Source organism: Solea solea, chromosome 9 (assembly GCF_958295425.1).
Source record: "Solea solea chromosome 9, fSolSol10.1, whole genome shotgun sequence".
Taxonomy (NCBI): domain Eukaryota; kingdom Metazoa; phylum Chordata; class Actinopteri; order Pleuronectiformes; family Soleidae; genus Solea; species Solea solea.
In genome coordinates, this window is record NC_081142.1 from 25,261,014 (window position 1) to 25,510,781 (window position 249,768).

General features: G+C 41.7%; 7 protein-coding genes across 9 annotated transcripts; 2 read left to right on the top strand and 5 right to left on the bottom strand.

Annotated features, from left to right (window-relative positions):
• Positions 1-2,795: 2,795 nt before the first annotated feature.
• On the bottom strand, positions 2,796-9,436 carry serpinb1 (serpin peptidase inhibitor, clade B (ovalbumin), member 1). Its single transcript, XM_058638411.1, has 7 exons — positions 9,279-9,436; positions 7,913-8,101; positions 6,038-6,175; positions 5,844-5,961; positions 5,609-5,751; positions 4,241-4,390; positions 2,796-3,518 (listed from the first exon to the last, which is right to left on the bottom strand). The coding sequence occupies exons 2-7, from the start codon at positions 8,078-8,080 to the stop codon at positions 3,111-3,113; spliced, it is 1,125 nt and encodes a 374-aa protein (XP_058494394.1). The 5' UTR covers positions 8,081-8,101; positions 9,279-9,436; the 3' UTR covers positions 2,796-3,110.
• Positions 9,437-14,310: 4,874 nt separating this feature from the next.
• mylk4b (myosin light chain kinase family, member 4b) lies at positions 14,311-54,134 on the top strand. Of its 3 annotated transcripts, XM_058639380.1 has the most exons (14): positions 14,311-14,477; positions 22,231-22,480; positions 45,160-45,241; positions 46,369-46,738; positions 46,978-47,222; positions 47,790-47,895; positions 48,395-48,488; positions 49,277-49,386; positions 49,464-49,605; positions 51,397-51,467; positions 51,559-51,687; positions 51,776-52,007; positions 52,861-52,909; positions 53,019-54,134. In XM_058639380.1, the coding sequence occupies exons 1-13, from the start codon at positions 14,413-14,415 to the stop codon at positions 52,903-52,905; spliced, it is 1,941 nt and encodes a 646-aa protein (XP_058495363.1). In that variant the 5' UTR covers positions 14,311-14,412; the 3' UTR covers positions 52,906-52,909; positions 53,019-54,134. The 3 variants fall into 3 exon arrangements, with proteins under 3 accessions (XP_058495363.1, XP_058495364.1, XP_058495362.1); XM_058639381.1 differs by lacking the exons at positions 14,311-14,477; positions 22,231-22,480 and adding an exon at positions 27,719-28,126; XM_058639379.1 differs by lacking the exons at positions 14,311-14,477; positions 22,231-22,480 and adding an exon at positions 42,402-43,235.
• Positions 54,135-56,376: 2,242 nt separating this feature from the next.
• On the top strand, positions 56,377-189,549 carry gmds (GDP-mannose 4,6-dehydratase). Its single transcript, XM_058638505.1, has 11 exons — positions 56,377-56,623; positions 71,174-71,218; positions 72,243-72,330; positions 73,367-73,476; positions 98,046-98,238; positions 99,799-99,903; positions 115,022-115,149; positions 165,697-165,815; positions 166,285-166,381; positions 187,977-188,045; positions 189,050-189,549. Exons 1-11 carry the CDS (start codon positions 56,513-56,515, stop codon positions 189,110-189,112), a joined length of 1,128 nt encoding a protein of 375 aa, XP_058494488.1. The 5' UTR covers positions 56,377-56,512; the 3' UTR covers positions 189,113-189,549.
• Positions 189,550-193,521: 3,972 nt separating this feature from the next.
• Positions 193,522-195,598, bottom strand: LOC131465609 (forkhead box C1-A-like). The gene has a single exon (XM_058638443.1). The coding sequence runs from the start codon at positions 195,412-195,414 to the stop codon at positions 193,951-193,953; it is 1,464 nt and encodes a 487-aa protein (XP_058494426.1). The 5' UTR covers positions 195,415-195,598; the 3' UTR covers positions 193,522-193,950.
• Positions 195,599-204,719: 9,121 nt separating this feature from the next.
• On the bottom strand, positions 204,720-209,053 carry LOC131465851 (forkhead box protein F2-like). Its single transcript, XM_058638792.1, has 2 exons — positions 207,288-209,053; positions 204,720-205,269 (listed from the first exon to the last, which is right to left on the bottom strand). The coding sequence occupies exons 1-2, from the start codon at positions 208,255-208,257 to the stop codon at positions 205,085-205,087; spliced, it is 1,155 nt and encodes a 384-aa protein (XP_058494775.1). The 5' UTR covers positions 208,258-209,053; the 3' UTR covers positions 204,720-205,084.
• Positions 209,054-211,984: 2,931 nt separating this feature from the next.
• On the bottom strand, positions 211,985-213,607 carry LOC131465790 (forkhead box protein Q1-like). The gene has a single exon (XM_058638687.1). The coding sequence runs from the start codon at positions 213,419-213,421 to the stop codon at positions 212,495-212,497; it is 927 nt and encodes a 308-aa protein (XP_058494670.1). The 5' UTR covers positions 213,422-213,607; the 3' UTR covers positions 211,985-212,494.
• Positions 213,608-241,097: 27,490 nt separating this feature from the next.
• grin3bb (glutamate receptor, ionotropic, N-methyl-D-aspartate 3Bb) lies at positions 241,098-247,015 on the bottom strand. The gene is made up of 8 exons (XM_058639440.1): positions 246,374-247,015; positions 245,034-246,138; positions 244,525-244,670; positions 244,213-244,328; positions 243,931-244,082; positions 243,669-243,833; positions 243,425-243,492; positions 241,098-242,743 (listed from the first exon to the last, which is right to left on the bottom strand). Exons 1-8 carry the CDS (start codon positions 246,994-246,996, stop codon positions 241,942-241,944), a joined length of 3,177 nt encoding a protein of 1,058 aa, XP_058495423.1. The 5' UTR covers positions 246,997-247,015; the 3' UTR covers positions 241,098-241,941.
• Positions 247,016-249,768: the final 2,753 nt, after the last annotated feature.

Genomic DNA, 249,768 nt, shown 5'->3' on the forward strand with positions numbered 1-249,768 from the left:
TCCTCTGATGTTTCCCTACACATTTAAGTGATTTATTCAGTGCACCTCATTATCACAACGTCCTCTCTCCTGTGTCCCACACCTACCCTATTGACCCCAACAATGTTCTGTATTTGATATAAATGCCTCCCTCTAGCCTCTCTATCCCACCTCTCTTGCCACATTTGGTTGATTTTCCCCCATATGACACCCTTAACCTCAGCCCACATAAATCCAACCTGACGTCCTCTGTTCATTACTCTAGTAACTGACTGCAATATTTCATACAACATGTCCTGTGGGCTATTAGAATGAAATGAATTCATGCTCCACAGAACCGACGAGGAATCTGAGCAAATCAGTAGCCTGTTGTGTCTGGCCTCTTCCTCCCATCTTAGAGCTACCAACACTGCCAGCATCTCCACCGTGTAGACCCCCAACATATTCAATGTTCTCCTACTTAGCCCAATCCTCCTCTCTGGCACAGCCACCCCAAATCCTGTCACTCCTGTTTCAGGTTCCAGAGCCCCATCAGCACTAAGTCCCCATAGAGAGTATGGCGGGTGGCTGTGCAGGGGGTGGGACTAAATGACAAGAGATTATTATAGATACGTGTTATCAACTTAGGTTTATATATTGGCAATTTCAGACAGTCATCTATTAATGTTTTTGTTTCGGTCTGAAAATCCTCCAAATGACTACGTATATAATCCCTGATTTGCAGATAGTGAAAGAATTGATTACGTTCCAGTCCAAATTTCTGCTGTAATTGAGAAAACGAGGCAAATACACCTTGTATATACAGATCTCTAACACATTTAATCCCTTTCTGATTCCACCTAGAGAAGGCTCCACCCAAACCAGACGGGGCAAAAGTGGGGTTTCTATCTATGGGTAATGCAAAGGATATGGCTTTAAGATTATAACTGGATTTGATTTGTTTCCAGATACAAATCATGTTATGGATAATAGGATTGTTGTTATATAATAATCTACTGATTTTAGTAGGCGCTAATAGAATTGTTGCCAATGAATATGGATGGCATTCCTCTTGTTCCATCAGTAGCCAATTATATTTAGTAATTAGTATATTTGTAACATCGTTTTTTTTTTAAAATGTTGATCTGCCTCAACTCGTAATTTCATGGATATATACAGTACGATAACGTTTAAAGTTGCAGTAAACTGTGCAAAAACCAACAGCTTGTGAATCCATCATTTATAAGTTTGAAAATAATTGGCAATGAATAAATAATTAAAACCTGCTTTGTCATTATATTTTCCTAAAAAAAGGAAAAGAAAACCACCCCATCGCCTTCATTTATTCACATTTCTCGTAAAGTTTTCACATTATATCCCTGGTTCCCTGACAGTAACGTCGCTCACGAGACCCCACATGACTGCGCTTTGGTGTGCTCGTACACAACTTTTGGCAGATATAACAGCTGAACACACTGGTGCCATTCTTTCTACAATGGGAGTCCATTCCCATTCCTCAGAAAGTTCTTCCCAGCTCTTGCAGAAGTTCTAATGAATGTTGTTTTGCGTTCACTCTTTTGTCCAGTTCATCCCAAACCAGCTGGATGGGGTTTAGGTCTGGACACTGTGTGGGCCACTCCATGTTTTCAAGCTTATGGGACTTATGTTTTGGGTCATTATCTTGCTGCAGGATGAACCCCTGACCAGTGAGGTGTATACCAGAGGCCACTGCATGGCTCTGCAGGATGCTTCAGGTTGCCTCTCGCTCTGTACAACTCACTGACCACCATGCTTCCCCTTATCGTGTTTGATGTCACACACTACAGAACCATCCTTTCGCCTACTCTACGGTGTGTGAAAATCCTGCTTGATGAACTGAAGATTTAAACTTTGATTCATCAGGCCATATCACCTTCTTCCGGTCTTCAGTAGTCCACTGGAGGGGTTTCATGGCCCAGACAAACCTCTTGAAGGCTTGTTTTCACAGTTGAAACTGAGACATACTGACTACGACCACTATGTAAGCTGCTGTGAGCTGCTTATCTTGCAAGCTGTTGACTCTCAAAAACTTGTCACTGTATGGCACAGTGTGTTCCAACAATAGTTGACAGAGGGGGGTTGCAAGTAATCAAGAAAAGTTGGAACAACTGTTCCAACAGTGACCGACCTACATTGCTGCAGAACGGCTTTAACTTGTTTTTGTATAATTCTGAAATGTACATAATTTTTCAGTTTTGGGTAACCTAATTATTATTATTGTTTTACCTCTGGTAGTTCACCACTTACCATTTCAAGCTATTCATTGGACTTGAACTGCTTGAATTTCATTAAAAAACTTGGGGTGTTTGAAAACTTTAGACCGGTAGTGTAGCTACATACTGCACGTCTGTCTGTACTGGGAGAGTGATCCCTCCTCTGGCTCTTCCTGAGACTCTGAGAACAGAGGTTGTCACTTGCTGTACAGACTGTAAAGCCCTTCAAGGCAAATTTTGCATTGACTTTACATTCAGTTTGTAATAGCTGCTATTTATCTTGACCTTTGCATATGTTTTTGTCCTCTGAGGTTTATGTTAGTACTCTAATACAACTGAACTGAATGAGTTAAACAACCATCTATTCTCACAGTTTAGAGTATCTAATGAACATCTGCATGACTGTGGGAGGACACTGGAGAAACCCCCCCCCCCACACACACACACAAACTCCATCATTTGGACCAGGTGGCAAGTCGTTTTGCTGTGAGGTACCAGAGCTAACCACTCTGTTACCGTGTGGCCCTGAGAACCTTTACCATTGGTGTTAAATAAGGAAACCGTTCTTATGAAAACTCAGCACAGTCACTTTAAATGTCTGTTTATTTTTCACCTACACATGCAAAATATTATATAAGCTGCTGGCCTTCTACTGTTTCCATTGTTAATTCTAAAATTACAAACCATTCAATAAATCATACATTTCTTCTTTCAATTCTTCTTCATTCTTCATTAATTGAGTTACATTTATGACTCAGTGCAAAATATAGTGAATTAGCAAATCATCACAGAAAATAAAGCGCTTATTAAAAGACTTTGCTTTTGGGGTGTGTATGTGTGCGTGCGTGCGTGTGTGTGTGTGTACTATGAGTGGCCAACTTCGTCCTCTGCAAGTTCTGTCTACTGAGGAGATGAAAACCTGCCGAGGAAGAGGATGGACTTGGTCTTATTGTGCCTGATGAAGAAGAGGAAGGGGTGGTCTGCAGTGAAGTGCTCCTCTCTGAGCATACAGAAGAACACCATTCCAGCGGTGGCTGCAGCTGCCTCTGTGCCCTCCTCATTGACCTCCACAAAGGCTTTGTGTACCACTGTGGACAGGAAGAGTCCCCCTTCACCGTTCATGCCAGACAGGTCGGCCTTTGCCGAGCAGAACACGTCACTCATGCCCAGTTGAGCCAGAGGCCCGTTCAGCTCGTAGTCGTCCTCCAGCTTGAACTTTGGCAGATGAACGACGATTTCTGACTCCACGTCCATGTTTTCTCTGTTGGTCCACTCGTCCAGCCTCTCCTGCGTCAGTGCCTTCTCCAGCTGCAACAGGGCAAACACATTTTATTGCATCCCTCAAACGTTATTCAAGCATCAGTGTGCATCAGAAATGTGTTCAACACAGTTAGGTCAAGTGTTCTTCACTTTAAGAATAGCTAACTCAGCCACACCAAATTCCATGGGGAAAAAAGCACACAGGAGATGTTGATCCACTGCTGCCTGCATCAGTAAGTTTAAATGTGTCATTTTGTGACCTCAGTACATGAAATATTAAGTTCAGATTCACCTCCGTGACACAAAATGAGGCAGCAGTAGACCAGCAGCGAGCTAAAAACACTCATTTTCTCCACAGACTTTGGTGCAGGAGAGTGAGCGATTTCCATTTTAAAACTGAGATGAAGTGGTAAATATATTCATATGATTGATAACACAGCCTGGGAGATATCACTGATTACTAACAACTAACAATTTATTTTTTGCTTTATTACTTTTTTTTACTCCCTCTCATCCCCTCAAGAGCCAAAAATGTCCTGTATCAAAAACATTTAAACTATTTTTTTCACCTTCAATTTAAAGATTGTTTTTAACAGACATCAGTCTTGATAATAACAAAAGCAGTCAAAAAGACATGTTGGAAATGTGCAAAAATTTTCTTTTTAGTATACTTTCATTCATGGTGTATGCAATGCTGCTTCTTTTCTGTTTATACTGAATGCAACAAATCAAATAAAGCTGTTTTAAACTGAAGAAAACACGTGTTGTACCTCCTGCACAGAGTTCTCAGGCAACAGTATGAACATGCTCAGCTCGTTTCCTTCATATGGGAGCTCCAGGATCTGCAGGTTGTGGTCAGGGATGTAGTTGTAGGGCAGCTTCTTCATCTGGTACATCATCTGAACCGGTTTGGTCTCATTCTGACAAAAAGGAGATATACAGTTCAGGTGATGGTATCAAGTTTTTTTATAAAGTCTGCTCACATATTTGAGGTGTGGTTTTATGACATACAGACATTTTACTAAAAATCCTGAGGTCCCATGAACTCCTGAACTCGGATTTCCAACTTGGAAACTCAAACTGACATGGGCTTCTAAAATGGCTTTCACAATAAAACACTGCTACTTTAACCGTGGAACAGTGCATACAATTAATGGATATCCGTCACCTCACGCTTTCCTTCCACATGTCTTGGAGAACCTATGTAGCCTTCAGTTTAAAACTCAGATGTTTATTTTGTCCATTAAAGGCTAATTTAGAAACGAGTTGATCAAAAATTATTATAATTCATACTATCAGGTGATTGTACACTCATAAATATTAACTCATTATTTTATCTTCAATTTGGGGCAGCCCATAGACACTCTATACTGACTCCAGCCACAGGGGGTGCTGCACATCCAGTGCTGGTCCCAAGCAGGATTTCATCAGGAAAGGGATCTGGATCTCTCAGGGATCTCTGCCAAATCAAATATGTGGATTATGAGTGTGCGTGTATCTACTGGTACTACGTTTGGCCTTATGGAAGCATAATGGATGAAAAGAGACTCTCTCTCTTATAATTGTTTAAAAATATTCAGTTGGAGTGATTTCTTTGTCATATGGAGCAACGAAAACAGACAATACTCAACATCTGAGAAGCTGAAAAATCAGAGAAAGTTGTTTGAATGTAGTGATCTATTAATTATCGATGAATGGTCGTAGCCCGACAAAAACAAATGGTGTAGAGAAAGTTTACAAAAAATAGCATGATGTGTATGACTGGAATTAAGTGAAAATAAACTTGTGATATACATTTGCTCTGCACATTTTGTTTTTGTTTGGCAAAAGATCACATTCTTTCAACAACCTCTGGAAATGTGGAAGATAGAATTTCTTAATAAAATGACCTTTTTTTAGAAAAGGTTTATGGGCAGCCCATAACATCCAAGTGGAAAAACAACTTGTTACTGGAGGGTTGCCGGTTTAAGTCCCCACTAGGTCAAAAAGCCTCCTGCTCCTAATTCTAGGAAGCTTTTTAGTAGAGGTTGAGTTAAATGCAGGACTTTCCCCTGCAGGACTGATAAATGACTAAGATTGAAATGTAGGTGACTGTTAAAACCAGACTTTTTTGAACAACCAAGTAAGTTATTTTTCACCTTAGTGATTTTAAAGGGCATCTCTTTGGTGTTTGCTTGATCAAAGCGTTTCAGCCAGTTCCCCTTGAAGTAGATGGCATTAACCAGAGCCATCCTGGTATTCGTAGTGACTGTTCCTGGCTTCAGGAGATCTTTTATCTTGTCTGCAAGGAAACAGATGAGTTCAGCACTGAATAGCGATTCACACAGGACGTACGGAATGATTTCATGCATGCAACGCATTTTGAATTCCCACTTTCTGTCTGCTCCTCGACCCAGCTGTTGATGTCCGCTCTGCACGCCTCTGGAGCCCCAGTGAAATCCACAGCCTGCAGGTCGGCATGGTAGTACTTCTGCGTAGCGTCGAGGAAAGTCTGCAGAGAGCAGATTATATTTCATTCATTCATTCATACACGTGTCTTTTGAAGGAAGTGAAGGCTGCAGACTCACTTGCAGGAAGTTGGCTGTTTTCTCTCCATAAAGACGATTGGCTGTTTTCAGAGTGTAAGATGCCGACGGTGTGATGATGTCTGTGTTGAGCTTCTGGAAGTCTGCGTGGACACCTTCACCCTCGCTGAATGACAGGGCCTGAGGACACGCACAACTCTCACGTGTTACTATACTGTATTTTTGTTTATGAATGGGATTACGATATTAAATAAATGCACACATTTTTATATACTATTACGTTATGTGTCATGCAGATATTATTATTACTGAGAAGCCCTACCAAAACATATTAATATTATATATTAATGATATGTCAATTACATAGATAATCACATTTATATTTAATCAATTGTTGTAATACTTGACCAATATTGTTTTTTCAGGGACAATATTGATAAAAATAATTGAGGCCAATAATCAATATTTGGAACCGATGTGCATTTACAGTTCAAACTAAAATCCCTTTTAAAATGTAGATGTTCTACAAGCTCCAACACAAACCTATAATGTTCATCAATACTTTTTACATAAGATTTTAAATTAAAAATGATTAAATAAAATGTGTAAACCATTACAATTAGGGCTCTGCAAGAAATAACAGCGCAACATTTGATTCTTTTCCCTGTTGTCATTTATATGGACATTTAGTAACAAATCCTAATTATCACTTAGAGGCATTAGCTGTTGTCAGTTGAAGCAGAAGATATTATTATTATTACATCACTTTGTAATGACGTAATAATATCAGTGATCTTTCTCCTGCCTTCTTTAAACACATTCAAAGGCATTTTATGGAGCGCCATGAAAGAAACATGTCATTATTTTACATAACCTTTTTGAGGAGTTCGAATTAAGGATCTTGTCGGTATGGCCTCACCGACGTGCGGTCAGGGGAGGCAGAGCAAGTAAAATACTAACCATGATAATAGAAAATCAATTTGTCCACTTAACTGTTCTATAAATTCGTTTTCTGTAAGATTTCAACATTTCTATGGTCAAAATCGCTGGATTTACGCATTTCCTGTTCAAAAGCTCTTCCGTGAACATGTTTGTCCAGCAAGAGTGACATGACATGAGCTGTCTTATGCTACTTCCTGGTGCAGGACGCCAGCAGAGGGCAGACATGCGTCACACACGTGTCAGTGCCTCATACAGTCACACTACTACAAACAAAAACTACTCCTTTATAGTCAAACAGTGAATATTTTGTCTGATCTATTAAAACATGAGGGTCATTTTAGACATGTCACTGAATAATGTAACACTGATGATGTCATGAACTTTTGTAAATATATATATGTGTAATTGCTGTATTTGTTTGACAGTCACTGTACATGTGTACACTCTCTTTAAAACTTCAGAAACTTGCAGTTAGCTCATGTGACTGTGTGTCACGCCTGTAACACAGGCTGCTGTGTAACACGGGCTACTGTGTAACACAGTGTAACACAGGCTGCTGTGTAACACAGGCTGCTGTGTAACACAGGCTGCTGTGTAACACAGGCTGCTGTGTAACACAGGCTGCTGTGTAACACAGGCTACTGTGTAACACAGGCTCCAACAGTGTTCAGTCATAAATCAGTAACCCGAGTGAAAAAACATGTACAGTAAGTCATTAATATCGATGACAGAGGTGCAGAAGTAACATAAGTGATAGGTGTCGTGAACTAAAGCCACAAATCAAATGTGGAACAACCAGTTTCAACAACGTTCTGCTTTTCTTTTCTTTTTTTAGCAAACAATGCACAGCCTGTTTCTTGAGGTCGAAGTTCACTTGACACACCTTTCTATTTGAGCCAGGAGACACACCTGCGTCGACAGGCTGAACTCCACGCACCGCTACAGGCCCAACGGCAGAGAGACGGCAGTGCTTACCTTTGCCATCTGAGCAGCTGTGTCTCCTCTCGCTCCGAGGTAGACCATAGCCAGAGCTGAGCTGATGCTCAGCGGAGAGACGAACATATTTCCATTGGGGTTTTCTTGACTCAGAGTCCGTAGCAGTTCCAAGGCAAAAATGGTGTTTGAGGTGCTGATGTTGGCCATAACTGACGATGTTGGCTTCCCCTGTAACAAGTAAAAGGCATTTGAAATTAGCAATCAGCTGTTTATATGGAACTTAAATGTAACACACACACACACACACACACACCAATGCTGATGGTATAAATGTGTTACTGTCAAAAACGGAGAAATAAATCTAAAATTAAGTAATTAACGCTGACAACTATAATTAAAACACCAGCCAAGCTCATATAGATATATATTTGTATATATAGACATTTAATGTTGAATGTAATAAATTCAATATGGCTACATGTAAAGTAACAACCAAATATCTAATTGTCCTCAAGTAAGAGGAGGTAGAATTGATGGGGGGACACATGTGGCCCACAGGCTGCCAGTTTGACACCTCTGATGTAGTGGGTCAATACGTGCTACCTTAACTTTACTATTTTGAATACTGGCGCTTTCAATTGCCAGTTCTCTGTTTAGGTTATTAGTAATGACTACTTCTGGTATCTTTTATGTGCTGAAAAGTGTTGTAATTTAATGTTGAATGATTTAGTAATACCAACAGACATGCATGTGGATAAGCGGAGAGTGCTGGCAGTTATTACCACTTCACACACACTGCTTCAAAGTTTATATTTTCAGGTTTCTCTAATTTGTGGCCACGAAATACTAATTCGTGTGATTCGAATCATTCACATCAACAAATCTGACACTAAAGTCAAAACATTTACACGAAATATTGATGAAAATCATGCAGACATTTTTTTTGGAATCATACGATGACACTACACTGTTTAGTAGCACTACACGACACTACAATGTATTATAGTGAAGTTTATGACAATTATTACTAATAAATATTCACAAAAGTGATATAAAAGCATATTTTTTATAAAACACGTGACGTGATTTTAATAGCATGGTGGAGTGATTTCTCTCTTTTCTTTCGTAGACATCAACGATTCAAAACAAACATGTCTCGCGTGCGTTTTAATAATGTTTCGTTTAACTGGAGTTCGAGAATATCTGTGAATATCTTCTTAAATGTAGCGTGAACGACACGCTACATCTGACAGCTGCGCACACTGTGCAACCCCGGAAATAAACACGCATTACTTAAAAAAGAAAGAAAGAAAAAACAATCTGGCTGCTGCGAAACAACGTCACATGATACTATGTGTGTGTGTGAGAGAGACTGTGTTAAAAGTGTGTTAAACAGATTATTTACCTGATCGTCTGACTGAAGGCGACTGAAGCTGTTTCCGCTGTTCCCTGAGAGCGCGCGCACACACACACACACACACACGTGGAGAAAAAGCACGGACAAGTGAGAAGAGTGTGATCAAATGCACAGACTGCAACAACAGACAGAGTTTGACTTGTACCTGAGCTGTTGGACCACTGGTCATTTATTGAAAGCACGGTATGCAAAGCCTGTGGGTGTGGCCGTGCGCGTGACTGGGCGATAATTCACTGATGACGGAAAAAACAGATCAGTGTTTGGTGACGTTCAGTGATGCCTTTGTCCTTATGTGAGGACACAGACAGATGATCAGTGCAGGTAAAACTAAATCATTGACACATTTAAAGTTTAGGCAAAGACGGCACTAAAAGCTTTTTCCTCTATTCCCTTATCCAAGATAGTGAGAGTTAAGCAGTGATGGGGACTCAAGTCTCACACTTGGACTCCAGGATAGTATCATTATAGTGGGTTGGTTACTCTGTGGTGTGATGCTGTACTCTGTGAGACATGAGAATAATCAGTGCTCAGCTAAGACTTCTCTTGTTTCATCCCAAGAGAGTATCACAGCGCACAAGTGCCGCATAGTTCTCCTCAGTTGGTTTGTATTGTGAAAGTCAGGTTCATTGCATTTAAGCTTGTAAAATGTAAAAATGTAGCTCCCAGGGCTAATTTGGGTAATTTCTGTAGGTTATGTTCTCATTTGATATAATTGTTGAATAACAATAAAACAAAGCATAAGGTGACCTATTCAGTCAGTCAGTAACACAGACAAACATCATGTATCCTGTGGTGATACATCTTTTATTGTGTGCATTATTGCAGTAGACTTCTTCTTCAGTAGTGAGCGGTGGACTGGACTTAAGTTGAATATGTTCCCCCTCTCCTCCAAGAGGCTTCTTCACTTCTGACTATCCAGTGGGAGGAACCGGGTATTTAACCTCTGAGGCTAATACCGGTCTAGAGAGTCGTTAAGTTGAACAATGGAAGTTGTTGAACTTGACTTGAACATCTCTGGTGTCTAGCGAGTCCATCAGAACAGCGCTTTCATGTCATGGTGCAATACAAGCACACCTGAAAAAACCTGAACGGTGTCTGATAATGATGAATAGTGAGTGGACTTTTGTCTGTGTGATCTACTGAGCAGAGATTATGGCTCGCCTTCACACTCACAGTATCCACTGGCAACCAACAAAACAACATACACATTTGTGATTCATGGAAACCTTTGGACACAATCCTGTGTTATACAACCACCATCCCATAGTCTCTCCTTATACATGCTACTTAAACAAACTTTATGAGCGTTTGTGTGCCTGTTTCATAACCAATGTAGACTTTACAGAGAGGCTGCAAAATAAATGAAGATTAGTTGTTAAGATAAAATACATGTGGAATGACACTGAACTGAACGAGGCCTTTGTAGACTGACTAACTCACAGTCAACGACAATAAGAAAAGTATCATGTTTGAACCATGGTTGGTCAGTTCTCTTTTAATACAGATGCTATCCTTAAAACACATGTAACACACAATCAGTCAGTTAGTAACACTGACAAACATCATGTATCCTGTGGTGATGAACACTTACACCAAAATATTGTAAATTAAAGTTATGAAAATGTTTTATTGTGTGTGTCCTCACAATGCATCACAGTAGACTGTTTAAGGTCAACCTACAACTGATCAGTTGTAAAGAAACACAATATGCTCTCTACTTCCTCCTACAGTTGGTAAACGGTAGTATTAGTTTTCAAATGTCGTGGTAACACGTTTCTATATGTGGCCCTGCCATGGACTGGGCCATCTGTCCAGGGTGAACCTCGCCTGTCGCCCTATGTCAGCTGAGACTATAGCATTATTTACAAATATGATTGCATGGTTTTATTTTTCAAGATATCAGGAACAAAAACTAACCAAATAAAAACTGTCAGAAGAACAACCCGTTTTTTTTTTAACCTCACATTTATTTGAATCACTTGATTAAAGGACGAGATTGACGAGAGGACAAGATGAACTTCAATAACAGCCTGACACACAGCAAGCTCATGTGACGTACGCTGTAGAGTAGAACATTGTAGCTCCTTCTGTGGCACAGACCCAAAACAGACCAGAAGTTCCACAGTGCCAATGCAGGCGATGCAGACCTGCTCAGGCTTTGACAGAGGCCACATTGACCCTTCTGTAAATCGATGTAGCATCAAAATAATCTTGGAGACAAAATTAAAAAGTTGAAATTGTGTCCTTTTAACACTGTACTGTATGGATGATAGTACAGTGCATGCTTTGAAATAGTGTTAGAATATTCATTTCAACCAGAGACTTGAACATGTCTGGTGTCTAGTAAGTCCATCAGAACAGCACTTTCATGCCATGCTTGCTCCAAAGATGATAGTTTATCAATACAAGCACACTCCTGAACTGTGTCTGATAATGAGGAATAGTGAGTGAATGGACTTTTGAAACCCTTGAAGGGAGTGTCTGTGTGATCTACTGAGCAGAGATTATGGCTCAGACACTCACCGTATCCACTGGCAACCAACAAAACATCATACACATTTGTGATTCATGGAAACCTTTGGACACAATCCTGTGTGACATAACCACCATCCCATAGTCTCCCCTATTAGAGATGCCCACCTTCCTTTGTTTCAAGAGACGTGTCATTTCAGTGCTTCATTTCATCGTCAGGATTTTAAAATCATTTTTAACCTTAAACAAAAACAAAAAACATGTGTGTGCCTATTTCATACCCAAAGTAGACTTTAATAGGCCTGAATTTTCAGCATGAAAAACACAGTTAAAAATGTTCCACTGGAGGGAGCCAGAGAGCAATGACCCACATTTACCAGCATCCATCCATCATGTTGTGTTTCCATTGCTTCGCCTTGAATCCATTCCACTTGATCGTTAGGAGAACACTCATACCTACAACTCACCTTACACCAAGTGAACCGTCACACCGATCCCTCTGTAGCTGCAGCTCATCGTGGTACCATGTCTTACTGTATATTACACGACGTAATGCTGATTACTGCTCACACACAGGCTGTGGCTGCATCATCTGTGGCCTTTTCCCCCTCGGACACACACTCTGTTGTTCTAAGATCATCTAATTGAGTGTGGACTAAATATAGCAGGGGTGGAGTAAAAACATTTGGCCCAGGGGGGGGCGCTGTTGGTCTGATGTGAGGTAACTGTTAAAGCCCACAGCCACACACACACACACACACACACACAAGGTAAATGGACAGGATGGTGAGAGAGGATTCAGTGTCAAGACTTTAAGACATTAATGGGAAGGTCAGAGGAGTCTCAGACGATACAACATGATAATGAGTCAATGTGATGAAAGGCATGAGCTGAACGCTTGTCACTACACAATATTTGTGAGACCAGATGTGTTCAACAACACATCATAAAAACATTAAAGACATTTATTTTTAAGATATGAATACTAATAATTAAAGATGGCCGTCTTTATATTAGTTCAGTTATTAAGCAGCAATGGAACCAAAGTAAATGGAACCCTATACAATGACCGTGACTGTGAGAGTGAATGGTTGTGTATCTCTGCGATTAATTGGCGACCTGTCCCAGCGAAAGGTGGGTACATACCTGTCTTTGGCTCTCTGTCGGCTGGGATTGGCTCCAGCAACCCTCAAGTGAAAGGGAAGAAAAAAGTGGAAGAAAATGGATGGAACTATTGTTTGTGTGCAGCCTGCTGGCCCCTGTGCCAAGAACTAGCATAATACAGACGCACTCTCACTAGGAACATATGGCCCTTTTTACTCAACGTGGGCGGAGTCATCTCTGCAAGGCTGCGTGAAACTGCGTTGACTTCGTTTTATACGGGACACTCGCACACACACACACACACACACACACAAACGTGTGACTAGTGACTTGTAAAGCAGTTGTTTTCAGAGTAACTGAATCACTAGAATCAGTTCATTAAAACTATTTGTTCAGCACTTCCTTCACGACCAGAGCACAGACTCCGTCTGACACAGTCACTGGACTGAAACACAGACATTTCCCTGGTAACTGTTGGAGATTAACCACATTTTTAGGAGTGTTAAGTCTTTTTAACTGACCTACAGTTCGGCTTGATTTCTGTGTCGGACGTCTCTGACCAATCAGTGGTTGTCAGTCTGATGACGTCACGCATAGTAAGCTACTCGGTGTGCTTGGAACCTCACCAGAGCAGGTACTAAAAAAAGGACCTGGTACCAGGTTACTATGCTCGTGGAAACACAACTGAACTGTGCCGAGACGAGGTGAGTAGAGCCGGTGGAAACACGCCAATATCCGCCAACAGATTCACAAGGAAAACAGATTTTAGCCACATTCCTGTTGCTTTGTAGACCGCTCACTCCCCGGATCAAAGTCCATTATGAAAATCAGCAATTTGAAATCCTGGCTCACGGGAGTCACTGATCCACTTCTGCCTCATCATTAAGTTTGGAGTTGAGGGTCACTGATGCAAACAGACTGAACAAACTGATCCACACCGCCAGTAACGTTGTGGGGATGGAGTTGGACACGGTGGTGTCAGAGAGGACAGTGTCGTCCAAGTTAAGGACAATACTGGACAACAACCTCCATCCGCTCCATGACTAACCCTGCTGGTCGGCCACAGGAGCTACTGGAACTCAACAATTCTGATTCTGAAGTTCAAATATGTGTCAATTGTTAACTTATGTGGGTTTTGTACAGACAAAAACATGATCACACAATCCTGTTAGTAATGCTGCTGTTTATGACACATCCTCCAGCCCCCCTGTATCTCTCCCCCTCTCTCAGTCTGTCATCCTTGCTCTTTGCACTCTGGCGTTCCTCTCGTTCCATTATAACAAGCCACATTCTCTGGATCACTTCCTCCACTCTGTCCCTGCTTGTGGCCTCTGGGTCCTAAAGCAGACCCCCACCCCCCTTTCACCTGCCCCCCCTCCAGTACTTTTCCTGTGTACATAGTGTGGTTCTCAACAGCAGAGAGCCACAAGTAAGCCGAGCTGCACACTGAGTGTGTGCGGGGTGGAGGAGAGCATCCAAAGCACCAGGACCTAAAAAGTGCAAACCAGCAAAGGTCAAAGAGAGGACATCTGGAGACCTCAAGCCCATGAGAGACATGGGAGGAAAGGAGAAGAAGATTTTTGTCATTGCAAATGTCCCAAACTACCAAGGGTGAGTTTTCTTGTGTTTTTATTTTTACCTGTCAAATAAAATCCTGTAAAAAGTCCTGGATCAAGCTCACGGGAACAGTTACAGTGCAAGCACTTAATATGTGCATTCTTCAGAAAGGCAAAGCAATCTTAAACTTGTATAATGAGCATGTTCTGAATTCTAACGCCTCACTCTAACGGTATCAGTTGCAGCCTGTTTCAAGCTGCCACAGCCGCACTGATTTGCTGCTGATTTACTGCACTGACTCTGTTCGCTGTACTTTCAACTTCATATGAAATCATATGCCACAGTAAATCCCATGTAAACAGTATTTTAAATATGTTGAATTTAATGACAACCAAACCACCCTACTAAACATATTATCATAATAGATTAAACAATACTACATTTCACCCAATTAAAAAAGTCATTACAGTGCTATTGATTGCAGTTCAGAAGTAGGTGGACTATAAATTGGGCGCAGAACAAGTCATGCTGTCTGACGTGGTCTAAAATAAGGCCCCCGCTTTGTTTTTGTCTGCATGGAAAAGTACATTGAATGAAGTTCTACAGTTACACTGTTCTGCCGAGGTTGCTAAGTTGTTGTCCGTGTGAAGGACTGGAGCGGCTGTGCTGTGGGCACCGAGTGCATCTATCAGGGCATCAGTAACTGTGTATATCTGCAGACAGACTGTGGCACGTGTGCGTCCATGTGAGTCGTCACAGTGTGTCCGAGTGGCTCCAGTGTGATGGTTGTTGCAAAAGGCAACATAGGAAGCTACTGAACTCATATGCACTCTTTTTCCACTGACGGGTGCCAAGCGTGTGGTACTCAGAGTTTGGGGTGGTTTGGAAATAATCTGCTGGCACAGTTCTAAGAGAACACCCTGAGTCCAACTATTTACATTGGACACTTCAGAGAGCACTGGTGGTGATACTCCTGACCAGCACTTGGCTTTAGTCGTGATGAAAGCTGCACAGTGGGGGTGGGTGTGGGGGGTGGGGGTGGGGCAGGAATGTCAAGTTTAGAAGGAGAAAAATAAACCTGTTGATTACTTGATATTAGCATGTCGTGCAATTGAGTTGAATTTGATGCCGAAGTGACTGCAGTCAGTTGAGGATCTGGATGAAGTTTGCAGTTTAAAACTTTGTCCTTCGTCCTGCAGCATTCTCACTGAGGACACTGTGAGACACACAATTACAACACAAGTACTCTAAACCAAATTCTAACCCTAACCCTAAAACCAGGTCTTAATCCCCAACAAGCCCTTTACAGATGTGAGGACCAGACTAAATGACTTCCTTTTCCCAAAATGTCCTCAATACCTGTGGTTTATCAGTTTGTTGGTCCTCTCTCTCTCACCCCTAACCCTACCCCTAAAATAACCCTAACCCTAACCCTAATCCTTAAACTAACCCTAACCCTTAAGCTAACCCTACCCTTAAACTAACCCTAACCCTTAAACTAACCCTACCCTTAAACTAACCCTGCCCTTAAACTAACCCTACCCTTAAACTAACCCTACACTTAAACTAACCCTGCCCTTAAACTAACCCTACCCTTAAACTAACCCTACACTTAAACTAACCCTACCCTTAAACTAACCCTACACTTAAGCTAACCCTACCCTTAAACTAACCCTACACTTAAGCTAACCCTACCCTTAAACTAACCCTAACCTAATCCTGTCTACACATTGAAATGTAATCATTTATGTTTTGGGGACTTGCTTTTTGTCCACATAAGGAAGTCCTCATAATGTGACTGTGTTAACAGATTTAGTTCCCCACAATAGGCGCAATACCTGGAACACACACACAAAAACACACACACACACACACACACACACACACACACACAGCCCTCCCCTACATTCCTCTGGTTTATAGGCTTTGATGACTGTTTCCATGCGACCACTAAATCAGGACAGCCGAGGCCCCTGAAAGCAAGAGATAGCACCTTGGCATGAAGACTGTCCATTCAAGGCCAAACGTCCTGCTCAGGCTCCTCTGTCCTGTTCTGATCCTTAATGCTTCTGTACTAATACTCACTTATACAGCAAGCACACTCCATTTATACTTTGACATGTGTCTGTACATGTATGCATGCAGCAGACTCAGTGGCTCCGCCCACCACTCCATGTTATCTTTGTGTCCATTCACCCAGAGGCACATACACAATAGCTGAAGACGAAGTTGGAGATTCTCTTGTCCATTTTCATTTCAGAATATGCCACATTAAACATGGACTGGACAAAACTAAGGACACTTAGTGGTGTATTTATGTGACATTAAAGTAACACAATGTAGGCTATGCTCTCAGGTTCCCCCCCACAGTTGGTAAGTGGTATTGTTTTTATTACAAATGTCCCAAAATACATGTATATATCGCAATAACACGTGCATTTGTCGACAAGCCAACGACACGAGTGAACTTTTAATGTACAAACAACTATGTCCTGTCAGTTTAAACTTTGTGGTTCTTTTTGTGGCACGGACCCAAAAACAGAAGTTACAGGTTGAAATCCTACATTTTGTTGCTTTAGACATGGATTGGACCAAACTAAGAGGCATTCAATACAGTTTTACTACGTGATATCAGTCAGGTTTAGTCTTTTTTTTATCATTTATCAAGCTGTTAACAACACATTTGTGCTGATTTATTTATTAATTTATCTATCACTAAGCCATAAACAGAATTTTCCAACTCTATAATAGATGTTGATAGTGAATGAAGGGTGTACTTATGTGAGCTGACCACATCTATGTCTACTCGTGTTAAATGAACAAGAAATCATGTGCAGATGTTTTTCCATCTCTGTGTTGACAGATTTCTGGAATTGTGTAAATCATTGTGAAGTTGAAACTGTTTGTAAAGCTGAACTAAATAAATAATTTCAACACATTGTGAAAGTGAAAAAGAATCTTTATATTATTTTATGTTCTATTCTCTAACATGGTTCTCTTGTCCACCATGTTACAGCATAGAGGACATTAGGACTGCAACAATTCATCGTTGCTTAATTAATCATCAACTATTTTGATAATTGATTCATCGGCTTGAGCTTCTTTTTTTAAAATAATTAAAGCAAGTTCTTAGATTATTCAGCTTCTTCAATTTCAATATTTTCAGGTCTCTTTGCTCCATATGACAAAGGCGTCATTATAACTTGTGTAGAAAACCATCATTTCAGGTTTTTGAAAACACTAATCAAAAAAACCCTTTTTCAATTTATGGACCAAACCATTACTTACAAAAATGAATCAGCAGATTAATGAGATTTAATTATGAAAATAATCGTTAGTTGCAGCCAAAGAGGACATATTTAACTTATCAGCCTAATCCCTGGTATTCTTGCTTCATCTCTTTATTATTCTGGCACCTGTGATCCTGTTAATCACCCCAGACAACATGAGAGTGACACAGTTGTATTGTCACCTGTTGCTACTGTGTCTGTCTCTGTGTCTCAGTTTGTGCCTTGTGCAATTATCCTGCCATGATAAACCCACAGCTATGTATAGACTGTGGTGGAGCATTTGGCCACTGTCCTGAACATGGACAAGTCATTTCAGAACACTCAGAACATCTCAGTCATTTTCACCATAACTGACACTTATCACGCATCATTATATTAACCCCTCTCTTGTCACTCCACAGACAGGAAGCATACAGACTTACAGACAGTGATACTTTTCATGTTTTTTGTAGTATGGTTATATGAGGTACTGACACAGTCAATGTGTGTGTGACTCTGCTGAGATTTAGCACAAGAAAGACATCGTTGCTAGAATTAAAAACAAGGCCATTTAATAAAATGCTCACCAAATAATAATCAGCATTTGCTTAAATCTACACTATCTTAAGAATTTGTTTGTCTTACAACACTCACTGTCTGGAAACTAAAGTGGTAACAGTACACTCTCACACAAAACACAGATAGAGAAAATCATCTTTTAATACAGGGGACACAAGAGCCACTGCTGCTGCCGCTGCTGCTGCTGCTGCGGTTGCGTCGTTTGGTCAGTTTGCATCACTTAGGTAAATCTTTGAAATCTTAGGGATTTCATCTTTAACATTACAAGTGCAGTGCCCGTGCAACTCTTTTTGTGCCTTTTCCAGACGGGAAAAGCCCACAGTGCTGTGTGAGTGAGAGGGGGAGTGGCTACAGTAGATCGGCGAAACCCAACGTGTGCTTCTTTTACCGATATATTTAACAGTATATTTTGCTTTACTTATCCAAACAACGTCAAACTTGCCACTGCACTTACTTGTTCTCGTAACAAGACACCTGTCAAGTTTGAAATCAATCTGACCATCAGTTCGGGAGATATGTGAATAACACGCAGACAGACAGACACACAGACAGACGCTCCTGGAATTTATAGATAGATTACAATGTTAACATCTATATCTGTCACATGTGTCACAGACACAACAGGTCTTGTTCCTGCTTCAAAGTAAAAACGTCAAGTAAAAGTAACTTGTTGGTTAGATAATGTTAGATGTATAGGGGCCAGCCTGTTGAATGCTTTCTATAAATATACATTAGTTATATGAACATGAAAGTGGTGTATATTTCTTCTGCACGCCCACTTCTAAAGTCTTTGATAATCAGAGTCTATTTTGCAGTGGAACATGAACGGCTTGTGGTTAGAAAGAAAAAAAAAAAAAATGGCGAGAGTTCTATTACAGTGCACCTCACGAACGGCCTGCCAATAATCAGATTACACGTGTGTCCGAGCAAGATGATACATGACAAAGACTTGCTTCCCTCGCATCCAGAGTGGTCCAGATGGCCTGTAAACTGAAGACCTGGCTGCCCAGCACCATGACGCAGGACACACACTGACCGTGCTCACGAGATGTGCTTGATCCTCGTACCCCCCGGTGAACATCTCTCAACAGCCAAGAGCTCCAGGTCCAGCTTTGGTCATGCAATTGCAATTGCAGATGATGATGCCTCTATTTTTTATTTTAGCATCATGTTCTGTCTCAGGCGACTGAAATAAATCATAAAACTGTTATGTGTAACATTTAAATATAAATAAATAAATGTCCGTTACATTCAAAACAATGCATTCACACAAGGCTGATTAAGCCTTGTCATCAGCTCCTCCCCTAACTGCCACCTCATCCTGGTGGAGGAGTTTAATGCCCGAGTGATCCTAGGAGCTATGTTGTCTGGGGTGTTTGTCTCTGGAAGGGGACTTGGTCCTGGGTGAAGGGCCAGACAAAGAGCGGTTCAGAAGATCCAGCATGAACAGGACATTGAAGAGCCAGTGAACCAAGGCCTGGTGTCAGGGCCCATGTGTGAGTGTCTGGTGGCCAGGGAATTTGCCCATGGGGCCCTGCCCGAACCTGTGATACAGAGTAGAAGAGAGACACTCACGTTCGTCTGGTGTTTACTTCACGGCAGGAGGATTTATTCTTCACCGCACGGGCATGGTAGGCCCAAACGTGTAGTGAGGGTCTGCTGGGAACACCTGCTGGAAGAACCTGTCATGATGATCTTCAACAAAGGCTTATGACCATGTCCCCAGGGGCATCCTGTACGGGGTGCCCTGGGAGTATGGGGTGGATGGCCATTCAGTCCCTGTACCGAAGGAGTGCGAGTCTGGCTTGCGTAGCCGGCCAAGTTGGACTCCACCGATTTTGTTCTTACTTTTATGGAAAGAATTTTTAGGCGCACCTGGGGGGTGCGGATAATGTGGTCCTCTTAGCTTCATCAAACCACGACCTCCAGCTTTTGCTTGGAAGATTTGCAGCCGAGTGTGAAGCGGTTGGGATGAGGATCAGCACCTCCAAGTCTGAGGCCATGGTTCTCAGCTGGAAAAGGGTGAATTTCCCACTCCGGGTAGGGGGAGGAGTTTAAGTATCTCCTCCAACAAGTGATGGAAGGATGGAGCGGGAGTTCAACAGACGGCCCCTGTAGTGCTGCTGTATACACACATATGCTCGCTCAGTCAGGTTTGATAGTATTGGATGACAGAGCCTGTTTTCATATCTATTTCTTGTTGTAATGAGAGTTTTCTCATTAAAATGATATCTCATTATAATGAGTAGTCTGAATGCTTCAGTTGTGCATGGTGGTGCCTCATCGTTTTTCCAGGAAATCATAAACATGTGATCAATCAAAATAATCAGTTGTCAATAACTCACTCACACCAGAGAATAAATCAGATAAACCTGGTTATAACGAGAAAACTCTTTCAGATATTGTTTCCTCCCCTGACAGGAACCTTTCTGCCCGTGTTATAGCAGGGGATTACCACGGGGTCAACTAACTGTGTAAACATACACAAATTACAGCAGTGCTGGGACCCTGACACTTGTAACAGCTGCTTAAAGCAACAAACTATTGTAAACAATCTATTCGGCTTTAAGTCCCGTCACTGAGGCAGTTCCCGCCTCTTAATAGTTTAATTTTTAATGTAGGTTTGTTTTCCATTTCTGGTGATTTATTTCGGGTGCTACGTAAATCAATGCCTTTAAAGTGAACGACCCGGGGTCATTATAGTGGGGGCTCACTGAGGGCACGCCCCCAGCCGACACCATCAAAACATCAAAGCATGAGCATTCTTCAAAAGTCCTCCCCCTTCAAAACAGCACATTTGAAGGAACTGGCTCACACAGCTGTTGTGTCTCACACTGAGCGATAGACGAAACACACAGTCGAATAGTTGAGTTAAAAATAGTTTTAAGTGTCCTTAAAAACACAGTGTCATATTAATGAATGATTGTGAGGAGGTTCTATAAAAATGTTTTAAAAATAACTGTAATTAGTGCTACTGTGTAAGTGGACCAAGCACAGATGTTCATATAAGGTTCCTGACCTCCATGATTGTCAGTGCTGCACAGTAGGACTGGGAAATATATCCATATTATATCTTGATCCTGACAGGAAACAAGATATCGTGTTAGATTTGGATAATAATAATAATAATAATAATGAGTGTATTTTAAAATCACGTAATACAGATCATATCAACATTGGATATTTTATTTTAGATTGTTTGTACAATGTATTGATTTTATTTATGTCGTGATGATATGTAAAAACAAATTAATGTCATTTTTAAGTGAGAATGTGAAATAAAAACACGCACATCGTTGTCTGTTGTCAAACTGACTCATGAATATATCAGCATACATAAAATGGCCGGCGTAAGGAGCAGTGACAGGTGTGTCCCCTGTCCACTCTCCTGGTTTAAGCACTGGAGTTGAAATCCTATCCTGAGAACACCCTCTGATGCTGAAGCATAACTCTGGCACACACACACACACACACACACACACACACACACTGTCTGCATCAGTGGATTCATGCACCATGCTCAGACTGCTGCCATCCTCTGACCTCGATAATTGTCAAGTAACAGCGAGGTATTTACACTCTGGAGGTATAAATATCCTCAGTGATATTCCATGACTGCCCCTAGAGGTCCAGCAGGGAGACTGCATCAGAAAGCTTGGAAAATCCTCGTGCTCAGTAAGATCAAAGCATCACTGAGGATCACAACCAGGCAACAGATCACACAAGATATTTCATCCCACTGTTTATAGATAGGTGACTGTTCCTTTTACATCACTGTGTCATTAAGCTTGTGAAAGCAATGGTGCAAATTAGTGAACAGTAATGTTTTCATTCCTTATCACATTTACTGAATTTCCACATTAGTCTTAATTTGTCTTAAGCATTAAATGAAACATTTTCGCAGCTTTTTTGTTGTTAGAGTCTGATTTTCCTTTCAAAAAAGGCTCTTGTCATTTCAGGTCAGACAAGAAGACTTCAGGTAACGCGTCTGCTTCCACGAAGAACGCAAAACTCCTCTCGTCCGCAATACCACCACCAATCCCCATGTCCCCTATAGTTGAGAAGAGGGAGGGGTTAAAGGCCATCCGCAACCGCGGCAACAACCTCCGCCTGGGTCACCTGGCCTTCTACCACCACCTGGAGAAGGTGGAGACCATGCGCTGTTTCTGGGAGCTCAAACTTGTGGAGCTGGAGGGAGGAAAAGATCAGGTAATGGCCACTGCATGGACACACACACACACACACACATACACACACACACACACACAGACAGACACACACACAGACACACACACACCATGTACACCATTGTGCAGTTATTTTTCTGGACACTGCATTGACTTCTATTCATTTGGACAAACTAAACAAAGCATTAGCCCTAACTGACCTATCCCTCATTTAAACCCTAACCACAATTCAAATCTTAAACTTAACCAGTTCCTGAGAAATTAGGTCCTGCCTCATTAGGACCAGGTCTCCATGAGGACAACTGGTCTTGACCACGTCACCGATTACAATCATGTTTTCTTTATCTTTTCATATTGATTTACTTGCTGTACTAACAAAAATAAAAAGTTTAGTGTGAACAAAAAAAAGTAGCTAGAATAAAAGTGCACATTTTTTGATTGCGTTTTAAATGAAGTGAGGATTGTGTTAACGGTGGTTACTGAATGAATTCTGTGTGAAAAACAGTGACTCAAGTGATTCACAGTTTGCTCCACACAGACTTGTGTTTTGCTTACTTCAGTTTTGACCAATGCTTTTAGTGATGGAAACATAATTCTGGATGTACACAAGGAGCCAGGGGGAGGGGTTTATGTGTGTATGTATGCTATCTGAGATGTGTTTGATTTGTTTATGTGTCAATCAAATGACAGAATTCTTACATTAACCTGCACTTTAATACTTAAGGCACTGCACATAGATGAAGGTGTGTGTGTAGACTGTAGTGTAAAGCAGCATTGAACGTTGTTATGTACTGTGCTTAACAAACGTATCAGACCACCAACCAATGTACGGTTTATGCCGCAATCATTGTTTATGTTTCTATAATGGTTAATACACCAGTATGTAGAAGCTCAAATATATTATTATTGTTATCCATGAATTGTCAAATTTACTGTTTTACAAAAACATATACAGTATATATGTATGTATATATGTGTATATATATATATATATATATATATGTATATATATGTATACCACTGCATTTACAAATGCATTTACCACTGAACTAAGTACATTTAATGTAAAACTATGGTCAGTCAGACACTTCTGTTTTACTGTTGTCCCTGATATACGAGTCGTGTTCTGCAGAAGTGAAATAACTGCGGGTCTCAGCACCTGTTCTTGCAAGTGAAACTCCACATGCTCACCAGAGGGAGCTGCTGATCTCTTTATGCTCGTTGGATGCTTCCACTCTCTCACACTATTCTACAAGATGGCGCTCTAGAGTCTGTGAATAAATGATGAACGTTAGTATCATCAACAGGCTTCATTATTGTACTGCAGCACTAACACCACTGTACAAACATACAGTACGGTCAGTACTGTACAAATGGGACACAACACAATCCTCCTAAATAAACAGAACAGACAGGAGCCCCTTCCCTGTGTTCATACATGGTTTAATCCAGTGCTTCTCAAACTTTTTCTGTTCGGCCCCCCTTTGGAGGAAGAAATTTCCCGGGGGCCCCGCGACTCTCGCGAAATTGTAACAATGTGTGAGGTATAACATTTATTGAATCAATATTAGAAGAAACGTTTCACTTTTCTTTCAATAATCTGTTGTGCAAATAACATTTTTGCTTTAGCGATACAAACAACCTCAACATTGCTTCGTGAGAAAGCTATTTTCAAATACAAATATGACATGTGCAATAAAACTATAATAGTGTCATTTTTTAAACAATAAATACATTTGGATAACAAAGAATACTTTACAGGGTTCATACAGCTTTTTAAGAGTAAAATTCAAGCACTTTTCCAGCACTTTCAAGATAAAATATCAACTCTTTCAAGGAACCCAAAGCTTTAAATAAACTCTATATATACATAAATATGACAAATATTCCTCCCTGTTTACATTCATTGATGCCTAAGACTTCTGCACAGTACTGTAAAATCTAAAAATAGCTTTGTGACTAAAATGGACTATATGCAACAATGAAACGGTATTTACTGCAACTGCACTTCAAATTGTTATTTCAAAATGAAAAGAAACAACAACATCAAAAACAGATGATGGAAATATGACTACACTAGGGTAAGGAGAATAAATGATAACAGAATAAGCCACCCCCCTAAGTTATTTCATTTCAAATGTTAAGAGGTTATTATATCCCTTATATTTTTATGTATTGTAGCAAACTAGTATCTGTGCTCCAGTTTCTGTGATGAATAGTAGCACATACAGAGAGGTGTGGTTTATCCTTTTGGCCACAAGATGGAGTATCAACTAAAGTGAGCACCGCTCAGGAGTGAACAGGCAAGCACATGTGTATGAGAACACTTTCCTCCCGCTTCCATAGCGATAGCGGCACACCAGATAACTTTATATTATCTTTTTATTTTCAGCGTGAGAAATACAATGTGTGGCGGGAACGCATGACAAAAGACAGACAAGCGTGACTTGATGCAATGACTGAATGAGAACTAGCTGACCAGCTAATTGCTAACGGTTCTCAGCGTCAAATTTAGCATACTATTTCTTTGTATCGACAAGTCAATAACACACAACTCGGAATTGTTGAACTGTCGGTCATTTGGGCCTCGTCGTAACCAAATTATATATTTATCATTTTCAAGCCAGTTGGCATTGAAAGGGCAACCTGGCATGGTGATATCAGGAGCGATGTCACCATGTGGTCCATGTGAGCGGCAAAGTGGTTCTGGGTCATTCCTGACGCCATCGCCAGGTGAAGGGCGTGCGCAAGGAAAGAAAACATGGGGAGCAACACTCATACGAGAGTTGGAGAAAAAATATTACGCCTTCATTTTATATTCATTTCCAGAAGACATTTATTTTAATTACGACCCTGGTCAATATATAGTAAATCCAGCATTTTCCAGCACAGTGCTCGCATTTCAAGCACATTTCAAATCTTTATCTACCCTAGACTGCGCACTTGCACAATGCACATTTGCTCTCCACAACATACGGTATGCCATTGCACTCCTCTATGCCATTTCTCTATTATTGCACTATTTTTTTCCCACTGTTGTACATTTTACATTTTATGTTTATAATATTTTCTTGTATTGCTGCTATGTCGAAACAATTTCCCCTTGGAGATGAATAAAGTATTTCTATTCTATTCTATTCTATTCTATTCTATCTTGAAAACACTATATTTAAAATCAAGCATTTTCCAGACTTTCAGGGCTCTGTACAAACCCTGACTTTACCAATATCAATCATTTGCTGTGCAAATAACATTCTTTTTGTATTAGCAATACAAATGCTGTCCCCTGTCAATGTTTTGAGACACAACACACAGAGAGGTCTTTGGTGGCATTTTCTCGTCTTGGGTTTTGGTCGTCGTGAATCATTGTTGTGTCCGGCTGACGTCGGCTTGTTTTTCAGTTTTCTTTTTGCGTCTGTCAGAAACTTCTCTATTATCCAAACCTTGTCACCAGTGTAGATTTTGTTGTGGTGCGTCACTTAAATGAGTCCGAGTTACGGCGAGACCAAAAGTTCCGCCTGCTAAACTTTAGTTAAGAAAAACAGAACTCGTGCCCCACTGGAAAGTCTCCACGCCCCCCCCAGGGGGGCCCGCCCCACAGTTTGAAAAAGGCTGCTCTAAATTGACTGTAACTGTGTCTATATGTGTCCCTGTGATGGACTGGCGACCTGTCCAGAGTGTGACCCCGCCTATAGCCCTATGTCAGCTGAGATAGGCACTAGCACCGCCCATGGTATACAGTTTCTGACTATTTTTACTACCATAAAAACAACACCTAAAAATGTAAAGGTAAAGCGAGATATCCATGTTTGATCAAATAATTGCAACTTCATGTTAGAAAGTGCATTTAACAAATCTTAAGTAAGATGCTGGGCAATATTTGATATGAATAATAATAATTTATTTAGTGACCCCCCAAAAAAAATTCTCTCCTGTGACCCTGACTCAGACCCTGGGAAAGAGTGATCTACAGAGAGTTGTAGAATAAGAGCAGCACAATGACTGCTGAGATGGAGAACTAGCCTCGGGTCATCTGACATGTGGGAAACTAATGTGTCGGTGTGCTCATCTGATGACAGAGCTGTGATCTGGAAAGTGAGTATTTTAATAAACTGCAGAGAAAACTCAGAAAACTACTACTTTTCTGGTTTTTCGACCTGCAGCGTTAACTTCAGTCATATCTTCAAACAGTGTGAAGATCTGGTTCCATGTCTCGACAGAAAAAACATCAGAAACAATTCTTTTTCAAAGCCCTCCTTTAAGGAACCGCCGCCTTAATCCTTCACATCACGTGCTCAGGTGCACCCATGGTCAATGTGGACATCCTGGGGGTGCGTATAGGTCACATATTCAGTTGTTGAGTCAAAGTTATGATTCATTTTATATCACATTTTTAGTCGTGATATAAAGTAGCAATAATTGTGCAGAAGACAGAAAATAGACCGTTTTTCTTTTCTTTAAGTTCATAAAGACAGTGAACAAGTGAACTCTGACTTTCAGTAGTTTTTGCTCAGGTGTGTTTATAGAGTTAGTTAAAATGAAATAAATGTTTCATCAGATTGTCTAGTTTGTGCTGAAAAAGAAGGATGTAAGAAACTCTATATTGCACATTCTTCCAGCCTCTGTTTATACTGTAAGTTAAACATAGTGAAGGACAACAGCAGCCGAAATGCTCTGTGTTCCATGGGTTAAAGGAATATTCACACATTCACCGATGGTGGAGACACCAAGGATCTGCCTAAGAGTTGTGGTCATGTTCTACTATGGGCTATATCTCTGCTGTGTATGTTTGTCATCACAGAAAAGAGGGAGTGGAGTTTGATTTATTTCTGATAATAATAATAAATAGTCACCTTTAACCTATGACTGTTAGCTTTACTGTATCATCTCTGTTGGGGTGACAGTGGTTCAGCAGCACAGCAGATAGCAGCTTTGATACATGCCGATGTGTAGAGGGAGCGTGGCACGAGCAAGTTGTCCTTCAGCAGGAAGGTTGTGGGTTTGATTCTCGGCTCCTTTGGTCTACACGCCGTTGTGTCCTTGGGCAAATACGCTAAACCAAAACTTAAGCAAAGCACTTCCCTAGCAGTTATACTTAGGAGTATGCATGCATGAAGTGCTGTGTCTGAAGTTAAAGGATACCACAGGGGTCTTCCTAACATGCCAACAGCAGCAGCAGGCATCTGATTCTGCGTACGGCAATGACACCCTGAACCCAACACCACCTGTCCCGCTCTCGTCTCAGAGACGGCATGTTCTCTCCTTTTAGGTATCGTGGTGAGAGGCAGCGAGTCCGCTGGGTGAATGGGTGGCTTGACAGCAGAGGTCTCCTGCCCTCGCTCAGGTCCATAGAGAGCAAGAGATTCAGTGCAGAGCTATAGGATTCCGTCTCTTTGACAATCAACACCCGCTGACTCGCTCTATGGTTGCCTGCAACCAGAGACTCCTTTGCCACAGGCGACTGACAGGCTGAAATAAGACAGACAGCGTGGTGCAGGTGGACGGCATGGACAGAGAAAGGCAGGCTTCTGTCATGGAGAATTTCCTCAGGGATAATGATATTTGGATATTAGGAAGTGTGTGTCTGGTTGCCACTTTCCTCTGGCGACGGCTGTGGAATTTATTTTCTATCAAGAAGAAGGGAAGGACAACACCATCAGACGCACAGGTAATAAAAGCTGCTCAGTGCACTTGTGTAAGACTCTGGGACAATATTGTTTCTGTCTGTGACTAAAAGCAAAAAAACAACACGCTCTTGTTGAGCGTACACAGACATCTTCTTGTGGATTATGAGCGAGGTGGACACGCTGTAGGTGGACGCGCTGTAGATGGACACGCTGTAGATGGACACGCTGTAGATGGACACGCTGTAGGTGGACGTGCTGTAGGTGGACACGCTGTAGGTGGATAGGCTGTAGGTGGACACGCTGTAGGTGGATAGGCTGTAGGTGGGCGCGCTGTAGATGGACGTGCTGTAGGTGGACACGCTGTAGGTGGACACGCTGTAGATGGACACGCTGTAGATGGACACGCTGTAGGTGGACACGCTGTAGATGGACACGCTGTAGGTGGACATGCTGTAGGTGGACACGCTGTAGGTGGACAGGCTGTAGGTGGGCGCGCTGTAGATGGACGCGCTGTAGGTGGACACGCTGTAGGTGGACAGGCTGTAGGTGGACAGGCTGTAGGTGGACGCGCTGTAGGTGGACACGCTGTTGGTGGACGTGCTGAGATGGACACGCTGTAGGCCCACATGGACGACTAATGAAGTAATGAATGAATGTGTGTTCTCACATCATTGCCAAAGTAACGTCAACAAAAGAGTCAGCAGATGAAAATGATTTTCAGTGAAGAGTATAGAGTAAGAAGATGAGCAGGTTTAAGTTTGGACCTGGATCCAGGAATGTCAACAACACAGGATCTGACATGTTTGTATTTATATTAGTGATGCCAGATTTCGTCGAATATCGGCCAATATTGGCTATAAAGTGCTTTATCAGATGAACACACACAAGATCCCCAAATATATCGAATGACTAAAACAGTGGATTGGAAAGTTGCTGCTAACTCACTGACTTCAAAACACGTCCCTGACCCTCTTGTTGGGAAAGTGACATGCCCAAACTAAATAGATTCTATCTCTGCAATTACAAGCTCTATGTGAATTATCTCAAAAATAAAGATAACACTTGTGAGATTCCACCAGAAGTGTAAGTTTCACTGTGCCAGAGTAAATGCAGATGGGACACACCATAAATATTCCCTCGCCCAAAGAAATATTGCATTTTAAAATAAACATCACCTTTAAAAATGTGCATTAGGAGCTTAAAAACTCATGGAAGTCATGTAACAACATGTGGACATTAGCTGTGCAAAGTGTGATGATGCTGAAGTGAAGCAGAGTGAGGGGTTTTAGTAAAGAGATGCCGTTCTCGAGTTTGTCTGTGCCATTTGAGATTACTATTACTTCTCTAACCTCCTTGACCCCCCCACCCCCCCTCCTTCCTCCTCCCTTCTACCAATTCACTTTGTCAACTACTTCACAAAAAAAGTAGATGACATTTGCTCTTCTTTCTCAACCCCACCTCCTGATCTCACCACTCTACCAACCACAAATTTAGCTCCTTCTCTATCCTCTTTCACCCCTCTATCTCAGGATCAAGTTCTTTACCTAATAACCTCTGCCCTCCCCACCTCCTGCCCCCTTGACCCTATCCCCTCTCACCTTCTTCAGTCAATTGCTTCTGATCTTCTTCCTTTCCTCACCCACCTCATTAACACATCTCTATCATCTGGTTGCTTTCCGGACTCTCTTAAAGAGGCCAGAGTGACCCCCCTCCTTAAAAAACCCACCCTTGACCCGTCTGAAGTAAATAACAACAGACCTGTCTCTCTTCTTCCTTTTCTCTCCAAAACTCTGGAGCGTGCTATCTTTAATCAACTCTCCTCCTACCTTCACCGGAACAACCTTCTTGATCCTCTTCAGTCTGGTTTTAAAGCAGGTCACTCGACCAAAACTGCACTCCTTGCTGTCACTGAGCAACTCCACACTGCCAGGGCTGCCTCTCTCTCCTCTGTGCTCATCCTCTTGGACCTTTCTGCAGTGTTTGACACAGTTAACCACCAGATCCTTATTTCCTCCCTTCAAGAACTAGGTGTCTCAGGATCTGCACTTACCCTACTCTCGTCCTATCTTCAAAACCGAACATACAGAGTAACCTGGAGAGGATCTGTGTCGGAGCCCACGTGATCACAGCGGGCGCTGCTGGGCAGAAGTGCTGGAGCGCTTATATCGGCGATTTTAGAGTTAGTCCGATATAATCCGATACTCATACTACTTTTTGGCTAATATCGGACCAATATCCGATATCAATATCAGATCGGGACATCCCTACTTAGTAGGTGGACCGGGAGCGTGCCTATGTTCCCACATTTCTAAGAGTTTACAGCACTCCAGTATGACTCAATATTTCTATTGCCATCATTATACTGTCCCTTCAGTCAGACCTTTGATGCTTTTCACTAAATATTGTGGGGGGAAAAAATTAGTCATTCATTTACTATTTAAAGAGCTTCCAAGAAATATTGTGGTAGGATAGGGCATAAATTGAAGGTAAATATAAGGAACCCAAGACATTACATTACATTACATGTCATTTAGCAGACGCTTTTATCCAAAGCGACTTACAATAAGTGCATTTAAACATTTGGGTACAAATAAGAGCTAGAAGTAAGTAAGAGCTTCAAGTAAGCCAAACTATGAAGTGCTAGTCATAAGTGCGATTTATAAGTAAGAAATGTGTTTTTAGTCGGCGGCAGATGATGTGGAGGCTTTCCGCTGTCCGGATGTTGATGGGGAGCTCGTTCCACCATTTGGGAGCTAGGACAGTGAACAGTCTCGAGTTCTGCGAATGCCTCTGCGATCCTCTCAGTGAGGGGGGAGCAAGCCGGTTTGCCGATGGTGGAGTGGGCGGGCTGGGGTGTAGGTTTTGATCATGTCCTGGATGTAGGCTGGACCGGATCCGTTTGTAGCATGGAATGCAAGCACTAGAGTCTTGAAGCGGATGCCAGCAGCTACAGGAAGCCAGTGAAGGGAGCGGAGGAGAGGTGTAGTGTGGGAGAATTTTGGTAGGTTGAAGACCAGTCGAGCTGCTGCATTCTGGATGAGTTGCAGAGGTCGTATGGCACACGCAGGGAGACCAGCCAGGAGGGAGTTGCAGTAGTCCAAGCGTGAGATGACAAGAGCCTGGACCAGAACCTGTGCCGCCTTCTGGGTTAGAAGAGGCCGTATCCTTCTGATGTTGTGCAACATGTATCTGCAAGATCGAGCTGTTGCAGCAATGTTGGCAGTGAGGGAGAGATGGTCATCAAGTGTCACACCCAGGTTCCTTGCAGTATGAGAAGGAGCTACCACTTTGCTGTCGAGGGTGATGGTTAGGTCTGTGGTGGGAGAGCCCTTTCCTGGGAGAAAAAGAAACTCAGTCTTGTCGAGATTGAGTTTCAGGTGATGGTCAGACATCCACTGAGAGATGTCGGTCAGACAAGCGGAGATCCGTTCTGCTAAATGTGTGTCGGAGCTGGGAAAAGAGAGAATGAGTTGGGTGTCATCGGCGTAGCTGTGATAGGAAAAACCATGAGAGAGAATAATAGAACCAAGAGAGTTGGTGGAGGAGTTGGTCCAAGAGGATGAGCACAGAGGAGAGAGAGGCAGCCCTGGCAGTGTGGAGTTGCTCAGTGACAGCAAGAAGTGCAGTTTCGGTCGAGTGACCTGCTTTAAAACCAGACTGAAGAGGATCGAGACGGTTGTTCCGGTGAAGGTAGGAGGAGAACTAGATCATGAGATAGAGGGGTGAAAAAGGATAGAGAAGGAGCTGAATTTGTGGTTGGTAGAGTGGTGAGATCAGGAGGTGGGGTTGAGAAAGAAGAGCGAATGTCATCTACTTTTTGGAGAAGGAGCAAATGAGAGAGAAAGAGACGAAAGTAGAAGAAGTAGATCGGATGACTTCACTGACTGGATGTTGAAGTCACCAAGAAGAACAAGTGCTGGGCCATTTTCTGGGATGTTTGAAAGGAGGACATCTAGTTCCTCCAAGAAGTGTCCCAATGGGCCTGGTGGACGGTAGATGACAACAATGATTAGTTTTACCGGGTAAAGAGTGAAAGTCCAGTTGGGGTTGATGAGCAGACCTGTCCCGCCACCTCTTCCAGTGGATCTGGGTGTGTGGGAGAAGGAGTGGGCGGAGGAGAGAGCTGCTGGGGTGGCTGTGTTGGAGGGTGTTCCAAGTCTCAGTGAGAGCAAGGAAGTCCAGGCATTGCTCAGTAGCAAAGCCAGAGATGAACTCAGTCTTGCGGGTAGCTGACTGGCAGTTCCACAGGCCCCCTGCGACAAGGTGTTGGATGTGTGTGGAGCGGGTGGGATAGATAAGTGAGGACAGATTACGGTGATGTTGTGAGTGAGTGTGAGGTTTGTAATATCTATGAGTAGAAACATGAACAGGAATGGAAAAAGTGCACATACGTGAAAGGTAGAAAACAATTGCAGACAGGTACTTAGCCTCATTGTTAGACTCTGGTTTAGACTCCTTTGTCTTTGTCTTCCTGAGTCTGCCGCTGAAGCTGCCGCTTCAAAGTGAGTGCTGCTTTTTAAAAGACACCTGATTAGGGGCTGATTGGTTTCAGCAGTGTTGGCCACTCCCTATAGCCAATGAAACCTCGGTGAAGCTTTTTTTCTAAAAGAAAACACCTGATTAGGGGCTGATTGGTTACAGCAGTGTTGGCCACTCCCCTGTAGCCAATGAAACTTCACACCTGGTGATGGTGATGGCTCAATAGAAACTAGGTCAAAACAGCAACAATAACAACTTTCTCTTTGACCTAGCAGACAAAATATCAACAACAAACTTTCACCTTAACTAAACAGACAAGTGAAAAGTCAAGCAACCCAGCTAGATATAATAGCAATTAATGAAATAGCACCCAAATAAGAAAGACCTACAGAAGTGATACTTTGCTTAATTCCAGTAGTCCTATGAGATACCCAGAAAGTCCAAATGCACAAGACCTAATTTTGAAAATGTCCAAGATTAAATTCAAGATTCTTTATTTGTTCTTTATATTTTCACATGCATTGTTATACCTTTAAAACAAGCAGTGGAATGTACTCTTGACTTCGCTCCAAGACTGCACTGATACTCAATTTAAGAAATATGGGACCATAGGGTTTCATTTTGAGAAAAACATAGGGCTGACCCCGGTGGACCAAAACTGTATTGATGAGGATTCTTTTCAATAGTGGATGCATGAGTCACTGATTCATAGTCATCTCGTGGTGCTGTTTGCCCTTGCTCTCAGTGAGAACATGGACACCAGCAGAGACACCATGATAAAAATGATATTAGTCACTTCACAAAAGCCTAAGTTAATACAAAAATATATCGATAAAAGTACAGTGTGTACATTCTGCCCTGATATGGCTGACCTGTTAACATCGGTCCATGGACAACAGATGTAAAATAGCCATTTTGGCTAATTCTGGCACATTTACATTGTATGTTTATTAATGTGCACATAAATAAAATAAAATATAAATATGAAAGGCTTATTCTGGGGGAATAGAAAACAACAATGTACGATAGTAATGGAAAATGAGCCGATTGATTGACAAAATACAAGTATAAAAGCACCCTAAATCTCACTGGCAGCCATGTTTTCACTGACAGCAAGCCTCTGAGTCACAGGCTGGGTTATGGCACAGGGCTTTGTTAGCACTCACTCACTCACTCACTCGTGTGTTTGTGCTTCACCAGACCATTCTTTGAAAGACTGAACTATCCCTTTAAATAGGAGGTTGTGGTGTAAACGGCGGCATGTCTTCCCCTGGATAAAGTAAAACATTATTGATGAATCATGTGTGTGTGTGTACATACACAGCACAGCTGTTTACCAGACACTGTTAACCAGTGGGTTTCTCTCTGTCCTGTAACCTTAGTAACCTGCTGCTCAGATGAAAAGCATGTTACCATGTTGGCCAAACAATGCAAGCACTGTCTCAGGCAGAGTAAAGCCATATTTCATCCCTCTCTGTCTTGTTTTGGAGAGTGGAAAAGATAACATCATCGTCCATGTGTCACACACTTGTCACCACATCTGAATTCTATCCATCAGTGGTTCACTGCGTACAGGCCAGCCAATCCCCACTGTGTGACATACCACGTTTAGTATGAACCGCTTTATTATGTTAACATAATCCAGCAAGAAGCAAATGTAATTGACTCCTCATAAAGTGTCAGAGCTCTGGTGCTTTTCAGTAGTTACAGCCTGTCAGTGTCAGCTCAGGGTCTTCATTACTCTCAGTCTGGTTAACGCTGCTGACAGTTAGATTCATAATCATGTCCACCATAAACACTTCAGTTCAGTTTGTATAAACAGCAGGAGTAAACCCAAACAGCGTGTTCTGACTTCTGTGAATATGGAATCAAAATGAAAGGTTTTAAAAGATAGTTTTTAACTGTGTTTAAATCATAACATCTCCAAGATAAACTGATAAAAGATGGATTTTAAATGTTTTAAATAGTTTAAAAACCAAAGTAGAGATGAAAGTACCTTTATTCTAAAATCCATACACAGTCGTACTAAGCAATGGAACTGAACTGATTTGAGATGTTTTATTTTCATTATATGTGGCATCTAAACTGCATATATACATGTATATATGTATATATATATGTTATTTTTATTGTATTATCTGTGAATATGAAAGCTTACGTATATGGATTATTTGTGAGTGAGTGAGTGAGTGTGGACGAGTGAGCGGTTTATAAAGAGATGCAAACTGTAGTTTCTAGTTGGATGGGGCTCTAACAGCAAGATAAAGTGAATATATTATTAAAGTATAGTGTTAAACAGGTATTGATTTTTTTGTGACTCTTTTACTTAGTGGCTAAAATGTGTTTTTCTGTTAGTTTCTTTGTGTTTTTAATAAGAGTGAGTGTTTGTTGTTGCGTCATGTAATACTGAAGCTCCAGATACAGATAAACACCAGATATTTTCAGGGGAAATGGTCAAGCCTTATCATGCTGTAAATACACTGCAAACACTCTTATAAATAAACACACACACAAACACACACACACACACAGTCTGCTCTCCTTCTATCTTTTGTTTATTCCTCCCTCATCATCAAACGTGATGGAAGTGTGCTATAGGGCTGTAATCCCCAGCTGCTGCATGCACATGTGTATGAATGGTAGATACATGTGCTATATGAATGTGTGAGTGTGCCATACTGTACTGTAAAGCAGATTTGAGTAGGAATGCTATATAAATACAGTCCATTTACCGCCATTTAAATGCCGCAGCTACATAACAAAGTGCCCATGTCTTTTTCTATAGATAAAAAGTGTTATGGAAGTATATGGACAGACAGCAACAGCAGACAGAAGGTAAACAGTCGTATGTCAAGTGCTTAATTCAAGCAGGGCTGAATTATTTACCTGGTGCATGAATTTGTTGATATTTCTGTCACATACGTGTTACTTCTTCTCGCGCAGCATATTGTCTAGAAGAGAGGGAACTTGCGGTGTAACTAGAGGGTTAGGTCAAGTGCTGGGGTCCTGAGCTGGGTACCCAATCCCCATTGCTCCTCATTGACTGACCCCACCTGTGTGTTGGTTCATCCAGTGTTTTCTCCTACAGTCGTGTCCTTAAAAATCTCTGCCAAATCAAATATTCAGATCAATGAAGACAGGTGATCCACTGTGGTGAAAAGCTGAAAGAAAAAAGTGTAAAGCAAATTATTATTTGCTTTAAACAATTATTTTTTGTTATTATTATTATTATTATTTTTATTATTATTACACTACTATTGTAAATAATAGTAATAATAACAATGGGTAGGGTTATACAAATATTGGTTTGGTTAACAGTTACCATGACCTTGCATGTCACTAGTGGACAATACTGTACGTATCACACCATGACTTGTTGAATGTGTAATTACACATGTGTGGTATTTAGGTATGTGTGGGTTTAGTGTGTCAGAGGTCAATGTAACCAGAGAGCAGGAGAAAATGCTGACCAATAATCTTAGGTGGTCATGGTCTCAGGAGTCTTTGGCCCTTTACTTCCATCTAGTGGTAGCACAGTGCATTGTGCTTATCATTTTTATTTAAATGCCCATATGTGTGCTCATGGCTTGGCATGTCTTAATCCTAATCTGATTTTTTTTCAACTTGATATGATCATTATCAGTATGATATCGACCTTATCATCATCATCATCATCATCATCATCAAAGCTACATGAGTGGAAGATAAGACAATAAGTGTCAAGTCCTGTATCATTACAATCTAGAAACATGTACAAATTATTTTTCAATATGTTAAATTAGCTCATTTTAATTGACTATATCTGGTTAATGACTGCAGGCCTTAAACCATGTGATCATGTGTGTCTGTGTGCCACACATGCAAACTAAAGAAAGAGTTCAGAATCAGACAAATGTTTCCTTTTCTTATCATGAAGTAAAATGTGTTCAATTATTGAAGTATGAAGTAGCAGAAAACTAAAATATTCAAATGAATTACACTCACAAAACTGTGCATACAAACTGAAATGAACTAATAATATTTTGCCACTAAATATACAAACATTTATCACGCTTCCGTTGAATAATCAAAATAAATGAAGTAACAATTAAATGAAATTTAGAAATAAAAATCGATATGATTAATGTTATTAAATTAATGATGAATTATTCAGTCACGGTTTGTTCTTTTTGTGTGTGTTTGTATTTGAGGAATGAAAAATAAATAAATAAAAAAGTTGAATTGGTTCACAAACATGACAACATGAGGACAAAAGGCATTATGACACTTTGCTAATACACAGAGTGACAGTGTGAGAGTTTACTCCGAGCATGGCGTGGGGTCAGAGGTCACCGTCCATCCTGAATCCTCCCGTCACGTCCAGTTGTCTGCAGGTCACGTAACGTCTGCTGACAGACAGCAGCCGTCTCACAATACGCTGGTGTGTGTGTGTGTGTGTGTGTGTGCGTCTATTTAAGAACCACACTCTTATGTAACATGCAAACACACACACAAACAGGTTCAGGTAGCTATCCTTGTAAGGACTCTCATTGACTTACCCTAACCTTAACCTTAACCTTAACCTTAACCAAGCCACTATTCAAATCTTAGCCCTGAACATGACCTGTTCCTCAGAAATGCGGTTCTGACTCATTAGAAGCAGGTTTGGTCTCCATGGTCCTGACATGTCGTTCCCGTGGCTCCGCTGTTTGCTGCTGGTGTGACACCGTGCCTCCTGTCCATTAAAGGCATTTCACAGTGTCCATTCAAGGTCACAGTGAAAGAGCGGCACCTGTGTTATCACTGAAGTCCCACTGAGAAAGTACAGACTGTCATCACCCTGCGGTGACACGAGTGTGCTTGTCAGGTAGAAAAAAACCAGCAGGTGTAATTACAGAGATAACTTCTCATAAGCCCACATTAAGACGTGACTCCATTAGTAACCCTGTTTGATGCAGGATCAAGTTAGACAACACAACAACAACGGTTTCTTGAGGAAGAAACTAAACTGTACTGGAAATATGTTTATAAAAAGATGGAGGACCTTTCACGCCCACTAATTCATGCTTCAGCCTTTGTTTTCAGTACCATTTGGCACCACTGTCTTTTGGCAATGCATTGGAACAATCTGTTCCATTTTCAGCTGATAAACTTGTCTACTGTTTGTCTACTCTTTTGTTGTCCACGTGAGGGTGTGGAGCAGTGGCGTACACTGAAAAGAAAAAAAGGGCACATACAGCGCATTGTCGTCACTGAAGTTCTGCGTGTTCATTTTAGACATGTTTATATGTTATACAAAGGGCACAGTATATAGCCTTAAAACAGACTACTCAAGTTAGTTTGTAGAAAGGAACAGCATCCATGAGAACTGTGTAGATTCAAGTATTCATGTATGAAGGAAATAAAACCCTTTTCTATTAAGCAGATGCCATTTCCTGTATTCTAGTGGCTTTTAACACCATATTAGCACCAGATAATCCTGGTTCTGTGAAAAAACTGGTTCTGTGAGGTATAGTTCTGGCTCAATATACTGTAAATCAAACAAGGGCCCAACATAAAAGTCATTGCAACAGTAATGTTTCATAGTAGTTCTTTGTCTTAATAGTCTTCAGGAGTTTAGTGTGTTTTCTTCACTTTCACGTTTTGGCTCCAAAGAGGGCAGTTGGTCCTGTTTTAACCAGACATGGGGGCAGTTTAGTGTGCTTTTCCTCCCAAGAGGGCACTTTAGCATGCGTTTTTGCCTACAAAGAGGGCAGTTTGTCATATTTGAACCAGCCATGGGGAGAGGTTAATGTGTTTTGGCTCCCAAGAGGGCGCTTTAATCCGTGTTTTGGCTCCCAAGAGGGCACTTTAGTCCATGTTTTGGCTCCCAAGAGGGCACTTTAGTCCGTGTTTTGGCTCCCAAGAGGGCACTTTAGTCCGTGTTTTGGCTCCCAAGAGGGCACTTTAGTCCGTGTTTTGGCTCCCAAGAGGGCACTTTAGTCCATGTTTTGGCTCCCAAGAGGGCACTTTAGTCCGCGTTTTGGCTCCCAAGAGGGCACTTTAGTCCATGTTTTGGCTCCCAAGAGGGCACTTTAGTCCGCGTTTTGGCTCCCAAGAGGGCACTTTAGTCCATGTTTTGGCTCCCAAGAGGGCACTTTAGTCCGCGTTTTGGCTCCCAAGAGGGCACTTTAGTCCGCGTTTTGGCTCCCAAGAGGGCACTTTAGTCCATGTTTTGGCTCCCAAGAGGGCACTTTAGCATGCGTTTTTGCCTCCAAAGAGGGCAGTTTGTCATGTTTGAACCAGCCATGGGAGCAGTTTAGTGTGCTTTTCCTCCCAAGAGGGCACTTTAGCATGCGTTTTTGCCTACAAAGAGGGCAGTTTGTCATATTTGAACCAGCCATGGGGAGAGGTTAATGTGTTTTGGCTCCCAAGAGGGCGCTTTAATCCGTGTTTTGGCTCCCAAGAGGGCACTTTAGTTCATGTTTTAGCTCCCAAGAGGGCGCTTTAATCCATGTTTTGGCTCCCAAGAGGGCACTTTAGTCCATGTTTTGGCTCCCAAGAGGGCACTTTAGTCCGTGTTTTGGCTCCCAAGAGGGCACTTTAGTCCGCGTTTTGGCTCCCAAGAGGGCACTTTAGTCCGCGTTTTGGCTCCCAAGAGGGCACTTTAGTCCATGTTTTGGCTCCCAAGAGGGCACTTTAGTCCGCGTTTTGGCTCCCAAGAGGGCAGTTTGTCATATTTGAACCAGCCATGGGGAGAGGTTAACATGTTTTGGCTCCCAAGAGGGCACTTTAGTCCGTGTTTTGGCTCCCAAGAGGGCAGTTTGTCATATTTGAACCAGCCATGGGGAGAGGTTAACATGTTTTGGCTCCCAAGAGGGCACTTTAGTCCGTGTTTTGGCTCCCAAGAGGGCAGTTTGTCATATTTGAACCAGCCATGGGGAGAGGTTAACATGTTTTGGCTCCCAAGAGGGCACTTTAGTCCGTGTTTTGGCTCCCAAGAGGGCACTTTAGTCCATGTTTTGGCTCCCAAGAGGGCACTTTAGTCCGTGTTTCGGCTCCCAAGAGGGCAGTTTGTCATGTCTTAACCAGCCATGGGGGCAGTTTAGTGTGTTTTGCCAACCAAGAGGGCACTTCAGCGCACGTTTTTCAACAATTGGGCCACGAGGGGGGGGGCGGCAGTGTATATGGCTCATACAGTTTATGAGAGCGATCTCATTTTGAGCACTTATTTTGGACTGAGCTAAACTGTATTTGTGGTTTCAAATTAAATGATCATCATTATCATTCTTGTATAGTAGTTGCACATATACAGTATATTTGCAGTCTAAAGGGAAGTTCCACAGAGAAAGGCCCTTGTCATCCTGGGAGTCATCACACACAAAACAATTATCAATATGGAGCATGAAGTGATTTTCCCTCATATTTATATCACTTCGAGCCCTTGCAGCCTCTCACGTCGAAGCATTTGGTGACATCATCAGATTCCACGAGGGTTCAGGGCTAAAGTGTTTAGGCAAGACATTGGTATTCAGCCTATTTTTTCTTGAGGACCCTGGAAGCATTTGCAAGGCTAAGGGGATATGTAGACTCTCCAGCACTTTGCGACTTTTACAACAGAGAAAGCCTCCAGTGAAAAGCGCTTAAATCCGACGTCCAGTGACGTAAATTGGTTAACGATTCATTGGAATGAAACGAATTTCAAGCCATTTCTGGTCTCAGATTGACTGTGTGGGGGGTGAGTCATGATGATGGTATGGTGATTCCTGTATGGACAGGGATGCAACTGAGAGGGAAACCCTGGATAATTCAGGGGCTCCAGGGCTGGACCGAGGCCCTGGAACACACCCAGGATCAGAGAGCTGTCAGTGAGCTGTTGTAAGAGGAGCCAAAATCTCTGGTCTATTACTAGATGGCTCTCATAACATGTCTCATTGTGGAGCAGCAACAGGTTTAGGATAGTTTCAACTCTCATGCTAAGTATCAACACTTGACTTTGTTAAGTTATCGTCTAAGAAACTTTTGTCAGATAAATGAAAAACAGTTTAATAACTTGGGTTCTTGAAACAATGGATGTTCTCTGCTCTCCCACTTTCTACCTCTGACTTCTGCTTTTACAGTCTTGTTAAATGTGGACTAAGGTCATCAGCATACATTTGTCATATGTCACGAAGTCGGTTATTGTGGTTCCAGACTAAAGCTTGTGTCATCCACATTCAGTCTTTTGTGCTGTAGTGATGCAGGATTACTGGACAGTCTGTGGCACTAAAATAAGCATTATGCATCGTCTGAGTCTTCCTGCTCAGTATATAACTTTATATATAACTCCTCTATATGTGGAGACGTATAGATTCCTAAACTCATCTTTTAACCCTTTCCCACTGGGGATCGTAAAGATTGTCCAGTTGCGTACAGTTAAACCTGATGTGATCATTGTGGTATAATATGAACAAGAGTCCCGATGAAAGAAAATATTGGAGGAAGTAGAAGATATGATATGATAAGATGACGAGAAAATATGGTAAGTTATGACATGATATATATCAAATCGATAAAAATGCACACTTAACATAGTAAGGCAGCAGCTTAACAGTAATAATAATAATAACATAGAGAGAAGAGGAACCCAACAGTTCACACACTGAGTAAACACTAGGCATTAGTGGAGAGAAAAAAACTCTCTGACAGATCTCTGACAGAACCAGAACTCAAAGATGTGCAGCATCTGCCTAGACAGGTTGGGGTGAAAGGAAAAATGGGGACAGAAAGGGGGAGACATTATACTGATATCAATTTAATCATAGTATAATAGTGATGACCACGGTTAGTGTAAAGATATGCTATACTTAGACTTGTATGTTTGCCTGTGTTTGTTTTATATGACACATTTTTTGGGGCGTTGGTTTATCTTAGTTCATAGCTAACACGTGTTCATATAAACAACTGTAGATACGAGAAGAAAAAAGGGACCAAGAAATAACAAACAAAACAAAGACAGATAACGTGTGTCCACCATGAAAATAAATGAGTGAATGCATGAATGACATCAAAATAAAAAAATTGTAATTTTCATAATATTTATTTGTCCCATCATAGATGGAGAGGTAAATTAGACCAGTTTAAGGCCTCCTTGACTTCATCTACCAGAGGAATTATTTTACTGAGTTCTTGAGTCATTTTAACACAAAGTATTTAATACTTTGTAAGTCATGTAAGTGTTTGTAGTGGGATTTTTGTTCTTCTCATTAATAAACATTAATACTGATTAAGAATTATTAATGTTACATCCAGTCTTCTATTAATCTCATCAACCTAATACTATTTCTTAAATCCATCCATCCATTTTCTACCTCCACAAATAAAGATTGAACATGTGTTATTATATATGTACATTACAGTATAGTGCGAGTGGGATGAGCAGCCTGATGATGTGTGGTCTATTGAGAGCAGTGCTGGTTGTACAGTCTATCAGCTGCAGGGAGGAATGACCTGCGATGACCCTCCTCCAGACATTTAGGATGTTTCAGTCTGCCCAGTGCTGTGATGAAATTTGATGTTTGATGTTCTCAAATGTCTTGTTTTGTCTTTGTTAATATAAAGTAAAGACACCAGAAAATATTCACATTTATAAAGCTGAAAAATTGTTTTTAATAATAAAAAAACCCAGATACATTCATATACTGTACCTTAAAACAACATCTTTTTTAAAGTAGTATCCACATTTTAATCATCAGCTTTCATGGTCATCTTCTTGTTTATTATCTGTGCATTTGTATTAGTCTTAGTTTTCACGGGCTCATGTTTCAGTCTGAGATTTCCTGGATTCTCACACCTGACTGAAGGGCTTTTCAAGTGTCTCAAATGTCACATAGCAATGCTCTCCAGCATCTGCCCCTAACCCCCATCAATCCTTGACTGCACACCCGAGCCCTCCACTCTTATCTCTGGCCCTTCCGTCCCTGACGTTCCTAAGGGGGCTGCACTTTAATTTTCAGAATAGCAAACGGCTATTCTGAAAATCAAACTCTCCATTGGTGCGGAGCTCTCTGTTCTCACTGCACGTCTTTGCCTCGTTGTAGACCTTTTTGTTATGCTTTCCATTAAGGTTACAGGAAAGTGAATGGACTTAGTTAGTGAAGGAAACACAGAAACGTGTTTGTCTCGTGTCAATCAGCCATGAGCTCCAGTCTAGTCAACTCTTTAGCCAAGGTTTACGACCCAAAGCCTCTTCACGGTCAGAAACTTGGTGGAAGAAAACCGTCTCTCAATGGATTGGACAAGTATCAAGCGTCTTCTTCCTCATCATCATCACCTACTCCCTCCTCGCATGATGTTGCCCTGCACTGTGTGGAGAGTCGGATGGACTCCCTGAGCAGTCAGATGGAGCGCTTGCTCAACATGCAGCAAACTGTCTTGACCCGGCTGGATGGTCTGTCCCAGGACCTCAGGGACATGGGTCAGGATCTGGCCTCTATGCGTGAAGGGGTCAGCGGGGAAAGACGTCGGTCAGGGGTGGAAGTGGCGTGCAAGGGGCTGCACAGGGCAGTGGAGAGGACCAGTGAGCAGCTGGAGAGTCAGGGCCGCCGGCTGGAAGGGGTTGAGAAGCTGGTGGAGGGCACTCAGCAGGTGATCACTTTTATTGGAGAGGCGGTGAAAAGCTCCAGGCTGGTGGAGCTGCTCTTCAAACAGCCTGGAAACAAGTCCTGCAAGAAGGTGAGCGCTTTAAATATGGTGCAAGATTTCACTGAGCAGCGTCGGAGGAAAGAGTAATGCCATGTTTCCACTGCGGTTCTAATCCTGTGTGGGTACGTGGTAGAGCAAGAGGTTCTGCAACTGGAAGGTTGTGGGTTTGATTCCCGACTCCTCTAGTCCACATCCCGATGTGTCCTTGGGCATGTAATAACAATAATAATGTAATCACCCCAAGTTGCTCCTGATGGCTGTGCTGGTAACGTGTGAATGTGCACACAGACGTGTTGTATGACTGTGTGAGTGAGTGAATGGGTGAACGACAAACTTGAAGTGTAACGCTGCAGATGTGGTACAAATTTACAGTCAGTCGATGTAGAGCTGAAACAATTAATCGATGAATCAATTATTAATCGATTAGTAAATTAATCAACAGCTATCGATTCAAAGCTTTTTTCATGATTAAAAGAAGATTTTCGATAGTTTAAGCTTCTTAAATGTGAGTATTTTCTTCATTCCTTTGCTCTGGATAACAAAGAAATCATTAAGAGTGAATCATTTTGGTTTGTGGACAAAACAAGACATTTGAGAACATCATCATTTCCAGGTTTGACGAACACCGATCAACATTTTTTAAGGTTTTCTGATATGTTATGGACCAAAAGATTCATCGAGAAAATAATTGGCAGATTAATCGATTATGGAAATAATCATTAGTTGCAGCTCTAGACACAAGTAAACGTTTTTATTACACGTTTTTGCATCATTTGCATCCGCTCACTCAAAAAAATTTTCTACATAAAAAGAGCTAAAAGATTGAAATAAAGTCAGCTGTGGAGTGGGTCTATCGCCAGAACAGCCAGACATTAGCGGTCATTAAAGCCTAGAAAAGCACCACACCGTGTGACTGGATAAGAAAGATGTGTGAACAAAATCCAATCCAAGCCGACTTTATTTACAAAGCACTTTGAAACAACCACAGCTGAAACAAAGTGCTGTTCATCAGAGATAAATAAAATATAAAAAACGTGTGACCTAATAGGCCTAATAACAAACAATAAAATACTGTAGAAAATATAAAAACAACACAAAAAAACAAGTCATACAATAAAACTATATATAAAAACCAACGTCTCATACTGGGTCAAAGCAAAAAAAAAAACAAAGAGTAAAAATGGGTTTTAAATGTCTAACATGTTGTGGAAGATCGTTCCACAATCACAAATGTGTCACACAAAGATATTACGCTGTATGAATATTTGAGTAAATACAAACATATAACATTTCACCATTGTGTTGACTGCAGTGCACGATGGTAAAATACATGTACAGTAGATCTTCCTGTGGTATTTCAATGACTTGTGATAAGGTTCTTTGCAGAGCTATTTTTAGTCCTGCTGTGCATCATTCTCTGTAATGTTAAGTAGTTTTCCCTGGCGCAGTCAACGTCTTCAGCCTCTGACGTGTAAATGATCAGAGTCACACTGGTTATCTTATCCAGAACGAGATGTACAGAGGCAGTCCAACAGTGCAACAGTCCAACAGCAAGCCTGGTCTGGGACTGCAGTGAGTGATTAGACAGCCTGGTGTTCTTGTTATTCTTGGATACAACATTATTACAGGTGTTCACTGTGTGAGGGACATGTTAAAGAATGATACTGCAACAACAACCTCTCATTTTAGGATAAGGATGTTGCACATACTGTATGTAACGACATTAGAACATGTTGTTACGAGACATGGTTTGAATTACAAAGTGATTTTTCTTTTTATCCTTCCTTTTATATGAGTTTTTATAGCAGCTGAGCTTGTCTGTTGGTGATTTCTTTGATGTAATTGAATACTTTCTACCCCAAATTTGCTCTCGCCATCCAAAATCAAATCATCATTGTATTTGCATGTGACACATAATAATGTCTAAATCTGTTTTTTTTCTTCCTTCAACAAGGCAAAGGATGACAAGGATAAAGCCAAAGTGAGTCTGAAGGCTTCGAAGACTCAAAAGAAGAGGAAGCCCGTGGACACGTCAGGTAGGAGGGACAGTGGCAGTCTAAATGTTAGGTTTCATCTGTATATCTGAACGTCGTCAGGAAGTTTCTAGTTCCTTTAGTTGCCTCCAGCTTGCCACCCTCGTCTGGCCCTAATAGAATGACTGCCTGCCTGCTGACGAGCATTTTATTGAGGCTTTTGGCTGAAATCTGTGTCCCTGGTGTCCCTGGTGTCCCTGCTCACTGAGTGTGGGGGGCGTCCATGGAACTCATACAACCACAATCACACGAGCCGTTCCTAACGTGTGTGACTGGTGTGAGTGTGTGAGACACTGTGAAGCACTTTCAGCGTTTGACACACTGGAGAAAAACACAATAAAATGATACAGTCGATGTTCACTTTCATTTGTTATGAAAAACACATGAGAAACTTTGACTTATTGATGGCACCACTGGAGATGGGTAAATATAAGGAGTCATCATCAGATCACTCATGGGTGCACATGCTCCTCTCTGGGAACCGTTCTGTTTGTTAAAGTCCATGTTTGTACTTTCATGCCCTGTATGAATGGTTGAATGGCAAAAACAGAAGACCAGACCAAGACCAGAAAAGTGCTATATTTATACAAACAATTTACCTTTATAACACGATGATACAGAAGTTTACCCAGCGAAAGGGTCCAGTTCTGTTTTTCTAAAGAGATCTTCTAACTACAGCGTTTCCCGGACGTGTTTACGGGGAAGTTTCAGCCGTTTCTGTCTGGATGTGGCCACAGTCTCTCCCTCCTGTTTAATGGAGGAGACAGACAGAGAGAGACAGAGACACAAAGAGAGACACAGACACAGACACAGACAGACAGAGGAAGAGCAGGAGCCGGTTCAGAGTTGCTTTTCTGAAGCAAAACAAAAGTTACCAAAAAAACTTTTTTTTACAATTTACAAGGAATCGGTGCATTTGTAGTCTTGAGATGAAAAAGTAACGTGTTCCACCCTTCGTCAAAATGTACATTTCCAGCATCTCCAAGAACACTACTGTATTAGTGAGGGAACATTCTCCAAATATGTACACGAAACAAAATCTTCCTGTCTTTTGAGTGTGTACATGTTAAGATACTTCCAGCTGAGGCAAATGACGGAATAAAAACCTTGTCCCTTTGCTCCCACCTCAGATCCATGCGCAGCGAGTGAGCCTGTGCTGCACGAGCAGGTGGAAAAGTTCAACAGGCAGAACTGTGAGCATTCCCATGAAAACACAGAGGCTGAATCCCACCAGGCCAACGACACAGGCAGCGCAGACAGACGGCACCATCAGCTGGCACGCCGCATCGGGGATGGAGCACACACCTCAGCCTCCCAGTCAGGGGAGAGAGAGGAAGAGAAGGAGGAGGACATCTTAAAGGACTCACAGCCTGAGGAGGAGGAGGAGGAGGAGGAGAAGGGAGAAGATGTAATAGCAGAAGCAGCTGGAAAAGGGGAAGATGATGGAACGAGAAGGCACGAAGCAGAGTCAGAGGAGAAGGCCCCACCTCTTCTGGAAAGGTATTTTTCTGACAGATTCACTTTGTTGACACTAGATGCTCAATAGTCAAAGGATGGTGTTGCCCCTGAGCAAGGCACCAGATCCATCATTGTGTGTGTGTGTGTGTGTTCACTACTGAGGTAAAAAATAAGTAGCTTTCAAATGTCTTTACGTTATAAGTGTCTGATTTAATGAACAGTAGGTCAGGAGAAAATTAAAAGTACTTTTTTCAAGTATGCATTTTATCCCCCCCCCCCAGTCCTGAGGAGGTCAGTGATGTGGCCACCTGCAGCAAACGCCACGTCACAGAAGAAGACGTGGCCAAGGACGACTTGAAGAAAAGCAAAGTGGAAAGTGCAGGTGGTGAGGCGGTGGCGGTGCTGGAGGCGGAGGCGGTGGCGGAGGCGGATAGCGAGCTACGTGTCCTCACATCTGACAAATCACAGACAGAAGCAGAAGAATACAGGACAGACGGAAAGACAGTGGTGACAGAATTCATGATAGGTAAGACATGAGCACACGTCCAGGAAGGAATCATTTCCGAGGTCAACTGGGAAGCAAGCACACATACACTGAGATAGGATTGTGAGGTGACTGTGTCATAGGAACAGTTCTTTCAAGACTCTTGAAAAAGCAAAATCATAAAGAGATGAATGCAGGTTGTTTTTGTTTTTAAATTGTGAGCCTGCACTTTTCTAAAAAAGAAATGAAAACACAGGTTCTGTTTGTCATGAATTTGTGATCAAATCTAATCCATTTTATTTGTTTAGCACCAATTCAAAACATACACGATGTCACTGACTCTTATAGAGGCACTGCAGTCTCTCTCTCTCTCAGACTGGTTAGCTCGTGACATTTGACTTTTTGTTCCTTCAAAGAGATCCAGTGTCATAACAGCATTCCTGCTCAAGCGTCACTGACATGTCCGCGGGCACAGCTGACAGAGCAGATAATGACACATCGGCATGTTGCTATTTTGATCCACTTTGTTTCTGGGGGGCTGAGGCCTTCCCTCAGTGTCTGTTGTACGGTTCATGTTCAGCAGCAGTGTTTCCTCTGGGTTTGCTTCAGACTCCAGCCCTCCACCTTTAGCCCCCTTCGACCACCGCATCGTGACCCCTAAGCCTCATCAGATCGCCACCTACTACACCATCAACAGAGATGAAGTCCTCGGAGGGTGAGTGACAAGGAAACCACAGAATGTCCAGCTCTCATAGCATCGCTGTGGAGTTTATACCAGAGAATGTCACACCCGGTGAAAGCCTAATAGTTTTTTTCCAACTTTTTTTATTACCCCCTGAAGGGCAGATGATTGAGAGCCTCACGAGAGCAGACCTCTCTGATGTAATAGACCAGTGCTAAATTCTACCTCTCAAACCCGAGATCACTGCTCGGCACGCAAGCACATTTCTTAAATTACTGACATGAAAACACAGTCCTTACTGCTTATCACTGTTCAATAGAAGAATGATCCGAGTATGTTACAGGAAAGCCATGAATTCTTTGTTTGTTCTTTGATTTTATTTGATAGGGACAATAAAAAGGAATATAACAAATGTGAGCTTCCTCTTTCTAACTCCCCACTTATTTAACATTATTGTTGTTTCTCCACTCTTTCTCTATAAGCTGTGTATGTATGTTTGACTCACTAAATGTGTTGGATTTCCTTTCATTAGAGGGCGTTTTGGGCAAGTCCACAAGTGCACAGAGAACTCCTCTGGTCTGAAACTGGCTGCCAAGATCATCAAAGCCAGGAGCCAGAAAGAGAAGGTGTGGTGAACGAGATCAGCTGATCAAAGATGGAGTAACGCAGCAATTTAAATGTAATATACAGTAGTTCACATGTGTATCTCAGGATGCATTCGGTCATGCTTGTGTAAAATGGTAATAGCTATACGCAGCCTCATTCGTATACATTTCCATAGAGAATTCAGTGGCTTCAAATGTAGAAATGCCAGGTAACAGTATGTAAAACACAGGTGACAAAGTGTTTAACCTTTTAAATACAGGCATCTATGAAGAGAGGGGGATGATCAACTCTACAGCTTCAGTCCCAACGAAGCACATGAGCTTATTTGAATTGTTTTATTGTCACGTTGTCAACAACATCCTGATTGATTAGATGCGAAAGCCAAATTTCTTATGGGAGAAATTCCACTGCTTGGAAAGCTCTCGATGACTGGGACCTCCCCCTCCATGACCAGCCTCAGTGACTACAGACCAGCAGCACTGACGCTTGTGTTGATCCAGTGCTTCTACTTTGCCTGGGACAACAAGGCTCACACTGGTTAGACGAGAGGATGACGAAAGAGAGTGCGATCATGGACGGAGAACAGGCAGCATTTGATCACGTATAATTTCAACGCGACCCTCGTGTGGAGGATAAAACTGTAGAAAATTGACAGGATTATTTCAATACTTTACACTAAACTGTGAAGATTTGCACCTGGAACAGCAAAGAGCATTACGAGATACCCATAGACACTGTTTACATCGTCAGGAAAATTGGTTTAGGACTTTAGTTACATTTGAAATGACTTGTACTTTTTAAATGACAGGAGGTGGTGAGGAACGAGATCCAGGTGATGAACCAGCTGAATCATGCCAACCTCATCCAGCTGTACGCCGCCTTCGAGTCTCGTCATGATGTCATCCTAGTAATGGAATAGTAAGTCTATCTGAACCTATACGGTGTGTGTGTGTGTGTGTTTGTCTTTCTGGCTGTAACGTTGCTCCTCTTTGTAGCGTGGAGGGAGGGGAGCTGTTTGACCGCATCATTGATGAAAACTACAACCTGACAGAGCTGGACACAGTGCTGTTTATACGCCAGATCTGTGAGGGGCTGCAGTACATGCATCACATGTACATCCTACACCTCGACCTTAAGGTAAACCACAGTTAGCAGCATGTCTCTCTTTTCCTTCTTTTAGTGTCATGTTGATGTCGCTCTCCCATTTACTACACCCCCCATGTTAAGGTTCCCTGTTTCTCACATTAAACCCTGCTATCATTTAAGTCAGTGTTTTTAAACCTTTGGTATGGTGGCTGCAGAGGGCAATCGCACTGCACTTGCACAGACTTGCCAGTGTTCTGGGACTTGCCGTGTTTTGGGACTTGCCGTGTTTTGGGACCTGCCGGTGTTCTTGGACTTGCCGGTGTTCTTGGACTTGCCGGTGTTTTGGGACTTGGCGGTGTTTTGGTTTGGGACTTGCCGGTGTTCTGGGACTTGCCGGTGTTTTGGGACTTGCTGGTGTTTTGGGACTTGCTGGTGTTTTGGGACTTGCTGGTGTTTTGGGACTTGCCAGTGTTTTGGGACTTGCCAATGTTTTTGGACTTGCCGGTGTTCTTGGACTTGTCGTGTTTTGGGACTTGCTGGTGTTCTTGGACTTGCCGGTGTTTTGGTTTGGGACTTGCCAGTGTTTTGGGACCTGCCGCTGTTTTGGGACTTGCCGTGTTCTTGGACTTGGCGGTGTTTTGGTTTGGGACTTGGTGTGTTTTGGGACTTGGCGGTGTTTTGTTTGGGACTTGCCAGTGTTTTGGGACTTGGCGGTGTTTTGTTTGGGACTTGCCAGTGTTTTGGGACTTGCCGGTGTTCTTGGACTTGCCAGTGTTTTGGGACTTGCCGGTGTTCTTGGACTTGCCGGTGTTTTGGTTTGGGACTTGCCAGTGTTTTGGGACCTGCCGCTGTTTTGGGACTTGCCAGTGTTCTGGGACACGTCCTCTGGCAAGAAATTATGCTGTTCACCTCTATAGACAGATATACTAGAAAACACAGATATCAGGCAGTAAAGCTGTCTCTTGGTCATCATAAAAGTGAAGATTGTGGATAGATCAGTCAGACCGAACAGACCCAGAGACACTGTGTAGGTGAATCTCTGCCATGAAACGTAATGAAACATAACAAACTCATAATAAAGCATGCCGGGGGCATTATAAAGGATCAGATATATTCAGTATGCCAAGTTTTGTGATGTATCTGTCGATCTCTGTGGTTGTGTAGTGCACAGTGAATTCTGGTGTGTTGAATCCAGCACGGCGGTTCGTGAAAAGTGAGTCACATGACATTGGGAGCTCTGTACACGATCTGTCCAAAGTTCGGTCACTGTAGCTCAGTTTTGATTCCCTGTCTCGTCGCAGTTCAGTCAGTTGATTTTTTTATGTATTTATTTATTTATCCAGATTTGTTGTTGTTAGCTGTGTCTCACTTGTCAAGGCTGCATCCTCCAGCTGTGCATTGTTGAAGGGACGGAAATGAGACGTCGTTAGAAATGAGATGGACTCGCCCACACAACTCACCAATCCCCCCTCTTCTTCTTCTTCTTCTTCTTCTCCTAATAAAATCTGAGAAGTTAAATGCTGCCCCCCACAGTTTGAATTCCTGAATCACAGTTTCGCCTGGCCCCTCAAAACCTGACTGCTGGTTGTACCCTTAATCAGCCAAAACATCATTAAAAATCAGATATAGTTAAAGATATACACATATATATAAGTATATTTAATTTTTCACCATCGTTGTAGAACTATGTTCTAGTTGTAGAACTGTTAGGTATTTTTTTCAGTTGGTTCTAAATGTTTGAGACTGGAGAAATTAGAGATGAATTAACGTGGACGCTTGTTTGTTGTTGTTGTTGTTTTCATGTCTCTGGGATTGTAATCGCTCTCTTTTGTTCTTTTTCAGCCAGAGAACATTCTCTGTGTCAGCAGAGTGACTAACAAGATCAAAATCATTGACTTTGGCTTGGCCAGGAGGTAATAACCGCTCGCAGAGTACCAGATACAGTATATACTGTACTTGTATTATGCCGCGTGGTTCTGACCTTTGACCTCTGACCTCTGACAGGTATAAACCCAGGGAGAAGCTGAAGGTCAACTTTGGAACGCCAGAGTTTTTAGCCCCTGAAGTTATCAACTATGAGTTTGTTTCATTCCCTACAGACATGTGGAGTCTTGGTGTCATAACTTACATGCTGTAAGTGGTCACACACACACACACAGGTGCACACATACACCATCAGCTGTTTATCTGACCTCTGCTGTCTGTCTGTCTGTCTGTCCAGGCTCAGTGGTTTGTCTCCATTTCTGGGGGACGATGACAACGAGACCCTCAACAACATCCTGGCCTGTCAGTGGAACTTTGAGGAGGAGGAGTTCACGGACATCTCTGAAGAGGCCAAAGATTTCATCTCCCGTCTGTTGGTGAAAAGCAAAAGCTGGAGGATGAGCGCTGCAGAGTCCCTCAGACACTCCTGGCTCTCGGATCAAAGTCTGCACTATCGACTAAACCAGAAGGTAAAACTGACATCAGATTGATTTATGATTGATTTTAACGACTTCTACATTTATCCACAGACAATACAGAAGTAGAATATAGAAGTATCTGACAGATTTGCCATTCAACCATTAACTCTCACTCTCACACATTGATATACATGTAAGAATAAATATTTGGGATATACCTTTTCAGTACAATGCATAGGAAACAAGCAAATCACTATAAATAAAACCCGAAAACAGGACTGCTGGTAACCTCCAATCAAATAAAACTGAGGAGAAAAGAATCTCTCCTCCTTCCATTCTCTCTCCTCCTCTTCATTCTCTCTCCTCCTCTCCATTCTCTCTCCTCTTCATTCTCTCTCCTCCTCTTCATTCTCTCTCCTCCTCTCCATTCTCTCCTCTCCATTCTCTCTCCTTCTCCTTTTGAACTTCCCTATATTCAAGGTATTCAAGGTGAAAGCACTCCATGAATATCTTATGCCAGTTTGTATGGACTAAATATTTAACTAATGATATGTTGTCCTCTGGTATCTTTTTTTACTGAACATTTTCATAAGTTACTGTTTGATGATTTGATTATGGTAACATGGACAGACATACACAACTCGTATGGATAAGAGGGTTCTTGTTTGTCTTTTTAAAACCAGTCCTGGGGCCCCGAAATCAATGATGCATAAATTACCTGAGCAGGCTAAACAACAGTATATGTTAATCCTGCTGCTCAATCTGTCAATCACAAAACACGTTCTCTGGGTTAGCGTCACGTGACTGAAGACAGATCCACATCAAACGTCCTCCAGGACAAACATGAATGAGATGGAGACACAAACCATACCATCATTATTAATCTGATACTCTCCCTCTGCAGAAAAACAAGTGCCACTCCACACATGCTCCTTCTCCAGAGAGCTAAACTGGTAAAACCAGCATTACCTTGCTGTGTAGATAACTCACTGATTGGGCAGATTAGTCAACTACTTATAACCTTATGAAACCTGCTTTTTTTGTCTCCTTCTCCCTCCACAGTTTCATTGTGATGCCCTCAGCATGCCTTCTGACAATGTAGGAGCTCAACACTGGACCAATGCTGCTGTAGCTGTATGACGAGTGGATAACTGCTCTCTGCCTCGCAGCCTCACGTCAGCACAGCCCTGCAGCTTGTAGCTCCGACCTGAAAACTTTGAAGCACAGAGGGGGAGAAAAAAAACCCCCATTTTTCAGACATAAACAGTCCTGTGTCATGGTTACTGTCACGCACAAAACATCACACTAAACCAAAGAAGACTCGAGCCCAAGTAAGTCTTGGTACAAGGTAAAAGAGGGACTCACACGGCAGTGCTGAATCGGAATTGTGAAGGTTCAGATCATCAAGAGGAAAATTATAATCATAATTATGATTAATCAATGCTGAATCATAATCATTGTGTCATGTTGTCCTGGTTTGTTGCATGCTTTGCACCTTTTGGCCAATGTTTCATGTTTGAACAAGCTCCAGACTGAACTGTATTATTGAAGTCATGTATTTGTGGTTCAAGACTTTTTTTTTTCTTTTTTGAATTTACAAGTCTTATTGAAAATTGTATTCATCCTCAAACAGAAGCTAAATGTGCATCGTTAAAGTCGCCCCCGTTTATTTATTTTGTACATACTCTAGCGCTGCTTCATATGGTTTCCTTGTAGAGTGTAAGACGGCCTTCACGTTCACGCCATCAGCTCACCTTTGCTTCCGCAGTTTGGAGTAGCTCTGTCACCTTCCATGAAGGCATAATGAACAACAGAATACTACCTATGAATGATACATGTTTCTGACTGAAGTGTTTATTTACTGGTTCAACACCAGACTGTACTTGAAGTGCAAAGCTTTGAGGGGTGTTTGAAAGGGGAGACAAACTGACGTGTAAAGCCACAGTTCAGCTTGACCGAGAGCCAGCAGCACTTTATTGTCCCAGTCCTCCCGAGATCTGGATTGTTGGAGGGATGATCTTCGCTCAGTTGCTGGCTCATTTCTTGGGAAGTGCAAAAGCTTTGTGATTTTGAACACTTGTTTCATTGAATTTATGGTACTTTTTTTCAAGTTTTCTTGTGTAATGAAAAGTAAATAAATAAAAAGATTAAAAATAACAATAATAATAATAATGATGATGATGAATAAAGTACAGTACAAAACAATTTAGAGCGTTTCTTTCAAAAACACATATTAACATGGATGGATAGATTTTCATCAGAATATCAGATTGACTCAAACTCTTGACAATTCAACTCAAAATGTGTTTATTCCTGTGTGGAGTTCCAGTTCTGGTGGATGTGAAGGCCATAGTACAACAATTTATATAATTCTCCTTTTAATTAGCCACGCCAGTGACTTGCGGTGAGGTTCATGACTGGTGAGGCACTGATGTATAAATATATGAGCCCAAAAGAGAAGCTTATATTTAAATTTTGACCTTAATTGACACATTAAGTTGTTTTAATTATGCTTTAATCAATTCCATACTGTTCAATAATATCATAGCAGGAAAAACAAACACATATTCATTAATATAAGGTCAAATTCCATTTTTAAATCTTTGGTAAAGTTTTCTTTTATGTAACAACAACAACAACAACAGCACTAGTATAGCGGTAGTAGTAGTAGTAATACAACAAATATTGACAGTGCACAAATGCATCGTTAATATCCGTCTAAAATTAAAAGTAAAAAATAATAATGCACTAACCATCAGTCAGGTCAAAACTTTTACATTAAAATCTAGTGCTGTCAGTTAAACGCATTATAAGCAAACCCATTTTAATTAAATCGAATTTTTTATTGCGAGAGTAAACGTTCTTTTTGGACTAGCAAACTTTGTAATTTTTTTCACATGCTGTTGCAACAACTAGTAATGTTAGAAAAACTACAACACAGGACCAGATCTATCTGGACCAGAAACAACTGGTCAAAATATGCAGGTGACAGAGATATTGTCTCAGTAAAAAAAAAAATAACATTTGCACAAAGCAAGCAGATCCACTTTTCTATGTTGAGAAGAACATTAAAATGAGAAAAAATAATGGGACAAAAAGAAATCAAGGGACATTAAGAATAGATAAAAATGTGTGATTAATTGCGAGTTAACTATGACATTAATGCGATTAAATATTTTAATTGTTTGACTATTAAAAACGAAATAATGCTTCAACGCCACCCCAAGTCTCTAACGACAGAGACGTCTGAGTCAGTGGATCAGGCACAGGTATCGCTGCTCTGTGCTGGACAAGAACGAACCAAGTGTCTGTTTAAGCAGAGCTGTTCACCTCCAACAACGTCGCTACCAAACTATAAATATGTCCGTTATGGCTAAATGTGTCTGATGAGGATAAAAAAGCGTGAGTATCAAATGGATTGTGGAAGCGCCGTTTATTTCTTTGAGAGAGTCAAGGTGGACAACACCTCAGAGGCAAGTCAAAGGAGAGAGGAAGAAATGTGGCCTTGGTTTCCAGAAATAGAAAGATCAGCAAAGCAGTCCTGTGTGGGTATTACCCGGTGTACTGTGAGTGTTTAGACTGAACTATGCACGTATTAGGTTAAAGGTGAAGAATTCTAAGGAATAAGTGTTATCGTCCATAACAATGTCATATCTTATTAAATAAAAAAAAAAAACTAACGATCTTAAAAGTTCAGTGACCCAGAAAAAGTTTTCAAGTTTTGACTTCACAGTTGTGTGTGTTTTGACCCCTGACATTCCTCCTCCTGTGTTTCAAAACAAGTCGATTTCAGAGCGTAGCATAACATCTTAGGTAACATCCATCCATCATCTACCGCTTTATCCTCGTGTGTGTGGGGGGGTGCTGGGCGGGACCCATTGACCTAATCCCCATATTGCATGTTTTTGGACTGTGGGATGAAGAAACCCAGAGAAAAACCCACACACACACACAGGGAGAACATGCAAACTCCATGCAGTAAGACCCTTGTTCCAATCGGGGCCCCACTGGTAACACTTGTGTAAAATCTCATTATTAAGGAATAAAAAGCCATTTTGAAAAAAGTCATTTTAAATGAGCTATTATGAAAAAAAAAAATACATTTTTGAAAATTAGAAATTATGAAAAGATTATATATCATGATAAGGGGAATTATTTCCCAATATTTTTCATAATAATTAAGTGAGATATTTCATAGTAATAAACTTATTGATTTATTGCATTTTTACACAACTGGCGCTTCATAGTTTTACACTACGATAGTAATCCTCTGACTGACTCGAGGCATGAAGGTGCACTTCCTCCTCCACCCTGCATATGTCGCTATAACAAACGAGATGCACAGTCCCCTCAGGCGCACTTCCTTCTTCCGTACACGCTCCTCAGCTGCCGCTCTTTGCTGTCTTCTCATTGGCTGCTCTGCGCGGCTGCTTCCGGCTACGTCTGGTACCTTTTGGTGTTTCAAAGCTCCAGAGGAGGCTCGTCGCTCCACAGTAACTGTCAGCACACACTCACTTTGTGTCGCATCACACTGGTAAACATACCGCCCGTTAGAAATGGCCCAGAGTACCGACACCGTTAAAGTTGGCGCCGGCGCCGGCGATAACGCGACGCTGAAGAACCAGGACGAGCCAAAGGTGGCACTCATCACCGGTATTACCGGACAGGTAACTTTCCATCCTCCTCATCCTCCTCATCCTCCTCATGTTCATTGTATGAACAACCTGTTCACACGCACTGTGGTAATGGTTCAATGTTGTTGAAGCTGCTGTTCGGGGGAATACGAATGATTGTTTTCTTGTCCCGGTGTTCTTACGGCGAAGGGATGTGTGTGTGTGTGTGTGTGTGTGTGTGTCATGAGATAACGCCTGAAGCAGGTGCAACACTGATATGTCGCTGGCACGGAATCCGATCTCTTCTATATTCCCTCAAACTCTGTTATATTCCCTCAAACCTGTTTTCTGTTTCAGAATCAGATAAGTTTCAGCTAAAAAAACAACAACCCTCGACTATGTCGTTAACAAACCATTTATTAACTCAGAAAATCTGCACTGCGTCATAGAGGGCGAGTCAGTTGTTCATCCAGTGTTAAATCATTAAATCTATAAAATGAAAAGTGTATTTTATGTGGTGACGTCACCTAAAATTGCTTGTGTTAAGTTGAAGACCTTTCACCCGAAAGCCCCTGAGGCTAAAAACTGTTCAATGACTTGTTTAGTTGAACAATGCAGGTCTGTTGGAGTCCATGTGTGAAAGAGTGTCGTGAGGGTTTCATTAATGGTAAGTGGTTTGTATTAATAAAGTGCTTTTTTCGTCTTGATGGCCACTCGTAGCTGCTTTACACCACAGTTTTGCCATTCATTCATTCATCCATTCACTCACAATTTCATTCAGTGCGGCCCTTTTCCCGATCACTCGTCTTTCAAACCCATTCACAGTATCAGTGTAAAGCAGCTTTGTGTGGTCATCAAGACTAGAAAAGCTCTATATAAATACAGAGCATTTACCATTAGGTATGAAGGATAGGCTTTATACTGTTTTCATGGATTCACTGAGGCATATTTGTTGACCATTGTTGTCTCTGTCAGGAAGGTGTTTGCCTGCGTGTGTCCATTTATAACTGAGAAAGTTGAGCACATGTTTTACTGCATGTGTAACTCTATGGTGATGAAACATATGGCCCAACAATAAAGTCATTAGAAGTGGAGATCAGGACACGGATCCAGATCAGGGCACGGATCCAGATCAGGACATGGATCTAGATCCTTGTTTGCAAAAAATTGTTTGCCTTGTGAGTTAAGGGAGTGTGCACTTATGGTGAACTGCACGGATGTTTGCACTCTCTGACTGCTCTCGCTGGCTCAGATCATTGTTGCAGTGCTTGTACAGAACTATGTCGTTTTAATGCCAAACATGTTTGACCAGTGTCTGAAATGGCATTTTACACTTAGCACATAGTCTTCATTTTTTATGGCAGTTGAGACTAGGGCTGAATGATTTTGAATAAATCGATAATTTTGACTTAAATTGCGATTGCGATATGAGAGGGAATGGTACTTTTTACATAATTCTCATTTTCAGTTAAAGAATAACATTTTAAAGGATTACTGTGTGAAATTTGTGCAGATCTGTGAGAAACAAAGATGCGTTTGTCAGTCTGTGTATATGATGAGTATAGACCAGGACAATATTATTTAATCTAAAATGTATGGGTGTCAAAATCTCAATTATCACAATCGCGACCTTAAGGGTGGGAAAAATACGGTGTTGTGGTTGTAGCCGTTGTAGCACAACTAAAACGTTAGCTCCTCCCACTAACCCGAAGCTGCTGCCAACTAATAGTGACCACGGCAACTGCGTATTTGGGAGACACACTGACTGAACTCCCTCCTGCAGGAACCACGCTACGAAATGCCAAGCATGTCGCATCTTACTACAAAGGTGTTTTCTTCAGTGTATGATAATGTCAAGGAAAATAGTTATTGGAAGTCTGAGCAGTGCAGATTTAGTGGCCTTAACAACAACTTGCTGGACCTTCAGAGCAACACGGAGCTTTTCCAGTTTTTCCAGAACGTTTCCAGTTTCCTGCTTATTGTTACATTCATATTATGATTAAATTATTTAAAGTGAAATGGCATCAGTGAAAACGAAACAAAGTATAGTTTTAAAAACGGAGATTTATTTATTTCTACATCCAAAAAAGCTGCACCCACCTCTTCTTGTAAATTTCTGATAGTTTGATTGTCAGTGTTTGGCATGTGCTCTGTGTGTATATTGTACATTTCTTTGTGTCCTTGTTGGTGGCCATGCTTTCAGTGAGAGCAAGTGTCCATGTCTCAAGCTTCCTGGTGGAAGTTCCTGGTACCTGGTGGCCGTGGTGCACAAGGGGACACAAAGGTCATTCAGTACCGACTCTGCATCAGTACCTTATAAAAACAAACAAACAAAAAAACTTATTTTCTGCACTGTAGATTAATACTGAGGACATCCAAACTATATTTACTGTAGTAAACCAGTAAGTTTGAAAGAAACCAGAAAATGTTTTATATTTTAGATAAATCAGAGTAGCCACCTTTTGCTTTAATGACAGCTTTAAACACTCTTGGCATCCTCTCAGTCAGCTTTATGAGGTATGGAATGGTTTTCCTATCGTCTTGAATGTAGAAATGTAGAAAAATGAAGAAAAACCATTAAATGAGGTGTCTCCAGACCTTTGACTGGTACTGTATACTGTATGGTCTAAAATCTAAAATTGAAATCATCCCTGAAATTTTGCTGCTACTGGCAGCTTGTAAAAAGGCTCAGTTTCCACCTGGGGAGCAATAGTTTTGACATATAATATGAAGTAGTAAATGTGGGTCTTAGTAATGTAGCTTAAAAAGAGTCATTAAGTAATAAATGCAGATGACCAAAAATAACTAAAGAAAACTAATGAATCTAGTGGATAAAGTTATAATTTGTCAGAAAATGAAAGTGTATATATGTATTGTTAAAATGTACTTGTGGTTATTGCGGCCTATCCACAAAGGAATTGATATTGATAGAGTGGGAGAATACTGAGCAATGTGGCAGATTTCTGTCACTATTACAATTTTACTCCTTACAGTATGGAACTGTTCATGCTTAATGACAATGGCTCATGTCTACAACAAAAAATGTATTTTTTTCTGTCATTACGTTGCTTGGAAAATATACAAATGTACATTTTAAAAATCATTAATGCTTCTTGCCAGGGCCGGACAATATATCCATATTATATCTATATCGTGACATGAGACATGAGATATTGTCTTAGATTTTGGATAACGTTATATCATGACAAGGTATCTGTGATGACTTTTCCTGGCTTTTAAGGATGTTGCATCGATAATGATCATAGTTATATAATAATGTACATATATATTGTGTAATACACTCAATATTATAAATTAAGAAAAGTGGAAATCGCCAAACTTTTATTGAAAAAAATCTCTCAATAACAATAACTTGTGTTATAGCAGAATTTGACCATATTCAAAGGTAATTTCATTATTTCTTTTTCTAACACGTACATTTCCTTCATTTAACGTTAAAAAGCCAAAGACATAAATAAGGTATTATATGAAAGAAATGTTATAACTTTATTTGAGGCTTGTAATACAGATATATATACAGATATATATATACATACAGCCTAAAACTATTGACATATTATTTATAAGCCATATCACACAGCCTCACTTTTTAAACTCAACAGAAATATTGATTGATTATTATTGAGATAGATATCGATATGGAATGATATGAACAAGTATATCGTGAACAGATTTGTTTCGTGCATCACCCAGCCCTGTTTTCCTACTTTGCTGATCATGTAAGTAATCTTCACTAACTGCTCAACATGTAAAGAAGGTCAACACTGTATACTGCAGTACAATCTCTCACTGCACGGTACAAAGAACCATTGATATAGCTTGTTAGCACTCCCACAGAGTTGAATGTTTGACCATAAAGAAAGGTGTGGGACCTTTTAATTGCTCTGTATCCTGCACTTGTATTGGAGCTGGTGCTGTTTAAACAGAGCTGGTGTCCTTGGGGCGTCTGGATATGCTGAATAAGTTTCACATAATGGATATTTCACGCCGGTCTCTTTTATTTTCAGTGGCTAGTGGAGAGCTTCATATTAGACCTTTGGTTTGTCACAAACTGGTACTGAGCAATATCCTGATTCATACCAAAAACTGCAATTCATTTTTTCATGATATGAGTCTTTCATATACTGTATACGCCGGTATATGAAGAAAGGAACGTGACACAGAAAAACCCTTGTTACACTGCTGCGCCACACATGATTCAGGCTTAGCTGAACAAGTAATTGCAGGAATGATCAGGAACTGTGCCTCTCTCTCGCCGCAGCACTCATTCATGCTCATGCTCATGCATAACAAATGTATTGTTGTATACTGTGAAAATTACCGCCGTGTAAAGTTTGTTTTTACCGTAATAACATTTTTGCTGTTTTGTGCTAATATTTTTTTGTTGCTGTGTTATCCACACATAACGGTGTTTTGTGAGCACTGAAATGCTAGTTTTTTGGAAACAGGTCCTAGAGTGAGGAAATCTCAAAACACAACCAATACATGATTTATGATGATGTCATAATCCCACCTCTCTCTTGCTCTTGCTCTTGCTCTTGCTTATCTTCGTCGCCCATCATCTTCCTCTTCTTGTGGTTGGAGATTGTTGGGTGTGTTCGCTTTATGATAACTTTTATTGTCTTTCCTTATTCGTCCTGGCTTTACTCTCCATGATTGTATACATTGTAATGTATACTTGCAAAAGCAAGGGACAGAGGTGGTGCTATGACATCATTGGTTTCCCAAGGCCTGTTGCATACATGGAAATGTCCCCTGAATGTGAGTCCGAGCCAAACAAAGCAGCTGAACAATGGGCAGAGGGAGTGTCAGTCTGCCACGTACTGGTTTGACTTGTGTCGACGTCACATTTTGAGTGAAGGAAAAATGCATAGGGAGAAATGACAGCTGTGGTTCAAGTAAAATGTAAATATATAGAAGAGAAATCCAATCCAAATAAGGTTTTCTGTCCTAAACATAATTACAATATTTAACTATCAGGTGGAATAAGATATTTCACTTCAGCAAAATAGATTAAATAGATATCTGCAAACATCCCCTGATATGATTAATGACTGAAGCAGTGGGCAGAATAGGCTGCTGCTACGTCCTTGACTTCTGTGCTTGCACTCTCTACAACAGTTGTTTATTAATTTTGTGCTGTGATATGAATATGAAAAATATGATGTTCATTTCACCATGGACGAAACAGGGAAAAATTGCAGATCCTTAATAGATATAGATACTAGATATGATCATTCAAACATTACCCTTGACTCAATAGAGAAGAAATGCTTTTTATGTATAAGATTTATAGATTTGGAAGTCCATCATGAAGATTATGTCAAAATAACGAACTGTAGGCAGCGTTTTCTGTGATGGTCCTGCACTTCCTGTGCCCACAGATCAGGCAGAAAGCATTTTAGTTATTTCCCCTTGCATTTGGAAATGTCTGGAAATGAGGACAAAGGTTTGGGTTTCAGGTACTACAGGCTCCTCCTGTTTGCCGACCCTCAGACATCATGAAGAAGATAATGGTCGGTATTAGCTTTGGTAAAAGGCACATGTAAACTGTTTCACATGTAGACAATAGGCCTAACTAATGCCATTCAGACTCCATTTAAATTGGAATTAACATCTGTCCTTGGAGATCTTGCCACAAATGGACAGTGTTTGGTATGACTGTTCACACATCAATAAAATTAGTTCTGGATGGGTCTCCTGTGACCACATGTGATCAGATACACACATACACACACACATTTCTCTTCACAAGAACATTGTAAAAGTCTGGTTTTAGTTGGACAAAAACAATAATTGTGTGTGTGTATATTACTGATGTTGTGGGGACCTAAACCTGTTTACACAGTCACATTATGGGGACTTGTCTTCTTTGTGGGGACAAAAATCAAGTCCCCATAATGTAAATGACTACATTTTAAGGTGAAGATATGTTTTAAGGTTAGGTTAGAGTTAGAGTTAGAGTTAGAGTTAGGATAAGGATTAGGATTAGGCCAGTAGTAATTGTGGTTAAGGTTAGAGTAAGTCTCCAGGAAATGAATGTAATTTAATGCAATGTCCTCTTAAGTCATGAATGTTGAACGTGTGTGTGTGGGTAGGTATAGAGTTCTGGTAGCTGACGTCACACAACCAAGTTAACACCCTCTGGCAGGATACTACACTGTTAACCTCTATAGATGTATAATATATAGATATATTATACTAGACAACACATGAATCAGACAACTCCTCTCTTTGCCGGCTGTTTTTATCATAAAGTGAAGATGGTGGAGGTGGATCGCTGCTATGAAACATGCTCACAGTGAGCGGAAGAAGACAGAGCGATGGGAACCCACAAGAAATTGATTTTGTTGTTAACTGTCTGTACCCTTCCAGTCACAACAATGATATCTTTAGCCGGGTCCACGATTTTCTTTCCCTTCAGGCTCTTGTAAACATTTAGTGACTCTCAGGAGTAAGATGAAGGGAAGTTAATCACGAAGTTGAAGATGTCAGGATACTGTAGGTCTGGAATAATGTGCTTTCCACCTGTTAACACACTGGTTATAAGCATGCCGGGCATTATAAGGCTCAGATATATTCAGTCTGTTAGTTTAAGCGATATATCGGTCAATCTCCGTGAATTTAAGTGGGCAGTGAACTCTGGTGGGTTGAATCCAGTCCCATTCTATTTTTGCTGCATCATAGGCTGCCGACATGGCGGTTCATCCAGTTCATCCAGGCATCCAGTCACGTGATGTCCGGAGCTATAGAGAGAGAAATTACTCAGGGAGAGTAAACTAAAAACTCTACTTGTTCCGCTGTTGCATGAAATGAGCTTTTAACCACTGGTAAAAAGAAAGTTCATGTTCACGCTCTAATGACCTGTTTGAAATTCACACTGACGCAGTACCGCTTAGGATCCAGCAGAGGGTGCTTGTAAGGTTTCCTACCATATCATATGAGAGTGACTGCACAAGAGGGACCTGTACAAACCGATTGACTTGAGCTGTAACTCTCTGTAAGCTGCCTCATTAATATTTGCGCGTTTTGAGTGTGTGTTCTCATCCATGGGTAACATTTTAAGACTTATATTTTGCAAATAATATCAAAAAATAGTCGGAGCTTCTTCCTGTTGGCAGTGATTTCTCATTCAGAGATTTCTCAATGTTTATTCTTAGCCTGGGTGAACCCAGCCAAGTCTGCCAATGATTTGATTTAGTGCTGTCAAAGGATTAAAATATTTAATCACATTAATGTCATAGTTAACTCGCAATTAAATGCACATTTGTATCTATTCTAAATGTCCCTTGATTTCTTTTTGTTCCATTATTTTTTCTCCTTTGAATGCTCTTATCAACATAGAAAAGTGGATCGGCTTGCTTTGTGCAAATGTTTTTTTTATTGAGACACCTGCATATTTAGAGTTATTCCTCTTATTGCGAGAGCCTCACAATAATAAGAGAGGCTGTGTATCAGCCTGCAGTGTGTGAATAAAGTGCCGTGGTTTAATGTGTTGTTGCCGTAACGAGCTAATCCGAGCTAAAGGAGCTAGTGGTCTTTGGTGGTCATTTTTATATCATTATTCTCATTTTCATTCAAAGCTTTATTTAAAATGTCAGTGATATATTTGTGCAGATCTGTGAGAAACAAAGATGTCCTCTTCAGTCTGCAGAATGAGATGTGTTTAGATCAGGACAATAATTAATGTAAAATGATATTTTGACACACATTTTGGATTTAACACATTTGAAAATTCCAGTAGGCTGTATTGCAATTTCGATAATATTTCAATTCATTGTTCAGCTCTACTGCCGTCATGAGACGTGTTGTTTGTTATGTCTTCCTTACCGCCGTCTCCATTTCCACTCCTGCTGTATTTGGTATCATTTGACCTCTTTGCAAAGATAATAAAATACACGGAGACAGTTCAGGTCCTAGTTCTGCTTGTTATAGTCTCAACTAACGATTATTTTCACAACAAAGTAATCTGTCGATTATTTTGTTTGATTAATCAAGTCATGTCTTGTTTTGTCCACAAACCAAAATAATCCCGTTTTTAATGACCTCTTTGTTTATATGGAGCAAAAGTGCAGTGGCATGTTTGTTGCAGCTGAATGTCCCTCACCTAACTCTTCCCTTACTAGTGTTTTGGAGAACCTTTGTAGCCTTTCACACTTAAGTTGATAAGTTGATTTATGTGTATCCACAACCACTGCAGTAAGTCAGGCTTGGATTAACCTGGCTCCTCCTGAATCCTTTGTTTCCACTCTGCTCATTGTAGTACACTGCGTTTCAGAGCTGCAACTAATGATTATTTTCATCATCGATGAATCTGTCGATTAATCGTTTGGTCCATAACATATCAGAAAACCTTAAAAATTGTTGAACGGTGTTCGTCAGAGCTGGAAATGATGACGTTCTCAAATGTCTTGTTTTGTCCACAAACCAAAATGATTCACTGTGAATGATTTCTTTGTGATCCAGAGCAAAGAAATGAAGAAAATACTCACATTTAAGAAGCTTAAACAATCGGAAATCTTGTTTTAATCATGAAAAAAGCTTCAAACCGATTAATTGATTATCAAAATAGTTGTCGATTTGATTTAGTAATCGATTAATAATCAATTAATTGTTTCAGCTCTACTGCGTTTATATTTTTAACTTTACACAGTAGCTAAATGTGATGTAAAGTTTGTTTGAGATTAGTATATTTTGTACATGGCTCCTGATACATACAAATAAAATAGATTAAATTCAAAATAAAAGGTAATGTACAAAAATATGTATGCCACTGTAATTAAACACTTCTATTTATTTATTTATTTATTCATTCATTCATTCATTCATTCATTCATATATATATGTAAACTTGTGTATGTATGTCCTTTTTGTGGTCACCTGAATATTTAGGTCCATAAACTTTATTGAATGTCGTCTCCCAAGTCAACAATATACAGAATAATCTCAGACTGTTGTGTTGGCCAATTAGTTTTTCTTTACGGCAATAATGAAACTGATACTTGGGTTCTTGATATTTTTACCATTACATTTTCTACCCTCTAGTCCTTGAACTTATCACCCTGACTGTCCCCCAGTCCTGAAAAGACGACGGTCGGAGGTCTTGAAAAGTCATTTTCAAAGTCTCACATTCCTTTGTCGAAAGCTCCTTCTCCCCCTTGCCTTCTTTATCAGAAAAAATAACAGTGTTAATTCATTTTTATTCTGCTGGTCATGGTGTTACTGCTGAACATGGAGAGCTCATGTAGAGGGCAGGCATCTGGATAGACTATCACAGAAGCCACTAACCAGGGCCAGCGGGGTCACTGTGATGCCATAAATCGCCTGGCTAACTACTGTTCATAAATTTCAGGGCAGCATGCTGCTCAGTCTGAATACCTTTGACTGATGTCTCAGTGTGAAGTATTGGGGTGAGAGGGTGTGAGTTATGGGAGACCACCTGACTGCCAAGACAGAGCCGCAGAGCCAGGCAGGGGCTCTGGCCGATGTTGCTGTTTTACGAGCTGGGGTTATGAAGGGGACAGGTTCAACCTCGGTGTTTGACAGCGCACACTTTACGTTGGCTTAGAGGTTTGTATTTTTTTCTGCAGCTCAACCTCTGGTTGGGAAAACACCACTGCACTGTGAATGTGATCCCTGAAGCCGTTTGATGTTCATCTAATAAGCCTCTATTCTTCATCCTTACACTTGCCCGGTTTCACTGACTCCGCTGTAGCAGCACGGGATAGGTCTGAACATGAGCCGACGATAAATACGATACAACAAAGAAAGCGTGCACATAATGGCTGCTTATAACTCCTTTTTAGGATGAGCCGTCCTTTGACTGAAGTCTGGCAACCGGTAGGAAGTCGGGAAGAGATGTAAAGTTCAGACACAGTTGATGCTTAGAAAGGGTGAATATTGATGTACAGTATGTGTCGATGGGAAGATTGATGCGTGAGCATGTGCGGGCGCGATACAAGACCATCAATAGAGCAGCTCTGGGTGGACGTTATTTTGGAAAGAAGTCAAGTTTCACTAGTTATTACATGTGTGCATCTGTTTGACTTAAGTGACACCATAACCAAAGAACCAGTCTGACAGTGAGTTCAAGTTAGTGTGACCAATCATTTCTCTCTCCACAGTAGTGATGTTAATGAGTAACCTTCAGTAGATCAATTGCCATTAAGACTTTAACTGATTCAAATGCTATTAATTCATTAAGCCAAAGTGAAAAAGTGATGTTTCTTCAGGTTGTCCAGGTAATATCTGTGTGTCCCAGTAGGGCCGCAACTGTTAATCGATTATTCATCAATTTCTAATGAATCCTCAAGTATTATGGTAATTGATTAATTGATTTTTTAATTTTTTTTATTTTTCTTAAATGTGAATAGTTCCTTTCATCATCATTAAAACATAATCATTTTGGGTTATATATATTATATTTTCGAGTTTCGGGAAACTGCGAACTAATTGATGAATTTTGATTATGATAATGAAATAGTTGCAGCCCTGTTGTCTAAGAATGTTATCTGCAGCTTGTGTCCAGAGCTTTACCAGCAGGGGGAACTAAAGCCACAGTGCTGGAGTTTTTCCAGCGCTGTGGCTTCCTCTGCTCTTCCTCTGCCGCTGTAGACATGATTATCATGATGTGTTGATGGTCCTGATAGTTATTGTGTGTATGCTTAAACGATAAGATTCACACAATGCTGTTTCAGAAATTAGATTTAGTTTTTTCTTCAGTGATGGTGATATTGGTTGTTTTTTTAATGTTAAATATTTTTCAGTTATTTTCGACCTGCTTTTTTTTGCCCTTTCCTATTTAATTTAATTTTCATAATACTGAATACTGACACCTGTACCTGTCTGCAGTGAGGTATTTCAGTCTTGTTGCTCCAGCACATGATCCCTGGCTGCTTCAACATGCAAATATATGTCACTTTCATGTCCGTGGACCAGCCTTCTTGAGGCTCATATTTGGTGCAGCTATACAGAATGAGTCTTTGGGGAGTTTGTGGTATGGTATTGACTTGGCAGGACATGTAGGTCTGCGTGCATGCTTGCATGCATGTGCATGCGTCTGTTCTCCTACCAAGCGCCCAACTCCCCATAACAGGAAATGGTGAGGTGAGGCCAGGGTTTATGGGCTAACACAGTCTCAAAGGAGCCTCTTGTTTTGAAACAGAGCTGTTTCTCTTCAGGCTACTTTTCCATATTGGTCTGGCATGGAACACTTTGACCCTGGCACAGGGGCAGGAAAACATGACACCAGCTGGGGCTTTGAACGCCATGGGGATGAGCAAGGGGCACTCAATGCCACCCCTGCCCCTCGCTCCTCTCAGGGTTAAGTAGAACAGGTTGCAGTGCAAGTTGACCAAAACCATATTTGCAGAAAATTGTACAGTTATTATAGACTCTGATATTAAACAATCAAGATGTGATGTCAGCTTTAATTTGAGGCATTGAACAAAATAGTTGCATTAACCGTTTAGAAATCATAAGCACTTTTATACATTACTGACCATTTTCAGGGGCTCAGAAATAATGGGACACAATCAAACCTCGACAAAGGCTTAATTTAATACGTGCAGCCCATTGGGCTCATGCAAAAATGACTAACTCATTCTAAATCTACTTGGTTGAAAATCCTTTGCAGTCAGTGACTGCCTGACGTCTGAAACCCATGGACAGTTTCCTCCCTGGAGAGGCTTTGCCCTCATTTGCTGCTTGTTTGCAGGCATTTCTACCTCAGTAACTGAAAAGCATGAAATCAGTTGACTGACTTGGCCACTGAAGAACATTCCATTTCATTACCTTCTTGCGTTGCTTTTGCAAAATGTTTTGGGTCTTTATGCCGAAACTTTATGCAGCATTTAGCTGAATCCGAGCAGAGAGGATTATAATCCTGTACACTTCAGAAGTCATCGTGCTACTTCTATCAGCAGTCGCGTCATCAATAAACACAACTGAGTCTGGTCCACTGGCAACCAAACATGCATGCATGCATACACTGATGATGTGATAGGCTTTGGATCATCATCAGCTGTCCCTTTCCTTCTCCACACTTTTCTCCTCCCATCATTCTGGTACTAGTTCATCTTTGTTTCATGTTTTCCATTTTCCAGAGCTTTTTAGATATTTTAGAGCAAATTCTAATCTAGCCTTCCTGAGTGTTATTTCCATTCATGAAGGCATCTCCTGATTGTGGACTTTGACAATGACACACCTACCTCCTCTAGTGTGTTCTTGACTTGGCTGGATGTTCCTGGGTTAGAAATACAAAAAAAAACACTTGACACAAACAGAAGATAAGCGCCCAAACATTTTAGTGCAATACAAGGGGTGTTTGCCGGCAGCGAAGGTGTCGATGTCGAACCGGAGGACACGTCTAAAGCTACGTAGCCTACTGGCCTACAGCTGTAACTGCAAGCACTCACAGACGATAACATGGGGAAGAAGTGACAACCTTCCATGTGTCTTTTCATGCCTCGCAGGTTAAATGATGACAAAGTCAGCTTTAGTTTCTGATCATTTCTGATGCAACAACAGTGTACAATGAAGTCAGATGTAGCCTAAACATTAGTCTCTCACATGATATAGTTTTCTCCAAATATGAACCCGAAGCGCCACCTTGTGGTGCAATCTTTATTCGTTTATCTGAGATTTTGAAAAGGTTAGACTCATAATGTTTGGCTAAACCTTTGAACACATAAAAGAACATTGACTTTATAATTTTGGTCTGTTTTATAGAACATATAGAATTTATCTGGGTTGTCATATGAAGCGCTGTTGTCTTAATTGTGCACATTTGTCAACATGGTATCATGTTTTCCACATGCTGTACACATATAATGCAACAAACACATTTTTTAATGAATTTATTTACACTTCATCATGTTTTGTTATTTGTGTAAAGAACAAACGTTCATTCCAAAATAATGATCTATGATTTTAATCCACTTTTAAATTAAGAAAAGTAATCAAATGTAATGAGTTATATTACTTTGAGAAAGTCATTGAAATAGAGTACACTACTATTACATTTCCAACAGGGTAATTTGTCATTGTAACCAACTACATTTCCAAAGTAATCTTCCCAACACTGCTGGTCAGTCCATGTTCCATGTTGGTAGTGACTGGAAGAGTAGGATCAGAAACTATTTATCTTTGAAAACCACACATTCGACCATTAAATTAACTCTGTTTGGCAAAATATATCTTTATTATCATTTTACTGCACCTTCTTTTAACTTCAGTGGAAGATGTCCACAAGATACTTAAATGCAACCTAATGAAAGTCAAATATAAGGAGTTATGGTTATAGTTGCTTCATTTGGTGTGAACATGCGTTTGTTGACTACAGTGTACTCCTTGGCCTCTCTGTTTCTTCAGACTTCCAGCCTTACTTTCTTTGTTATGCTCCCTGAACTTCAACCTCACTGTTACCCCCACAAGTGGACAGGAAGCATGTGGCTGTTTCTCTCTCTCTCTGTGTGTGTGTGTGTGTGTGTGTGTGTGTGTGTGTGGACATAAGCAAGGACTTGGGCAATGAATGCCAAGACTGGTTTGGAATTTTCCAGAGTGTTCCAGAATGTGTGGTTGGAAAGTCTGAGCAAGGAAAAATGATGAAGAGTAACATGGATGAAAGGAACAAGACCTTATTGACGGGGCTCTCTCTCTCTCTCTCCCTCTCCCTCTCTCAAGCATGCACACACACACACACACACACTATGTGGTGCTTTTGAGCAAGATATACAAATAATAATAATATTAAATAAACGCTTACAAAGTGCTTAACCGTCAAATCAAGCCTAAACAAACATTACAAGGCATCTTCCCTGGTGAGGCACGGAAAGAAAGAATCCCAACAGCTCACATGATTAGCAAACATTAGCCGAGAGAAGAAAATAACAAACTTCCTTTGACAGAACCAGACTCAAAGATGTGGAGCATCTGCCTCGACTGGTCGGGGTGAGAGGACAGCAGGGGACAGGCGAGGTGGGGGACAGGAAAGGGAGAGAAAAAGAGAGAAGTAGATACAGAGATGACATACTGTAATAATAACAACTATCAAACTGTCAAAGGGATAAGTATTCAGAAGTTGTTTGAATTGCTCAAGGGTCTGGGCAGCTCAGTCCTAAAATCAACAAGGAGCCAGTGTAACAGTGTTCTCCATCAAAAAGTGAGCAGCTACATTTTGGACAACCAGGAAGCGTAAAAAAGACGACTAATCCAGACCAACATAGAGGGAATTACACTAGTCCACATGTATTAATGAACTCCTCAAAGTCTGTCAAGGGAAGGTAGGCCTGCACCTCACTACTGAGCTTATCAGTTTGTTTGAAGGTGCTGTCTACAAAATACAAATACAAAAGAATTAGACCATATTTAAAGGCAATTTAATTGTTTCTAACACATGTAAAAAAAGATCCTTCATTTAACATCAAAAAGCCAAAGAAATACAACAAAGCAGTAGATGAGTTCTTTGGTAATCAGTCCAGGGATGAAAGTCTTATTCACAATGACTTACGCAGACATTTTGACACTAGTGCTTTATGTTGCCTTTTTAAACGGATTAAGTCATGTTGTCTCCTCTCATTTCAGGATGGTTCCTACCTTGCGGAGTTCCTGATTGCTAAAGGCTATATGGTAAGAACGACACCCAGAGTTACTGAAACACAAACCTTCACTTGTACACACACACACACACACCACATTCCCATGATTAGCAGTTCACAGCAGTCATGATAGTCACATCTCTCCCTGATAAGACCCTTCATGTTGCTCTGAGCTTGTTAAACCTTACCCTCGATCTCCAGGCCAGTTGCTGTTATCATGAAGCTGCACGAGCGAGTGAACCGACTTTCACCTGATGCTCCGTGTTTTTTCAGGACCACTGAGTGTGAGGTTTCACATCACTGACAACCGGACGGACATTTAGATGTGCATGCTACTAACCTCATGTAACCTAGCACCTCATCCTACAAAAGTGGCCTTAACAAAAACACAGCAGGCCTGTTTGGTCTGTACATACACACACAAGCTTGTGCTGTGCCATAGCGCCCTCTGCTGGACAATACAGTAATTACTTCAGATGGCCTGATGCTCTGCTAGGCTGACGCTACCCCCAGCCCTAGTACTTGTGTCAGTACTCAGTATTGACCAGTATTAAAATGTAGTACACTGTCCTCACAGTGTGTAGCAAACAAAAACAAGCAGAGGTGAAGTGGACTGGGGTCCCTGCTAGGGACGTAGATGTGGAGGGAGTGTGGTGAAGGGTGAGCAGTGAATAAAGGAAGTGAGGTCAGGGCACAATGTCCTCCCACTAATGGACTCCCCTTGGATCAGGTCCTGTTATCTTCTCTGAGCAGAGTTTCCTCACCCACACACACACACACACACACACACACACACACAGATTAAACACACAGTCAGCTCTTGTTGAGTCAACATTTTTTAATGCAAAACATGCTATGCAGTGTAGTATAGTTTAATATCTTCTGTGCAATTCCTGGCAATGTCTTTTTGAATTGTGTCTGAAAGTAGATCTTGTATGTTATCAACAAGCTGTTTAACTCGTACAACATGTATATGTATATGATATACATGTTTTGTACTTTAAAGGGATGTTTTTTTTTTAAACTGCATACATTTTACTTCTATTTTCTTTCAGGTTCATGGTATAATGCGTCGTTCCAGTTCCTTCAACACTGGTCGCATTGAGCATCTTTACCAGAACCGTCAAGCACACTCTGCAGGCAGTAAGTGTTCTGCTTCAAATCCAAAATGCATCTTTCAGGACCTTTCTGACTTTAAGCTGATCTTGATTGAGGATATTGTGATTTTTATTTCTAAGTATCTTCTGCAAAATGTCATTTCAACTGAAGATGTTGTGTCACTTGTATTTATTCTTGATTATTAGTTCATACTATTAATCAAACCACTTTAATTCTCTAAACATTGCAGCTGCTAACAGTTACTCTTGCTGATCAGTAACCTGTAATCTCATTGTTAGGGCATTCGTTTTATAATCATAAAAACACTTACATATAAGCAGTCTGAGCTTATATAAAGGTGTAGGACAACATATATGGAAATCTTAGTACAAGTACACTTTATACACGTGCACACAAAATACAACTGCAACTACTGATTATTTTCATAATCAATTAATGTATTGATTACTTTCTGTATTAATTATTATTGGAGTAAACATTCGGCCATAAAATGTCCGAACATTCTGAATAATGTCTATCAGTGTTTGTCAAACCTGGAAATGATGATGTTCTCAAATGTCCTAAAATGATTGAGTTTTAAGGATTTCTTTGTTCTATGGAGCAAAGAAACCAGAAAATATTCACATTTAATAAGCTCAAAAAAATCAGAGAAGCTTGTTTTAATTATTAAAAAAAAGGTTTAAACTGAAAATAGTTGATTAATTTTGTAATTCAGTAATAATTATTTGTTATTATATATATATATATATATATATATATATGTTTGCACAGTGTGTATATCAGCCATGATCCACCTCTATTAATTACTCCATATATGGGCCCAAATGAACTGATTTAGACAGATAATAGGATAGCCGATTATTTATAGTATTTTTGCATGTTCATTTTATGCCATTAAATAAAATAAAGTTTTTAATGGAAATGAATTGGGTGAATCATTAACACCCCTAGTTACTGTAGAATTATTCTGCTATAAAATCTGAAAATGAACGTCTGTGTTAGGATTGAAGAGAGTCCGTTGTTGCTCGGAGATGAATCAGTAACTTTATGCCTCTGACAGATATGGTGCTTCATTACGGCGACCTGACTGACAGCACGTGTCTGGTGAAAATCATCAACGAGGTCAAACCTACGGAGATCTACAACCTGGGAGCCCAGAGCCACGTCAAGGTAGTGTGCTGCCACAGACCGTAACAGACCCAAAACTACAAAACAGCTTCCCTGCACAGTTCACTTCACTCCTTTTCCCTTAGATCACTGCATGTGTTTTGAAGAGTGAGACAAAACAAAAGATGTGCTGGAATGTGTGTTTTGCCATTTTAAGTGTTGCTGGGTTTCCATAGGTCCTTGAAATCCTTGAAAGTTAGCAAATAATAAAAAAAAAAAATTGAAGGCCCTTGAGCGTTTTTGAAGATAGTCATGGGTTCCGGGCAAGAAAAAAAAAGTTTGGTTGATAGCGAGGCGACTGTCTCCCACTGCCGACGTGCCCTTGTGCGTTACGACCTCACCTACTCGTCATCAAGCAATGTGCCCTGCATTGCTTGATGTACGTAGAATTATAACTAATAATACTAACTAGTTGTGTTTTTTTTTTTTTATCTATAATAAATCATAGCTAATATATGTTGTAGGTCCTTCAGTAGTTGTTCCCTTGTGAGGCAAATGTATAATCCTGGTCAGTCTAAAGCTGTATTAAATACTATTGCTAATAACGTGTTATTATACACACTGAGCTAGTTTTAAGGTCGGCGCACAGAGAAAGCGTTAGTGTTTATTCGTTGCCAGTAGGAAGCCAATCAAACCAAAATATAGATGCTGCACAGGCGAGAGCAGATTATTCCAGAGAGTTTGCGTCTTCCTGATTCTAATGAAATGTGTTAAAGGTCATACACGTGTCATCTTGAGGGCTGATCATCACAATCAGAGGCAGCGTCAGGCTGTGTACATGCCTGTATTGATGTTGCCCCCATGTGGCCAAATATATTCAAAGAAATCCCTTTAATCTATCTCACCACAGACTCCAGGGCTGCCGTCGCGTCAAAACACTTCTCTGACTTTATCTCCACTGGTGAGCAGAGCTTGTGAGGATGATAGATTGTGGATGATCCCGTTCACACCGTGTGTAGTCATTTGGTTCTCTCTTCAAATAAAACGTATTTGAAAATGAATATTACCCACCATCATAGCAGACCGTGTGACTCGTCTGAGCTTCGGTCGCTTTGAGAGTTATTTCCATGTCCATGAAACATGCGGTGACTCTGTCAGTGATGGTCACACGGCTAAGAACCGTGCACCTTACCTGACGAGCAGCTGTGAACCCCGCGATGAGGAGGCAACAAATACATAACGCTCGCCTGCTCTGACCTAAACTCGGCTGGTTTGCCAGGGTGCAGTGTTGGCAGGCGTCCCCTCAGGTTGTCGTCTGATAATTCATTTCAGATGTCTTTATTTGTCCTTTTTCAGTTTGTTGATGGAAAGCCAAAAACTTTTGAGATGGTCAGGAGTGGTGACCTCTGTGGGTGTTTCTGACCGAACGTGAGATAGTTGTGACTCAGAAAACTTTTATTGTTCGTTTGTTGGCAGAGGAAAGAGGGCGGGGCTTGAGTCGCCACGTTTTAACACGTGTATTAAAAATAAAAATTAAAATTACACATTTGAACAGGAATTACAACATACGATTATTATTGATTTTTTTAATACTCAAATTATATTCGACTCCCGAAGTTCGTTCCAACAGCCCTAATCTGAACTTCATGAGGGCTTCACCTGCTAATGATTAATAGAATGAAATGACTTCTAACACATGCAGAATGCAACATGTAATCTACTTAAACTCCATGTCTCTTTGTTTTTCACTATTCTTCACTACTGTTGCATCTGAATATCCACTCTAAGTCCGGACTCTTGATCTTCCTCCGTATGAAACTCATTGGATGGCAGTTTTAACTGTGTGTGAGAACCAGAGACTGCTTACGTTCAGCACTGACTGCTGCTGGGAACAGTCACCAGTTAAAACGGGAACTCTCAGTTCTGGGAAGTGAGTAGTTTGTGTGCGGAGGATGCTGTTGCTGATGAGACGGGAAGTCATGTTTTCTTGGATGGTTCGGTCTGTGCCACAGTGTCTCTTTTGTCTCGGAGTTCTGTGATGATCCCAGGAGATCCTGCTGCACCACCCTCTCCTCCCCCAGCTCCTCCAGACTGGGATCTGACACACATCCTCCAGACACCACTGATGCTGCTTTGCCATGGTGGTTTTGGGTGGGATGTGGAGCCAATAGCTTAGTCAGATCGTAGATAATGAGGTCAATTTAATGTGTATAGACACTGGCTCTCATAGTAGCAGTTTTCTTAACAAAGTCTAGTATAACGTTATCATCATTTCAATTCAGTTTTATTCCAATCCAAGCAAGCTGGCTCCCATATCACCAGGGTTTGATAGAAGATGTGAGATGTGAACACATACATGGGCTGTGTGAATGCGAGTGTGAATGGGTGAATGTTAAAAACTGTAGTGTAAATGATCAGACTGTATAAATACATTTAACCCCTCCTTATTACACACCAGTAGTGAACACACAAAGCGTGTGCAGGAGCTGTGGTTAGCACGCATCTGTGCCCGGGGATTAAAGGGACAGTCCCACTCGTCCCCACTCACATAGACATTTACAAACACAGATTACAGCTTATGATACAGTTAAGAAAAGTAAATTTGAATCATAACTGACTGCAAAATTATTCCTGTCATGTTCCAAACCCTTAAAAGTCAGAGAAGAAACTTTAATCTCAGTCTGCCGAGTCGTTGTGACAACTATGCTCGTCAGCGTGTCCAAATAGTCGTGATGATCATCCACAGAGGAGGAAAGAGAGGCGGTGACAACGGTAGAGAGTGTGAGAAGAACGATGACTCCTCTCTCCACGTCCTCTGTGGTCAGAAACCTGTGAATCTGCCCCCACCTCCCACGTAGAGGGTTATCCAGAGTGACCAAAAGCCCCGTGTGCAAGACTCTGCTGTGTCGATTTGTTGGTAGAGCAGTAATCCAGGCTCTGGTCGCTCTTTACCACATGCTGATCCTGTCTGTACCTCCACAGAGGAAAAGTCCACTCACCATCACACCGACTCCTCTCTGGTCATCAGCTGTCAGCTCTGCTGACGTAAGCATGTTCTTCTCACTCACCTTAGGAGCTGGTGTCAGAGTAATGGTTTCTGGGGCTGGGCAAACATAGAGCAATAGTAAAGAACTGTCAGAGGCTGAAGAACACAAGGATTAGAAGTTTTATTTTGTCGATTAAGAAACAAGGACAGAGCGTAGCATACATACATCACCTAACTCTCATCACGACCACAAACAAACACAGACTACACCAACTTACCGAGCTCCGGTAGCTGATGTCACACAACCGAGGTAACGCCCCCTCTGTAAAGTCCCGGTTGACTGGTCGATTAATCAGTCGATACGTTCTGGTCCGACTCAAATTCTGATAAGTCGACTTTTTGCCGTGTTAATTTCATGCAGTCTATGGTTAATTTGATTTCATCTGGAGGAATGTACCAAGTGATAATGGGGGTGTTTTCAGAGCACCCCTGTTCAACAGATCACAGCGTGTCTTCAGAGAACACCCCCCTTGTATTCAGTATTTTGGATTAGCCCAACCCACAGGAGACAGAAAGATTAAAGAATGTTTATTTTGAGCTACAGTCAGTCGTCCTCTAACATCCATGTCAAAGACATCGTCAGTGTGGCAGCATTTTACAAAAAAAGATCAGTTTTCAGCAACAGTTTTCATATCACAGCTCCACTACAAACATATCATATAAAAACAGTAAGCTAAGTTGTCTTTGTTATGTTGCTCCGTCTGTTTTGAGTACATGATCATATCTGAATTAGCATATTTCATGTTTTAGTCTAATAATCATTGATTCGTTTTATAACTGCAGGCGCAATCGCCCGCAACAACGGCAGCGATCTATTTATATGTTCAACCAAAGAATCAACCATTCTGTGAAAAGCACCTGGGGGTATTGTCAAGATCAGCGTGAGTGTGTGGGCGCTGGTTTCCGCTGTAGGACGTCATCAATGAGAACAGAGTGAATGTTGCAGGGGTGGAAGTGGACAGGGAATTGTGGATGGTCAGTGTAAGGCCAGAGAGGCGGCCAGCTGCAGTATCACAAGAGCCACAGAGGCAGTTTAACAATGTAACATCAGAGGAGCCGGACAGTTTGATCTTTGTGCTCAGACGGCGTTCCCTTCTGCAGCGTTATGTTGTTTTCTGTCTTCAGAATTCAGGAAAACTGGCCACATGAAAGAGGTAGAGAAAAATAGTGGAAATGAGGAATCACGTGGGAATCTTACGGAATTTTTGAGGATTTTTCTGAGAGTTCACTTTTATGCGTGTGGGACCAGCGCAGCTTCCCGTCACAACAATTTCTAGCCCTGTAAAAATCTCTCTCAGATGGGAGGAGGCCTTTTTTTTTTTCACTTTTTAGTACATTTTTACAGAAATGTAATATCGCAAAAATTAGGCTTATAAAAAAACTGAATGAAAACTTCATGGCAGAGGTGCGAGAGTGAGTGAGCGGATTTTATAAGATTACACCAGGACAGGCGACGATGGCTGCTGCCGAGGCGATCTACTGGACCAATTATCAAACTCTTACTTACTACTGTTCACATTTATAAACATATGGCCCAGGTAAAATACTGGAATTCCCCTTGAATGGACTAAGTTTGTTAAAGTTTGGTTTTGGTTTCATGAGGCTGCTTTGACTTGGAGTGATGAGCAATCTGATATTTAACACAGTCTATCGGCCAGAGTTGCACACTCTCTGATTGATGTTTATATAATTGCCGTCCAATCAGCTGTCAGTGGTGCATTTTGAGCCACGTGTGGGATAAAAAAAAAAACATGATCACATTCCTCTCTGAAGTGTGTTTTCTGTCTCTTAGGACTCATTAGCTGTGTGTTTTTTGAAGGTACCATGTTTTCCATTGTTTAAAATGTGCCTTGCTGGATCACAATCCTGTTGGTTTTGGACAAACACAGATGCATTATGATGTCTGGGTCCTCACTGAAGGAGCAGAGAGGACTGTGCTCTGCGTTGGTGGCCTGGTACAGTCAGCAGTCGGCGTCACTCGCCGTCCAGGCCAATCCCTGTTTTGAAAAGGTTAGGTCTTGTGTTCATGGGCCGAAAGTGAACTTTGGCTTAAGAATAGTCTTTTCAGTGCCAAGAGAAACACGTCTGCACTTTCCTTTTTCAGAGTCGGGGAATGTTTTGCGGTCGTGCTTCGTGGGTCAGATTTGTTGCTCCACTCATGAGTCAGTTCTTTTTCTGTTTCCCAGCAAAAGTTGTAATACACAGAAACATGCAATTTGAGTGAAGGAGAAAGGGAAGGGGGGGGGTTGATCTTTTTGAGATTTGTTAAGTAAATTCACTGAGCCAATAGTTTATAGTAAAATCACTATGCAAGTGTTGGTGTGCCCAAGTCTGTATTTTTAATTACAAACCAAATTGTCCGCATCAGCCGTCCTGTTTGTTTCTTTAGTATTTAGATGTAGTTTCACCTGCGATTTATAGATGGCAGCAACGAGCCACTATAGTGACATATTACACAGCAATGAAGCCAAGGCAATAAAATGTACTTCATCAAGTGATTATTACAAAATATCAGTACAATTTGCCTCCTGTTCTTTTTTAAAAAAAATGTTTAAAACCCCAAAACAATAAGCAGGATAATCTGGTCATTTCACTAAATCTCAATTAACACTCGTTTATTGAAAGCCGCTCTACTGTACCTCCTTAAATGTTCATTTCATTTTATGGTTAATTTCTTCTACATTTCTAACATAAATAATGATGCATCATAAACAAAATAATCAAGAGTAGTAGGCATTAGTTCATGTTTGCATGGATTTATTTTTTATTAAATCATTGAAACAATAATAAAATTAGGTTTTATATAAATATGAAGTCATCAAATGTACTGTGTTTTTAGTAAATTGTGAATTTTAAGACTGTATTTTCTGAACCGACAACTGATTCAGGACTTTCCCTTAAAGTGTGAGAGTTTGCGACTATGTCAGTTGATTTACTGCCAGAAGAATATGATGCAACACTTTGCACTTTCCCACGGTGATCATACCCAAACCTTTTCATTTCTTTCTTGGGTCATAATCTATATCCCCAGATTATTTGTCTCACAAATCACAGATAAACAAGGCTTTACTCAGACGAGGGATTAAAAAAGCCAGGAAAGGAAAAAAGGAAAACGGGCAACTGAGGAGAGGTGGGGGAGAGAAAAAGAAAATTATTATATAAACAATCATTGATATAAACAATTGCATGAAGGTTTACAATCATTTTTATTTTTCATAGCATAATAATGACAACAATACTAGAACTATTATTATTATTAGCAGTACTATTATTATTATTATTATTATTATTATTATTATTATTAATAATAATAATAATAATAATAACAACAACAACAACAACAACAACAACAATAATAATAATAATAATAATAACGCAGCTGGATTTGATGGAGGAGTAACAACGCGCACAATTTGGCAGTATAATACATTTTGATCAACATTGCGTTAGTAGTTGATAATGTAGGAAAGAGTAGACAATAACACATACAGTCATTATATAAAGCATTTTTCTTTAAAAAACAACAACCTTTTCTTTGTTCTGTGCAATTCTTGATTTAAAAATAGATTAAAATCATGAGTTTGAGTATACACTGTATTTCTGTATTTATCTAAATTTTCCAGCTGGAAATTGACCTGGTAAGTGCCTGAAAAGTGCTTGAATTTGAGCCTAGAAAAAGGTGTATGAACTGTGGTGAGTGATTGACAGCAGCCTGTTTGTGTTTGTCAGTACGAGCCTTGTGACAATAAAGGCACACAGCAGCAGTGTTTGTGTTTTATGAGTTTGCTGTGTAGTTCGTAACCAGGGAACTAAATATTTATCAAACTCATCAATCTTCCTGTCACTGTATTCTGTGGGGAGACATTTGGCAATAATAATCAGCATCATAGCTTCTTATGTAGTGTAATGATTTATCTGGAGCTCTGCTGATATTTTATGACCAGTGAGCAAGACCGGTCTTGGCTTAAGCTATTCTTCATCAGCGACTTTCAAATAATATCTTTGTGTGAATGTGTTTGCATCATCAAGTGTTTGTTTTGCCCTATAATTAGATTAAACCTACAATTTTGTGGTATTTATCTCACTAATATCTGTATAATACTGTAATGAAATGAATACTTGGATCAAAGCGTTTCAAGAATGGGAGATACAGTATTTACACAAGTCAAGAAAGAACCACAAGATGTGCAACTGCATGTGCACTCTGTCAATCTCAACAGGAAGAAATCTTTGACTCAAAGACGTGCAGCCATCTGCCTTGACTGGTTGGGGTGAAAGGAACAATGGGGGCAGAGGAGAGGTGGGGAACAGAAAGGGGGAGAGAAAGGGAAAAAGGGAGGTGATGTAGGAGAGAGAGACCAGGAGCAGATATATAAAGTTACTCTCCACCTTGCCAAACTTAGAAAAGCTCAGAGCTGGTTTAGCAACAGTCCTGCTCTCTGTCTCCCTCTTTCTCTCTCAGTGGTACTGCAGCCTCACAGCAGGAGTCTGCTCTTCTTCTCGACTATGTCTCTGATGTGTCATAATGATCAGAACCTGGGAGAGAAACAGTTTGGACTCGTTAATTATTTACGCCACAGTTGTGATTTTTGTCAGCCACTTTTTCCTCATTATGTGTGAAAAGGAGAATTTCTGTATTGGCTTCACACGTACGTAAAGTGAGATTCAGGAGGTGTCTGTGGGTGCTTGTGGTGCAGGGTTAGTCATAGAGTTATTATTCTCATTCATTTATGTCCACCTTCTTTACTGTGTGCCTGAAAACCTGATTCCTTGCCGCTCCTCGGCCTTAGGCCACTGTAATAATAATAATAGGGTTGTAATTAAGGTCATGATTACTCCTCTTCATTATCATCATTAGCATGAATATCAATGGCAGTGGTGAGACATATGTCTGCTGGTGGGAAATATGACGAAAATATGACGTTTGCTTTGCTGTTTTTGACAATGCAATCAATCATAGCGCCTGTTTTTGGTGAGAACTAAACTAAACTGTTGACTTTCAGTTTATAACCTCTCTGAGACCATCCACCAGAAACGTGTCTTTATTTGTTTTATCACATAAATAAACTAATGCTAAAGATATTATTATTATTGATATGATATATGACAAAGATTGTGATCACTGTGCTCGGCGCCCTGACATTATCATTCATGGAAGGAAACACCTTTTCTAGTAGGACGCGACCTGCTTGATATTTCCCAGCGTAGTTCCAGCACGCTAATTAAATGCCTAAAGCAATGCAGGACGACCGGGTGATACCCTGCAGTTGTTGGGTGTCTTTTGGACCCAGAGCAGGAAAACTATTCCGGTTCAGACTCGCAGGTGAGCGAGTGTCGCCATCTTCACCACCCTGGGAGCATAAGCGGGAATGTTTTTGTCGGCTTTTCATGTGGTTCATGTGGCGCGGCATTATGTTCAGACTCCGCCCCCCCTCCTATGAACATGTATATGAAGTGCCCTTTGACTCTGAGGTGTTTTCTCTTGGATGAAACTGTGGGCAGACTCAAAGTGCTTAAAGTAGGTGACCCTGAGATATGATGACTGGTATTTGCACAAACACACATATGTGCTGGTTGTGATGAAGATGGTGATGATGATGATGATGATGGTGAGGAGGGAGTAGGGGGAGGTTTGGCTGAGTGGGTGATGATAATTGTGAGAGAAGAGAAAACAGGAGATAATCTGTGTGAGTGTGTGTGTGCGCGTGTGCGCAGTGTGGGCAAACTCCAAAAAAAACACTGCAATGTTTTCTTTACTTTCCTCTGCTCTCCACACTCACACACACAAAACTATTACCAATAATTAAGCAAGAGGTGACATCAGGAAGAGTGGGTGTTTATTTTTACCTCTCTTTTATTCCCTGTTCGTGTGCACGTCTTCATGCACACATGTATTTCTTCACCTCTCTGTTGTTGGGGAACATGGTGCCATTGCTGAGTGGCAAAGGTTGATGATCCTCTGACGTTCCCGACAATTCCCCCCCGAGCATTCCTTCCAACAATTATGAACATAATGACGGAGGGAAAGGAGCCAAAAACATACAAACACTGGCCACGTTCGGTATTCACACTCTCCACCAAATGGCCAGTCAATCTGACAGTGATGACCATCACACACACACAGACACACACACACACACACCTGGGAATCTGATCTTCCCATGCTAAATCTTTCCTTTGTCCTCATGCCACTGGTATGGTAATATCTCCCCTGGAACGGAGTAGGCCGGGTAATCCAAGCTCGCAGTGTTTACACATGTGTGGCCGGCGCAGGCCACCACCACAGCTAAACGTTTACAATAATAGTCTCCAAGTGATGCCTGTTGTAATAAAAGTCAAGCGCTGTGCCCGGTGCAGTGAAACCAATCTGTCATGCTGATCTTATTACAGTCAAATTAAACTGTCGTGCCTCAGGCTGTGAGGCTGTAAACTGTGAAGCTTGAATAAAAACACATGCCAGCTTTCGCCACAACCTCCACTATCATCGTACACAGGTGTTGTTTCTTTGTATTCAACACTCTGGCTGGAGACAGTGCTTGGAACTCCCACTATGTGTTAACTGCTAACCCAATCGCTTTTTTGTTTTGTTTTGCACTGATGTACAAAGCAACTCTGCAGGGTAGGTACATATTTTAATGAATTAATCAGTGCCTGCTTAGGTATGCAAACCATTAGTTTGCATTGCAAAGCAAGCATCTATTGTTGTCCTCTTCTTATCTTTATTCCTCTTCTGCCAAATTTCACCGCAAAACTCGTCCCACAGTTTTGAGAAAAAAAACCAACACGTCCGATACAAAAACATGTGGGAATGACGTACTATGTCGTTGCTAAGCGTGTTGAGTAACCATGGTGACAAACATCACAAAAAAACGGAAACATTTTCTCATAAAAATGTTTTCGTCTTCTTAGACTTCTTTGGTTTCTTCGCTCCTTACGACAAAGAAATCATTCAATCTGAACAATAATAATAATAATGATGTTTGTGGACAAAACAGGACTTACATCATCATTATCAGTTATCGTCAATAATGACAAATTATTCTTCCTACGACTGTCCGCCATAATACCCCCCACCACTTAACTTCTTTCATTTGAGCCTAATTGCTGCATCACCATGAGGTGTCATGAAATAATGATGTTGGTGTATCAATTTGCAGTTTAAAGCAACACTTATTTAGATTAAAATATGTGTAAGTGTGTAGTCAATAAGAGGGATAAGATATCGCTCTATCAACATTTTCTTCTACCTCGAGCACTGAATCTGTTTTTGAAGCTGATGGCCTCTATTACTGGAAAAGATGATGCGGTAAAATGAGTTTGACTGTGCAGTTAATAAGATTCAAAAGGCAACCGTCTACAGGTTTTTGATGGATCAAGCTGACATTTTTTGATGGGTAGGTGATCACCCAAGTATTTGGTCAGAATCTACCCACTACCCACAAGAAGTTATCACATTTTCAAGAAATTCCTGTCTCTCATGATGAGCAAAACTGTAATAAAATCGATTGGATCTGAAGGAAATCTGGTATTTGTGTGCAGGATCACACACTCGACTGTACGGTTTATCCGGATCTTATCTCAGCAACATCTCAACACCTCCAGATGATTTATGTAAGATGGTTATAGCTATGAGCAGGTACAGTTATAGACAGATCCAGAAAGTCTTCTGAGTCCAGTGGATGAAAATGATGCAGGTATGTGAAGCACAGGCGACTAATGGCCTATTTCCACCGGCTCTACTCGCCTCGTCTCGCCTCGGCACGACATGGTTGCATCTCCACTACAAAACAGTACCTACTTAACGTGGGTGGAGTCATCACTGCACGGCTGAGTGAAACTGCATTGACTTCGTTTTATACGCGACACACGAGTAACTAGTGACTTTACACCAGACGTTTTTAGGATTGTAAGTAGTTTTAAGTGATCTACAGTTCGGTGCTGTTTGGCTTGATTTGTGTGTGGGACGTCTCTTCCTGTGACGGCACTCTGGCCAGTCAGCGGCCGGCAGTCTGACCAATCATTGCATAGTACCTACATAAGCACGCTTGGAACCTCGCCGGAGCAGGCACTAAAAATATGCTAGTGGAAACGCTACTTAAACCGGGCCGTGGCATGGCATGGCGAGGGGAGTAGAGCCGGTGGAAATGCGCCATAAGTGTTTAAGGCTTGGCAGCGGCCTGCGCTCACTGAGTGCTCTTGTTTTCTCATGATCTAGACTTAACAGCTTATGTCTGGGAAACTAGTCTAGGCATGTTTTAATTTCTTAATAAGCCAATCTAATTGCTCTTTTATTTCTACTATTCCTAATGCATTGTTCCATTGTGCACATGCAGCATTGTATTTCACTCCTTTCAAACTGCTTGTGAGAAATCTTCTTCTCATTAAGTGCAGCCGGTGAATCCAGCAGTGTCGTACCTCAGACGGCCATGGGAAAAGCACTTGAGAGGAAGAGCGGATGCCATCAGTGCCAGAGCGTGTCGACTGTTTGAACACGACTGGAATGTGGCGAATGAATGCTTCGATCTGTATTCTAAGCGAGCAGTGCTAGAACAAACTATGGATTTCATTCAATGAGCCAGTGATTACGGCTGAGAGGAGCAGCTGCCAGGGGCTGAACTGGCAGAACATCAAGAGTGTCATCGTGGTATGTTGTTGTTTGCTTACAAGTGTAACCGCACTGGGAGATTGTCACAGACACAATAGCAGCTCTCATTTCTCCATGTGTGCCTCTGTTGACACTTGCTGTTGGATTGAAATGAGCTATGTTGACGTTATGGGCTGGTCTTGGCAGAATGCCTCAGCTGGCAGTTAATGTTGCAGTCGATTTTTCTTTTCTTTAACTTTCCACAACAAATCTGTGTCTAAAAGGAGTAGGATTATTTGGGAATTAGGAGTAGGATTATTTGGCTAAATGTCTTGGCTTTGTAATGTAAATCTTTTTGTTTTTATTGAGGTCCTGTCATAAATATTCAAATATTGTGTCCTATACCAATATCATAACCATAAGTGTCTACCAATACTGATATCAATCCGATACAGTAGGGCTGGGCAATATATCAATATCTGTATCTATATCATGACAAGATATGGTTTTTAGATTTTGGATATCGTCGTATCCTAAGTTATCTGTGATGACCAATACACCGAGTCAACTAGCTGCTAACTCTCTGTCAATGAAGCTGACTTTATAATAAAACTCGCCTATGAGCTATTTTAACTGTGTCTCAGTGGCTCTCATCTGATTTGGATACGTCCGTACGTCATGTTACACGTGCAACATGATGCTGGGCTGTGATTGGCTGCAACACGAGCCACTCAAGCTGCTCTTCCTGGTGGGGCAGGTCAGACAGAACTGAGCTGACAAAGTGTGTTGCGATGGTGTTCGTCAAGCTAAAGCGACACAAAGTTGACTTCAGTTGCAGAGCGAATGGACTGATGAATATAACTTTACCAGCAAGTACAAGCACCAAGCTGGTGTGTTTATTGTGAAATCATGACTGCATTTCTGCCCCTTTTCCCGAGGGCAGGGAGGAGCGGGGAAGGAACGTCCAGGCAAGGGCGTAGGTTTGGTTACAAGACTGGTTAGGACGCTTTAGGTTTGGCCCAAAAAACTCAGCGCTGTGTCTGAACAGCACATCACCTGCACTCTCTCTCTCTCACACACACTCTGGCTTTCTCCTGGCTGCTGTCTAGATTTGACTATAATGTCAAATAAAAGTGAAAAATATGGTTCATGTTTGGCTAATTTTATTCATTGTAGCAATATATTTGACATAATTGCTATAAACCCTTTTTTTTTTAGCCAAATTATTTTATTATTAATGTTATTTTTTTGACAAAAATTGAATAGCCCTGCTCTAAATATTCTACACTAAATATTATATTGATTGAAAAATATGTGTGTGTATATATATATATATATATATATATATATATATATATATATATATATATATATATATATATATATATATGGGTTAGGGTTATATACAATATACATCCATTTCCTCTCCCTGGCCAATTCATCCAGCTCTTCTGGGGGAATCCTGAGCTGTTCCCAGGCCGGCTGAGAGACATAGTCTCTCCAGCATGTTCCAGAACACCTCACCAGGGAGGTGTCCAGGAGGAAACCTGACCAGATGCCCGGGCCACCTCATCTAGCTCCTCTCGATGTGGACGAGCAGCAGCTCTTCTCTAATCCCCTCCCGGATAACCAAGCTTCTCACCCTGTCTCTAAGGGAGAGCCCAGACACCCTGCGGAGGAAACCCATTTCGGCCGCTTGTATACGCAATCTTGTTCTTTCGGTCTCTGCCCACAGATCGTGACCAACGGTGAGGACCTAGATCGAGAGCTTCACCTTCCAGCTCCTTTTTCATTATGTCAGTCTGAGGCAGAGCCCGCATTACTGTGGACGACGCTCTTGTCCACCTGTTGACCTCCCGCTCTTGTCCACCTGTTGACCTCCCGCTCTTGTCCACCTGTCGACCTCCCGCTCTTGTCCACCTGTCGACCTCTCGCTCTTGTCCGCCTGTCGACCTCCCGCTCTTGTCCGCTCTTGTCCACCTGTCGACCTCCCGCTCTTGTCCGCCTGTCGACCTCTTGCTTTTGTCCACCTGTCGACCTCCCGCTCTATTCTTCCCTCACTCGTGAACAAGACCTTGAGATACTTAAACTCCTCCACTTGGGGCAGGATCTCACCCCTGTCCTGGAGAGTGCACTCCATCCTTTTCCGGTTTAGGACTATGATCTCGGATTTGGAGGTGCTGATTTTAATCCGGACCACTTCACACCCTGCTGCGAACCACCCCATTGAGAGTTGAAGATCATGGCCTGATGAAGCAAATAGGACCACATCATCTGCAAAAAGCAGAGACCCAATCCTGAGTCCACCAAAGTGGACTTTCTCTACGCCCTGGCTACGTCAAGCTTTTTCGAAGACATAATTCTTGAAAACTTTGTCGCAAAGTTCTCTCTTAAATAATAAATAAATAAATATAAGTAGCCCACAAAATGACTCCGCTAAACCGTGGTTGCGGATTTTTAGTCTGAGCTTGGGGACGCTACTGTTTAGGATTTTAAGATTGATATCTGATTCAGTGATCTTGACCAGTAACCGATGCTAAGTATTGAAGTCTGATTATGGGCGCCTGTCTAGTGACAGACATTTGGCTCCTCCCATGAGGTAATAACAAAACCCCTTTGAAAATGAATAAAAACATCAGCTTTCATCTGTGCCCAGTTTTCCCCCCTCTGTCTCGTTCAGACAGGAAGTGAACACCGGATTTTGAATATGTGAATATGCATATGAAGTGTAATGTATCACTACAGAGGAAGAGATTTCATATGCAAGACTTTGAATGGGTCTCTGTGAGCCAGCATTGGTATCCGCTCCCACGTCACACACGGGTAAGTTGACCTGGGCTGGACGGGCTGTGGTCAGCCTCACTTGGAAGCCGGAGGTCCAGGAGGAGTAGAGTCGAGGCTGTGGACAGAGAACAGGATAAACAGAGGGAACAACAGCTTCAAGTGTGAACTCTTGCTACGACAAACCCCCAGCTGTGTACCTAATCTGGTTTGGATCACTCTTTGGAAAAAGACTTTACATTTAGATCGGCACTGCGATGATAAATCGATAAATAAATTGATCGAGAGATGAAACGGAGGAGGTGGTGAAGAGCTGTGAAAAGAGGAAGTGTAACCTTCTTGCTTCAACATTAGGGGGCAGGCTCTTTTGTTGTAACCAATGGACTCACCAGTAGTGAATGGCTTGAAAACGTAGGCCCTTTCCACATTGAAATGGAGCATAACTTAAATAATCTATACTGGTTTTGAAACAGTTTTCGACAAACATGACGTTGCTTCATCCACACAAAACCCCCTCCATAACAATGCAGTACATATGCCAGACATGTAGGTGGCACTGCATAGAAATCCAACAAAATTCAAATACAAAGACGGAATGAACTAAGTCAGGGTGACTAAGGAAAATTTCATAAAACAAACACAAGAAGAGAAAGAAGATGATGACAACAAAGCAGTGAATGCCAGAGCATGAGAGAGGTGGGATTAGAACATCATCGAGTATTGGTTGTGTCCGTGAAAGAAAGGGTGGTGTTTGGGATTTGTTTCCACTCCTAGCCTGGTGTTGGTGTGGAAACAGCCCTATGGCATCAGCTGTTTGAACTCTCTTTGTGTGCGGCCCCTAATAAACCTGATGGATAATGTTTCACTGCTTCGTCTTCAACCGAATATTCCACATGCATCCCCCCCCCTCAGGGATTAGTTTTTTTAAGGCTGTTCCTTCCTGGAAATATTCCTGTTACATGTTTCTTTGACATTGTCTTTCCGCTGTGGTAAGAGTAGTTGTGGAAGATAAAGGAAAGCCGCCATTTTCTTTTCTCATTGTGCCACATTTGAACCTCCAGCAGAGCATTTCCCCTTCCCGAAAAACCCCTCATTGCCACAAGCCTCCTTCAAAGACTGGTCACTCCGCAGCATTTTGACCCTGCATGCCGACCCCTACTCTGTCCTTCCCTCCCACAGTGAGAGAGGCGGGTGGAGCTGGGCTGGACTTGAACCCAAGCAATTGTCTTCTGCTAACCTCTGTGTGTGTGTGTGTGTGTGTGTGTGTGCGTGTGCGCATGTGTGTGTGTGTCCGCGTGGATCTGTTAAAGTGTGAATCATACTTTGCTGATGATGACATGTTGATGGCATTCAAGGTCATGTGATGCAGACGGTACGAGTGCTATAGTGATGATTTAAACATTGAGGGCCACATGGAGGTAAGCTCTCATTGTTAGGGTTAGAGTAACAGCTTTGGAAAAGTGTGTGTGCGTGTGTGTGTGTGTGTGTGTGTGTGTGTGTGTGTGTGTGTGTGTGCGTGTGTGTGTGTGTGTCAGGCGACTCAGCAGAAAAGACCAAGTGCAGTGTAGCTGACAGTGTTGAGCAAGAACAATGCTTTTCTGTAACCAGTTTTTAGAAAAGAAGAACAAAGTCAAAAAACGCAAGAATCAAAACCAAAGGACACTCATACATTTATTAATATTAATACATTTATGTATTTATTCATGTTAGCTCACTCTGCAGGGCTCCAGACTAACTTTTTGAATTGGTTGCACTAGTGCGCCTTACTTTTTTTTTTAGGTGCACTGGCACAAAATTTAGGTGCACTCGAATTTTAACGCCATAAGGAGACCTTTCTGGCTCCATAACTTTAATATAACGTGAATGATTTCCAAACAAGATTAAGATATTGAGAAATCCTTGTCTTTATTTGAGGGACATTGACATAAGAAAAATAAGGTGTTTGAAGTGTTTCACTGAGCTGAAATTGCAAAATAAAACATTAAGCACAATAAAACATTCCCAAATAAAACAGTGCTTGTGCTTAAAGTGCTACACTGAACTGAAATTGACTATTTCGATCAAACATTTCTGATTCCTCAGAGGACCTGATTGCTGCTGCCTGCCGCTGAAATGCAGCTGGGAGAGGGGCAACTTTCTCCACACACCGGTCCCGGCATGTAGTGTGTTTTTTGGACATGCTGTGTTTTTTTAAAGTTTCGATACGAAACGTTGTTGACCCGCTTACAAATGCACTATTACCGGCCATACTCTGACCGCATTAATGACAGTATACACAGTGCATTATATTACGTCCTTTATCGTACCGTAACCAGGGAAACTGTTTCAACCAGTCCTGCCTGAAAGAATACGTTTTCAGCTTCTTACTCTGAGTCTCAGGGCCGGGCTCTTTCTCTGACTCGGTTGTCTCCTCTGGTTCCGCGTCTGATGCCGCCGAAGGACCGGGGCTTGGCATCTCAGCAGGAACCGAGGGAATGGCAGTAGGGTTGGTTGTCGGCTTAGATTGTTTAGTGAAAAAACTTTCAATACTTCTGCCCCTCTTCATTTAGCCTCGTTTTGTCTCTTTTCCCTTCCGCTGCCGTGGCGCTCAGGTCGCTGCGCCGCTCGTATTTTTTTTTTTATGTTTTGCCGCTCGCAAATTTTAAATACACACAACGGAGAGCAGTGACCACAGCCAATCTAAGGCAAAGTTCCGCCCAAACTCTGTCTCTTATTGGTTTAGACCAAGATAATTATCTACCATGATTGTCAGTTGAGTCACAGGAGAACACAGAGAGATGATGTGCTTGCAAAGTACATTTATATTTTTTAGATGCACCGGTGCGACCTCGAAAAATCCTTAGGTGCACTCTTAAAATTTTTGGTCGCACTCTGGAGCCCTGCTCTGCATTTTGTAAATTAACATGAACACTTAATATTTGTGAAAGCATTGTTACATCACAGACCTTGGCACAATTCTGTATGTATATATATGTATATGTATAGCGTACCGTGGGGTTTCAGTCAGGGCCTTCAGTAAAAAAAAAAACAAAAAAAAAAACATGCACAAACACAACCACATACAAAACACACTATTATGCACTATATTCATGAGACAGTTGATCTGCAACAACCATAGCGCGCACGCACACCACTGCGCATCTATAGGCTACTGCATCATTACACTCGAACTACCGGAAAATATGTACCTCTTCGGTGTAGGTCTTCCTCTTGAAATAATTTCCTTCTTTTCTCCAAACGATCGCCGTGAGAAGTGCACACGAAGGAGATCAGAAACATGATGGATCGGTGGTGTTACTGCAGTGGCCATAGCTTACTTCAAAACCCACCAAAGGTTCAAACGCCGTTGATGACAACAGCGGGGGCTAGCGCCAGACACATCGCTGGGCCTGGGGCGTTCTGTCACTATGCATCAAATTTTGATCGGCTGACGACACACGTCAGTCAAAGTTATAACCAAATAGGAAATGGCAGCTTCAACGAAAGGCCAGCAATGATACTAGAGCAGGTCCACGGAGCTATGATGCGTTTAATGACATCCAGGAAAATCCAGCTCAGCTTCACAAAAAATAACCATATTCTTTCTGGAAATATAATCATAACATACTGAAAAAGTAATTAAATACAGACATGTTCAGACACACATTAATTTCATTGTTAAAATAAAAAAAATAATAATTATTAATAATAATAATAATAATAATAATAATAATTAGAAAAATACTTTTTTGATATTGTCAGGGCCAGCAGAGAAGGCCCTGCTGGCCCTGACAGCCCACCACTGCAACAACCATAGCGCCACTTATTTTCTCCGCTGTATATATATATATATATATATATATATATATATATATATACAGTATATATGTATATATATATATACTGTGTGTATGTATGTATATATATATATATATATGGATATGTATATGTATATACATACATATGTTTCAAATACTTGTTTAAAACTAAAATTGTTGTTTGTTTTTGGCAAATAAACTGAATTAACTTTTTTTATACCCAAATTTGAGGGCTTCTCTGTGAAGTCAGAATGTTATCAAGCATGACAGTCAACCACTACAATTTTTCTGTTAAGGAATGAAAAAGAAATAATGTGCTCTACTATTTTTCTTGCAGTAAATTAAACAGTGATATTTGAAAATTCAAATAAGAATAACTTTAAACAATAATAATCATATTTTAGCATTCACAATTTCATTTCAGTTCAAGACCTTCCACGTATTAGTGTATCAAGCATTACAGAAACAATGAAAAAAAGTTGTATTAATGACCAGTTCTGTTCATTCAGGGCATCTGTGTCTAATACATGTGTTAAGTACATATGTAGAAGTTGTGAAGCTCAAAGTTATCCAGGTCAATGGAAGAAGTCCTGATCCAGCAGTGCATTTGTACATTAGATTAGTGGATTATGGCATTTGTACATTAGATTAGTGGATTATGTGGCGTGGGTATGTGTTAGTTTGTGTTGAGTTAATTTTGAATTCTGTGCACACTCACAGACACAGCTTGGGTACTGTATTGTTTTAGGATTCAGCATGTTCATCATCATCATCATCATCAATCTCTTTTTATGTATTTGTGTGTGTGTGTGTGTGTGAGAGAGAGAGAACACATTGTCGAGGTTATGATTGATCAGACTTCACTTGGCTGCTGCTCATAAGAAAACATGAGCCTGTGTGCTGATAATGCTTTTGAATGAGCCAGGTATTTCTTAATGCACACACAGTACAGTTTAATAGTTTAACACTAATAACGATGCACAAATGTCAGTTTTTGTCAAGGTTGCTCCATCTTTCTGAGTCATTTTCTTACACAGAATAGCTAGGTGTTTTTCCCCTTTCCTCGTCTGCGTGTGTGAATGTGCCAGTGTTTTTACAAAAGTGCTACTTTGAGAACACGATGATATCATAATCCCACGTCTCTCTTGCTATTGCATTGGCAGTTGCTAATCTTCGTTGTATCATCTTCCTCTTCTTGTGATTTGGAGATAGTTCGGTCTTTGCTGGCTCCACTTAAATGACTTTCCTAACTTAATAAAAACAAAACAGAACGTAACAAATCAACACATACATATAAATGAACTGAAATGTTATTTATTAAAATAAATAATTGTGGAATCAGACTCATTTTTAAAATCAAAATACAATATGAAAAATTAGCAGCAGAAACTGATAATCAATAAATAGCGCAATGAAGTCGAATCACAAAATATACAGAAATAAAACATCTTTTTGTAGTGTAGTAAAAAAGCACCAATAAATCATGAGTCATGAAGCGCCATGTTGCTCTGAAGGTAAAGCTATCTGTAAATCTGCACTGCTCAGACCTCCGATAACTTTTTCCTTGACATTATGGAAGGCAACACCATCTGTAGTAAAACATTTCATAGTGTGGTTCCAGTACGCTAATGAAATGTTTAAATCCAGGGTTTTACACCACTAAAGAAGGTCACATGTCTGATGAGGCAAACACCCCTCTAGCTCTAGTTATCACATTAGTGCGAGTTGAATTTTGAGGAAGTGACGGAAGAGTTGTTTCCGTAGTTCCGTCTACGTCCTCGTGATGCATGTGGAGATGTCCTGTGCTACGCTACATAGCTGACACACGCCGTGGTTTTCTCGAGGGCGAACACAACATATTTCCACACTGGTTACACGTCAGTGCTCTAAAGAACAGATCAAATAAATGAATAAATAAATACATAAAAGAAACCTGGTCAGTCCTTGAGACCTAAGCTGGAGTAGATTTTTCTGTCAGCCATGTTCTCAGTGAGGCTGAGCATCAGCGTCTCAGTGCCTGATTCTATCACTCTTTAGTGTTTTTACCAGTTTGTACTCGTGTGTCTGTGTGTGCACACTTGTATAAGAGTGTATGAGGTCATCGTTTATAGCCACTGGGTATGACCACAGCCCACTGCCGCACAGTGACTGGTTGCCATGTTTACACGTGTGTTTATATTTGCGAAAGTAGGCGTCGAGTGATTGGCAGTTAATGTCTGCAGGGCAGAGACCAGGTGATCGAGGGAGGGGAGGAATGAAATCTTCTTTTCATGATTGACTTCTCCAGACAGGCACTAGTCCAGGCTCTATCCAATGTGAAAGGAATGAGGTGCACCACCTCTGCTGTCTGCTCTCTTTCAGAAGACTCGTCGTTGCTTTCACACTGTTTTTGTTTCTTTCTGATGTGAACTAATTTTATTCTAATTCCTGACAGCAAACCTTTTATACAGACTGTCAGACTAAAGTGCACTCTCCAAATATGAGTTTGATCAGATGTTCAGGTCATTTCCTGGTTCAGCCAGTGGTGCACATTCACTACTTGCTGCTTTTCTCTGTTTTATATTATTGTAAATGAAACATTTTTGGCTTTTTGATTTTGTTGATCAATCTCATAATGTCACTTTGAACTCTGAGACATTTACACTAAAAGACATCCAGCAGACAAAATAGGTGTGAGAGAGCTTGCAGGCCTTACAGCGTGAAACTGGAAAAGCTATGAGAATAAAATGATGGAGCTTTGGACAGCACGTGGTTTGCAGCAGAGAGAGCGGAGCAGTCTTGATGGAGAGATTAGCCATTACCTGTCCACATGGACACCGTCAGAAGAGAGCAGTGTAGTATGAAAGAGAGAAGGAGTGAGACAGCGCAGTGCCGCGAGGCTGACGGGGACTTTCCAGTCTCCACAGCATCATTCCTGAGTTTGACAGCCAATCTTCAACGCTCACTCTTACCTGTCCTGACATTCGCTGCAGCATGACTCTCTCTCCACACATGCACCACCCGGTCCTCCCACATCTCCACCTTAACTGTTTGACTTGTATTTGTTCATTGCCATGGCTGCAGTGGCCTTTGCAGTAAAAACAAATCAGAAAACACCTTTAATTAGACACACAAGAGATTGACGTATGATGATGATGATGATGATGGTGATAAAAGTGCGGAATTAGCTTTGCAGTTTCAAGCCTCGGACCACGTGTCACTGGTGTGCACGGAACAGATATTTCGCGACTCAGGGGAAACTGAGCTAAATGCAAATTGGTGAAGTCTTTCTTTTTCAGTATGAACGGAACTGTGGGTATGTGCACATTTCACACACACAATTCAAAGTATTGCATTGACCTCCAGGTGACCTTTGGACCTTTGTGGTCATGTCGAGAAATATCTTTATAATTTTTTTCGTTACGTGCACACCAGTGACACTTGGTCCGAGGCTTGAAACTGCACTTCTCTCACCATCATCATCGTCATCATCATCTTCTATCACGTGTTAAACCAACAGCTTGGTTATAAGTGAACTCTTGGCATGAGCGCGTGTACAGTATGTGCCCGATGAGTTACTGACATGCTTGTAAGTCGTGGCTCCACAATAAACTGGTGCCTTTGGTGGCTGTTCGTCCGTGTTTGGGTCTAATGTTATTTAATGAGCAAGAAATTGGTTTTAAGCATAAAGACATGCCAGTCAAACATAAGCACACATTCCAGCTGGATGATGCAATGTCATTAGTCCACACCTGTCTCACTCTCACCGTCATTCACTGTTGACAGTGTACGCTGCATTTTTCCCTCTCCTACACATCTTTAAATTGTACTGTCGGTGTTTTGGGGCAAAGAGACATTCGTACACAGCGTGGAAAAGAAATAGCGCTTTTATTTTCCGAACAGGTGTGTGAGTGAGTGACTGAGTAAGTGAGTGAGTGAGTGATTGATTGAATGTGTGTGTTTTCAGCCAGAATGACACAATTTCAACAAGACAAAACTGGAGGTGGTTCATCACAGCAACAGCTGATGATGGAGATGCACTTGTGTTTGCATACAGCAACAGTAACTGAGGCTACATCAGGACGCGTGTGAGAGCAGAGTGAGTCAGTGCTGGCGGTATGACCAAAAATGTATATTATGGTATTTTTCAAAATGCTTCACAGTGTATAAACGTATAGTATATAATATATACACACTGTGCGCTTGTATTGAGACAGGGGTTCAAGTGCATCTGAATGACTGACCCTTCCTTGATTTAAACATTACATTCTTCTACTTCTGTGTGTGTACTTTAAATACTTATTATTCTCTACTGAAGACCATGCAGAGAGAGACCATGGCTGAGTAATTGTAGCTGATATTTATACTTCTACTAGGGCACACACACACACACACACACACACACACACACACACACAGAATGGCCTTGTGTGAGCAAGAAATGAAAACCACTAAATGTGCGATGTATACCCTGTACACTGAGAACCTTTTTAAATGGATTACATTTTTCGGGTCATGATAATTGCTTAGTGGCAGACCCCCAATGCTGACAGAGCCTGGCTGGATTCCCGCAACAGAGCATTATGTGCCAGGTTGACCGAGGGGCCTTTAAAGCATCAGTGATCAGGCCCTGCCTTACAAAATGAGGGAGGATGGAAGAATGGAGGCATTAAGGCTATTTGTTTTATTGAGGTTGTCAAGGTGTTCTGCCTGGACCCTCTCTCTCTCAGCTGGTTTTGATACCCATAGTCATTGTATGTGTGTATATGTATATATATGTGTGTGTGTGTATATATATATATGTATATGTGTATATATATATATATACATACATACACATGTATATATACATATATATATACATGTATATATACAAAAATGCCAGAATGCAAAGTAAAATCATGAGCTGAGCTTCACAGGTAATTGCACTGAGCTGCAGAGGGTAATTGACCCTGATCAGACCTGCTCACTGTGTGTGTGTGTGTGTGTGTGTTTTTTTCACTCTGAGTGGAATAGAGGCCCAGTGTTCTTAGGTCCTAGCTTTAAATAAGGGGTCTTTATCTGGCTATGTGTACAGCCCTGGTGTTAAAGCACTAAAGGGCCAGAACGTTTCCTCTGTATACACGTGGCTCAAGCTTCTTGCTCCAGGTGTGGTGACCACTAACTGGCACGCCATTGAACTGTTATGCCTTGATTTGCACCCTGAAGCCAACCTGGCATTCACACAAGTACAAGTAGCCTAAGTAGTTGTCACACACAGAGCCATTCCTCATGTCCTTCTGAATGTTCAGTCTCTCCACGGGACTTGGAACATTCCAAAAAGGCATTTTGGCAATGACAGTATAACATTTAAAGACAAAGCTTTCTGACTGGTTCTGATGGCCTAAACATAAATCACATTCTCCTTCAGCCAGACAGACACTCACATTCATTCATATGTGGTCACAGGTGAAGCACACAGGAAGTATTTCCTCTGCATGATCTGAGGACAGATGTTGATACCAGGTCTGAACATGGCCACTGAGAGCAAGTCAGAACACCACCAACATTAAATAACATGTTTCTGTGATGTAGATGAACATTTGAAATTTAAATATACTATATTTACTTCCTGGTCATGTGAAATCTCAAGACAATACTTTAGTGATTTTACTGATCACACCATTGATGTTATGGTGGGCTGCCATTTATACAAAAATAACAAAAGAATCGTTAGTTACTTTTTAATTTAGAAGTAACTAAATGTCTGACTTCCTGTTCATGTGTATTTATGTTCTGGTATTCGTTTCCCCCACATATTTGTGAATAGAGCGACTTTGCTTTTCCTCACGTGTCGTGCGAGTACTTGTAACGGTCAAAAACAAATGCAAAGGTCAGGTCAGTTCCACATCTGTGTCATTTTGACTTCTAAAGTATGAGGATATTTTTTTATTATTTTGTGCTGCCACTCGGTGTGGATGGTTGAATGAATGACAAACAAAATCCAATAAAAGTCAGCAATATTAAGCCAGTTTTAATTACACAACTATATATATAATATATATATATATGTATGTATATGACAGTTTTAATTACACAACTATATATATGTATATGACAATTTTAATTACACAACTATATATATATGTATGTGTGTATATATATATATATATATATATATGTATGTGTGTATATATATATATATATATATATATATGTATGTGTGTATATATATATATATATATATATATATATATATATATATATATATATATATATATATATATATATATATATATATATATATATGTGTGTGTGTGCGATTACTTGTAAATGCCAAACCCACAGATGTCTACTGATGTTCTGCCGATAATAAGGTCTATAAGCAGATGAAGGAGCTGTTGCTATGAAGGCCCCCCTAACATCTCCTCTCTCTCTCTCTCTCTTCTGTCTCTTTCTGTCTTAGATCTCCTTTGACTTGGCTGAGTATACCGCCAATGTGGACGGAGTAGGTACACTTCGCCTGTTGGACGCTATCAAGACTTGTGGTCTGACCAACTCTGTGAAGTTCTACCAGGCCTCCACCAGTGAGCTGTATGGAAAAGTCCAGGAGATCCCTCAGAAAGAAACCACTCCCTTCTACCCTCGCTCGCCTTACGGTAATACACACACACTCTCCTTTGACTCTCGGTTTGACTCACGTTTAACACAATTTGTCAGACAAATGTGTGTGGCCGTGTTAGGGCAGAGACACAGATTCTTTGATAAGTCAGCAGCTACAACCCTGCACGTTTGTGAAATATGTGTGGAGTGAAGAAAGGGGGTCGTCATCGCTCAGGCAGTATTTGAGTTCTCCTCGCACCCCGAGGCCAAACGTCTGACGGAGGACTTGAGTGGCCCTCGTTTTAACAAAGACACCTTTATATCCACAGCACTCAGCACTCATGCTCCACACACACACACACACACACACACACGCACTGGCTTCCATGACTTCAGAGGACATTGCATTGACTTACATTCATTTCCTGAGGACTTGCTCTAAACCTTAACCCTAATGACCACTGGCCTAGTCCTAAACCTCGGCCTAACTTTAAAACATGTCTTCACCTTCATATGTAGACATTTCCGTTATGTGGACTTGATTTTTGTCCCCATAACGTGACTGTGTAAACAGATTTAGGTCCCCACAACATACGGAATACCAGGTACACACGTGTGGGAGTGATCAGGTTTCATGTACTTTGTTGTCTGAATGCTCTCCTCACTGACACTTTCCCCATCTGTCAGCACTCACACTGAGGCTGCATGGGAGGCACATACCATCGTGGGGCGGGCTGTTCCTTTATTAATTAGATTTGGGAAGGTGGAGGCAGAGTTTGACATGGAGGCCTCCCTTCACCTCCAGTGCATGTCCTGACCTACGAGTTAATCAATGGGCACCGCCTTTCATTGGCTTAGGGAGGAGGGAGGAGAGAGAAAATAAATAAAAATGCAAAAATGAGGAAAAAAAACAAAAACCAGAGCTGTTTATGGACAAGTCTGCGTTTGGTCTGTCAGCAGGAGTCTGGTTCTCCTTCCCTTTAAAAACTAATCTGTGGTACTGATGGATTCAGCCATGGTTCAGATGATCTTTCTGTGGCTGCAGGTTTGCAAACATCACTGTGTCCACCTCCGTCGGCTGGAATGTGTAACCTTTACATCAAATGAGTTCTTTCACTGCTGATTGTCTCCATGTGACTTTCTCAGTTTAGATCTCAGGTCGTCCAGCAACATTCCCGCACTAGCTGTTAATATCTCATATGTGAGACTCCTTACTAAGACTCTGTGGGATGTTCAAACAAGGCTGATGGCTGATGGCTTCCTTTAGATTCAAGTGGGCGCCCTCCTTCATTGGTGTTTAGCTGACACCTCCAGAGGGTTCACCGGTGAAACCCATCATCCCGGGCTCATCGCCTGGATGCCATCAACTCACTTGAAGGCCCAGGTGGAAGTCAGTGGCTGTGGCCTTGCTGTTGTGCATCGGTTGCCAATTCAGTGCATTCTGTGTGGCCTAAAAGTCATCAACATGCATAAATAAATATTAGGCGAAAGTCACGGACCAACACGGAAAGGTGTTTGCAAAACCTTCATTTCATGCATGTACATAAACACAGTTAGCGTCATTTCTCTGTTCTCTGTTTTCCTTTGTTCATGTCTTCCTCCGTGTCTCACCCCAGGTGCAGCGAAGCTTTACGCCTACTGGATCGTGGTGAACTTTCGAGAGGCCTACAACATGTTTGCCGTGAACGGGATCCTGTTCAACCATGAGAGCCCAAGAAGAGGTGAGCTCACTGCGTGACACACAACAACAAACTCACATCTGCAGACCAGAAGACAACTGAACATTTAAGTGGATCATGAGTGTTACTGAAACATTGTCAACATCTCACTGGAGGATTTCAAACACACACCTCAGAGAATCCTTTTGGTTGATGGAGGCAGTAGAAAAACAACAATGCCAACAAAATGGAAATTGCTAAATTTGTATATGGACTTTGGGCCTTGAGTGAGTTTATACAATGACACAAGTTAAAGGGGACATATTATACCCTATTTCCCCCATTAAAATAGTTCCCTGGTGTCCTAATGAACATGTCAGTGACATGCTTTGGTCAAAATACCATAAGGATGAAGAATCATAGTAGTTCAATAACCCTGCTAAACCCGCCCCTTTCAGAACGCTCGGTTTTCGTGCAAGGTCCCTTTATATGCAAATGAGACACAGGCAAACACACACCCACTTCTTCCAGGGGGTTTCTGATTTGTCCTCTTTACAGCTCTATTCGTCTCCCCCTCCCTCCACTAGCTCTCTGACAATATCAACATGTCAGCGAGAGTGCCGTCACAGGAAGAGACGTCCTACATAAGGATCGAGCCGAACACTGTCCAACTGTAAATCAGTTAAACAGTTAAACTGTATGTTGCTGTATCAGATCGTGTGTTCGTGTGTTCGCACCACTTCACATCATACTGCAAACAGCGGTCGCCGCATTTAGTCAGGGGACGTATTTCACCGACGTACAAACACACACATTGTTAAGAAAAGATCACATAGAGCTCATAACTGACCATTCTGACACGTCCTAATTAAACATATTTGTTCAGTACGTCCTCCATGACCGGAGCACAGACTCAGTCTGATACAATCACATAAAGCAGCTGTTTATGCAGCTCGCCGCTGACGATCAGCGGTGCTGCACTCTCTGTGCAGCGGTGCTACACTCTCTGTGTCACCGATAGCCTAAACTGCCGCTGGCGATCAGCTGATCGCCACCGCTGATCGCCAGCGGCGCGCTGAATAAACTGTATGTTGCTGTATCAGACCGGAGACCTCACCACCGCTGACCAGCTCCGGTGCTCCGGCGAGCTGGCGATCAGCGGTGGCGATCACCGTGTAACGCGCCACCGCTGATCGCCAGCGGCGCGCTGAATAAACTGTATGTTGCTGTATCAGACCGGAGACTGTGCTCCGGAGACCTCACCACCGCTGACCACCTCCGGTGCTCCGGCGAGCTGGCGATCACCGTGTAACGCGCCACCGCTGTATCAGACAGTCTCCGGTCTGATACAGCAACATACAGTTTATTCAGCGCGCCGCTGCCGATCAGCGATCGCCAGCGGCAGTTTAGGCTATCGGTGACACAGAGAGTGTAGCACCGCTGCACAGAGAGTGCAGCACCGCTGATCGTCAGCGGCGAGCTGCATAAACAGCTATGTGATTATGTGATTGTATCAGACTGAGTCTGTGCTCCGGTCATGGAGGACGTACTGAACAAATATGTTTAATTAGGACGTGTCAGAATGGTCAGTTATGAGCTCTATGTGATCTTTTCTTAACAATTTGTGTGTTTGTACGTCGGTGAAATACGTCCCCTGACTAAATACGGCAACCGCTGGCCGCAGTCTGATGTGAAGTGGTGCGAACACACGAACACACGATTGCTGACTTTATCCGGCACATTAGCTTCATATATAAAATCCTCTGTAAAACACTGTGCTCCACTGTGCAGCCACCAACAGCACACTTGTCCCGCCACGTTGACATAATACCGCTCTTCCTCCCTCGCCTGCACTCTGGCAGGGACAAGGTGGAGCTAAGGTGGAGCTTGCGAAGTAAACGTACTGGTGGGGCGGTAACATTCGCGGTGAAATGCGCATGCTGACGTCATAAGCGCAGGGAATTCAACATCGAGCGTTTTATCGCCTATACTTACACTAAGCGGAACCACGAAAACATGACTGAGTATTGTTTTTCCACACTTTGGCGACTGGTAGGGCCCCCAGAGTCCCAAATATCAGTATTAAAATGGTTAAAAAGTTGATTTTGCATAATATGTCCCCTTTAAGTTTCTAGTTGAAAACACTGAGATTGTTCTAAGTCAAACAGTTTAAACAGCCTCTGACCCTCAGTTAATAAAGAATATTTAATATATTATTTAGATTTAAGTCTGCATTCAGATGTTTTTGCTCAGATTTCAGATTGTGACTTAAATCTTAGATTGTGGGGATAAGAATTCTGGGGGAAGAAATCTCAGAAATCACAGAATATATATGTGTATATATATATATATATATATATATATATATATATATATATATATATACATACAAGGCAAACCTTATATGTGTCACAATGTCACATAGTGCCATGAATCAAAACGTGTCATAAGATGTTAGATAGTGTGTTCAGTTACACGCTCTCAGTGATGTCATCTTCACTAGCGGAGCCAGATTTCTCACAACCTCCACACATCACAGATATTATGACAGAGTGAGTGGACGGTGGTCACATTTTTAATATGTGCTCTGAGCCCTGAGGGTCATAGATGCTGGTTTAACCTGATTTGCACACCACCATGTTCCAAAATGAATACCACATGACTGCAGCCCCAGCACTGCACCCAGGTCAGCTGCCCAGGTGTTTATGATTTCGCCCCTAATGAAGGCCCTGGCCACGACCCCAGCCAAGGTCAGGGGTCAGCCAGTAAACCCTAATGGGTTACCATGGATCGATAGGTGTGGGAACTGGCTTTGTTTACAGCCTGTTCAGCAGAGAAGCGTGGTCAGCATTGAGCGTGGCAGTAGATGACTTGTCGTCGAGCTGGGAGATTAAATATGATGCAGACGAGTGAGAGGATCCAAGAGTTCAGTGAAGGAAGGAGCGAGATGAGGAGATGAGAAGAACAGCCACAAGATTAATCCAGCACTATAGCTGCACTGTAACAGAGAAGTGCCACCAGTGACACTTGGTCTGAGACTTGAAACTGCAACGCTAATTCCGCACTTTTTAGACCACTTTTTAGGGGGGCGGGACCTCATTCCCAGAATGTCAACAGTGTCTGCCATCTTTGCTAACAGTTACGCTAACAGGAAGTGTCACTGGTGGACACGTAACAAAGAAAAGAAGGAAGATATTTCTCAACTCAGGGGAAACTGAGGTTGGGAAGCACAATGTTTCAAAAATACTTCCCCTATTCCAGTAATACAAAGCTAAATGCAAATCAGTGAAGTATTCCTGTAAAAGCAGGACCTTGTGACATTATAACAAGTCCTCAGCCTTTTTGGTACTCTCTCTCACACACACACACACACACACGTACATCTTTCCCTTTCTTTCTCCCACTTTCTTCATTTCACGTTCGTACTCCTCTTTCCTACACAGTCAGCATTTCTTCAGCCGCTGGGTTTACTCCTGCCACTTTTATTCTCAGAGTTACGGCTGTTGCTGCTCATGAAGCATGAACGCTGTGCTGTGATGTGGCCACATGTCCCACAGCTGCCTTGCACAACCCAGTGTGGCCCTTTTTGTGCTGCATTGGTCAGTTTTTACCCCGGCCTCTGGGGCCACACTGAGGGGGTGTTTGGCTCTGCATTCTGTCGCCCACAGGAGGGTTTTTAGCAGAGGAGGAGTTGCTGTTCTGTGCTGCTCAACTCTCCCATGACATATTCATTTTTGCAGAGTACGATGCACTATGTTTTAATAAGCTGAATTGTATCATTTTTTTAATGGTCTCTGTTTCTGCCTGTCTATACTATAGAATACTACTACTAATAATAACAATTATAACTGTTGTTGTTGTTGTTGTTGTTATGGTAACAGTGTGGACTCTGCAGGAAACTAAGGAAACGACTCAGCTCATGATGCAGAGAAAATGTTTTAGGGGCAAAAGTAAATAAAACTGAAAGTTAATTTCATGAAAATATATTGATGGTGTTCACTGAGTTGCAAAGTCACATGAATAATAATGATAACGTCTAATATAATCATAATGTGATCATACTAATAATGTTCATAATAAACATGGTTTGTGTAGCAATTTAGCAACAGTCGGCGTGCTTTGAAACAATAACATTGGCAATTAAAATAATATATAAAATGAACATTTGATACCTTTTGATGTTAATGATCATGTGAATTTTTACCACACAATATTGGTCTCATATGTGTAGTATATGTCCCTAGTTTTTTGGCGTAACTTTGGAATATAGTGAATTACAATATTCTAAATGAGATTAAATGAAAGCATGGATGACCCGCTTATTTAAATCATACTTTTATTCATGTTTCAGATGAGTATTTAGGATCAGTCAATTACTTTATCATTTATTTGCAGACATAAATTATTGATCACCACCAAAACTCCAAAAACGAAGGGTTACTCAACGTAACCCCGGTTCTTTGATAACAGAGTGAGGTGTTTCACTATGGGATATCGCCTTGGCATGACCAACCAGGGAAGCTCCAATGGCACCACGTCTGTCAGTGACAGACAGGTCGAGCTGTGCTGGGGCACCGCCCCCTTCATACTATCACAGCCGACCCGCCCCTCAAAATCATTCAAGACCGGTTTCTTTCCGTGCCTCATGCAAGAAGGGGCGTGTGGTGAAACACCTCACTCTGTTATCAAAGAACCGGGGTTACGTTGAGTAACCCTTCGTTCTTTTTCTAACTTCGTTCGGTGTTTCACTATGGGAGATATAGACCACTCCCGGATTGCATATGACTCCCGAAGCCTAACTACCACAAAAGGTTGAGTGACAACATCACTCCAACCCCGGAGCACCGGCACCGAGCACCACCTGGGCCAAAGAAGGACCAGAGACATCTAGCCTGTAAAACTTGACAAAGGTGTGAGGCGTAGCCCAGCTTGCCGCAGCACAAATATCCTGAACAGACACCCCTCTAAACAGAGCCCAGGAAGCAGCTATACTCCTGGTGGAATGAGCACGCAAACCCTGGGGCGGCAGCAAACCTTTGCAACTGTACGCCACAGAAATGGCCTCCACAATCCAGTGAGACAGCCTCTGGCGGGACAATGGCTTGCCCTTATGGGTAGTGGACCAGGAAACAAACAGCTGGTCAGTACGCCTGAAATCTGCCGTCCTACTCACGTAGGACTGCAGAGCCCTCACCGGACACAAAGTGTTAAGCCTCTGCTCCTCCGTCGAGGAGAATGGAGGCGGGTGAAAAGCCAGCAACTCTACTGTGGGACACCTGTAAGCCGACTCCACCACCTTAGGCACAAACGCCGGATTGGGCCGCAAGCAAACCTTGGAGAGTCCCGGACCGAACTGTAGACAGGAAGGGCGGATAGACAACGCCTGAAGGTCGCTCACGCGCTTCGCCGTAGACAAAGCCAAAAGCAGCACCGTTTTCAGAGACACAAACTTCATCCCCACAGCCTCCAAAGGCTCAAAGGGATGCCGAGAAAGGGCATCCAGCACCACCAGAAGGTCCCACAGTGGAACCAGGTGCCTAGAAACTGGGAGCTTTCGACGTGCACCTTTCATAAAGCGACAAACCAGGGGGTGCTGTCCCACCGGTTTATCACCAAAACCCACGTGACATGCTGAGATGGCAGCGAGGTACACTTTAACTGTGGAAAAAGCTCTTCCTTTATCCACCAGCTCCTGTAGAAAACACAACAGGTCCACAACTGAACACTGAAAAGGGACCGCGAGTCTAGACTCACACCATTCCTCGAAAACCCGCCATTTACAGCCGTACAAAGCACGGGTGGAGGAAGCCCTTGCACTCTGAATGGTGTCTATAACCTGCGGAGGCAGTCCTGCTGCGTCCAAATTAAACCTCTCACGGGCCAGGCCCAGAGCGCCACGCGGTCTGGGTGGGGGTGGTAAATCTCCCCGTGTGCCTGGGACAGGAGGTCTCTGCGTATGGGCAGAGGCCAGGGGTCGCCCGCCAACATCTGAACTATTTCCGCCACCCAGTGTTTGGACGGCCATCTTGGCGCCACCAGTATGAGAGACAGATTCTGCTCCCTCACCCTGGCCAGGGTGGGGGAAATCAGACTGAGGGGAGGGAATGCGTAGAGCAGCACGTTTGGCCACGGGTGAGCCAGAGCATCCACACCGAGAGGTGCAGTGATGTCCGACAGGGAGAAAAACAGCGGACAGCGGGCGTTTTCCTGCGAGGCGAAGAGATCTACGGCGGCTCGGCCGTATCTCTTCCAAATCTGGTCCACAACCTGCGGGTGCAGAGACCATTCTCCGTACAGAGGATTCCCACGAGACATCAAGTCCGCCCCTCTGTTCAGAACTCCCGGCACATGTGTTGCCCTGAGTGATAGGAGCCTGGTGCTGCTCCACAGTATCATCTCCCGAGCCAACTTGTGTAACCGTAGTGAGCGAGTGCCTCCCTGACGGTTGACATAGGCTACCACAGTGGAGTTGTCTGTTTTCACCAGAACATGACGGCCTCGGAGAAATTGCAGGAAATGTTTCAGCGCTAGAAACACTGCCCAGAGCTCCAAAACATTTATGTGAATCTGGGCCATTTCTGGACCCCAGGAGCCATTCACTGCTCTGCCTGACATCGTTGCTCCCCACCCTGACAGGGAAGCGTCCGTCGTCATGGTAACCCTGGACGTCACCGTCCCCAGCGGGACCCCCGTGGTGAGCGCCCCTGCGTTCCTCCACTGACGGAGAGACTTTACACAGGTCTGAGTCACTTTCACTCTGCGGTTGAGGTGACGGCGCGGGCACAGGCGCAAAGCTGCAACCCACCGCTGAAAATCTCTCATCATCAACAGACCTAAATGCACCACAGCTATCACTGATGCCATCAGGCCGAGCAGACGTAGGCATAGTCGAAACGACACGACTCTCCCCATCTGAAAGAGGGAGAGACACTGTGTGAGAGATTTTATTCTCCCGTCTGATAGCGTGACGCGATATGACAGGGAGTTTATTTTCAGACCCAGATACTCCGCACACTGTACGGGCTCTATCTGACTTTTCGTCCAGTTTATACTGAACCCAAGATCCCTGAGATGATTTATCACCACAGCAGAATCCATGACCGCCTGCTCGTGCGAGCCAGCGCATATCAGATAATCGTCTATGTACGAAAAAATTCTGATGCCTTTGCTCCGTAATGGAGACAGAGCCCCCTCCACACACTTGCTGAATACCCTCGGAGCTAACGACAGCCCGAACGGGACAGTTTGATACTCGTAGGTTTTGCCTTGGAAAGCGAACCTGAGATATTTTCTGTGTGCAGGGTGAATGGCGATGTGAAAATACGCGTCCGAGAGATCGATCGTTACAAACCAATCTCTCTGACGGATAGAGCGACAGAGCACTTTGTGTGTCAACATCCTGAATGTGTATTTCCGTAGGTGTTTGTTTAGCACACGGAGATCTAGGATGGGGCGAAGGGCTGTGCTTGCCTTCTTGGGAATGAGGAAGTACCGGGAGTAGAAACCCTGTTGTGACTCCTCGGCCGTGACAGCTCTGATAGCTCGTTTGCTCAGTAAAGACGTTATTTCGTCTTCCAAAACCCGTGCAGCGTCCCCCTTGGCCACTGAAACTAACACACCGTTGAACCTGGGTGGTTTCATGGCAAATTGAAGTCTGTATCCGTGAGATACAGTGGATAGAACCCATGGGTGAACTGCGCATGCGCGCCACCTGTCCGCTCTGACAGAGAGAGGTCCTGTGTCGAGCTGTAGTGACGTCACCCCCACGACTCGGTGAGAATCGTATCTCGCCAGTGGAGCGTGAGCTCCCTCTGGTGGCGAGGGGGGTGCATGACATTGATTTATTTTTGTGTTTTTTATTTTGCATCTCGCCCTTGGCTTTGTGCCTGGCTGCGAAAATGCTGTTTTTATTTGCAACAGGTTTGGACAGGGTGGAAGTGTTTGGTGACACATTAACTTGGAGAACCCCTGTGTCTTCTCCCCGTGGGCCTGCCACATGGGAGACTGAACAAGGAGCCCTGGAGAACAAACAACAGCCAGGGTTCCTGAACCACACATGACGGGGTCCTGGTGGTCCCCCTCCATGACTCTTAACTTGACCGGAGGGGGAGATGGAGAAGCTGGGGTTGTTAGGACGCCCGCTTCTTCTTTCCGTCAGTGGGGTGAGACGGGCGGTTCTTTGCTGCGACCGCTGCAAAGGAGTGTTTGCCCCACGGTCTCTGGGCGTCAGACCTGGGCTGCTGGTTGCCCTGCTGACCAGTCTGCCTCTGAGGGCGGGCACTGCTCTGACGTCTCCTCACTGCAGCAGCTGAGGCTGCAAAGGTGGGCTTGGCGGCCTGAGGGGGGCGAGGGGCTTGTCTCCTGGGCAGACAGAGATCAAAAGCTTCTCCCTCCTGCTTTCTGAGGGTGCTGGTTTCCCTCATCCTCTCCAGAGCTGGGCCAAACAGACCTTTGGTGGGGTCGTACGCGGCATCCATCACATCCGACTTCTGTGCATCACTCAGGCTCGAGTGGTTCAGCCACAGGGCCCTCTCTCCTGAGACAGCGAGGCCCATAACTCGGCCACTGCCCTGCACTGCTCCCCGTGAGGAGCGCAGGATGAGGTCATTCACCACACAGATCTCGTCCCAAAGAGCTGGGTTTGGTGCTCCAGAGTCCAATTGGCGGCCCATCTCCTCCAAAATCTCAGCCAGGTACGCAGACAGCAGTGTAACTGCATTCAGAGAACAGACTGACTGAGCTGCATATTTATACATCCTCTGGAAGATGGAAGATGTGACGCGTTCCATCTTACTAGGCAGAGGGATGTTAGAGGAGGCCGAGACAGAGCGGCGATCAGGGTGAAGGTGATGAGCCACTGAAGACTCCACCACTGGGGGTTCGGACAGCCCCAGTTCCTTCATCCCATGGATCTCCAGTTTAGAACATCCTTTGGCGGGGAGCTTGTTCTTAAAGGGACAGGACCAAAAACGGCTCATTTCCCTCATGCACGCAGGCACGGCTGGAAGGAGCTGTTTGGCTGGTGGTTGAGCTGGTGGAAGTCTCTTACCATCATAAAGGTCCCTCTCAGTGCCACCTGCGTCCTGAACTGCAGGCCACTGTATGCCCAGCTTAGAAGCAGCTCGTTTACAGACCTCGTAAAGGCCGCTGTCAGCTGGAGGAGCGACATCAGATGCACTGGAGGGGCGAGAAGGCACTGGAAAAGTGGCATCGTCCTCGTCCTCCTCCATATCATCCAAGTTGAGAATGTCTGAGTTGGCATAGCCCTCAGCATCCTCCTCTGGCTCTACGCCAGGGAGCTCCTCAAAGAGTGGCGGCATGTCTGTATATTCCTCCTCCATCATATCCGCCCAGCTCTTGGTAGCTCGCGGTACATGGGGAGTTTTAGCCACAGCGGTTTCTCCTGACAGACATGGGTCCTGAGGATTAGCGACCGCCACTCTCAGTCTCCTCTCCAAAATTTTCTCTGGCATATCCGCGCAGTGTGGACATGACTGCGGGTCAGCCAGAGACGCCTGTGCGTGTTTAGCACCCATGCACGTAATACACATGGGATGAGGGTCCCTGCCTGAGATGGATGAGCCGCATGACGCGGGACACAGGCGGGATGCAGCCTCTTTGACCTTCGGAACCGGCCCTTTGGCGGGGGTTGCGGTCGAGGACATGGCAGCGGGCGAAGAGAGAGACATTTCGTCGCGCACGGAGATCGCTCACCAAGCACCGTAAAGTCAGCTCGCCGTAATGCGTTAGCTTTACTCTCGGTGACTGATGTAGCTTGTCGGCTAAGACACCGTGCACCCGGCAGATTAGCTGTGATGCTAAGCCCTGCTCGGTAATTAGCGTTAGCACCCGGAGTTTAAGGTCCTAGCTAACGAAACACCGAAGAGTTAGCTCGCCGCGACACGTTAGCTCCGCTCCCGGTAAACACACAGTTAACAAACAAATGTCAACCGTATCCACGCTGACTCGCCGCAACGCGTTAGTCTGTGGGTAACTGATCTACAGTTAGCCGACCCCCGGTAGATAATACAGGGTGGCCGGTGGAGCAGCTCGCCTTGACGCGGACACTACACCAAGATCAAGTGGAAAACTTCTTGCGAAGAACTTACTCAGCAAATCCAGACGTAAGCCAGGGACTGCGTTCGGCGACGAGGACCTTAACGGCGCGTCTGCGAACAGTTTAGCAAAACCAAGCTAGCCCGAATAGCTGAGGGAGCTTCCACAACAGTTTCTTCACGGGAAGAAAGCGAGAATGATTTTGAGGGGCGGGTCGGCTGTGATAGTATGAAGGGGGCGGTGCCCCAGCACAGCTCGACCTGTCTGTCACTGACAGACGTGGTGCCATTGGAGCTTCCCTGGTTGGTCATGCCAAGGCGATATCCCATAGTGAAACACCGAACGAAGTTAGAAAAAGAACTGGTTTCTCTCACCTCACAAACACCTGACCATTCAACCAATAAACAGCCGTTTCCCACTGTTGGCCAGTGAAAGCTCGGGAATCAGACAGTCGTGAAGGGAAGGGGAAAATAACCCAGTAAAAATACACCACAAAGCAAACAGAAGCCTATATGTGCCGGTGATTCACACCACAGCAAGCTCCATTCAGTCAGCCTAGCTGTTCGCCATAACAAACAGCCCTCATACCATCTCTAAAGAGGGGGATTAGTATTAGCAGGGGTGCTACATTCACTACATGATGCTGTGACACATGAGACAGGGAGGACTCCAGAGTCTCTCAGCAAGAGTAATCACCAGTGAAATATGTGTTTATTTGATCATCATATTCAAACACACAACACCTCAAACCCCCACAATCTCATTTTGCCAATAACCCAAGTTTTTATTTGGAGTTATTAGCAAGCGTGTTGACGTTAGGTAATGCTGTAAATCAGCATAGCAATATATTTAGTGTGGATATCCACTGTTGCTACTGCTGACCAGCTGCAGTTGTGGGCTAATCCCCTGGTTTATTTGGGGAAGTCCCATCCATCTCTGCACTCTGAGAGCTCTGTGGTTCACGCTTGGCAGTGTAGAATAATGTTATGCTAGGAGCGGAGACCAGCTAGCATTGGGGAAGTTGGGACGGCTCTGCCAAAGTCAATGCCACACACACACACACACACACACACACACACACACACACACAATGCGTAACCATAACCTTAACCTAAACACAATGCAATTCTTAGCCTTAAACTTGATCCCACTAGGTCCCACCTCATTAGGACCAGGTTTTGGTCTCCATGAGGACTACTGGTCCTGAAAAGGTCCTAAAGAAGCAACAAGTACGAGTATATGAACCCACACACACACACACACACACACAAACACACACACACCTTGAGGAAAGGCTGCAGTGGAATGCAGTCTGACACTTCAGAGCAGAGCTGGTGACAGAACAGTGTCCTCCTTCCACACCTTCCACCACCTCCTGTCATCTGGACTACACTCTATCATGACTCGTGGCCATTGAGGGTTTTACCTTCATCTGTGTATGCTGTCCCAGGTCGCTATGGCAACCAATGGGTATTGTTGACAAGTGCTTGCTTTATGAGGTGATAATTGGACCTGAAGTTGCGAGCGCCCCGTCACCTCCTGTAGCTCCGAGTCCCACAGGAGGATAAGATTTACCCACAGTGTTCTAATGACACTGAAACACAGACACTAAGTTGTCTTTGTTTTTGGTACTAGAGTGAAACACTTACAGGGTCATCTCCCCCCTCTATTTCTCCACTCCTTTACACACATATTTTGTGTTTTCAAATCCCTGACATGTTTTTGCTCTTTTCAACATTTTGTGAAATTTTATTGACTTAACAATTAACCAAGATGAATCAAATGTCTAATTCTCAGTTGAGTCAGCAGGAGAATAGCGCTCAGGTGTGAATAGATGCCGTGTTGGCAGATCTGAGTGCGTGCCTTATCTTGGATGTTACACACAGATACTCTCCCTCATCGTGAGTTATGTAATAACAGTGATGGCAGATTCTGACAGGTCTTTGGCCTGAGTGGAATCTGGTCTCCTGACCCCGGGAGGATTCCTCATGCAGACTTTCTTACTCAGTGCTTGTTGCACGTCAGGTCATTTGTTCATAAGTCAGTAGAGATAGAGATGGCGGGAGAGGAGCCCTGAAATGTGCATGAATGGTATTTGCTTATCTGCCACACTTTGCTCAAAGACAGAGTGATATATGGTCTGATTTGGAGTTCTGCTTGAATTCCAAAGCAGGTGTGTGGACTCTTTATTGAGATATCTATCAATGTATTTGTCTTTTTTGAGAAAGACAAGTCTGCATTCCTATTTTTTGTAATGTAGTTCTTTATAAACAGTCTAGGTGACTTGGTCATTCTACCTTTTTAGTCCAAAAAGTGTCCTAGGAACAGATTTGTGTGGTGATAAAAGACACGTGACCCATCACAGGTTTGAAGAGTTATTCTGCTTTTGCAAAGGCAACAGTGAAGACAACTTGATACATGTTTGACAGTTTTTCAGAGTTAATGCATCATTCAGCTAAAGCTATGACCACACATTTTGACGAAATGTTACACAACACTGATGAATAAATCACACTGTGGTTGAAGCTCACTCAGTAAATGCTTATAAACACACAGAGAGACGGCGAGTGTCTCTCTGGCCTGTTGAGGTCTAAGTGTGCAAGGGGCTGCACCATTATTCACCTTTCTTAGCACACACACACACTCTGCTCCATGTTACCTTCTTCCTGTCAGGAATAGGAATGATGGAAAGAAAAAAAGAAAATATGTGTTTAAGTGAGAGAGGGAGAGAGAGTCCGTTTCTGGCAAGGGTTTTGCTGCCTGCTCAGTTTTCACGGCCCGTAGTTTTATGAGTCTCTCTGCCTGGATGTGGGCAAGGTTAAACATCCACCACTGCCATGCCCCCCCCCCCCCCCAGCTCCTTTCCCCTGTGTCCACGTCCTCACTGTGGTTGTCTTGTGGTGTTGCTGCCAGTAAAGGAAACACATTAACACTGTGGCCAGTAACAGTGTAGGCTTTGTCCATAAGACTCATGAACTGGTCCACACCGCAGCAATGAGACGAGGCAGGGAACAGAGCCACTCCAAACAGAGGTGTGAGCTTTACAAGGAGACTACAGGTGTGTGTGGGGAAATAATGGACTTTATTACTGATTGGGGGGTGCTGTGCTACACTGTATCCCTCTGCCAAGTTTTCAGGAGCCAATTCAGCTCTGAAGAGTTTTGACAACCTGTGTTTGACCTGCAAACTAGTTACCAGTCCGGGGATTTTGTGACATTGCCTCACAGACGGTGTATGATATTGGGGGTTTCCAGCTCATCAACTCATGATTTATCGTTCAGTGTTAAACATCCAGCACACCTGTGGATGTGGGACTGGTGTACCCCGCACCAGTTTGCAACATAAAACCTTTGGCATTTTTCAAAATCATGCATTGGGTGGAGCTCTCCCTAAAGTCAGGTTAAAAAGTGTTGTAGATTGATTCTCTCTCTCCTTTTTAACAAACGCTAATTGTCCCATCCCAAAATAAGTATGGCACTGTTGGTGTGTAACTGTAAGATAGATGTCTAGCTGGTGGATGAGAGTAAAGATAACACTGATGGATGCATGAGTGGCAGCTGAACATTTGACTGCAGTGAGCAGCAGGGATGGGACCTGTCAGAACACATGAGCTGCCATGTTGGAGAGAGGCCCTGGAGCCAGATGAGGTGATCATGCATAGTCAGGAGAGGTCTGACCTCAGTGGGGGTTTCCAAACACCGCTTATCTATGCTCTGTAGACATATGTTATTTCCTAATTAACTTGTCGATAGCAGTGATTGAAAGTGTGGACATTTGTGTTTTAAATGCAACGTTATTGTTTGTAGTTTGATCCAAATGTGCCGTCAGCGCCTCATTTAACCTCTGACACGCTCCAACTCAACACGGTGACTGATCAGCGCTGACATGGGACCCACGTGACCCGCTGCCGACACACGACAAGCTGTATTTTATTTAGAGAAGCATGTGGAACTGTCTCTGCTCCGGTTTTACTTCTGAAATAATGGTGCATTGGCATGATTGGTTTCATGATTGGGGCGACGGTTACACTGTGTCGAGACAGAGCCTCGCTGTTACGCAGAGCTCAAAGGCAACATTCGCCTCCAGCCCGATGAGTTTGAAAATGAGCATGCAAGAGTTTTTAAGAGGTTTTCAAGAGGTTCACGCAGGGCTGTGGGAGATTCATGCAGACTACAGTGGAGATGTTATGCCAGCTAAAAATAGCTAACTCTTAGATGAAGGCTCCAAGCTTCTCTTTGAAATTGTATTTTTACATGTACCCACATATCTGCTATTTTGGCTTTGGAACATGAGACAAAGGAGACTCACCAGAGTGAAACCCCTCAAACACAAACAGGCTGCTTCAACCAAGCTGGTGGCATTATTCGTCACGACACCGTAACATTTAGTGTTGATTTCCATCAGTATAACGCTGTCTTTGGGTTTGGAGGTTGGAGCGTTTACTTGTTGGCTCACTGTGTCGTCTTTCCCCCCCCGATCAGGACTATAGAACATGACACCGTCCCCTGAATGTGCCGTCCAAACACACAACGGTTCTCAAATCCTGCTGTTGGCACAGAGAGTGTCATTAGGAGCTCATTTGATTTCCTGCTCATACTATTGCCACAAGAACCAAGAAGCACCACCGGGAGATCTGGATCTGAAGTGTCTGCTGTTGTGTGGTGATTCTGGACTGGACACTACAACAGCAGATTCAGGGTGGTCCTGTTCATGGGCCGTTTTCCTGTGGAACTTCCCTTTTTTTTGTCGAGTTTCACCTTGGCCTCTTGCCCAGATTTCACACCAAAGCGTTGAATTATAAGGAAAAATGAGAGAGGAGGAATCTAAAAGAATCTAAGAACTGTAATGTTAGGTTTTTGCTCTTTGGCTGAAGAGGACTTGGAGCAGTAGTAGTGGTTTGGAAGCGTGTGTGTGTGCGTGTGAGGTGTGTGTTTGTCAGAAGATATCACCATCACTGTGAGGACCATTTCTTACAGGGTTTGTTAGGATTAGAATACATATTTACATGAGTTGAGATGGTTAAGGTTATAGTAAGAGATTTGGGAACCCATAATGTTCAGGTGTTTGTGTGTGATGGACATGTGGTATTCAGGTGACACTTACAGATTCTATGTGTGTGTTACAGGTTCAAACTTTGTGACGCGTAAGATCACTCGCTCTGTGGCAAAGATTCACCTGGGTCAAATCGATAGCTTCAACCTTGGCAACCTGGACTCCATGAGGGACTGGGGCCATGCCCTGGACTACATCGAGGTAAAGCACAAACCAACTACACACACACACACACGCACACACACAGTGCACTGCTTCAGGGTTCAACAGGGTTCAGATGTGCACATTAAAGCATTAAACAGCATGTCTTCCCAGATCTGTTGAGGCCAGAATATATGCAATCTGCATGAAACCTCCTATGATTCTCTGCCAAAGGAGAGAGAGGGATAGAAAGAGAGGGGGAGTGGGAGGAGAGAGAGTGGGCCACATGTTGTGAGGCCACAGACTGCACTCTGGTTTCCCACAACTCACCCATATCCCAGATCCCTTCAAGCCCCCATCACCGTTCCCCGAACGCCCGCAGGAGAAAGAGAGATTTGCCATGTCCTGGGGATGGTGACAGAAATATGATGTTTGTGCTAATGTCATGGTGCCAGCAGCCAGCAGTGGAGATTTGAAATGAACCGGAATTCCCCTTTAAGGCGGCGTGCAGAGGCATCAATTGTGTTATAGATGTGTAATAAGACTTCTCCCCAGTCATATCTAACTCTAACCGCACTATAATCTTCATCTCCTGTTGTTTTGTTCTTGATTAGTGGATCTGTTTTTGCAAATTCACTCATGTTTCATGCAGATTGACATCTGACACAATCAAAGTGCCGCGAGCAGATGAAACTAGAAAGTGCCATGAGCGCATACATCCACCATCACTAGAACCTGAATTGTTCATAGACGTTAGCATTGGGAAAATGTTGTTTACAAAAGTGGAGTCTTCTTTGGCTGATGCCCCACACCTCCACCAAAGACAGGCAAACGTTACAATATCATGCACGATAGCCATACCATAGAAAATACAAGAAGAAGAAGAAAAAACCCCAACAGAATCATTCAAGTTTCCATTGAAATGATTTTGGTGTCATGCAGCTTTTTTCCCTTTTCGACTGCAGTGACAGTGATTCAACTTCTGATTCCATAATTGTTGGTTCACATTCAGCGGGTTTCTTCATGCTGTTATTGGTCTGTCTGACTGTCCACTCGTACAAACCCAGTGCTTGCGTGTGCCTGCGTGTGCTTGCACTAGCCTGTCCAGGGCAAGCTAGCTTGAAAGACTCCAGGTTTCCTGTGGGAACAACAGACTTTCCAGTTCTGGTGAATCAGCCACCTCCTTGCTGCATGTCTCCAGTTTCAGAAAGACGGATTTGTGAAAGTCAAACAGAAGCCCAAGGTGCCGAGGGGAACTGAGGTGGTGGTGGTGGTGGTGGTGGTGGTTAGATGAAGGGTGGAGGAGGAAAAACAGACAGACGCGCGTTTGTGGGACATTTTTACATCATGTGTAAGTGAACCATCTCTTCTGCTGGAAGTTTACTCCACCCTGCACACCATCAAAGGTCAGCACTGTCACCAACACTCGCTTCTCTGCCTCTCTGTGTCACTTTGAAATATCCGTCAATTCAGCCACTGTCAGCCGTGTTGCCATGGCAAAGCTAAACAACGGCCAATTAGTAAACAGAACCACATGTGTCTGCTTTAGGCTGACAACTGCCCCCCCGTTTCTCCCACTACTCACCCCACCCAGGACAGGGAAATTGCGTGTAATTGGCTGTGGATGGATTGTGGGTGGCAGGAGGGGCGTGCAGTGTGTCTGCTCTAACAACATCTGAAGGCATGCGGTTGGCTGGGCATCGTCTCAGCCAGGTATCGGGTGTCTGTCCCCGGCAGCCAGACAGACCTGGGCCTGCCACATTCTCTCTCTCAGTGGAGCCCTTTATCATTATTATTATCATCATTAGTATTATTATTGTTGTTGTTGTTGAATTATGGATCACATGCTGCAGGTTTAGTATAAAATCTGCAGATAAAATGACGTAGATCGTCCTCATCTTATCTTGCTCAGAGGTGTTAAGTTTTGGACTTTTAGTTTTGTGAAATCATTTCTTTTATGATTCTTTTTTTGAAGAGCATTCCAGGGAGAGGAGAAAACCCTCTCCCATCACTCACTAGAGGCTCTGTCTGAGCTGAGTCAGCCATCTTTACCAAGGACTGCCGCCTCCCAATTCCCTCCTCTCCCCTAATGAAGCAAAATGAAGCGGTGTTACCCGAGCTCCCATAAGAGGATTATTAAATAAATTGTAGCAACTAAAAAAAATTGTGCTTGTTGTTCCAACCTTCCTGGACATTGTCATAAAAAGTAACACTTAATACAAAGATGGTCGTAGTAGTAGAAATCATTCTAGAGATGCATCTTGCTTCTGGTAATAAATTATTGCTGATGTCGGTGCTTATGCGCACGCGTGTGTCCAGATTATTACAGAAGTCATTCAGGGGGCTGATAAATATCTTTGCCAGCTACAGTTTTAATAAACACAGCTGGAGTAATAAAGAGCTAAAATGGGAACTAGGAGAGGATACGAGGAGAGGAGAGGGAGCATTGGGTTTCATCATCCTCCAAATACGTCCAAATCTCGATGGACCTACATTAGCCATCGTGTGTGTGTCTCTGTGACGGTTGACCAACAAAAAAACCTGTGTGTCCATGCACATATTTAACTTAGTGTGGGTGGCACATTGTGCTTTGCCCCCCTGTGGATCAGAGCGGTAAAACCTGACTGAATATTATACATGAACTCACACACTGCACTTATTTGACCAAACATACATTGACACAGCGTGAGGACAGAACATATGCCTTCTACAGCACTTATACAATCTGATCCGCTCTCAAACAGTATTACTGAAAAGTGAATGTACACATGGTTGGACATTATTTAGTCTGGTCCTCAGGAAACAATATGCATCCATTGTCCCTGGAGCAGTAAGAGCTGTCTTTATGTATGTGCTTGCTCTTTAAGGACAGAAGAAAATGTCCGTCTATCATATGTTGTAATTATTTTTGCAACATGAGCACATTTCTATATTATTTATGGCCTTGATTTTAAGAACAACCTTAATAGTTAAATATAAGAGATGTAATGTTACCACTAGGCTTTGATATTATAACATTCAGTGTGTGTGTGTGTGTGCGTGTGTGTGCAGCAGCAGCAGCTGGCCGCCTCCCTCCCTCCCTCACACTGACAGGCCTAAGCTCTCCCCTGCTGGGTTGAGGGTGAAAGCAGATGTTCTCCTCCTTCCTCTCTGGCTCTCCTCACCCACCCTGTGTAACCAGAATCCCCAGCTTTCAAATGTTGCCCACAGGACAGTTTGAACCCCTCTGTGGAAAGCAGAGGTACAAAGATGTGTGTAAAGACAAGGCTGGACAATTACAGGCAAACACAAGTTAAAAACCATTATATAGTATAAAATACTAATGTATTGTGTTCTACTCCTCGTAATCAATGAAATCACATTTTTAATCCACTATAGCTCCAGTAGCTGACATAACACAACTAACAACCTTGGAGACCTAGGACACGCCCACTGGCAGGAAAGAACGCGGCTCATCGCATTGATTTATACAGGAGATGGCACATCAATCAGAAGAATATGAGAGTATTGTTGAGCGCGTTTCACAGCAGTGATTCGAAGTGAGGAGATATTGCCTGATTTATGAGTCTATGGGATGTTCTTGCATGCCAGTTGGTGTGTCAGTCAAGTGATGCTGCGGAACCCTATACTTGTATGTTTCTAAGCCATGTACTAAGAGGGATAACATGCACTAAGGTGGTCCATGTGACATAAACCATCTTTGTTTGATTCATTCTTCTTTGTTGGTTTTACAATGGAAGAATGGGTCTACTGCCCCCTGGCTCTTCCTGTAGTGCAGGAACCCCCCCACAGAATAGAAAACTATTCTTACATGACTACCCTTCTGGAAGAAGCTGGAGATGACTGACTGTCTTCTTCCACTCCTTATTTTTATATAGTCTTCATATTATAAAGGACATTTTCAACTGTAAATATGTCAATAGTGGGAATGAAGCACACTGTTCTCCACAAACAACATCCATTTATCCACCTTTTCAAAGTTAAGGCTTCCTAATATTCAGAGGAACCATACACACTCTCCCCACTGCAGTTCTCGTCGGTCGCATCGTGCTGATGTTTTTCTTGTTGTTTTATTGTAGTTATTGCCACCAAAGAACTCTGAGATACTCACAGAGACGTCAGTTATTCAAAAAAAACAGCGCCGTCAACGCCGCGTCACGGAAAATCCACCAATGTAATGCGAGATGTGAGCTAGCGAGATTTTATCGGACATGGTGGCGGCGAAGCGACTGCTCGGAAGGCTTGAATCAGCGAATTTTGATCACAGGGGACGAAAAAATAGTGCGTTTTTAGCCTTATTTAATTTGTATCTTTATTGTAAATAGCGCAAATCCCATAGTGACGTGTATGCTCAGCGTCTTCTTCTGTGGTCCTAGTAAAGCAGTGCTACAGTACCACGTACAGTCTTGGCATGTGTACTACAGCTTTTGGAGTTGTCGTGGTGAGTTTTGTGTGGATGAAGACGTGTCCTGCAGTTACGCTGTGTTTATGGAAAAGACTTTGAAAACAACAGAAAATAGAACATTTACATTTGGTTCTGTTTCCCTGTGGTTAGGACCTGAGGCATCCTAATTCTCCAGTCTCTCCCAGGCATCTCTGTGTGTGTGTGTGTGTGTGTGTGTGTGTGTGTGTGTGTGTGTGTGTGTGTGTGTGTGTGTGTGTGTGTGTGTGTGTGTGTGTGTGTGTGTGTGTGTGTGTGTGTGTGTGTGTGTGTGTGTGTGTGTGTGTGTGTGTGTGTGTGTGTGTGTGTGTGTGTGTGTGTGTGTGTGTGTGTGTGTGTGTGTGTGTGGTGACAGTTTTGGGAGTCAGGGAGTGAAGTCTTCACTGGTCCAGCAGACTGCAGTGATTGAGGGAGGGTTATCCTGTTTTAATTGTCTGAGGAGTCTGGCAGACTCTTTGGGACTGGAATGTGAGTGACCTCCTCGCTCGTGCTCCTTCACACTCCCTCTTGAATTGCCTCTCGCTCTGTCAGGCGGTTGAGAGGCTCGTGGGAAGATCCTCTGTCCAGACTGTAGCGTCGAAAACAAGCAACATATCACAGCAGCTCGTTACACTTTTGTCTGACTGATCGACTCCTTTGATACATAGCTGTCTGTCCATTTATTTACCAGCCATTACAGCAATGAAGGCAAAGACCTCTGGATGGATGAGATTATCTATATCACTGATGTGGCCAAAGTCATATTAATAATATTAATACTAATACAAATGATAACAATAATAATAATAATAATAATAATACAAATGATGATAATAATAATAATAATAATAACATTTATTTTTTATCCTGTCCCGTCCAGTATCTAGGACAGGCAGTGTGGTTGACTGCATGCCTTGTGGTGTCGGACAGATTTGCTGAGTCTGTGATGCTCACCCTATAATTATTATTATTTTTATTTTTATTCTAACTTATTTATTTTCTGTCTGTGTGATGTGGGGTGACCGGACTGAGCAGGGGACGGGGAGTGGACAGACGAGGGGACGGGAAGACAGAGACGGAGAGACTGGTCAAGAAGTATTATGGAATAAATGATAGAGGGAAAGAGAGGGATAACAAGAAGATTTAATTACAGGTGAATGGTCACATGACCACATGATGACACCGGAAACTCTCAACAAGATAAAATAAAAAATACATTTTCAAGCGATTATTTTATAGTTAGGTTCGCTTGTTGACATAATCTCATAGGTATCCGAATATTTAATAATATGGTATATGCCAAACGCCGGCATATACCTGCTAACATAAACCCTAATGTGGGGTGAAGGTTTTTATTATTATTGTCATTATTAATAAGTGTCTTGCCCAAGGACACATCGGCATGTGGACTAGTGGACTAGTGGACCCAGGAATTGAACCCACAATAATAAATACATAGATATTCAGCAGGTGATTCTTTCATACTCACAGCCGTCAGGAGCAACATGGGGTTAAGTGTCTTTCCCAAGGACACATCAGCATGTAGACTACCGGAGCCTTCTACCCATGATCCACTGTGCCTACCCCTAAAGCAGGAGAAACCAAAATAAAAAAAGTACAGATGTTTAAAATACTAATCAGGTGTAAGTTCCAGCAGCAGCAGCACTCAATGAAGAAAACTTATGAATGTTTATTCTGTCTCACTAGTCTCCACTGAGAGCTTCTGGCTCATGCAGGAGTTCTTTATTTAACAACTTGATTGTGCAATTTTTCTGAGTTGAACACAGTTGTGCATACACAGAAGGAGTGTTTGAGTTTCCTCCAAGAACACGGAGCGCTGAGAGCTGCCTGTAGTCTATTGAGCATGGCAGACAGCATCCTAACCAGTCCACTTCAAACAGGCCTGATGGCTTTAATGGAATGGAAACATTTGTTGGGTCACAGTACTAAAAGCCTAACTTCCCTCATCACATAACACCAAATGGCTTCCTCATGTTGTCTGTTTTTTATTAGACGTGTAGTAGATCCACACTCACATGAGCTTATGATATTAAACCAGGCATGTGCCACATAAGCACACACACACTGATATTTTACACTTGCAAACATGCTGGCATGCACAAACACACATGTTTGTAATATGCCATTGCAGGCGATGTGAGGAGCAGGGTCACTGCACTCTACAAAACACCAGTGTTAGGAACCAGCGACAGGATCAGATGTTCTGAACCACAGTGAGGCTTTCACTCAGTGCTGCTCATATTAATCTCTGTCCTTTAAATTAAAACATCAGTAATGCAGAGCTATTTGCTTTCAGAAGGTGAGACCTTCTTAGGGAGGGCCAGGGATCTCTTTTTTTATTAACTGGCCCCAGCACTGTGTGTGTGTGTGTGTGTGAGAGTGTGTGTGTGAGTGACCTGAAGGGAGGCTCTGTCTGTGACCTCCAGTGATAGTGCTGGTTTGTTTTCATTGTAAACATTCCCCAGAATTACTGGTTTTGCACCTTATTTGACCTCAGCATGACCTGGCCGTCACCCTTCCCCTGACCCCTCTCTTAATGCCAGGGATGCTTTTTTTTTCTCCCCCCTTTTCTTTTGCAGCTACACCACTGTGTTTGCCTTTGCTCCCATTTTCCCCTTTTTTCCTGCTGCTTGTAACCTCTCAATCCCTTACTCGGCTTCCCGGGCGTGGATGTTCACAGAGTCATCAAGCACACACACACACTTACTCAATCAAAGTAAACCAACTGTACATTTGTCTTGACAGTTACTATAAAAAGAGCTGCAGTCCTGTCATTATGTCATTGCTCTGACTTCTGTCTCCCTCTTTCTTTCTTTCTTTCTGTGACTCTGTGTTTTAGAACACAGAACAGACGAGCTGATAAGTGTGAGAGACAGTAAACTCAAAGTAGGTCACAAATATGTGACCCGCCACGAGTAAAGCAGCAACAAGTTCGCCCAGCACAAACAAAGTAAAAACATGTTTTACAAAATTAGGAATTTTCTTTTTTTTTCAAAATTATACAAGTTGACGTTTCGAAGAAGCCACTAACTTCTGCTCTGTTAATATCTAACACGTTAGCATTTAAGCTAGCGAACTTTATATCTAACACGTTAGCATTTAAGCTAGCGAACTTTATATCTAACATGTTAGCATTTAAGCTAGCGAACTTTATATCTAACACGTTAGCATTTAAGCTAGCGGACGTTATCGCTAACGCGTTAGAATCTAAGCTAGCGAACTTCATCGCTAACGCGTTAGCATTTAAGCTAGCGAAATTTATATCTGACACGTTAGCATTTAAGCTAGCGAACTTTATATCTAACACGTTAGCATTTAAGCTAGCGGACTTGATCGCTAACGCGTTAGAATCTAAGCTAGCGAACTTCATCGCTAACGCGTTAGCATTTAACCTAACGGACTTGATCGCTAACGTGTTAGCATTTAAGCTAGCGGACTTTATCGCTAACGCTTTAGCATTTAAGACAGCAGACTTTATCATCACAAACTTTCTCCAAAGCTTATGAACAACAAATGGATGGATTATTTAAAGAGTGAAAGAGAGTGGCAGAACATGAGGATAACTGGACACCTTGAGGCGAACAGACCCAGTAGTTACTTCTGAGATATGACGTGACGCCAACGATGAAAAGAAAGCTCCTCAAACCTCTTATTAACCTTCTGTCTTCTTATGGTGTGAGTCTTCATTATCTTCGTTAAACTACGCTACATTAGGGTTCATTCAGTCACATACAGAGTAAAAAATTTCATGCTGGATGCTACAAATAAGTGTAACGCTTTTTGTAGCTTGTTGCTGTAATAAATAGGCAAAAACAGGCAGTGGATGTTGTGTCTCATGAGGCTTGGACCCTGGGACAAGAAAAACAAATGTTGGTGCCAAAAAATAAAAAATCAATCACAGGTCAGAAAAAACAAACAGACAAACAATGATAAAGGAGGAGGACAAAACAATTATTATTTTTTAGTAAATTTTAATATACTATGCATTTATATGAAAGGGTTTACATTTTCTCCTGGGTCTTCATCAATTAGGTGTACAAATGTTGTGAGGAAGTTCTGGATTTGTTTGCAGAGTACAAACAGATTTAGGTAAGAACACAATATTGCTGAATCCCAGATTTGTGCATCAAGCATTCGCACACTTGGTTGAAGCATCAGTTTGTGTGTTTACCATTTGTGAATGAGGCCCAATGAAAGAAGAAGAAAAAAAAGCTGTGAGTCGTGTTAGTGAGAAGCAGTGACATGTGCCATGGCTGAGGGAAATCCCTAGTTCTGTGCTTGTGGAAGCCAGCTCAAGTGTTTGTTTGTTTATGCCTGTGGGCCAGAGAGGAGACAGTGGCCATGTTCAGCAGCTATAGGAAAGAGATCTAATGAGACATAATTACCATGCACGTGTGTTTATGTGAAAGAGAGCGAGTGAGGAAGGCAAGTTTCCCTCTGCCTGTGTTTATGCCGTGTCTTTAGAAAATCCTGCATAAGAGTTTGCCTCGTTGCTCTCCAAACCAGCGCGACCTCAAAATATAGGGCTCCCAGATTGGTGACTGTCACAGTCTGTCATGCTTGTTTCATTGACTGACAGCGTGTTAGTACATCCTGTGAGGTGGCAGAGAGAAATCAAAAATATACTAGACACTAATTTAGAATGAAAGGAACGATTGCTTTGAAACCTGCTATAACACCATTGTATTGATTTCTGATTTTAATAGTGTTAATAAATGAACCTCATCCTGGTGCAGTGCATGACCCTGTGCCAGAGGATTCCATTGTCTTTCTAAAAGTCCAAACTAAAACTAACGTAGAATTATTTGATATATGTTTTAATTATGAAATAGCGTATGACACGTTTTACTCAAAGTGCTGCTGTTATCACCAAATAAAGTTAATAAAATGTCTAGTGTTTCCCACGCGTGGATGCACTTGCTTGGTGCTCTTTATTTTCTTCATCGAGTTGTGCCTTCCTCTCCTCCATCCATGGTGATCCATCTTGTGCCACCTGCTGCTCATCATAGTGAACACGCGTAAATACATGTTTTGGTTTAAATTTGACATAGATTTTAATGGCAACCCATTAAATACAGCTGTATTTATTTTAGTAGGACAGGAGAGTTGGAGGAGGAAGTATACCACTAACAATACCTTTTGGGATAAGATGAGAAGCATTGTTGTATGACATGATTCAGAGTCTTAGCTGCGTGGGCTAACATCCACCAGGTCTGGTGTCTGTCATGTCGTGAGCACGGGCAGACCATGATGAGCCCTTTAATGGCAGAGAACTGGAAATATGACTGTTTATGTTTACAGGTCATTACCAGCTTTCCACTGGCATTTACTCTCTCTGACCAGAGAAAAAACAAGCGGTGACACAGAAAACACTGGCTGCCGTGTACTCTATGGTCACCACCACCAGCACCACCACTCAGAGTTCTCTCTGTGTGTCTCTGTGTGTCTCTGTGTGTGTGTGTGTGTGTGTGTGTGTGTGTGTGTGTGTGTGTGTGTGTGTGTGTGTGTGTGAGAGAGAGAGAGAAAGCGCCCACGCCTGGGTGCTCACTGCCTGAAAATAGCATACACCCCTAATTACAGCTGCAAACACAGGTGTGGAGCACACAGCACCCTGTGTGTTCCTGTTTGGGAGCACAGGAAGTGTGAGTGTGTATGTCACCCCCTGTAGGACCTTTTCTGGCATAAACAGGACTAGTTGTACCAATGGAGACCACAGCCTGGTCCTAATGATGCAGGAACTTATTTCTGAGGTTCTGGTTGAGAGTTTAGTTAGCCCTAAGTTTAGGGCTAACATTTGAATTATTAGGGTGAGGCATTAACTGATTATGATGAAGTTAATGTTTTAGTTAGGCATGGAAGTCATCGTAAAAAAAAAAAACCTAAACTAACTGTAAAAGAGTGAAATTGTGTATTTACTCATGAGTGAGTCCAGGCCACACCCTTTGAAGTGTGCTGGGGTTTGGGCACAGGCTCACAGCCCCTCCACTGCCTGGCTGGAAACCCTATACCCCACATCAGTTGGAACTGCTGCGCATGCATTATTCATATCCCAGACACACACACACACACATGTTCTTTTTAAGACACTACATTGACTTCCATTCATTTGGACAGTCTAAACAAAACCTTATACCTAACCTTAACCATAACCAGTTGACGGCTGCCAAACCTTAACCTGACCACAATGCAAATCCTAGGCCTAAACTTAACCAGTTCCTCAGAAATTAGGTTATGCCATTAAGACCAGGTTTTTGGTCTGCATGCGGACTGCTGGTCCTGACAACGTCAATGTTTTTGGCAGAAAAGCTCCTAAAGAGAGTACACACAGAAGAAATGTATCTGCACTCTTCATCACTTGTTTGTAATCTGTAGACCTTCATCAGGTTAAATCTCCATACTCTTTACTATTAAAGACTTTGGATTTGCAACAGTGACGTGTGAACAACTCGGAGGTGGATTTCATTGATACTAACAGTGTTGGTTACTTGGAAATAGTCATTATTAACTGATTACTTCTCCGAGAAAGTAATCAGTTACTTTACTGATTACTTATTTTCAAAAGTTACTTTACTTAGTTACCTTTAAAACATGATGCACAACCCGAATACGCTATAAAGCAATAAACCTTTCAGCCTAATTCTATTCTTTCTTGTTTCTTCTTGTATTTCTGCATATTCCAGCATATAAAATAAAATAGTTTTGTTAGTATATATATATGTATATATATATATATATGTATGTATGTATGTATATAATATAAAGTCATTCAAATCAAAGTCTCTCCTGACTGTATTCCGATTAAGTCTATTTTCAGCTGTTTAGCAGGAGAGGGGCCGTCAGGGGTTTGCCTGGTGGAATTGGACGTGGTCGCCGCAGCGGTTTCTCAATGACTTTCACATTCCTGTTCCTGTGCTTGCTAGGTGCTTGCTCAGATTTGTAGATAAAAGTTTTCTTCCCACACAGTGTACAGCAGACACTAATGTTCCGTCAAACTCAAAGTAATGTCGGTACTTCCAAGCATCAAGCGCTGCATGGTCGTGCTCTCTCCCGCGCTCCATGTTATCTCTTGTTGATCTACACACGCGTCTGTTGTTTCCCGCTGACGTCATGAGACAGTCTCACAAACAAAATCACAGTTTAGTAACGCAGCCTGCTTGTGGGAAAGTGAAGTTAATAATCTAATTTTGCAATTGTAATCCCTTACTTTGCTCCTTACTTGAAAAAAGTAATCGCATTACAGTAACAAGTTACTTCTAATGCGTTGCTGACCATCAGTGCTCACTAATAAGGGTGACACAATTACAGCTACAACTAACAATTATTTATTTTTGATGTTCTCAAATGTCTTGTTTTGTCCACAAACCAAAATGATTCACTTTGAATGATTTCTTTGTGATCCAGAGCAAAGAAATGAAGAAAATATTCACATTTAAGAAGCTTCTTGTTTTAATCATGAAAAAAGCTTCAAACCAATTAATCGATTATCAAAATAGTTGTTGATTAATTTAGTAATCAATTAATAGTCGATTAATCGATGAATTGTTTCAGCTCGTGATACAGGACATCACACACCAGCGTCATTTACTCCAGTATTACATGAAATATTTACAAATAATATAATATCAACTGGAGGCTCCATCAAAACTATCCATCCATTATCTACTGCTGTATCCTCCACAGGAGGGTCACGGGGGTGCTGTACCAAGCTCAGCTGACATGGGGCGATGGTCGTGGTCACACCCTGGACGGTTCACCAGTCCATCGCTGGGACACACACACACACACAGACAAACAACCATTCACAGTCAATTTAGAGTGTCCAATTGACCTTTATCCCCATATTGCATGTTTTTGGGCTGTGGGAGCAAAACGGAGAACCCGGAGAAAACCCACACACACACAGGGAGAACATGCAAACTCCATGCAAATATATTTTAATATGTGTAAATACAGCAGATTTCTGGAACGTTTTAGCTGATTAGAATTTAAATCAATAGTCAGATGTCGAAGGACAGGAGAACTGTGATCCAGGACATGGAACTGTAGAGGGCAGCGTTTAGCCTCTTAGTGTACAGCCTGACAGATTTAATAGGAGAAGAAGAAGAGAAACCCGTGAGTTGTGTGGGTTAGACTGTGTCATTTTACACGGCGCATGACTTCCGTCTCCTCCCTCGCTGTGCACTTGGAGGATCCAGACCCTGGAATGAGACACAGCAGGAAAAACGAGGAGTGAGGGCGTAACTGCCAGGATGCTGACTGTACCAAAGCTGGGCCTGATGGGAAATTCTATTCAGTGCTGTGTAGAAAAAATGTCTGTCTCTGTGACAGAAAGTGATGCTGTGCTGTAAAGGATGCCCCTGTATACCTGTGTGAGAATACGTCTAATTTAACTCTGTGGTGGTGGTGTGGATGTGACAGACAAGCAGTAGCTCAGTTTGAGAATGTTTAAACACTTGGAATAGACTGAGTTAACAGCACACTTTGGATTTGGATATATTTAAGTATATATACACACATATAGATGTGTAAACACATCTATATATACATATCTATCTATATATATATATATATATGTGTGTGTTTTTGACTTCTACTGGTCAAAGATGTGTTAGCATTACATTTCCAAAGCATGCTTATATTCATATGAGGTCACTGTTGAATTATTGATTAGTGGAAAAGTGTGTGGTTGGGTGTGTTTGTCCATTTGTCATAGAGGAAGGGTGTTTTTTTGCTTAAACAGCATCACATTGCTGTTGGACAGCTCCATCTGTCTGTTTGCCTGCATCTTCTCTCCCTCTCTACACGTCTGTCAAATGGAAAGCGACCCTTGGCAGCCAGCGCTGCGTTAAACACAGTCGCTCACTGTCCAAGAAACATGCTGAATGCTTCAGCCAAAACACACTGAGCAAAAATTATTCAGACGGCTGGACTATTTTATGAAGCACTTTGGCGAAGTCACAGTGAAATATGCCCCAACTCTGAGCACACAGGCTTTCTCCTGTCTGCTCAGACAGACTACATTTGCCTGGGAGTCAAATGCAGCATCTGAAATGCTTGGGGGTGGCACTTCTTTTGTATCTGTATTTATTAAGCAACCAAAACCTATTTGATGCTTAGAAGACTGGAAAGTTTTGCTGCTTGAAGTGTGTGTTTTAAAAACTGAAAAATACATCCAATACGTAACCAAGTGATCCATGAGCATCATCTGGATCATAAGTGGGTCAAAACTTATTTCTGATTATGGAAAAGGGTTATACACGGTCATTTATGTAGTAGCTTCTAGACATGATGACCACTCACAATGCTTTATGCTACAGTTTTGCCATGTAATCACTCACACTTGTCACACCGTAAGCTTGTATGTATGTGTGTTCAACTCTCCACGCTCTTCATTTTCTGATTTATCTGTAACGTCACATGATTTGTTTGTACTTAGCCCGGGGTTCTGTACAGTTGCTGAGCTTGAGCCTAGACTGTACCATCCATACTACTCTGTATAGAAGTGCATACATTCTGTTGTCCCCATTACTATGGCGTTTTAGAAGCACTGCTGGTTCTGTTTTGGTCTGAACAACTCTGGGACTGGGTTTTGGGTGGTCAAGAACGACCTTGAGAAATGATGACATAGACATGCACGTCCTTGGTTCTTGTCAACCGTTACTTGATTACCAGCTGTGAACAAAACTGTCGCCGTGTTGGTTCTGAAATGTTTGCTCTTTCTTTTCACTCTTGTTGTTTCTTTTTAGTAGTCATTGAATAATCACTGCAGCACCAAATGTGAGGGTAATAGTTGCAATGAGAAATTTACTCCACCATCTTATCAGAAAGCTTGTGTTAAGAGGACCAATAATGTACGCAGGTACATAAAAAGAATACTGTTGTATACCATGATTATAAGAAGAAACCAAAACTGATTGACCTGGTGTCTCCGTTTAGAACTGTTTGCTACGGCACATTGAACGTAATACACAGACGATGGTTTGGATTATGCAAATAGTTTTCAGCAGTCACAGTTAAAGAAGAGTTAATAAAGAGGAACTGATGACGAATCAGAAATGTTATTATACTCATGCGATGTGTGACGAGTTGCTTCCTCATGGATGTAACGGCAACTTGTTATTTGCCGTAAAAAACCTAAATAAAAGCTACACCCATCATGACAATCAGTCAGTATACAGTATGTTGGGTTTGGGTCACGCTGGGACAGAACCTAAAACAAAAATAGAAGATGTGCATCGGGTTCGGTTAGTGTTCTCTCAGGCTTGTTTAGGTTCTGACGGAACAATGCTGCAAAATTAGCACTTGACTCCAGACCAACAGAGACCAGTCTGGTTGGAGGAAGACTCACTGACCCACAGCTGCCCCCCTTATTTCAAATTGGTACAAATACCAGCAATAACAATATATTGCTTGACACTGAAAGCTCATACGCCTTTAAAAATAAAGTCCAACTTTGACACAGAAAGAAAGAGCATCGCTGTTGGAATCTCAATGGCCAGGGGGCCCCTCTTTGGGATGAGGAGCAGTGAGTGTGTGGGTGTGCGGGCTCAGGCAGGATATGAGGAAACCTCGGATAAGCTCAGTGGGTGTTTGTTCGCATTCACGGAACGCTAAGTTTAAACAGACACTGCGTTGGTTTCAGGTCCAGTTGGCCTGTGTGTGAATGTGGCACACGTGGTTTACACAGAATTCCAGGACATTTCATGTTAAAGTGATTGATTGAAGCATTTGTTGTCATACCTGAAGGCTCAGACAGAGCCTGCTGTTACCACACAGCCGTCTGAATATAGCTAACATACACACGCTCATAGGAAGCCAGTGAGGCATCGCTGTCCTCCCGACATCCAGTTGCGTCAGGAAGAGCATCCTGTGTGAAATATCTCTGCCAAATCAAATATGCAGATCATTCACTGGGACTCTTAGAGCGGGAGAAGCCAGGAGAGAAAAAAATCTCCACGCACAACATAACTTTACTAAACAAGCACAATACTTTTGTTTGCATTTCAGTGTTTGCTATATGTTAAGGTTACTCACTATAACTATTATAAAATCTCAAAAACACATATTTGTCATATGTGACAATGAATGAAGGACAAAATGTGTCCCTGAAGATGTCTTTATGCTAGTCTGCTGGTCTGAGGGACTGGATACTCCATCCACACGAGGGTCGTGGGTCACTGGAGCCAATACTAGCTGACGCAGGGCATCGCAGGGCCAGCGCAGGGCCAGCACAGGGCCATCACAGGGCCATCACAGGGCCAGCACAGGGCCAGCACAGGGCCATCACAGGGCCATCACAGGGCCAGCACAGGGCCAGCACAGGGCCAGCACAGGGCCATCACAGGGCCAGCACAGGGCCATCACAGGGCCATCACAGGGCCATCACAGGGCCAGCACAGGGCCATCACAGGGCCAGCACAGGGCCATCACAGGGCCAGCACAGGGCCAGCACAGGGCCAGCACAGGGCCAGCACAGAGATGAACAACCATTCACTCTCACATTCACACACCTACAGTTCATTTAGAGCGTCCAATTAAGAACGGCATGTTTTCAGACTATGGGAGGAAACCAGAGAACCTGGAGAAAAGCCATGCACACACGGGGAGAACATGCAAACTTCATGCAGAAATCAGACTGGATACTCCAGATTAAAAATAGATAAATAAAAGTTTTTATTTATCTATTTTTGCTTGAAAAAGCAACAAATGTAACATAGAATATAAGCATTCCAGATGATCTTTGCTTCCTGTGTGGCTACATTTCTAAAGTTTAAGGTTGTTGTTGTTTTTGAAGACGCTGATGGTTTGCCTGCAGTAATGGGATTCATCTGGTTGACCTTTTTCACCTGCGTAGTCCTTGCTATTAGCTTGCCATGCTCTGACATATATGCTATGAATTAACTCTGTGATGCAACCCCGCCATCTTTGCTGTTGACCCCATCCATCTTTATTATACTTCAATTATTGGCTGTAATTCTAACTGCCACGCCTCTCAGCTCGCATGAAGACTCCTGGCATTTTGACCGTGTCCCCTGCTCCGGCCATAATTCACAACCTCTGTCTCCTCAGTGACCACTGCCAGTCCGTCCTGAGAGCAGAGTGTAAAGGTTAAATGGGTGGGCAGTAAGGGAGGGAAGGAAAGGCCACGGCTCCAGTGAGAATCACTGCCAGAGTTCACTCCCATGTCCAGAGTTAGTCTCTGCCGCCCTCGCCAAGAAGCAGACAATTAATCACGGCCAATGAGGTGGAACCAGCCTCCCTGACACAGAACTGTGGGTGATTATCAATGTGCTGTGTGTGTGTGTGTGTGTGTGTGTGTGTGTGTTAGCAGCAGACGCTAACTCATGGAACACCCTGAGCCCACTGAACACCAGTGTGAGACCAGAACCAACGCAGAATACATTTTACATACACAATCGATAACTTAAGAAAAGAAAGAACGCAAACAAACCACCAAGTAAACCTTCTAATTTGAATATAAATAAAATAAATAAATAAAAATTCGATTAAGAGCACCAAAAAGAGCGCTAACATTCAAATTCAATTTGTTGCAATATGCTGCCATTAACTTAAATGGGATTTCTGGGATTTTTCATCACTGGCTCCATATTTATAAATGTGGGTTTGTAAGTAAATAATACTCTTAAAAACTCGAATAATTGAGTTTTGGCCAATTCATTCTATGTGTAATGAATTCAATGTAAGGGCCACACTGTGGCACAATATGTGGCAGCTCCCAGTAACGTGTGATGGTTTCTGAGAAGTGATGTCAGTCACAGTTGGGATTTTTAAACACTTAATATCAACGTGATATTAAATCACACATGAAGTGTTCTCCCATATTTCACACTAGAACACCAAGTCGACACAAAACGTAATGTATTAGAGAAGACGAGACATTTTCAGCTCAGAAACCAAACAAACACGTGTCCACATCTACAATTCATTTTCACCTGCATATACAGAGCCTGTGTGTTTATGAAAGCTGCACTGAGTCGTCCTGATGGTCTTTGCTCGTCTTCCCTGACAACATGACTCAGAACCTGAACCCAAAACCGATTTTACTTTGGAAACAAGCTACTTATCATCCATCTGTGATCAATTGTTTTGTCTTGGCTGCACATGGTAGCAATGACACACAAAGGGAAAAAAAAAAAGGTGTTACATACTTAAAATGAAGAAAATAAACAAAAGAGTCAAAGTTGAGCTTAATGAAATCATAAAGTTTATAATCATAGAAGCCGCCGTGCAAATGAACCTCTCAGCTGCTCTGACAGAAGCTGTGTATGACAGAAAAAACTGTCTACGTGACTGTACAGCTCATCGTTCTAATACAAGGTTTCTCTTTATTTCCCCGGTCTCCTGTCTGCCTCACCATGCCTGTGTCCTCACCATCATCAGGTAAGATGAAACTTTCCTCTATCTTTTTGCAGGTTGTTGTCATTGAGTGTTGAATGTGGATACAATGGACCCATTACTGTCCACACCAAAACAAATAATTACTCATTGTCCTCAACGTTTTGCCAGTTAAAAAAAAGTGTTTGTGAACATGAAATTTTGCATGAACTTTTTGAATTTACCTTAAAATAACTACGACTAAGCACCACTTAGGCTCCTCCCCTCCTTCCACCATCTTTCCTCATGCTGCGTGTTTAACCCAGGGATTCCACTGAATGTGTGTGTGTGTGTGTTTTTGTGTTTTGTGTGTGTTCTGTTTTTGCCGGATGACAAGTGGGACAGGAACTCAGACGCTGTTACAACATTAAAAGCATTATTTTCAGAAGAAAAGCCCAGATTTTAGTCGTTTGGGACTATAAAAGACAATAAAATATGAATATAAAATAGTGACAGAGACATTGTCTCAATAAAAATCGATTAACCAAGATTAATCATGAATAAATATTTTAATCGTTTGAGAGCACTAGTATTATTATTAATATTAATAATATATAATATTTCTGTATACACAGCTGGTTTATTGCTGTATGTCACCAGGTACACACCTGTTTTGTGTGGATGAAGACATTTCCTGAAATAATGGCGTGTTTACAGGAAACTATAAAAACAACCATTATGTTTTATTCTGTTTCCACATGGACAGGGCCAAAATAAAACCGCACCCCCCACCCTTCACTAATATAAAGACACAGACTGTTTTACCCGTTCTTCTATCACTGTGCATCCAGACAACTGTATTATACGTGTGTGCAAAAGAGAGAAGCAACAGAGAGCCATTGTCTCTGGTTCATGCCTCTCATAGATGTTCGTCACTCAGTGCGTTTGTGTGTGTGCGTGGTGTTGTAGTGCAACATTGAGTGGCATGTAGAAGCCTCCAGCAGAAGGTGGAGTGTTGAAAGCAGACCGGTGAATCATGACAGGTTTGCAGCTCGTCTCTGAGTCTCTTGGGTCTGTCTGTCTGTCTGTCTGTCTGTCTGTCTGAGCATTAGCACTTCTGTCTACTCTGCTACACGTGTCGAGCGTGTCGACACACATGCAGCAGGTACCTGAGACGAGCACACAAAGGCCTCTGGCAGACTTGGAAGTGGAAATGTTATCGTTTGTTTTTTCATTTTCTTTTATTCGTTTTTTTAACAATGTCATTAACAAACGTGATAAACGTTACAGTTATTGAAATTGTCCGTTCCTTTCATGCCCCCCTGTTAGCTCTTCTGTCTGTCCTCGGGTCTAAGGTGACCGTGTTAACATGGCTGTTGTCTGGTAACTTGTGGATTTACTGTGACACCTCCCCCTGAGGCCAAAGGTCACACTTACATTTTTAAAGGTGAATTCAGTGGGAAAGTCCACAACAATATGGTGTATTCACTTAAATAATATTTGTTGTCTGCTGTTCCACTTCCTTTAACTTGGCATGTCACATGCACCCGTGCATCATATGTAAAAAATATAAACAGACTTAAATTATGTGTAACACATTCAACACAGGCATATAAATGCAGAAATGAACATAATAAATGCAAACAACTGAAAATACCTTCCTCTAAATAAAAAGGTGCTTTCTGCATCCACTAATCCAAAGTGTCCAACACCACTAAAACCTTCAGAATATTCTGTAGGTTTTGTAGGTTTTAGTTTGTTTTTAGCTTTTCCCAGATTGACTTGCTGGTATAGCTTTTTGAGCTACTCTTACAGGAACTGCTTTTCTTGAGAAATAATGAAATTGAGAGTTGTGTCCAGGTTCATTCAGGAGTCTTGTGTCCTGCAGCTATCAAACCTTATCCTCTCACTAACTGAATCCAGCTGCCAGGAGAAATCCCAGTGGTCACTCTCCCATAATAATGATTTGGCTGCTTTTCTTCACTTATATGCAATACTGCCCGGCAACATCATGTAACAGGGGCAATAAGCGAGAGCGTGACACCATCAGTGACTGTTTACAGCTGCTCAGGGACAGGTGTCTGTGAGTGATGTTACCAGCAGGACATCAGACATGAGATCAGGGCTGTAATCTCCATAGCAATGACATCGGTGCCAGCGTCGCCTGCTTGTATCAACTTTGAAGAGTAATGTTTGTCTTCTCTAACCTGCTTACAGTCTGACCAAGCAGCATTCTTACTGAGGACTCTCACAGTCCCTAACCATAACCTTAACCATTGCAACTAAATGCTCTATCATAACCCTGATCCTAAACCTTAAAACTGTGTATTCACTCCCCCAAAAGCCCAAATTGTGAGGACTAGACAAAATGCCCTCATTCCCCATAGTTTTATTGTACTTTTTTTGGTCATACGACTCACACACACACACACACTCTCTCTTCTCTCCCCCTCTCTCCCTCACACACACACACACACACACACACACACACACACACACACACACACACAGCAGGGGGTGGAGTAACATTGAATCTAATGTGAGATGTTATGTGAGATAGGGGCATGGAGGGAATTCCTCACACAGGTGGGAGAGAGAGAAACGATCACAGCCTCTTCTTCAACAAGTGTGGAGATTAGTGAGAGAGGGAGAGGGAGGTCCAGCACCCAGACCCCCATGATTCACTCCTGGAACTGGAAGTGGTGTTTTCCAGCACCGTCCTCGGCACATGCCTTGAGTCAGAGAACGAAAGATCAGTTCACAAGGTGATTTGTTCTTGTGTCCGTTCAGATCGCCTTTGTGAATTATCTTCATCTCCCCTCTTCTTCCTCAATGCTTGCATTATATTGTCTCTACATTTCCTCAGTCATACATTATTTGAACTGTTGAATGTGTTTGCATCTCCTGTCTTGTAAGGACCTGTTTGAGGCTTTGTCACAGTGGCCCCACAGTTCCCACACTAATGAAGCGATGAATGACTTGATGAACCTTCTTTATAGAGAACTCACCAAACACTAAGGCAGACTCTTGACCCTTCCCCAATGTGTAACTGTTGAATTCTTCTTGAACCCTAGGAAATAATGACTGAAACACCCAGAGAGATAGATGGACACACTGATGATAGAGTTACTCGTAAGAGAAAGAAAAGACCCGGCACAGTCTTCCATGGCTGGTCAAATGAGTCTGATACTAGGAGGATGTAGCCAAAGAAAACTTTTCTCATGACTGAATGACCTCCAGCTTCATCCCAGCAGTGCCAGCCCTGGTGCTCTACATGTTTTATGTTTATCACTGAGAATGAAGCGTTCACAACATACAGATTATCTTCACCTTTAGGGCTTCAACTAACACTTATTTTGGTAGTCGAATAATCACTTGGTTATCTTTTTAGTATTAGTTGATTATTTGTTTATTCAGATTAAACAATTGTTTATTCGCAGATATCTTATATATCTGCGTTTATTTGCCGACGTATGCTGCTCTGCCACCACCGTCACCACTGTACATTCATATCCACTGCTTTCGCATTAGCATTACTTTGAGCATTAGCATTACTTCGAGCACCATCATATACTTGATCACTTGCGATGACTTTTTAATTCTGAAAATGTAAGCGTGACTTTTAAAATGGAACTAAACCTTCTCAATCAACGCCTGATTTTGAAAAGAAATGTCAAGAAGTGGGCTGAGACCTGAGTGAGAGTGGGGAACAGTGCAGGGGGCGTGGTCTGGTAGTGAAATCTGACACCTGAGCTCAGATATCCATATACACTGGTTTACACCTGGTTAAGAGGTCAGTTACACTTGAATACATCTCAAACCTCATTCAGCATTGGGTCTTTTTGTTCTCTTGTTTTTCCATCTTCTCCCAGTCTAATCTATAATCTACATTTATGTCTCAACCCAGTCTCCACGCTGTGATGGATTAAGCGTTGCCATGCTCAGTTTCACAGTGCAGTCATGGACGTGATATAAGAACTGGAAAGAGCATCGCCGCCTCGACCTTGCAGCCATTTCTTTCCACAATAGAACAAGAGAGCGCAACACCATTTACAGCATATGTCACCACATCGACTGCTCTGCTGCATACGTCACTTCCTTCACTCAAAAATGTAGAATACATCCATATTATTATAATTATGATTATTATGAGTGTTGTACTGAGTGGGCGGGATTTGTTCTCTCAGTGGAAAGGGCAGGGGCACCACCAAGAGCAAGTACTACGTTGTATAGCTTTAATATTCTATGATCATCATTATAATGATAATAGTAATTATAATAATTATAATAATAAATAATTAGAAAGCACATTTCCAAAAACAAATTACTGTATAAAAAGACAAAGCAGATGAAAAAGCATAGCAATGTGACAACAAGAAAATTCTATTTGTGGTTAATATGCAATGGAATTGTTTTCTTTGTTGTTTTTTTAATGATCATAAAAGTACTTTTTTGTCATTATTTTATTGGGCAAAATCTGTGAGAGCAATAAAACTGTTATTGTAATATTAAATACGGGTTTACCTGTTATTACCTACAAGTTTGATGAAATCAAATAAACAATCAATCATCATTACATTACACCGATACATTTTTTAAATAGTATTTTACATTAAAAAAATGTGTATGTATACTGTATATATACATAAATATATATATATATAAAGTATATTACAGCAACTTTGATTATTAGCTTAGAGTATATGTCAGTGAAATGAAGAAAGACATTTCAAATAAGTAAAGACTAAATATATTTGTTAAAATGCCATGAATCAAAACCTCTTAATATTAAATGCTCTAATGTCACAGTAAACACTGACAGAAGCTGGTACTGCGTTACTCCCATCATGCCTTTGGCTGTTTATGAACGTGACATGTAAGTAGAGAATGTGCCCGCTCGTTCACTTAGCCAAGAGGCATTATGGGAGTAGCACATGCTCTATGGGCAGCAGAATGCAGGAGTAGACCCGGAAGTCAGAGCAGCTTGATAGGAATGAACGGCGTCAAAGAGGAGGTGCTTTATCGTTTTCTTGTTCTAGTGAAATACATGAGTGCGGTCCATCTCCACAGCCCAGTTTCCTTCTTTGTCGGCGTGCTGTGCTGGTGAACCGGTTGCCCCCTAAAGCACAGTCCTAGAGGTGGTGTAGAGGAAAGAAGAGAAGACAGTGACCTGGGTGTTCCATGAGAGGGATCTCTCATCTGTCATGCTCAGCTCAGAACAGGAACAGCAGGGGGAAGAGAAAAGAGGAGGAGGAGAGTGATGAGAGTGAAAGAATCCTGTTTTCACACTGAAGGGAAGCAGGCAGGTGGGACACAGTGAGGGAGAGTCTGTGTGGAGACACAAATGCAAACCCTGCCTATGTTGAGGATGGTGATGTGATAATGTTGGGGTCATACTTATCATAAATAAATGATTTTATTTATCATTTTATTATGTGGTTGTATTAAGCCAGTTACTCACACTGCTCAGAGATTTGATTTAGCTCTGTTTCATGTCTACAGCTTGACTGCTGACTCTTCTGTGATAGTTTTATTTTTGTTTTGTGTTTCTTCTTCCTTCTTCCTCTCTTTGACAAAGAGACTGTAGAGAGCTGCTCACTCCCTGCACCAATGTCATCAACAATAACAACAAAACAATTCTTACATCATGGAGTATTTTGACTATCTGCCTCCATCAGCAATTTCACGTGTGTTATTCTGTGACTTTGGTGCTTGAAATTCCCACAAACGTGACACGTGTGGCAGCGTTAGACCAGCAGCTCCAATGTCCTTACAAGTCAACAACTTTGGTATGACTGTATCTCCTGGACTTGTGCGTGTCAGTCCCATGTCATGATGTCTTCACACGTCCCATCCAGTACACATGTCATCTATCTGGATCCAGTGTAGACCAGTATTGACGTGAAGGGCTCAGGTTCTTTCTTTCCCAGCCTTCTGTCTACACTAACCTTTACCTCCAAACACCACATCCCTAATGGCCACTACACCCTACATTCCATACCCCTGTGGCCTGAACACATTGTCCAAACATCCCATCATCTGGTTCTGCTTGCCCATCCTGATCACCCTCCCCAAGGCCACAGGAAATAGCTGGAGAGTTTGTGGTCCCGTTTCCATGCGGTAAGAATTAACAGGTGCACCAGTGTTTGTTTCAACTTTCCCCCACTACCACTGGATAATGGTAACAATAAACATGGCAATGCCAGGTGTGATCACTTTGCTCCGTCAGGCCCAACTGAGCTTAGGGTTTGGAGTCAGTAACTGAATGTATTAACTAATAATACTGCACATTAGTAAAGTGAAGTCAAAAAACTGATTACACGATATAAAGTCAGTCACTTTTTAACACTGCAATACTGCGTTTGTCTGTTTTTGATTTAAAATACACAAATCTTTATTTCAGATTTAGATTTTTTTCTTAGCTGATGTAAAGTGATCATTCCCCACGTTTTCTTCTGCTGCTATTATAGCAGGTAGATCTACTATCTTGTTCTCAGGTAGACCTGCAACCCCCCCAAAGTGAGTCATCAGGTTTGGTAATAGCAGAGGAGTGGCAGTTTAATGGCATTCAGGGTCATCGTGTAGGGTCGGAGGTGGGAGGTCAAATGTTGCCATAATCCCAGGCTCCAGGTTCCAGGTTCCAGGCCATAAATAAGAGCTCAGCAGCTGCGTAATTGATTCGGAGGGAGGAGCATATTTCACCTTCAGAGGAAAAAGAGTTGACAAGCTTCCATCTGCTTGGTAATAATCATTGGATTAGCACCTCCTGGTTGTTGAGACTCAGTGATGTGGGAGAACAATAACGATTAGTGATGTCGAGGAAAACAAAAGAGATGTTACTGGACATTCTGGTCTTGGGGATATTTCTCTCTTTCTCTCTCTCTCCCTCCCTCTCTCTCTCTCTCACACACACACACACACACACACACACTGCACTCTCTCTCTCTCTCTCACACCAGGTGCTGATTGTTAGCAGATGTAAGGAGTACAGTTTATTGTTAGCGCTCTGTTTCATTTCATGTTAGCCAATATGTTTTTGATCACAACACGAGACTGAGCTGAAGTTTGGTGGACTGATTGGAGTGAAACAACAGAAACAAAGGTACTTGTGTTCTATGCTGAGAAAGACACACAATGAAAGAAGGAAGGACGGACGACTGTTCTACAGAGACGTAGATTCAGTGCATGTGATGCATGTCCATGTCTGGGACAGTTTGTCTTACTTCACATTCACCTCACAACATGATCTCGCTCTCAGGCAACAGAGTCACCCACGATAAGCTCACATTCTTGTGCTCGTTTTCATTGATAAACATGTTTTGATTGGCAGAATAATCTCACAGACACACTGAGCCCTGCATGATATCAGGAACGAGCGAGTGGCCCACTGTTTCCTGTATAGACAGGAAGTGAGGGCTTTTATGAGGTCAGTGCATTGATTTCCTAGCATGCCAGGTCTGGGAGTCAAATGAGAAATGAGCGGCTTCCTGTCCAAAAGAATGTAACGCAAGGGCTGCACACTCACACTCAACAAGCGCCCAACTGTTAGTGTGAGACGGCTGCCCTGCGAGCTGCTTCCTCATCAACCTGCACCCATGTGTTATATAATTAAAGTAACTGGACTTCCAGCATAGAGATGATATTAACATGACTGCATCCACAAACTGCTCGAGTCTTTTTCTTTGTCCTTAAATCCAAACATTTAATCCAAGACTGTGGTTGGCCAGCTCGGTGGGTGGACGACACGGTAGTTATTAACATAAAAGACTACAATCTATTCAAATGCAGTGCACAGAAATGGCTCGTACATTTTTATTTTACTATTAGCCAAATGCAGGAGGTTTGTCTGTGTCTTATTTGCCACTTTTGTCTGAAATTGATGGAGAGCTGAGTACAGTTACTGGGATTGGATGAGTTTTAAAGTCTAAACACCTTTGGATGTGTAAACCAGTCTATATGTGTATGTAGTAATGTTATTTTTTCAGAGTTTAATGCAAATAATTGAATTGATATATGTTGTGATAAAAACAAGAGTGTGTCTGCATGGGTTTGCATGTTCTCTCCCCGTGTGTGCGTGGCTTTTCTCCGGCTTCCTGCCACAGTCCAACAACATGCAATATGGGGATTAGGTAAATTGGTCACTCTAAATGTGAGAGTGAGTGGTTGCGTGTCTCTGTGTGTGGCCCTGTGATGGACTAGTGAACTGTCCAGGGTGTGACCCCGACCTTCGCCCTATGTGGAGGATACAGCGGTAGATAATGGATGGATGTTGTGCTAAAAATCTACTGCTTCTCTGGTGAAACACCAGCTATTTCATTCTTAGTCCACGCTTGCATCACTAACGCAGCCTTTTTTGTCTCACCTTGTAAATATTAAGGCTAGACTAATTATTTATTCATTTATTCATCATTCACTGCTATCATCATCAGGTCATCAGTCCTTTCACCCTCGCATTCACACCTATGTCGCTTCTTAAAACCAATCTCCATGTGTGCACTGTGAGAGACAGAGAATAAATGAATTCACCGTCTATGCTTTATCCTCCACATGAGGGTCACGAGGAGCTGGATTGGAACAACCTCGCCCCTAGAGTGTGTTTAGTGTGATCAGTTAACCTCTGCGTGGATCACCAGTGTGTACAGTCTGCTTTGCTGTGGTGTTTAGGTTGTGATGACGGCGTGATAAAGATCCTGTGCAGTAACATGTTGATTGTAAGAGACTGAGTGACTTAGCTCTCCACCACATTAGGACGTCCTGTACTGAGTTTGTTCCTTTGAGACCTCCTCCATCCTTCCTTTCTTCCTTTTCCTCCGTCCCTGCTCACCTTCATTTACACTCCTCTCTCAACTCCCTCAATCTCACACAGCCATCTTTGTCTTAACACCTCTTGTCCCTCTCCCTTTTCCTCTCCCCCAACTTTAATCTCGCTCACCTCCTTATCTCCCTGCATCTTCCCCTCCCTCATTCTCTCTGCGTCTCCACCCACAGTTCAGGGCTGGAACCCAGATCCTCCTCTGTGTTAGCCGGTGGTCTCTCCCTAGGTCCCGCAAGGATTGATGTTATTCTCCTCCTCGTCTCAGTTACCTTGGGGCCAGAGTGAAAACAACAACATAGTGAGCAGTCTCTACATAACATTTCTGTGTGTTGTATGCACAGATATATTCTATTATCTGCATCATCAGGCCAAAATAAAAGGCTGCACAAAGTCACTCCCTCTGTGCTGATTAGCTGTTTACATTTTAGGAGCTTTTGGAAGTCCACCCTCCATCCCTTCCTCCTCATCCCTCGGGTCAGGGGTGAGAGGTCAGAGGTTAAAGGCTAGGGTGCGGGCTGCTTCTTCCAGAAGAGAGGAGCTGGTGTTGGTGGTCCCCTCCTCGTCCAGCCCCTCAATTTAGTCTGAGTGGAGAGCAGCTTCCTCCTCCTCCTCCTCCTCCTCCTCCTGCACATCTGGCTGCCCCAGAAAAGTTATTTGGAGGGAAAACAAGAATGTTTTTATTTCCCAGGAGAGAAGAAGAACTCTGAAGATGACAGAGAGGCATCCTGGCCTCTCCACCAGGCTTCTTACTGTCTCTGTCCTTCTTTTTTTTTCTTTATATGTGTGTTAGACCATCCCTTTGTCCAAAAGCTGAAGTTTATACACAACTCATTTGTTTTAATAGACATAATGTGAAATAGTTCACTGACTGTATCCACTGGGCCTGTGGGCCATAGGGATAAGGCCAAGTTATCATACTGTGTGTACAGTGATGAATAACGTCTAAAATATGATGAAATATGAACACTGGGCCATATTTGAAATGCTAGAAAAGTCATAAAGTGTTTGCCACTATTCTTTAATAAATAAAGCACAGTGAAATACTGACAGGACTGTAACTTAATAATGAATTAAAACAAGGATGAACATTTTATGTTTTACAAATAACTAGGAGCTTGAATTTCAACTGTAGGCAGAAGCCACTGCCTCTACAGTTCATTGTTTGCTTTCAGTATTTTACTAAATTGATTTTGGCAGACAGAAAGTTGATTGTTGGGTTCATTTCTTCTCCTCTGAGAAGTAACGCTTGTGTGGAACCTGATGATCTAATGCCTTACTATAACCTAAACTTAATTATAAGTCAAATATTTGCCCTTAACCAGTTCCTTAGGACCAAGTTTGCTGACACGCAGACTCTCTCTCTCTCTCTCTCTCTCTCTCTCTCTCTCTCTCTCTCTCTCTCTCTCTCTCTCTCTCACACTCACACTCACACTCACACTCACACACACACTTACAGCTGTGCACAGTAGCCATCTCTCCACCCCTCGCTTGCAGCTCTTTCTCTCTGTCGTTGGACATGTTGCCCCTCTCCAGCAGCAAGCCCTTGGTGGATTTATATGACACAGGTGCACACTCTGAAAAGCTCCTGTGCATAAATGAACACACACACACACACACACACATACACAGGCAGAACCAGTATATGTCTAGGATTAGGATCAATTGAAATCTTAGCCCTAAAACCATATAAAGTATATAACCAGAGCCTCTGAAATGAGGTTGTGCCTCTTAGGACCAGGTTTTAAACTCCAAGACGACTACTGGTTCCATGCCAGAAAAGGTCCTAAAGAGGTAACAAATACGAGCACACACACTCACACAGACATGCTTCGGCTTCGAGCTGTATCCAAAGTCTCACCCAGGTTCTCTTGCGTCTGCTGCCTGAATAACATCACCTGATGTCAAAATGTCTGTCTCTGCAGATTGAATATATCAGAAATGTCTTTATTTGAACTCAATATCTTTCCCTCCTTGCCCACGATGTGTGGATCACTCCTTTTGTCCTGGAGTATGCTTGGCATTTCCTCCGCGCACTATCCCAGATTTCCAATTAGAGGGAGGATGGAGGTATGTGCCTTACTTTCCCTCTGGTGTTCTGTGATGGTCTGACGGAGGCAGGAATACTGGGGATTCAGTTCCTTTTTGGAAAACAGACAGACATTCCAAGACTGGAAGAGGCCAGAGTGCCTACACAGCAATAATGTCTGGTTAAATGTTGAGCCTCGCAGGCTGAACTGAAGAACCTGATGCTCTTTTTTAAGTTTTTAAAGCTTTTGAGTTGCAAATGCATCTGTTAAGATACCCTGGATTTATGCTTAGATATGTACTTAAAGGAACAAACTATGGCTTTGAAGGAATACCTCATTAAATAAATGAGTCCTTCATCAGTCCTGCAGTCAGCAGAATTGCGCACCGGTGCGGCAGAATGATGTGATTTGCGTCGCTGCTTCTTCGGACTGCGGGAGGAAACCGGAGAACCCGGAGAAAACCCACGCCCACGAGGGGATTCATGCAAACTCCATGCATAAAGGCCTTTGTTCCGACCAGGTCGGGAACTCGGGTGTGAACCACTACACCAACCATGTGGTCCACAGTACACATAACATCTGAATTTATTTTTTTCAAAGGGAAACTGAGTTAGCTGTGGACGTTCTCATTTTGGTAATTAGCATTTGGTAAAAAAAAAAAAAGTGTTATTTGGATTATTCTGCTGCTTTTTATATTTAGTAGCTGTGTTGCACTGAAACCTGTTGTGTCACATAGACCATCTACAGTATATAGGCCAGTGAAAATGGCTGTCATGTGAAAGCATTGTCTTTGCCCTCTTGAACAAACATGAATAGCATTAAAAACATTGAAATTCTTACTTACATATTGCTTATATGTAACTGTCAGACATTACTGTTCCATGACTGTTCCATTAGAGACAGTCTTACCTCTCTGCGACGTCTTGCTGCTGGAGACAGCAAAACCTGTGGGTTTCCAGCTTTTCCGTTTCGGTGTCTTCTCCAAACATCTCCGGGTGGTTGATAGCTGATAGCTGATAGCGTTAGCCAGCAGGTCACGGTTTGATGATGGAAACTTACTGCTAGCTGCGAGCGCAGAGCATTGTGGGAGTTATCGTTCATCCACGTGAGTCTTTTCTCGGCCAAGAATGCACCTGCTTCAAAAATGAAATAAAATTCACATTTCTACTACATTATTGTTTTAATGAACATTGATCTTTCAACTTAAATCTCGCTCCCAGACTTTTACCGTTTCAACATGATTTGGCTCTCAAGCTGAATATGTTGAGACCTTTGACCCAGAGAGACTGCTGTGGTGGTGGTAATATAGTGTTAGACATATGTATCTCGTCAGCCCATCCTTTTGTGATATTCATTCCACTAAATTGAAGAGCAGAGGGCGGGACAGCTCCCTGCTCGCCATATGGTCTTGATTTGGCCAGTTACTGTCGATCCCTACTTTAATGAACTAGCATGTTGTAGTGTTTGTGTGTGTGTGTGTCACGGGGCGGGGTTACGTGTTGCCTGAGGTTGTTTTAGGCTCTGCATCTGGATTTGAGGACGGGGATTGTGGTCAAGAATGTGTGTTTGTGCACCTGAAATACAGCAGTAGCAGAATCTCTTCCATCATAAATTAGTGGAGAGAAAACTTGTTCCACATGGTTGGTGTAGTGGTCCGGGACCCTCGGGTTTGTGACCCTGGCCTTTCTGCATAGAGTTTGCATGTTCTCCCCATTGGAGTGTGGGTTTTCTCTAGGTTTCCTTCCAAAGTCCAAAAACATGTAGATTTGGGGATTAGGCAAATAGGACACTTGGCCGTAGTGAGAGTGGATGGTTGTTTGTCTCTCTGTGGACCTGTGATGGACTGGCAACCTGTCCACGATGTACCTCACCTTTCGCCCTATGCTAGCTGCGATTGGCATCAGCACCAAACACGACGAGAAGCACTAGAGGATGAATGGATGAAAACTTATTCTGAGGACACAGAAATACAGTAGTCCAATACAACACCATTATCATAAACCCTTAACAGTAAGAACAATGCATTAAAAACAAAGAACGACATTAAGAGAAATCACAACGACATTAAGAGAAATCACAACAACATTAAGAGAAAGCACAACAACATTAAGAGAAAGCACAACGACATCACAACGACATTAAGAGAAATCACAACAACATTAAGAGACATCACAACAACATTAAGAGAAAGCACAACTACATTAAGAGAAATCAAAACGACATTAAGAGAAATCACAACGACATTAAGAGAAATCACAACGACATTAAGAGAAAGCACAACAACATTAAGAGAAAGCACAACGACATCACAACGACATTAAGAGAAATCACAACAACATTAAGAGACATCACAACAACATTAAGAGAAAGCACAACTACATTAAGAGAAATCAAAACGACATTAAGAGAAATCACAACAACATTAAGAGAAATCACAACAACTTTAAGAGATATCACAACGACATTAAGAGATATCACAACATTAAGAGAAATCACAACAACATTAAGAGAAATCACAACAACTTCTCTTAATGTTGTTGTGATTTCTGTTAATCTCGTTGTGATTTCTCTTAATGTCGTTGTGAGTTGCACTTCTCGGCCACCATAATGTTGTGATGAGTTATTGTTGAAGCCATTAAACAAATTCATTTGTCTGTAGTAGTGAAAGGCTTTTAGTATTTGCTCATTATGTGAACTGATGGGTTTCTCTTCTCTCTATAATGTTGTAAATGTTTCTGCCTTGAGATAATACAAGTTGTGATGTCGCTGTACAATTATTTTATTCTTCTTTCGACGTTTATTGAGCAGGGACAAATGCATTTAACAGAATTTCATATGAAATACAAAACAGATGTCATGCATAGTGGTTTGTAGCCAAGGCTAATTTGCAACCCCTGTCCCTGGTTAGGCCTTTACTAATAAAACAAAAGTTCAAGAGCAAAGTTAAAAACAGTAGAAAAACCTTAAAATACGAAACATGACACACTGCTCCCCATATTCCCCAACATTATATCATTATAATATAATTATGTAACGGTGGGAGACTCTTCAGTAATGTTTGTTCGTGGTGTGGACAACAGTGTCTCTTGCATTGAAAGTCACTTCAGGTAATAGCAACACCCTAATGAGGGAGTGTCACTCAAGACAATGTTGTAACTGAAAAACAAGCGTAGTAACAAACCGAAATAGAAATGGATGCATCAGATGCATATTTGTTTTTGTGAAGCACAAAGAGGCTGTCAAGCAGAAAGGATCAGCGTCTACTTAGAAGTTGCGATATCTGACGGCTCTGCAGTGTCCCATGTCACAACAACAGAACTTGTTTGTCTTGTTGTGGTGCTGTTGCGTGTTTATGTGTTTTTTATGTCATTCTCTCATGTCTCATTAGGACCAGTAAGATCCTGGTCCTAATGAGGCAAGACCTCATTCCTGAGAAACTAGGCCTAAGATCTATTTTATGTTGGTTCAGGTTAAGGTTAGTTTCAGGCATTAACTGGTTATGGTTAAGGTGGAGGATAGTGCTGGGCTTAGACTGTACGTGTTGATGGAAGTCAGTGCAGAGTCCTTACAAGGACGCTTGGTTTGATTATGACATGATCAGATACAAATGGCTCCTTATGTGTCAATATGTTAAAGGGATAGTTCAGATTTTTTTGGGAATTGTGGCTGTTTATGGGACTTGTGCATTTCCCACTTGTGGGACAATAAATTGAATCTTGAATCTTGATTAGCAATTTGCATACAGCTGACTGCACTCTGCATGTTCCTGCGTGCTTAGGAGTAGGGCACAAAGTCAGAAGTGTATGCTATCTTAATATCTATTCTTAATTATGTCTTATCAATTCAATGATTTTAGCTCATGGGTATAGGCGATGCTGTGTTTGATATGTTTGTGTTGTGTTCAGTTCAAAGTAAGAATTTAAAACACCAATGTTAGAAGATGACAAAATTTGACGTTACTGATGGAGGCGGCAGTGGATCGACAACCTCTGTGTCTTGAATTAAAACAGCTGATTGAGATGCAGGGAGAGGTTATTTGATGCAGAACAAAGTATCAAGAAATTAGATTAAAGATTAAATGGACGCAGGATCAACAATATCACTCAGAGAGCAGAGATGTCCACCAAGACTGAAACACTTTGTCACCTGCGTTTGTGCAAGCATTAATATACCTGCAAGTTATGTCAGCATATATGTTCTTAAACTATAGTAGACTAGTAGTACTACTGAACAAACACAAGCAGGGACCTACCCTTACACTTAATATAGCATACAAAAGCATAACCCTGGCTTTCTTAAAACTGGAGTGGAACCCTAATGAATTAGTTATTGGTAAAAACCTGTGTTTGTCCTACTCTTTCGACGAATATCTGATGTGAGAAAGTTGTATTACAGCAGGTCTAATAAAGATATGCTTCAGTATCATAGTACACTCAAGGCTGCTTGAAATTTTAGCAATTAACCTCTCGTAAATGAAATACATGGTCTTGTCACATAAAATAACCCACACTAAGAGGACCTGCTTCCAGTTCAGGACTCGCAGCTTCTGTCCCCACAGTGCCTAGGGCTTTTACTGCCTCCAGGCCTGACCCACCCGCTCCGGTGGTCCACAGGCCTGGGAAGAGTTCTGCCTGCTCAGACACAAAATGTTATTCAAGCTCATATTTCCTTTGTTCAGAATTATTTCCTTCATTTCAATTTTGGCAGGAGAGTCGATTTTAAATTTCTTTCTCATTTGGTTTGGATTATTATTTTTGCCTAATTGGCTTTTGACGAGGTATTAACTCAAGTATGTAAAGAAGCTGGTTTGGATCTGTACCACACCCCTGAGAGGTGCACTCGAGGTCAACTCCAACCTCTTCCCTGACTAGCAGCTTTATTGTCTACTTATTCAGTTGTGTTAATACTTTATATATTTATGCAAGACACTTAGCATACAGTTGTATTAGCTGTGTGTTTGTTGTTGGTTTTCTGACCTTTCACACCTTTGAACATTCACACAAGAAAACTATTCTTACATGATTACTCTTTGGGAAGAAGCTGGGGATTACTAAAGTAATTATAGTAACTATATCAGCCTCATCTCTTCACTGGCTCTTTTCACTATAAAAGTGAAGATGGTGGATATCTATTGTGCCCCGGGATGCCAAGACAGTCGAAGACAAGCTAATGGGAGAGCATTTACCGGATCCTCACAGATCCAGAGAGACGGCGGTGGTTTTAACAAGACGGAGCCATGGGAGCCCACAACAACAGATTTTGTGGTTAGCTCTTGGTAAATCATGGACTAAGACTAGATTTGGTTTGGTCAGTTTTTCTGGCAGCAATGGCTTCTCCACAGCAAGCGAAGCAGGTAATGACTGAGTCAATCATGTCTTTATAGAGCATGTACAGAAACTTCTTAACAGTGCATTTGTGCACGTCAAACTGGTTTGAAACAACACAATACTCCCCACACCTCACTCATTTATAAAGAACGATGGCATCTGGCAGGGCTGAAGGACAGCAGAGCTCTCTTCAGCTCATACACCTCCGCAGCTGTTCTCTCTCTCCTCCTCCTTCCTCTCGCTCTCCATCTCTCACTCACTGCTCCGCACAACGACCATCAGCTGTGATCGTCAGCTGTATTTTTCTTTTGATTTACAAACAACGGATGCACTGCACTCCGATCCACACAGCTCTGCCAGTTTACACTGCTTACGTCACCGCAGTACGTCAACCATTACAATAACGCTGAAGCTGTTATATTAGGGTACAAATGCTGCATACTAATGCTTTAACACCGCAATTATTTACATTACACTGCATGTTGCTAATGCTAATAATATGCCAACGTGACTTACTCCTTCAGTGACAACAACAAAGAACAGACACCAGCAGCTGATATTTAACAGCTGCATTTACTCAGGATAGTTCTGAATTAGTTGTGATATGTTATGTGTTATTTACATAAGCAGTAGCATAAATTGATTAAAAAACATCTGTTTAAATCATAGCATAATAAAGATCACAATACCACTACTACTAATAATAATAGCCTCGTAATGGGATCTGGATCCTGCAGCTGCAGAGTCACGGGTACCATGTACAGGAGTGAACTAACTTTTTTCTGCAGTTTATTAGATATATTTCACTGACCTGCTGAGTGTACCCTGAGAAAATGAAACATTAAACCAGAACAAGGAACTTGAAAAGACTTGTACAGCAATACAGCAGAACTACTTTACATGTAATTTACATACATATTGAACATTTGATTAATTAGTATAGTTCACAAGTTTTCAGTAACAAATGTACAGTAAGTTTGACAGCTTTCTTACACAAACCTACGTTTATTATTATGCTACTAAATTACCTTTTGGAAAATCTCACTTGCTTATTCTTCTTCTTGCTTACTCTAGTACAAGTTCTGGTTTCCTCTTTTAAATAGCAGCTTAAGCTCCAATTGTTATTGTTGTCATTGAAAAATAACCACCACTACAATTATTGTCGGATAAGCAGATGTGTTTATTGCTGCTATTGTGCGAGTGTTGACTTTACATGACGACATGATCGTAATGGAGGCAGCAGGTGTCAGTGTAGTTTACAAATGGAAAAGTTGTAGACAGTAATATATATATATATATATATATATATATATATATATATATATGTATATGTATATATGTAAATATGTGTGTGTATATGTATGTATATGTGTGTATATATATATATATGTGTATGTATATGTATATATAACAGGAATATCAGTGTAGGAGTTGTTGTTTTGCACGTTTTTGTGTTTAATCATCTAGTTACAACACATAGTGACAAAGAAGAGCCTCTGCCACAGTTTACTGATGCATAAAGAGCCGTTGTTGCATTATTGCCTCAGGCTGCTGCCTCCCTCTGAGTCTAAACTGTTATCTTATCAAAACAAAGGATTCTTTAAATATTTTGATTCAGGGAAACACCGTCAGGCAATTGTGTGTTAGGAAATAAATATTTCCCAGTAAGTCTCAGTGACTGTGTCTGAAGGAAATTCAAAACACCCCCGTCGCTTGTTTTGTAGCGTGATCCATGCCAGCAGTTACTAGCACACAGAAAGTGCTTTTGTTTCTCATGAATTTCTCAGCTTGTTTGCAGCAATAACATGGCTATAGTCGTCTATATTTGTAGGTATTCCCACAGTAATGTGTGGTGTGAAGACAGACATGTGAGAGTGTGTTTTATGTTTGGTAAAGAGAAAGTGAATGAGAATGACAGATTTTTTTTTACAGTACATACCTCACATCACAGTGGCTCCATTGTTCAAAGGCTTGGTGAAGAAATGAATGATTTAACCCTGTGTTACTCGCCTGTTTGGTCTACAGTGTATGGATGGTGGGGCATGGGTCATGTTTCCAGAATGTTTATGCATGCTCATACATCTGTATTGCTTGAAATGTCTGGCTTTATTTGGCCGCCAGCAGCAGCAGATGAAATATTAAGCGATTCCACTTGATCTTGCGCTGAAGAAGACGGAACTAAAAAGCCAGATATCCACCCGACTTACCTGTTTCACCACCATATCAAGCCCAGCCACCTGAACCTGACGGAGTTCAGATAGAAATCTGAAAACATTTGAAGAAGATGTAGACACTCCTCAAACTGCTTTAGGGAGGACTTTAGCCTCAAAGACTTCCACCTTCTGGGAGCCAAGAAACAGTATCATCACATTTACATAGCCCAACCCCCTCCTGGTCTAACTGTCAGTGAAACCACACCTCTCAGTATGTGCTACTTCTCATCACAGAAGTTTTGTCGCTGCTACACGGAACGATACATACACGATACATACAAAACTGGACATAATAACCTCTGAACATTTGAAATGATATAACTTTAAAAATATATAGGAAGGGGTGTGGCTTATTCTGTTATCATTTCTTGTCCTTGCACTAGTGTAGTCATATTCTATCATCTGTTTTTGTTGTTTCCTTTCTTTTTGAAATAACAGTTTGCAGTTGCAGTAAGTACAGTTTCATCGTCCATTTTAGTCCGGAGGCTACTTTTAGTTGTGATATTTAGATTTTATATCCTGGCCATGCATATATTAATCGTTGCATTTGTCTGTTTCACAGATGTCAGCCCCCTACCCCAAAAACTTGAGAGCCCCAAGGGTTCTTTGAAGAGGCCCCAGAGGGTTCCCAGAGAAAAATAAAATTAAATGTGAAACAAGAAAGACAAGATACTTAAGAGTTAGAAGGATCAAAGATAGATACACATTTCTAATATCAAATGAAATAAACTACATTGGTGTGGATGGTTCAGTCTGTTACTGAATGAGCTGAATGATGATGCTCAGCTAGTTGCTAAATCATTAGCATCACAGTCAAAGCTGTGTCATTCAAGCACATTTATAACCAATTAGGCTTGGGGCCCCCCAAAAGCTTAGCAATGGCCCTGCACATCAGGTTGGTTTGTTATTCATGTTAATAGCAGACGCTCACATGCTCCCTCACAGCTTATAATACAATCATCTGATCGAACACAAGTTTCACTGTGTGTAACATTTGCATTTTAAAACAACAATACTGAGCTATAGATAATAACAATGTAGCCATGTAACGTTCTGAAACACACAGAGGGTTATTAAAAGACAGCGTCCAGCATGAACATTTTTTTTTAATCCCTGTATTTGAACGAACACTAATGCAACGTAGATTAACGATGATAATGAAAACTCGCCTCATAAAAAGATAGAAGGTTAATAAGAGGTTTGAGGAGCTTTCTTTTCATCGCTGGTATCATGTCATCATCTCAGAAGTAACTACAGTGTCTGTTCCCCTCAAGGTGTCCAGTTACTCTCATGTCCTGCCACTCTCTAAATAATCCATCCGTTAGTTGTTCATAAACTCTGGAGAAAGTAGAGTAGAGAATTCTCCTCTCCTGCTTCATGACCAGAGGTCATCTGTCTTCTTTAACTTGGAATTGGTTCAATGTGATCTGAAGCATGGAGTGGCTTCTTCGTGATTTCAACTCATACTGTATATTTTGTAAAAAAGTATAATGGTTTTTCACCAATTTCTGGTAGATTAAAATCATTTCTCCCACACTGGACCTTTAAAACAACAAACACAGGGGTTCTTTCATTCTCCATCCTTAACTGTATCCCTCTTTCTCCAGAGGAAGAGGGCTGTCTAATGAGATTGTGACTTCCAGTAGCGTCTCCCTCTGGGCAAAAGGGCGGAGTTACTGCACATGGGATGGATCCACTTTAGAGAAAGTCAAAGATGGTGGGAATGAAAATTATGAAGGAGTGTGGAGCTGTACTTTTTTTTTAATTATCATTATTATTATTAGTGTTATAAGCTTTATTTGAATGGTATGCATTACAATTCAATCACAGAAACAGAGACAGGATGAAGAAAGCCAGGGTGACTAAGGAAATAAAATAATAGATAACAAAGTGAACAAGACCAAACAATCTCTAAACAGAAGAAGAGGAAGATGACAATGGCAAAGATAGTGTAGTAGTTGTATTTGGTTGTCTACATGAAAAAGCAATAGTGACTTTTGAGATTTTCAGGGCTCCCAAAATGGCATTTCTGTGTGGATGAAATGTCAACATAATAAAAAATCTTTTAGACTCATTTTACTGTGGACAGGCCCTGAGTTTGTGTTCCTGATTCAGTGTGCGATTGTAGAAGGTGTCATTAACGGAAAAACACTCAATGCTGGAGCAAAAAAGTAAACCTTCACAGGCTTGTGGCTCACATGGGAGGTCCCCCTCTTTCAGCTGGAGCTGTTGTGAGTTAACTCTGCACGGCTACTGTGCCATATTGTTTTCCCAGTGTATTTCAAAGAGGCTACAGTTCAGACTGTGAGAACCTTTGACGCCCAGAAAGCCATATGTGAAGAATTTACAGAGGTCAGCCTGAACCTCTGAAAATGGCTGAACTGCACTGCTGCTTTATTGTGCGTGTACCCCTCTGGGGCTGTCTGTACAACAACAGCCACAAGACTCCAATATAGACACACACACACACACACACACACACATATACACAACCAGGGACTGAAGCATCTGTTTCCACAGCTTAACATGTGGAGACACTAACTTCAATGCACACACAAACACCCTCTATTGTTGACATTACTCTGGTTTTCTCTTACACGCTGGACACATTACAGGAAAACACACACACACACACACACAAAGGGCTGAGAGGACATGAGCATGGTGCATGTGTGTGTGTGTGTGTGTGTGTGTGTGTGTGTGGCCACAGAGCGACGTGCAGTGATGACACTGACGGGTAATTATTTGTCCTTTAAGTTTCATTTGGCCCATTCAGTTTGTGTGTGTGTGTGTGAAAGTCCCGATGTTAGCGGCTCAGTATCAGCACTGCTCAGCACAGACTCTTGGGCATCGCAGCACCAACTTGAGTTTGGTGAGTTTTCGTCTCTGCCTCTGAAAATCATTACCGTGTATTTTGCAGAGAAATTGCCTAAGAAATTTGTAAAAAACTTAAAAACTTACCCAAACAAAACACCTCTAGATGACGATGTAGTCACAAATGTAACCAAAGGGTAACAAGCTGAACTCCCTATTAGAAGATTCAACCCAGTGTTTGAACAGTTGTCTTGGTTGTCAGTCAATGTTAAGCCTCTCAGTTTGACAAGAGTTCACGGCACAGTGTGAAATTGAAGTTAAACATAAATACACTCGTTCAGTTTGGCATCGGGGCCGATTTTCCAGCCACAGCAGTTGGTAAGAAAAGTAGAAAGTACACGATATATGGACAAAGCTGGCCTGTCGCCCAGGCAACAGAGAGCTTCATTACAGACAGGGGAGTAACCACACTGATCAAATATCCTTTAAATAATACTTTCAACTTTAAAGGTATCTACTGACCAATATACTGTGTGTGTGTGTGTGTGTGTCGGCAAGTTAACACTGTTCATTAGTAACTATATTCTTAATGTTACTGGGATTTAATAGAATTGCCTTTAAGGTAGAATTATTGAACAAATTGAGAAAGAAACACAAACTGAGTGAATGTGTGCCAGTATTATACAGTTAATGCTGATATTACTTTCATCATGCAAGAGTATGCGAGTTTGGGATATAGTTACATTGACGTCACGTGACTCACTTGTCTTGACACGTAGAAACATTGGATTCTTTCTCTTTTTCCGTTTAATCCTGTCTGACTTTATTCACCTTTCATCATTTTATCTGTGTAGCTCACTCTCTGATGCATCTATATGTTAGCCAGTGATGAGATAATGATGTGATGAAGCAGCAGCAGGAAATTGTCTTTCTGTGCGTGTGTGGCTGTGGCTGTGTGTGTGCGCCCCTGCTGCAGTGGTCAGATAACGTTAACTAATCAACAGTTGCTCTGGAGGCAGATAAAACAGATGGAGGACGGAAGGGGATTTTTTTCTGTTTTTAAAATATTACGTTGTTCCCATTTCGTGTTTTGTGAAACTGATGAATGGCCAGTTTCCCACATGTCCCCAAAAATCTGACTGAGTCCGTGTTGTCTGAGGGATAAGGACAACTACTGTTTTATTAATAATGGTTGTTGTTGTTTTTCGTACACGGCACTTGGTTGAGTCAGAAAGATCATACAGTTGAGCTGTGGATTTATATTTTTCTAAAAACCAAATGTCGCTGAACCAGCAGCAGAGAACCTGACTCTGACCGTTGCTGTTTGTCACCATAACTTTGCTCCTCGTACAAAGCAAATGCACACACACACACACACACTAACACCAAAGAAAATCCCAAAACAACAGTAATCTGATATCATCTGCCGTTAACAAATGTCGTTGTTTCCTCTCAACATGTTGCCTTTAATCTGTATTCTTTTTCAATGTAATCTTAGATTTAGTTTCTTTAGCGTCCCTTGATTCCTTTTACACTCACGTATCTTCCCATCACTTTATACTGTCCATGGTCCAAGTAAAGGGGGTGGGGCTTAGACTATGGTAGTGTCTGCAGTGCATCATCAAGTCAGGTTGGACTCCCGTGAGAACATGACAGAACATGAGCGTCACCACCTGTGAAGGTAATATAATCTTGAGTTGGCTGACTTTCCATACAGTATGCACATACAGTATGTGCATCGTGGATGAGTTATTGATGACATCACTGCTTTGTCAGGTTTGTTAGTCAAAAACAATAATACCACAAATAAAACAGACAGAAACACCATCACTACAGAATTCACTAGACCCACGTTTTACTGTTTTAAGTCTTCCTTCTTCTTAAAGTGAATTAGAATTATTTAATCATACTATACTAATAGTATCATTATAACATAAAATAAACACAAGCCAGTCCGTCAGCAATCACAATTATTTGCCAACTAAATGCCATGATTGTGACAGCAGTACAAGCAGCACTATTTCTTCAGAGCAGACCATAATGGTGCAGTTCTCGCACGACTCCGCTTCACTCGACTACTATCATGAGGAATAGAACCTGGTGCTCTGGTGAGGATCCACGTGAGCTGAGCTGATACTGAAATCTGACGGCTGCTGTTTGGCAGAGTGTCGTCACTGAAAGAGTCATGAGTGTGACGTCCCAGCGGAAGCCAATCAGCAGGCAGCTGCCTAAGTCCCCGCCCACAAACAAAAAAACCACGGCGCAAAGACAAGTGTATTTTCAAACAATAAAATACAACATTTTTGAATGATTAAATTGATATTTTGATTGAAAATACTGACACAATTCTAATGACAGACGTTTACTGTAGCTGTAATCAGATAGCCAATGCTGTATGCATCTCCCGTGAAAGAGTAGAGAACATTCTGGACCATGAACTTGGCATGTCCGAGTTTTCCGCTCAGTGGGTGCCACGGCTTTCGACCCCAAATCAAAAGCCCACCAGGCTGGTGATGTCACATTCTGAAGCAGATCCAGCTGGTTGTCTTCAGGGCTTCCTAACCCAGGATGAGTGCTGGGTCCACCACTTTGTAGACGTATGTGTAGACTGCAGGGGACACACTGTTGAAAAATAACCATGTTTGGTCAAAATGGACCGTTGCATAATGGAATATGAACTACTGTAGCTCACCTCATATCAGGGGAAGGAGGGTGGTGGTGGTGGACGCTCAGTTACCGAGGAAGTTCTGCAGAAAAGCTATGTTGTGATTGCCAACTGCCATTTATCATCACCACCAGTCAGCCAACCGAGCAATGTCACTCACTACTTTTTCCTCTGCGTTTCCCTCTTTTGGCTCCTCCCTCTCTAGGGGTCACCACAGCAGATCACCGGCGTTTTCACTGATTTTTTGGCAGTGATGTTTAAGCTCCTAACACAACACTTACATTGATCTGGGCTCGGGACCAGATCAATGCCAGTTGAAAATGGCTGATTGCTGGGTTAGACGTGGATTATAATTCATCTAGACAAAGGACTGGTGTGTTGCAACATGTAACAGGTTCAGCATGACATTTGAATGGACAGGCTAGAGACACAATGTTCAACCCCTAAGCTGCAGAGGTCAGCGATGGAAAGATGAGCAATAATGCATTTCTTCACCTGCTTCTGGGTGAACGTGACAAAATAGAAATAAAGGTATACGTAAAGGCGTGAGGAATAGCCTGTTATATTATTAACCCTCTGCAGTTGCATCCAGACTGCATTTATTGAAATAATACTGTATTTTTACTGCAATGTCAGTCATGTGGTGTGTATGTGGGAGCTTTAAAGGAACAGTGTGAACATGAGCCTGAGCCACACTCCTGTCTGTCTGGATTTGATGTCATAACTCTCCACTTTTGGCTGTAAAAACCAAGTGCTCTCCAAACTGTTATTGTCAGATGATTACTGACCTGCAGTCCTGACATGCCTCTTGTTTTGATGGCAGCCCACACTGGGCCCTTACGGCCCCTGTGCTTCCATAGATGCAGCTAACAGCTTTCTGAATATGTGGAAAAATGTGATTCATGTTCACAGGGTAGGAATCAATCTGCACCTTCCCCTACCAGCCCTACCCTGCAGTGGGTGATTAGTTCCATAAATCTTAAACTTGGCTTGTTGAAATCAGTCTCTCTCTCTCTCACACACACACACACACACACACACACGTGCACGCACGCACGCACGCACACCCACGCACACACACACACACCAGTGGAGCAGAGAAGCAGTAAACAGGCTGATAACATCTTATGTGAGATCACTGTGGTTGGAAACATACAAACCATACAGAGTGAACCGAGGACACACACACACACACACACACCCGTGTGTGTGTACATACAGTAAGAGTGACAGGATGGCAGACATTGTTGTGAGTCACAGATAAAGGCCTTAACAGTGACTCTCATAGTTACAGCTCTGAGGTCAGAGGTTGTGTGTGTGTTGGTGTCGGAGTTCAAATTCAACCAGTTGAGGAAGTCTGAACATTCAACTACTAAATATTGTGAATATTGTGAAACATGTGTAGGAACCCTGTATAAAGTTTACCACCTTCATTGTGTTTTTTAAACACTTCAGTTCCCTTTAAACCCACTCACTGTCTATTCATCACCATGACAGATTAGACGGAGCCGCTCTATTTAATGTGCCTGTACTGGTGTATTTGTGCATGTGTGTGTTCCTAACCCTGTTTCCCCCTGAAACGGCAACACACCCACACCAAATGAGAGGGCTCCTTTGAGAAATGTGTTTTTCATGTTCTCACAGTGTAAAAATGACCCGATGAGCTCCAAGAATCAGCTGCTTTGTCCACATTTGATGGAGCTGGGCCCAACCTGTGTGTGTGTGTGTGTGTGTGTGTGTGTATATGCATGGGTGTGAGTTGAGTGTGTGTGTTAGACTTAAATAGTAAATGACATTTGGGAGCCCTTCCCTCCCTTTGATTAAAACATAGAGATATTCTTTCTTGAAGACGATCAAGACGCTGAGTCAAATGACGCGAATCGCAAACGTAGGGCAAACGTTGGAAAAGGAGAACCTAATATCTGAGGAACTAACAAAGTTTAGGTCTAAGATTTGAATTGCGGTTAGGTTAGGGTTAGTCATTAACTGGTTATGGTTCAAATTAGGCATAACGCTTCGTTTAGGGTGTCCAAATAAATGGAAGTCAATGCAGTGTCATAATGATTCTGCAAATCTTTGAGTGTGTGTGTGTGCATGCATGCGGGTTACAGTGAAGAGGAGGAGCTTCAATCATGTCTGCTAAAAATCACAGCTCCAAGGCAGCCGTGTGTGTGTGTGTGTGTGATAATATAGAGCTAAATTAAGTAATATACATGTGTGCCAAACAAATTTAGAAATGATGACGTAAAGTTCTGTGATGTGATGTGAGTTACCCATGGTTGGCCTTGTTTGGCCTGGTCCACTTTGGCCTTGTCTGGTTAGGTCTGGTCTGGTGTGTGGTTGTGCATGATCCAGCCTTGCCCTTTGTGTGACTCACTATGAGACCATCAGAGACTGTGTTGCCTGCACAGAGAAATAAAAACTGAGCACAGTCAAAGAATGTGGGAATATATGATGTGGAAAGGAAAAGTCATTTGTTGGAAACTTCTGAGCCCACCAGCATGTTTCATCTGCTCACCAACTTCATATCCACTTCTCTAGGCCATCACTTTGCCTATGAATGCTTTTTCATCAGCTGCTTCATCTGCACGGTGTGGCAGTTATATGTCGCTATTTTAAAGATTTGAAAATGATGTGCTGAGTTGTACATGTTGACAGGGTAAATAAAAAAGCACAGTGTTCTGATAAATGATCAATTTGGAGGTTTACTTTGCTGAGTTTGCATGTCAGGTGATGTCTTGTGACTCGCTCTCACTTCTGCCACGTTGGTGCCAATACTTGTAGTTTCAGGCAGTTTCCTCAACAGTGACACCTAACGACGGACAAAAATAACCCAAATTATAAAAAGAAATCAATAATAAATATATAATAATAAATTTAAATTAAAATAAAATAAGAAATTATATCAAGTCTAAAGGGTTTGCAGTTTCTAACTGCATTTCTGGAAGTGCATTATCATGTAAAGGGTTATTTCACCTAATTAACACCTTTACTACTTTGTTCTAAAGGCATATGGTTTATTTAGCTTATTATCAGGTAAAATGTAGATTGAATCACGGGCTATGAAATTTGCAATGACTAGATATTTAAAGAGTTGGAGTTATATAATAACGACTTAAGCAATCAAACTTTTCTGGCATTTTTTTCCACTGTCACACACAAACAAACATTTAATAGACCTTGTTGAAAAAACTGAACAGAACTGAAACAAACAATCTACTTTTTACCTGATAATTGTGCTGATTACACAGATTGACCCACATGCAATTCTTGTACGTGTTTGGCTGGAATAAACCTCACAAGCTAAGTAGTTAGCTAAAGGTGTTAATTAGTTGGAATGACACTTTATTTGATAATACACTTCCAGAAATGTTAGAAATGGCAAACCCTTTTGATTTGATATCCTTTTCTATTAATTATTGATTGACTGATATTTTATAATTTGTATTTCAATGTTTTTAGTTTATCTAACTTACTTTTTGTATGTTCAAAAAAGTGTCTTACTTTCATGTGTTGTATTGTACGTAAGAAATGTTCAATTAAAAAAAGTCCTTCCCATTTATCTGGGTTTGGGACCGGTACTGGGAGTCTACTGGATGTGGTGTCCTTGTCATATGTGTCTGCAGAGCAAAGTGAAATCACTGGCAGACTCGATAACAATAACATTATCAAACCATATCACATGCCTTGGTACATATTCTTCTGGTTTGTGTGTTTTTTCATTATCAGAAAAACTGCTGAAAATCTATGTTTTTGGCACACAACGACAGAATTCTGTCTTGGCAGTTTATGATGGAAGTATAATATGATCTTAATCATTGGCCAAGTCAAAGTGAGTGAAGGTTAAGACTGTGTCAGTGAGTGTAAAGAGGAACTTTGTTGTGTTGCTTGTCATTTTCTAAATTGCTGTGATACAAATAATGCACACATAGTTTGAGGTAAGAAGGAATCATGCCTCTGGTGTCGATGCTGGGGCCTTGGTTATTCTGGAGTCATTATATCAGTACTGTTTGCCTAATCTCAGAGCAAGATGGCTGCAGATGATTTCCAGTTTATCCAGGAAGTAGTCGTCATGATGGATGTAGGTCTGAGACCCAGCTGATAAAACCGGGCTATGACGTACGCTAGTGAGACCATGATTGAGCCGATCTGTGACAGAGCTCTGAGCTGTGCCTGGTAATGTTCTTGTGTCTGCACACCCTCACAGATGTTCATAGCTGTAAGTGCACGTCATTAATCTTATTATCAGTGGTATGAAGTGGGAAAGGCTGGCGCTGGAGCTGCGTCTACATCAAGTCCAGCATTTCCCTCTGGCCCACACCAAAAAAACAACACTTTTCATCTTATTTTTTAGACTTCAACATTCTTGTCTGGCATCCTTGCAAGCGTGTTGTGGAACAGAGTTGAGAACCTCTTAAGCTACAAAAGATCTGGAAAAGCCACCTCTGCTCATTCTCTGTAGTGGTGTGACCGTGAGGCTGCAGCCTCTTACAAACTATTCGCACATCTACCATGTCAAATCTGAAAGAAGACACATTGATTCCATCAGACTCAGGTGATTTTAAACTGGCTTTCTTCACTCTGTTTCTGTGATTGTATACACGTCATGTATACTTATTTGAATAAAGCTTTCATCAGAAAAAAGTTTGTGCACATAATTATGTGCATGCTCAACGTCTTCTTCTCTGCTTTTGAGGTAGCAGTGGTACAGCACTACGTTACAAGCCTGTACTACAGCATTTGGTCATTTTAGGGGGGTTTCTACGGTGGCAAATGCACGGCAACGACCCAAAACACACGGAGGATAGAAAACAAACACAAACCCCAAAACACACATAGGACAGAAACACACACAAACCCCAAAACACACACAGGACAGAACACATACGCAAACCCCAAATCACACAGGACAGAACACATACTCAAACCCCTAAACACACGCAGGACAGAAAACACACACAAACCCTAAATCACACATGCAGGACAGAAAACATATGCAAACCCCAAAACACACGCAGGACAGAAAACACACACAAACCTCACAACACAAGCAGGACAGAAAACACACAAACCGCAAAACACATGCAGGACAGAAAACACACACAACCCCTAAATCACACACACAGGACAGAAAACACACACAAACCCCAAAACACACGCAGGACAGAAAACACACACAAACCCCAAAACACACGCAGGACAGAAAACACACACAAACCCCAAAACACAAGCAGGACAGAAAACACACACAAACCCCAAAACACATGCAGGACAGAAAACATACGCAAACCCCAAAACACACGCAGGACAGAAAACACACACAAACCTCACAACACAAGCAGGACAGAAAACACACAAACCGCAAAACACATGCAGGACAGAAAACACACACAACCCCTAAATCACACACACAGGACAGAAAACACACACAAACCCCAAAACACACGCAGGACAGAAAACACACACAAACCCCAAAACACACGCAGGACAGAAAACACACACAAACCCCAAAACACAAGCAGGACAGAAAACACACACAAACCCCAAAACACATGCAGGACAGAAAACGTACGCAAACCCCAAAACACATGCAGGACAGAAAACACACACAAACCCTAAATCACACACAGGACAGAAAACACACACAAACCCCAAAACACACGCAGGACAGAAAACACACACAAACCCCAAAACACACGCAGGACAGAAAACAAACTTTCTGCCTGTTGTTGTCTCTATGTGTGTGTGTCCCTACGATGGACTGACAAACTGTCCAGGGTGTGACCCCACCTATCGCCCTATGTCACCCGCGACCCTCCGGTGGAGGATAAAGCGGTAGATAATGGATGGATGTTGAATAGCAGTACACTGAGGTTTGTGTGTAAAAGCCTGGGGTTAATGGCATTAGCAGACCGTGATTGAGGCTCATACCTCTCTGTAGCCATAATAGCAGCTCCATTAAGTGTTAACTATGAGCCATTCCACATGTCAGCTGTAGTCAAGCAGTCAGAGACGGAGGACCATGGGGTCATTAAAGGCTGGGATTCAGAGGGAGGTGAGACGCACAGGGGGAGAAAGGAAGACGGAGAGGTCAGGGATGTGTGGATGAGCTAACCTGTGGTTTGGTTTTTCTTTTTCTGAGAAATGCCGTTTAAACAGAAAGCAAACTGATAATCGGGATCGTTTTCACTCTTAGGACTCTCATTTTTTTGCTAAGAGCTCATTCAGTGTCATTCAGCTTCAGCGCTGCTGAGGTTAGTTTTGGAACAGCGTATTTGCAGTTGTGAGATTGCACTTTGTAACCTACACTGAGACAGCAGGCTGCCTTGGGTTTGTACTGGGGAATTTCCCGCAGCTTAGTAGCTCTGCTTTTGCTCTATTTGTGCTCTATTGACAGGGACATATGGCAAGAATTAAATAAAATACAGTCATGGCAGCAATCCTACTATTCTCTAGACATTATTGCGGAGTCATGCTTATTTTATTCATTATTGTTTTAATTTTTTTCTACGGCTTTGGGTTAATGCTATATATTGGGAAACAGACAAAAAGAAATGGATGTTATTGCAGATATATACGTTTTTCTAGTCTGTGGCATTTACTCATTAGTTGGTGTCAGAATATAATTCAGGTGAAGGAGTGGAGGTGATCAAAGGGGTCGTTGAGTGTGTGATGGGGGTCATCCTGTGGCCATGTGAACAGTGTGAACGGCTCAACCTCCGAGCCGTTTATCAGATCGCTAATGAAGCAGAGCAGTCCTGAGAGAGACTGAGCTCGTGAGGAGGGTTGGCAGAAGAGAGAGGGGGAAAGGAGGCACAGGGTTCTCGCCACATAATGCAGGGATGTCAGGGTTTAACATCTGACTAAGATAATATGTTAATATGTGTGCACACGCATGCATTTTAGCTTATGTTTGTGATGCAACATAAAGTTAACACTTCAAACTTACACTTTAATAATCAGCTATTATAATAAATGAAGTGATTACCTGACAGTGCCCGTTCACTGGAAACCTGTGCATACATTCACAGTGTTGTAATGTAACAAAGTACAATTACTTCGTTACTGTACTTCACATTTGTGTACTTTACTTCTATATTTATATTTCTGACAACTTTTACTTTTACTCCACTACATTTCCTAAATAAAATGTGTACTTTTACTCCGACACATTTCCCTTAACCGTCTTACTCGTTACTACAAAGTAAAAGTTGAGTTGGTGACGTAATGCCTGTTTGTTTTTAGCCGCACCAACTGTTAGCCGCTCAGCTGTTAGCCGCAGATTTTGGCTCCAAGTGGATTAAAACACACCAGCGGCTCGTTGTTTACCGTGTGCGACACCGAGGCTCTGGTCTCCTGTCTCCGGGTCCTGTTGTACACTCTGGACACCGGGTTTCAGCTCTCAGCTCTCAGCTGTTTCAGCGGCCAACTGGTGAGCTAGAGAGTCAAAATATGTGGGAAGAATTGGAAACATTTAAATGTCTTTATTCAGTTTTTGCTTTAGTGTCGGCCTGAGTTGCCGAATTGGCATATAGCAGTGTGAGAACTGGTTTGTTGATCAGGGGACAGAGGGTGAGAGGTCAAAGGTCAGGCTCAGGGGAGCTATCAGCCATGAGCATTCAGGTGACCCCAAACGATCCTGAGATAGGATGGCCTGGCCTCCCCAAGGAAGAGCATTCCATCACTGCTGTAATGTGTGTGTGAGCATGTTCAAGAAGGCAACATGTACTACTTTAGTTCACAAGAGTGTCACAACAACACACATTTTCATTTTCTTTCTTTTTCCTTTTACAAAACTAAATGTGAGCTGGTTTGTTTCTTAATCATGATTTCAAATCATTGGCATTAAATTCAGTATACATCAGTATACACAGCCATGGTCCCCTAAAGATCCAGTTATATACTTTGTTAAGGTCCCGAGAAGATAAATAAACATGATCTTGATCACATGACTGGTCTGACTGACGTGTGGTCAACATGTCCCTACTAGACCGACGCCATTGTTTACATTATGTTAGGGCTGTTTAACTTTATCCTAATATGACATCCAGACAGTTATATTTTAAAGTAGAACAATAGTGAGTGAAATAAACTATTAGTTATTATTATTATTATTGTTGTTGTTATTATTACATAATTGTATTATTATTTTTTATTTGTTTCATTTTCTACATATTCCGATTTCCTCCAAGAAACCACCAGAGGACGCTCACATTGTTGTTTTAAAGATGTGCAAAATGACTTTCCAAAAACCAAAGAAAAACCAAATCTGCAAGCAACTGTTTAAAATTTAAAGGATATCCAGTCATTTTCATTATCGTCAAAATAATAATATAATATAATAACAAATAAAATCATTTTTTGCCAGTTCCGCCCCTCAGAGATTAGATTGTCTGTCTTTGTGTCCCTAGCGAGTCTCTGGTAATCAGGCTAGAAGTGGCAGGGGTCAGCAGCTCTGACCATAAATATTATGAAACCGCACAAAATGCTGTCACTGGTTATTTAATATAGCACTGGGCCCAGACTTTCATCGTTCACTGGGGTAAATAGGCTTGTAATGAAGGCCGTCTTTGTTGTGTAGTCAGAAACCAGTCAAGCTGTTGGAGGATTTTGTAGCTTTATTTTTTTTAAACGTTATCATCCTCTTCATTTTTGCTCTTGACCATGAGCTGTTTGCTTGTGTATGAGCATGTGCATGACTTTCCTCTGTGTGTGTGTGTGTGTGTATGTGCCAGCAGCACATTTAGCCTGTGGGAGTGCTCTGTCCTCCTTTCCCACACTATGCATCCCATGAGCCCTCACAATGACGTCAGGACAGAGGCACAGGCGAGTGCCCCACTCAGGGGTCACAGGTTCACTTCCTGTCTGTCAGTATCGGGTTGGGCAGTGTCCAGTGTGAAGCGCCAAACTGTCTTTATGATCTGCCATGAGTTCAACCTCTCTGTGTGTGTGTGTGTGTGTGTCTTTCAGGCCATGTGGCTGATGCTGCAGCAGGAGGTGCCAGATGATTTCATCATAGCAACAGGAGAGGTGCACAGTGTGAGGGAGTTTGTGGAGAAGGCCTTCAAAGAAGTGGGCAAGACCATTGTGTGAGTACACACCCAACCCTCCACGTCACAAACACACAAGTCACAAATCTACATGACTTACTTATTACAAGGTTTACTTGTTATAATTTGCATGTCAACATTCTGTCGCCTGTTCCATACATGATCAAAGTGAGAAGCATTTTTTGGTTTTGCCAAGACACAGAAATAATAAACACAATTTCATTTAAACACAAACCAAAGAAATGAATCTGATCTTATTCTACATATGCAGCATCAATACTTTGATGCTGCATTCCCCTCGTGTGTCCTGGAAGACTCAGGCATGTTGCTGAAGCTGTGTGTTGCCATTCACAAATGCCTGCTGTGTAGAATTAAGAGAAAAAAAGGCAGCTGACATGTTTTGTCTGCATGAGCTGTTAAAGAAACAAACCACAGAACAAATAACATGGAGGGACGTGGAGCTGGATCTTTGAACAGCTGTGGGAAAATGTTTTTTTTCTGTTTCCAGGTGGGAAGGAAAGGATGTGGATGAGATTGGCCGCTGCAAGGAGACGGGGGCCATACATGTTAGGGTGCACCCCAAATACTTCCGCCCCACTGAAGTGGTAAGTCAGCTTTCACCTGGTCTTGTTCCCATTTGAAGGTCTTTTTAGTACTTGAATATTATTTAAACTTAACTAGGCGTGGTTCGATTTGGACATTTTCTGTCACGATTATAGTGATCAAAATAATCACTAATCACAATATTACTGGGATGACTGGAAGAATGTGTTTTAATATGATTGTTTTTAAGCTGTCTGGTCTTATGGGGGTCAGACACAGGTATAATACGTATGTTTTAGTGAAAAATAATTCACTCCCAAGAAACCACCAGCACCAAGTAAAACAAACATGTCTGCTGGCAGTCTGGCTGTGAGTGCTTTGAGGAAGTCCACTGCAGCTGCGATGTTCAGGCCTCTTATTCAGATTCCTCCTGTGCAGGACCAATCAGCTCCCAGGATCCACCGACACTCACACACACACGTCATTCACTCAGACATGCACACCTGTAACCCAGCTCACACACACACACAAGGACAAAGCAGTAACAAGAACATTGATTGGAATGGTTCGGTTTGGTACTGTACGGTACAGTAGCTCCACCCACAACAGTCAGCTGATTGGGTGACAGAAAAACATCCCTCCCTTGCAATTGGTGTAAATATCCCGTGGTAGTCGAGGCAAACAGCCACAAACACAGCTGGATGTCCTGCATTGTGTCTGTGTAGTGTTCGATGTCGTCGCACGGCACCACGTCACGCTACAGCCCTCGCCCCACCTACCAAGTACTGTACTGTTTTCATTATAAATGCTATTCCAGACCTCACGCCCTGCACCACACTGAACCGTGCCACGATGGAAACACAGCAACTGTGAGTGCTGTCTGAGCTGTGTTCACCTGTGTTAATAATAATCATAATAATAATATGTTTATTATTATACCAGTGATGGCGGCACTGGTCACACACCTGCACCATTAGGCTTTGTGCGTGTTGGCACGTTTATTCATGGCTGCAACACTGAGTCAGGCAGGAGTGACCTCCTTTTGTGTTCTATAGTGATGATGGCTCGTGAACCTAATGTGCTTATGTCTGATGCATTGCATGAAAACATTGCATGAATCAGAGAATCTTAAAGTACTATGTTTAAAAAAAAAAAAAAAAAAGCTATTGAAAAATAACAAAAACAAAGCATTTAGCGATCAAAATCTTCAGCAGGAAAAGAGTGGCAGCTTTCAGAAATACAGACATTATGAACAAAACGTTCATATCAGTCAGCTTTAATGTGTAAATAATATAGTTCTTATCATCATTATTATTATTAATAATGTACAAACCTGTACATTAGGTTTCCCCCGCCCTATATACTTGACCTTAACATGAAAATAACCTTTTTTTCTGAGTGTATCTGATTGCCGGTCATTGTGTCTGGTACCATACACTTATCAGCGCTTATCCAGTCGTCAGCCTGGGGCTGCTCATTGTATGCTTTTAAACAGCTGGAAACAGGCCAGTTCACCTCTTTAAGAGTAATGTTGGCTACATCCTGTTGGTGGGTGCTGAATGGGTGCTCATATTCTAGTAAAAGGACCTTTACTTTTGGCACAGGACTAGAAACACATGTTTGCAACAGTCGTAAGCATCCAAATGAGCTTCCAATGAACACCCGAGTCCAACATGAACCAGTGTATTATCCCCTTTTCTTTCACAGTGTGTGCAGCGTCTTTGACAGGTTGGAAGTCCTTCTCTCATCACTGTCCCAGAGGGCTATTGTATGGCTGCTCCAGCGGAGGGTGTAGGGTTACCCTGAGGTGTTGTGCCTTAGATAAGCTGTCAGGTTTTCAGTTTAAAGCCAGCAGTGTTCCACTGCGGCTTCAGTCTGGCAAGATTACTGCTGAGATCCAGTTGAGTGACACTGGAGGATTAGCAGGGAGGCCCTGCTGACTGGCTGCTGAGGTGATGGCGGCACTGGTCACACACCTGCACCATTATGCTTTGTGCGTGTTGGCACGTTTATTCATGGCTGCAACACTGAGTCAGGCAGGAGTGACCTCCTTTTGTGTTCTATAGTGATGATGGCTCGTGAACCTAATGTGCTTATATCTGATGAAACATTGCCTGAATCAGTGAACTCCTCTGTTAATAATGCTGGAACTCTAAAGTGACTGCAAGTAAACATCCACTCGTGAAATGAAACGATGTTGTCAGGAACCAGAGCTAATACCAAAAAAAGTTCTGTGCAGTCCTCGTACCTTCAATCAAACGTTTTTTCTCCAGGTCCTGCAGTTTAGGAAAGGTTCCATGTGTTTTCATAGATTTTTAAGCCAACAAATGTGATCAAAGCGGAGATAAACATTGATAAAACCATTAACTGAAGCACCACCAGGTGCTCGGGCCATCATTATCACATGTCTACAATATTCTCTTTTCTGGATGATCAGGAACATAGAAATGCCTTAACTGTTGAGCTTCTGTTACAACTGCAAACTGCCTTGTTTTTGTGATTAATTCATTTGAGGTGTTGATGGTTTCCTTTATTTAAAGCCTTTATTTGAACATGATTGCTGTCTAGTAACAGCTTAAAAGACAAATATACTCATGATCAAACACTCAGGTGTCAAACGAACCTCATGAAAAACCTCATGTTTCTCCTCATCCAGTTCTCAGGGGTGTTTACTAATATGTGTGCAAAGCTTTCACTATGAATTGAAAAATGAATTCATAGACACACAATAAACACTGACTGCAATATCAACAACACAGGAAATCAAAATACCCTGTGACATGGATGCCTGGTCACCTGTCCTTTGTATGGAGTTTTCATGTTCTTCATGTGTGGAGGTTCTTTCCACATACTTAAGATAATTAAAAACATGTGCTGAAAAGTTTATAAAGGAAATTATAATCTCAAAGTGACTTCCCAGTAAAGTAGTTGCAGGTTAAATTACAGATTAAAAATAAATCTCTAGGTGGTTTCTATTACAGTTATTTGCTGTTAAGGATTATTTTCATTCTTTAATTATTATTATTATGTCAAAATATATAAGAAATGACCTTGTTTGAGTTCCAAAAGCCCTTAATGAGGGATTTAGATGTTAAAACCAACAGTCATAACTTCTAATGTAGTCATTTTACATTGATGCGATGAAATAATAATAACCTGAACATAGAAAATGTTGTTTCTAAATAAATGATGAATCAAGGATCCACAGTATTGCAGCATATTCTCTGACACTGTGTGTTTGTCCGTTCTTTTTTAAGTTAGAGAAGTTGAATGAGACAGGGATCATGTGTAGCCGACAGGGAGCGGGAATAAAGAGAGAAAAACACTTTTGGCCACTCTCTCAAATCATTCAGAGGAAGGGCTTAAAGTGACTGAAGTGTTTAACCTCTGATCCCACGAGACAGGAAGTGACTGACACGGAGCTCACGGCTCAGCGTTGTGCCTCAAGTGAAAAATCCGTTTCATTATGTATTTGCTGTTTAGGTGCAAGAAAGTTTGCTGTGGTGCAGAATGTGCATGTGGCTGTACATGAGAGGAGTTGCTCCTCTGGCTGTTTGCTAATACATTTGTAATTCATCATTATCCTTGTCTCTCTGTGTGTGTGTGTGTGTGTGTGTGACATGAGCTCATTTATCTCCTCAGCCCCTTGGGACAGGAGTGAGCAAGCACTGGGCAGACTGTGAGGGGCTTAAATATGCAGGTGTGCTCCACATGTGGTGCAAGTGCTCTTGTTTGTCTGTCTGTCTGTCTGTCTGTCTGTCTGTCTTTGTGTGCACTTGTCTGCGTTTGATTTTTGAATCCTATGCCCCGAGGCAGCATAGCAGACAATGAGATTGTCCACAGTCATCAACGCTGTTCGCCCACAAGTGAAATGCACAGTTTGAAACCAAATTTAAAAAAAAGTGAGCAGCATTTTTGCGAGACAGTCACACGTGAAAACAAAAGGCGTGTGGTTTGAAGCTGCTAGCATGACTTTGAGTAAAGCTCCAGGTAACTTTCATACCTTCCCCAACTGTCATGACTGCTGTTTCTCTCCATTGTGCAGAGCTGGCAGTCCCACTTGTCAACCTGTGGGTCTGTGCCAGCACTCTGCCTTCATCTGAGCTTTCGCAGAGGCGTGTTTGTGCTCTGTGGTCTAATGGGTATGATTAGTTTTGGTTGCCAGGTGATGTATAGGAGGATGACTTGATCTCTGATGTAGCCAGATGGGTCCCTTTGTTTGGTTCTAACAGATTTGTAAAGATGTTGAGAGATTTATTAGCCTTGAACTGATAACTGACTCCCAGTGAGTGCCTCCTTTGTCTCATGCATGTGATCCATGAAGTGAGATTCACTCACTTTAAAGTGCCTGTGCTGTGCTTTAACTGCAGATTGTTGTGTTGCTTTTTACTTGTTGCTTGTTAAAGTTATAAATGCCAAGTCTTGCCTTGTAAAGCGTTTACAATCAATGAGTCGCTCGTCACATCCTGTGCAACCAGCTTGTTTGGCTCCTTAAGTAATATGGTAAAAGTGACGCTACTGGCACAGTGGTGACAGTCGTGTTTACAGCTGCCCCAGAGGCCTCTGGGTAAGAGGCATGCCTCTAATATGCCAGCTAATCAGTCAGAGCAGGAGGGATTTTGTGGTCAGGTGTGTCTAAAACTCAGAGTTGAGAGTAGTGAGTGTTCTTTGCTGTTTATAAATGGTTCTTTTTATTTGATGTGGCAAGTCAAGGATGAACATTATGTTGAAAGCTCTTCAAAAAAAATGTCATGCATTTAATGTTATGCCAGAAGCGAGACAATTGCACATTATAGAAGCAACAGAAAGGATAGAAGTGTCGTTTAATATTGAATGACAGTTGCTTTGAAGAGTCGCATGCACAGGAGACAAAGTCTGAACCTGATGCATCCACAAGCAGTCTTTGCTTTATTTGATATGTTGACTTCAAACCCACACTTCAAACACACACCTTTATATATCTGTAGTATATATATACTGTATATATATATATATATATATGTATATATGTATATATATATATATATATATATATATATATATATATATATATATATACATAATGTAGGCTTCAAATTCAAAGTTTCTTGACGAGTCACTTGTCATATAACAGCTGACTGATTTGAGAGTTTGAGGTTTCCTCTCATTCCCTCATCTGAATTTCTACCTGTGCTATTTATCCAGCATCATAATTAGTCTCAGTTAGCATTAATGGCACTGATTGTTGCTGTAGACTGGTTTTGTGTGCATGTCATAGAGTCGTGTCTGTGTCTGCGTGCATGTGCACACTGTGCAAATGGAGCCTGGCAAGTTCATGTGTCGCTGGAGGGGATGAACTGAAACACAGCGACTGACAGCTCTGTGGTGTCAGAAGAGGAGGAGGCGGAGGCAAAGTGGTGATTAATGGGAAGTTGTCTGTCACTCTGTCTTCATCTGGCTCTGTATCCCATCATTGTCATTGTCTCAGCTCACCCTTTTGCACTCGCATCTCTGTCTCAATCAGAGTCATGCAACAAGAATTCTTCTACTATTACATTATATACACTAACTACCTAGTTAGTGTAGTTTGTGTGTGTTATCTTTCCACCATTTTTTCCCCCACAAATTTTGGAATTCATGAGTCTGTCGCTCCCTCTGATAAACATTTACGGCCAACTTGCAGTACCATCACGACCCAGTAGGGGGCCACAGCCCACACTCTCTGTAGTACGGTCATTATTGAGTTGCTAAATAAACAAATCTGATGACGGCTTGTTGAGATGTGATGTTTTGAATAGAAATAAATAGAATTGAAAAACTGCTGTCATTTAATTTTCCACTAGTGTGTTGATCTAGTGAAAAATGTTGAGCATCATCACACTGGCATCTTTGCTGTTTCCAGTGAGATGACATTGTGCATGCCACTTTGATTGACAGCAACGAATCACCACCCGAAGTTCCCATGTACTGAGAAACACAAATGTAAATCAGGCTTTGTTAGAGTCACGTACCAGCATTCCCTGCAGTGCAGTCATGTTCTGTTAATACATGACTGATAAAGCAAGTTTATTCTTGTGTGGCACAAACAAATGTTAAAAGCAAGAGGCTCCATGCACAGGCCTGTGTGAGTCAGTGACGAGTATGTGTTTGTGTTCATGGAGAGTGAGAGGATTGATGCTGATCAAATAAACCCTGCTCTTATCTTTGCTCTGGTCCAGTGCAACATCCAGCTGCTGTATCACATCTCATTCTCAGTAGTTCCCTGCACCATTCTTCTCTTTTCATTGGCAGTAACAGTTTGAACAGTGTGGCAGAAATAAGAGATAATACAGAGTGGCAGAAACTGGCATGATACGTGAGTTCACGCCTGTGAGAGTGTGACATGGCAGTTGTTCTGCCTGTTGTATTGTATTCGTTCTACAGGAAAGAATCAAAAGCTCCTGCATCATTCCTTAAAATAGCTCCATTGTGACACACCGCACCTTGGTATCTGTCAACTACCTGTCCATGAGTGTATATGCATGCACTGGAATCTCAATCTGAAAGTTCCTTCATGTTTGGATGATTGTCATTGCGTTAGTTAGATTTGCGTAACAAAATCACCACAGCTGCATTCAGCTGCATTCAGTCGCATACACCATCAGTCCTGTCGTCATCAGAAGAGGAGCTCAGACAATGACTCCAGTGATCGACACACGTAAGAGAGTCGACCTACGTCCACGCGACAGACACACCTGACTCTTCTACTTACTAAGCATTGTCTTTTCTTACTTGACTTAAAGGGCATGTTAGTGCTCTGAAGTGTAGTGACCTTCGTTACACTGGCATCTTCATCAGATATTGTGATGCAGCAAGAATTGTTTGGCCTCACAGGAATGTGAACATTCTTCTACTATTACTGTATATCCCCTTAAAAGTTAAAGGGATATACACTAACTAAGTCCCATGCTGCTGCCTTTGATTTCTCTCTCTAAGAAATGGCCCATATTCTCTCCTTTACGCCAATTCCACTCAAAGGGTCCAAACCAGAGCAGTCCTATTCGCAGTTTTCAAAATAAAGTTCTATCGAAATCGATCACAACGTCGTGAAAAGAAAAAAGTGAAATTATTATGTGAAAACAACAATAACATACAGTATTATAGTGAATCCACGTAAAATAAGGATGTATAATAAAACATTAGTAAAATATACTGTAAACAGTGGAGCTACAGTTTTTATATCGTCTGTCTTCTACATTTCTTTGCAAATATTTATTAATACTCATATTTATTTACCTTATTTCTCTTTTACTTCTGTTTCTACCTTGTTGTGATTTTGGCTGCTGTTACACTACAAATAATATGGGAGGAATAAAGGAATATTTTTATAAAGTTTTATCTTATTTTTTGAAAATATGTTTTATAATATATGTTAGTTTATGGTTTAACTTTCCACAGTGCCTCTTGTACTTCATACACAAGTCATATGAAGTACTTTTACTGTGTGCTTTTAAAGTAACCCAGGGTCAAAGTTCACTTAGCAACCATAATGAGGTGGACAATTAAGTTTCTAAAACTCCAAAATTATACAGTAAATATTCTTAATATTACCTGTATATGAAGTACAAGAGGTAGTGAGCCAAGGGAAGTGAAATCATATACTACCAATAAAAATGTTGGATTTTATACCTCTTCAAAGATCGACAAATATCACATTATACAGTAAAAGTGTTTTATACAACGAGAACGAGATAAGACTTTACTTTATTTGTCTCATTTGTCTCATTTGTTAGCGTTAGGGTTAGGGGTTAAAGCCAAAAATCACAACAAGGTAGAAATAGAATGAATTCCATAAATATATATATATATATAAATGATATACGACATGTGCAAGTGAGACAATATAAAACAGGATGAAAGACTATAGCTCCACTATAAACAGTCTATACAATACATTTTACTAATGTTTTATTTAACATAATTATTTTTGACATATAATTAACCTTTTTCTTTTGATGGAACTTTATTTTGAAAGCCAGATTGGAGCGTTTGAGTAGAATTGACGTAAAAAGAGAGAATATCAGCGCACTTCACATTGAGGAGCGGCTGATTTGACCACGGAAAGTCGAGTCACTCACTTGACCGCAGTCGTTTAAATGTTATTGATGGTGGAAGTTCAAATCTGTGAATATCCTTCTGACTCACGACAGATGATATTTTCTCCGTGGTCATGTCACCCTCCCGTGTGAAGCTCCTCCCCTGTCACAGGTCACGCTCACGTTACGCAACCTTTGGGTCACGTGACCTGTGTTAGTGGAACTGGAAGAAAAGAGAAACACCCTTATTTTGAAAAATGAATAAAGGAATGATCCACGGATTAGGAATGAGCAGCTATTATTGTCCTGCTCCATGTCTCTGGCAGTGCAGTGGTGTCAGTCAGAGGCCAGCGGGGCCTGCTGAGGACCGCTGGCTCTCAGAGGTGCTTCATCTCCAGGCTGATGCAGTTAGACCTCGAGGTGAACCGCAGCTGTCTGGAAGTGCTGAGGCAGCAAACTGCACACTTTTCTCTGGGTGGAGTTCTCAGACTCAGGCAGCGATGGGAAGCTGGGAGCTGGTTTAGGACTTTAGTATCATGCAGACATCGTCGTCAGTGACATTTGCGTCTTTGAATGGTTTAGCACTCGTGTCAGAAATGAGTCTGTGTTTATGCTTCACCGACAGACTGAGCTCCAGGATTCCTCAGATTCCTTTGCGTAGAAGCCAATGATAAGAGGAAGTGCGAGGTAATGAGAGACCCTGAAGTTCTGATGGATGGATGGATGTGAATGTGTGAACACCAGACGGACATAAAGAAGCGAATGGCTTTTATGAGCAGCATGATTTATCCATCAAACAAGCCTTTGTCGAGCTGTGCTGTCTGAATGTCTGGCACTGGACACATGAAACGGGCTATCAGGGCTGAGTTTGACTGTTTGGCAGAGGCCCATGGCTCTTTCACACAGAGGAAGCATGAAATATTAGCATTATTTTAAAAGCTTTCCAAATATTTGTGGGGAATTGGGTGTCGCTTTCCAAGATGGTTCACAAGGAAAGACATTGATTGTGCAAAGATTGCTGAGAGCCAGGCTCTCTACTGCTCTCACATGTTCACTCATAGTTCAGTCCTTGTCTTTGAAATGAAGGAGTTTTGCTTTTTAATGACTCTAAACTTAAGTTTGAATCGCCCCTTTTTTCCATTATCAATGTAGATATGAACTAACTTTTATATTTAATGTGCATTAGTATCGTCATCCTCATTATCATTATTATTAATGCACTGTTTATCTGTTTATCTGGTCTTAACTTCCTCTGTGTTCACATGCTTCGGCAACATTCTGAATAAGTCCATGTTGAAGTTTATATTACATAAATAAACGGTCAAAAACAAAGAAAAGTCACACCCACAGTAGGAGGTTTGCTATAAATATAAAGTCTAGTTTGAAGTAAGCACGTGTTTGCATGTGAGAAAATGATCACCTGTCACTTTCACTGACACTAAGCCTCGCTTCTGCATTTGATCTTGAGACGGACTGTCGTTGTAAAGCATCATGTGCTGGAGAAACCAAACCACAATCACAGGCAGACTGGTGTTCACCCACATGCATGTGAGGCTCGGGTGTGGTTTTCCTCAGTGTAGAAGCTGTGATTTAGGACAGTGTGCAGTCTGCTGTCACTAAATGGCCTTTCTCTGACACACACACACACACACACACACACACACACACACACACACACACACACACACACACACACACACACACACACACACACACTCACACACACACACACACTATTTCCTGCATTTTGAGGTGCACATTTTGTCTGTCTTCTTCCTCTTTTCCTCAATTTTCACAAAAGTAACTTGAAGCAGTCCTTATTTTTATATAGTCTTTGTATTATAAAGGACCTGATCAACTGTAAATATGTCAATATGTTCCCCACAAACAACATCCATTTATCCACCTTTTAAGAGTTAAGGCTTCCTATTATTCAGAGGAACCAAACACATTCTTCAGATTGGTCACAGCATCGTGCTGATGTTTTTCTTGTTGTTCTTCCCGTGGATTATTGCCACCACAGAAATACTCCTATAGTTATCTGTCATTTTTCTGTGAACATTGTTGAAAGTTTCAAACGTACCTGCGCTTTCTTCCCACGATAAAGGTCACAGAGACGTCAGATATTCCACCAATAACAGCGCCGTCCACGCCGCGTCACGGAAGATGACCCCATTGATATGTGACCCTTAATGTATTCTTTTATTATATTCTTATATCCTTAGATTTGTGTTTATTGTTCCATTTTGTGTTAATAAATGCAAATGGAAGTAAATACAATTGATCCTTTAATCATTGATCTTTAAATACATTTTTTTAAATGAACAAATAAAGATATATTCTCTTTAGTAACTGAACTGAATTGTGAGGCAGCTAAAGATTATCATCCTAGTTTCCACTCTTCTCTGCTTTGGCACTGTTCAGGTCGTGAGGTACTTTAAATGGTTCCTGTCATTCATGACTGATGGACTAGAACTAACACAACATGTGACGGTTGGCAGACATTAAATACAACACAAAGATTAAAACGGACAAAGTCATGTGATGTGCTTTTAATGTCACATGTTCTAATGTTTCCTCCTTCCTGTCATAACTGCACTTGCTGGTTGTGTCGTATATTTTGAACGACGCCTATTTATAAACCTTTTTTTTTTTTGAGTTTGAGTTTTTACCAAAGGTTTTCAACAGTTTTTTTTTCATGTTGAGATCTTGAGAAGCCCCGTGTTCCAGGTTTGGTTCCAGGTTTGGTTCCAGGTTTGGTTCCAGGTTGGTTTTTCTTTGCAGGAGCAGGTCATCACAAGCTCAGTGTTACCTCGCTGTAACCTGAACCCTCCACAGCTCTCAAATACAGACTTAATCCAGGGTGTAACAGAGACACACCAACACAATGGCACAAAGAGGCCAGCAGTGTTTTAAACATGTCCGACCCATTGTGTGAGTGGTCCCTCAGATTGGACAACTGTCTGTCAAAGCGACACTAAAGTGGGTGTGTGGAGGACTGTGTGTGGGAGAGGAGATACGCGGCTTCCGACGGATACCGGTCACTTGCCACGCGTGAACTGATGTGAATTTCGATGACAGGAGGCTGTAACCCCTGGGAAAGGGTCTGTGGGGGGGCGGGAGTGAAAGAGAGGGCTGAAAAATGGGATTGACCTTTAACCCTCAGTGTTAGTAATGTGATACTGGTATCTCTATTGTGGAGGGAGAAGAGTGATGTGAAGGGCACAGGGGAAAGGGAAGGTAGCTTCCAGACCACACAACTGATTAGTACTTCCTGTGGTCAGCCACTTTACCACAAACCTTTGCATTTAAATCATTTAAAACAATGTGTACAGTCTGGTTTTAACCCGACTCTTGTTGTCAAAGCCATAATACAAAGGTTTTCTTCATATGAAGGTGTACGTGTTTCAGTTGTTGGGGTAAAGTGAGAGATTTTCAGAATTAGAGGGAGCTTATCTCTGTAACACACACACTGTTCAGATGAGTGTGTCAGTGTCAAACAACCTACAAGGATGTGAGTAATGAACCCTCATGCTCAATGTTTTCCATCTTCCACAACTGTGCAGAATATTAACAATTCATCTCAAATTGGAGTCGTCTGTCATTAATATCTGTGTAGAAATCTGCAGTTGAGTTGAGATCGGGTTCCAAGTTTACATACATCACAGAGTGTCTTGACTCGGGATTTTGATTGATTTGAGAAAAGCAAGTGGAATTACTGGTGAGAGTGTCATGATGTTGGCACAGCTGAAAACCTGTTTGAAGAAAAAGGGGATTTTCAGGCTTGAACTTCGTCTTTTCATAATAACTCATTAATATGCTTGTACCTCGTTTTTAGTCCAAGGGCAGGGGAAAAAAAGCTTGATGGAGGTTGGGCTCATGGGGCAGAAACATGACTCTGCAGTGATTTATTGTTTAACTGAGCCGGCTCTGCAACCGATGCCATGAAATGCCTGGCCTGCAGCCAAACCCGGGGTTGTGTAACACCACAGGTTCAGCTCGCACAATGCTGTACCTGGAAAATACACCAAATACAAGCGTGGTGTTTTTATTACAGCTCCCAAACTGACTGAGAGACCAATGATGGACTCATTGAATTGAATGGTTTGTGGCAGAGCTTTACTCTGCTTGTTGGAGGGAAAAAGGAGAAAGATTGTAGATTGTGTGTGTGTGTGAGAGAGAATGTCTGGCAGTTTGGTATTTCCTGAAGGAGTTTCCTTCTACCGTCAGAGCGGAACCACCGTGGGCCCCTCAGCAGTCCAACCCACAGACTGACCCGGTACAGCTCCCAGAGAGCAGGAGAAATGCTTGCCAGTGGTTTGGAGCCACGCTGAATGTGAAGGTGTTCAAGTATAAAGCAGCACTGATAAAGATGATGATGATGATGATGATGAACTTTGGAGTGGGTTATTACTAAGGCAGGAATGCATGGTCTCGCCAAGACAATGTCTCCAGTTCTGCTCCAGGCCATAGACGAGCATTCAATGTTCTGAGAGTCTTATTGTTTCCGCGTTGCCCATATTCACACACACTCTGTCGTTATTTGTGCTGCAGGGATAGGTGTACCTTTAACAAGTCACAGTAATTCATTGGCAGCTGAATGTCTTTGAGATAGCGAGGGAGTACCAAGCCTTGTGGGCCAGCATTCCTGTGCTGTTAGCCAGCGTTACCCGGGCCTGATGAGAGAAACCTGCCAGATGAGGAGGAAGGAGAAGGGGAGGAGAGGGTGCTTTGTTGACAGGGTGAGGGAGAGAAGGGTGAGTTATGTCAGGCTGTGTCTTTGCTCGTTCCAGCTGGGCTTCATTACACAGGGAACGTGGCTGCTGGACTGTCAGATGGACGGTCCTCCGCGTCAGCAAATGAGGAGAGAATGTGGGCGGGGCTTCAGGGTGAACTTGGACCTGCGCTTCCTCTAACTGCTGTACGACAGGAGAGGATTTTAAAATGTGCAAATTATACACAGAAAGTCCACTGCAAGCACAGCAGCTACAGAATATGGCCCGTATGAAGAACACAGAGTCATCTGAGGTTTGCAAAGCTATGGTCATATATTAGGTGGATATGATGGATGAAAAGTTGAGCACATGGCTATTAAGTATTGCCATGGGAAACCATTGTCGATTTGCTGCTGTGGGTTTTACTGAAGCAGACGTTCCGTGCCAATGTTTACGTCTGAGGGAAACAGCATCAGGATTCACAGTCCTGACCAACATGCAGGACACTTCACCCCATGTTGCTCCTGACTATGAGTATGAAAGATGAATGATAGATAAATGCACTGTGCTGCTCCAGTCTCTCCCGCATAGATTTGGAGGTTATATGACCACGGTCACAGTTTTATGAGCACAGCCCTTATCACTCTTATCACCGAACCCTCTTCAGGAAAGTGGAAACGAAATGACACTCCACTAGTGTGTGTCTCTTTATATTTTATGCAGCGTTATTGTGGAGTCACAAGGAGACTGAAACACAGCTACAAGTCAATAAGTCAATTATCTGGAAAAGGCAGGAAAGGCAGGAAGGAAGCGGGTCAGTGAGTGAAAGATGGAGGTGTAATATTGGCTCAGAGCAAGTCACTGAGCTTGTGTGTGTCTTAGAGCAGTATGTTTATAAATCAGTGAGTTAGTCAGTGTGTGTCTTGTGTGAGTTTCCTGCAGTGTAATCGGAGTCTCTGGTGGAATGTGTGAACCACATCCGACTCCACTTCTTTCAACCTCCTGACTCACTCAATATCCTCAACAGCTCAGTTCTGCCAGGACTTCTGAAATAGGACAGGTATATACCCAAAGTGAGAAAGCTTCAAAAACACAAAAGCATGCAGAGACGAGTTTATGATGACCTGGAAAACTACAGCAATTCATGAGAGAGGAAACAGTGTGACAGAGGTCACAGGCAGCAGTTGACCTGTAGAAGCCTGGTCTCATCACATCATCACTGCATACGTCACTCAATCATAGTTCAGTGTGTGACGTCCCATTTCTGCCATATGTGTTCACACCTGTTTCATTGTTCACTTCTTCTTATTATTACTGTACATTGTTATTTTATGGATTTGTATATTTTATGTTGCTTATTTCATATCATAGTGTAGTACTGGCTGCTGTTGTAACACGTGACCAAAGCTAATTGGTTGAATGTAATCTAATCTAATACACAGACATATAAACGAGGCTTGAGTTTGGTTGATCTGCAGTTTGTGTGTCGCTGTGATCCAGATCATCCTTTCCAATAGCACTAAAACTCTATGTGTATCTTGTAATATATCATAATGCTATTAACAAAAATACACCGTCAATAGCTTTCGTAACATTCAGCAAAATGGCTCATTCATGGTATAATTGAGTGTTTTGTATATAATAGTAAGTATAAGCTCAGTGAGAGCCTCTATCATACATGTCTTTGACCTGATATTAAAGTATATCCTCAGTGATGTGATCATGTGCAGATCCAGATCACTTGCTTCATGAATGTATCAGAGACAGCACTCATACAAACTTTCATTTATGTGAAGCCACTTGTCTTTTCTCTTCATGAAGGAGCTCTCCTCCCCCTCTCTCTCTCTCTCACACACACACACACGTACCATGCCAGTTTCCCTTTATGAATCACAGTAAACTTGTAATTTGGTAATTGAGCTTTTGCAGGTAATGCCTATCGTTGCAGTGGTCATATTAATATGAATTGATCCAGAGTGAAAAGTCATAGCAAATACAAAGAGGGAAGTGGGTTAGACTCTGTACAGACATATCAGCACTGACTTCATTATTCCCTCTCTGAAGTCTTCTCTTTGCCACATCCTCTCACAGTGCCAGGTTTGTGTCTTGCATTGTAATTAAATTAAATTGTCCATTTGAATCTGAGCAGCTTCAGTTGATTGTAAATCAGAGATTCTTCTGGACAATGATGAGGATAATGATGATGATGATGATGTTTCATTTGTATAGTTATCACGTTATCTGACCACTGTCTAACAACATTCTCCACAGTGAAACATGTAATATATGATCATTATGTATATAAAATGACCTCGAATATTCTCGGCTTAAACTCACAAATCTGGATCTGTGCAAACCTTATGTATTGCATCGCATTTATTTCCAATGCTATAATAACAAATATGTTGTGTCACTTAAGCAGGTGTTTAGTTATTTGCAGTGTGCAGTAATAATTAAATGTATTTTACACAGTGGGATCATTTTAAACTCTGGTTATTTATCCTTCTGACAACAGAGAAGCAGTTTCCTGTCAAGTTTGTTTTTCTTATCAAAGCCAAACTTTGCATAGAAATGGGCATGCACCTTCTCATGTGTATGCACGCTTTATAAATGATGTAAAACAGCAATCAACAGGAGTTTGTCCCAAAGATCTCACATGCGACGTATATCGTGATGTGGAACTTTGTGGTACCGTTAATGGTGCAGGAACACAAGCATCATCTTGATGAAGGTGGTGGCGTTGGCCTTCACTGTAAAACAAATCCCTGTATCACAACCAACCAAAGCTCTCCCTGTTTGGGCACGATGTGGACAACAGATTATTGGTGCTGATAAGATGAGGAATGCCGCTCAGAGAGGAGATGCCTACAGAAGACCCTTCCCTCATTCTGCCCTCTATGTCATCCAACACCCCCCAACACTAACGTTGGCCTTGTCCCTCCATGCTGTAGGGATCAGGGATTGGAATCATCTGACCTGAGACAGATGAGCATGTCCATTCAAGCCTCACTCCCTCTCTCCTGCTTCCACTCTTCCTCTCACTGTTGGATTTAATGCAAACCCGTTCAATAGTGGTCAATTATATTTTTGACTGTGTAGCACTGCAAAAAAACAACCCTTTTCACTGAAATCCCTCTCTTAGCACCAACATAGCCCAATAGCAACATACATACAGTGTGGATTGTCCAGATTAGCCATAGTTGGGCACTGGTGTTAAATGTGTTATTGTTCACCAACATTATTGTTCCTGTACACAAATGTGTCAAAGTTTGAACAAAGAAATCCCTTTTTTTGGAAATGTTTATTATTATTGGTTAAAGAAACAATTGTATTAGTGTATCACATGCCTGACTATATCATCTCTACTTTCTCATGAACAATGTTGTCATGTTTGCAACCAGTAATTCATTTGGAGTGTGTGATTATTACGGATACATAAGATTGTAATTAAATGTAAAAATAGAACCTGAGACATTATAAGCCGTCGTTCTCAGTAATTATGTGTGAAAACATTAGCTGTTTTAATGGGCTTGACTCTGCAGTTCAATGTCACCTGCTTTCTAGGTTATACCTCATAAACCCTCCCATTATATCTGCTCCTGAGACCCAGCTGCTCAATTAAGATGCTCCAATTCATTCAATCAATGACCTGTCAGGTTTCAAACCGGCAACCCTCCAGTTGCAATCCCACTAGGTCATGGGCTGTCCGTGTTACTGTGACCTATATTTTATTTTTCATTTTTAGGTTTGTGAGCTGTGTAGCTGTGTAGTTGTGTGAGTTGTGTAGTTGTGTAGTTGTGTAGTTGTGTAGCTGTGTGACTGTGTGAGCTGTGTGAGCTAGAGCAGCGACCCTGTGACCCTCATGTGAAGGATAAAGCGGTAGAAAATGGATGGATAGATAACGATGGTAGCTCAGTGGTGGAGCGAGTCGCCTTTCAACTCGAAGGTTGTGGGTTTGATTCTAGTCTACGTGCAGCTTTGACTAGATCAGTGCTATATAAACACAAACCATTCACCTTTTGGCGATGCTGTGTGCACTTTTTCCCACAGTTGTAATTATATAGAATATAAATCTGCTTAAACACTAAGACCCTGTGTCAAGACTTTGTTTAGAGAAGGTAAATAGAAAGAAGTGAGAGACATAAATACAGTGACAAATTGTTGCCTTCTATTTTTAATGTAAGTGCTGTTTTGTTCTGATGTCTGTCAACATTTTGACCTGATTTAAAACTTGTTTTCAAACGTGTTTGACGGCCTTGGTCATGTTAGAGTATTGTAATGAATCTGAATATTTAAAAACGCAGATTTCTTCCCTGCCTCGCCTCCTCACTTCCTGTAGAGCACAAACAGCTTTTGTGCTCTACAGGAAGTGATAAGTTGAGGTGCATTAGAAATTGACCAGCTGTGACTCTAAGACTGAACAGTGACGAATGATGAGGCTTTTGTGTTACTCTCACAGTCTCTGTGTTTGTGTTTGATGGGATTAATTGTTGTTGTACGTTGTTTTTGGGTTTGAGTCGGTGTGGGAACCCGTTGTGTGTCCCCATCACTCTCTTTAAAGTCATTTATCCGTCGTCTAAAACACGCAGGATCAGGGTGGAAGTTCTTCCATCAGAAGTCGAGCAGGGTTAAAGGTCAGAACATCTGGGTCTGGTTGAAACATCTGGTACTGCCGGGGACACAGAGGCCGTGGGCTCTCGACTCTCACTGTGTTCTCGGACTCTTTATCTGATTGTCTTTGAAGTCTCATGTCCGCTGAGATGCTACTGGACTTCCAAAACCACATCACAGCCTCACAGCACGAGACAGCCCTCACAGAGAAGTGTACGTCTTTGTTTCTGAGAATCCTAATCCTGTCGCTTCCCAGTAGAAAGAAACGTTGATGCATTTTCCGCACATTCTTCCACCTATCCTTACATACAGCGGTTGTGTTTACATGCTGCCACATGCTCATGTGTGTGTGTAAGGATCAGCTCCTGTGTGCTGTCTGATTTATTGGGCGGCCTTGCAGTGATACCAGAATTCCTTTGCGTTAAATGCCTTCTACTGCCCGTGTCTTTTATGGACCATGATCGCACTGTTTGTGTCTCGCGTTTATATATTTATTTTTATGGCTTCTCATGTTTATTTGGGACGTGTACAGTACTTACGGACTCTCTTCCCTTCAGAGTGTAATCTGAGAAAAGCAGCCACGTCAAGTATGTTCATGCTTTTCTTCAAGAGAGCAGAACCATGACAATCCCAGTTCAATGTTGTAATCACGAGAATGATATTGTGCTTATTGACATAATTATTGTTCACACCTGATACCAACATCCGTCGTGAGAGATCCAAACACAGGTGGCGTCATTAACATTGTTGTTGTGGTTTTGGTTTTTACCTGTCATCATCATCCGCGCTGCATATTATTGGATTCATATGAAGATTATATTGTGCCTGCGTCTGTGAGTCGTCCATGTTCAATCTCTCTCTCAGGACTGAGTTCACTTGGCTGCAGAAAACTCTTGTTAGCAGTTTGGAAGCAGCTTTGCTTCCACCACTAAGCTACACTGCAGATGGATGTGTGTGCGTGTGTGTGTGTGTGTGTGTGTGTGTGTGTGTGTGTGTGTGTGTGTGTGTGGAGCTATCATTAGCTTTCATTTATACCTAGTGCAAAAAGGAAGTAGGTAGCAAACTTTGTCCCTTAGTGATCAATGTTGATTTCTTTGTGTCTTGGATTGATCTTGTTCTGGGATGTTGATTTCATGTCTTGGTTTATAATCACCAGCTAACAGGTCAGTGTATTCCTACAGTATATTTATTCTGTCAGCAGTTACTTTACCTCCACTTTATTTGGTCAGGTCTCAAAGTGTATTTTTGGGAATCCCACGTTGCTCCTGATCCAAATAATTCCCAAAGTGCAACATGCAACGTTCTGCATCACAAGATAAAAGGAAAGAAATATTAAGTAGAATACTTTTGTGCTAGCTCATGCATGTCTTGATGAATACATTTCTTTTCTGTGTGTTGATTGTTTTGTTTTTGAGTATCACAGGAAACAGCAGTTCATGAGTTCCATTTGAACGTAATAACAGAAACAGTGAGGAATGAGGCACAGATTTGCCTCTACAGAAAGTTTGTTCTTTGGATAAAAAAAGCTTTCTATGGAATTAGATTTCTGTCAATATTTTCAAAACACACTTTTTAAGAAGCAAAAAAAATAACGATTCAATGATTTAAAAATATTATATTTTATTGTTTGAAACAACACTTGTTCTTTAAAATACACACAATAAAATACAATATTTTTTGAATGATTAAATCGATATTTTATTTGCTTTTTAAAACGTGTTAATAATAATATTGTGATATGTAAGTAATATTGATGCATATCTTTCAACAAGAAGAGAGATAATAATATAAAATCAATAATAATATTGTCCTGGCCTCTCTGTGGTAGATGCACACATGCAGAGGTTAGTGAAACACTGTAGGTGTTCATCTCTGTGTGTTGGCCCCTCGCCTTTCACACTGTCAGCTGGGATTGGCTCCAGCGGCCCCCGCGACCCTTACGTGGAGGATAAATCAGTAGACAATGAATGCATGTATGAGTAATGTTGTATGTCCAGAGGCATGATCGCGTGCTGCCGCTGACTAGTGCTGCTCAAGTATTGCATATTGGACCTTAGAGAAAGGTGCAGACGACTGACAGCTGTACATGTTCTACAAAGAGACAAATATGAAAGAGGATTATTACGTCTGAAGATACTGTATCTTCACAGTAGAGACTTTAAATGACCTGTGAGAAAAGCCGGCCCAACAGGAAACACATGAATTCGGTAGCTCCATGTTGCTCCTGACGGCTGGGAGTGGGAATGAAAGATGAGCTGCACGTAGATGTGCTGTATGAACATGAGGGTGAACGGCAGACGTGTCGTATAAAGCAGCTTTGAGAACAGAAACCAAACAAAGGCTCCTTCACAGCTCTTCAGCAAACCAACCTTCTTACATTTTTCCTCTTGTGTTTTTGGCGTCTGCCTCTCACAGGCTCCGCCTATCAGATAAGACCTGCCCTCTTGGCATTTACGCAGTCAATCAAATCATTACCAATCAATGATCAACAGTGTTACACAGTCATTTCATGCACCATTCATTTGCAAAGCAGCCGCTTGATGTTTAGGTTTTTTTATGCCTCTGCAAACTTTAATAAGTATAATTATATAGCAAGTGGATTATTTAATGTAATTGCAGGGTGCGTCGCCCTCACATACTTACATTAAGTCAGATAATAAATGATGTCTAGTGTGCGTAGATAAGTGTTGTGAAAATGTTTCCAGTCATAGGCTTGGAGGTAAAAATGTAATAAAGGTTTTGTGTGGAGCTGCTCACATGAGAAAGAGCTGTTTGTCCTGCTGTTACAGATGCAGGAGGAAGACAGGGCTGCGGCTTCCATCTGCCAGTATTTAGTAAGCCATATGAAGTTAAAAATAAAAAGCCTGCTCACCCGGAAATGAGCCAGGTTTTCAGCTCCAGCGCAGTAATCCCACTGTGTCACAGATGAAATCAGCCTGTGTGTGTGTGTGTATTCAGTGTCTCTGTGAGACACGGGGTGCCTCTTCTCTAAAAGGCTGAACGATGCCAATGTTGCTGCGAGCGTTCTTCTGTAATAAGATCACCAAGAAGAGACATTTTCAAGCGGTCCGGTGTCAGATTAAACAGTTCTCTTTATGCCCTTAATGCCCCCCTGTGTGCTTTGTTTCTGCGCTGCTTTCATACCATTGGTCAGGATTCTACTTCCAGTTAATGGAAATCTTGTGTGTTTTAAATTTGTGGCAGGAATTTGGAGAATACAGGTAAAATGCAGATGATGAGCTTCCCCACGGGTATTAATAAAATGACCTTAACCTTTGAACTTCAACATTTTATCATTGCAATGCCTGCCTGCACAGAACCAGGTGCATAAAGTATAGCTTTTATTCTCTTTATGCACCTGGTTCTGTGTGGAAGAGAATGTCATATAATGTATAATGTATAATGTATATATATATATATATATATATATACACATATATATATGATAGTCTGACTCTATATATGTATATATGATAGTCTGAACATATATATATGACAGTCTGACTCTATATATATATATATATAAGTCTGAACATATATATAGGTCTGAACATATATATATAAGTCTGAATATATATATATATATAAGTCTGAATATATATATATATATAGATAAGTCTGAATATATAAATATGATAGTCTGAATATATGCGTGTGTGTGTGTGTGTGTGTGTATATTCAGACAGATATATGTGCTTTATGTATACAGATCATTTACAAAGTAACTCATGACAGTGTTTTATTAAATCTCTGGGGACCGACACGTTTCTGACACCAGAAAAGAAAAAAGAGAGATGGAGGTAACATTCAGTTTATACAGGGAAAATCTCTATTTCTTCCTCTCTGTCTCTTTGGTGGTCTAAACCAGGGTCTCACCAGATCTTGAACCTGGAGCAAAACACAACAGGGTGGGAAATGAGTGCAGGGGTTGGAGAGTGCAAGGTTGGGGTTGAGTGGGGGGGTGTTCTGGGGCCTTCACTGGGAGTCCCACATTTCCCACAGAGTCCTACAATTCATCATACTCTGGCACCAACAGCACTGTGTCTGGACAGGTCGGTGGTGGGGAGCCCAGAGCAGGGATTGATGGCCAGTGAGACTGCGTGACCTCTCTTCCCCTGAGAGGGCTGATAATGTGTGTGTGTGTGAGAGAAAGAGAGTAATCACTCTTCTTCTCACTGCTCCCTTTTGAAGACATCATGTTTGGACATCAGTTTGAATTCAATACGTTCATTACAGTACAACTAGTCAACCCCGCCCCTTTTCTTTCTCTTCAACAGGAGTACCTACAAGGTGACAGCACCAAAGCTTTTCAGAAACTGGGTTGGAAGCCAAAGGTGACTTTTGAGGTGAGTGTTATTATATGTTGGTTCAAATGGTTAAAGAGACAGTTTAGGACTAAAACATGGCTGCCAACAGGAACACAAGCAATAATAGCCCTCGTATAGTAAGATGTATGACTGTCATAAACTGCTCCATCTGTGTCAGCTGATAATCAGTGACATCAGTGAAGCTGCTGAGTGACTTTGTGTCACTGAGGTAAATAAACAAAGTCACAAAATAACAGTTCAACCTAAACTGCTGGAAACGGCTGTGGATCAACAACTCAAAATCACCAATTTTCTAATTTACAAAGCAACAGAAACGTCAGTTTCCATTTGGAAAAGGCTGTTTCATGGAGCAATAAAGCATTCTCCTCAGAAATCATTGGTTTACGCATGTGTAGATGATCTAAAATCATCATCTTTTTTCCTTATGTCGTTGGCAGCCATGATTTCAATAAAAGTCTGTTGGTGTCTGAATTTTTCACTCATCTAAGGCTGAAATGTTAGTCAAATCATTTTATAATCGATTCATTGGTTGGAATGTTTTATGGGTTTTTTATTAAATCAAGTGTGTGTACGTGTGTGTGTGTGTGCGTTTGCTTGTGTGTGTGTGTGTGCGTGTGCATGTACGTTTGTGTGCGTTTGTGTGTGTGCGTGTATGTGCCTGTGCGTGTGTGTGTGCGTGCGTGTGTGTGTGCGTGCGCGTGTGTGTGTGTGCCTGTGCGTGCGTGCATGTACGTTTGTGTGTGTGTGCGTGTATGTGTGTGTGCCTGTGCGTTTGTGTGTGTGCCTGTGCGTGCGTGCATGTACGTTTGTGTGCGTGTGTGTGCGTGTGTGTGTGTGTGCATGTGCCTGTGCGTGTGTGTGCGTGCGCGTGTGTGTGTGTGTGCCTGTGCGTGCGTGCATGTACGTTTGTGTGTGTGTGCGTGTATGTGTGTGTGCCTGTGCGTTTGTGTGTGTGCCTGTGCGTGCGTGCATGTACGTTTGTGTGCGTGTGTGTGCGTGTGTGTGTGTGTGCGCGTGTGCAGGAGCTGGTGAAGGAGATGGTGGCTGCAGACATTGAGCTCATGAAGAAGAACCCCAATGCCTGATTGGTCAGCAGGAAGGAAACATGTGAACACTCCAATCCTCCATTTCTTCCATCTCTCAGTGACACCAGCTGAGGAAGGAACGTGCATTTTTATCTCTCCTGACTTTTACTAATGAAATCTATTGTTCTTTTTTATTATTATTATGACAGTTATTGCCTTTATCTTTTAGTTTTTTTTATCCTGTCACTGATTGAGTTTTGTCATCACATCACGATGATGCCTTACATTCCTGCAGAGATCATGTCATAAATTATATTTCAGGGAACATGAAGTTGTTTGTTTTTTATGTCTTTTAGAGTTGATTTATATGTCTGCTTTTGACGCCTTTTTTAATTGATAAAATGAAGTAACTATTTGAGTAAATGTGAATATATGGGTTTATTATTGATTTGACAAAGTGAAGTATTTGGTGCAATAAAATCGGAACTTTCCTCACATACTGTCCTCATGTGTTTACTTTGATTTTAGACTTCATCACAAACTGCAAACAAACCGTTCTCCAGGTTTTAAATGCATTTATATAACGCTGTTCTAGTCTTGAGGACCACTCAAAGCTGCCTGACTCTTTCACTGTGTCTCTGTGTGTGTGTGTGTGTGTGTTGTTCTTCTTCTCTCTTTTATTTCGCAGGATGTTTCTTTTCTCTTTGAGCCCACACTCCCACAGATCCCGGCAGTCAGAGATGGTGTTGACCTGGATTTGCGCCAACTATGCTTTTCATTCATCTTATAGACTTTGTTGTTCACCCTCGCTCAGGTGTCTTCTTTCTCTCAGACATGCAGCGACATATTTAGCCTCCACTTAAGTTTTTTTGCAGTGAATCCTCATATTAATCAAGTCTGTAATCAGCTCTTTTTGTATTTTTGCATGAGCAGTTTAGCAAAAAAAAAAAGGTTTTTGTTTTAGGAATAAATGTCATCTGCTTTCATCCTGCTGCATTATTGAATAAATATATATATATTAATTACATACATTTAATGATGGCATTTTAAAGGAATTTGGTATATTAAAAAATACTATAAATTAATGTATTTATTAATCTATATATTATAAATTGAGCAATTTCTATTTAAATAAGCATTTAAGAAGATTATTAGGAAATAAAACACTTATCCATCTCCTCTAAGCTCGGGCCCTGACAGTCGCCAGCTTTCTTGAGCCTGGCATCAAACACACACACACACAGGCAATAATAATAATAATATAATAATACTAATAAAAGTTATTTAGTTGTCGTTAACACCAGTGAATGATGAATTACTGAAGTTCAAATAATCATTAGAATTTGACTTTAATATAAAAAGTAAAACACACAGTATTATTTAAATGTAGTTGATGAAAGTTGAGTCAGTTGTATAGTTTTACACTGAGCACTGTTTATAATGAGTCTGCTGTTCAAGTCACTTCTATGACAAGTATTTGAGTTAAAAAATAGTTCTATAGACGCGTTATATACAAGTAAATGACATGAGGTACACATCATTAAATAAAGCCTGATTCAGCTTCTGTTTACACTGTTCTCTTAAGTCTCAAGATCAGCTCAAATCTTTAAATACAATGTCGTTATTTATGTAAAAATAAAAAAATACACAGTTTGAAATTCGATTATAAATTCTAGTATTTAAAAGTAAAGTGATTATTGCTGAAACGAACGAACCGACGAGCTTAAAGTCCACAATGCGTATATTATAATTATCTTTATTATTATTATTATTACTATAATTATTATTATTATTATTATTATTATTATTGTTATATGTTAGAGGTCAGCGGTCGGTGCACGCGCAGGCTGAGCCAGGTGGGATTTTCGGGGACATTTAACAGTGATGTGGATACAGCGCTGCGTCTGTGTCGCGTGATGAGAAACAGATGACATTCTGAGGTCGTTTCGCGCGCACACACTGAGCATGAGGTCTCCACACAGGTGCACCTCACGACGCTGCCAGTTGTTATCGGGTTCACTGTTGACACGGTAAAGAAATGGGCAAAGAAATGCAGATGTGGACAATAAAGACAAATGTCTCGTGCAGCTTAACCGCTGTAAACTGCAGAGGTGCGCGGATAAAGCATCAGTGACAGAGTGAGAGGAGAGAAGACATCACTGCACCATCAACATGAATCATTATTGTTATTAAAACTGAGCATTTGTTCTTACAGAAACGCTAAAAGGAACTAAATATAATGATGTGATGTGATAATAATAATAATAATAATTCAGGCTGATGATGGCAGTGAAACACATGATCTCTGCGAGCTGACACATGAACACATGAATGCGTCTCTAATAATAATAATGATAAGAATTATAATAATAATTTAAGCTGAGCTCCCCTGAGACACACACACACACACACACACACACACAGATGTTCTGTATTTCACTTGTCAGGCCTTCAGTGTGAAATGATTCTATTATTAACGCTGTTTTGTGATCAGTTTCTCATCCTCTTCAGTTTATTTTACTTCTTATAATAGACTCGTTTTATTTATTAGAGATGACTGATTTGGGTGAATATTATTTTACCTGGCTGTTGTAAAAGGTGCATGTTGTGAAAATATCGTTTCATTTATTTTTATATTAATGGTCCATTTGACTGTTTATACTCCCTTATTATATTTTAATTCACATCGTGTTTACCTTTGATTTGTATATGCTGCTCTAACACGTAAGTTAGCTAAATAAAGTCTAATATCTCATTTAAATTAATTAATGCGCAACAAAGTGAACTTTAACAGCTCGGGTTATCATTTATGACACTGTGAGTGTGTGTGTTATATTTGTTAGTTGTGTGTGTGCGTGTGTGTGTGTGTTATATTTGTTAGTGTGTGTGTGTGTGTGTGTGTGTGTGTGTGTGTGTTATATATGTTAGTTGTGTGTGTGACGTGTGTGTGTGTGTGTTATATTTGTTAGTGTGTGTGTGTGTGTTAATGACAGATGCAGTGACAGCCATCATCATTATCATCAGCAGCATCATCAGCAGCATCATCAGCAGCAGCAGCAGCGCAGCTCACATTCCACCTCAAACCTCAGCGTCGTGTTAACATCGCTCTGTTGATCCCTTCAGGCGCTGTGTGTTTGAACACTGCTGTTAATTATCAGAGCTAGTGAAGTGACGCGGTAGCGCAGTAATTCCTTAATCGGGTTTTTTTTTGTGAATGAATGTGGTGTTAAAGCTGAGTCTGACGAGGCCTCCTTCTCTTCCTCCTCCTCCTCCTCCTCCTCCTCCTCCTCCTCCAGCTCCGACAGTCACAGCCGTGTTCTCTGTGGTATGGATGGTGACGGCTTTTACTGCGGGCTCCTCTCTGCGTACTCTCCTCAAGTGCATCGTTGATCCTCAGCACGGACCTGCACCCGCTTCTTCTGTCTCGTCCTCGTGATGAATAATGACTCGCGGCCCTGAGTGAATATAACCCTAAACCCTAACCCTTTATATATAATAATATAACCTGTGCACTGATGCTATATATATATATATATATATATATATACATATATATATATATATAATACAGCATCGGTGCACAGGTTATATTGCTACATATAAAGGCCAATGCGCTTTAAAAGCTCGAGTAAATAAACTATTATAGTTGATTGTAATCAGCGAATCTTTCAACAATACTACAATCAACCAACCATTCTTTTTTGCTTTTATTTATTACTGTTACTATTAATATTAGTTTTTTTTCATTTATATTAGTTTTTGATTGTTACTTTTATATATTATATTATATATAAATATTTATAGTATTATATTCAATCAGTAAATTATATTTATTTCACATCATAATAGGGCACTGTGATTACAGAACCTACAAGCGAACGTAATACATGTTTAATTTCTATTTATGAATTCTATGAAAATATGAATAAATATAAATATGAGGTGAATGACGTGTTTAATTTGCATATATAGGGATATCATATATTATACATACATTTACTTATGTAAACAAATGAGCTATGTGTGTGTGTGTGTGTGTGGGGGGGGGGGGGGGGGTCCCTCACGTTGTCAAGGAAACACTGACAATAGTAAAGTGAAATGCTGATGATTGTCAGTGAATGTGTCTGACGGACGGAAGCCTGCGCGGTTTGTGTTGACAGCATGTTCGTGAGTAAACTGCTGTGCACCGCTGCCACGTGCGTGTTTACTATATTTACACTCAGGCCCAGGCCCAGAGTTTTATTTTCAAACCAAATCTAGCCTTTACAGCGCAAACCATTGAAATCAAATATGAACAACTACTGAGTTTCATTATTATTATTATTGTTGTTGGCATAAACAGTAAAACATTAAAACTAAAAAGTCTGTTTTTAATGTCAAAGACATTTAATTGAACCTGAATTGAACACAATCAGGTTATTCTTTCATATGTTTGAAAATAGCATCCCTGTGCTAATAAACCACTCCAATTAAAATCAAATAGGAGGCATTTATTAACCAAACAAATGTAACGCCTTAAAAAAAGACAAAATGAATCAAATAAATCAGCTTAGGTTACAAAGTTATCCCTCAATTTCTGTACAAGAGCTGGGACAAATAAAGGCAGCAATGAGAGAACTGGAGCAAAAAAAACGTTTACGTGTGTTTGGGCCTCAACATCCAACCACTCCCCTTCTCTAAAATAAATTACTATATTAGGTTATAATTTACAGTCAGTGGTCGCAAAAGCTGATGGTGTTTAAGTCAACTTTAAAAACCAGTTCTCAAAGTGAGAGGAAAGAAAACTTACGTGTTTGTGGTGAAACACACGCGCGCCGTCCGTTCACTCAGCGTGTGAATAAAATAACAACGGTACAAAAACGAAAAAAATATATATTAGTGTTCATTTCAAAAAGCTTTCAGAACTTGCTGCAGTCATAAACAAAAGCTCCTGAGGTTCGGTACAGTGACTGACCGGAGGGGAACGCCATCTGACAGCTATTATTCCCGTTGACCGGGGAGCCGTTCAGCCCGATCCGCTGCGACTCGAACATCTCCCGCACAGAGTGAAAGTTCTGCTGCTGCGCCGGGTAACCCGGGCTTAAGTGGCTCAGGTCCCCGTACCAAGAGGCGAGCCGTCCCTGGTGCGCGTGGTGACCGTCCTGGCCCGCCTGGCTCACGTTGCTATGGCCCAGCGGGGACGCGGTGGTTGTGGTGATGCAATAGTCGGACAGCGCTTCATCCACTGTGGTGGACGGAGCCAGGTGTCCGCCGGACACTCGGTCCCCTGCGTACAGGCTCATGGCCTGCATGTTGCAGTGATAGGTGGCGTTGGCGTTGGTGGAGATGGAGTTCTGGTTGCAGGTCGCGGGGCTGTAGGCGGAGGTCTGGTTGGGGCCATAGTTCAGCGACAGTGATGGGGCGATACCTGTCCGCGAGGAGGCGATGAGAGGCGATGAGAGCTCGGCGTGCGGGGATCCCCGCTGAGAGGTCATGATGTTGTCCACGCTGAAGCCCTGCACCGAGGCCTGGCCGTGTTGATGCTGCTCGGGTCCGTCCATGCTGAGTGAGCGGGTTGAGGGTACGCTGTGCGGGCTGCCTGCAGCCATGCTGCTGCTGCTGCTGCTGCTGTTGCTGCTGCTGCTGCTCCTGCTCCTGCTCCTGCTGTCGGGGCTCTCGATCTTGGGCACGGCGGCGCTCAGGGTCGGGGACGCCGCCTGTGGGGGCGTAGAGGTCCCGTTCTCAATCTTAATATCCTGGATCCGCACTGGCTGAGATCCCTGCACCGGCGGGTCCGGTTCCCGGCCCGGGGAGCGGGAGGAAGGCTCTTTCCCCTGCGTGCCCCGGTCACCCTTGTCCCTCTGCACGTCCTTCTTTTTGAACCTCCTCCTGCGTCGGAGAAAGCTGCCATTCTCGAACATGTTGTATGAATCCGGGTCCAGTGTCCAGTAGCTGCCCTTTCCAGGCTTCTTATCGTCCCGGGGAACTTTGACAAAGCACTCGTTGAGGGACAGATTGTGCCTTATGCTGTTTTGCCAGCCCTGCTTGTTGTCCCGGTAGAAGGGAAACCTCTCCATGATAAACTGATAAATCCCATTCAGGGTAATCTTCTTCTCCGGTGAATTCTGGATCGCCATGGTGATCAGAGCAATGTAGCTGTACGGAGGTTTGACCATGTCTTTCGGCTGGTGCTGAGGGTTGTACGGTCCATACGCCCGGGCCATGCTGGCCGGGTACTGGTCATGAGCCGTATGAGTGTACATGCTCATGGGCGCAGGCATCCCGGTGTAACCGCCGCCGGCTCGGTAGTAGCTCTGGTCGCTGCTGATGTACGGCACAACTCCCATAGTGTTGGGGCTGGAGACAGAGTAGCGCGCCTGCATCGTGCGCAGTGCGTAAAACCTCCCCAAACTGTGTCCTTCCAAGAAACTCTCAGTGTCTCTGTCAAAGCCCTCGCGACTTTCGTTTTTGCTGTGAAAGTGTCTGTTTTCGAAAAGCTTCACTTCGTGGACGCTGCTGCAGAGAACATCTGGGACACTGAGAAAGTTCAGAGTCTACAAAGCAGGCAACTTTTTTTTTACCCTTCACATTATCCTCCCTTTGGCTGCCCTGGATGCTCCTCCCAGAAAATGAGCTCCATCATCCAATTGGAGGAAGAAATTAACCTGTAAAAATCCCCCCCTCCATTAACGTACTTAATAACACTATGACAATGCGTTATTATTATTTTTAGGTTTTCGGAATATTTAACTGATAACTACAGTAAATGACATTTAATGTAAAACAAAAAAATTAAAAATTAAAAAAAAAGAATGAGAGTTTATTTCGTTTATTTTTAAGACATTCAACTACTTTAAATTGAAAGATGTGCAGACAATTCTGGGTAAAAAAAAATGGTATCCTCTAACACATTGTGTGATATCTGCTCTTTCAATATCAGACCTACACTTTTAGTTGTTTCTTTTTCCTAAGTTGAGGATTTACATCGGTGTTATTTAAATAAAGCTCAGGGTTCAGTGAAGACTCATCAGTCATTTATCCTCAGAATAAACAAATGGACATGAAAGAGCGCGGGTGTGTGTGTGTGTGGGGGGGGGGTGATCATTTGGTCGCTGGGTGGGAAAATTGATCCTTTGGGTGCGAGCTCGCGCTGAGGCCTCCAAATGCTATTAAGACTGCGCGGGTGTGAACAGAGACACCAGAGACCACAGCACTGTCGAACAGCTCGCGCTGTTTTCAGATCGTGGGAATAATCGTTAGAATCCACATTTATTTGGTCACCTCTTAATAATTCAGTTTTATTATATCATCTTATAATCACTAGAAAAAATCGAATAAATAGCAGGATAACCACATTTTAGCGATGTCTTTCCTTCTTTTTATCAACTCAAATTATTTGTCTTCACATTTGCTTTGAATTTATATGTTTACTAAAGATAAGTGTCAGAAGAGGAACCTGCTGGATTGTAAATAACATGTGTGCGTGGGTTTTCTCCGGGTTTCCTCCCACAGTCCAAAAACAAGTTCCTTAAAATCGACTAAATAAAGATAAATGTGTAATGGACCTTATTTTGGCAGAATTGAAGATTGTTATTGTACAGAGGTTAAACAGCTGTAACATTAAATCCACAGGGAAATGAGAGAGTGATATTGTCCTACAATGTTCTATTATCATACAGATATTCAGCCTTAGAATATATGGATATAGTAGTGTTAAATAAATACATAACTACATAAATAAACGATATATTCACATAATATTTACAGAATAATAAAGATATTTAATTTGTGTTATGATTTAACTATATATATAAACATATATTGTACCTGTGGGAATGTAATATATATTATTATATATATTACATTTGATATGGGAACACACACACACACACACACACACACGCACACACACACATGCTCTGTGATCCAGTGAAATGAGCTTGTATATTTTATAAAACGAAAATCAGGCCTATAAATGTGGTCATGTATATAAATGTTTTTTTAAAGCTTATTTTTATCTCCTCAGTGGTTCATCAAAGCTGCAGCAGAGGAGATAAGAAGGAGATCATCATCATCATCAGAGAGCAGTGATTTTCTCACTTGTCTTTCTCTTTTGTTCTTTGTCCTGTGATTTGCACGTTTTACTGCCACAGAGGAGGCAGATACAGAGGGACTGTGTCACCTGTGAAGTCCAGCCTTCTGCTGTCCCGGTGCGGCCGTGACTGACCAGTGACCCCCGCTGTGGCAGCTGGACCAAGCGAGGCTCTCAGGGTCTGTGGGCGCAGCCCTGACCCCCGCTGACCTGCAGGATTATAATTCTACTAGTGATTAAGTATTTAAAGTTTTTTTGTTTTTTTTTACTGTTTAAAGGCATTTGAGTTTTAAAAATGCAGTTTAAGTCCGTTCACATCTGCAGCCACAACTGACACCTCCGTGAAAACACACCACGTGACAACCAACACAAAAACAACAAACACATGTCAGTTGTGTTTCACTGATATAAATTGACCATATAATAGAAATGAATCCCGTCTTCTTTGACATGTTTGTCTCACAGTCACGCCAACCTCATGTTTTACCACAACACACGACTGACCCCCAGTGGCCAGGGCCTGGAAATGCACGTCATGATCGCAGCACGCCTGGTTTCCATGACAAGGAGGTTTATGACTGGTGAGGCACTGATGTACAAATATCAACCCAAAATAGAAGCTTCTGTTTCAATTTCGACCTTCACTGAAACATTCCGTTGTTTTTCAAAAGCTTTTAATTATGCTTTAATCAATTCCATACTGTTCAACAATACAATAGCAAGAACAACAAAATAATATTTATTATTATGTTTTTTTGGCTGATCTCACTTTTTATATTAAAATGAAAATGGTGTATGGTCTTTTTATATGTATACATATTGTAAGTCCATGCGCCTATAATCCTTCTCCAAGAATATCTACGTCACTGCATAGAAGAAGAGCATGCAGAGACGTGCATCTATTACCCATTGTGGGGCTCAGCAGTGCCCCCCATCAGTGCGGCACGGTACTTTCTGCCTCACCCTGTGCATTTTCACTGCTCATTTACAGACAAGGGGGACTAACTGTGTGGCAGCTTGTAAGGAGTTAGAGATGAAAGCATGCAACTCAGACAGCACAGTAGTTCGGAAGTACCTTCAAGAGAAAGGACGTACTTGGTTGTTCAACCCTCCTCATGCTTCCCACATGGGCGGCTCCTGGGAGCGGCTCATTGGAATTGCCAGGCACATTCTAGATGCTATGTTGCTTCAGACATGTCCAACACACCTTACACATGAAGTCCTGAGCACCTTCCTCGGAGTCTGATACTGCTCAATTGTATGGGAAGCAAGTTCAAACCTAATGTCAAAGAAGAAGGAGATGTTGTTCAATCGATTGACAGTCAAACCCACAGAAATGAATGGCTCATGTGACTGGTTGTTAAGGCATTTCCAAGCTGCAACGGCAAGATTTGTAAAGTGGAAAGGACGGATCTGCCAAGGTGTTCTTGAGACCAATCTCTGAGATTGTTATTCTTGTTTCAGAGGCCTTATGAGAAAATGTCTTATGTGATGTGATTAGACATTCCACTTTAAGTTTGTATGCATAATGGTAGTGGTATATAATGGTATTACATCAAGTGGGAGTGTGCTGTGTTGTAAGTTAAGAATAATAATTTAATTAACTTAGTTAAATAGTGTGTTAAAATTAAACAGAATGTGTACTACATTTTTGTTAGTTTGTAGAAATAGCTGCAAAGTGAGACCTTGTGTTGGTTTGGTCTTGGAAATAGAGTCAGAGTGAGTGCTCTTACTGCTGTTCGTACTATCTTTGAATCACGGTGCATTGAGGCTAAAAATGTGTTTTTCTCCGGAGACACGGCAGACAACTTATATTACTAACTGTTGCTTTTAATGTTTTCTACTATACTATATGAGTAGCTGCGTGTATGTTTGTTAAACATTGTAATAAAACTTGTAAAGTCATGACTCAGAGTTCAGTACTAGCTAAGCTATTTACTGATTCACCTGCACATAGAATGTTTCTTTGTACTGACAACATTTTATGTGTTATATGCTAATTTGCTAATTTCTGCTGTCTTTGTAATTGTGCAGTTGTACACATGTGTAAGACAGTTACCCCAGTAAAAGCAAGAACAGTCAAGTCTGACTCTACTGATCAACATCCCACCCCTCCTGTGACCCATGGTTTGTCTGTATGTGTATTTTAGGGTTACCAACTGTGACGAGAGTTGATAAGCAGAGGTAAGCCCCTGTTTTCCTCTATTTTTGTTTAAATGTTTTGTTTTCCAACATAGATATATATGTAACAGTGTAAATAATGACTTGGTTTTCATTGTTAAATTCTGGTTAAACTTGGGCCTAAAACCAGGTCATTGTGTATTTTATTTTGAAACTCCACAGCGGAAGTTAGTGTTACACTTAATGCTGCGCATTTTGCTTAGCGCTTAGAAGCAAAACGTTAAGTTGTGGGTAAGTTGCAGTCCCGTTCTCTTGGACAAAAGTCCCTTGTAAATGCAAACCATGTTTCATAGATGTGTAAACTCGATCAGCATTTACTGCATAATATGTTTGTTTAATGAAACGCTGGCAAAACCTGTAGTTGTATTGCTTTACGATGAATTGCTAGCTACTGACAGCGCGAGGTGTGCGTGGTCTGGATGTACTTCTACAGAACTCCTCTTTTATAGTTGTTATAGTTTTATAGCGGGAACAGACTTGACATCTTATTAAACACTCATTGGCTCCCAGCCATTTTCAGAGCAGTGGGCGAATTGACGTCTATTACAGTCAATGGCCACTGCTTTGAAAATGGCTGGCAGCCAACACACAACACTATTGTACATTCAACAGTACAAATAACATGCCTGCAACATGGGACACATACACCATCAGTGTGCAGTTAATATGTGAATGCGAAACTGAGCTTTGGCAGGTGAATGCTCTGATTTAATGTCAGATTAATGTAATGTATTTTAACTGTTATTCTTTATTACAGATCATTAAGATATTTAATGTTTTTATATTTTATTTAAAATACGTTTTTCTAAGCAAATGATGCCAGAAGCTCAGAAGCAAAATGTTATGCTGTGGTTGGAGCGGGAACAGACTCGACATCTTATTAACTACACACTGGTTGTGTATTTGTGCCATGTTTCAGAAATAAACCAGTCCAGTGCTCCATTCAACCTGTCTCTGCGAAGTGTATGCAAACAGCAGCAGCAGAGCATTTTAATATATAATATATATATATATATATTATATACATATATATAATATAGTGAACAAGAATGTGAAGCATTTGTTCTCCACCACTGTTTGTGCACATTCTGAATCTCTGCTATTTTATAAAACACAACACATTGTGATTCAGTTAAGTTTTTCTGGCTTTCTTCAGTGCTGTCACTAAAGCCGCATTTCCACCGGCTCCACTCGCCTCGCCTCGGCACGACACGACACGATTAGGTTGCATCTCCACCACAAAAAAGTACCTACTTAACGTGGGCGGAGTCATCACTGCACGGCTGAGTGAAACTGCGGTGACTTGTTTTATACGCGACACACACACACGAGTGACTAGTGACTTTACACCACACTTCTGTAGTTGTTGGAGATTAACCCACGCTTTTAGGATTGTTAAGTAGTTAATTGATCTACAATTCGGCACTGTTCGGCTTGATTTCTGTCCACACGTCTCCGGAGTACAGCCTCCTACTCCACAGACTACAGCGGCATTGGTCCTGTCCCTAAATACACCAGTCCACTTTAAAAGACTCCTGTTAAATAAAGAGGTTTCCCTGGTAGTTGTTGGAGATTAACCCACGTTGTTAGGATTGTTAAGTAGTTTTAAGTGATCTACAGTACACTCACTAGTCCATATTCATGGACAGTTAGCAGTAATATTACTTTTGACTTTGTTCATCCAGTACGTCGATCGCAAAGGTAGTGTGGGTAGATCGCATAACATAAAAAAAACATAGACGTCAGCCTATCATCCATCCCATCACTTGATTGATATACAGGGCAGCCAGTCAGATGACACATGACTTTTTCTGACTCTTTGGTCACTGCGCATGCGCAAACAACGGCCCTAAGTGCAGCAGCGAGCGAGTTACCTCCAATTTTTTTCTCTTAAACTTTTTTTTCCACGATGACATTTTCGAAGTGCGTTTGATGATCATTAGGAAGTGTGCTTGAGGCTGGTGTCAGCAGCTACTGTCCAGACTGTGCATCCCTGGCTGATTCCATTCAGTGCAAGTCATCAGCGTAAAGTCAGGTGATGACAACAAATGTACATAGTTCATTGTGTTGTGTTGTGCAATATGGGCTCATGTGGTTATGCAAGGAACATCAACATACATTGTACATATAAAGAATTCTCAATATGTTTATAAATAAATAAATATATGTTTTGTAGTAGGTAGATCATTTTGACTGGTCATTTTATAAGTAGCTCGCATGCTGAAAAAGTGGGAGCACCCCGATCTACGTGATGGTGATGAAATGTGTTTCATGATGTGAAATGTGCCAAACAGATTATCAATGTGCCCGCGGAGTGATCATCAAGCCAGGGATTATTTTCCTGTAATAGAATGACAAAGTAACAGCCTACAGGTTTTGTGTCAAGAATACAGACAGAGATCAGCATGGATGTCATAATGAATTTCAATAACCTTACTGCAATATTACATGGTTTTGTTAATCCCGTTCCTGGTGCAAGCCGTCTACGATGACCTTGCCTAGCCCAGCAAACCTCCATGTCTGGGTGAAGAATGAGACGCCTTCCTGCCCACATTGCTCTGACAGAGGCTCATTAGAACATCTTCTCAGCAGCTGCCTTAAGACAGCACAGGGTCGGTCGCTATCAGTGGCACCATGACCATGTGCAAAGTCCTCAATCAGTTGGGCATTATTGGAGTAGCAAAGAAGAGGGCCATTCAATCTGCAAGTGAAGCTGCAGAAAAAGCCACTAGGTAGCTTTTGTTGAAGAGGGCTGAGGGTGTATGAGTGCTGGACCACGTCTAAGGGGGGTTTCTGAGATGTAGTCAGGGTCTGATCAATCCTGGGTGATGTGAGATCCCCCAGGATGCATCACTGATGAAGCATCCCAGTGCATCCAGGAGATGTTTCTTGAATAATATCACATTACAGTCCTGAGTTATCTCAACAAGGACCTGCTGAATGCTCATTGGTACAGCACAACTGCTTACCTCAGCTGAATATGACTGGCTGGCGGAGTTGGGCAGCCCGTGACTGGAAAGGAATTGGGCTTGTAACCATCCCAGGACTTGAATCCACATTTCCCTCAGGCGAAGTGTTGCCCACTGCCTCTGTGCTGGGTTTGTGTGTGTTCACACCTGATGTGTATAAAACCATGGGTTAAATGCAGAGGCATTCACTGTTATTAATTGGTGTGTACAAATAAAACTTATTCTTATTCTTATTAGTTCTTAAGTTGAGGGCACTGCTGGAGCAGATGATTTCCTGTCCTCTTTTTTTATTGTTTTATTTTCTGACAAATAAAATTATTATTAAGAATAAGAATAATAAGAATCCCTTTGTTCAGAAACACTGATACATCTGAACTTACTTACCAACACATTCTCTTTTTTATTTTCTCAACTATTATTACAATGTTACACATGGGCAGATTTGTTTCCCCTTTGTGGTTGTCTGGTATCCCTCCAGTAGATGGCACCCTAGGCAACTGCATACAATTATGGCCCAAACCCACAGTCAACTATGCTGTCAGGTATAAAGTTGCCAGACCATTGAGACATTTAAAAGCAAGAAATAAAATCTTAAAATCAATCCTTAAATATACAAGCAGTCAGTGTAAAGAGGCCAGAACATGAGTGATGTATTATATTATATGTTTTTGTCCCTGTCAGAGTCAGAGAGCTGAATAACAATAGTCAGTGGAGACATATTAAAAGTGTGAATTTCCATCTCAAAATCTTTCAAGAGAGGGTAGGTATTCAATGAACCTTCACTGGAAGAAGCTTGTTTTCTTTATTTCATACTAAATCCAGTTAATGTCAACATCATGGTAGCACAAACTCAGGTGCATGTCAAACAGCTGTAACACATTCCGTGACAATCCACTACTGCCCACTCATTATTTACAAATCATCTTTCAATCTGTATGTAACACTATCAGCCGCTAGATGGCACAATACTCCACTATATTGAAAATAATATTTTGTTGTCACGGAACGGCCAGTGTTATGTGACTTTTAATTTTGTGTTGTTCTGGATGTTAAGATTTCTTACCACACAACCCTGCAGCCCTCATGTGGAGGATACAGCGGTAGAAGATGGATGGATGCAACATACAGCTTATTATTATATGACATATATGATAGATGATATTTGAGCTACAACATGAAAACACCCTCTCACGTTCTTCAGTCTGATTGGTCTTGGCCAGTTTTTCAGTGCAATCACTTTTGTGTCTGAGAGAAAGTTCAAAGTCCATTATGTCGTAAGTAACACATTAAACATCTCAGAGTTACAAAATGACGTGATGATGTATGCAGACGTGTGTTCGTCCTGAGGGAAGCTGCACATGATTCCTGAGGAAAAATAGAGAAGCAATACAAGTGCAGGCTCTTGAGTCCGCGAGACCCAACTCTCATCTGTTTACTGCACTATTAAAATACCTTGAGAAGCAGGTATGCAACGAATAAACAAATAAATAAATTGCACAGTCACTAACCTCTCAGATGAGTCAGTGACCTCTGAATTTATGATCCAGTTATTTCCCATTTTTTACTTTACTTTGCCTTACTTCTCACCACTCAGCTTTACGTGGACAGTTAACTTGGATCATTGGCACAAATGCTTGTATTTTACTTTTATTGAATTGTATTTCTCTCATGCTACTTTATAATGTCATTCTCACCCCATTTCAGTGCTAAACCTTGTATTTTCCACTCTACTCCATTTATTTAAGAAGGAATTAGATTTCATGAACAAAACTATACCAACCTGCAAATCTTCGTCCTTAAATTAAACTCTTTGTATGAAAAGATTATAATCTTTATGATGATCATAAAAGGGAACAACAATCTATAAATATTATATTATTGTTATAATAGAAATCTAACAGGGTCACATTTATTTAGCTTTTGATTATTCACGTACCTGCTGATATTTACTATATAGATTTAAATACACAGACTTTCAGTTGTAGTGGCATATTTGTATAGTTGTACTGACACTTTTATTTCTTTATAAGTCAAAACTAAGACAATTCTGTATATTATCAATCCATAATAACAGCTTGCAGTCAAGTGTTCTATTGAGTAAAATGCAATATTAACAGTAGAATGTGTCATGGTTTTATGCAAAAAACAAATGTTGATATCAGTGTAGGAAATGTAATTATTAGAATTTGTTTTAATCTACAATCAAACATCAAGTAAATATGAGCTCAAACATTTTAAAAGTCATGTAAAGCACACGTTTGTGCAAATGAATGAATGCACTAAAGACATCAGAGACATTAATAATGTGCATGTCAGGACAGAAATCTGGCTGTAGCCTGAAATATATATCAGCTTTATTGCAACAATGACAAATGATTATACAATTAGTGCAATTTGTGTTGTTTGTGTGTGTGTGTGTGTGTGTGTGTGTGTGTGTGTGTGTGTGTGTGTGTGTGTGTGTGTGTGTGTGTGTGTGGTTACTCTGATAAGACACAACACCGTTAGATAGAATACAATTTGTTTGCAAGTATACGACCAAACAAAGTTGTTATTCTGACACAGGCAAAGCGGTTTCTTTAAAGGCTTCTGTGTGTTTCTTCATTTCCTTCAAAATGCATCGTTTCTCTTTGGCTGCAGGGAGGAGGTGAAGGCACGAGCGCACATACAAATCCTTCCAGGTATGACTTTTACCAAATAATAGCAATATTTGTATATATATATATAAAAAAAACTATATATAATGATAATAAAATAAAATACACTTTCATCTCATTTCCTTTGGGGTTTAAAGTCCTCGGTGACACAAAGTGTTCACATGATGCACGGTTTGATGTCGTGACACACGCCCTGCGGATGGTGGTAGTGGTGGCGGGGATGGTGATGGTAGTAAGATCCACTGGCGGAGGAGGGGTGGAAGGACGAAATGCCGTTAAAGTTCAACAAGAAATCTTTCCTGTCGCACACCGACGAGTGGCTCTGATACCGTGAAATCCCCACTGCAGGAGAGAGAGAGGGCGGCGGACACAGGACACGTGTAAGCAAAAGTCATGATGCGTTTTTTTCTAGAGCAAATACGGACTAAAACAGTAAAGAAGGAAAAGAGCATAAAATGTCAACATTTGAACATTGAAGACATTGATAGAATTCGATGTATTTTTACACACACATTAGAGATAGTGAATTATTGACTCTAAGTACTACACTGTTCAATCAGGACACGCCTCTTTTTTATTCCATTTTAATTCTTCTCATATTTGTATTGTTTTTTAATGTAAATATTCGCATTTAAACGGTCATTTATTGATGGCCTCTAAATGAGACCGCGCTAGTTAAGAGCGATGGGTCGGACATTGAACAAGCCGTGATCGTGCAGCTTTCCCTGGGTGGAAACGGAGGAGGGTGCCACTACATCTGGAGCGAATGAAACTAATATCACCTCGGTAGGATTGCGTGCCTTGCTCAGAGGCACTGGCCTGTCCCGACCTGTCCTTTCCTCTTGGTCATGGGGGGCCCAGAGGAAAATTGATTTATTCAAATATTACATTTATAGTCTACATACTGTATATCCTTATAGCTGTCCCACTGATCTAAAAACATCATTCTAATAATTAAAGTGTATTCTGCAAACTTTCAACTAATCCAGTGCAAAACATTTCTCTCTAATTTGTATTTTGAAAGATGGCGCACCTATAGTTTACAGATTGAACGGCTGTAACAGAAGTGATGTGTGAGTCATTTTCCCTGGAGAACTCCAAACCTGGTGCGAGGCTTTATTTGACTTAGGTTCAGTGGCGGTCACTTTTGTCCGTAAATGAGCCTCTCTTTCCAGAGACAGGAAAATAAATGAGGAGGCTGCTGCTGCGCCAAGGTCATAAGGACTCCAGATGTGACTGTGTTTTTCACTCTGTGTGCGGCTGTATTCTGCGGGTCACTGCAGACCCGCTGTCTCCCCTCCACGCACCGCAGCACAACAACAACGTACAGCGCTTTTTCACCGACGCACATAGATCCATTAAAACACATGCGTAAAGTTTTACTCGGCCTCCAGTCTGCGGTGCGCGCTGGCTGAGCTGCTCCACTGGTGTGGTCCGACGTGCACAATCTTTGTTTAGATAAGCTCTGGGACCCTTTCAGCTCCAGCTTGATTTTGCTCGCCCCCAGTCTTAATAATAATAAGTAAATAAGTAAACCCTCACTATTATTTCAAAATAAATAAACGTGTAGGGTGGAGGGAACAGGAACACGCGTGTTTTTTTTCTTTTTGTTGTGTTAAAATATTATTAATAATGAGTACGATGCTGTAAAGTGAGCAGTTTGTTTTTTCACAGTATAAATATTGTCCCTAGAAATAATTTAGGAAAGGGAGGCTTCACAGTGTTTCACGTTGATTTATAAACTAATAAACACTTAAAAATAATGTTAATAATAATATTTACTGTCTACAGACGTGGAAATGTGCCGATGGCTTCACAAAGCGGTAAAAAAAATAAAAAAGAATAATGTCAATAGCATGTTTACAAATTCAAAACAGTTATTGAATTTTGCTGCACCTTCTGTCCGAGGACACTTTTATGAAAATAAACTATTAATCTTATATGTAGCCAATTTGTAATGCATTTATATGTTAAATATAAATATAAAAAAATAAAATAGATTTAATTTAACGGTATTTAATACAATTGTAATTAGATTTATTACAAGTAGACAGTATAAGTCAATTAACTAATTTCCCATCACTTATTATTAAGTAAGCATTACAATCCTAATTTTAATGTACATTTATATATCATACCGTATATATACATATCATTGAAAGGCCCATGTTGCATATGAACAGGTTTTGATATAATTTGCATCCTGCGGTTTTGGCCTGTCTTGCAAAAATGCTGGACATACTGTTGTGTGTGTGTGTGTGTGTGTGTGGGTTTGTTCTTTAATTTCTATTTCTTAATATTTAACAACTTGGGCTTCACTTGTTTGTGGTGTAGTCCGTGTGTCCTGGGTGAGCCAGTACCTGATAAGTCGGTGGAGTTGCTGTCTCTGCCGCTGTGGTGAAGGCAACTCTGCTCCAGGGAATAAGGCGACATACCGGAGTGTAAACTAGAGGATGCGGCACTGCTGGAGGCGAGAGGCTGCTGCTTTATGTACGGGGACCCGCCGGAAGATGACCAGTGTGCCGATGTACCAGCGTACGGGGAGTGGCAGTCCAGCGCGCTGGCCATGGCAGGAGAGGACGGTACGGGGCTGCTGCTGCTGCTGTCCGGTCCATATTCCCCGTTAGGCGGCACGGGACAGCTCGCCATGTACGGAGAACCGGGGCTCGGTGACATGTGTGATACGTGGTGGCCGCCGCTGAGACCTTCGTATCCCCCGGCCATCGAATTGCTCATATCCAGGCTGTTACTGTGACAGGCGATGGTTCCAGATGGAGCCTGGAAATCAAAACTCTGCGGGAGAATGGATGCGCCGAAGCCTATTCCGTTCATCATCCGATACATGGGTTTCAGAGCTTGGCATTTTCTCCTGAAGCCTCTGGGTCTGCGACGAAACGAGCCTTCTTCGAACATGAACTCACTGCCCGGGTCGATGGTCCAGTAATGGCCTTTCCCCGGCCTCCCCAGTCCTTTGGGCAGCTTGATGAAGCACTCGTTGAGAGAGAGATTATGCCGGACTGAGTTCTTCCATCCCTGATATGAGCCCCTGAAGAATGGGAAGCGAGCCTGGAGAAACTGGTAGATCTCACTGAGAGTCAGTCGTTTGGTGGGGGAGCTCTGAATTGCCATAACAATGAGGGCAATGTAAGAGTATGGCGGTTTTTCCGGTCGCCTTAAAACAGAACTTGTCTTTTTCCCTTTGACGACAGAGGACGAAGCTTCAGCAGCGGCTTGTGGGCTCAGCATGGCGGGGTGCAATACGCTAGACCCGGGGCTGGATCTCAAAGGAGGCGGAGGGTCCAGCTGTTGCTGAGGGGTCTCGGTCGTCATGTCTGACGTCGGACTGGTACAGAGAGCAGGGAGGGAGGGAGAGAAGACGAGCTGTGGGATGTTCCACAAGATAAATATGTCGATCTAGATCAGTGTCCTTGCAAGTGAGCGTTAAACATCAGTGGTCCTCGGAATCTCAGCGCAAATGGAGTGAAATCTGCAGTTACGCACGACTCTGCCGTGACTCACGGAGCTCCCCTGACGCATGAAGAAAGCACGGCGAGTGCGCACGGACAGAGGGAGAGAGAGGAAGAGGAAGAGAGAGTGGGGGGAGCTGGTTATCCAATGGACACGTATTGTCCAGGGCTTTAGTTCGTCATACTGGGTCACCACAGCGGCGCTAAGTGGTGCTGTGTGGTGTGTCTCAAACACACACACACACACACACACACACACCCCACTATCCGCGCCTGCAAATCTCCTGCAGTCAGATCCACCATCCTCACTCCACTTGCCAAAGCTGGACCAAGTGCCCTTATTATTCTCAGCAGAGTTAATGCAGATATTTGCCGCCTCTCCCTGTGCGCCACACGCAAGTCGCGCATGTTCAAAACGAGACTAGATCACGCACTTTTATGACATGGATAAACCACTGCAATATTTCCAGAAATATCCAGCTTGCAATTGAATCCATCATTGTCAAGACATCCCGACACAAAATACTATGCACAGGAAGGCGCCACGGTGGAGCAATGACAAACGCACGCTCGTGCGTTACTTATTACGTTACGTATAATTTGTGACGATCATTTCCTCGTGAACGAGTCCTGAGAATAACAAAAACAAACTGTCGCGGTGCCGGGCTGCAGGGGCGAGGAGTGTGAGCGATGGAGATGTGGCGGTCGTTACTGTGCATGCGTGTATAAAAGAGGGTCTCAGAGTAAATTACTTTGACATGAGTGGAAGCAGGCTTTTTCCATCAGGTCCGGCCCTGGATACCACACACAGCGCGCCGGTGTCAGTTTACCGCCCCAAGCCAGAGCTGCTCCCATGGGCCCCGCGTTCATTTGAGACAGTCGACAGTTTCCTCCCCTACAGAGACATCACACACAGATTTGTCTGACATGATGGAGTTATATATCCCATAAAGGACAATAACAATATCCGTGCTGCGACAGCGCCGAGATCATTGGACTATAAGACTGGCTGAGTTGTCGCTACACGGTGAGCTTTGTGAGTGATTTCTATTCCACGGATTACACACTATAAGGCTTGTGGAAATACAACAATCCGCAACACAGTCTGATTAAAAAAATGCTCGTTTAAAACAAACAAACAAATAAAAAACATTCAGCCTATTTCTCATACTGCGTTTGTGCGCACGTGTTCGCCATTATTGCCTTTTTTAAGTTTACATATAGCCTAGAGGAAACAATGCAAACAATGACCAGCAGTGGCACCAGTAACCTTTGCACTTCTCACAACAAAGGATGTGCGGATAAAATCATTTCCAGCCTGAGACACACCAGAGCGGCGTGGAGGAGCTTAATGGTCCCAGAAATTTCCTGAGACATCAGAACTTACGACCCCCGCCGAGATCAGGATGCCTTGCAGAGCAAATCTTTGTTCTGTTGGCGCTTTGAAGACGGCGCCGCGGCCGCTTTTACGCACCGTCCATCGACATTAAACGAACTCCCGATTTAGCTTTTGGAAAAATAAAGGGAGCAAGCCGCCATCACGGAGGCCAGGCAGAGGTGTTTGTCATAGAAGGGTTTGCCTTTGAAATCAAACCACTGCCCACATAAGAAGGCCTTTGTTTGAGTTCATGTTCAGACAGAGATGATCGCTAAATCCTATCAAATATTAGACAGATTTGAATTTTCGAGACAATAATCTTGACAGCAGGAAATCCATCACATACCTTTTAAAAAAAAAAGACGTAGAGCATAAAACATGGAATAGCCTGCAGTTTAAAAATAAACACATGTTGTCAATAACAATGAAAATAACAAATACTGTGCTGAAGTTCTGTTCGTGCTAATCTAATATCATCCTGACGTTTTCTCCTCACCACGACTCTACAGGTCGGGCACGGTTCACACTATTATGGCTTTAGTTCATAACGTGCAGGGTCCGTTTACAAACGCGAAACGCTGACAACACAGGGACAGCGTAAGGGCAGGAGTAACGTGACATCCCCGCACACAGGTGTGTTGTTCTGGCGTTTCACCTGCAGGTCGCAGCACTGTCCCTGAAAAAAAAGAGCGAGTCTCACCTGTCACCTGCAGCTGCCACACTTCAGCTGCCTCCCTGCGCGCTCTGCTGCTGCTGCTGCTGCACATGCACAGAGCCACATGGTACACATGAAGACACAGAACATAACTGAACCGTTTTAAAAAGAGAATGAACCTGGGTCATTCTGTTGGTCTTTTCTCTTCATTGTTTGTCCTCAAATGGGCTGGCACCTCAACATCTGGCTGAACTGCTGCACCTACACAGCCCGGTCAGAGCGCTTAAGTCGACTAATCATCTGCTTTTCGATGTCCCTGAAACGAAGCTGAAGACCAGAGGCGTCAGAGTCTTTGCAGCGGCAGCTCCTCGGCGCTAGAAAGCCCTGTCCTGGCACATTAGAGGCGCATAGACTTGTTTTGTTGCGTCTTATGTGTTTTACTATTATCTCTATCGTTTTAAAATGTTTAAAGTTTCTAATTTTATTGATTTTATTTTGGTATTTGAAGTCATTCTGTACAGCACTTTGGTCAACCTCGGCTGTTTTTAAATGTGCTCTAGTTGAGTTTTAATATTGTGGCTGACTTCTTCTAAATTACACTCTTTCTCTTTGAAATTCAAAATTAATTTAGAATTTTCATTCATCTTCCTTGATTTGTTGTTGTTGTGAATAACCCTCAGTTGTTGTTTTTTAGGACAAGAGGGATGTTAGGCCAGACCCGCTAATCTTTCTTTATACACCACAGTTGGGATGTCATGCAAAGCAGCTTGTTACTGGTAATTAAAGCTTAAAGTAATCTGTATCTTATTAAGGTCAATGTAGATATTGTTTTGAAAATAAGACTTCTTTTTGTAAGAACGTGGCCTGAGACGCAGTCTGTGTTTATATCTTTATATCTCTCCTATATGGAGAGATATAAAGATATAAACAAACTAACACAGTTGCGACGAAGGACTCCTTTCTGGAAATGAAAATATTATGTCAATAGATTAGATCCCTGCATCACACCGTTTCTGACTCCGTTTGACGTCACCAAATATGTCATTATTATTAAGTTATATTACACTAAATATTTTAGTCAAAATAAAAATGAAGTGAATAAATCCGACACAGGTGTTGTATGGGGAGCCTCCCCCTTTGTCACGTGTAGAAGCAAAATGACAACGTAAATGATTTAGGCCTTCAGCACTGAAGAGGCCTAAACGTGTTTCACTGAACTCACGCACAGCTGATGAGTGAAGGAGTGATGAGTGAAGGTGACTGTGACTGAGCACCTTCACAGAAATCAATGTAAATTATATTTTCACAAATGTCTGTATTTTTTAGTATAAACTCATAAATGTGGGCCTGATATTTATTCTCGAGGCGGTTGATGCTCATATTTGTTATTTTTACTATGGTGATTAGAATAAAGGTTTAAAGTTTGTGAGATCATTTCATCTCATGTCACTTTTCCCCTCTGCCTGCTGGTGTACAGGTGTTGACACCCGTGCACGTGCTTCTGATATAACGAACTCTCTGACCCTGTTGCGTCTGCAGTGAAATACTCATTGTATGTCAGATTATTGTTTTCTTTATTCATAAAAAGTACCGGGGCATGAATACATGCAACAATCTCAGAAAAACAGGACATTTCCCATGCGTTTGTAGTGCAGCGCCTGGTTTTCACTGAAGCTCAGTCAATTTGTTTTTTTAATATTTACATTATTTTTTACAGTAGGTCACACAAAACATGAACATATAAATAGAAATGAGCAGTATTATACTTCAACGTGGCACTTGGTTGCTGTCAAATAACATAAATGCGCAGTGAATCATCGACACAGTAGCCCGCGCACGCGCGCACACTGTGCCATCCATACATAATGACATGATGTCCTGCGATGACAGCACACTTTTTACTAGTTCTCACAGTTAGATCAATATTGACGACATGCCATGTTGTTTTTATCCACTACAGAATGACGTATACAACAGCCACGAGGACAGTTTAACAGTTAAAGCTCTGAAAGCATGAGGGAAGTGCGCATCACGGATCTGAACAAGTTTTACTTCAGTCCAGGCGCTTCATGACAACAGGGAGTCTATATGGAAACCCGGTGCCTTGTTGGGCATCTTGAAAGCGGCCTCGGGTGCGCACATGCTCGGGGGTCTGTGCTGGTGCTGGTGCTGGTGCTGGAAGTGTGTAAGTGCGTCTCTGCTGCAGGGCTCCGAGCTGCAGAACGTTGCTTCTGACACGTACATGTGTTGTGCTGGATAGTTGAGAGGATATGACAGTACATGGGCCCCTGGTGGCCAGTGAAACCGAGGGGCGTGGGCGTGGGCGTGTGCGCGGGGACCTGCATCAAAGTGACGGTCCTCCCTCTGTTTGAAGGGTGTGCTCAGGATGCTGTCGATGGCAAAGGAGCTGGAGAACTTGGCCCCCACCCTCTCCTCCGGGGCCGGGAGGCGGGTATCCTCGGGGAGGATGTCCGGGCTCTCCTGTTCTCTCAGGGGCCTCTTGGTGATGCGCTTCCTTCTGCGGCGGAACACCCCATCAGCGAAGGTGTACTCGCTGTGCGGGTTCAGCATCCAGTAGTTGTCCTTGCCCCAGGGCCGGGATGGGTCCCGCAGCACTTTGATGAAGCAATCGTTGAGTGACAGGTTATGGCGTACGGAGTTCCTCCAGCCGGTGTAACTGCCGCGGAAAAAAGGGAACTTCTTCATCAGGTAGTCGTTGATCTCCGCCAGAGTGAGGCGGCCGCTGCTGGACTCCCGGATGGCCATGGCGATGAGGGCAATGTAGGAGTAAGGGGGCTTTGGTCTGCGGGTGTATGGCTTCCCCTTACTGCCGTCGGCGTCCTGGGTGACAGGTGCCGGGCTGTTGGCCACGCAGTCCCCGTCAGACCCCAGCTCGTCCCCGGACAGAGGAGACGGGACTCCTCCCTCTGCGTCCATGCACATCTCCAGCGGCTTCTGTGCAAAGTGGTGCGCAGAGAAAACTTCAAGTTTCATTTTTCCCAGAAAAGAGGGAAGATAATCTCCTTTGACTGTCTCGTCTGAAGTGAGACAGGAGCAGGATTAGCAGTCCTGACAGCAGGAACAGGTCTGTGGAGTTGGTGCTGTTGAGACTCACGTGGCGCGCTAAAGGCAACCTGAGTCTGTGTGAGTGGAGCAGCTGAGTGTGGATCGGTCTCCTGAGACAGGCTATGATATAATGCCACGGTAAGGGACGGCCCCCAGGCGGGGTTACAGCCCATATCCATTCAAGCGATTGCGTGGAATAGTATTTGTGTTTACAATTGGAGGAGGAGGGAGGAGGAGGAGGAGGAGCATGTATATGAAAACAATTCACCCCTGAAGTCAGACAGATAGATAGATAGATAGATAGATAGATAGATAGATAGATACTTAAGATTACTTACTGTAAGAGAATCTTTGGGTGTAATAATGTCCAAATGTTTAATACTATATATAAGCAACATGTGTTTCCACCTCACATTCAAAAAAATGCTGAAGAGAACAAATGATCTGAAAAGATAACAAGTTAAACTAATTTTTCATGTTAGCAAATTTAGATAAAAAAAAAAGTTAATAGACAAATCAAACCACATGAAGTGAAAACAAGGCTTCACACTGGAGAGCAAACATTTGACCTTCCTGTACATGTAATAAGTAAACGGATTTGTCTGGCACCCATAAAACCAAATATGTGTTTGTCCTAGTAACTCCTCTCCTGTCAACACAGCTCAGCCTGATGAAGACACAGAGAAAGACTAGAGAATTCCCATGAGTTATGAGCTGGGCTCCAGGCCAATAATAATCATTAAACTGTCTTTTCTGGCACTCCTCACTCTGCTTCTCCTCTTTCTCACAGCTGTGATCACCTCCCTGGGACCTGGATGCTCCAGCTCACTGTAGGTCTGCACACTCTCACGGTGCATGCACGTAAACAACGCACAGGGCTGTTCAGAGACGTTCACACCTCACAGTCATGTTAATTAAATGTTCTGATCACATTTTCTGGAGGTGTTGATTATTGCTCATGGGAAATATGGTCAGATTTGGATGGTAATCACTCTGGAGTGTATTGACAGTCTGGTCATTTGAGCGGCCTTGACAAAGTTTTGCTTCCTCTACTAATTATATGTGAAACAGGTCACCATGTACCGATAGTGCGGACAGAGTGGGTCGTCTTTCACCTGGAACATCATGGGTTTGAATGGTGGATCCCTTAATGTTGGATTTAAACATTTACCAAGCTTAGGTTTTACCTGTAATATAAAAACAACTTAAATGTCACCTAAACCACCTACAGCTCTTATGTGTCAGTGTAGCAGGACAAAACCCCCAAAACACCTTTGTTTTAACATAAAAGAACCAAATGTGGAACAACGGATAAAAGAACATACGAGTTGTCCAATCTTCCATCAAATCAAGGGCCATGTCTATACTGGTCTGGAACCATGTTGATATCATTCAGGAAACCAAAGGTGGAACCTGCTTTTGTCTGTCACTGGGACGATGCTGTACCAGCCGGAGTGTTCAAAACCAAAATGTGTTTGTTGAAACTCAGTGGAGCTGAGGAACGAAGCAACTTATGTGCTATCATTATTATTCTGACAAGACAAGACGGGAATTTCTCGTGGGTTTTTTTTCTTTGCAAAAATGTCTCACACACACCAAATGTGATGAAGCTGTATTTGATTTCATGTTATCCTGCCAGGACGTCTGCATACACCTGTGCTGCAGTTATTTTCTGTGAAAGGCAGCACACCTGTTTTTCATTTTTAGCTTCCACATGGCAAGTAGAGAGACGATTTCCCTTGAGGTTAAGGCTTGTTTTTAGAAACTCACACCATTTAAGATCATATTCTACCCTCTGGTTCTAGTGTTAGATATACTAAAATGTATTGCCATGCAATGACTTCAATGACAAGTTCATTGAGGTCAGAAGAGTCAATTCTGCTTTACAGTTAGACTAAAGAAACATGCTTGAAGAATCTCTTGTGTCTAACATTGGCAGTTAGTTGTTTTGGCTCGTCTATTGAGAAGTGTGTACTTTGAGCAGCAGGAGAAATCTCTTATGTGCTGACATGAATGGAATTCCAGTAATGTAAATGCATGGGGTGAATCCCTCACAGCTCCAAAAATAGCCCCACCTTTGTGGCGGTGTGTGCTCACACGCTAACCCCTGTCTGCATGTCACTGGCTGACTTCTTACCTGTATCTCATCTGTGTCGTCTTTCTTCTTTGTTTTCCGTCTCCCTTGTGAGTGAAGGGTGTCCAGCCCCCATGTCTTTGTATAAACAAAGTACAGGCTGTGTGTGACAGGGAGAAATATCAACAAGAAATGCTGCGTAGCTGAGATTCCCAAGATTCCCTGCAGCAGATCTAGTCTCTGACGGAGGCTGCTGATAGTAGACATGCTTCATCAGGGCACACTACCAGGAACTGCAGGATTTCTACCCTAAAATCAGACTTTTTCACACCAATTCCTCTCATTCCTGCACTCAGCACAGTAGGCACCAGTATACGGGTTTGTATATGTTCTTCCTGCAGCTGTGTGTCTGTTCAGGTGTGGATGTGTAGTATTTCGCACAAGTCCAACACAATGCTCCCTGCTTTGTATTGGAACTTAACAAAAAGTTCCATATGGAATGTACTCGCTCAACTCAGTGTCAAAAATGCATGGTTAGATACCTGATACAGACGCAAACAATGTAGTGAGTAACCTAAGGCCTCACTTTCAACTGTATTTGAGTGTAAATCTTTGCTTCTTCTGTGCCCGTGATTAATAAATGACATGTGATGAAATGAAGCAGCATGTCCTGCAGTCGTTTGGCAGGTGCTAGTTGCTATTTTGGGTTCTCTTGCATTCTTACCTGAGGTGTTGCCAGACCGACAGAGAAAAAGATACATACGCGTAAATGGGGCCAAGGAAGGTATAATTAAAGTAATTAAGGAAAGAGGTGAAGTACAGGTGAAAAGCAGCCACTGCTGGGACCTGTTGAGACTGCAGTGATGTAATATGGGGTCCCCCAGTATCTTATTTTCTTTTTTTATTCGTCGTAACTGCTGTCTTTTAAAAACATATGCCACACTAAGTCTATATATCAGATGGGCTATGTGTTTTAAATGAAATACATAGTACTTACATAATACTTTCATAGAGCTCAAAGATGTTCTCTATAGGCATCGGTGTGGGAATGTGTGTTGTACACATACAACTTCGGGGTTGTTGTAAGTATTATTAGATGAGCCTTACGTTAGGAGGTTAAAGTTACACTTGGCAAAGTCAGTGCTGACTCCAGATCACTCAAAGCTGCTTTTCACTACAGTTTTTGCCCGTTGCCCATTCTATGTGCAGCATTTCTTCTACCGCACATCTTTCATACCCATTCAAATGCTGCCAGCGCAACATGGGGTTAAGTTTGGGCATGTGGACTAGCAGAACTGGTAATCGAACCTTCCACAACCTTCCAATTGAAAGATGACTCGCTCTACTACTGAGCCAGCATCACCTTCCAAAAGTCCTTATGACTTTAATGCAAAACAATAAATCTTCTGACAAAGTTACATAGACACTCACTCCTAATTCTTCAAAGCTGCATTTCTTTCTAACTGTGCTTGTACAGTTTATCTAAGTGTGCCTGAGTAGATGTCTATGCCTATTTGAATTCCTGACGTTGCACAGCCATAAGCCCGCACCATTATCTGACACCTCCAGAGGCCATTAATAGATTTACGATTCCTTGAGATCAGAGGATGGTCTGCAGTCTGCATGAGGTGGAACACAACCCCAACAAGGGTTGACACAGACACTTAATGCACCCCTAATTCTGCCTGTGAAATCGAACTGTTCGTACAAGTCTGTGAATTAACTTCTGCCATGCAGGTAACACGAGCCGCCTCCTGCCTATCTGTTGTTATCGTCCATTTCTGCTCTTCACACGCTAGGGTTCCCTCACATGCTAAGCAGGGAGGCACTGAGGCAGTTTGGGTGGTGGGGGGGGGGTTAAAGAAGAAAGTGGAGCAATGATTGATCTCAGCCAGAGACACCTCTCTTTATCACTGCAGCTGATAGGACGTACCTTCATTCAGCGGAGCTGCAGGCTGTTTTGTATAAGCATAAATACAGGGCCAAATCAGTACCTGTGCTGCGCTGTTTACCCGACAGCCGCTCAGCCCCTCTCTGTCTAAACTTGAAATAGGATCCAAACACTCTACTCACGCATAGTGGTTTGCACGAGATGTTTCGCCTGCCTCCCAACCTGCCGCAGGGCTCTGCAGCTCTATTTTTGCACCGTCTCAACCTTAAGTGCCGTCTTATTTCTTTGATTGGGAGGTGGAACATTTAGCTCAGGGGATTTAACAGCAAACATAGCAGCACATTTGAGCTGTTACCTGGGAATCATTCCACTGACAAATCTCAGCAAATGCCTCGCTGATTGATAGGCATAGTCTGTGGGTTATATTTAGATTCCATTTTTCAACAGTATGTTGGGTGTTACCTCAATTACCTACTATCAAAGAACTTAGCAGGGCCTATAAAGTATTTGAATATATGACTTTTCTTTGATCATTCAGCCCATTATAGTACATTCCTCACAGATTTTTCTACTTATAGCGCAATAATGTGCAAGAAACGTGTTTCTAAGACATTTGGTAGTACAGTTACTTAACGCTGAAATAGACAACATAAAACAACACTTTTCATGTTTATTTTTCATGAGATGAATCAAGGACTGGGGTGCCTCTGAGCAAGGCAACCAATACCCCATTGCTGGGGATACACAGTGAATGTGTATCCCCAGTTGTATTAGTGATACAGCTACCATGTCGTTTAGAATCATATATCTGTGAGAAGAAGCTCCACATGTTCATCCATGCACCTATCTGTCATATCAACGATGGAAGTCAAGAAAATCTGGACAAACTATTTTTCACAGGGTTGTGAGTATTTGCAAGATTTCTTTTTGTAGACTTTACACGGCTGACTGCATGGACAATTAGAAACCTGGTCTACTGAGCAGATGTTACTGTTTGTTGTAAGCGCTATTAGATATTGATTTGGGAATAATTCATAAAGGAATATCATTAAGGATCGGAAGTTTGATTGGGGAAAACAATTCTAATCTCCTCCAGTTGGTCATGGGGATGTAATGTATCCTGCCTCCGCTCAGGCATTGATCCACTGCAGCAAACAGCAGCTGCCAGGCTGCATGACAAACCACTGCTCCCATCATCATAATAAATATGAGATAATATAAAATCTTGGACGGTGGCTTACGTATGACAGTATTACGATGTATGATAATGACAACAGGAGTCTGTCAAAGAGCAAGCGACACTGCAGCAAATGCAATCGATACATCCAACGCCCTCCTGTCTGCTCGCTTGTTAACACTTTGCCCTTCAAACACACACACACACACACACACACACACACACACACACACACACACACACACACGCACACAGCCTGACCAGCAGAGTGGAAGAAATCACCTGAGTCACCTGTAAGAAAACATTCATGCAGTCACGGTTGGTTTCATCCTTAAAATCCATCGTTTGGATCCGAATAAAATGACTGCTTTGCTTATTACAGTATTGTGATGACAATGGACGACTATCAGGAAGTGAAGAGGATTTCAACAAATACCATAGAAACAATTTAAGGACATTTAAGTATTTAGCCCATTTTAGTATTAAGTAGTGTATACTACTAATAATCAAGGATTTTACTGTGAAGAATCAAGCTGGTTAACCAACAATGACTTAAGAGTTATACATCTATGTCTTAATTATAGTCTCAATGTAAAAAATCTATTTCATATTTTTGATATTTAGAAACACTTCTTTGCACACTTCTTTGCATATATATATATATATATGTATATATATCTATATATATAGATAGATATACATATACATATACATATAATATCCTAGTGTAGTAACCCCAACCCTGCTGCTGAGTCCCCAGTGTTGGATCAATAAAGTCAAATCAATTCCAGTCTCTAATCTATTCTAAACTTTACATGTACACTACACACATATCACTATAGAAAATGTTTTTCTTATTTTTCTATTTTCCAGTAAAGAGGAGCACTGAAGCTTATCCCTCTGAGATTGTTTAAACCAAGCAAAGCTGTGTCAATATTGAATGAGGTCAGACATGCTCAGGACCTGCACCAGTGCTGCTTTGTGCACCACAGAAAGTATACTGTTCATTATGTTTTGTTTAAAATGTGGATAACTTTGCATATGTAGAGAATGTTTGGGTAAATTCTCTGTACAAAATAAATCTCTCTTTAATAGATTTACTGATGAAAACCTGAACTGTACATACAAAAGTACCCGCGAGCAGTTGTAAGTTTTTTGTATGTTTTTAGACCAATCTACTTCTGTCTGTATTATGAATTAAATCCAGCCATTGACACAAATTGTTGATTTGGTATCTTCTCTGGCATGCCAGAAAAACAGGTTTGGCTGTTGGGACGTCCAGGTGGATGTTTGAGTTTGTGCAGGTTTACAAAATGGGAACGTGGCACAGTGGTAATTCAATGTTAGCTAATTCAGCATTGAGTTGCCAAGCGCACACATGGGCTTACTCACAGTTCCTTAGCTTTAGGAATGCAGGAATTAGTGGAAGTGGACTGGGAAAGGAGTGTCTGGACTGTTCTTCTGAGACTGATGCTCCCACAACCCGGACTTTGATAAGTGCATGAGGAAGAGATGAGAGATGATGCTACTGCAGCCGCCCAAATAATCTGTCATTGTTATTGTGATAAACTGTTAGTTACAGGTTAAGTGCTGAGATGACACCAGTGCAGTTCAGAGAGAGTAAAACTGGAATGAAATAAAAGTTAAAATGAATTGTGTGTTTCTGCTACATTAGAGTTCAATAATAATCTAATAACTTATAACTTATTTCTATAGTTCCCAGAGTTGGTGTGTGAGTCAGTTATCAGGCTCCTCTTCTGTGGAACCAGCTCCCATTGTTGGTTCGGGAGGCGAACACTCTCTCTGTATTTAAAGTTAGACTTAAAACCTATATAAGTTATACCCTTATATATAACCCTTATAAGTCCTATAAACACGTCATAACTGATTCAGAAATGTCCAAACCTATAACTGTTATATTCTAAGTTCCTGGTCTCTCTCTTGTCTCTACCTCGCACCACTCTATCACTTTCTCTCCCCCACCTCTCCTCTGTCCCTCATTTTTCCTTTAACCCCAACCGGTCGAGGCAGATGCACATGTTCACATCTGAGTCTGGTTCTGTCAGAGATTTCTTCTTCTGTTAAAATGGAGTTTTGTCCTCTCCACTGATGCTTGTTCATTGTGTGACCTGTTGGGTTTCTCTGCTCTCAATCACATCATAAAGGTTCCTGCCTTACGTACAGCGCCTTGTGCCTTGTTGTGATTTGGCCCTATACAAAAGAAATGTAATTGAATTGAATCTGTCAGTGCCAGTTTTTTAAAACATAACATGAATGCAAAATACAAGGTTTTGAACATTTTAAACAAGTGGTAACTGGGAGATTTGTATGTGGAGGTTTGAAAAATGACCTTCAGGTTCAAAAAGCTTTTCTGCAAGGCATTATTAGAACATAGGCAGTGACTATGTATACAGCTACAAACCTGATCAGGCATCTATCCAAACAAAAGGTCTTGAACCCAGCCCTTGCGTGCGTCTCCAACTCAGACATCTGATTAATTATAGTGTGGCCGTTAAACAAAAAAAAAACAACTACCTGATGAAAAGTCAGTGAGTCTGCAAGCTCAACCTGCCCAAACAGTATCATGCGTGTTAGCTTAAAAACCCTTTATCCTGCCCTGCCCCAACCCCCACCTCTGCCCTGTCTCCGTGTCTTTCCTTCCACCTTCCCCCACCTCCGCTCCAGGGCCATTCGTGCAGACAAGGTAAAACATCTCCCGTGCTGTGTCAGAGGCGCACAGGTGGGCCCCGAGTGCTCAGGTAGATAATATCACTGTTACTATAGACTGTGTTTGGGTTTGCTTGAAAACACTTTTCACAGCAGCAACAAAACAAAGTGCTTTGCAGTGCATGATAACAGCAGGAGAGGAGCTGCTCTCTACAAATGAACCTGCAGAAAGACTTTGGTCTCACGAAACACACACTGAATATCTACTCGTTTACATGATATTTCTCTGAGAGCATGGAGGAATTCTATGAAGTTTCCAAGGATTTAGGACATTTGTGTTGTATGTAATCCAAAGAAAGAAATAAGCCTTGAATGTCTGGTCAGGGTTTTGTCATAGAACCAAGCTGCTGCACATCCATATTGAAAGCATAGGGTTGATTGGACTAGTCACTGGATTTTCTTGAAACAAAGAATGCATAAATAGCTTGAATGTGCTCAGAGGCAGAGGCTGGGGTGGCTTCTATAAACAGATCACCAAGGTGGTCCATGTGTGAGTGAGGGAATGGAGCGCTGGTGGAGAGGCCTGGTGTGCTGCTGCAAATCATAACCACATCTTTATATTTCAGGAGCAGAGGTCTGATCTCCGAAAGTCACACGGATCAGACTATTACTTTAAATTACTTACTGGTGTAAAATGATGAACATTCACGACAACCTGAATTGACTTTCTACGACACAGCACATGATTTGAGCGGCACACAATGTTGTGTCACTGTTTCAACTCCTTCAGCCTTGTGAACTGTAATCCAAGTCAGAGGACACGCTTTCAAATTAATCCTGTGAATTTCATTTGGAGTAAGATTGCAAATGAAACAATGGCAATAGTGTTTTCTTCTCCCTATATATATATATATTTTTTTTTTTAAATTAAAAAGGCAATAATACATCCGTCCATCACTGGTTTTTAAATCAAATATCTTTTATTAGGATAGCATCAAACCAAAACATACATTATCTCAAAGCACTTTACAGAGTACAGTGACACTATTATAATAATTACTTATATCTTTATTAGATATTAGTAAAGTATGAGTTCAAATAAATATATCAATAATTACAATACTTTTGTAGGTTGAAAGGAACCACAGTCTCAGTTACAGTGTGAGAGGTTTACTTTGGACAGATGGCTGAAAGAAAAAGAAAAGCGAGATACCTGCCAGTACCAGTGCTGAGACACAATGGGCAGTAAACCATTTCTAAACTTTCAGAATAATCCTGCCCTAGAGATTACAAGAAAATACCTCATCCTGATGGATTATAGTGTGAAAAGGATAACATGCCATAAGTCAGAGAGACAAACACCAGCAGATCTCAGTGCAAATACTCTGATGAGGACATGGAAGGTGTCAGAAAAAGAGGGACAGAGTTCTATATTGAAGACTGTATATTATTTAATATCAACAGAAGCAACACGAGAGGAGTAGATCTGTACATGAGCAGTGACTTCAAGTACAAAGGAGTGTATTATATGAAAACCGGGATTGGAATTTGAAATAAAAAATAAAAAAACATTATTGTAACTTGTGTATGAGACTTGAGACTTCTGTTGTGTATAAGAACAAAATCAATGTATATAGTAATATAAACATTATGTATATGTAATATAGTAAATATGTAATAGTTTTCCAATAATCAGCTACAAAACAAAGTTGTCTTGAGAAGTTAGCAGAAAGCATTGAAAAGGAAATGGTTTGATTAAAATAAGAAATAAAATTTCAAGAGGACTAAATTTAAATTTGCTAATTAAACAAAAGCTTTCCTTTATTATGTTTGTATCATGTGAAGTACTTGTATTGTCTTGTATGAAAAGTGCTGTATAAATAAAGTTGGATTGATTTGCTGTGGTGGGCCAGTGGCTAGTCTTTCTGTATAAAGTGTGCATGTGCTTCTGATGTGTGCCCAGGTTTGAAATGAAATGAAAGAGTGCTTTTGAAATACTTGACGTAACATAAGGGACAGATATAGACCGTTCACCGCTTACCTTGCTGTGACGTGTGATTTTAGGAAAAACAAACTTTCCAAAAAGAACCTTGTGGCACGAGAGGGTCATCTTTCAACATCAAGGTTGTGGGCTCGATTCCAAATTCCACTGATCTACATGCCCACTATAAAAGGTATTTACTAATAATATCAGATGCCTGTTTGTTTTATTTTATGTTTATATAGCATTTGACATCATGAGTCAATTATCATTATCGTGGGTTGAGCTTCAATCTAGTATCTTATCACAAGGAACCAAGGCCTGTGGGGAGTTTGTGTTCTCAGATGCTTTACTTACAGTGAGCGAGACAGTTCACCTGTCACATGTCACATGTCACATGTCACATGTCAAAGGGTCATTCACTCAACATGTCTGTACATTCTTGTGCCATTAACTACTTGCCCTTGTTTGTCTGAAATTAAGATTAGCATGAAATATGAGACGGTTTGTGACTCAGGGGGTAATTGTTTCACAATGCTTAACACTGTCAGGTAATAGCTGTGATTCAGAGTATGACATATGGGTTAGGGCTGTGAGTGTGAGTGTGTAGGTGCTATTGGAAAACTTGGAAAAGGTTGTTTCTGAAATGTTGTTTTGAAACGTCTTCTTTAGCTTTAGCTTTGGTTTGAGGGCTCCGGCTGTAATGCCAGGCTAATGAACCTGTTGTGACATTACTCATGAGGGTTAGAAGGTACATGTTTGTCTGTGGTTTACATGCTGCAAAAGTTTCTGTTATTCTTTTCTGTTCCACACGTTCACACTGTGATTGCAGCTCTAAAAATAACACTGAGCCCATAATTATGGTTTAAACATTAAGCCCCCCCTTCCCTCCCCACTCACACCTATTATTTGTGTGTGTGTGTGTGTGTGTGTGCTAGGTGAATTGCAGCATTACTACAGTAGGTCTGAGTTTGAATAGGAATGCAGCCTGTGATGTCAGAAACACTTGATTTGACACCATTGTACGTCTATGGAAACTTTGGCTGATGACGTGACGTGGTGTCCTTTCGACAACAAAGATGAGTTTATTTATAGTGCTACTGTTGTGCTGGCATGCAAGGTGTGGCCCTGAAGATAAACTGACACCTCTCCAAACTTCTCTGCTGAACTATGTTGACAGTAAACTTCAGACTTCAGAGTATGCAGCATGAGTTTGTGCAGGTGATATTTATATAGAAGTTGATATTCTTATGTAAGCATGTGAGATGGGGGATATTTTGCAAACAACATTGACGACTTTCCTGGGTTTTGCCGCCGTGACACTGATGTAAGACGTCAGAAAATGTATTTCAGTATTTGTCAAACCTGGAAATGAAGATTTTCTCAATTGTTTTGTCCACAAACCAAAATGATTCAGGTTGGTTTAATGATTTCTTTGTTATATATATCTATTGCTTTATCCTCCGGAGGGCGCTGTGCCAAGCTCAGCTGACATAGGCGGGGTCACCCCCCGTCCATCGCAGGTCCACACATAGAGACAAAAAAGCATTCTCTCTCACACTCATGGTCAATTTAGAGCGACCAATTGACCTAATCCCCATGTTGCAAGTGATGAAGAAGAGAGTAGACTCGAGCTCTGTGTGTGTATAATGTACTTCTACCAGGTCCTGGAATGAATGTCCTGTTACAGTACTCAATGAACCTGGTAACTTTTTACAACAGCATAACTGAAGTTTGAAAAAAAAAAACCTGCTTTAATTTCCCCCAGAAAAGGGAGAGACATTTGTTGAGAGTTCTCAGTTTTCATGACACTAGTATCGATGGAAGCCTTTAGTAAACAAGTATGAAAGACCTTCCAAGTTAATATTTCTGCAGAGAAGAAGAAGGATAATTATCAAAATGGGCTTAACTTGGTTTGTCAGAGCTGTGTGCTTCACCAGCACTCTGAGCCACACATGTAACAACAGTCTTATCATATTTCGACCTCGACCCCTCCTCCTCTGCACACTCAGTAGAGCAGCTACACCAGAGGCTGGCTGCTGCATTATCAGTGCCTTCATCTCTGCTGTGTTTCTCCTGTAGCCAGATTATCAGGCATGCGACAATAACGTGCCAGGGTATGCGGGCATTTTCTGTTAGTTCAGAGCACTGGCACGCTCAGCAAGCTGTGTGACGTCACAGAGGTGAGGCTACAAATCTGATCTGGATGTGTGGAGCAACACACGGCACAGCATAGCATGACAGCACAGTCCTGAAATAATAACAATAATAATACCTGAAATACCTTTACAGATATCCTACACATTTTATTTTATTATTGCACATGAGAAGAAAAAAAGAAATGTGGACATAAATGCATATAGTGCATGGAAAATAACCTTGAGTTAGAAAAGTACTGGGGAGAAGGAACCAAAAAACAACAACAAAAAATGAGTATTTTGTATATATACTGTAACTATCTGCTAAATGTACTGTATTTATTGTCACAGCTTTATGACTGGTGCATAAAGCTAAAATTTATATAGAATATGTCCAGAAAATGGGGCCACACTGTGATGTAGTGGTTAGCACTCTTGCCTTGCAGCCTTTCTGCATGGAGTTTGCATGTTCTCCCCGTGTGTGCGTGGGTTCTCTCCGGGGTTCTCCGGCTTCCTCCCACAGTCCAAAAACATGCAATGTGGGGTTTAGGTAAATTGGACACTCTAAATTGACGAAAGGTGTGAGTGTGAGAGTGAATGGTTGTTTGTCTCTATGTGTGTGTGGCCCTGCGATGGACTGGCGAACTGTCCAGGGTGTACCCCGCCTATCACCGATGTAGCTGAGATTGGCACAGCACCCCCCGTGACCCTCTGGTGGAGGATAAAGCGGTAGATGATGATGACTGACTATACTATGACTTTTTTGTCTCATTTTGGACGACATACTAAACTATGACTTTTTTGTCTCATTTTGGACGACATACTAAACTATGACTTTTTTGTCTCATTTTGGACGACATACTAAACTATGACTTTTTTGTCACATTTTGGACGACATACTAAACTATGACTTTTTGTCTCATTTTGGACGACATACTAAACTATGACTTTTTTGTCTCATTTTGGACGACATACTAAACTATGACTTTTTTGTCACATTTTGGACGACATACTAAACTATGACTTTTTGTCTCATTTTGGACGACATACTAAACTATGACTTTTTTGTCTCATTTTGGACGACATACTAAACTATAACATTTTTGTCTCATTTTGGACGACATACTAAACTATGACTTTTTTGTCACATTTTGGACGACATACTAAACTATGACTTTTTGTCTCATTTTGGACGACATACTAAACTATGACTTTTTTGTCACATTTTGGACGACATACTAAACTATGACTTTTTGTCTCATTTTGGACGACATACTAAACTATGACTTTTTTGTATAATTTTGGACGACATACTAAACTATGACTTTTTTGTCAAAATTTGAACAACATACTATACGATGACTTTTTTGTCTCATTTTAGACAATATACTAAACTATGAATGTTTTCTGTCAAAATTTGGACGACATACTAAACTATGCAATTTTTTGTCAAAATTTGGACGACATACTAAACTATGACTTTTTTGTCTCATTTTGAACAACATACTAAACTATGACTTTTTGTCAAAATTTGGACAATATACTTACCTATGACTTTTTTTTTTAAAGAAATTTTTTTGGGGCTTTTTGCCTTGAATCAACTGTACAGTGGAGAGAGAGAGAAAGGGAATGTGGAGGCAGAGAGGGGGAAAGCAATGTAGGAAAGGGCTGCCAGATGCGGGATTTGAACCTGGGCCACCTGCAGCGAGGACTGTAGCCTCAACATAGTGCGGTAGCTCTACAAAGTGATCTAAATGACTATGACTTTTTTGTCTCATTGTGGACATCATACTAAACTATGACTTTTTTGTCAAAATTTGGACGACATACTAAACTATGACATTTATGTCAAAATTTGGACAACATATTATACTATGACTTTTTTTGTCTCATTTTGGACGACATACTAAAGATGAAATTTTTGTCAAAATTTGGACGACATACTATACTCTGACTTTTTTTGTCAAAATGTGGACGACATACTAAACTATGACATTTATGTCAAAATTTGGACAACATATTATACTATGACTTTTTTGTCTCATTTTTGACGATATACTAAACTATTACTTTTTTGTCAAAATTTGGACGACATACTAAACTATGACATTTATGTCAAAATTTGGACAACATATTATACTATGACTTTTTTGTCTCATTTTTGACGACATACTAAACTATGACTTTTATGTCAAAATTTGGACAACGTACTAAACTATGACACGCTCTGTACATAGACAACATCATGGAGAGCAGAGATATCCAACAGTTCACATAATGAACAAACACTAGGCATCAGTGGAGAGAAACACTCCCTCTTAACAGGAAGAAATCTCTGACAGAGAGAGACAAGAGGGGGATGAGGTACAGACAGAAGAAAGAGACCAGGAGCAGTTATAAGTTTACACAGGACAGTTCGAGTCAGTGATGACGTGTTTATTGAACTACAATTTCATTTGTATAAGCAGCAGCCGAGATTGTTGATAACAATTATACTGATGTCAACTTTAATTATAGCATCATAATCATGGTGATGACATGATATGATATGAATGATAATAATAATAGTAGCCTCAAAACTGGACCTGGATCCTGCAACCTGCAAAATGAGGACACACAGAGAGAGAATGAGAGAGAGAGAGAGAGAGGAAAGGAAGGAAAGACACAAACTAGGGAGAGAAGAACAAGGTTAATGACATATAATGAAGTCATATTCATACCCTGAGTGTGAGAGAGTGAGTGTGCGTTCACCACAGGAATTCCCCCAGCAGTCTAGGTCTAGCAGCATAACTAAGAGATGGTCCAGGTTTCCCTGAGCCAGCTCTAACTATAAGCTTTATCAAAAAGGAAGGTTTTAAGTATAACTTTAAATACAGAGAGAGGCTAAGCCTCCCGAACTGTCATTGGGAGCTGGTTATTAATAAAACAAAACAAACACAAAAAAATGAATTGTTTTCCATATACTAAATAATAGGGGGGATGGGGCGCTGGTGATGATTAGAGTCCTGGATATGTCAAACATTTTATTACATTAGTATTTTATATGTAGTGCCAGATACTTTCTCTGGACACCTTCATGGCCAAAAATGCCCAGTTGACTTTTATTAAAACCACATTTAATTATCTCACTGCCATTGCTGTTTAAAACCATGCATTCTCTCATGTCAGCATTTCATTTTGAAGAAAAGTTGTGATATTTGTTATTTTTACTGGACACCACCAAATCAAATCATCATTTTACCATTGTAGGCTGCTGCATGTGTGTGTGTGTGTGTGTGTGTGTGTAAAATACATTTTTTAGATTTCAAATATTTAAACGGGCATCTAATAGTTAGAATCCTGAAAATTATAAAATGTTTGGTAGATTTGAGCAACTTTTTAAGTCAATTATGGAAAAAAAGACATTGGATTTCAAAAAATGTTACTATAATGCAAAATTCATGCCAAAATGAGAGAGCATTTAAAAAATGAGTGCTCATTTAATGAGTGCTCTGTTCAATCAGATAAGCCGTATCAGACCTGTACTCTGGTCAATCTGTATAAACATCCAATATAATCTCTCTCTCTCTCTCTTTCTAAGTGCACCAATATGCCTATGTCTCCACACGCAGACATTCATACAAGTGTGGAGAATATGTGGTTGCATGTTTATATACTACAGACCTCAGAGCAAGAGCTCAATTTACAGGACAGTAAATCCAAGCTGTCAGACTGCTGTGGGGCAACTGGGGCTGTGACTAACAAGGTCTCCAAATTCAGCTGACCCTGCCTCCCAGTTGATGCATATAGTGCAGGCCAGGTGCCTGTGCCTTTGCATTAGAGCTCACTCGTATGAGCATCTGCTAATCCATCAGGTATTTGCACTTCATTTTACGTAGGGCAAATATAATTGGGCTTTTTAAAAAATTCTGACCACCGTCTTTCTCTAAATTTAACCCCTGAGTCATAACTTCCTTATAGAAAATAATTGTCTATTATGGTATTGGTATGTAATGGTAACATGGTATTGTCAGTTATTAGGTGTGTCCTGTCTTGCTGATTTTACTGTTTCTAGAACATAGGATAAGAATTTGCCTGCTTTAAAAAAAAAGTGCCTTACCAAAGTACTTTGTTGCAACATAGGATATTAAAATAATATCTATATCATGCACTTATTGTAAGTCGCTTTGGATAAAGGCGTCTGCCAAATGACATGTAATGTAATCATGACCAAAAATGATCTGCTGTGAAAAACTATTGTTGTAGAAATAATGTTTTATTGCTGAACACATTCTGTTCAAATCTTAAATTGTCCATGTTTGTCTCTAAGTATGAGATACATCAGTATTAGTATTTCACAGAGCACAGCTCTCATGCTCCCTCTACAAGTCTAAACTGTTAAAACATCTGACTAGACTGAAGAACTGACCGTTGCCATGTTTACACATAAATAAACAGGCACTTCATGATTGACACCAGTGGCAGAGCCAGACATTTCTTCAGCCCATGAGTGACGCATGAGACAGACTCACTTGCTCCACTGGTTGATGTTATTGTTTTCTTTTAGGGCAGAGTATGTGTTAGTGACAGCCAAACAATGATCAGCCTCTATCATGTCAACAGTATCAAGTAGACATACTGTACAGTCTTAACCCTCGGAAGGTCCTCCAAATTACCATACACCTTTTGTCCTCCAAATTAATCAAATCAAATCCATTGTCACTTGTATATTTCCAAATCACATTATTTCAACGCAAATGAAATAGTTTCAATGAAACTTAACAGTTCATACAATGAAAAAGCATTGACAGCATGACAACACTACCATGGATAAAATAGTCTCACAATTGGATCTGATGCTGTAGCCGTAGATGCAACCGTGTAGTAACCGTGGAGCAACCGTGGAACAACCGTGGAGTAACCGTGGCGCAACCGTGGAGCAACAGGCATAGTACCTGCAAACTACCTTTTTTTTTTTTTGATTTTCCAAAAAAATACTTTTATTACACATTTAAATACATTTATATTCATAAATACATAAAAACAAAGGTATTTAAATACATACCATTTACAAAACTGGGACAAAATAAAGTGCTAATGCAAATAAACATTTAAAAATAAATACTTCAGTTAAAAAAGGTAAAGCACAAAGTATACTATTAAAACACCAGCAATTTATAAAAGACTCGAGGTCACCAACATGTTAACAAAACCTGAAGTCCAACCAGAGTCGGGCTTGGAGGTTCACTAAAAACACTGCCATTGCTTCTTGCCCATTTCTGTTATGCATGCCGTTTTTTCAGCTCACATGTATTGATTGCCATCTTTGCTTCACCATAAAGGTAATTTAAAAAAATTCTTGTAGCCCAATCCTATTATCCCATTTTACTTCTCAGTAAAAGTGAAACTTGCACTCAATACAAACATTTAATTTTCAATTAATTTCAACAGCCCAAAATCACAAACACAATTCGCCTCAAAGGGTTTTACAGTTTTTACAGCAAGTGTCTTTAGACCCTCACATCGCGTGATGAAAAACAGGGAAAAAATTGGAGAAACCTCAGGAAGAGCCACAGAGGAGGGATCCCTCTCCCAGGACAGACAGACATATTTACAAGGAGAAGAAAATAGAGACAATCAATAAGATTAATAACAATTATCATCATCACTATTTAATCTCATCCAGGGTGTGACACACGCTATCGTCATCTGGGATTGGTTGCAGCTTCTCATGTGATCTGGTTTCAGATCCTCGTTAAAATCACCAACAACCTCCTGCTGGCAGCTGACTCTGGACTCCTCATCATCCTCATCCTCCCAGATCTCACTGCAGCATTTGACACCATCTCTCACCCCAGACAGACTCACTTCACTCGGTTTCTCTGACACCTGTCTCACCTTGTTCACTTCCTATCTTTCCAACCGCTTCCACTTTGTTCATATCAAGCACTACAGATCCCAATCCTTCCCGGTCATATGTGGTGTTCCCCAGGGCTTTGTCCTGGGCCCCCTCCTATTCATTATCGATCTCTTTCCACTGCTATGTGGATGACACCCAGCTCTCCACCAGGTCCACTTCCACTCTCCCACTGCTTAGAGGAAGTCCAATCATGGCTCTCCTCTAACTTCCTCAAACTAAACAACAATACAACTCTGACCATCGGTAACTCCACTGTTCCTCCTTCCCCTCTGGTAAAAAGTCTGGGTGTCACTTTCCTTCACGGCCCACCTCCATAACATCACTCCGAACACCACACAGCACTGCCTCGTCTGTGTACTGGTGACATCCCGTCTTGATCACTGCAACTCTCTCCTCTTTGGTATCCAGTACAAAACCCTCCAAAAGCTGCCCGCATCATCAGAAGAACCCCCTCCATAGAACCACATCAGCCGCGTCCTCCAACAACTTCACTGGCTCCCTGTCGCGTACGATTTCAATACAAGATCCTCCTTCTCACCTTCAAAACTTTCCTCAATCTTTGCCCCTCCTTCATCCTCACACTCCCTCTCATTCTCTCAGATCATCAGCTGCCCTCCACCTCACTACACCCTCTGCCCGTGAAATGAATGAACCAAGCAATGAACCTCTAAAGGTGAGAGGAAAGTTTGATGGGGTCGTAGAATATAATGACAGTTTTCACATGTTTTCACATAAATGGGGAGTATAGAATTAAGCTGAAGGAAGAAGGAAGAATCCGAGCCCTACGCACTGCCATCACTGCCGCGACGTGTCTACCTTTACATGATTCATTTGAAGCAGAGCTCCTGGGGTAATAATGCCCATTGAAGAGGCCACAGAATAGTGTGCAGGGATGGTTGTGGCGCCAAAGCCAAAATAAAAGATAAGGATCTACTCTGATATGACCCATTTAAATGAATACATCTGCTGAGAGAGCTGTTGACCCTGGCCAAGCTATGAGGGAAAGTGTTCTCCACGTATTACAGAACAAAATGCACACTGCAAGTTTCCCGGTGGAGGGTCTGCCAAGGTTATTTGTAAGAAAACTGGTGGAATTTGAGGGATTGAACAAAATCAGGCTGATCTGGAAACAGAAGTTCATCAGAAAGATCACAAAGAAGTGACAGTGACAGCACCATTACAGTATAAGCTCAGTGGTCAACCCGTAGATATGAAACTCGTTTAAATTCAGTCTGGTTTTGTGCTTCTCACATATTTGGAGACTATATTTGTTTTTGTGATGAGAATTATCAAACGATTGTGCAGTGATAACTGAGTGACAGCACGTTGTGTTGTGTTAGATGCATAGCAATTCTCCATCTCTGACGTCATGTAGTGTGCACCTGGCACGAATGTGAATGTGAATAAGACGATGAATACGCTTTGAGACATTAAATTTCAAAGTGAATGAACCTAAGCACAATCTGCATGTCTGCAAGCCGAACCATGGCAATCCAAGTCACCCTCTCCTACTGAAGAGATCAAAAGCCTTTCTTCAAATATTGGTAGACCAAGTTCTGAAAGCATTTGAAGGTTGTTTTTTTTATCTTTTATAAGCTTTCGAACATTACATTTCAAAATATTATGGACCCTAAAAAACCTTCTGCAGCTCATAGAATCAACAAGAACCTTCTAATATTTTGTGTACACAACTGAAAACAGCAATTTTTGTTAGATGAGAAGGGATGAGAGATTAATGACTCTCGTGGGCAAAGTGGGAGAATCATTTTGTAAATATAAAAGGATGTTTTTCATAGTTTATGAGGGTGCATGACATTAACAACAACAAAGACCTAAGTTTTCAGGCTTTGTCATTTTAATGCGACTTTGCGGTACATCGGGGTTTGGAGTTTGAGAACATTGTTACTGCTGTTGTCTGCTTTCCATTTCTGCTGCTCCTTCACCACTGACTTCTGTTTATTCAGAAGCTTTGGTTCAGCTTCATCTGCCCCTTCACAAAAGAGGAGCAGCTCATGCCACTCTCTATGTTAATAGCACTGTATTTGTTCACGTGCTGCACACAGAGATAACTCCCAGCTTTCATCAAAGTCAGTGTCTTGGGAGTGGAACATTCCCTGTGCCATACGTGCAAGGATTAGCTACAAGGGTCGCGGTAACAGAGTCTAATCTGGAGCAGGCCTGTTCTCTGGCGGCTCACCACATTGAATGCATCTGAATTATGCACAATAAATGTGCCAGACACCCCTGCTCTGCATATGCAAGACTTTATTACCTTTAACAATAATAGGCAGGTTTTTGAGTGACATGTAGCTTGTTATACACTGTAAAAGTAGCAGTCATTTCTGTTTCGTGCAGGTAGGTGTGCGTGTTCAGGTGCTTTCTGGACCCCAGAGAGTGATATATCAAATAAGGCAACTGTTTATCTGTGCAAAGAATCCTTTTGGGATTGTATTTGGGTATATAATGTATGAATTGATGCACATTCGCCCACTGACAACAGCTAAGATCAGCGCTGTTGTGTCAGTGTGACTGACAAACCCGAGCGTAGACATAAAAAGACTTAAACATAGAAAACACAAGATTACTAATAACAATTACATTACTTTTGACTGCATTGTACATACATTCATTCATAAGTATAACATACTACATCCCCCTATATCTCAAAGATGCTGTATATATGGATTTGAGTAACACAGCAGAAAACTAATTTGATACATATTGTGTAAGTTCATGTTAACAACAAAATCAGAATAAATCACCTTTTCATGTGTCGTTAGTATTTTAGTATTCTGTTTGTATTTCTCGCCGCATGGTTGGTGTAGTGGTTAGCACTCTTGGGTCCGAGACCCGGTTAGAACATGGGCTTTTCTGCATGGAGTTTGCATGTTCTCCCCGTGTGTGCATGGGTTTTCTCCATCTTCCTCCGACAGCCCAAAAACATGCAATATGGGAATTAGGTAAATTGAACACTGTGGTGTGAGAGTCAATGGTTGTCTCTATATGTCCCTGTGATGGACTGGCTAACTGTCCAGGGTGTGACCCCGCCTATCGCCCTATGTCAGCTGAGATTGGCACAGCTCCCCCCGCGACTCTCCGGTGGAGGATAAAGCGGTAGATGATGGATGGATGTACTTCACCTGTTAGCATAGCCACATCTAGCAAAATAACACTGATTTCATCATTCAGCTGAATACAATATCACACTTCAAAACTTTACACACGAACAAAGTCAGTTGAACACTAACTGAGCTGCTTGCTTAGCTATGCAAAACTATTCATTGTTAATGCTCAAGGTAATCATGTATTGTGATGAAGACTTTCAAAATGACAGTCTTCATCCATGAGTCATCATTACTCTGCAGCTTTGTGTCATTAAACAATTCTGACATCTGTTTTTGGTACAAGGTTATCACAAGACCACTGTCTGAGGCTGTCGTTCACACCGTAAAGGTGCCACATCTATTCAGCTTTTCCTATCATGTCACTTTAAGGTGGATTGTAATGAATAATTATTTGTAGCTCACTTTATTTTCATCCTTGTGCTTCTTTCATACTATGTCAAAACTTTTGTACAGCAGGTCTCACAAAGTCCCTTCAATGGCCCGTTCCTGCACATCAGAATAAAGAAAGAAAGAACACAAAGAAACTTAACTCTATGGCAACGGTGGTCCAGTGTCGATGATGAGAAACTGGTCTTCTTCCTAATATTTATTGACCATTATCCACTTCATTCACCAACTTAAAGTGCTATAGAGCAACATTTTGTCACAGCCTCTATTGGAAAGAAGAAGAAAACAATCATTTGAGTCTGTATACACTGATGAATATTTCTAATTACAATGACTGGCCAAATAAAAGTCACCACCTGGATTTAACTGATGAAGTGATGCGCCCATCATGCCCAGTGCCTGCTGTAGGAGCCTGTGGGGGCGGTGCTGTGACCTGGGGTTGCTGCAGTTGGTCAGATCCAGGTTCAGCTGACTACCTGAATATACTGAATGACCAGATTATTGATGGTATATTCCAAGATGACAATGCCAGGATTCATTGGGCTCAAATTGTAAAGGGTGGTTCAGGGAGCATGGGCAGAGTGCCGTAATCAAAGCTAAAGGCGCTACTTTCGGCTTCTCCCCTTAGGGGTTGCCACAGCAGATCATCTAAACAACATGTATAAATTCCCATAAATACACAGGGCAGGGGGCATCTATGGTATGTTCTGCAGTCTTCTGGACCAGCAGCTCCTGTGATAGTCCATGCTTCTTCATCAGCCTCAGGAGGTACAGTACATCCTCTGCTGAGTTTATGTTAGTGCTGTCTGATAATCTTAGTGCTCCTCCTCCTTTAATCTTGAAAAAAAAAAAACATGACTTTCCCAACTGCATCAGTTAGTAAGTTACAGAAAACTAGACCTTTACTTGAAATAACCCAGATATCCTATTAAAAAGCAACCTCACACCATGCAGCCCACAGTCATGTTAACTCATGTACCATCACTTGTCAGTACACAATCCTATCAAATGTTTTGTGCTCCTATGCTGCTCAGATCCAGATCCTTATTTAGAGAATGGTGTGGGCAATGACCAGCGAGAGTGTGTCTGTGCAATGGAAGAAACACGACGTGCTCCTTACAATATACAGTATGTTTGTCATGTAAAGGATTTGCCTGGGAAGCAGGATGTCTTCCATCCAGTTCAGCTGAGGGATCAAAGCTAAAAAAGCTACTTGGCTGAAAGTGACCTCAGTTTGCCCTACTGCCCGCTCTGCACCTACATCACACACAATCCTGTAGTTCCCTTTACACACCACACCCACCACAACAACCCACTGAACTACACACTTGTGCTCTTTTCCCATCCTGTCCTGTATGCCCTCACCGCCTCATCCACTTAACACAGGAAACCTCTCACTGCCTCCAACCATTAATAATACAATTTCAAATCTAACTTGTGTTTATTTTGGTTGAGCAATCTGTTCACAATAGCATCACACCACGCTGCACTTCAAAAACAGCCCATGTTTAGCTTCCTCTCTGTCTTCTTTCTCACTGTTTTCACAACAAACAACTCCCCAGCCGCCCGCGCACACTGTCATCTATATACATACAGTGTGTGTGTACACGCACTGTATGTATGTACTTACAGTATGTGTGTACACACATATGCACAGTCATCACCATACACACGTGTGCAGTTAAATTAAGCAAAACCTTTTTTTTTCTTGCTGATTTGAAAGGCGAGTGATTGACTTTGACTTAAATGAATTTAGTTTCAAAGACCTGATGAGATTTTAAATGTGTGTGTAAATGAGTGTTGTATTTCTCTGTCTTTCTTCTTATTTTACCACTGCATCTCATTATTGGACAACATAGAATTAGACTATGCAACATTTGTTGTGCTTTACACACTATATGAATATTAAGGCTTAATATACAAACTGGAAAGTGATGTTAGTCTTTCATTGTTTTGTTCCTGATTTTATGTCTTTATATAAAGATATAAAATACATTTCTTGGACAGTGTCTTGTTTTAGCAATTAACATGACGGAGCTTTGCCTCTTTTGTTGCATTAAAAAAACAATACATGCTTTTTTTATAAATATATTTAAATGTAGGCTTAAACACTGGTTTCTTTTTGTGCCAAAATATCATATTTCTATACAGCCCTATAGCCCCAATTCTTATAGGTAATTGGTTATATATAGGTAAATTCATAAAGGTATTATTTTGGTTTGCAGTGTGGCATGTCTGTTATTTGACACATTCATAATAATGAATGTGTCAGTTAATCAGTGATCATTCATCAATAATTTCCCAAAATATTGTTTTCCTCTCATTTACTCACATCCTTTCATCCACAGTGAGTGAGAGACTAGTTAATAAATGGCACTCTTGGGCGCCCCCTGCAGGGCTGAAGCCATGTTTGATGTTTTATCCTCTGTAAATATTTGTACCTGAAAGTCAGTGAGGCTGTCAAACAAGGCCGGGATCCCAATGTCGTTGATTTATTGAAGCACAATTTCAGTGTAAATGTAAAATCCCAGTTTTTGAGAAATACAAGTTAAGAACCCATTCCCACATTGAGCAGACACACAGCAGCTCACTATAAAACTGTGTCTGTTTATCCTGTTTACTACTTTGTAGATTGTATACTGAGCGTTATTTAACAGCTGTCTGCTCCATCTTAAACAATATTGATGAGCGCAATATCCTAAACAGTTAAGTTGAAGACCATGAAACAACACAATCAGTTGAAAGACACCAAAATAGCTCCACAGTGCTGAGTGGAATTGTGCAGTTTAATGGCGTCAAGTCTCTCTGTGTTTGTCTTTACTGTGGAACCCAGAGTCTGCATGTGCAGAAGTTTTATTCCATGTCCATACACAGTAACTTTCAATACTGGAAATTCATGTCATTGTAGGATGATGAAAATCCTGGTGAGAAGACAGAGCAAATGTTTTTAATGGCGCTTTTTTCTGCTGGAGTCTCTGTGACAGTGGTGCATCCAGAGTAACATGGATCCTGCTGTTCAAACATTTTCATCTCTATAATCAGTGTTGTAAAAATCATAAATACATAAATCTTAAATCTGAGGCCAATACAAGCTAAATTATAGCTATTATATCAGTATGGACAGAAACTGCTCCACTGTAGATCAGTAATAAATGATATATTTTCCCATTTCAGCTCATAAAAGTGATCTGTGTAAAATCCTTCCAGTGTGTCCATCATCATTAGTTACAGTATATTATCCTGCTACTGTGTCAAGCAATGTCTCAGCACTCATATTGAAAGACTCTCCCACTCCCATTGTGCTCATGTGGATGCTTTTCCAACCTCAGCCTGACACAGACCTTGATTAGAGATGCTCAAAATATGAGCCGGGGAACAGGACTCCTGCACAGGTGAGTTGGACATCAGGAAGCAAAACAAACCAAACTATTAGAGGTTTATTTAAAAACCTTTGTATATAGCCTGAGTACAACAGGCTAGTGATTAGCCACACATGGGTCAAGGGTTCCTTCCCTTGTACGTTATATTGCATATTTTATGAGAATAAAATACCAGTAGGAATGGAATTCATGCAGAACTGTTGCAGCATTGTGGGAGAGCTGGTTAGAATGAAAAACACAGCAAACACATATATGCTATATGTACTTTACAAAAGCTGAGACCTGCACAGGTTATTGTGATGAAAACTGTTCAAATGGACTGAGCAGGAAGGAAGTGTTCACCCACGGCTCGCCTGCTCCATCTTCAGGAGCTCTATCAAAGGGAGGGAGGACTTCAGTGCAATATTTACTGTGACCTCTTCCTCTCACTGGTCAGGGGCCCATGGGAAAAAAACTGGAGTAGACAAACAATGAACAATAGGGTTCAGGGATGAGCAATGGTGCCAGCCCTGCATGTGCCATTACGGGATGTGTGGAGACACCTGCTCACACAGCCTGTTTTTATAAATACTACTTGAAATCACACATGCCACACTTGCTAAATGAGAACATTAGCAGCTTGTGCAGGAAAACATTTGCTAGAGGAGGTTTAGCAATTCAGAGTGAGTTTGCTTTCTTGACCAGATGAGGTCACTGATACCATTCTTCTATTTTCCATTTGTGAGACTACAACTGGCCAGTGAAACTGTTCCTGTATGTAAATGTATTTAAATGAACAAATCATCATTTGTAATAAACTAGAACAAAATACACTGATTTGTAGGTTCAGTTGTTGGTGTAATGTGCCTCTGATGGCAGAGGCAGGACCAAGATAGAAATCTTCCAGCATCATTGCTTTAAGTTGATGTTTACATAGACAAACAGCCCCTGTGTTGAATCAGCATCTGTGCAGGTCTCAGTTTAATCCCTCACTTCAAACCAGCCTGTCAGGACTGGGCATTGCCTTATCTCAGAGATCCTTTCTGCCCTGCTCAATTTGGTGAGATAACAGTAATTGTAGCAGCATTCTCCTGTGCCTGGGTGGTCTGGGTTGCATTTCTAATGATGTTACGCTTTTCCCAGAACAAGTGGAAATACCTCAGTGATCCACCGTGGAGAAAAAGAGAGATGAGGATAAAAGCCACATTTCCACTGGGCTTTGGATTCTAACACAAGGGCCATTAAGTTTGAAGTTTTAAACGACATAATGTGCATTATGAAACTTGTATAACTAATCTCTTACCTAATGTTTATTTATCAATCTCCCATCATCCTCTGTTACACACTATATAATGATAACTCTTGTTTTAAGCTGGCATTGCAGTGGATTAAAAAGTACAATTTACTACTAAATTGTATCATTATAACAGCAACATAGAATGTATATATTCAAATGTACATGTGTTTCAATGTACCCGAGTAACAGCCGCAGTTGAGTAAACACTTTAGATTAGGGAGCACATATTCACCATTAATTAGTTGCTTATAAGCATGTAAAATAGTAAAATTGGCTCTTAATTAGTCATAATTAAGTATTTATTAATGCCTTATTCTGCATGACCTGATTATACAACCAGAAAGCCATTAACTAAGAGTTTTCCCTCAATAACCTCAGCATTATTGCTTATTAGTAATAAGTAAGAAAGTTGTTGTATATGAATTATGATCTTGATAAGCTTTGCTTAGTATGGACTTTATAAGGTGGTAGTATACAGTATACAGGTAATGGTTGTGGCAGCTGTAAGATGTAAGTCGCTGTTCTCTAATTGTTGGGTTTTCTTCCCCCACATTAGTCATATATCAGGTCCAGGTGGTTAATTAATTATTGTTAATTATAATACGTGAGCTGGAGCTTTTAATATTACATAAAACACAAATGACAGCATCAGTATGACAAGTAGCTTTTAAGTATAGTGGTGAGCAAGTGAAGCCTTATGAAGCACTGAGGCAACAATCGTGTCAAAAAAGCTTCAACGCTTCAGCAACAGTGACATCTGGTGGACAGCTGAAGCCATAGCGACCTCTCAAGAGCACGACTGAAGCACTGACTCCGTTTCAATCCCATGTCAGCAATAAAAGTTTAGAAAAGACTGCAAGGTCATTCAAGTGTTTTTCATTCATACTCGACCAAACTGTAAAACATTCCAGATTAAGCCAAAGAATAAATCTAAATGATATGAAGGGTGAAATGTTGGTTAAGGGTTTATTTAAAGATTTAAGCTTTATTTACAAACTGTACTAAATGTCCATAACAGGGTAAGAGATCCTTCGCAAATGATCATGATATTTGAACTCCAGTCCAGTTTTACTCAGTCTTACACACCCTCTCACGCAGCCTATTATCAGAGAATTAAATCTACATCACATTAATATTGAAGTTAACTATTTAACAGGTTCACAATAATCTATGTCCATCTATGTGAACACACACACACACACACACTGTTAATCTAACAAAAATTCAGTAAACTATAAAGTCCTTATTAAATTAAAAGTAAACTTTGGTATATGAGTGTACACAGGACAAGTATACCGAACACTGTGGACACAGACCAGTTGTCCACCTCTGCTGGTGAACTGAGACTGGACAGAGACTGATTTGGACTCATGGAACAGAAAATCCAGGTCCTGCAAAGAAAATGAGTCATAAATGAAAGTGTGCAGTGATGAGAGTTAAACAAAGAGAATCATGTCTCTGTCCACTGAAGAGACATCTATAACAAACTGGAGATAATATTTCTGATATTCCTGTTCCTAATCCTCAACTATAATCCTTAATTGTCCCTGGAAGAATACAAATAAGAATACATTGATCTAGAGTCTTCAGAAAAATATAGTTTATTTGTTACATATTTATGGGAAATCCTACGTCAACATCAAGCAACGTTAAAAAGTCTGAATTTGATCAGATTCAGATAAACCTGTGTTAATGTGAATTGACAGAATGTGGATTTGGAGTAAATATGTTCAATTCTGTGTAAAAGTCAAAGGTCAAAGTTTTAAGAAATGACATCATGAACACATTATTTTAAAACATAGTTTCACTCATTATTCATATTTATATAAGACAGATGAATATAATACTCATATCTATATATAATCTAATATTCATCCTCAGAAGAACTTTGAGACAAAGAGACAGAACAGTGAATGTCTCATAGTCCAGAAGAAGACGTGTTAAATGGTACAAATGTTTTGATCTAATATTCACATAAATGTGTCTCTGAGACAATAAAGTAACATAATGTAGGATTTCAACCTTCAAATGTTTAAAAAAAGATCATTTTGAACATAAACTCAGAACAGTGTGAGAATCATCACAGGGTCAAAGGTCACTCTGAGAACAACATTATAAAGACAAAGGGTTAGTTTATAATATATTAAAAAATAAAATGTCATCATATTTGTATAAAAGTTGAGTACATCGTCATTAAAAATCCTGCTTCACTACCGTTTACCACCTGCAGGTGGAACCTGAGAGCAAATCCTACATTGTGTTACTTTAAGGGTTGATTTAATATTTTCATTAATCTATTAAGATTATTTTTTACATTTCAGTTCAACAAGAAAAACATTAGGAAGAATTTTCAGTTTTATTATAAACTGTATTATTATTATTGCTGTTAAACCTTGTAAAATATATACTTGTCATGTGACTATTAACAGGGTCATGTGACCCGCTCAGAGACATCACGTCCTTTGAATGGACAGTCCTCTGTGAACGGGTCGGACTTTGGACAAAACTTTGAGACGAGGCTCCGTCATCGTCATCACACACTTCTTGGCAGGGGACAGCATTGCTATGGCAACGGCAGGTGAGGGGTTTGCCAGAACTCCTGTATTTGTTGGTGTTGTCACTGTTGTTGTCATGGTTACCGGAGGAATGTTGTTTGTTACTGTGGCAGCAGGGTTGGAAAGACTGGTCTGGATCTCAGCCCGTCTTGCCAACGCTGTTCTCAACTTCTCCCTCATCTGTTCAATCTGGTCTTTCAGCTCCTGTAGCTCACCTGTGAGGGGCGGGGCCACTGCAGCAGAGGGCGAGGCTGCAGGGGGACTGACTACAGGTACAAGAGAATGAGCAGCAGCTTTGGGTTGAGCAGACGAGGACGAGGAGACGGAGGGTAGGGACCGAACCAGGCTGGTAAGAGAGGCTGCTGGTCCTCCGTTCTCACAAACCATGCAGTTTGTCTCTGCTGTACGATTGGCTGATTCTGCCACCTGACATTTAGCTCCACCTCCTTTGATATCAGAAGCAGCAAGTCGAGCAAGTAGGCGCCGGGTGTTGAGGGTCTCCAGGTTAAAATTCACTTGTTTGAAGTCTCGAGCATCTGAGAGGACAGCAGCAGTGTCCATTCTGGTCTCATTGTTCCACTTAGCTGAGACTCCAGGAGCTGGGGGCCCAGGAGCCAGGGGCCCAGGAGCCAGGGGCGCAGGAGCCGGGGGCCCAGGAGCCGGTGGCCCACAGGGAGGTTGAGGGTTTAGTAACTTACAGCTGAACACAAAAAGAAAAGATTTGCTTTAGGATTTACATTGATGTTTGCATTGATGTTTACTTTGATGTTTGCTTTGATGTGTACTGATGTTAACAATGATGTTTACATTGAAGTTTGCTTTGATGTTTACACTGATGTTTGCATTGTTGTTTACATTGATGTTTACACTGATGTTTACTTTGATGTTTACACTGATGTTTGCATTGTTGTTTACATTGATGTTTACACTGATGTTTGCATTGGTGTTTACACTGATGTTTACACTGATGTTTGCACTGATGTTTGCACTGATGTTTGCATTGTTGTTTACATTGATGTTTACACTGATGTTTGCACTGATGTTTACACTGATGTTTACACTGATGTTTGTATTGGTGTTTACACTGATGTTTACATTGAAGTTTGCTATGATGTTTACACTGATGTTTGCATTGGTGTTTACACTGATGTTTGCATTGATGTTTACACTGATATTTGCATTGTTGTTTACATTGATGTTTACACTGATGTTTGCACTGATGTTTGTATTGGTGTTTACACTTATGTTTGCATTGATGTTTGCAATGGTGTTTACATTGATGTTTACACTGTTTGCATTGATGTCTTTTGATGACTTTGCTGTGTGACATTTATACATTATCAGGTCAATTCTAAAACAATGAATAACAACACTGATGGACCTTTTTCCTTTGTCCAATCGCTGTTTCTTCACGTCATCATACGTCATGTTCAGAGCTCGATGGATTTTCTGTCAAACAAAAATGTCTTCTGTCACTTTTCATAAGGTCTTGTTAGAACAAGAGGCCGAGTTTTAGTGTTGGGAAAGTTTCCAGAGGATAATTCAACTGTTTTTCATGATTTTGTTCAAGAAAAGTTAACAATACATTTCTTGTTTTCTTGTTGAACAAAAATAAAGAAACTCACTTGTGATGTGTGCAGCCAATACTTAAGCTTCTGTCGGCGGCGGATGTGTGGCAGGACAAGTCGATAGAACGCATGTTCACCTGCCAGAGCCAGCAAAGCTCCACCCACTCCAAAGCACAACAACACAAAGAGTCCTGAGAAGTGACCGATCCCCATCTGAAGAGTCTGACACACAACAACACAACAGCACTCAGAAATGACATACAACAGCAGTTTATAAACATAAAGAGTGTGTAATATATTTATGTAAATGTAAACTGACCTCAGTAACAGCAAACACTCTGTTTCCACACGGAACCACTTTGTACCACTTGTCGTGCAGCAGATCCATGAATCCGTCTGATTTATATCTGCTGATGATCTCAGAGATGTTGGACGTCAGAGGACAGTTCTGAGGGAGACCGATGCCATAACCTGGGTAAGGGTCAGTTATTTACACACAGTTATTGTTTACTCCACTAATAAGTTGGTTAAAAAAGTGACCTGCTCTACCACTGATCCACAGGCGCTCTGATCTGTCACAGACATATAAACACATTGTTACCTTCAATGGCAAATGGTTTTCCAACTGTTGCCAGTTTACAATCAGCATCGATGGAAACTTCATAGTCCAGTAGAGCTTTGTCCATGATGAAAGCATCAAGACGAGGGGGATCTGTCCTTCAACACAGAGACATGGTTACTATAGCAACCAGCAACATACAGCAATGTGGTTACGGCACTAAAATGGCTGAGAGTGACAACAATGAGTACAACTGGAAACAATATCTGTGTAGGAAGAGGAAATCATGAGCTGATATTCAAACATTAACATCTGATGAGACCAGTCAGGCGTCTGTGTCCTCGGTCCTCTTACTTGAGTGCAGCGACTCCTTCAGGTGTGGTCGGCTCATTGAAATGTCTCATGTACTCATGTGTCTCTGGAAAACTGTTTTTCATGTAATCCTCAGCACTGCTCTCTCGGACCGTCCCAAAACGAAAACCCTGTGAGGGGTGGTGCAGCTAAAATATGATGGAGACAAAAAAGTGATGAAGATAATTTCTGATGTTATCATGTATGAAAATACTGACAGACAATAAAATCAGTGGAAATTAACAGCAGTCATGTTTAGGGTTATGTTATTTAAGACCTGGCTCCCGTAAAAGGACTACTGGTCCTGACACACACACTTTTTGAAATAAAAGTCATAATTCATACACCACAAATGATTAACTTACATTTAGTCTTAATAAAGGCCAACACAAGACTGACAATGTGTCTTTATGATCATGTCTAACCTGGTAAACATCAAAACACCACACACATCAGACAAACAGAACATCAGACAAACATTAAAACATCAGACACATATCAGGTGTTGTCACCTTGGCATCGTGGATCCCTGAGACATCCTCAAAGGTTTTCTCTCCCACCATGACAGCAGCAAGGTTTGCCGTGTAGCTGGACAGCACTAGTAAGCAGAAGATGGCCCACAGATTCATCAGGAACCGACCAGTCCAGCACTTTGGTGTCTTGGTGGAAAATGTACGCCCAAACAGGACAGCGTAACACAGGTTCAGAGCTGACGAGTATGAGAACACCTTCATTCTGTTGCGTCCGTGTGGTGTCATTCCAAATGGACTCTTCCACTCATACAGTGTGAGGAAGAGTGCTGTGATGTGCAGTGCCAGGAAAACACCAACCCACATGGACCAATGCAAGGGCCACATGAAGGCTCCGATGGGAGCTGCCGTATCTTTACTGCGCAACAGTATACCCAGGCTGGTCGAGAAGAAGGGTGAGGTGAAGTCAATCACCTGACTTCGAGCCGAGTTGATACTAAAGGAGGTGACAGCCAAATCTGCCAGTCCATTCAAAAGATCCCCCACCAGCCCAGTCCACCGACCCCCCTTCCACGCACCATACTTCCCATCTCCGACAATGTAAAGGTCAAACTCAAAGCCGAGGTCCTCGGCCAGCTTCTCCAGCAAATCAATGCAGTAACCATAGCAACACTTGCTGTAGTGTGCAGGGAGAAAGCTGCTGTTTCCCTCTGCCACTTCCCTAAAGAACCTCTCCAGAGTCTCTGAGCTGTTGGTTCCAGCATCCAGGCAGAACTGTCCGGCTGTGCAGGTGCCCTCAACATCTGCATCACGCGTGAACACAAAGGTGAACACAAAGGGATGTTCCACTAGAGTCACCACGCGGACACGACTCCCCATCACAGGCGTCCCTGCCCTCCAGCGAACCCTGGCCCTACTGCCCAATCCCTCTGTCCTGTGGTGATGTCTGTGTCTTTGCCATAATCCCTGATCTTCCAACTGCAGCTGACCTCCCTCCCAGGTTCCCACTGTCACCCAGGACGGTTGACCCAGAGCATTTCGTCGCAGGCTCCAAATGTGAAATCGCTGTGAGGTTAAGACCTGAGACTGGTCCTGGAGAACTCTGACCAGACCCGTCACACCAGAGAAAGACACGTTGGACAAAAACCTACAGAGCAAAAAGGAGACAAACAGGTGAGAGGTCACCTCATAGATCGTTGACCTTTGAATGACCATGGTAAACTGAATTTTGATATTTCAAAGTTAACACATTGAAGGGTAAAGTTTATGGTGTTTATCTCAGCAACAATAACAAGTTTCATATCTCAGAGAAAACAGATCCAGTTCATGAACGTGAACCCCCACCTGCAGGGGGAGGAGTCAGTGACACAGATGTGACTTACCTGGACAAATACTGTCCTGATGATGTCACCTCTTGTTTAGTGTGTTTGTTGTAGCAGTCGACAAAGCTGTGAATCAGTGAGAGTTCTGGTCTCAGCACAGACGCCGCAGTGATGGACGTAGTGATGAGCTGGAGAGCGTCTCTGATGTAAAAGTCCAGCGGTTTACGGTTCACCTGTCCGTACGCCAGAAGACCAAGAGGCAGCCCAATGGTCTGAAGTGTTTCAGGGTTGAGTGGCTGGCCCAGCACCCAGTGCATCGTGGGTAAGGTGAGGCCCAAGTCCTGAGCACTGCGCAGTACTGCAGCTGCACACTGTGGATCAGAACCAAACAGCAGCACCGACGCTGGCAGAGGCTGCTTCTGTCTGAAGTGCTGGGACAGAAAATGACGGATCTGCGTGTCGTCATGTGACCACTGTGTCAGGTTCAGAAGGGCCTGCATGTTCAAGGGGACCCAAGATTGGCTGTCCCACAATGCACTGCTCCGACCCTCCAGGAGCTGCAGGAGAGTCTGCGTTTCCTCCCAGCCGCGACACAGAACCACAGTCCCCTCCCTCCAACCGGACCGCCGCAGAACTCCCAAGACCAGATCAGACAGACCAGAGTCAGGAATCCCTGTCATCATCTGCAGGTGGAACTGATTCTACATGAATACAGAGATGAAAACAAGATTATAACACGAATCACAGCTCAAATATCACAAAAGAACAGATCATCAGGACACAGATCAGGATCAGGGCACGGATCAGGATGCAAACCAAAATGAAACATGAAAAATTAGAGAATCAACAAGTCTTCAAGGTCATGGCCAAGGTCAAGGTCAGTGACTTTCTACAAGAACAAACTACAGAAGAAGAAACAAAGAAAAGTTTATTTTAACTGAAAGAAGTCATGAACCACACACACACACACAGTTACAGTGAAAGGGTGAATAACATCTCATTTCTGCTTATTTTAATGTTTTTACATGTTTACTTCGCTGTGAAAATTAACTAATTCAATGCAATTTTCTGTAATTAATTGCGATTAATTGCAAAAATAAACCTGAGGCTAATAACAGATAATTGTTTATATAAAATCATGGAATGAACGTAGAATCAACACAAAAAGGCTCTTGTGTGTGTTTTAAGGTGTAGGTTACCATGGTAACACAAGGTTCAGGGTTACTGACTATTAAAGCCCACATAGACCGGAAGCTCCAATTAACGCTGCGTTTGTGTGTGTGTATCTGCGTCATTACCTCGTTTATGAAACCCTAAAGTTTCAGAACAACAGTTCAGCCACTGCTGAGAAAATAGGGTTTTATTGTTTTCCTGGGCTCTGCGAAGCGGATCGGCAGTTCCTTAGTTTGATGTTGTCATCAGAAATCCTCACCACTCCTCTCACCACCATAGCGCCTCCCGGTGCGGGCACTAGTCTGGGCACATCCGGTTGCGTACATTCAACCGCAGAAGAAGAATTACTACTCTCGTTGTAGCTGCTGAGATGCAGAGCATCCACCGTGCCAGAGGGGGAGCTGTGTATCTGAGAGCTGGCCTATCTATTACGTCACTTCCAGGTACCTGGCCAATCACAGGACAGTAGGAAAGCTCTCGTTGGCTGGCCAATCACAACACAGTCCACATTCTGGGGGTGTGGTTATGGTCTGAAACAGCGCGGCTGACGAGAGCGTCAGTGAGGAGATATTTTGATCGGCTCGTTTGCAGCGATTAGGAGGTTTTTAACCATGAAAACAAGTTAATATATGTAAGTAGACCTCCATAACTAACATATATGTGTGATACAAGCATTCTATGTCGCCTTTAATGTTAGTGAACATGTGACATTTTCACTGTTTCATTAGTCTGGAGGATTCAGGTGAGGGGGCGGAGCTTAACCTGAGTGCATTTTAAATGATTCAAATCACTTTTTCAAAAACCAAGGCCAATAAAATCAGACATCAGCTGAAATTATTTCTTATATGAACTAGTAACATAAATACAGTATGTTCCATCTTTGTGCCAGTTCCAGTTCAAACAGGTGCACATGTGCATTTTCACTCCATAGAGACAATTTGGTTTATTCCTTGTTTACATTCAGCCAGTTACTGAGGCAGAGTACTTTGTTTACATTATCGGGGGACAGGGTAGATTATGAGAGGGATCTCAACGCCAATGACTTTTCATCCCTTCATCCTGATCATCCATGATTTAACGTTGACAGCACTACTATATAATTAAATATGAACGGAGTGAGCGACGCAGGTTCTTGCTGGACAGTAAATATCGGAAAAAGCGAGTTGGCTCTGAGGTCCATGTCCCGCAGCCAAAAACTAAAGCACTTTAAAAGGTTTTTATGGAGATGCTTCTAAATAAGGATGTGAACACAAGGTCAAGAGATGTTTATGTTTGAGTGAGAAGACAGTCACAGTCACACTCATGGATGTGTATACATGACTTATATCCATATATACACATACATGTATTTATTAAATGTATGTAAACTCACGTGTCTGCACTGGATCTCTTTCTTCTGCACTTTATGTGTGTCTTCATCACATTTCATTTGTTACCACTTGCACATTATTACTTTGTTTTAAACTTTGAAAACAAGTTACATCAGCGCCATCAAAGATCCAGTGATCAAAGAGAGGATCCTCCCGCACTGACCGGGCCAACCCTGGCCCGCCGAGCAGAACCCCTGGGCAGACTGCACGGACCCCGTCTGTTTTCCTCTCAACAATTTTCTTCCAGATTCTTTACACCTTCTCCTTAAGGAAGACTAGCTTCATGGGCAAACTTGACCACTATACACCAAAACGTATTACCTCAATGAGGGTACCAGTCTTAACCACTGAGTCACTCCACCCCCCTGGATGGAGAGGATCCCATGGATGTAGCCATCCTTCTTGAAGGAGATGCTACAAGGATGTGGCAGCGCTGCTACAGTATATGAGACTGTCAGTTGTGTGGATTACAGTGGATTTTTCCCTTAAGAGCAAGGATGTGTTCATGCAATTCTCCAGTTACAGAACAGCAGGTCCTTGAATGTTATACAGTTATTACATTACATTACATTATGACACTTTTATCCAAAGCGACTTACAAGGGAATTGAGTACAATCAGCCAGGGGTGGAGTTGAACTTGCGACCATGATGTCTTTTGCACACATGGTACCGGTCTTAAGCACTGAACCACTCCACCCCTGGAGTTATATAAACGTATTTTTCAATACAGTAAAAATGACTGACGTATCAGGACTTTAACTGTAGCCACTTTGAAAGAAGCGACCGAGGTTAGCTCTGACGCGTTTAACCAAACAATCCACTGAGATTTAGCAATGAACTTTTTACTTTTTAAAAGATCAACTCATGCACAGTAAAGTGCACAGTCATGTGCATTTTATCATGAGTTGATC

What these genes read in the sequence shown, in the direction of transcription:
- serpinb1 (XM_058638411.1), bottom strand. Translation starts at nt 8,080, where the DNA reads ATGGCCAACATCAGCACCTCAAACACCATTTTTGCCTTGGAACTGCTA. An exon ending in GGTCGAGGAGCAGACAGAAA is followed by an intron (nt 5,752 to 5,843) that starts GTGGGAATTCAA and finishes GTTTCCTTGCAG; the next exon opens with ACAAGATAAAAGATCTCCTG. An exon ending in TGCCCTTTAAAATCACTAAG is followed by an intron (nt 4,391 to 5,608) that starts GTGAAAAATAAC and finishes CCTTTTTGTCAG; the next exon opens with AATGAGACCAAACCGGTTCA.
- mylk4b (XM_058639379.1), top strand. Translation starts at nt 42,699, where the DNA reads ATGAGCTCCAGTCTAGTCAACTCTTTAGCCAAGGTTTACGACCCAAAG. An exon ending in GAAACAAGTCCTGCAAGAAG is followed by an intron (nt 43,236 to 45,159) that starts GTGAGCGCTTTA and finishes TCCTTCAACAAG; the next exon opens with GCAAAGGATGACAAGGATAA. An exon ending in GAAGCCCGTGGACACGTCAG is followed by an intron (nt 45,242 to 46,368) that starts GTAGGAGGGACA and finishes CTCCCACCTCAG; the next exon opens with ATCCATGCGCAGCGAGTGAG.
- gmds (XM_058638505.1), top strand. Translation starts at nt 56,513, where the DNA reads ATGGCCCAGAGTACCGACACCGTTAAAGTTGGCGCCGGCGCCGGCGAT. An exon ending in TGATTGCTAAAGGCTATATG is followed by an intron (nt 71,219 to 72,242) that starts GTAAGAACGACA and finishes ATTTTCTTTCAG; the next exon opens with GTTCATGGTATAATGCGTCG. An exon ending in GAAGTGGGCAAGACCATTGT is followed by an intron (nt 165,816 to 166,284) that starts GTGAGTACACAC and finishes TTCTGTTTCCAG; the next exon opens with GTGGGAAGGAAAGGATGTGG.
- LOC131465609 (XM_058638443.1), bottom strand. Translation starts at nt 195,414, where the DNA reads ATGCAGGCGCGCTACTCTGTCTCCAGCCCCAACACTATGGGAGTTGTG.
- LOC131465851 (XM_058638792.1), bottom strand. Translation starts at nt 208,257, where the DNA reads ATGACGACCGAGACCCCTCAGCAACAGCTGGACCCTCCGCCTCCTTTG. An exon ending in CAACTCCACCGACTTATCAG is followed by an intron (nt 205,270 to 207,287) that starts GTACTGGCTCAC and finishes TCTCTCCTGCAG; the next exon opens with TGGGGATTTCACGGTATCAG.
- LOC131465790 (XM_058638687.1), bottom strand. Translation starts at nt 213,421, where the DNA reads ATGAAACTTGAAGTTTTCTCTGCGCACCACTTTGCACAGAAGCCGCTG.
- grin3bb (XM_058639440.1), bottom strand. Translation starts at nt 246,996, where the DNA reads ATGATGACAGGGATTCCTGACTCTGGTCTGTCTGATCTGGTCTTGGGA. An exon ending in TCAGGACAGTATTTGTCCAG is followed by an intron (nt 246,139 to 246,373) that starts GTAAGTCACATC and finishes TTTGCTCTGTAG; the next exon opens with GTTTTTGTCCAACGTGTCTT. An exon ending in CAGGGATCCACGATGCCAAG is followed by an intron (nt 244,671 to 245,033) that starts GTGACAACACCT and finishes ATCATATTTTAG; the next exon opens with CTGCACCACCCCTCACAGGG.